We start from the raw sequence: 288358 nt of genomic DNA, 5'->3' as shown, positions 1-288358 counted from the left end.
GACATTTCCTGCTTGTTATCAAACTATTTTATAACTGTAACAAGAGGCAATTCAATCATAACTTAATTTTAAAACAGCAAAACATCAAAACATCATCAATTTGTGGCTCTTTTTAGATTCTCAGAAGCTGTAGAAATTAAAAATGTAAAACAGGAAGTACGTTGAGAGCATTGTTTTTGTTTACATCCCTCAAAATGATCTATAAAGCTAAAATGTGATTAAATATGGAGAAAAAAGTGACAACACCTTTAAACATCCATGATAAGTTGACCTCATTATATATAGGAGGTCAACTTAACGTGTGAATGAATGTGAGGAGAATATGAAAATTCTATATTTAGTTTTAATGAAAATATTCATGTCAAATTGATGTCATATTCACTGGGTTCTATGTAAAGTTAGAACTCGAATCAGCGACATTTTTGCTTTGAGGTGACAGTGCTAACCACTGAGCCACCGTGTCACCCCTATTCACTTATTTTTATTTTTCAGTAGTTGTTGAACTATGATTAATAAATGCTATTAATATATGTTTTTTTCATTCTTGGTTCATGCTAGTAAATACATTAACTGATGAAGCCTTGTTGTGAATGATTGGAATTTTAGTAAACTATGCTTGTTTTGTTCCTTTAATCTTTATTCAATCTTTTACTTATATAATACAATGTTATGTACAGTATAGTAGGCATCCTTCACATGTCTGCATACAAATAGTAATACTTTTTTTAGATTTCAGTCTAAATGAAGGGAGAATCATTTCTTCACACTTAATTTCTTAACTTTTTTAATGAGGATTTTTTACACAACATTGAGAATTCACTGCACTGAAAAAAATGATGTCAGCAAAATTGTAGCAAACAATCTATTTATGTTGAATTTTAACAAACAAATTAAATTTAGTAATGTTTAACTTTGTTTAAATTCAGCCCAAATAAATTTGTTTACAATCACGTATCTTAATTTTTTTTGTAAATCCAAGAAATCATATTTGAATCATTTTTTTTCAGTGTGTTACAACACAATATTTGTACTCTTCACAGCATCTCAAGTGTGTGCATGTCTGTGTGTGTTTGTGCGTGCCTGTGTCCTTGAATATGTGGTTTAGGGGTTTATAGGAACACAACTGTGTGTTATGACATGAGTATTACAGTGTAAACTGTACTGCCTAGTTTGTGACTGCCTTTGACCTTGTGTGACTTCTTGAAGGTTGTTAGAGGTATGGAAAATGCAAAAAAACATAAAGGAAATCAACTTCCATGTTGCTTCGGTTTCTCCCACAGCAAAGACATATGCGCATGTGAATTGAATAAACTAAATTGGCCATAGTGAATGTGTGTGAATGAGTGTGTATGGATGTTTCCCATTGCTGGGTTGCAGCTGGAAGGGCATCCGCTGCGTAAAACATGTGCTGGATAAATTGGAGGTTCATTCAGCTGTTGGGACCCCAGATTAATAAAGGGATTAAGCCAAAGGTAAATTGAATGAATCAACTTCCATGCTGTCGTTGTTGCTGATAGGTGTTGTCAGTAAGATTCCACTATTCCAATTCCCATAAGAAAATGCAATTATTTATAATCAAAGAGCGATTTTCTTAAAATAGCAAAAGTTAAAAAGAAATTCTTATCCCAACCACTAACTACAAAATAAATGAATAATGACAGAAAATCTTCAGCACTTAACCAAAGCCTACGTACACTACTCCAGCTAATTAAACAAAAACATCCAAAAAATAGCATCTGCTCCTTGCTTAGAATGCAAACAAGTTTACTAGATGAATGTATGGGAGTCACATGAAAAACTTCCATACTAATGATGATAAGACTGATAAAAACATGTTACTAATTAGCCTAAAAACATATTACTAAATGATCATGATTCATCAAATAAAAAAGTACTAGTTGTTTTCTACGACAGTTGTGTTTAGGGTTAAGGGATTTTAAAAGGGTTTTTAAAAGCACCGATAGACCTAAACCCAACTGAGCAATACAAAAAAAGAAAAGCCCTCACCTGATTTTTACCACGTTTTCAGATTTTACCACTATCTCACCCTGTTATTTACTTGTTTATTTTATTTTGTTTTATTTTTGGGGCTTCTGTTTTGGTCTTATCTGCTTTCTGGAACCGTTCTTTACCGGACTCGAACTTTGTTGTCGCAGTCAATTTTGCTCTGCATCTCAAGTTCATTGATGAACATGTCGAGCTACTGGACAAACTGGTAACAGCAGGAAAGCCCCCCCATAAGGAGGTAAGCATTCGTTTTAATGATGAAATGTATATAGGGCTATAATTTCAGAATGAGCCTGTTTTTTGTTTTTTTGTTGTTGGTTTGCCTATACATTTGAGGGACAAAAATTCTTGCTATTAAAGTAAAAAACAGTAATATTCAACTTGTGAGAAAATATGAGTCCTCTATGTAAGGCTATCACTGGGGTTTTCCAAAGGGTCCATATTAATACCTTAAAAGTACATTTTAGTATCTAGACATTTCAAAAGGTGTACTATTTTACTGTTAGATGCTTATTTGTGTTTCTAATGTATCAATGTGGACCATTTAGGTACAACTGAAACGGTTACCAGTGTTCTGTTGATTTGTCCTATCTTGTCAGATTAATCAACCTTCTATTCAAAATGTAGGTAGGACATTTTGATGACGCAATATGCTACCCATCAGATTTTGCTCTCTGTGTAAATGTTAATGTGGATTAGTGCGATATGAAGCTGTAATATTGCCCTAGCCTACTTAATCCCTCACCCCAACCTCAAAACCATTCAAATACAGTGTTGGTAGCATAATCTGATGGGTAGGATAAAATGTCAGGACACCGGCTTGTGTAGCTCCTTTCTGAGAACACGATAGACATGTCAATATAGAACAAACTTGTAAGTGTGTGTGTGTGTGTGTGTATTATTAACATACACAAGGAAGGCTGAGGTAAGTGATGTGTGTGTCTTCTGATTAAACATTTGTTTCATCATGTGTTTGTGTAGACCTGCCCATTTGTTTTAGAACTGAATGGTTAAAATCTATGCAGTTCAACAATATGTGTGATGTTGTGTGTGTTGTTCTTGTACATATTCTATTGCAGAGGCTTCATGGAATTATTTACTTAGACAAATTCACTGCCTCTGGTCTTATATCTATTTTGCAAGAAGGGAGATGTGTATGTGTGTGTGTGTGTGGTACAGTGTGTGAGTATGAATGCATGAGCACATGTATTGATCTCTCTGCATCTTTGAGCCTGCGTGAGCAGGTGAGTGTACAAATTTGGAGATGTGACCTCTGTGTGACGTGTGTGTTTGTTTGTGTGTGTGTGTGTGTGTGAAGGGGCGGGGCACGTGATGTTTACCAGACAGATGTCTGTGATGAATTGATAATGGTGAACAGCGTTGTGGCTTTGAATGCTAAACCTCCAGTCTGCAGTAGAGGGAGGGACCTGCCCTCTCCACTGCAGTGTGCGTGTGTGTATCTGTGTGTGTGCGTGTGTGTGTGCAGCCAGTTAGCGGCTCGGACAGCAAGCCTCTGTCAGAAGCAGCCTCGGCTCATAACAGGATTTTACACTCGTTTATTATCCTCCGCTATTTATTACTCAGTTCCAATCTCCTCCTTTTCAGGAAAAAGTGGGCTGACAGTCATCTGTCCTTGGGAAGCTTCCTTCCTTTACTGATCAGCACGCAGACGGCAACAAACGCACTCTAGCTGCCATGTCTGCGCTTGTGTGTTTATATTTGGTGGTGATCTATCACTGCCATAGCCTTACAGCACCTTTCTCAGCAGGAGTCTCTCTTTCTATCTGCTGTTCTCACCTTCTAGTGTGTGTTTTTACTTACCATCTCTCTCTCTCTCTTTCTCTCCTCCTCTCAGTATTCCTCTCCTGCTCTCTGCCTCTTGTGATTCTCATCTCTCCCTCTCTATTCCCTCACTCTCTCCCTGTTTGCCGCATCTTTGGTCCTCCTCTCTATCATTTCCATCCTCATCTCTCTCCTTCTCACTCTATTCCATTGGCATGACTGTAGAACAGGGATGTGAAAAGCAATGACCATTGAAAACAAATGCCATGAACTCGCAAACAATATCTGGCAAATTGATGGAAGGTTAAATTCAGAGTGAAATGGAAATTCACTGGCGATGTTGTGGCGCAGTGGGTAGCACGTTTGCCTCACAGCAAGAAGGTTGCTGGTTTGAGTCTCAGCTGGGTCAGTTGGCATTTCTGTGTAGAGTTTGCATGTTCTCCCCGTGTTGGTGTGGGTTTCTTCTGGGTGCTGTGGTACAGGGGAATTGGGTAAGCTAAATTGGCTGTAGTGTATGTGTGTGATTAAGGGTGTATGGGTGTTTCCCATCGATGTGTTGCAGCTGGAACGGCATCTATTGTGTAAAACACATGCTGGATAAGTTGGTGGTTCATTCAATAAAGGGACTAAGCCGAAAAGAAAATGAATGAATGGATGGAAATTCCCCAAAGTGATGTATTTTCTAAATGCTTGTTATAGATTCACATTTTGTGAATGATTCATTAATGCGTTTTTGATAACCCATTTCAGACTAAAATAAAACAAACTATACACAATATGGAACTAAATATATGTTGCTGGTTTACTTCAATTGCATTCCAACTTTAACTGTTAAAAGTCTCCTTTAGCCCCTCCTCTTTTAAAAAGGCGGATGGTTTTTCACCACTTTTGCCAGTGAGAGTGGATGAGCTTAAGCGCATCAAACAATGGATATTTACATTAGATGTTGCTACGCTATTGTTGTATATTGGAAGGAATGCCTCAATAGAGCTGTCATTTTGTCGGTGCAGTAGCCTAGTGGTTTGAGCGCTGACATGTGGTAGGGTAGCATGTCAGGGTGTCCCGAGTTTGAAGTCTGGCTCGAGGCATTTCCCTACCCTCTCTGAATCTTTAAAAAATAGAGCTTCCATTTTAGTACAGGGTATCACTCCTTAGAAATGATTGTGAGACCATGAAGGTGCAGTGAAGGACTGGCCATCCGGAGCCATAGATATATACACATATATACATATATCAATGATCTAGAGTGTTCCCAGTGGTCAGTAGGCAAATATTTCTTTTAATTACAAAAATTATAATTTTACATCACTTTTTCACATTGATGGATAAGTGACCGCACGGGCAATGTTGGCATTTCTGTGTGTTTGCATGTTCTCCCTGTGATCATGTGAGTTTCCTCTGGGTGCTCCGGTTTCCCCCACAGTCCAAACAGATGCGCTATAGATGAATTGTGTAGGCTAAATTGTCCATAGTGTATGTGTGTGTAGGAGTGTGTATAGATGTTTCCCAGTGATAGGTTGCAGCTGGAAGGGCATCTGCTGTGTAAAACATATGCTGGATAAGTTGGCGGTTCATTCCTCTGTGGCGACCCCAGATTAATAAAGGGACTAAGCTAAAAAAAAGTGAAAGAAACACATATTGTTGCGTCTCTGAACACTTTCGAAGCTATATTATGCATATTAATAAAGTTGCATCTTATTCACAATAGAGCGCGCTGATTGGTTCGAACCAATTATTTTTCATGATATATGCTGAAAAGTCAATGATGTCACTTTGTACCAGCCGGTAGAGACAGCCAATTTCCACACTGGAACTTACACAATGATCTCATTGCGTGACGTAGCTTCAAAATTTCTTTTCAAACTGGAAGAATGAATTTGCTCAAAACAATGCAAAAACAACCAATTTTCATATGTTGGCTGAAAATATGTGTCCTAATAGTGTTTTTAGCTGTGTGGGACCTATACAGTTGAAGTCAGAATTATTAGCCCCCCTTAATAATTAGCCCCTCTGTTTATTATTTTTCCCAATTTCTGTTTCTAAACATTATAGTTTTAATAACTCATTTCTAATAACTGATTTATTTTATCTTTGCCATGATGACAGCATAAGGTGATGCAGTGGCGCAGAAGGTAGTGCTGTCGGCTCACAGTAAGAAGGTTGCTGGTTTGAGCCTCGGCTGGGTCAGTTGGCGTTTCTGTGTGGAGTTTGCATGTTCTCCCTGTGTTCGCGTGGGTTTCCTCCGGGTGCTCTGATTTCCACCACAGTCCAATGACATGTGGTACAGGTGAATTGGGTAGGCTAAATTGTCTGTAGTGTATGAGTGTGTGTGGATGTTTCCCAGAGATGGATTGTGGCTGGAAGGGCATCCGCTGTGTGAAAACATGCTTGATAAGTTGGTGGTTCATTCCGCTGTGGTGACCCTGGATTAATATAGTGACTGAGCCAAAAAGAAAATGAACGAATGAATGATGACAGTAAATAATATTTTACTATATATTTTCAAGACACTTCTATACAGCCCAAAGTGACATTTAAATGCGTTACTAGGTTAATTAGGTAAACTAGGCAGGTTAGAGTAATTAGGCAAGTTATTGTTTAATGATGGTTTGTTCTGTAGACTATCTGAAAAAAATATAGCTTAAAGGCACTAATAATTTTGTCCATAAAATGTTTATTAAAAAATTTAAAACTGCTTTTATTTTAGCCGAAATAAAACAAATAAGACTTTCTCCAGAAGACAAAATATTATCAGACATACTGTGAAAATTCCCTTGCTCTGTTAAACATCAATTGGGAAATTTTTAAAAAAGAAAAAAAAATATTCAAAGGAGGGCTAATAATTCTGACTTTAAATGTTCATGACTGTCTACATCTTAAAAATGTGTTTTGGTGTTTTGTGACCCTTTAAATGAGCATGCACAAGTCTGTTTACTAAGCATAAACAGTTTAAGAGAGTAAAGACAGTTGGCACCTTTTCCATGCTGTATTACAGACAAAAAAAAAATTAATATTTTCCTGTATATGTTCTATACAGTAGACAGTCATTATGTTTTTAAGTGGTAGCAGCATTTTCATTCTTGAGTGAATTGCCCTCTTTTTCACATTACAGTGCTCAGTATAAATGAGTACACGCCATTTTGAAAATGAAATTTTTTCTCCATTTCTCAGTGTATAGGCAATCTATTTTGGTGCATTTAAACAAAACAGATTCATTAAACAGATATATTTATTAAACTAATATTTTAGTCACCAAACATGTTTAGAAATTAAAAGATAATACAATTAAATATTGCAAAATAATTTACAACCTACAAAATTTCAACAAAAAAAATTCTATAGTTTTGCTTCTCTTGATTTTTCCTCTTTTCTAAATTTGTATTTAATATTTTTCTATGACAAATACATTTGGCTGTTCTAGTTTTTGAACAGTTATTTTGTTAGATAAGCTCCAGATTTGGCTTCAGTACTGACTAATCTAATGTATATGCACAAATATAATATTGTAGCTTCCTATTAAAAATATGAATTTGTGAGGGGTGTACTTATATATGCCGAGCACTGTATGAACTCAGTTTTGGTTCTATTAAAAAGCATGGTAAAATATCTGGTATTTTTTCGAACGTGGAACATACAATAGCCAGATTGCAGCATGTAAAAATGTTCTTCATGCACACAGGGTCTCTCCTCTGTCGCCCCTCTCTCTCATTTCCCCCCTCCAACCGCAGCAGCTCCACCTCTCCTCAGAACCACTCAGCGGTGATAAAGCATCCACCTCCCTCCTCCATCTCCAGCCCCCCTCTCTCTCTCCCTCTCCTCATTCCAGCATTCCCAACATCCATACATTCATCCATTCTTGGCTCTCAATGAAATGAACACAGACCGACTCTGACTGGCTGGAATCAAAGCGGATTGGGCGCATGCTCTCGCTCTCTTTCTCTCTCACACACACTCACTCACTCACACACGTTCACACAAACAAACAGACTCAGTCTCGCCGACTGCTCCGTGTCAGGCGGGCACACACACTCACACACACATGCTCATAGACGCACCAACACACTCTCAGTCATTGTCAATCTGAGTGGCTTCAACCTTGGGATGAGGTGATGTTTTGGGACAGGAAACACGGAGCTATGGGCAATTCCCAACGCCGGGCTAAAGGGAGGCATAAAACCAAGGGGGCAACAGGTAAAAGCGCGCTCATATGTACCTGTGTCACTACTACTGTAGACGTGTGCATGGATTTGTTTGCATACCATATTTTACATTGTGTGTGTGTGTGTGCATGCACGTGTGAGAAGATATCAATGTCAGTGACTGGATTCAAGTGGCGAATCAGCACTGCTGCTTTTTGACATTGGGTTCAAATCACTGTTCACACTCTCGTTATCGCTCTTTGAAACCTCTTGCGCCTTCTTCTCCTTTACCCCAAAAAAGAAAGTGACAAGCCTTTAGAGCTGTGTTCCCACACAGGCGCAGGGCACAGCCGGAGTCAGAGGATCAGAGAGAATGAGGAACAAAATAAAAGATGAGAGAGGAAAAGGGTGTCAGGGAATGGATTGGGAGGAAAGAGGTTTAAGACAGACGTGGAGTGATGGCAGCTGGAGGAGACGATCAGGATGGAGAGAGGGAGGAGTGTGTGGAGCTGTCACTCTGTCTCTTATCAGCGAATTAGAAAGGACACATGCATGCACACTGAATGGATACAAGCAAACATACGTCTTCTTTAACACTATCAGAATGCTGATGCTTTTCAGTGCTTTGCAGACACAAAAAGCATATACTTATAGTCTTTAAAAAATGAACAAACACCAGCTGAGCTTAGAAAGGTGGCTTTTGGTTTTTATGGAGCACAATCAAGCTTGCATTTGTTTGTCTTTTAATGTTGATTGTCTGGTTTGTCAGTCACTGGATGCATTCAAGTCTGCTGCCTAATTCTATAGATGTATACCCTCATTGACGGTTCCCTGCATTAGTGCACACTAATTTAATCCACTTGAGTGAATCAAAACGAGTGAGTGCATTCAGACAGCGCTGGAAGGGCTGTGGCTTTTGCATAGTCTGATCTTGCTGTTTATTAATCGTCTTTGGAATCGTAAATTTTGGAAATGAATGAGATTTTAGGCTGTGTCTAGTGAGTTAGCACCTATAAACTTAATCACAAGATTTAATTTGGGCTGCACAGGGGCAACATGGTGGCTTAGTGGTTAGCACTGTCGTCTCACAGCAAAAAATTCGCTGGTTCGAGTGCCATCTGGCATTTCTGTATGGAATTTTTTGGAACTATTTGCATGGGTTTCCTCTGGGTGCTCCGGTTTCCCATACAATCCAAAGGCATGTGCTATAGCTGAATTGAATAAACGAAATTGTCCGTAGTGTATAAGTGTGAATGAGTGTGTATGGATGTTTCCCAGTCATGGGTTGCAGCTAGAAGGGCATCCACTGTGTAAAACATATGCTCAATAAGTTGGCGGTTCATTCCACTGTGGTGACCATGGATGAATAAAGTGACCAAGCCGAAGGAAAATTGATGAGTGAATTCAGCCCGCACAATATCAAACTGAAATGATCATTATTGCGATAGAGTATGCAATATCCATATCCCAGAGAGGTGTGATAAATGAAATGTATTGGTAACACTTTGGGTCACAACTCACTGCATTAATAAACCATTAAATAACACTACTGGCTTAATAAACTACTAATTAGCTGTTTATTAATAGTTTGTAAGGTAGAAGTTGGGTTTAGGCTTTGGGAATAAGTATGAATAAGATCCTACTTCATAACTACTAATAAATAGTTAATATCTTAGTATTAAGCTGGTAATAAACCAGTGGTTAATAGCATGAATTGTGACTATAACTTAAGTGTTACCAATGTATTTTATGTGGAAAGCATATGTGTGTTTTATGGATAGGTTGTTTATCCAAATTGGACCGATCAGATTACTAGCAATCTGGTCAATCAGGTCTTACTATTTGTATATCTTCCTTCCCATTTGGTGCTGTTTTATATCATTAAAAAATATAAAAAATAATACGAATCAGAATATCAGCCAAGGTTTTCAGTCATTCATAATGTTTTGAAGTCCAAATGTTTGCACCTTGACATGATTAAATCAGAAAAATTTACATTTTCTGTTTATTTTAGCATGATAAGTACATTATATTATATATATATATATATATATATATATATATATATATATATATATATATATATATATATATATATATATATATATATATATATATATTTAAATATATATATATATATATATATATATATATATATATATATATATATATATATATATATATATATATATATTTAAATATATATATATATATATATATATATATATATATATATATATATATATATATTTAAATATATATATATATATATATATATATATATATATATATTTAAATATATATATATATATATATATATATATATATATATAATACAAATATATATATATATATATATATATATATATATATATATAATACAAATATATATATATATATATATATATATATATATATATAATACAAATATATATATATATATATATATATATATATATATATATATATATATATATATATATAATACAAATATGATTTTTCTATGGAAATGTCATATCACAAGAAATATTGTTATCGCAGTGGGATTACAGAACACCAATATCACATTTTGTATATTTTTCTGGCATCATGCAGCATTAAATTTCATTCATTCATTTAGTTTCTTTCGGCTTAGTCCCTTTATTTATCAGGGGTCGCCACAGTGGAATGAACCGCCAACTTATCCAGCTTATGTTTTACACAGCAGATGCCCTTCCAGCTGCAACCCAGTACTGGGAAACATCCATACACACTCATTTACTACAGCCAATTTAGTTTATTCAATTCATCTATTCCACCTGTCTTTGGATTGTGGGGGAAACTAGAGCACCCGGAGGAAACCCACGCCAACACGGGGAGAACATGCAAACTCCACACAGAAATGCTAACTGACCCAGTCGGGACTCGAACCAGTGACTGTGAGGTGACAGTGCTAACCACTGAGGAACTGTAGCCCTAGCTTTAAATTTGTTTAAGGAATGTATATCTGTATGATTTTACTCTGTATCCACACTGGACCATCAGTTGGGGAAATGCATGGATGGGTGATTCAGCTATAGTGCACCACAAGGCATTATGGGTAATCTATTGCGGTAAATTGTTCACGGGTTCTGTGCTTGTTATTGTAATGCATTACGAGATTGAATGTCATTTGAAAGTAATTTAACTCTGGTTTAGTTACAAATTGCTGGCCCCTTAAATAGTGTTCAATGGGGCGATTGCAAACAAAGGCTTGGTCTTGATCTCATTTTTGACTCTGAAATCCTACTTTGATGGGTTTCGTAATGGGATTGATGATGATTTGTTTTGATTCAGCAATTCATAATAAAAAAAAAATCATTTTGTGTATGCACAGTGCTCAGCATAGTACACGCCATTTTGAAAATTAATATTTTATCTATTTCTCAGTGACTAGGCAATGTATTTTGGTGCATTTAAGCAAAATTGATTTATTAAACAGATACAGTATATTTATTAAAAAGATATTTTAGTCACTAAACAAATTGTAACCTGGTAGTGATGCTGACAGGGATTTGGATCCAAATCCAGGTGACAGAGATAGTCACGCTAGCAATGATCATCACAGGAGCAAGCAGATGTATAAGGGCAATCCAGAGTCGTAATCAAAATAACAGGTATGCAGCATACAACGTAAACAAACAAAACAGGGCAAAGATCAAAACACAGAAAAGCAAGACAAAGGAAACGAGTCATAATGTCCCTTAACAGATATCAAGAGTGAGCACATGTGAGTCTTTGAGAGGTGTACATAGTCTGTGTAATTAGTCCTGAACAGTTTCAGCTGTGTCTCTCTTTGCATATATGGGGATCTAGGCCAGCTGTGTGACTGGAGCATGACTGAATATGTATTTTTTTTTGCTGGCAGATTTGTAGTTCTCCAGTGATCTGCATAGGCTGGATCACATTTTTCTTGCTACTCTTGATTTTACCTCATTTTTTAAATTTGTATTTAATATTTTTCTAGAACATATAAATTTGGCTGTACTAGTTTTTGGACTGTTATCATAAATTATTTTGTTAGATAAGCTCCAGTTTTGGCTTCAGTACTGACTAATCTATTGTATATGCACAAATATAATATTGTATAGCTTCCTATTAAAAATCAGAATTTTAAAAATTAATTTTGTGAGGAGTTTACCTATATATGTTGAGCACTGAAAGCTCCAGAAGTCAATGTTGGCATGTTTATTTAAGATGGGAACTGCTTTTTACTGAATGCCGTTTAAAATGAAATGCCATGAGAATATGTTGGTTTGGCAGTGAACTTTAGAATGGATGTTTTCACACCAACTACTGTGATATTCAAATTTTTAACTTAAGAGTACTGTAAGATTATAAATCAGTGAGTCAAATAAAACAGTTTTAATTTAGACTCTGATTACTGACATGACTTCTCCAATGTCTACTAAGCCAGTGCTCATTTTTTCCCTTGCATTACCTATATTTTGATCCTTTTTTAATTCCTAAGTATATTTCTGAGTCTGAATTGCTACAAAGCATATTGTTTAGCGTACCAGAGAATTCTAACTACACTCTTAGAAATAAGGTGCAAAATCACATATTAAATGTTAAAGATATTAAAAATTACACTTTTGTACCATAGAGGTGCATATTAGTGCCTTTAAGTTTCACTTTTGTACCATACAGGTGAATATTAATACTTTTAGGGTACACTTTGTACCATATAAGTGGATATTAGTACCTTTGGGGTACACTTTTGTACCATACAGGTGGGTATTGTTACCTTTAGGGTACACTTTTGTACCATATAGGTGGATATTACTACCTTTAGGTTACTCTTTTGTACCACACAGGTGGATATTAGTACCTTTAGGGTACACTTTTGTACCATACTGGGGGACATTAGTACATTTAGGTTACACTTTTGTAATTTTAAGATTCAGTTGTGTACCTTTAAGGAACTCTGAGATACACATTTGTACTTTTTAGATATTAATATTTACATGTTAAGGATCTTTTAAGAACAAAAATGTACATTTTGAAAAGGTACCACCCCAATGAAAGATACTGCCCCAATTACTTCTGAGAGTGCACAATTAGTACAGTTCAGAATCCGTACAATAAAGCTATCCTCATTTTCTGTTATAATTCTGTTTATTTTCCCAATACTGGGATGGAGATGGAAGGGCATCCGCGTGTAAAACATATGCTGAATAAGTTGACGGTTCATTCTGCTGTGGCAACTCCTGATGAAGGGACTAAGCTGAAGGAAAATAAACGAATGAATTCTGGTTTCTTTTTCTAACACATAGCCACAAGCTCTGAATTCACAGTCATCTATATTAGATGGTGTTTTCGATGGCAGAATTAGCTCTCAAAAATTTCAACGCAAACAATAGCTGATGTATGTGTTGGTTTGTGTAATGCATGAAGTGCACAGTGCTGTGTACACACATTGCTTTCTATACACACATTGTTTTCATTCATACTTTTCTCAGCCACTCTGACGTCATGCTCTTAGCGAAGGGCCGTACCCTGACTGAACACAGAGAAAGAGAGAGAAAGAGAGAGAGAGAGAGAGATGTGTGTGCTGTGTGAAACTGGGCAGTTGTTGTCATGGCAACGGACAGGTGGTATTGCCAGTCAATTGAGAGCCTGTTCGATGCCGCTTGTAATTGCGTGTGTTCTCACTCTGCGTCAGTGTCCCTGTGTCAACCTCAGAACGTCTGAGTTCACTATACCCTATTGAATTGCATATCAAATGATCTTCTACTTGTGTGTGAAAAAAAATACCACTCACATGAGCTGACGATCAGAACAACACGCCTGGCGTTCTTCACAGAAGTGTGTGAAAATGCTTGTCAGTTTTGTACTTCCACAAGCTTTAGTTTGTCTCTGGTTTATCGGTTGTGAAGGTTTTGCATGGAAACAGAGATAAATCTGCTGTGAAAATGTGTGTTTTTGGTTTTGTGTGAGATCCAGTGTGACCTTGCATGCCACGAGCAGCTTGGACACATAAACACAGCTGTTGGCCAAACAGCAGACATACTGTATAAAGGATCTTTCAGTGTTTAGTGTGTAGTTTCTTATGTGCACTTGTGTTGTTTATGCAGTTGTGTTCATGTGATGACTGGAACTAGGTGCAACATATATCACCCTCTAATTCACTTTATCATATTAAATATTATTCCTTTACTGTCGTTACTTTCACTTTGATAATTTTAAAGGCGCAGTATGTAATTTTAACACCCAGTGGTTAAACTAGATATTACATTCCTGGATCACAAGCGCAGGTTGCCAAATTGAAGACCACCAGGAGCGAGCCTGACTATCGAGACTAAAGGCTGATGAAAACAATGTCTAAATTAAAGGCACGGCACCCGATAGAGTGAATATTTTCCAAATTGAAAGGTGTTTTTGTACTAAGCAACACCTGAAGTTTATTTTAGAAATGGTTTCTATTTCTTGCTGAACAGCAGAAAAAAATGTTCACCTCAGGTACACCTCATGTGCTTTATTCAGTGTTAAATGCTAATAATGTGAGTTTAATTGCCATTTCAGATGACATTTATTGCCACAGTACTGAAAGCAGCAGCAGATAGTTCACCTCAGATCTTAAAAATAAAATAAACTGCTTGAAATGAAACTTTAGAGCTGTGACTCAGTGCAGGCCAACACATATCAGTGATTCAGCAATTACATTTAATAACGTTAAAGAGGTTTAATATGTATTAACTAGATTATAAACCTTTCCATTTTGCTGGAGTGCAGTAAATGCACTATTCTGTGCTTCTGAATGATTAATGATTAAATTTCTGTCATATTTTGTCTGATGCAAACAGGCAAATTTCTTATGACTGCAAACCTCATCATGTAGCATGTTGTTAGTACATGGGGTTACAATGCAGCCTGCTCACCTAATGTTTACATTCGTAATATTTATATTATTTGCTAATTAATAACCAACTTGGTGAGGCAGTGGCGCAGTAGGTAATGCTGTCGCCTCACAGCAAGAAGGTCGCTGGGTCGCTGGTTTGAACCTCGGCTCAGTTGGTGTTTCTGTGTGTATTTTGCATGTTCTCCCTGCCTTCGCGTGGGTTTCCTCCAGGTGCTCCGGTTTCCCCCACAGTCCAAAGACATGCTGTACAGGTGAATTGGGTAGGCTAAATTGTCCATAGAGTATGAGTGTATGTGTGTGTGGATGTTTCCCAGAGATGGGTTGCAGCTGGAAGGTCATCCACTGTGTAAAAACTTGCTGGATAAGTTGGCGCTTCATTCCGCTGTGGCGACCCCGGAACCCCTTAATAAAGGGACTAAGCCGACAAGAAAATTAATGAATGAATAAAAACCAACTCATGGGGAACTCTGAATCTGTGTCTCATTTCAGAGTCTGTTGTCCACCGGAGGTTGCATTTTGCCTTTAGATTCATGCTTTCAGCGCCTTTCTGAATGAATGTATGAAATACGTGGTTTTCCACCAAGGCAGCCCAGGGTGCTGAAATATTGGTTAAAATGGCATTGGGCTGGTTAAAAGACCAAAACAAAGACAGATTTTCTGGCACGTAAGGTGATATTCTTAATAGCAGAATATTTGACTTCATTATTGTTTTTCAGATAAACAAGGATGTTCACTTGGCATGTTTCTTAAATATCTGCAAACATATTATGGTATTTTTATGCTTTAGAAGAAGAAACTCACATACAGCACCTTTAATACATAATAAATTGTCAAGTCACTTTAATGGAAATGCAGCTATAGAGGCAGTTCTGATTCTCTATAGTCATTATTTAACTCAAATAGAAATTCATTGTGGGATCATTTCAATTTAATAACAGTGGTTTCTGACATTGCATGAATGTTAAGTTCATACTAACCAGCCCTCCTTATTATTTTCATTCTTTAAAAATGTACAAGGCTTTATAGTCTGTTTGAGCAGTCACTCCATTTACTAATAGATTATTTGGTTGCATGTTAATGTAGAAAATGGGAAGTCTGTTTGAAATTGCAACTCAGCTATAGGCAGCTCTACAAAAGGCTACAGTTGTCAACATTTGAAGTGGATCAAACTCGTTAATCAGTATTGTCCTTAATGTGTATTGAATGTTCTTATCTTAGGACAACTTTGAAGAACTTGCCATTCAGCTTAGTTCATCCTACAGCTTACTTCAGTTTAAATTCTCATCTAATGGTGACAATGTGGTCAACAATAGGGGTTTTTGATAGTTAAGACCCAAGCATAATGGGCAGCAATGACAAGGCATGCTCATTAAAGTTAAAATCTCATTTAGAATCATGATATGTAACATAGGCTCATTCTGAAAATGTAGCCCTATATATAATTCTTGAGATCGCGAAATATGTCGCCTGAAGTATGAGTGGGTGCATTATGTCTTTGAAACGAACGCTATGGGGGGGCAGTATGATGCCGTTCCTTTTCTCGCTTACCAGCTGACTGCAAAAAAACTAAAACTGCTAATAACATAGCTCCTGGGATGTATTTTGTTCTCTCCAGAAATATATATATATATATATATATATATATATATATATATATATATATATATATATATATATATATATATATATATATATATATATATATATATATAAATATATATATATAAACAGTAGGAGTACGCAATCAGAATGAGTCTGGGTTGATGATATGACACATTATTGTTATAAATGAAATTTCATGCGTGCTCATGACAAATGTTGTTAAGTGTCATTCACTCAGGTTGCTCTTTTTAAATGGCAATGTCCGAGATGTCTTTGTCTTGGCTTTATCAAGATATACCAACATAACTTGTCATAAACATGATTGTCTTGAGGCCATTATTATTGTTTCATGAAGAGTTTTTCTGATCATGTGGACCAAAATGAATTTGTCATTAATATTTTCCAGTAAAACTATAATACTCTGATTTTTAACAGCAATAATAATATTTCAAGAGTTCACACTTAGCTGATGATTTACAAAGCTTATTTGGCATGCTGTCCCGGGAGAGAGCCCCGAGCTCAAGGGCTCCTCGAGCCCGGGGCTTCCTCCCGTTGGCAGAGCAAGAAGGGAGCCTGAGCTCGGTGGATCTCAGAACTCCCCTGCCGCTGTAGCTAAGGGAACGTAAGGAATTAGACCAGCTTGATTGTTAAGTATGTTGAATGTCTTTGGATGGTGGGAGGAAACCGGAGAGCCCGGGGAAAACCCACGCGGACACGGGAAGGACATACAAACTCCCCACAGAAACACTCACCGGTCCTATCGAACTAGGACCGGCAGTATTCTTGCTGTGTGGTTCACAGTGCTAACCACTGGACCGCCGTGCCGCCCAATTACAGGTAAAGGAGGAGAATAGGGGAGGAGGGGGGTTTCTTCCAAACGAAGATAAAGTGAACTGGAAACTTAGACTATTTATGGTGCCTTAGGGCTCATATGATTGGAAGATTAGTGATTAGCAAATGCGAGACTGGACGTGATAAATCATAAGCACGTGATCCTCTCGAAATTAGTTTATGAATAAACTTCACTTCAAGAGTTCACACTTAGCTGATGATTTACAAAGCTTATTTGGCATGCTGTCCCGGGAGAGAGCCCCGAGCTCAAGGGCTCCTCGAGCCCGGGGCTTCCTCCCGTTGGCAGAGCAAGAAGGGAGCCTGAGCTCGGTGGATCTCAGAACTCCCCAAAATGCAGAATTAATCGCTCGGGACAGCAGCCGCGTATTCGAAGAAAAAACCCCCCAAAAGGCAGGAAATTTAGAGCTATATCCGGCTGCTGGATATAATAGAAGAAAAGAGGTTAAATGCATGGGCATTAATTAGATAGGATTAATAAGGGTGAAAAGAGGATTCTAATAACTCTTGCTGGAGTTAGAGTTTGAAGGAACCCCTGCGGGGGTCATGGTTTTCGGGGTTAAGAAGGGGAGAATAGGTGGTTTGAAGCAGTGAAAGAGAACTTTGAGTGAATCTTGTGGGAGTTGGAGCTCTAAGTGACCCCTGCGGGGGCCAGAGTAGAGTGAAGGTATGGAGCAGAGAGTGGAGGAGAGTAGCTCTTACGAAAGATGGAGCTTTGTGAGAGTTTGAGTTTAGAGCAGCCTCTGCGGAGGTTAGAGCTTGAGGGTAGGGTGTAGATAGGAGTGACCTCTGCGGAGGTTAGAGCTTGAGGGTAGGGAGTAGATAGGAGCGACCTCTGCGGAGGTTTGAGCTTGAAGGTAGGGTGTAGATAGGAGCGACCTCTGCGGAGGTTTGAGCTTGAAGGTAGGGTGTAGATAGGAGCGACCTCTGCGGAGGTTTGAGCTTGAAGGTAGGGTGTAGATAGGAGTGACCTCTGCGGAGGTTTGAGCTTGAGGATAGGGTGTAGATAGGAGTGACCTCTGCGGAGGTTAGAGCTTGAGGGTAGGGAGTAGATAGGAGCGACCTCTGCGGAGGTTTGAGCTTGAAAGTAGGGTGTAGATAGGAGTGACCTCTGCGGAGGTTTGAGCTTGAGGATAGGGTGTAGATAGGAGTGACCTCTGCGGAGGTTAGAGCTTGAGGGTAGAGAGTAGATAGGAGCGACCTCTGCGGAGGTTTGAGCTTGAAGGTAGGGTGTAGATAGGAGTGACCTCTGCGGAGGTTTGAGCTTGAGGGTAGGGTGTAGATAGGAGCGACCTCTGCGGAGGTTTGAGCTTGAAGGTAGGGTGTAGATAGGAGTGACCTCTGCGGAGGTTTGAGCTTGAGGGTAGGGTGTAGATAGGAGTGACCTCTGCGGAGGTTTGAGCTTGAGGGTAGAGTGTAGATAGGAGTGACCTCTGCGGAGGTTTGAGCTTGAGGGTAGAGTGTAGCTAGGAGCGACCTCTGCGGAGGTTTGAGCTTGAAGGTAGGGTGTAGATAGGAGTGACCTCTGCGGAGGTTTGAGCTTGAGGGTAGGGTGTAGATAGGAGTGACCTCTGCGGAGGTTTGAGCTTGAGGGTAGAGTGTAGCTGGGAGGAGCAATGAGTGGAAGAGAGTAACTCTTGTGAGAGTTGGAGCTTGAAGCGACCTCTGTGGAGGTCAGAGCTTGGGGGTAGAGTGTAGATAGGGGGAGATAGGTAGCAGTGAGTGGAAGAGAGTAACTCTTGTGAGAGTTGGAGCTCTGAGCGACCTTTGTGGAGGTCAGAGCTTGAGGGTAGATTGCGGATAGGAGGAGATAGATATCAGTGAGTGGGAAAGAGGATTTGGATAACTCTTGCGAGAGATTGGGGCTCGGAGCGACCCCTGTGGGGGTCAGAGCTAGAGGGTGAGTCATAAGGAGAAGAGAGGTAGTTGAAGTAGAGTGAAGAAGTTTTAGCTTGAGCGGACCCCTGCGGGGTTTGGAGCTTGGAGAAAGAGTCTAGGCGGAAAAAGAATAGGTAACATCGTGAAGAAGAAAGGACTGTGGCCGCTATGGCCGAATCCTGCGAGAGTTGGAGCTCAAGGGGGCCCCTTCGGGTGTCTGAAGAGTCTAGACAGTAGAAACAAGATCATTAGAGGTAGAGTGTAAAATAGATTAGTTGGGAGTGGAGTGTAGAGAAGAAAGGAACGAGAGGCTGAAAAGTAGGGTTATAAGGATAAAAGATTTGGAAAAGTTGGAAGAAGGGAACAAGCACAAATATAATACATATGTACAAACGCAGTAAATGCGCAAAGAACATGTGGATACAAACGTCTGCATCTGTAAATAGCTATTGGTGATTGCAGAAGATGCTAACTGCAATGGCCCTTGAGGGAGTCCTTGGCAAACATGTAAGGGTGCCATGGGTGGACAATTGGGCTTCTGCGGGGTTTGGTTTGGATGACTCTTGCGAGAGTCGAGGCTCTGTTAGACGCCTTTTTGAGTTGGAGCCGTGTGAGGAGGTGCTTGGGGGTTGGTTAAAGCCTGTTGGGCTTTCTTGAGGTGGTATTTACTGAGACGTATATAAGATTTGAAAACTTCAGAAGACCAGCGACCAAGGGTCTGGATCTGATGGTGTGAGAGCCCGTTGTAGTGGCTGCGCCAATTCTGAATGAGTGGCTGGAAAAGGGCTCTGGGAAAAAACCTGATAGGCGAAAGATTTCTTTAAGGTGTTTTTGAAACCAGAATCGAGATACTGGACGGTTAGCGTCATCAGTAAAAAGCGGGGCCAGTGGGTTAGCCTCTTGAGATTTTCTAGGCTAAGAGGGTTTGGAATGGGCGTGTAGGTGAAGGAATATTGAAAATGAGGATAGAGTGTCCTCTCTGGAATTAATCTGTTTTGCTTTGTTTGATAAGGAAAGAGATAGTTTCCCTGTCTTGCAAAGCTAGATCTGAGATGGTGGGGTGGAGTAGAGGGTTAAATTTGGATGTAACTGTTAATTCAGAACATTTAAGAAACCCCCCAAAAATGCTAGATTGAACATAGCATCTAAGGTGCGGGCTGTATGGGAGGAAATGTAACCTTTACAGAGGGTGTAGATGCATGAGGTAAGGATTTTGAGTGTAATGGGTTGTCTAGCATGGTATGGAATTGTTTGAACGAATTCCATGCTGTGAGGTAGGCATTGAGGGTTCTGGGAGCTATTGCTTGTAGGATAAGAGATAGAGAAGTTTGATGAAGATTATGAAGTGGGTGGTTTATGGAAATATCGTTACTGAATAAGGAGGGACCGGCGTTGGGTGAGGGTCTGCTTCCGGGGCTAGTTGCCAGAATATCTGCAAAGAGAAATGAGAGAGAGAGAGAGTCAGCGATTTGGTTTTTGCAACCAGGTACATGTTCAGCAATCATGATAAATTGTTTTTTAGCAGATATCCAGATAAGGTGTCTTAAAAATGGCATAAGCGATTGGGAGTGGGAGCGTCCTTTGTTAATGCAATGCACTGTAGCTTCGTTATCGCAGTGAAAGAGAATGCTAGATGTAGACCATTCGTCCCCCCACAGGATGGCTGCTGCGATGATAGGTAGAATTTGAAGAGGGCTGAAAAACATTGGTCTTTGGAATGGAATTACAATTGGGTTGGCCATGTTGAGACAAACCAGTGTCCTTTATATTAGCCACTGTAACCTATTGGAGGGGCAGCGTCTGTGTATGTGTTGATGTCAATAGGGGATGCAATCAAGTCGCTGTAGAAAAAGGAACAGCCGTTCCATTGCTTAAGGAAAGAGATCCATAAGCAAAGTTCATCGCGACTGGGTTTGGAGAGAAAAATTGTTTCTTCTAAACCATGAACTGTGGTGGATAATTGATGGAGGTGGGAAATGAAAGGAATAATGCGCATAGCGAAATTTAGATGGCCGAGAATTGGTAGGAGTTCTCGTTGTGTGCACATCTGTTTTTCAAGGAAAATTTGGGATAGAGAAATTATTCGATTGATTTTCTCTTTAGGAAGGGATGCTTGGAATTTATGCGAGTCTAGATTAATACCCAGAAATTCGATTGAAGTACTGGGTCCTTCCGAGATCAGCGAAAACCTGCTGGGTGATCGCTAGGTGTTTGGCTGGAGGAGATGACGGGGGGGAAATAAGAAAATCGTCTAGAAGGTGAATGAGGTATGGTATTTCGTAAATATTAGACAGAATCCAGCATAAAGCTTCTGACATTATGTCAAATATTTTTTGGGCTGCTTTTGCATCCGAAAAATAGAATTGATTTCGCCAATAAATGCCAAAAGGTGCCAGAAGTCTGGGTGGATTGGCATGATTTTAAAGGTAGGGGAAATGTCTTCTTTGGCTAGCCAGGTGTTACGACTGGCTATCTTTATGAGAGAGATCTCTTGATCAATGTCGTAGTAGTTAAGTAAATATTCGTCCAATGGAATAGTGCTGTTAATGCTAGGAAAGGAGCAATTGTGTTGGGACGAAAGGTCGACTACAAGGCGTTTTTGCCAGAACATTTTTGAGTAGCGACACCAATGGGGCTAATGCGCGAGATATTAAAAGGAGGAGCCTTGGAGTTCCAATCATGAAGTTGTTGTCGATTTCTTTTTAATAAGATAATCGACGGTTTCAGGTTCGGAGGTTGCAGACTGCAGGTTAGGACAGATTGGATAAAGTGAAAAATGGAATGTATCCTTTGTGAAGAGGATGTGGAGTGTAATAGGTTGGATGAGGGTCAGCTTCTGGAGCCAGCAGTCATGATCTCTAAAATAGAAAAAACAAAGAGAATCAGAAATTAAATCTTTGCAAAATAATACAAGTATGGCAGACATGAAAATTGTTTTAGTTTATATCCATGCGAGGCATCTTAATAAGGGCATGGGCGGCTGTAAATGGAAGCGCTTTTGATAATGCATGGTCCGATGACTTCATTGATACGATGTGCAAGGATGGTAGGGGTGGGTGTTCGTCTCCTAACGGGATGACAGATGAATGGAGAGCTGAGGACATGGGATATGGCTAGTCTGGTTGTCCTGGAAAACTGGTACCCCTTGAAGACTGAGCATGTGAAGTGATAGTGAAGTTTAAATTTGTATTTATAACAGTCAAGTGGGAAGTTTGTTTCTTTGCCGTTTTCACATCCGACTGACTTGCTATATAATCTTATATGACGCTTGTAAATCAACACATGAGTCGCTGGCGTATTACAATTGGACTTCTGTGCTTGATGGCATAATGTTTTTCAATAGCTTGTTAATATATTTACTGGTTGGGTAATAATCTTTTCAGAAGTTAAATGTCAAATGGAATATTTTTTTTTTTTTTTTTTTTTTTTTTTTTTTTTTTTTTTTTTTTTTTTTTTTTTTTTTTTTTTTTTTTTTTTTTTTTTTTTTTTTTTTTTTAACTAAATTTACAAGCGTGTCTGGCCTATTCATTCATAAGGTCTTTGCAACAGAGTCAAGAGAGAGGGCGGGACCATCTCCAGTCTTTTAGCTCATTGGATGGAGACGCTTATCTTTACAGCTATTGGCTTAAGGAGTTTCAGTCAGGCCATGCAAAAGGTGCAAAAAGCCTGGCGGCCATTTTGTTGATCAAATTCAACATTGTTTGTGGTTGGAGCTGCTGCTCTGCTGAACACATTCCAGCAAACAATCTGTTAAACGATGGATAGCATGTGTACTGCTAGGAGAAGGTGAGGGTTCCGTTTTATTGCAATAGCTTTGGAGTTTGGCTTATATCTTGCTGGGAAATAAGGTTGAAGACACAGCAGATGCGTTGTGGAGGCTCTTTGAAGTGGAAGGTTTTGGTGTTGTTGTTTAAGCTGTTGATGAAATTGTTGGAGTTGTAGTTGTTTGAAATGGTAGCAATAGTAGTTGTTGTTGTTGTTGCTGTAGCTTGTATATTGTAGCTTGTAGATTAAAGCTTTTAGATTGTATATTGTAGATTGTAGCTTGAAGCTTTTGTAGCTTGTAGCACTTGTAGCTTTTGTAGTTGATGAGCAGAGCAGAGCGTTCTTCCAAATGAAGATCCTGAAGATTGTAGCTTGTTGCTGCTTTAGTTGTCCATGCTGGTTTAGAGTTGGTTCTTCAACGGAGCTAGCTACGGTGAAGCTGCTTCTTCCAAACGAAGATAAAGTGAACTGGAAACTTAGACTATTTATGGTGCCTTAGGGCTCATATGATTGGAAGATTAGTGATTAGCAAATGCGAGACTGGACGTGATAAATCATAAGCACGTGATCCTCTCGAAATTAGTTTATGAATAAACTTCACTTAATGGCATTTAATGTAATTTCATTTAATGTAATGACAAATTCATAATTAGCAAATATAGAATTTGTACCACAAATGTTGAGGTCAGGAAACATATTTTTGATGCTGTTATAAAAGTCATAATATCCTAGTGGTTAAGTGTGCCGACACATAGCACCATGGTGCTCACAGCAACCCAAGTTTGATTCCCGGCTCGAGGTCCTTTGCTGACCCTTCCTCTGGTCCCAATACATTCATATCTGTAACCTCCACTGAGGAATAAAATTATGATTGAAATTCATAACCAGTTATAATGACCTCATGGCAATCATGTTTATGACAAGTTATGTTATCTTGATAATGTCAAGTTGTCAGGACAAATACAAAGACAGGTTATGATGTATAGAGTGGGTCATTTATATGGATGCACCTTAATAAAATGGGAATGGTTGATGATATTAACGTCCTGTTTGTGGCACATTAGTATTTGTGAGGGAGCTTGTAAATAACTGATGAAAGAATAAAGTTGTTTAAAACCAAGCACAACATTGTTTTTCTTGTGAAATTCCCAATAAGTTTATTAAGGTGTATCCATATAAATGGCCCACCCTGTGTTTGTTTTTGTTGAGCTGTCATCATAACAACATTGGCTGATTCTGAAAACGTAGCCCAATATACAGGTACATTTCTGGAGATTGCGATTTGTGTAGCCAGAGCTCCTTATGGCTGCATTTTGTCTTTAAAATGAACACTATGGGGCAGTATGACACCGTTTCTTTTTGTGCTTACCAACTGACTGCTTACCTCCTTATGGACGATTTTCCTGCTGTTACCAGTTTGCCCAGTAGCTTACCATTTACGTCAGCGGTCTTGAGAAACAGAGTGGAGTTGACCACAATGACAGGGTTCGAGTCTAGAGAAGAACAGTTCCAGAAAGTGGGTAAGACAAAAACAGAAGCCAAAAAATAAAATAAACAAGTAAATAACAAGGTGAGAATGTGGTAAAAATCTGAAAACGTGGTAAAAATCAGACAAGGGCTTTTCTTTTTCTGGATTGCTTTTTAAAACTGTCAGTTGGATTTAGGGAAGCGGGTGGGCGGGGTAATCATGCATTTGAAAACACTATTGGTTGGGTTTAGGGAAGGAGGCGGGTTTGACTGTTGATCGCTCAGTCAGTCAAGAGCAGCCTCTGGTGGATTTACGCGAGACGAGCAAGTAAGAACGGCACTCGTGAGACAGTTTTGAGATGTGAAAAGGCGTACACAGTGGCCTCTGGTGATTTTGTGAAAACAAAAACTACAAAAAAAAAACCCAAAACAAAAAAAACCTTGGGCCATATTTGGCGATTTCCTGAAATGTATATAGAGGTACGTTTTCAGAATGAGCCTTGGTTGCATAACAAAGACATCTCAAACAATGTCACCTTTGCATTCAAAATTAAATAATTGAGCGAATGACACTTAATGACCGTTGCCATAAGCATGGATAAAATCTCATATTCATATTCATGACATCATGTCAGGGTTATAAAGGTTTCAGTTTTAGTGAAGTGTAACTGACATCTTATTTAGGTCACACTTTATTTTGATGGTCCGTTTGTTGAATTTAAGTTACATGCCAACTAAATCTCATTAGATTATAAGTAGACTGTTAGGTTGGGGTTAGGGTTATAGGGTTAGTGTAAGTTGAGATGTACTTACAAAGTTTCCTATAGTCAGTTAAAATGTCTGTTTAAGGAGCAATATCAATAGATATTAAGCAGACAGTCTACTAATACTCAAATGGACCATCAAAATAAAGTGTTACCCATGAAAAAGTTGTTTGAAAAAGAAGCACTTTTTCAAGTGATTAAGATGTTGGTTACACTTAAGAAGATAGCCATGCCACAGCAGATGTACTATTTGTTATGTATATTATGAGACATGTTATATTTCTTTATTGAGTACAATCCATATGTAATGTTTACTCCTATCGCTTGCTGAGTGTTAATTTTGCACCCTGGTAGGTTTCGCTTGAATGCTTAGTTAATGTTCAGATCGCTTGTCTCCTGTTGGACTTGGGCTTTATGGCTGCTGTGAGTGCCAGCGAGTGTTTCCAGACATCTCATTGGCTATTTGGCTGTCACCTTCAGCCGGACAGGAAGGTACTTGTGGACATGGGAAGGAAAAAGCAGCACCGTGTTGACAATAGCCTGGGGAGGGGGACAACCTTAAAACACTGAGTGCTCATGTATCCTGCTTCTCTCTCTCTCTCTCTCTCTCTCTCTCTCTCTCTCTCTTTCTCTGTCTCTCTCTCTCTTTCTCTGTCTCTCTCTCTCTCTCCTTCCTTCGCTCTGTTGCACAGTTTCTCACTCCCACCTCACATTTTGGTAACTAGAGATCTGTGTGGTTTGAGACAATTCCTTCTCTAACTCTCCTTCCATCTATGGATGTTATTATGGAGAGGCTAGATGTTTTGAGAGGAAAAACAGGTAGGGGATACTATTTTTGTTCTGTGTGTTCTGCGTAGAGCAATGACTGACTGCTTAATAGGGTAATTTCTTAAATATTAAAAACTCAGAGACCCGCCGTGACTGCTGGAAGTATACAGACGCTGTGTAGAGCGACACTGAGGTCAGACAGTAATGCAGGAGGACGTCTGTCAGAGGCTTTCTTTGAGATGGGAGATCATCTTCTCTCCTGAAGCGGGATTTGTGAGCTTACGCTGTCAGCGCTTGTGTTGTAAAGGTTGTATTCTGTCATATTTAATAAGGAGATGTATGCTGTTAGTGTGCACTGCTGACGACTTCGCAATATGTTTTAGTTGAGTAAGTTAATGGTATATAATGTATTAAGTGCTGCAGGGCTTTGTGTGCTATTGTATGTGTGTGTGTGCAGCAAGCAGTGTGTGTTTAGCTTGGTCATGGAATCATAACACACCTCTGTGAAAGTGATCCTGGGTCACAGGAACTCATAACAGTCTCACACACACATAAAACATGCTGAAGCTCAAGACAAGCTGCCCATTTGCCGTTTTCACTCTCGCTTGGGTTCATATTTCAGCACTGAATTCCAGCTTAGTCCCACAAATATGGAATAACAATGACACATTTATTGTAATTTACACACGCACACACACATTTTTGTGGTTTATGAGGACTTTTTGTTGGCAAAATATACATATTATACGGTTAAAAACATGCATCAAATCACTTCACCCTACCCCTTCCCCTAAACCCATCTCTCACAGGAAACCTGTGGCAAGTCTTGAATGTCAAAAGACTCTATGAAGTATTTCTTAAACAGTTTGAATTAAGATTACACATGACATGTCCTCATAAACCACTTTCTTTGCCCACTGCAGGTTATACCAATGTCATTATACTGATTTGTGTTCTCGTAAACAACCAAAACCAGTACACATGTGCATAAACACGCACACACACACACACACACACACACATTAAACCTCACAGACTGTTCCAGTTTGAATGCAAACCTTCTGAACACATATGTATTTTTTGACCAGCTCACACATAACACACACACACACTCATACGGTAGGCTTCCAGAGCTCACTGGCTTATTATGCATGTAAAATAAATGGGAGAGAAAATTAAGCCTCATAGAATTTTTATGCAAACGAGTTTCTAAATGAAGCCTTTGAGTCCAGGCGGCCTCACAGCCTGGCTGACGGTCTTAATGCCTGAGACTGCAGCGAGGGTTGAACCACTATCTCTCTCTATATGTGTGTGTGTGTGTATGTGTGTGTTCACACATGGGTTTTTGAGACTTCTGCCAAACCTCTGTCTTTATCAGTCATCTATTGATTCTGCCACTGACAGATAAGTTACAGCAAAAGCCAGCTGCCCACAAGCACAAACTCTCTCTCTCTACATACTTACTTTTCACACAAACACAATCTTCTTTTTTATTTGTGACTTTTCACACTGCTTCTTTGCACATACCCTGTCTTACACTTCTGTGCAGACAACACATCTGTGTCTCATTGCACCTTCTCTCTATCTTTAACCTATATGTTGTGCTAGAAGCCAAAGGAGATGAAGGACGTCAGAGTGATCCCGTTTAGAAATAATACCTGCATATCCAAAATAATAGTGTGATTTAAAGGTTCAAGACAACCTTTTTGAGATTTTAACAGATTTGTGAGTGTTGAGCATCAATTAAGACAGCGTTAGTACCTGTCACCTTTAAGTGTGGAGAAAACTGGATAATTTTGAGCGGCTATTTTCATGTTCCAGGTTTTGAATAATTTTTGGGGCTGGATCAAAATCAGTGATGTAGCACGAATCTGGTTTCTCATTATTATTCATAGCTGAGTTTTTTTTTATCCTATGAGAAGAGCCTGTTTCGTAATCATTCATGCTTTTTTTATCATACAGCACATGCTTTTCGAAGACAGACCTGCCAAGCTGTGAGACCGCATCCGTGCACGGCATGCATTATTTAGCTGTTTATGAAGGGCAATTTTTGTTGCGAGAGCTGTACAAGATTTGGAGAATGGCAGACTTTGTATTTTATCAGTTGAGTTCGTTACCATTCAGACACATCGCCTACTGTATATCCGTGCTGCTGTGTTCGCCTTTGTTTACAATCTCCAGATTACTGGCAGGGCTAAAGGTTGAAATAGATAGAGAAATAATAGGAAACCTTTGGCACATTTTGAATGTCAAAATAAATGTGAAGTATTTCTTAAACATTTTGAATTATGATTACACATGACATGTCTTCATAAACCACTTTCTTTAGCCACAGTAGGTTATACCAATGTCATTATACTAATTTGTTTCCTTGTAAACAACCAAAACCAGTACACATGTACATACACTCTCACTCACACACACACACACACACACACACACACACACACACACACACACACACACACACACACACACACACACACACACACACACACACACACACACACACACACACACTCATTAAACCTCACAGACTGTTCCAGTTCGAATGCAAACCTGCTGAACATATATGTATTCATTCAATGTGTGAGCTGAATGTCATCTTTGTCCAAACTGTGTCTTTATCATTAACCTTTATTATTTATTTATTTATTAATAACCAAACTGTAGGCTTGAAGCTTATACTGCGATTCTGAACCAAAAATCGAAAACAGAACACAATTGAAGGATGGCATGTTTAAATGAATTATTTATCTGAATCATTGTAATTAATCTGACTCCATTAAAGTTGCCATCATCATTGATAAAAGAAAGAATCTCAACGCCTTAAGGCAGGCAAAGTTATTTTGTTAAGTTAGTTTATTATGTTACATGTTTAAATATACAGACAGTAGAATGAAACAAACTAACATAGAGAAACATAACTGAAACATATGCACTGCTGAGCAACAAAGACAGTATAACTACATTTGTTAGCATATGAGGCTACGCACAGGAAGATGCAAAGTAAGAGCTATTCTTATTTATGAATTAATTATTCATCAGTGTGAGTTAAAACAAACAGCAATGTATAATGATAAAATGTTATGAATAATCTGCATGGCGCATTATTATCATAGAAAACCCCTAGTACAACCACAACATTTAACAAACAGCACAAGCTTTCTCCACATCTGAGTATCTCCAAAGCAGGTCAGATCCACATAATCCACCCGTACGTGTTCCTTCCTGAGCAGGAAGGAGTCCCTGCTTTCTTTGCCCTTTAGTGAGAGTTCATTCATTTACTCCACAGTAGTTTAGTGTAAGGCCAGAACTTGCCCGCTTTGTGTCAGATAAACTTTAGATGCAGAAGTCCTGAAGTCAGCGCATTAGAGCCGCGTCCTCCAGACTCTGTCCCGCTTTGACCTCTGTGTTTTGCCCATGCGAGTCTGTCTTCCCTTGAGGAACGAGCCGACAGCTCATTCCCTCCACTTCTCCCGTTACTCCATTCATCAACACCTTCAAAGATCTCTTTTCATCACAGAGTCTGTGTGTGCTGAGACAGGAAGTGGATGAAGTGCGGCTTCCTGTCAGGACTGTTGCTGGGACAATAGAGCCTGGAAGTTATTTAAAGGTCATTAGTCACTGTGCTTCTTTATTGCGTGTGTGCATAAACTGTGTGTCTAAGCATTTGCAGGGATTATTATGCAGCTCGCTGGAATGCTTTACTTTAATTGGTCAGTTGTGGCATTCTGAGGTTGAAGACTTCTGTATAATAACTGATAAACTGACCGTTAATTAACTGTTGTCCCAGGCAACCGGTTTCCTACACAGCGGTGCTAGTTTCACATCTCTCCTGTAACTCTGGGGGCTCTTTTTGTTTTTGCATAATTCAATTATTTTAAATACAAAGTAATATTTCGTTCCATTTATTCATTTGTTTGTTTAGTAAGGAGCTGCTGTGTAATAAGTGGGGAGGGTGTATGGTCAGATAATTTTTATTAGCTCTTGTTTATTTCATTTCTGTCTTGATGTGGACTACACTGTAATTTTATTAACATGTTTGCACCAGTGAAATAGGGTAAAATAGAGTGGACCTTAGTGCACCGAAAAAGTGAAACTACTTTCTTTCATTTAAAGTAGATTTTTATATTGGGTAAAGTGAAATATTGTGGTTTCTGATTATAATTCATATTATTCAATTTGCCATAATGCAAAAAAAGCAAGCCCCCTAGATAAACTTCTGAAAATGTAGCCCTATATACATTTCAGGAGATCACAAATTATGTAGCCAGAAGTACATATGGCTGCATTTTGTCTTTAAAATGAACGCTTCAGTGCAGTATGACACAATTCCTTTTAGCGCTTACCAGCTTACAGCTTACTTCTGTATGGACGGTTTTCCCGCAGTTTGTCCAGTTAGCTCACCATGTACGTCAGCAGACTTGAGATGCAGAGCAGAGTTGAAAATAATAATGGGTTCGAGACTGGCATAGATTGGTTCCAGAAAGTGGGAAAGACAAAAACAGAAGCCAAAAAATAAAAATTAACAAGTAAATAGCAGGGTGACAATGTGGTAAAATCTGAAAAAAATCAGACGAGGGCTTTTCTTTTTCTGGATTGCTTTTAAAAACTGTCGCTTGGTTTAGGGAAGTGGCTGGGCGGGTCGGTGCATTTAAAAACACTATTGGTTAGGTTTGTGGTAGGAGGAGGGTGGGAAGATCGGTCAATTGGTCAGTCAGTCAGTTGAAAGCGACCTCTGGTTGATTTACGCGAGAACAGCAGGCGCGAGTGGCAGAGTAAGTTGAGTTCTCAAAAAGTGTACAGAGCGGATTCTGGTGAATTCGCGAAAACAAAAACTGCAAAAAACGTAGCTTCTGGGACATATTTGTTGCTCTCCAGAAATATGTATAAGGGTACATTTTCAGAATATGTTGAATATTTTTTTACCTTACACCAGCAGTTTTCATGTAGTTTACTGAAAATAAAATAACTTGCAATATCATTAACATTATATTCATTTTTATAGATGATAAATACAGTTTAACGTTTAAACTAAAAAACAACTTTACTTGGATTTTTATTTTAGGCCAAACCAAAGTAATATTTTTAAATTAATTCATAGTCTATTTTTCCTTGTGCAGAATAAATATTTTTATTAATATTAAAATACATTTTTTTATTTTTAAACCAAGTTAAAACTGTAATTTGAGGACCGTTTATAAATTTAGCTGTAAAAATTACAGTGATTTTTGGGTTGGTCCAAAGCAAGATCATATTTTGATCTAAGGTTAAAAAATAAGCACTAAAGTTAGAAAATATGTTTAGTGTGTCTTTATTTAACAGTATTGTTACTTTGTGTGAATGTATATTTTCTTCTTGACCACAACAAATATTTCTGATTTAGATTTAATTGAATTTTACAGTTTGAACCAAAGTTAAATTGTTCTTTGAGAAAAACAAAAACAAAATTAGCTGTACGTGATCAATCAGTACACAAGATAATTAATGGCAAAGCAGCTAAAATGTCATTATTGTTTTTGACAAAAAGAGAAAACGGTAAAAAATATGAGCCAAAATATATGCAAAATTGTGATTTGTGATTTCAAAAGCAGCTAATTTTCATTATCTCTACTAAGCGGATAAATAAATATTGCTGAACTAATTGGCAGAAGTTTAGCATATCTCATCCACTAAAATTAAGCTTATGTATATTTTATGCAGGTGCCACGGTGACTCAGTGGTTAGCATTGTTTTTTCACAGCAAGAGGGTCATTGGTTCGAGTCCCTGCTGGATCAGTAGGCATTTCTGTGTGGAGTTTGCATGTTCGATTTCCCCCACAGTCAAAAGACATCCGCTATAGATGAATTGAATAAGCAAAATTGGGCATAGTGTATGAGTGTGTGTATGAGTGTGTGTGTGCTTGTGTGTGTGTGTGTGTGTGTGTGTGTGTGTGTGTGTGTGTGTGCGTGCGTGTGTGTGTGCGTCTGTGTGTGCGTTCGTGTGTGAATGAGTTTGTATATGTGCTTTCCGGTAGTCTGGAAAGGTTTCCACTGCATTAAACATATGCTGGAATAGTTGGCGGTTCATTCCGCTGTGGCGACCTCTGAAATAGAGACTAAGCCAAAGGAAAATGAATGAATGAATGAATATTTTATACACATGCCAATAAAATCTGGTTGAAATGATCACTTAAGAGTTGCCATGGCTGAAAAATAGGAACAAATAGATTGAAGTGGTTTACCTCATCTGATCGAAACATTTAATGTGCTACAAAACCATTCCAATAGAAGATATGCCAGACAGATGTGTTTAGTCTTGATCTTGATATGTAGAAAGCTTTTACTGTTAAAATGGAGCTGCACAATCTGTTTCTGTTTTTTATTTTGCGTCTTGGGCTTGTTGGTCCCTGCAGATATCACGTTTAGAAAACCATTTACAAAAGTCTGTAGTTTGCCTGCAGGTACAGGACGTCAACATGACGTCATATTGAGGTTGTATCCCAACGTCGTGGGGACATTTGATTTTGTTTGGAAATGAAAATCGGGTTGACATCATAACCCAACGTCAGGCAAACGTCAATGTCCAATTTTTAACCTAAAATCAACCAACTATCAATGTCTAATCATGTTACACCAAGACATTCTGTGGACGTTACCACTATGACATCTATCAGACGTTGGATTTTGGTCACTTTTCAACACAACCTAAAATCAACCAAGTATCAACGTCATTTGACGTCGTTATTAGACATCAAAATAGCGTTGTCCTTAGATGCTAGACACTAGCAATGGCTAGACAATGAATTTTGATCACCTGATGACATGACCTAAATCTAATCAGTTATTAATGTCTTATGATGTTGTGTGCCTGCTGGGTTTAACCATACACCAGCTTTTCACTGAGGCAGAAGCCTCAACGAGATGTCTGTGGACCTTATCTACACCTTAAAGGTGCATAATGGTATAATACTTTGGGTTACTTTCAAGGTAAATGGGGTAAATAAGGCTGCTAATTATGTGAGAAGCTGTTGTATCCCTGCAGCTACAGATTTGTACATATTCTGTGAGAGTGTACACACACACACACACACACACACACACACACACACACACACACACACACACACACACACACACACACACACACACACACACACACACACACACACACAAGCATATATACTGATTGCTCTAAATAATTTTTTAAACAGGTATATAGCACATGGTTTTTGAACAATTGTGGTCTGCCAGATCCCACTGTAATTGAGAATATGCTTAAATGTGGTGCCTGTGAAAACTCAAAGAAGCCTGGGATCCATTGCCCAGTTTGAAGTCACGTTGAATGGATAAATCAGGACACGGAGCCAAAATAAACCAAGTCAACCAATGACATCATAATAATGTTTTCCTGTGGGATTGTTCTAGATTTTTTCAACACAGCAAGCGACAGAAAATAGAGCTCACTCCAGCCAATCAAAACAATTAAAACGTCGATTAGACTTCTAGTCTACGTCTACCTCTCTAATAGAGCCGGCATGAACTTAAACATCATGCAATGTAAACTATTTGCTTTTTAAAAAACACTTAAGCACATTGCTCACGGGTTGCTCTAGAGTGATTTCTGGTTATCTTCTCTGTAGTGTTTTTCCCATCAGGTCTGCTGGTAGCCAGTGTGATTCATTCCCTCTTTGAACATCATTTAAAGCTCTACCAAATGAGAGTTATATTGGTTTTAATTGCTATAAGCAGCATATTAAGTGTTGGCTCTGACTCGAGAGTATGACTGTACAGCATTAATCCTCATCAGCCACCACCAAAGACGTAGAAAATTGGACAGAAGTTCACTATACTTGAAGCACGAGCTCAGTGTGTTTTCGAGGAAAAAAATATCTCTTACCCTTTCTTTAGATTGAGTCATTTTTAGCCCACTCACGCTTGGACACTGACTCTCTGCCTGGATGGTGGATTTTCTGTGAAGACTTTAAGGCATTGTGTCAGCTTGCATGTGTATATATGCTTCATCCTGCTATCTGCTTTCTTAGAGGATTTCCCATTTCTGTAACAGAGCCTGTCAGAGCTTGTACTGTTCGTTCTTTTTACTAGTGACACAGGTTTTTTGCCTTAAAGTGAATTTGTCATCTCCGTTTAGCATGTGTTTCCCCTGAGAAGAGGACCTGTGAGAGACACATTATCCCACTTTCGGTGAATGTGTGATCTGCGGTGTCATTAGACTATTTACAAGGTAAAGACATTTAGCACCAAGCGCTGCATTTAAATCATATGGGACAGCTGATGTACCTGTCATACTTTTGGTATCTACTGAAGCACTGTCAGTTGTATTTGATTTATATTAAATGTAAGGCGGCAGTTTCAGAGAGTTGAACAGTTGCTAAAGCTAAAGATCCTGCCCGGCTTGGATTATCACTGTCCACTGCACATATCCACTCAAGTTTTTTATCCTCACAGATTTTTCTGTTGTTTTCATGAGAGTGACATTTTAGAATGTAAGGCATCCTTTTGTAATATTTAGAATTTTTTGGTTCTACACCTTTCACAGATGACAAATGCATATAAATACTACAGGTGGGCATAGATTATTTTTTAAATCTAGGTTAATCTTGGATTTAATCTAGATTAAAATGGCTCAGTTAAATTCGCCGAAGTCATACAGAATATGTGTGCTACCCAAATAATAAGACTCTAGAACGGGTTTCTCAAGCCAGGTGGCGCATTAGACCAGGGGCTTATCTCCCATTTCTCAAACTGCTTGAGAAACTGTTCTACTATAATAATTGGTGATGAAAATAAATGATGTTCAATAAGATGTACTTGTGTTTACTAACTGTTTATTCATGAACTGTAGGGCTACATAAACTCCAAACAGCCATTTTTGATTACCTTAATCCGACTAAAGTCATGACTGAAATAAAAAGAAATGGAATTAAGACATGGAGTATGCATATATTAGTGGTAAACACAGTGGCGTAGCGCAAAATGCGGAGGCCCCCCTGCAGGGATCGCTGACGGGGCCCCCTGATGAAGGGGGGGGGGATACGTCATACGTCAATTTGCATATCACTGACGTCATAACGTTCTACCGTTTCTGTTTAACAGCCTATGGTTAATAAAGGGGTATTTATAATTGCACTACACTTTATATAAGCATGTTTATTTAACTACATTTATTGCTGTTTGAATACAGTATATCATTATAGATGTGTAACGTTAGTGAATGTGCAGTAATCTCTCATATGAAATAAACTCAGACAAGTTCAGAAACTGTCACTAAAATATCTGTGATTTTATACAAAAAAAGAATAAACGGTCCAAATAAATTGTTAAAATAAAGGAGAAGTAGATCCGTTTGACTGTACAAGGGAAATACCTTCACACTGCCTGTGCTAAATCATTTGTCGTCGGTACGCAGAGGGGTGATCTGCTCTCGGGCTGCAGGTGGGAGAGGCTGCTGTTGAGGACTGACTGGGCCGCCTGTCAGTGCTGTGAGGCGGGGGAGGGGTCGGCAGCATCACACGCAGCACGTTGAGAAGAGTAGGGACGGTACAGTATGGAAAAATGACAGTCTAAAAAAATCTCCAATAACACATAAAAAAGTCGCGGGGGGGGTCTGAAAAGTCGCTAAATCTAGTGACAAAGTCGCTAAGTTGGCAACATTGGCGGCAAGCAATCAGAATGAAGTAGTCCACCGCTTGAGAGGTGTTCAGAGAACACAGACGTGTGAACTTTGGTTCCGACCACAGTTGTTCCCAACAGTTTATTGAAAATCGCGACGACGCGGGGCCCCCTAATCACGCGGGGCCCCCCCGCGGTGCGTGCCCTGCGGGCCCGTCCGCTACGCCACTGGGTAAACACCGCAGTTAAACTATTACCGTCATGTAGGACTTTTCTCCAGATTTTCCGACAAGATCCACACAAACCACCGTACGAACACACACACAATGCGAAATGCTGAAGTTTTTTTCTTTCCTTTTGCAGTGCGTTATTAAATTCCATAACACTCTCACCAGTCCTTACTCCTTATTTGTGTCTATTACCCTATTAGTGAAACTGCCGAACTGCAGTTAAAGTTAGGCATCCTGCTGATTTGATTCAGAAGGGCACTTTTCTGTCAGACGGCTCACCGGTCAGGTATACATCCGCGCGAAAATATCAGGGTGAAAGTCATCATAGTTTGCGTAGAAAAGACCCGGTGATATTTTTTAATCATGCGATTAATCAGCACATTAACGCCGATAATAGCCCACCACTAATAAATACATTCAGACCAATTAACTTAATGGGCTCTATTTCAACGATCAAGGCGCAAAGTCTAAAGCGCAGGGCGCAAAAGCAATAAAAGCGTGTCTGAATCCACTTTTGCTGAATGGAAAATAAGGTTTGTGTCATGGTGCATAGTCTAACAGGATTGTGCTTATTCTCTTAATGAGTTATGGGTGTGTTTTGAGCATAACGCGCATTAAACAAATCAGAGACTCATCTCCCATTCTCTTTAAAAGTCAGTAAGTTCAATTTTCTAAACAATGCGTACAAATAACAAAATATCATGGATTACCTGCAAAAGCCAGTTGCTCTTGTTAACCTTAACCCTTGCTCAAAATACTTCAAAATAGTTCATCTCTCAAAATTTAAATCTGTGTCAATAGGTGTCAGAAGTCATTGTGTACTCTGGAGAGCTGTTCTGATGTAAACCTATGGCTACAGGTTTGATGACAACTACATTATCATGTTTGGTTATACTTTAGTGTATTTGGATGTTTGATTTCAAAAGACTGGACAATACTCACATTTATGCTTTTTGTTGACATACCATGTAATTGTGTTACAGAAAGCACAAGATAGCACTGCATAGCACAAAGAAAAAAAGAATAGATTTAGAAAAAAATCTAATTGAAATGTGTAGAAATATGCAGAATGACAATTTATTAAGACTAACTTGTTTAATTAGTTTGCATGTAAAGAATTATGCCATAAACCAAATATTGTGGGGGGTGAGACTGCATTATGATCAACATGACATAAGTAGTAGATAATGTAGGAAACATCAGAGAATTGGGCATAATCATTTGCCTGGATGTACCAAACATTTGCAACTTGTTCAAAGAAATGAGAAACTGTTGAGAAACTTTTTTTTTTTTTTTTTGATGTGCACAAGTAACACCATGATCTGAAGATCATGAACAGGAAGTTTTAAGAATTTCAAATCTGATCTGAGAAATAGACCAAAGTGACAAGTGACTGAGTAAAACTGTAAACCTGATAACTTGTAACGGAGTCTCACTATATGGTAATTGTAATTTTACCCTACATTTCAGTTCTTTTTACACTTCTGCATGGTGGCTCGTATCCAAGCTGAGCAATCTAAATGAAAAATAATGCGATAAGTAAAAAAATGTATGTTCCCTTTTTCTAGTACAGAAAGGACAGTTTAAAGTGTCAGTTTGAATCGTAGACTGTAAAAGATATGGACATAGTATCCGTGTATGACGTCATCCATATGTTTCTGAAAAGCGCAAATGAAGCTACAAGTGGGCGTGGCCAATCATCGCCATTTTATTCGTGCATCCAAAAAAGGGCAAAGAGGTGAAGCGTGAACAGAGCTACAGACGCCTGATATCATTTTGCTTAGACAGGCTTTTCTTTAGGAGAAACGCTTAATACTTCATTCCCTGTGACTCGTTTGTGTTCTGACCACATGTGCTTGGTTGTATACTATATCAATAAAGTGTTTACACTTTTAAAAACACTGCTGTAACACGTTGAGCCACTAAACATTGTTCTCATGACATGTTTCTACTGGATGAAAATGCGAATTACTTCCAAATACTTCAAATATAGTCTGTGTTAGTAAATGCAAGGCTATAACTGTATGACAATGTTTCAGATAACTACAGCTAATCAGTCTGTCAGATTCTGGAGTGCTTTACAGGTCTAAAGAAAATTATGAATGATAAATGATCTTAAATAAAACAGATGTATTTATAAGTGTATAATTTCTCTCACCTGGGAAATGGAGGCCACTTGAATGGTTTGTGAGCACAATTAAGGGCACACAGCATGCCATATCATCTGATAATTGTAGGAAATAATTCCAAAAAGCAATTGACTGTGTAAAGCCACATAAAACAAGACATTATGATTATGCCGAGTTCAGTGGCTAATCAGCAGGTGTCAGCTGAGGTGAAGTGACGGCGATCAGCAAGACCTAGCTGTCACTCAAGTGGCCACGCCCTTAATTATGTAGACTTGATATAACTGAATATAATTGAAATGGATGAGTTGTAAATAAATTCACCCCACTCACAGTTGTCACGAAGGGTAATATTAGCTATATACACCAAAATCATTCTTTGTACCAGGCTATAAACATGTTTTTTCTGCTGTAAGGTTGGCCATTATAACAATGGGCTCAATAAAAATGTGCTCTATTATGGAGCCAGGCCTAGTGGAATTTCAATAACTTGCAGTTTCAGTTACTTCCATATTAGCTTCAGGAGGGAGAGTGTGATGTTGCCACTTGGTGTGAATAAAGGCCAGACCTGCTAAAAAAGAATCACTGCAAATTATTTAGTCAAAAAACGTATCCAGTTAAAAATTGTGCATCCTTTTGTCAAAGTGTTTTGAAATGCCGTCTAATCTACACTCTTATTAATAATGTAACCACACTTGGGACTCATCTGTGAGGTAGTTTTTACTTAGCGTTCGCTAAAATCCTTGTGAGGAACAGGATGAGTTTATGGATAAGGCTGTAGGGGATGTGAAAGCAAGAGTAGTGTAGAGAACGAGAGGAGGATCAGGGGAAGGCCAGCGGTCACATTTCCTATCCTCCACACACTTCCTCTTTGGAAAGTGTGCGCAGTTGAGCGTGTTTGTTTCTCAGACACACTGACACATAGACACACTTTCGCTAATAGTCCGTCTTTCAGCACTTGTCGTTCACACATGCTTACTGGCACCAGAGGAAACAGACGGGGAGGGTGAAGCAGTGCAGAGCGGCCCGTGAGGAAGCGTCAGTCAGTCACTACAGTCAGCACTGCTGGGACCAACACTGCAGCATATGCAAACACATTACAGCCTCTCCAACACTCTCTGCCATGTTTCAGGCATTGAGGAGGTGTCATGGAATCTGTGCGAGCTAAACTCTTGTGGTTCATTCTCCACTGAGAAAGGGGAGACTGTGGTTAGGAGAGAAATGATGCCTGTGTTGCATCCATAGAAGTTGTAAATGTTGTACAGATCTGCAGTCATCTGAAGATAATGGGAGCTGGATATTTACATGTAGTAAGTAGCAAGGGAATGGTGAGAGGCTATTTCTCAATTCCAAGAGTGCAGAGAATGGACTTGCGTTCTCGTGGAGAGCGGTCTTGCCAGGTTACCTCGGAAGAACGAACTCAGGAGACCGCAAGAACAGAGAACACGTCCTGTGAGAAATAAGATGCTGCATTTTTCCTGATGGTCACGTGACCTTCACGCATTTTTAATGGAAAATGATTTAAACATTACAGCATTCATACAACGATTTATTGTTTTTCCCCTTTTCAACATATTGTACACTTACAGGGCACTTTATTAGGTACACCTGTCCCTTTGCTTGTTAATGCAAATTTCTAATCAGCCAATCACATGGCAGCAACTCAGCATTTAGGCATGTAGACATGGTCAAGACGATCTGCTGCACTTCAAACCGAGCATTAAAAGGGGAAGAAATGAGAATTAAGGGACTTTGAACATGGCATGGTTGTTGGTGCAGTATCGGCTGGTCTGACTATTTCAGAAACTGCTGATCTACTGGCATTTTCATGCACAGCCATCTCTAGGGTTTACAGAGAAAGGTCCAAAAAAGAGAAAATATCCAGTGAGCGACAGTTCTGTAGGCGCAAATGCCTTGTTGATGCCAGAGGTCAAATGAGAATGGCCAGACTAGTTCAAGCTGATAGTAAGGCAACAGTAACTCAAATTCACATCATGAATGTGCAGCCAACAAATCTGCAGCAACTGCGTGATGCTATCATGTCAATATGGACCAAAATCTCTGAGGAATATATCGAGTATCTTGTTAAATTTATGCCATGAAGGATTAAGGCAGCTCTGAAGGCAAAGGCAGGTCCAACCCAGTACTTGTAAAGTGTACCTAATGAAATGACCAGTCAGTGTATATAATATGCACAAAAAACGTAAAAATATACGTTTCGCATTACAAAACATATTTTAATATAAATTTCAGCAAATAACCCTTAATGTGTTTATGGCTTTATTGAGATTTCCAAGTTCACTTTCACCGTCTCATTTAGAGAAACTCCTGAGATAAATAAGTTATATGTATGAACTTTAATAAAAAACAGGTATAGAATGCTGCGCCTACCACCTCCCTTATTCAGCCGCACTGACTTCTGGGACTTTTTGAGCGAGTTTTGCGCTCAAGTCTGCATCCAATCATCCTGAATATCAACATCCGAGAACTTTCACGTGTCTTCCCTTTTTGTGGTCTTTTTGCAACTGAACTTTGATGGTTGATGTTTGTTACACGAGAACGCTGAAGAACACATGTTGAGAAATTTCCTAAATGTTGACAGAATGTCCTTTAAAGGGATAGTTTTTTTTCAATTTACTCACCCTTATGTAGTTTCAAACAAAGTTTCTAAAGAAGATACTTTAAAGACTGTTACAAACCACTAACCACTTCTAAGTGGATTAAACCTAAAACAATTAAGTTGTTCCAAAAAGCTTTTAAGAACTGTGTTGTTTCAGCTTAATTTAAATAAGTAGTTTAAACAAGTGTTAAAGTCATTTTTGAGCATTCTTCAAAATATCTTCTTTACCGTTTAACAGAGGGTGGTTTGGAGCAAGTAAAAGGCAAATAAATGGCGACGGAATTTTCATTTTTGGGTGAACTTTCCCTTTAAATAACAGTTGACAAAAATATATAAGCCATCTTTAGCTCATCCACTCTATTGCTATGGCTTTAATGTTGTTTTTTTCCAATTGGTTTGTTGGTCTGTGAATGTTTTCACATACTGTGAAAGCTGTATGGGAAACATAAATGTGAGTAAAATGTGTTGTTGTGTCTTGATTACTTGATTACTAGATAACATGGAATGTTATCAGAACCTTCCATATATTTGCATGAAAGCTGTTCAAATTGTAGTACATAACGTTATTAAAATAATGGTTCAGTAGCAGTTTTGTAATTTTTGATATTAGAACATTAATACAATGTGGATAGAATGTTCTAATAACATAAGTAACATTTAATACAACATGAAACGTTATGACACTGAAACGACACTGAAACATTATGAAAACATTTTGAATAACCTTATTATAATCAAAAGATGACATTATTGCAGTACATTGTCTATTCTATAACATTAAAATATTAACATTAAGTAACTTAATAGCCATGTTAAGGATACTTTTTTAAAACCTAAATATTTAGATGGGATAACATTGTATTTGATGCAAAACTAAATAAATCCAATGAAAATATTTCCCCTTCTCTCTCTCATATGGATAGCACACATTTATTTGTACTGTATACTATATTGATGATCTTGATATCAACATTAGAGTTTTGTGGTTTTTAGTTTGTAGGTTTTCCGTCATTTACAAGTGTAAAGAAAAATTGACAATGTTCATTTCACAGTTAAATCAGCAGATATGAACATTTCAAATATACAATATAGCCTTTGGGGCTGTACAAACACAATGCATTTTTGCACTTCATAGTTTTTTATACACTATAGAGTAACATATTAGACCAGGGGTGTCTAAACTCAGTCCTGAAGGGCCGGTTTCCTGCACAGTTTAGCTCCAACTTGCTTTAACTCACCTGCCAGGAAGTTCCAAGTATACCTAGAAAGAGCTTGATTAGCAGGTTCAGGGGTGTTTGATTTGGGTTGGAGCTAAATCCTCCATGACTCCAGCCCTCCAGGGCCCAGTTTGGACACCCCTGTATTCAACTTTTTTATTGCATTTTTGCATCATCTAATGCATGAAGTGGTCTATAATCCTGGCAATAATGTTAAAAGACATTACACAGTCAGACGCTGACCAGTGGCAAGAATGACCAGATTATAGTATGTCTCTCATGTTTAATTGCTGAAATCAAGCACCAACAGTTGCCACAAAATACCAACAGGGGTAACATAACATGACCTGATGATGTCCTTAGTTTAAAAAACCAAACAGCACTGTATGTCTTGAGCTGATTCTTTGGTTCATAAGCTTAAATCAGATCATGACCAGCTAAGAACTACTTTAAATAAGCTCAAACCAGCAGCCATGCTTCACAACATCTAACCAGCATTTTTTTCCAGCAGGGTTGGTGTTGACTGATGTCTGCTGGTGCAGTAAAAAAAACTCTCAAGTCGCAAGACCTTGTTTTTTTTCCCCTATACCACTGGCCTGCATCTCATGTTCTGTGTAAATAGCCCCTTATTCCTCTGGGAACATGCACAGAAAAAGTGATGACTTGTACATTTCTGTCATCAATAAATCACTCTTTAGTATGAGAATGTTTCTCCGATTGGAGTGCCCAAATACCACTCACCTATTTCTAGCAATAACAAGTAGGAAATCAAGTAATATGATTTGTTTGGGGGTGTCACGCTGTGAATACTTATGAAGATATGATTTTTCAGGCTGGGTCAGTTGGCATTTCTCTGTAGAGCTTGCATGTTCTCTCCATGTTCACGTGGGGTTCCTCTGGGTGCTCCGGTTTCTCCCACAGTTCAAAGAACTGAATAAGCTGAATTGGCCATATCTGTGTGAAAGAGTGTGTTCCCAGTGTTGGGTTGCGTCTGGATGGGCATCTGCTGCGTAAAACATATGCTGGATAAGTTGGCTGTTTATTCTGTTGTGGTGACCCCAGGTTAACAAAGGAGCTGAAAATGAATGAATAAATGAATGATTTGTTTGTGTTTCTTGAAGGGTTAGTTCACTCAAAATTGAAAATTCAGTAATTCATTTTGCATCCTAATGTTGTTCTATTCTCCTGAAATCTTTGGTCCACATAGGTAATAGTTTTATTAAATCCAAGAGCTCTCTTATCTGCACTCCTACAGTGCATCCGGAAAGTCGTCATAGCGCTTCACTTTTTAAACATTTTGTTATGTTACAGCCTTATTCCAAAATGGTTTAAATTAATTTATTTCCTCAACATTCTACACACAATATCCCATAATGACAATATGAAAATAGAGTTTTTGAAATTATTGCAAATTTGTAAAAATAAAAAAAGTAATAAAATCACATGTACATAAGTATTTACAGCCTTTGCTCAATACTTTGTTGATGAAACTTTGGCAGCAATTACAGCCTCAAGCCTTCCTAAATATGATGCCACAAGCTTGGCACACCTGCCTTTGCCCATTCCTCTTTGCAGTACCTCTCAAGCTCTATCAGGTTGGATGGGAAGCGACGGTGTACATCAATTTTCAGATCTCTTCAGAGATGTTCAATAGGATTTAGGTCTGGGCTCTGGCTTGGCCAATCATGGACATTCACAGAGTTGTTGTAAAGCCACTCCATTGATATTTTGGCTGTGTGCGTTGGGTCATTGTCCTGCTGGAAGATGAACTGTCGCCCCAGTCTGAGGTCAAGATTACTCTGAAGCAGGTTTTTATTCAGGATGTCTCTGTACATTGCTGCATTCCTCTTTCCGTCTATCCTGACTGGTCTTCCAGTTCCTGCTGCTGAAACACATCCCCACAACATGATGCTGTCACCACCATGCTTCACTGTAGGGATTTTCATGCTTCACTGCCTGATTTTTTCCAAACATAACGCCTGACAATTACTCCAAAGAGTTCAATTTTAGTCTCATCAGACAAGAGAATTTTGTTTCTTATGGTCTAAGAGTCTTTAAGATGCCTTTTGGCAAATTCCAGGTGAGGATTGGCTTTCATCTGGCCACTCTACCATACAGGCCTGATTGGTGGATTGCTGCAAAGATGGTTGTCCTTCTATAAGGTTCTCCTCTCTCCACAGAAGAACGCTGGAGCTCAGAGTGACCATGGGGTTATTGATCACCTCCCTGACTAAGACCCTTCTCCCCCAATCATTCAGCTTAGATGGCCGGCCAGCTCTAGAAGTGTCCTGGTGGTTTCAAACATCTTCTACTTATGGTAAATGAAGGCCACTGTTTTCACTGAAAATTTCAGAGCAGCAGAATTTTTTCTGAAACCTTCTCCAGCCTTGTGTCTCGAGACAATCCTGTCTCGGAGGTCTACAACAATTCCTTTGTCTTTATGCTTGGTTTGTGCTTTGACATGCACTGTCAACCCTGGGACCTTATATAGCCAGGTGTATGCCTTTTCAAATCATGTCCAATCAATTGAATATACCACAGGTGAACTCCAATGAAGCTGCTGAAATATCTCAAGAATGATCAGTGGAAACAGAATGTACCTGAGCTCAATTTAGAAGTTCACTGCAAAGGCTGGGAATACTTATGTACATGTGATTTTTTTAGCTTTTTTATTTTTAATAAATTTGTAACAATTTCAATTTTTCACATTGTCATTATGGGCTGTTGTGTGTAGAATGTTGAGGAAATAAATAAATGTAAAAAATTTTTGGAATAAGGCTGTAACATAATTTCAGGTATTTGGATTCTATTTTAAATAAAAAAAAACTTGTTGTGTTTTTATCACCCCAATATGACAGTGGACACACTATACCTACACACAGTTCTGTCCAAACAGCTTACAAAAGTTGATTTTAAAAGGTTGATAGGTGCCCTTTAACATTATTTTCAAAGATGAACAAATGTCTTAGGGGATTAGATTGACATGAGGGTCAGTAATTAATAACAGAACCTTAACAGAAGTCTTTTAAGCTGTGTAAAATCTGATATATAAATTATTTTATTTGGCTGAAATTCATATTAAAATATCCATTGCTTTTATCCCTGGTGGTACCAAATGCCAAATGTAGTTTTCCTTGACTGCAATGAAAATGGAATCATGACAGACCCTTTAACATGTCCTGCCCCATTTCTTATTTGAGCAAAGGAGACAAAGAACAACAAGACATTCTTCAACTCTAATAAAAGCACTTAGACTCTAATATAGGAATTTTTCACCCTCTCTGTGTTCACAGCTTCATCATCACACTGTACATACAGTTACCATGGAGAAAAAAACAACAGGGAAACACAATCTTTCCATAAATATGAGCTGCGTCCATGTAGGGTGCAAGTCTGGCTTAGACATTATGTGTTGATTTCACACTTGGATCATAGTTTCCAACCCTTAGCTGAATGTTTCTGTGTAGATGTGACAGCTGAGAGCGGATGTGAGTGTTTTCATCATTAGCCGATCGATTTAATTAATTGTGCGGCTGTTTTATATGATCACTGTGAGGACTGAGATGGGTACACACCATCTGCCGGAGTAAATCGCAATCATTCACTGCAGTGTTTCACAGCTCTCTATTGGTGCTCATCCAGGTATGGTGGTGATGTTGTCATGAACCTTCCCTTAACTCCGTCGGACATCTTTGAGGAAGTGATCACTATCACCTCACGTTCGGAGCTGCTGTGTACGGTCTCTGTGTGCACTCAGTAAAAAAGTCATCAAGGTCTTGAGTCTTGCTTGACGGTGTGGAAAGGCTTCAATCTCACACATCGGTGAAAGGAAAGAGGGAAAGATTGGGCGAAGGGCAGAAAGAGAGTTCAGATTGGGATTCATGCCACCACAATTATCCTGTGAGAGTAATTGCTTTTGGCAGCACTCGCTGTACGATCACAGAACAAAAACACAATTTGATTCCTGCGTGTATGTGAGCCGATACGAGTTGGTGAGGGACACCGACACCATTTCATGAGTGTATCCTTTACTCTTGCTGAATCTGTGCGAGCTTCTGTCATTGTGTTTCTAAACACGGCACTTACATTTTAATTCTCGCGTGTGAAGCAAGAGCTCAGTCGACTGTGGATAAAAATATGACGATATCTGAACAAAAAGGGAATCACTCATCAAAGCTTTTAGCGTTGGCTAAGTAGAGAATATTTAATGGAAGTCGATTTTATGCACTATTTATTAGTTCATGTCCATACAGCCAAGGGGTGTTTGAGGATGAAGGCAGTAGCTCCTTGAGATGAAGAAATAATTGGCAATCAAAAATAAAACAAATAGTGTGTGAAAGTAGCTCCGTCCTGCAGTATTGTAAAGTTTCACTATCTTCTCATCAAGCTCCTAGTGTGCTGTAAATGGAAGAGACGAAAGATATCCTGCCAGGCAATTTTGTGTTTAATAGTCAACCACTAGAGGTCTAAACATAGACGGCATGGCTAAAACAAGGCTAAATGTGAGCTGTCAGTTAATATCGAATAGATGTCTAAGAATAGACAGACTTCTTCACATGTGTAGTCATTCATTTCTATCGACTTACTAGATGACTAGTCTGCTTTATTCATTTGTTTTTAAAATAGTTTTGTTGCTGTTTGAAGGTCTCTTCACATCCTGATGAAGCAATAATTAAATTATGTGGTCCAAATGTATTTATATATATTTAAAGAGCCCCTATTATGCATTATAAAAGGTTATATTTTGGTTTTGGGGGTCTCCAACAACAGGCTGATATGCATGCAAGGGTAAAAAACACTTTCATGAGACTTCCGGTATGCAGCTAGGAGAGTGAGACGTGTACGGGTGCCGTTCTGTAAATTCGATCTAATTCAGACAGTAAAAGGGACATTCTGGGCTTTTAAAGACTCAAAGTGACGTCCACAATGGTAAAGATCCTTTCAAATCTAGCTAGAACCTATTTTTATCATCAATATGCCTAAAAAACACTTTCATTGTCTTATAATATGCATTGATTTTTACCTAATTATCCCAAAAACTCCCAAATGACTCATTCAGCAATTAATTTGTTCCCAAACCCCTTCTTTGCATGATGCTAATCTGCGCTGATTGGCCCGATTACCCAGTCTGTTGAGAGTGGTTGACTGCATTCAGCACGAAACAGAGAAAAAACACTCAGCATGGCTATGATGTATTCAGATTGAAGTGTATATGAGTGTATATACAGTAAGTGTATATGAGCCCAATGCAGGAATGCATTAAAGCAATGCAGTTAAACACGAGCATTTACTCTACTCTTAAACCTAACCCCAAGTAATAACAATGACACACATTCAATATTAATTCACACAGTGGAAATAGTTGAACTGTTTTGAAAATTGACTGCATGTGTGTAGGAACAGCTGATTGTGGCCATAGCAAAAATAAATAGCAGGAGATCGCAAGCTCAGAAACGCATTCAAATCAGTAAAAGAAGAAGCATGCGTCACCTTTTTAGCATGTTTTTGGATGCAATATGTGAATAGCCCCATACAGATTTAACCTGAGAACAAGCACGTATCTGTAATAGATACGGGATTACAAACCGTGTGAAGTGATTACAAGTTACAACACACAATTAAACACATAATTTGCAAACTACAGAAAACGAGGCAACAGTATTAATGACACTTGCATGTTGTGTAAGAAGGAGAAACACTTACAGGATCTGGAGAAAGAAGACTGGGTCTATCTCTCAGGGATAATAATCTTACTGTTATGATTAATCTCATAATACCTTGCACTCCACTAGTGTCTGAAGGAAAAGGCTGTCCTTATGTCTTCATTAATTTAGTGCTACAGCTTAGCACTTGAGATTTGATACCTGAAAGTTTCATAAGTTTAGATGATATTACAAATTCAGAAAAATATATTTTACAATTAATTAAAACTAATAAAAAGCAGAGACTGCGCTGAAGGAAAGAGAAAGGGAAAGTGATAAACTCTTTTTAGCAATGTATGATATATTTTCAGGGTGGAATGTTAAAGTAGATTAGGCTGCTCAATTCAACTGGACTTAATATTGTTAAAGAGTCGACTAAATTACAGGAAAAGTTATATTCTGTGGACACAAGAGCATGAGCACTAAACCGAGTTAGCGGCGCCATCTAACGGCAATGTGTGTATCTGTCCCAACATTGAAGTACAAAGTAGGCCTATTACTTGGGATTCTTTTAAACTGCTAAACATTTAAACTGATAAAAGAAACATAATTGTGTGGCCAATGATGTCACACGTCTGCCAGATCCGCAAGAGACACAGAGAACGCTCTCCGACAAATCGTGCAGTTGGCTTGATAACAATTTATAACACTCTGCAGCCAGGTATTTGTTTCCTCCCACTCTTTGCGGTAATTTTGCAGTCGCTTGCGTTAAGGAGGGTTACCTGGAGAAGCATCTTCTATTACTCTCTTTCAAGACTTGACAGATCGCCCACTTCAAGAAAAGACCGCCCACTTCACTGGACACAGACCAATCAAACTAACAATGACATTAGGTATTACCCAATCAAAAGTAGGAAATGAGGCATCTTAATAAAATGTGAGTGGGATGATTTGCATGAAAGGCTATTTAAAAAAAAAAAGATAAATAAGGCACAAAACACGTCCTGTATTGATTCAAAACGGGACAAGCAATTTCCTTCGTAAATACTGGACGATTCCGTATTCTAAGGAACGGTTGGCAACCCTATTTACATTTAATCCTTATACAGTTGACCATGAATTATATCAGGAATTTTAATAGCCGTTTAAAAACTGAGGGTCAGCCATGTCAATAGTAAATTGATCACCGACGGATTTTAGGGGGGGTTTAAGTCAACACAGTAATCCGATACCGGTCATGCCCAAAGTGAATGTAAACAAATAAATGGATATGGTCAAACAATCAAACCTGTGCATTAAGACTTAGTGTAAACAGAGCCTGAGGGTTTTCCCCCGTTTCGCTTGTCTTCTTTTAACTGGATTTTCCTCTTAGAACACCAAACAAATATAAAAAAATATATGAATTATTCAGAGCTTCTGAAGGCAGGCCTTTTTAGTTTGACCAAAAAACACATCAGAATATGCTTTTAATCAGCACAGCGTGATTGTTATGTGAATAAGGAAAAGCCAAGTAGTGTCTCAGATGGCCTCTGTCATTAGAGCCATCATGTAAGGGTCTCGCTGCAGAGACGTCATGCCATGTTAAATGTCCTGTAGTTCACAGATTCAACTCATGCAAGTTTATCAGCCACTAATGAAGGTGAGAGCATTGGGCTAATTAAGCGTAGCATGTATGTGACTGAGTTCAGGGGTGTATGGTTGGCACGACAAGAAATGGAAACATGGAAAGACTAGATGTTACATTAGACAGACGACGATTCAAGTAGTCTTACTCTAATTAGGAGGGAGATTACTTTTTGTGTAGATATTCTGTATTTTAATCAAACATGGTGGCAATGTTTAGGTTTATTGAGCCTAGATTTGTATCTTACTACAGTGATTCTTAACCATGTTCCTAGAGGACCAACAGCACTTTACGTTTTAGATGTCTCCTTTGTTTGTCACACACATTACAGGTCTTTCAGTCTCTGCAATAGGGCTGATGATCTTAATCAGGTCTTTAGTGAAGGAGACATGGTAATGTGCAGTGCTGGTGGTCCTCCAGGAATGTGGTTGAGAAACAGTGTCCTGAAGCACTGTGTCTGTGACAGAAAATCTATCAGGACCCAAAACTAACTACTTATTTACTAGTATTTACTTAAGTGGATTTTATATTGTTATTTATTATTAAGAGAAGTTTGATTTATATAGCACATTTCACACACACTGGTCATTCAAATTGCTTTATATAAACAAGAATAAAAGATAAAATAACATGAACAGTATACAAGTATAAGAAATAAAAACAACAAAGAATAAAAATTATTAAAAACAAATTGTGCAAAATGTGTTAAAAGGGTTTAAAGGAATGAAAACGAATAGAAAGACACAATAGTGCGATCTGTCAGACCTATGACAGTGCTCATACACTAAGTGATGTTTTATAAACAAATTTCAGGAGAGGCATGATCAATTTTGATGAAGCTAATTTATTATTCATAATCATTCTATTTTCTAATCAGCTTAGGACCAAACCCCTATAAATAGTTAAAGATGTAATACCTCTGTTTTCTCTCGAATTCAGCATCCCTCCACCACCCCAACTCCACATTATTAAACCTAATACCTACATAAGTCTGAGGGAGGAGTGTTCTGGAGCCGGGCTAGACACTGTGCGTGGACCCCTATCTCTCTTTTTATTCTGATAAGGGGAATAACATGAGTTAGGGTATCTTTGCCAAATATGCATTTTCTTGTCACGTTCGCTTGTGATCTATGTCTGGAAAGATTGCTGGTGAACTACAAATTAGTGACGAACTAAAAATCCCTACATGTCGCTATGCACACACCTGTGTCCACTTTCCACTAAAACCCACACTCAGCTGAAACCTGTGATCAAGGATTGTTTGGAATATGTATATATACACACACCCTGCACACATTAGTTTGGGACTGAGTCTTTAATTTGTGTCATGTGTGTGTACCATAGTCTTGTCTTAGTTTCTTGTTTTATTTCTGTTTGTTAATTTGATTCGTTGTACGATTATGATTTTGGATGTTACTTTATTTACCACCTGTTTATCTGCACAACAATTCAACCATTGAATGCACTTGGATCTGATCCTTTTGTCTTCACATTTGTAATTTCTCTCAAGCATACACTGGCATTGGTTTCCGTAATACTGGTTTATTTGATGGCCTTTCCCCCAAAATCCACAGTGAAAACCAAACAATAAATACAAAACCTTAGAAACTTCAAACACAAAATACAAATATAAAGTTAAATACCTCGTTGGCTGCATGCTATATGTCTATAGTCTTGAATACTCCTTAAATCTCTTGTTCAAGTCCTTTGAAGTTAAAACATTCACTGGCGTGCACATGCAAACAGTTTGTGTTTGCCGCTTGCTTGCTTACCGGGAATGTGAACCTTACAGGTAGTCAACCGTTACATACAACCGAAGAGATTTCAAAATAAAAGTCCCGAACCAAATAACAAAAATAAATTCACAAATAATAAATGTAACTTATTTCCTTAACAACCAAAATAATCTTAGAAAACATAACTTATATACAGTTGAAGCCAGGATTAATAGCCCCCCTGAATTATTACCCCCCCCCCTGTTTATTTTTTCTCCAATTTCTGTTTAACGGAGATATTATTTTTTTATTTCTAAACATAATAGTTTTAATAACTCATTTCTAATAACTGATTTATTTTATTTTTGCCATGATGACAGTAAATAATATTTGACTATATATTTTTCAAGACACTTCTAGACAGCTTAAAGTGACATTTAAAGGCTTGATTATGTTAACTAGGCAGGTTAGGGTAATAAGGCAAGTTATTGTATAATGATGGTTTGTTCTGAAGACAGTTGAAAAAAAATTAGCTTAAAGAAGCTTATAATTTTGACCTTAAAATGGTTTAAAAAATTCAAAAAAGCTCTTATTCTAGCCGAAATAAAACAAATAAGACTTTTTCCAGAAGAAAAAAAATTATCAGACATACTGTTAAAATATCCTTGTTCTGGTAATCATAATTTGGGAAATATTTAAAAAAAGAAAATCAAAGGGAGGGCTAATAATTCTGACTTCAACTGTAAACAATGTACAACATAACAGTGAACAGTTACACTCCCCACCAAATTGCACGATGTGAGATTTTTCAAACTGCAATATAGTCTATGATTTACACATTTTACTTCAAAATGGAAACATTCTGTTAACCACTTCATCTTTATAACTCTTAATCTGCTTCAAGCTGAACAACAACTTTGTGCATAGGTCTTTCAAGAAACACAGTTTTAGTTATGGGTTTAAGTTTTTTTAAGCAGTTCTACGTGACAGAAATACTAATGCTTGCAGCAGGGTGTATATATAGTCCAAAGAATCCTTGATGACAGGTTTCAGCTATGTGTGTGTGAGAAATTAAAACCTGACACAGGTGTGTGTATAGCGACATGTAGGGATTTGTAGTTCGTCACATGCTGGCAAATGTGACAATTTTATTTAGTCAAATATCTCTGAGTGGGAACTCTTGAAAGAATTGTAAAAACATGCTTACTACATTTTTGTAAAACTCCAAAAATATACTTGTGCCCTGACAAAGGCAGCTCTCTGCCATAACACATTGTTTTTTAAGAATTAGCCATGTGAATGAAGGCTTTTTGATATTTTTTACACATATTTTTAAGTGCCTTGGACTGATTTTTACTGTTTGTTCTGGTGGGTCCCTTGCCCAAAGAGCACTGATGCATTATTTGAGCTGCCTCTGAGCACTTTTTTATAGTTAAACATTTTTAAACAGTTTTTATAGTTAAACATGTTTTGACTGCAGTTTGCATTTTACAGTAAATGATCATTATGGGTCAGATCTTTATGATGCCATCAACTTTTGACACTAATTATATCTGCAGGGACATATTGTTGACAAATACAGGACTATTTTTGCGCAGTAAAAATAAATAAAATAAAATTTTTAAAATTAAATAAATAGTAGTAGAGTACCAATTAAATACTACAAAATAACTTATATTATCAAATATGTTTCCTTCAGCTATCTATCTCCATATGAATAACTTTTTGCCATGGTCATGGAGATGAGTCTAGGTCAGTGGTTCACTTGGTGATCTGACAAACTCCGCTTTCTAGTGGATGTGTACAAAACAGACGTTTATCTGAAATGTACAACATAATGCTCTATAAGTAAGGTATTTCAGATTCACAAACAAGTAAAAAGTGCCCTCTAGTGGATTTGTCATCTGAAATGTGCAATTGAGCATACCAGAAGCAATGTATTTTACTCACATAAATGTATTCTGTTGTTTTGTTATTTTTTACTGTGCATGAAATTAAATGATGCTGCTAAGAAACACTAGCCCCACTTTGAAAAGTGAAAAGACCTTAGTGCTGTGCATCAGATTACATAATCCAGTCTTATAATTGCACTAAAACATCATACCACATTCTAAGACACTGTTGGAACTAATAGAACGGTTATGGTCCAGTATATAGTTTCATATATTCAGCAATGCTTTTTAAAATGTAGTTCCATTTAGGCCCTTCTTAAACCTTGTCTTATTTCCTGTTGTCATTCCCAAACAGTCCTCATGAAAAAGGCCCTTCTGTTTGTCCTGATGCTCAACATGTTGACTTTGCTTTGAATTCCATCAATCTTTTTGCTTTGAAAATCAGTTACATAAGAGGTAGAAATAGCATATTAATTTCCTCATGGAGAGCTGGAGCTGAAGTTGTAATTAAGTGTGCTCAGTTAACCTCTTGGGAGATAAATGAGCGTCCTTTTTCATCAGTGTCTTTTTCTGTCTCTCTGCTCTTTGGCAGGGAGCTTTAAATAAAGAGGTGTTGTTGGCTTGCAGAATTTTAAAGGTATAAAATTGTATGCATAAATTTGCCAATGCCTTTGCATTGAGACCTAACTGGACCATATGGGAACCCACTTTATAATAAGTCTGTTTATTGAATTACAATAAATGGCTTATGAATTAAGTTAAGTATTTGCCCTTCAATACTTTAAAAAGAAAACAGACAGTGAACAATTGAGTTTAATAAACACTAAAATATATACACAAATAAAAATATTTTACATTTAACATTTAATAAGCTTTTAAATAACTGTTTCTTTTTCAACAAAGTAGAATATAACATTTTATGTCAATGTCAAAAAAAACGCTTTTAAATCATCACATTTACACACATCTATATAGTTTAAGGTTACTTCTCAGTTTTATGTTGTGCGAAATTATTTAGTCGGCTTTCAAAATGCTGATTGGCACACAGAAAGAACCTTATAGAGCCAAGCTAGGGTTCGTATTTAATTTAAAGTCTTAAAATGTAAACAACTTATAAAAAAACATCAAATAATGTAAATAAGTTGCCAGTTACATTACTATCATAGATGTAAGTACACTGTTATAAAAATGTTATTACAGAGTTATAAAAATGTTATTACAATGCTATACTAATGTTATTAATATGTTTTAACTATGCTATTACATAGCAATTACACCCAAAATAAAAGTTTGTAATTACAAAAGTATTGTGTATATTTATGTATAAACACAAATACCATACATGAAATAAACGAAAAAACATTTGTTTATAAATATTATCTTGGATGTAATTTAAAAGCAATAGTAATGTAATTGCAATGCCATGATATAGTATTTAAGTGTGTAACTACATGTGTACTGTGTATATTTACGCTTATTGCAGTTACATTGTTGAAGCATTGTAATTGCATCTGAAATGTCATTACATCCAAAAAAAAAGTTTATTACATGTAATGAACAGTGTAACAACATAGTAATTACAACCTGAGTAAAAGTTTGTAATTACATATATATTGTGCATATTTACATATACATACAAATTATTTATTTGTATAAATACAAATACATTACATGAAATATACAAAAACATGTTTATAATTATTACATTGGAGGTAATTACAATGTAATAGCAACATAATTACAATGTAACACACAGTAACTGCACACAAGATTAACGTTTATAATAACATGTGTACTGTGTACATTTATGTATACAACTATAAGTAACCAAGTACTGTACATGCAATAAACAAATAAATATTTCAATTTGTAAATATTATCTGTGATGTAACTACAATGTAATGACATAGTAAATACATCCAAGATAAAAGTTTATAATTACATTATTATAGTGTTTTAACAATGCAATTACGATGTTACAACAATGTAGTATTTACAATGTTGTTACATTGTTGTAACAATGTAGTTACAATATTAATACATAGCAACTACATCCAAAATAAGTTTTTAATTACATTATTACAATATTTTAACAATGTACTTACGATAATCTAACAATATAGTAATTACAATGTTATTACATTGTTATAACATTGTAATTGTGATGTTATTACATACTAATTAAATGTTTGTAACTGCACTGAAATGCTTCAACAATGAAATTACAATGTTTTAACAATGTTAGTACAATGCTATAACAATGTAGTAATTTTAATGTTGATACGTTGAAATGCTATTACAATGTTATAGCATAGTAAACACGACCAAGAAAAAAGTAATTAGTTACATTACAATGTAATTACAATGTTGTAACAATGTAGTAATTGCAATATTATAACATTGTTATAACAATATAGTTATGCTGTTGTTACATAGTAATTACATCCAAGAGCAATGTTTGTAATTGAATTAGCTAATATTGTAATCTCTACATTTTATTATATTGTAATTTCATTGTAACACAATTACAAGCGTTTATCTTGGTTGCAATTACTATGTAATATATACAATGTAATGTTACAACAATTCAACAACTACGTTGTTATATTATTGTAATTACACATTAAAACATTGTAATTTAATTGTTAAAGCATTGTAATGTAATTACAAACATTTATCTTTGTTGTAATCAGTATGTAATAACAATATAACTATGATGTTGTTACATAATAATTACATCCAAGAGAAATGTTTGTAATTGAATGAACTAATATTGTAATCACTACATTGTTATAACATTGTAATTTCATTGTAACGTAGTTACAAACTTTTTATCTTGGTTGTAATTACTATGTAATAATATTGTAATAGCATTGTAATTACATTGTTATAACAATGTAAAAACATTTCAATTACTACATTATAACATTGCAATTTCAATGTAATTACAAACTTATCTTGGTTGTAACTACAATATAAAAAACATTGTAATAATATTGTAAAAACATTGTTATAACCATGTAATAACATTACAATTACTACTTTATAATATTATACTTACATTGTTATAACTATGTAACAACATTGTAATTAATACATTGTTATAACATCGTAATTACATTGTTAAAACATTGTAATAATGTAATTACAATGCTACATTGTTATAACACTGTAATTTCATTGTTAAAGCATTGCAATAATACAATTACAAACCTTTATCATGGATAAAACTACAATGTAATTACAATGCAATGACATAGTAATTGCAATGTAATGACCCAGTAATTGCACACGACAAGTTTTTAATTACACATTACATCTCAAAAATTCCAATGTTTGAACAATGAAATTACTATGTCACTGCATCCAAAATAAGTTTGTAATAACATAGGTACTGTGTATATTTATGTTTAAATTCACAAATACTCTACATGAAATATACAAAGAAACGTTCATAAATATATTGGGTGTAATTACAATGTAGTTACAATGTAGTTACAATGTAAAGAATAGTAATTACAATGTAATGACACATTAACTGCACACAAGCTTAACGTTTATAATAAAGTGTACTGTGTATATTTACGGATGCAACTATAATTAACCAAGTACTGTACATGCAATATACAAATAAATATTTACATTTATAAATTATCTGGGATGTAACTACAATGCAATGACATAGTAATTACATCCTATATAAACGTTTGTAATTACATTATTACAATTTTTTAAAAATGTAATTACGATATTACAACAATGTAGTATTTATAAAGTTGTTACATTGTTTTAACAATGTAATTACAATATTAATACATAGCAATTACATCCAAAATACAAGTTTTTACTTACATTATTGCAATACCTTAACAATGAAATTACAATGTTATAACAATATAGTAATTACAATGTTTTTACATTGTTAAAATATTGTATTTATGATGTTATTACATACTAATTACCAGGGCTTGACATTAACTTTTCTGATCACCAGCCACTGTGGCAAGTAGATTTCCAACATTACTAGCCATTCGCCATTTTCACTAGCCACAATTTTGTTGTTTGGAAAGCATATTTTATAAGCATGAATTTGACTTTGACATGCTAAAATAACTTGATTTAGACGTTGCGTTGTCCACATGCCTACTCATTCATTTCACTTTTTGTGTGTGTTGTGCATGAGCTTGCTCACTGTGCATGAGCAAATAGGTTGTGTCGTAATGCAAGTAGTTTTATTTCACATGCCTTTTTTAGGGCTCAAAATTAAAAATGACTACATCAAAAGAAAAAATAATGATTTTTTTGCCACAAATTTTAAATGTGTCAAAACAAGCAAAATATAGCTAGACATGTCCTTTTTATTCAACAAAACTTTTTTTAATTGACGTTTAAAAAGATATTTTGTCATGTATCTAAAATATGCAAAGTAATCTATTCTTGCTAAAGGTCCCAGATCAGCAGTTACTACACATAAATGGGGAGTTAATCTCCTATTAAAGCAATGTTTTTGTAAAGCATGATAATTTAACTATATTAACAAAAATAACTGTAAGCAAAAGAAAGCAGGTAAAAACATTGTGTGTGATAATTAAAGGATGATCACATGCACACAGTTAACGTTAGGCCTTTTAATTTGTTCTAAGAATTATTAAAATGTAAACAGTTACTGCTGCTGCTTACAAAAGAATGTATGTCTATTTTTTTCAATATTGAGCTCTTAAAAAACAGCAGGACTGTGGGTGCACAAGTATTTTTGTCTATTCTATTACAAAGAGAACCGATCGCACTAATTGCACTTCCTCTACACACAGTTGTTTCATGCAAGTAAACTGGAGCGCACGCGCTTTTTACCAGTCGCCAGCATCACATCACCAGTGCGTATGAGTAATCATCCTCTCATAAGGTATTCACCTGCTTTTATTCGCGCAAGCACAGTTATTTTTGTCAGTCGTGCTGCTTGTCAATTCTACGATTACATTTTGGGCCATCCTTATTGTCGAACCCTGCTTTAAGAAAACTACAATGTAAAAATTATTTCCAACCAGACAAAGTGGCTAGTGGGAGCGGCTGTCTTACCAGCCAGAGTGGAAATTTACCCGCATTTGGCGGGTTGGTGAGTGTTATTGCAAAGCCCTGCTAATTACAGTAATTACATCCAAGATAAACGTTTGTAATTACATTACAATGCTTTAACAATAAAATTACAATGTTTTAACAATGTAAGTACTATGCTATAACAATGTAGCAATTGCAATGTTGATACATTGTTAAACCAATGTAATTACAATGTTGTTACAATGTTTTCACAATGTCAATACATAGTAATTACAACCAAGAGAAAAGTTTGTTATTAGATTACAATGAAATTAATTTTTTAACAATGTAGTAATTGCAATATTACTACATTGTTGAAACAATATAATTATGATGTTGTTACATAGTAATTACATTCAAGGAAATGTTTGTAATTACTAATAATAATTGTAACTAATATTGTAATCACTACATTGTTATAATATTGTAATTTCATTGTAACGTCATTACAAACTTTTATCTTGGTTGTAACTACTATTTAAATACTATGTAACAACATCGTAACAGCGTTGTAAGTACATTTTAATAGCATTGTAGTTACATTGTTATAGAAATGTAATTACATTGCAATAACAATGTAACAACGTTGCAATAACAGTGTAATAACATTGTAATAACAGTGTAATAACATTTTAATTACTCAATTTTTATAGCTTTGTAATAACATGTTAATCCATAGTAATTTAATAGTTAAAGCATTGAAATTGTAATTGTAATTACAAAACGTTTATCTTGGATGTACTTAGTATGTAAAAACCCCATAATTACAATATTACAACAATGCAATAACATTGTAATTACTACATTCTTATAACATTGTAATTTAATTGTGAAAGCATTGTGGTAATGTAATTACAAACTTTTATTTTGGATAAAATACTGTATAACAAAATATGATATAACTTTATGACAATGTAGCAACATTGTAAATACTACATTGTTATAACATCATAATTACATTGTTAAAACATTGTAATAATGTAATAACAATACTACATTGTTATAACATTGTAATTTTATTGCTAAAGCATTGTAATAATATAATAAAAAAAAATTTGATCTTAGATGTAATTACTATTTAATGACATTGTTAGCATAATTACAATGCTTTCACAATGAAATTACAATATTTTAATACAAGTACAATGCTTTAACAATGTAGTAATTGCAATGTTGATGCATTGTTTTAACAATGCAATTGCAATGCTTTTACAATGTTATTACATAGTAATTACAACCAAGAGAAAAGATTGTAATTACAATAAAATTACAATGTTAAAACAATGTAGTACTTGCAATATTATTACATTGCTATAAAAATATAATTATGATGTTGTCAGAAATGTTTGTAATTGCATTAACTACTATTGTAATCACTACATTTTAACAGCATTGTAATTACATTGTTATAACACTGTAATAATGTTGCAATTACTATATTGTTATAGCATTGTAATTACATTGTAATTTAATTGTTAAAGCATTGTAATGTAATTATAAACGTTTATCTCGGATGTAATTACTATGCAATCAGTATGTAATAGCATTGGAATTTTCAATGTTACAACAATGCAATAACATTGTAATTTTATTGTAAAAGCATTGTAATAATGTTATTACAAACTTTTATTTTGGATGAAATTACTATTAATAACATAATAACATTATTAGCCTAATTACATTGCTTTCACAATAAAATAACAATGTTAAATGTAATTACAATGCTATAATATTGTAGTAATTACAATGTTATTACATTGTTGTAACATTGTAGTTATGATGTTGTTACATACTAGTTACATAGTAGTTACATCCAAGACAAACGTTTGTAATTACATTACAATGCTTTAACAATGAAATTACAATGTTTAAACAATGTATTATTGTTATTACATTATTACAACCTTTAACAATGTAATTGCAATGTTATTACATAGTAACTATAGCCAAGATAAAAGTTTGTACTACATCATTACAATGTTTTAACAATGTAATTACAATGTTTATAAATAGTAATTATGCATAAAACAATATTTGCATAATAGTTATCTTTCATACATTAACATGACAGAGACATTAAAAGGAGATGAGCGGCAAATCCAGATTTAACAATTTCCAGATAAGAAAAGCTCTCTGGTAAACAATGTTCTTTAGACACGTATTTCTGCCGCACGTTGCGTGCACTGAGTCCAGCAGCGCTCTCATAGAGAGAAAATGAAAACAAAACCTTCATTGTAGCAAATTATGAAAGCAACACTGACGATCCGTATCTCCAAACAATTCTTATTCTTTTCCCACTTCTTTTGGCAACACAACATGGCGTCTCTCTGCCGTCTGAACACTGTTTCAGGTACAGTCTTCTAAGCTAGCATGCATATTAATGAAGTCGCAGCGTATACATAATAAAGTGCACTAATTGGTTTGAACCAGGTCTTATTCATGAATGAATGCAACACACTCTGAGACGTAATACGGTACTCCCAGATACAGAAGTTCAGTCTACATGCTGGAATACATGCTAAGATCTCATAACCATTACGCAGCTTCAAAAATTCGTTTCAAACCGGAAGTACGAATTTGCTCGAAATAACGCAAAAACAACCAATTTTCACTTGTTAGTAAAATATATGTGTCCTAATAGTTTTTTTTAGCAGTGTGGGACACATATACGACTTTCAACAGCTCAAAAAAAATGTGTTTTGATGTTTTGTGACCCTTTAAATGTACTCTAAATTTAAATTATTAAAATTTTCTTAATATGAAAATTAGGGTAAAAACAAAAAAAGGGCACATGCAGACAGAACCTTCTAATTCTAAAAAAGTCATTTTCCGCTTGGAATTATAAGGTTCTGTCTGGCAGATTAATAATTGAAGCATTACTTTTCAAGAAATACAATCACTCTGCTTTTTAATTTACTTTTAAAAAATGTGTTTTGTTGATGTTTGAGAAAGTTATTATTTTGTTTTCTATAACATTTAATTAATGTTTCAGTATTAATATATTTTTTTCTTGTTCAAATTAAGCATACAATGCTGTGCTATTTTTTTTTTTTTTGTCCAGCGCAGCTATTAATTCTATGTAATTAATATGAATTATATATTTCATATGGAATAATTGAATTATATTTATTGAATTATAAGCCTGATGAATTAGTATTTGCCCTTTAAGGATTAATAGAATATATAGAACAGGAAGAAAATAATTTACAGCTTATTGTTTATGTTATTAATTGTTTTGGTTATAATTACTGCCTACAGATAAAGATAAAAAGTATTTTATAAACTGTCTAGATGCTAAAATACTTCCGTAGAGCAGGAGAGAGCACCTCCTTTGTCCAGTAAAGGCATGCAGAAACATCTTTCTGTTTTGGTACCTGGCTCGATTTGCCAGACAGTAAAGCATATTTGTGTGGTAATGAATTAATTGCTGTGATTACGAGTTTGCAGCCCTTTGATTGTGAGTGTACCGTTGCTCCATCTCTGCTGATGCTGATACCTATATGCAAATGTTTAAAAAAAGATATGCAAATCTTTCAGTTTTTATTTATGTATGTTTTCCTGTCTCCTCCCTCCTTTCTGCATCTCTCCCTCTCTCTCTCACTTCCTCCTTGTATCTGCATCTCTGGTTCTTCTCCCCTCCCTTTCTCTCTCTCTCTCTCTCTCTCTCTCTCTCTCTCTCTCTCTCTGCCAGCCGCCACCAACTTGGACTCGGAGAGCAAACGAACGGCCCACTTCCAATCGTCATGGCAACAGCATGTGAATGTGTTCGGCTCGTGGAGTAGGCCGGAGTGTGTGCAGGAGCTGCACCAGGAGGCTCAGCTCAACCTACAGAGTCTGCTGCAAGGTAGGAGAGTCAAGCTGCTGCACTTCAGCTCTGTGCTTCTCTGACCGTCTGCCTGCCCGCTTCTGCCCATCATGTGTTTTCCTTCTGTTTTCTGTGTGTGTGTGTGTTTTTTGCATCGCCTTGCATGCGTGCCGTCTGCGAATACCCTCCACTTCCATTCCCGTCTTGTGTTTCCCAGAGCGTGGAAGAGAGGCAGTGTTTGTTTTTCTGCTCCTCTGAGCATCCCTGCGCCCGTCTCCCATCGTTCCCTCTGTATTTCTGACTCATACTTTGGGATCCATTAGATTAATTTCCATTTGTTGAGAATACACACAGTCTCCCTTTCTCTTTTGCTTTTTTCCGCCTATGCGCTAAATGAATATGTCAGCATCGCTCGTGACTCCTGTGCCAGTGAGCGCATGCGACTGTACGTGGTTGAATTTCCCTCTTTTATCTCTTTCTTGTTTGATGTCAGCTATTAATACGTATCTGAGATGCTATTCTGGTTTAAGCTCAGCATCAGATCGACTGGGCAGCTGTTGCTTAAACAACAGTGAGTGGGTGGTCAGTGTTTACGAATCTGTGGCACTGTGCTATGTGCATAAATAGCAATTTGCCATGGCATATGCCTGTCTGCCATCCAGGGATGCAGCCAAATAAAAAGACTTGGTGGGAGTGAGGAAAGTTTAAGAATCTGTTATTTCAAAACTTGATACTGAGTGAGACAGAATATTATTTGCCATAAATATACTTGCTCTTTGTAACTTTAAGAAGACTGAAATATGGACAAAGAGCAACATTTGTGTAAAAGATATTTATAGTATTACAGAGATGTAAGGCCCTCGTATCAAGAAGTGTTTCATCAATGGGATCAGACAAGACAGGCTCGTTGAAAACCACAAAATGTACTTAAGTGCTTGACATACTTAAAGAGCCCGTATTATGCATTACAAACACCATATTTTGGTTTTGTCTTATAATATGCATCAATTTTTACCTAATTATCTTAACAACTTATATGATTAATTATGACATATGATTAGTTCAGTGATTCATTTGTTCCTAAACCCCTTTTTAGCATGAAGCTATTTTGCGCTGATTGGTCCGATGACCCAATCTGTTGTGTTTGTTGAGAGAAACGCCCACCATTGTTATGAAGTAGCACAGAGTATGTGAGAGCCCAATGCAGGAATGCATTAAAGCAATGCAGTCAAACACCAGCATATTACTCTACTCTTAACACTAACCCCAAGTAATAACAATGACACACAATAGCCATGTTTCCACTATCGCGCCTAAAGCGAGCGAGCCAGGAAGAGCCAGGCCGAGCCAAGGCCTGTCGCGTTTCCACTGTCACTTTCGGGTCCTGATCGGACCAAAGCGGTGCTTTCTCGAGGCCAGCAGGCCCGCTGAATACCTTGGGCCAAAGAGAGCCAGCTGGGGCTTCGAGGCGGAGTGAAAGAAGAGGCAGACTTTGCCCGAGTCTGTTAAAATTGGCATGCAGTTATTACACTAGTTTTCTGATCGCACACGAGTATATGAGGCAAACAAATAAATAAATGGGGAAAAGAAAACATACTGTTCAGTTTAAGATAGGCTATTGCACAAAACACCTTACAGTCTAGGGGTCTTTTTGCTTATGATCGCCCTTATGTTTCCCTTTTAAGTGTAAGGCTGTTGCATAAAAAGTTTTAATTTATAGCCATAGTGACTGTTCTTTGCTGCGTTCTCCTGATGTTTCAGTAATGCATAAATATCTTTAAACCATATTAAAGGCACAGCAACCAGTAAAGGTTATCAAGAGTTTTTGTCAAGTTTAAAATGTGTGTTTGTGCGTGATACGTGTATGTGTGTGAGAAACCTGGGGAAAAATTGCTCTCTTGACTGCTCTGTTAATGCTGCGAGCAGCTTTTTTCTTTGTTGTTTATTTTGGAGATAATACCCAATATGAATACAACAGAGATACTTAAAACTTTACAAATTACGTGTCTACTTTTGTAGGCTTAAAACAATAGTGTCATATCTCGATAAAATAGCCTGAGCTATATTGACATAATTTAAAGAATTACAAATATTGTATTTGTTTTCAACGGATATATGAAAAACACATTAAATAAATAAACCAATATAAAACAAACAAAAGCTAACTATAACAATTTAGGTATATAGGCTACAATACATAAATCAAACCGTTTTAAAGCCATATTAAACTTTCATTTTACAAAGGTCTAAAAAAAGATTTTAGATATTTTCTAAAATCAATAAACACCGGAGGAGGTTTAAAATATTATTTATAAAGTATTTTGATACGATGATATTAATCAAATCATTCAAACAACTCATTTCTGGTGAGTGAAAGCGGAAACTTTTCTGTCATGCAGTCCAGCACCGTTTTAGAAATGCATCTGGGAAAACTGCAAACACAAAATGTGTTCTGTGTCCTCAAACAAGTGTTTATGTTTTATATAACATGGTAAAATTAAAATGAATAAATAAATGTAGAGCTTTATTAGTGGATAGCTGCTGAGCGCAAAGAAATATAGGCTATATTTTATTACTTGCTCTTATGAGCAAGTATTTCATACATTTCATATCAAGGTATTACCAGAGAATTTCTGTGGTTCTATATTTTGGATGGGTGCGCTCACTGCGCTGGGTCCCTCTGTTAGTGGTGAGACCACTCGATGCACGATGCCAGCAGTGGGTCGGCGAGTAAATTAATATAATAAATGAAATCACACAGTCCTGTGTGTATAGACATATATTGTAACACCGTAAAGTAACGAGTCATTTGTTGTCTTCATTTTAATGGCTTCGTGATGATGTGATGGTGTGTTTTATCTGCCTGATTCACACTGAACTGGTCGGGTTGTGTGACGTTTAATTCGGGGGACGTTCTGGGGCCATGGATTGCGTGATGCACTGTGAGCTACTAGCCTCACAGTGGAAATGCGACATGATTTCGGCCTCATTGCTCAACCTTCCGGGCGATTAGCCTGGCTTGATAAAAACCATGGCCCGACAGTGGAAATGCGGCTATTCCGTATTAATTCACACAGTGGAAATAGTTGAACTATTTTGAAAAATGACTGCACCGTTGTCACACCCTCAGCTTGTTCCTGGTCCTCCAATCACTGCTCCCCATCACCATCCACCATTCAACCCACCTGTAAACAATCACCCACTTACTGATAACCCACACATACACCTGCAATCACTACACACTATATATACCCAACTCCTTCATTCACTCACCGGCTGGAATCAACGTTGGATGGTACACTTCATCAGCTCTCCCTCTTCCTCTCATATTCTTTCATGGATTTCCCTCTTCGCCTCTGGATCCAAACACAACTGCTAAAGAGAGGTGACCAAGCTTAAATGTAGTTTGACTGAAGATTTGATACTTGCCATATGAACTGTGAGTGAGATCGCTCTCCCTCTGCTCCACCACCTACCTGCTTCATCTCTCTGCATCTGTTGCATTGCACTAATAAATGCCCTTAAAGATATAACTATCCTTGCGTGACCGTGACAACCACACGTGTGAGGACCTGCTGATGGTGGCCATAGCAATGACAAAAAGGCAGAGGATCGTGAGTTCACGTGGAGCACACGTCACGTTTTTAACGTGGTTTAAGACGCAATATGTGATTAGCCCCATGCATATTTAACCTGGGAGATACAGTACAAGCACTGATCTATAATACATACGTAATTTACAAGCCACGCTGAACGATTACAAGTTACAACACACAATTAAACACATATTTTGCAAACTACAAAAACGAGGCAATAATTTCAATGACACTTACATGTTATGATTTAGAGGAAGAAGAAACGTGTTCATATGAACTGAAACCGTTGCTGACAAAGTCCCTGTCAAAGTTTGACAAAGTTCCATACATAATAGTCTCTGCTGCTCCTTCCTTTAATAGGAAACAGCCAGCAAATCCTGTGTTGCAGCGTAGATTATTGTATCAATCATCAGAAAAATGACAGGAACAAACACAGCATTAGGTTGGCTATAGTGTGGTGTTTTTGTGAAAATAAACTTTAACCATTTATTCCCCACAGCCGAATCTCTATCTGTCATCTTCATGTCATGACCAGTCTTGTGATCCTCTACACTCCGCTAGTGTCTAAATGGAAAGCCTTCACGTTTTACCAGAACCACTTTATATTTGGTGATGTACCGCATTGGCGTGGATTTCTCAAAAAATCTGAACCATTACGATTCATTTATTAGACTATTAGATTATTTCTTTAAAGAAACACGATACTCTTTCAGATTTAAACCTAAAAATTTACTAGAGTAAGAGTAAAAAAGTATTGACACTTAAATAGTTACTAGTTACTTTTCATTATATAGATATATATATGCAAGCAAGAAGGTCGCTGGGTCGCTGGTTTGAACCTGATTCGAACCTCTGCTCAGATGGAGTTTCTGTGAGGAGTTTGCATGTTCTCCCTGCGTTCGCGTGGGTTTCCTCTGGGTGCTCCGGTTTCCCCCACAGTCCAAAGACATGCGGTACAGGTGAATTGGGTAGGCTAAATTGTCCATAGTGTATGAGTGTGTTTGTGGATGTTTCCCAGAGATGGGTTGCGGCTGGAAGGACATCCGCTGCATAAAAACGTGCTGGATAAGTTGGCGGTTCTTTCCGCTGTGGCGACCCCGGATTAATAAAGGGACTAAGCCCTCAAGAAAATGAAATAAATTATATATATATATATATATACATCAAAATAATTTGCCATCTCGTGAATTTTTTTCTTTTTCAAATATTTACCAAATGATGTTTACCAGAGCAAGACATTTTTCACAGTATTTCCTATAATTTTTCTTCTTCGGGTGAAAGTCTTACTTGTTTTTTATCGACTTAAATAAAAGCAGTTTTAAAATGTTTAAACCATTTTAAGGTGCCTAATTACCCTAACTTGATGAATTAACCTAGTTAAGCCTTTTAATGTCACTTTAAGCTGCATACTAGTATCTTGAAAATATCTAGTCAAATATTATGTGCTGTCATCACGGAAAAGATAAAAGAAATCAGTTATTAAATATCACGGGTTACCTATTCTGATAAGCTCACTAGACAGACATTGCGTGACACATACACGTGGTATAGGTTAATTGGGTAGGCTAAATTGTCCAGAGTGTATGTGTGTGAATGAGTGTATGGATGTTCCCCAGTGAGTGGAAGGGTGTAAAAAATATGCTGGATAAATTGGTGGTTCATTTTGCTGTGGCGACCCCAGATTAATAAAGGCACTAAGCCGAAAAGTAAATGAATGAATGAATTTACATATGAACATGAAAAGATACAACGAAAAATGGCAAGGCAGCAGCAGCTTTTATTTCTGCTCTGATAGCTGCAAAGCTACTTCAAACCTATAATCCTGTTTGGCTTTACCAACACTGTACTGTAATGTTATGATCAGGTGGAGAGTAGGTGGGCTTTAGTGGCTGTTTGTAAAGAAGCATTTCAACTATGAAAGCTATCAAATGCATTTTAAACTGGCCCTGGAAGTGGTTGAAAGTAGTCAAATGCTTCAGAACTCCTTTACATTTGAATTCCATCCATATGTTATCACATAAAAAGGCAACTTTATAGCTGGTGTAAACAGAATCAAAATTCTATGCTTTCACGTGAAATCATGGATTCTTATTGAAATCATTTTGCTGACATTATCTTAGCTAAAAATCTAGTAAACAGAGGACATGAGGTCAGGTTTAATGAACAAAGCCAATTAACTTGAGACTACAATCTCATAAAAGTGGCAACCGGAGTAGAAAGTTCCGCAGGTTACCTGCTGGCAATGCAAATTAAAGATCACGCAGCCAGATACGTGATAAATGATCATTTTTGTAATGAGCAAGCAGAGCCATTTATAATCAGGTGTGTGGTTATATAGAAAAAGCACTGGTGCAAGATTTAAATGCAACACTATTTCCCACTCTCACTTCATGTTTCAGTTGAAATTACATCAAACATCAAATAAAAGTGCGCGTTTCAAAGCACTTACAGAACCTTTAAATGCAAGTGCCGTCGGGAGCAGCAGGATAGCGCCTAAACTAAAAATTACGTGAAATAGTGTAATTTAATTCATTGTTTTTTGCCTGTTCTAATACCCACTTTATAATAGATTTCAAATTTTAAAGAAATCAGATCTTAAATGTGACAATTTTGCAATAACTTTCACTGGAAGTGCTTGAGCTGGCTGACTGAAATCAAAATACCATGTACCCATTAATGCAGTTTGTTGTAATCAATTTGTTACACTTTGATCCTTTTTAAATTTCTAAAATTACATAATATATGTTGCAGTAGAGTGGGCGACACGGTGGCACAGGTAGTGCTGTCGCCTCACAGCAAGAAGGTCGCTGGTTCGAGCCTCGGCTGGGTCAGTTGCCGTTTTTGTGTGGAGTTTGCATGTTTTCCCCATGTTGGCATGGATTTCCTCAGGGTGCTCTGGTTTCCCCTACAGTCCAAAGACATGCGGTACAGGTGAATTGGGTGCTAAATTATCCGAAGTGTATGTGTGTGAATGAGTGTGTATAGATGTTTCCCCGAGATGGGTTGCAGCTGGAAGGGCATCCGCTGCATAAAACATATGCTGGATAAGTTAGCGGTTCATTCCACTTTGGCGGCCCCGGATTAATAAAGGGTCAAAGCTGAAAAGAAAATGAATGAATGTTGCAGTAGATTAATTTTATGGTTAAAACAATATTTGACAGGAACACACTGTGAGCAAAGATCTTATCTATTGCTTTTATATGTATATGTTAGCAAACTTAAAGGCCAATCAACGCAGAAGAGATCAGGCATCTACAGCACTAAGCTAATCAGTGACATTGTACTAATACTCCCTCATACTTAAACCCGATTTGTTTTCTGTTATGAATGAGAAACAAAGAGCAAACTGAAAATAGACCAGACAAAAAGTAGCCAAATTGACAAGAAAAGAAGCATTGTTGCTCTTGACCTCTTCCATTCCTCTACTGCATACAAAAGACGAGGAGTGACCCATATTTAATAAATGGGTGGTTTTCAGTGAGCATCTTGTTAGGCGATGCTTTGAGGTCATTCATGATCACTCATACGTGCTTGAGTGGTTGGCATCTTGTCTAGGCGAGCCATTTGATTGGCTAATAAGAATGGAGTTTTTTGAGTCCCATTAGTTTTACTGACTGGCTCAGGTCAGGGGGAAGTGGAGGAGGAGGGGGAGGGGGAGGGGGGCTATACCTTGTGTTTGAAAATACCTCCACACACATATACACACTCATTCAGTCTCACTGCTGCAACTGCTACCCTCTGCCATATATCATTTTTGAAGTTTTGATTTTGGGTGAAGACTCTTCTTCCACGGGATGGTGAGTTCTGGCACTCTGTTGTTACTTTATTTTCTGTTGGGTGGAATGTAGATGCATTTATCTTACAATTTAGAATTGCAATCATTTTCAAATGTTTGGGGACAGAAAGATTTCTTTCAATAATTTTGAAAACATTTTAATTTAAATGTTTTATATTTTAATACACGTGAATCCTGACCCTGCATATGTTTTAATGGAAATCACGTGTCAGGTCATGCTGTTGTTTTTAGTATTTTTATTTTTTTGCTTTTGAAGCAAAGAATATTGAATATAGAATAAACAATGCTAAAGAACATTTCATTCACGAAAGCCTTAAGAACAGGGAAAATGTATTTCTAGGTTATTCTGAAACTTTGAACATCCGGTCTGAATTTTTTTAATTACTATATTATAATTTTATTATATAATAATACATATTTTTTATTATATATTTAATCTATTAGTTCCTGATATTTTTGTTGGTGATATTTCAGCAATCACAGCACCGGATTTCAGTGTCAACTACTTAAATTTAATTACTGTAATATATTTTTGCTTGATAAAATTATTCCTTCTTCGTATTACCTCTTATTAACCCCAAATAGTAGTGTACAGTAGGAAGTTGTGTTTGGAAAAGTGGGGATAGTTGTGTACATTTACAAGGAATCTGCTGTGTGGTTTGTGTGTAGAATGCATTGCATGTTGGCCAATTACAGCTGTGAAAAAACATTAAAAAAGGCCTCAACACCAAAGCTCCAAAAATGCCAATTTATTAAATTAAAAGGCTGATACAAGGCGTGTAATGTCTTCAGGCAGTGTTCATCACAGTATGTTGCTCTTTTTCATACACTTCCAGATCACATGATCTCATTCATTATCCTATAACAAAAAATAGAAAAACACATTTGTAAATTATACTTACATATTCAAAACGAAAAAAAAAAAAACAGAAACAGATCCCAATAATACATCATGAAAAAAGGCAAAACATAACAAAAGAAATACAACAAATTATAGGCAAAAAAACCTTTACTCAAACAACTAGTTAAACATTAAAGAAAAGGAGGAATATCTAACTCCTTGTTTAAAACTTTTGGAGTCAACGTATCTAGAGTGAAAATCTAAAAGGCATCACGTTGTAACAGCAATTTATTAAGATTAATTAAGATCTCCCCTCTGACATGGACACTTAACAACTTCAATCCCTATATATTGTAGAGTGGAGACAGAATGTCTCATAACTAAAAATGCTGTGCAACCAGACTTCTAGGATCATGATGTCGAATAGTGTATCAATGTTCAGAATTAGAAATGCAGATTTTTAAAGGCCTACTCGTCTTACTGACATAACATAAAGCACACTTGCATAGCAACATATTTGCAAGAAATAGTGCCTCAAATTTAAAACATTTTTGCTGTATGGGGATGTGTGAAAGTTGATATTATGTATGTGAAATTGCTTTGTTGACAGTTTCCACATTTAGAATTACCAAGTGGTATATTATTTTAAAAATACAGAGTGGGTTTTAGATCAGCTTTTAGATGTGCATTTTTTTCAGTTACAGCTGTTGGAAAATAGTCAGTGCATCTTTTCATATTTCAGTAGGATTTTACATATCAGATGACGTCCATCAGTCTTCACAATACATTCAGCACAAGTGTTTAACTTAAGGTCTGAGGCTGGAGGATTGTCTTTCTATGTATCTCATTAGTGTGTCGATTTAAAAGCCATCTGGTCAAGCATCATTCCTCAAATAGAACAGCATAACAGGCAAATGCTAGTGCAGATTCAGAAGCTGTGCATGTCTTGCTGCTGTCTCACTCATTCTAGTAGAGGTTTAAGATTTCAGCTTGTGCTGGGCTCTGCTCTGTCCCAGCATGTGAAGAGGACTCAACGAGGCTAAACTTGGGGCTCGAGGCTATTGTTGACTCCGGAGGTATGCCATTGTCTTAGACAGCCCACCATTGCTAGGCAACCCCAAGTCTAAGAGTGCGGCATCCCGGCTCAGAAAAAGAGGGAGCATGTTTTTGTATGTGTGTTTTTGAGTATGTAGAGGAGGGGTTAAAGAGAATGTTTTGGGGGATTAAGATGGCTACAAGAATGGGGTGGGGTCTTGTGAGGGGAGTCCTGGGAATGAATGTAATGGTAATCATTTTGTTTACAAGAGCCACAGGGAACATTTCTGATGAAGAGCGAGGGAGATTTCATCCATTGATTTCAGTGTCTTGCTAACTCTAAACCAGCACATTGTGTCTATGTCTGTTCAGATTTCGAGGAGCAGTTGTATGATAACAGAGTGACAGGACAGACATTCAAACATCCTTCCTCTCAGAGCTCGGAGGACACGTCAACAACTCTCAGCCGGTCGCCTTCCTCACTCAACAACAAGAAGACGGAATTCGTCTTTGTGGTAACTACTTGTATGCTGCATTATTACACTTTATAAACGTACAAGATAACACTTTAGAATAATCATCCATTAGTTAATTTTAATGTATTTACGAGCATTAACTAAATATAAATAAACTTTATCAATCATGGTTTAATATTTAACACTATTAAAATCCAAAGATGTGCTTGTTAACATTAGTTAACACGCCATGAGTTAACATGAACTAAGATGAATGTATGTTATTTAACTTAAATAACATTAACTAGTGTTAACAAAATAAATACCTGAATAAATACCTTAATAAATGTACAACTAATTGTTTTTTTGTGTTAGGGCTGGGCGATTTGGCGCATAATTAAAATCTCGATTAATTGGACATTGTAATTTGTACAAAATTACAAACACAATTGTCAATTGTGTTTGCCTTCACAGTTCACTGACAGGTTTTGTCCAGTAAATGTGCTCACATATTACAAGTGAGATATTTTTGAATGCAGAGTGCATTACTTGATTTTAAAATAACCGAAGGAAACACACACTATCTACTATATATGATTATTTATTGAACATCAATGTTGAACATCTGAAATTATAACACACAATGTCTTAAACAAACCTCTTTCTTATTAAACTTTTTCTTATTAAAAAGTGAAAACAACTAACTTCAGCGTCTGCATCAGCCACAGCGAGGGCTATAGGACTGCAAGACGGCGGTGCTTGACCGTAGGCCCTATCATACACAGCGCAATAAGGCGCAAGATGTGTTAGGTGTGATTTGTTGCCCTTTTTAGATCAGCACAACCCAAATTCACCCCCGTTTTGCACCACATGGTTTAAATAGCAAATCCATTTGCCGCTTTGTGGACTCATGGGTGTTCTATAAATTAAGGCCCTTTCTGGCGTGTTGCTATTTTAAGTAATTGAAATAGACTGCACAATTGACCAGCTGAAAGCAGGTCTAAAGTCCAGCGCTGAGCGCATTAGTTGTGCACCTTAAACGCCTACACATTGCTTGATACAAAGAGAATGCACAGCAATACACAAATATCTTTACAAATAATAAAAAAAAGTATTAAAATATTATATATATTTTCCACATAAATATAAAAACACTGCCTGGCCTTCTTCATGTGAGGGGGTATTTTTCAGGTTATTGATGACAATTTGCTTTTGTATAATGTTATTATTATTAGCAGTATTATTTAATATATATATGTTCATGTTTGTTTTAATAAAAACAAGCTTAGATTTGTCCACCTGTCGGGTTTTTTTTGGTCTGCATCACCACATGGGGCATAAGAACAAGACGTGTGTTTGGATATGACTGTTATATTAGAACTAAATTTAGAAATAGTTTTTAAACAAATCTTTTAGCTTAAAAAACAACATTAAATATGTAGGCTAATGGAAGTCTTCAGTCATGTGCATATAACACCTTTTCCTTATCCACGGAGGTAAAGGAGAAAAAGTAAAAATGAAGAGAAAGAGAAAGTAAAGAGACCGAATGGAGGAGGCTTATTCTTTATCCTCGCGCTGCAGATGGTCTGTTTAACTTTTCTCGCTAGTGAAGCGTTCAGTTTTTTCCCTTTCAAAGTCCGCCATGTAAATAGTAAATGCACCATGGCACTGCACAATTGACTCTTACAGGGAATGTGAGATGAGACACTGATTGGTTTAATGCACTTTATGCTTAAAACACACCCATAACTCATTAAGAGAAAAAGCTCTACCCTGTTAGATCATGTGCCATGGCGCAGAGGGTATTTTCCATCCTTACAAAAGTGAAAGTAGATTATTAAAATAGAGCCCCATATGTGCGCTTGACGCAGATTGCTGATTTTTATTACTTTTTGATTAGTCGCCCAGCACTCGTTCATGTTAGTAATTACATTAACTAGCAATGGACCATTTTTTAAGGTGTTACCATTTACAAAATTAGTAACTAGTCAGTAAGAAGTAGATACTGGAATCTGACTTCTGGTCCACAAACAAATTAATTAGCTTCATGCAAAGCATTTATGTTGTGTAAAGAATGGAAATCTAATTAAATGTGGCTTGTCCCCTGAGTGAAAACAGCTACAGGCTTCTCTGAGTTGGTGGTTTTAAGTACGTAAACAAACAGCAACTCAACAATCTTTTTTAATTCAGCTACTAAGTCAATGACTATTGAGCAAAATTAAAGGGATACTTCACCCAAAACTTAAAAGCCAGGCACTATTTAGGGTGAGCCTTTACTGCTTTCAAACCTTTATGAGTTCCTTTCTTCAGCTGAACACAAAAGATGATATTTTGAAGAAAGCTGGAAACCTGTAACCATTGACTTTCATAGTATTTTGTATTCCTACTACAGTAAGTCAATGGTTACAGGTCTTCAGTTTTTTTTTTTTTTTTTAATCAAAATATCTTCTTTTGTGTTCAAGGTTTGGAACCACTCGAGAGTGCAGTATATAATGAGTAAATTATCCCTTTAATTATTATTGTAAATTAAATAATCATTGACATTTACCAGTGCCTCTAAACATGCAAATTCATGCTTCAGAATTAACCTTAGTATTAAAACACATTTTGGGTTCTATTACAAGGCATCACAACTACAAAATTAGTAATTAATCATAATCAAATAATTATTATATGCATACTATCATTTTCTCTTTCTTTTACCTGTAGCCTGCAAATAAGCAGGTGTGTGAGGATGAGACCACAACTTTAGGGGTCCGGGCGCAGGACCCGAGCCCTTGCGCTTCAGAGAAGACTCTTTTAGGCTGGAATGCTGCACTGAGTCCACCTGTTGCAGAGAAACCTCGCTGGTACCTTGGCCGACAAACTCCAGCTCAGCTTGTACCCATTGAGATCACAGGTAAGGTTGACTTAGCATATTACTGAGTATTCATCTATCTTAGAATTTAACAAATCTGGACTGTTTGGAGATTTATTTTATGTTGATGAGTACTTTGGTGCTAAATGATTGACAACGTTTTAACAGTTATTAGTGGTACTGATGATTTCTATGAATGATATTATTAGATGAACATTTTTATTATGTACCACTGGTGTTCTGTTAAATTTGGGAAAGAAATTCAGGCATGACATACTGTAACAGTAGTGTTTCACCAACAGGAAATGTCATTAAAATGGTTCTAGTTCATTTGAAATAGTGCTGGATGTTTTTGATCTTGCAAATCATACTTATCATCAGCATCATCACATACAACCCCATATCTATTCTATACTTGTTCTCACCCAAGAGCTAGCATAACTTAAAAGATTGCTTGCATTCATATTTTATGCATTTACTTAAAGGGATAATAGGAAAATAGAAAAGTTGCTGTTGATTTACTTACCCTCAGGTCATCCAAGATGTAGAAGACGTTGAGTTGGGACTGTGGTTTTTGGTTATTCATAAAATGTCAATGGCTACCAGCACCCAAAAAAATTAAATACTAATACAGATAAATAAAGTTAATAGTCATGGCTCATGATAATACATTAAGGTTTTATTAAGCAAAATGAATTAGTCTGTGCAAGAAGCTGATGTTCATTACTTAGAACTTAGAAAGGGACGGGACACAGGTCGCTGGTTGGCCATTGGGTTCTATTGGTCGGGCTAGTTGGTTTGGTTTGTTCCAAACATTGCCTCTCATTGGGTTAATGTTGGAGCTTGTTGGCTTGATTTAGGATGTTGTATCGGTGTTGGTTATTGTCTGGAGACAGCGCTCTAATTGGTTTTTCGGCAACGAATCAGAACATGTAATAAAGTAATAAAGTAGCAAGTAAACAATTCAAGCTAAGAAAGGTAACAACCAGGTTGCATTTAATTTCTCTACATGTCTGAAATATGTGCAAACAATATGGATAAATTTGCACGAGGAAATCACTTAATGGACGGCATGGTGGCTTAAGCCTGATTTATACTTCTGCGTCAAACACCGGCGTATGCTACGGCGCTGACGCATAGCCCTTCGCCGTGGCCATCGCCGTCACTGACGTGCACCCCTCAAAAAATGTAACTACACGTCGCAACGACGCGTAGCGTAAGCTCTGTGATTGGTCGGCTTGGTAGCGCTGACGAGTCTGGGTGGGACCGAGAGGTGCGCGAATGGCGCGACGCCGCGCGAGTGATTGTTTACAAGTGTGGAGTCCCGTGAAGGAGCTCCGGATGGAAAGTTTTGTTTTGTGTTTACCTCATAGTTAAAGTTGTTGCACGTCCGCCGGTTCCTGCCTCAAAATGAGCGAGTTTGAGCCACTTGTACACCCCGGAAGTGTTCAGGAAATGCAAAAAAAGTAGCGAAGAAACTTGACACAGAGGAACATTTACACCTCACTGCCAACTAGCGTTTCGGAAGTGTTAATGCAGACCGGCAGAGACAGCGCGCAGAAGTATAAATGCACAGCCACGCGCGTTGCCTGCGCCGTGGGTTACGCCGGTCACCTGACGCAGAAGTATAAATCAGGCTTTAGAGCTTTGCACTGTCGACTCACAGCAGGAAGGTTGCTGGTTTGAGTTCCGGCTGGGTCTATTGACATTTCTGTAATAAGCATGTTCTCCCCGTTGGTTTCCTCCAGGTGCTTAGGTTTCCCTCCATTAATTGAATAAACTGAATTGTCCGTAGTGTATGCGTGTGATTGTGAGAGTGTATAAGTGTTTCCCAGTACTGGGTTGCGGCTGGAAGGGTGTAACATATACTGGATAATTTGGAGGTTCATTCCGCCGTGGCAGCCCCAATTTAATAAAGGGACTAAGCTGAAGTAAAATGAATGAATGAATAAATGAACGAATTAAGTTATTGTTCCTTATACCAATATACTGTACCAACCTGTGTGATGACAGTTCAGACCAATGTGCTTCAGATGATGTCTGAGTGATACAATTTGAGAAAAAATTATTGAATTGCTCATTAGTTTTTCCAACAATGCATTGTGCTATTGTAGTTAACTACAGTACTGTCCATGCAAACTCTGGTCCGGTTCACTTCTGGTGTGAATGCAATTGTACCAAATAGCGGAATGAATCACCAACAGTACAACAAAGCAGCGATTTCATAACGTTCAGTTATGTATGTGTGTGTGTGTGTGTGTGTGTATCACGTACTGTACCTTGGTGACAAGCAGGACTGTGCCAGGGCAAACACAGTGATGATGTCTGCTGGTCTCAAAAACAGCTTCTGCATACATCGTGTGATGTTCTGAATGTTTATAATATTTTTGCGTCAGATAGGCGCTAGTCGCTTTCTGTATGTCCAAAACCAAAAGATTCTGTAAAAGAAGAATGACCGCAATGTGCGAACGTCTTTCCATTTTGGCACTTTGTTTTCGTGTCCGTCACCTAGCAACAGCCGTGCACAAAACCTTTATTAAACCTTTATTAAACCTCAAGTCATTGACTTTTTTCATGAAACACTAAGGAAGGACCACAGTTTCAGCTATTAGTCTTTAATGCGGTGCTAAAAAGGCATCATGGATATAGATTAATAGCAAGTTTTATTTTGGGATGAACCCCTTATTTTATCTCTCAAACTGTCATTAAAAATACATCAGCTCTCTTGATGTAGCGGTGCTCTTGCTCTCTTACCTTCTCTGTGTGTCTCACAGCTGTCCCACACCCATCTCTTTAAATATCTCTCTTGACTACCTTGCTGTTCCCCTCTCTGGCCTAGACATAGTAGAGAAGTGGTAGGATCTGTAAACACAGATAATTCTGTGCTTGGCCAGCCTCGAGTCTGATTCCCAAAGTAGTGCTGCTCTTCACTCGCTAAAGATAATGAACAGGTAGCTGTTGCCATGGCAACATGCAGCTCTCCCTCCTTCGCTTTGCTAGGAGGTGCAGAAAAAGCTGCATAGAGTGAGAGACAGACAGAGAATGTGAGTGAGTGAGATAGAGAGAGAACTGTAGCGGTTGGGTGGGAGTAACAGGGATGGATGAAGATTTTTTCACCACCTTTTTTTTTTTTCATGAATGAAACCTGTCACATGTTGGGAGGTAATGAGGTTTCATTGGGTGTTTTCGCAGAGCTGTTTTCTGAGAAACAAAAAGGGTATGCATGTAAAGAACATAGTGAGAACTGGGCTTAATTAGCACATTATGTTCAGTTCCTTTCATCATTGTGGAACGGTGGACCATTTATCACAGCACTCCCTCCTGCACTGAGTGTTTAAAAAATTTAAACAACTAATTCAGTGCAGTTGTTGAAAACACATCAGCATTGTATTGTCCCATACAAATCAAAGAATGCTACATAGATCTGCCATTGAATAATGCTTTGCTTAGTCAATATCCAGCTCTTATTTTGATGTATTATCCAGTGTCCATTGTCTGATTTCATTTCTTCAGATCAATCAGGCACCATGATTCAATCTCCAGCTAACCATCTATCTCATGTTGGCTACTGCTTTTTCCATAATGTACTTTTTCATAGATTTAGCAAATTGCTTGTCATTGCCTTTACTTAAGTCTGATTAGGAAGTCATGGCTTATGCTTTTCAGTCAATCATAACATGCAAAGAATAACATAACTTCTATAATAACCATTAATTAAGCATAATTTATTTATCTGAAGACTGTCAGTTAGCCTGACAGTTGGTATCTCATATCTCGCCTCAGGCCAGAGCTTTGATAAGCACGCCGCACGGCACAGCGAACTGCGGGCCACCATTAGAACTGATTCAGCGGTCAACCCAAAAACCATTCGCCGCCCGAGGAGTGTGGTTGCAGGCCCTGATGTCACGCTGCACTGCCAAGGTGACTAAAAGGAAGTTAGAATGTAAATAGCAAATAAATGGGAAAAGGACAATGGGCACTGACCAATCAATTCTACCAGGAATAATTTGTAAATCCAAAGTCTAATGTTTGACTTGCCACACAGAAGATTTTCAGTTTTTTTGTCAGCATTTATTTTCACACAGATTGCAGTTTTAGATTTGAATGTTCTGAATTTAGAGTCTTTACAAATTCATCTGAGTAATGCAACTTCTTTTTTGAAACATTTCTTTTCACTTTGTCTTTAGGCGACAGCAAAATTCTTGCTGTTGATTTGATACAAGGTGCCTGTTCCCCTGGATCATCTCAACCTAGATCTTTGGAGCCTACCACAGAGAATACAGGTCAACAGCATATTCCTCTTCGAAAGACTCAGAGTGACCTGGAGTACAGCATACCCCCATCCCCAAAGACCCCATCAGGCATGATGGATCATGCCACTCTAATGTGCCCAAGCCCTTCCTGGAATGGCCCAAAAGGTTCCACTTTCTCTCCCTCCTGGAATGACTCCTACAACTATGCCTTGGTTACCAGCCCTGCTTCCAAGCAGCCAGTGACTAAAACTGGAATGTTAACACCTGGAGGTGATAGGGGTGGTCTAATTTGTCCATCTCAGACTAGTTCAGGCCTCTCCATGAGTTCAGGGTCACACTCCAGTTCTTTCACCTCCATCTCTGAACCATGTGGGCACAGAGTATACACAGTGTCCACACAGGGGAGTGGAGTTGTAACAGGGAAACGGAATGAGACTGAGGTGACAGCTTCTACTGCAGTCACAAGAAATAGCAAAAGTGAGCAGGAAAAGAGATCAGCCCGATCCAATGTCTTCAGGTTCCGTGAGCGCTCACTTTCAACACCAACAGACTCTGGATCATTTTGCTCAGCAGATAATATATGTTCTCCAGGCGAGGCTGTCTCTGGGGTTCCAGAGGGTGAAAGTTATGCCTTGCTTTATCCGAGTAACAGCTCGGAGGATAGCACGAGCACTGATAATGTTTCTGTGACCACAGGTTCAGACTTTCTTCCTGATGGTCGACTAAGGTCACGGTCACGCAGTATCTCACTAAAGAAATCTAAAAAAAAGCCACCACCTCCTGTGCGTAGTGTATCTCTGATGAAAAACCTATCAGAAATCAGAGGAATGGGCTCCTACCAAAACGAAGGGCACTTCAGGGACGGCAGACCTAAGAGTCTTTTTATTCCTCGAGATATTCAAGATTCATTCCAGCCTGAGTTCCTAATTGCCAAGCCTGATGATGACACAGATCAGGCTCATAGCAGCTTAGAGACATCTTCTGATATTTCTCAGCCTGCTGACAGAGAAACAGAGCTCGGGTTTCCTCCTCACTGGCAGCTCAATGAGTGGAAGTCCAACAATGATCCTTACCGCTCATTGTCAGGTTCAAGCACAGCCACAGGTACCACAGTCATTGAGTGCATGAAGGTGCGAGGAAGTTCAGAATCTCTGAATTCACCCTCAACATCAAGAGCCACATCCCCATCTCAGATGTCAATTGAGGCTGAGACCAAGGTATCCCCTTTTAAACCACCATGCCTCTTGTCACCATCCAGTGGCTACTCAAGCCAGTCTGAAACTCCAACCCCAACTATATCAAACACCCTTCTCACTGGACCTTCTCCAGTTGGCTGCAAGATGCGGCCAAAGATTCCAGAGCGTAAATCTTCCTTACCAGCCTCTGCAAAGGACAAATCACGCTCACGTCTTTCATTTGAACTACCTGCAAATGCTCAATTGGATCTGTCCTTTGTCAAACCCAAGCCTAAAGCCAGTAGACGTCACTCTGACACATCTACAGCCAACAAACCAGGTAAACTGAGCCCCAGTCAGTCTTCACTGCCTATGGTAACCACAACAGATTTGCGAAACATCCGCCTTCGTTCAGTAAGCCGCTCAGAACTTGAGGACAGTCCTGACGGCTCCTCTGACATTATAGAAGAAGAACAAAGTCGAGATCTCAGCCCTCCTATCACACCCTCTAATACAAAACAGCCAAAGCCACCAGTAGCAATGAAGCCACCTCTCCCAAAGCGACCCGTAAACTTAACACTTAAATCTCCCTCATCCTCCCCATTGACACCTGAATCTCCTCCATCCTCCCCTGTGGACCGACCTATGCCTGTTGGTAATATTTATATGGTTGTAAGGAAACCCAAACCTAAAAGACCAGCTCAGGCATCACTCAGCACATCTGCAATAGCCACACAAGAGCCCATCCGCAGCCATGTATCTACTTTTCCAGAGTTTGACCTAGAGCATGGGATTCCCATCGAAGAAGATCTTCCATCCCCAAGTAGCCCAGAAAGGGAGGATAAATGTAAAACTCTTCCAAGTAGAATGACAATATCTTGTTTGGCAGAATTAGACAAAAGGAAGCCCAAGGTACCACCACCAGTACCAAAAAAACCCAGTGTCCTTCTACTTCCCTCTCCAAGCATCCAGACCAATGGTGGGGCAGAGAGGCAAACTCTACTTTCAGAAAGCATCTCTCAGTCACCTACCGGTACATCAGCATCTGAGATTGAGGGAGATTTGCTTAAAGATGAAGAGGAAGACTATTCTGCCAAGCAAATTTCACATGAAAACCACCAAATTCCTGAACTTTATGAGACCTTTGGGAACGAGGAGAATGATGTAGTAGTTGAAGAATACAGTTCAGAAGACAGAGGTTCTCATCATTTTATGGAAAGGGAGACACCTCCAGCAGAGATAGTAAAAGGTTAAACATTTGCTTATATTTCCATTTATGCTTGAAATAAATGAAATGCAATCTATGTTTGTTAGTTTAAAACTAAAGCCATTTTTTTTGCTCCACAGAAATTTACACAGAAACAGAAATATTGGAAGAGAACATCTCTGCAGTTGACAAAACTGAACTACACATTACAGAGGAAACAGAGGATGAAGTATTTGTCAACACACCCACAACTCACACCACTGAAGATCTCTTCACCATAATACACAGGTATATAATTTGCAGTTAACTTTCATTGAGTTATTCCTATACTTGATGTCAGGGGCCATGTCTTCTAATGCAGAGGTCACCAAGTAGGTACTTGATTATTTTGTAAACAAATAATAACTGTCAAAAGTGTTTGAGTGCGAAATTGAGTACTCAGTTTTGTATTTCTTTAGCTGATTTGGACATTAGATTTAAGATTTTAGAAAGGGATAGCTATAAGTAAAGGGATGCCCTTGCTGAATAGGTGTGTCACAAAGAAGTCAGCACAATAATTTACCATAGTGATTAAGTGTCCCCAGTCCTGTTCCTGGAGAGCTACTGTTCTGCAAATTTTATCTCCAATCAAACACACCTAAACCAACCTATCAATGTGTTCAGAAATACTTCTTCACACCTGAAGTCAGGTGTGTTTTAACAGAGTACGAAGTAAAGTTTGCAAGATGGTACAGTAGCTGAGGAGTAAAGATGGTCACGGTTGCTGTTATTCTAACATTTCTATTGTTCTGCCTTTCCTAGGTCAAAGAGAAAAGTTCTTGGTCGAAAGGAACCATCAGATTCTTTTGGAAGAAGTCAGTGTCTGGTCTCGCCTGTGAAAAGCAGTAGTACAGACTTCAGAACTCTGGGCCTTGGGACTACACCTCGGTCAAGCTCACGAAATGAAAACTTTATGGCTCTCCTCCAAAAGAGGAGCAGCAAAGCTAGCAGTGGGACCAGAGTTTCTGCCATGGAGTTGCTGAAGAGCACAAACCCTTTGGCACGACGAGTCACGGAATTCTCTCAGTCACAACCAGATGGGAGCGCAATGAACACACCAAAACCATCTTCGCAGGACCAGTGATTCTACTTGTACGGAACCACATGCTGGAAATCAATATGGCTGGATTTCCGTTATGCTCCACTGTCCATCTAAATGGTTTCATTATCAAAGACCTTATGCTGAAGGACTTTAAGTGGTTTTGTGTTGTTGCGTTCAGGCAAGGGGATCACATTTGATGGTTTAAAATTGTAGAGGAGTATAGACGGTAGTAAAGGAATCTGAGCCCGCCACTGCTGAAAAAAATTCTGGTGTAAAAATCTGCAATTCTGGGAATATGAAAGTGAAACAACGTATTTTCAGACTTTTTAGGACCCAGCCTATATTTGTGGCCAAAGCATGCTCTGTCCATTTCAGTGGTGGACCATGAAGTGTCTTAGTAGGATAATTGTGTATTAAAAGACTGCACAAACTCGCACAGACAGAGGAGTGTAAACATTCCACAGAGGTTGTAAGCAAGGTCTGGTACCCCTTAAATTGAAGCACTTTCACCAGTACAGGAAGTAGTTTACAAGACAAAAAGCTATATTTGTTATTTTCTTTGTTTTTTGTTTTTTTTTGCTTTTTAAAAGATATGAAAGGCCATATAAATGTATTATTGAGTTTATTTAATCTGTACAAATATATGTATACTATATATATATATATATATAAATATACACACAAAAATGTAACTGCTTGATCAAAAATGCAAAGAAAACACAGCTTTTCCTTACTGTGACTATTCTTGGGAAACTGCCTATTATTTTATAAGCTCACAGCACACAACGGATTGAAGTGGTCATATTGAGCCATCATCATGCAATATACCCGAACCCACGTCTAAAGATCTTCCCGCACTGCCAGAAGTGTAAACAGACAGCATATAGCTATGCTTATGCACAGCACAAATCCACAACAAATCAACATTCACAGAGAAAAATTAATCTTTTAAAAGGGTAATTGTGGACGGTACAAAAATTGAGGGAACAGCACAGAAAGGGGGCTACAGAAGAAGGACAAGTAATTGTTACCATATGCTTATTGGTTTTGTTCTGGCAGTCATTCATGTCAAATCTCTCAGGGGTTTCTTTGCAACTCAGGAAACCCATCATGGCTACTGATTCAATTGTATTATCTCATAAAGTAGGGCTGTTTAACTCTGTTCCTGGAGATTTACCCTTCCTGCAAAGTTCAGCTCCAACCCTCATCAAACACACTTGAACTAATTAACTAGGACCTGAACCAGGGATGCACTGATCCCAATACTTGGATGCTATATTCTGTTTAATTCATAAGCCAACAAAAGCCATGACGGTAGCCTATTAAAAGGCACTAGAAAGTTGTCATGTAGGCCTACTATATCCCAAACGTTTATAAAGAAAAACTGGCCTCAGATGGTTTAGTTTAGTCTGCTTCAAATCTGCAAGAAAACAACATTACAAAGTGTGAAACACTTTTACGAAGCTTAAGACAAATTTACATTTTGGAACACATTTTTACCTATCATAAGACACAATTACAAACGAAAAAGCGATTTTATCAGTCCCGAAAGAAATTCACAGTGACAGACTCTTTACGGAAAGAACACATGAGCAACTTAACGTTGTTTGGAGTTCCTAAAGGATGCGGATGGAACCAGGCGGAAACACCAGACATACTGCATCAATGTGTTCAATATTTTAACAAGGTCCACTCATACGCTGTTATCGTGGGCATAAGGTCAAGATTGCGAGCGAAGTGAATGGGGGGGGGGAGGGGGGGGGGGTGTTTGCACGCTAAGTAAAGAGCTTTGGGGATGGTTGCGTGTTGGTTTAGGGGGTTAACTGAGTAACTAAACTCAACCCTAACTGGTGACCGTGTTAACTGGTGTCCCTTTCCAGATGTAAACTATTCACACTTGCAGATTGGCAGATTAGTCACTTTTTCACAGCAACAAAACATGCCCATACCAAATAAATATTCTCATTACTTGGTGTCAGTTTCATTGTGAACATTATTGATTTTAATATTTGTGTGGCAGAACAGTATATAACCAAAATTAACGTAAAGATATAATTATCATTTACATGTCATCATTGGGATTTGAATCCAAGTCAAAAAGTTCAGCACGACTATTAATCAACCTATCTAACCAAGCTATTTAGGACTACATTTGAAAGTCGGTTTTGTTATCTTTATCAGTCAACATATGTTGTGCTTTGGTTGTGCACTCGTTTAAACTTGTTTCCTTGTACTTGCGTTTACATGTTCCTACACACTCTCACGCTGATATTTTCTCAGAATAGCTCTAAATGACAAAACAATGTTTGATTGCAGTTGGTCAAACCATGATTTTTGTAGTTGCAGACTCATGTTTACATGTGCTATTGGACTCGTGTTAACCTTTGTCTACAAAGTCACACACAAGCTGATATTTTCAGGTGTGTGGTACATTACTTTTCCGTAAAGAACCTGTCATTGTAAATTTGTTTCGGGACTGGTAAAAGTGTTTTGCGTCTTTTTTTTTTTTTAAATGTAAATTTGTTTCGTCCTTGGTAAAATTGTTTTTCCTATGTAATTGTGTCTTATGAAAGGTAAAAATATTCTTCAAAATGTAAATTTGTCTTGAGCTTCGTAAAAGTGTTTCACACTTTGTAATGTTGTTTTGTACTTCCAGGCCACCCTAAATATTGGTAGCATATTACAGATTTCAAAGAAAAATCTTAATATTAAAAAAGGTAACATAAGCTGGACCACAACAGATCAATTTCATAATGAATGCTCAAATACTGTAGCCTAGTTTACGGCAAGCGTCATGTTTTAGTTAGATTGTCTGTCATATACAGCAGGTCAAAATGTGTGTTATTTTTATTAAAGAAGAAATATATTTTACTGAGTTTATCACTAAAACTAAACTGCATTATGTTTAAAAAATAGCACCCATCGTCGGGATCGGATCTGTTTCAGTCGATACTCAGAATTTTGGTATCGGGAACGGTTCCAAAAAATGATGTCAGTGCATCCCTAGCATGAACAGCACTTGACAATTACAGGCAGGTGTGTTTGATAAGGGTTGCAACTAAAATCGGCAGGAAGGGAGATCGCTGGGAACAGGGTTGAGCAGCCCTCTCATAAAGAGATTTGACTCAACAACACACAGTATAGATAGAGATTTGCTGAGGCCTATTTAAAGTAAAGCAGAGCTGATTCAAACAGTATATACCTTAGTCTTGCCTCAACATGAGGCAATACAAAGTCCAGATCACCTCCATCCAATCCAAGTGCAAAGCTTCTCACTTAATGTCCATTTCAAACTATGCATCAGAGATAAATCAGACCTGTCTTTCTGCCAACACTGGCAGTCAATGCCTGTGAATGTTAGGAAAGGGTGAGGCAGAGCTCAACAGTGTTATGTTTAGATTCACCTTCTGACCAAAAAGGAACATAATAGAAAATACTTTTTTAAAATGGTTGCCCTCCATATAAGACTGGATTGTAGATCGACATCTGAATGCACAAAGACTTGCAGATTTTTATCAAATGTGGTCATTTCCTCGAGGACTCGGGTAGGTCACCTGTCGTAAACTGACAGCCATCCTACATTAAGGGAATTTACGGAGACTACTGCAGACATCTACAACAAGCAACTGCAAAGACTGATACTGCTTCTTCTTACCATTCCTTATGAATCTCCCCTTCCCCATGTGACTGTTCTTCTGAATCCCATTGAGACAATGGACAGAAACCTGGTGCTATTGAGCCGAAGCGCCCTCAGCAGTCCAGGAGAGGAAGTGCTTGGCAAAAAAAAAAACTAACTCTGCAACGAGATCGACATGGAGTCTTGACATTCATCCTCTCAGACTAGTCGTTCAGGTATTCCGACAATATGAAAAGCATAACATGAAAAAAGAGACAGAATACCACAGCAGTAAAATAGTGTGTGACACTTGTTTTAAATATTTAGTGAATGAAAAAAAGTCTGACAACCAGTGTTTATTTGCCTTGTACTCTGGCGTGAAGCCTTTGTGTTTTTAAATGCCTTGGTATTGCACTTCCGTAGAAGTATGCAGAGTTTCTTTTACTCTTTTTAGGATTTACTACTATAATATTTATCACTACTCTTGTGTACTCTGTGGTTAACCCTATCAATGTCAACAGTACTCTCACAGGTACAAGAAGAACAGAGCGGGAGAGAGACAGTGGAAGGAGATGCGTATTAAGTAGGCAAAACAAAGTAAAGAACTCAATGAAATGTACCTTGGTGGACTGTTAGCCCTGTGAATCAATAATGTAAATCCCAGAGAGGGACGACGAGCATCTATTGGAGGCATACTTTATTATAATAACATTAGTAGCATTTGACAAAAGGACCTGAAAACGTGACACCTTCCTCTCTAGGCGTTTTGCAAGCCATTTTGTGCTAATCTCTTCTTTCCACCCATAACTGATAGGGATTCATTAGGAATCTCAGTTCAGTATACAGAGGAGAGTAAATGTGCCAGCTAAGGAGGAATAAAAGAGAGTCTTGTACAACTTTGTTAACTACCATCAAGGTAAACCAACCACTCTGAAACAGTCCTTGACATCACAAGTTGAAAACTCCTTACGAATGCATGCAAAGCTTTAGTTTTTACATGCAAGAAAAGACTGAGTTTAGTAGTCCAGCACAAAAGCCCTTGGACTGATCGCTAGAATGGGAAAAGCTTTAAATAAACAGATTGCTCTCGTTTATTGGGACTAGAGAAAAGACAGGGAAGGCAAGATATTATTGAGAATTATATTTTTGTTATTTTTTCCTTGGAAAGACATATTTTAAAATGTGCATATTACAGACCTCACCCTCCAGCAGAAATGAAGGTCGCTGTGAGATCTCTAATCAGCTGCAATATGTCTTGCCTCTGTGGTAAAAGGTATATCATTAAAATAAATTATTTTTCTTGCATAACAGTGCTTTGCAGTCATTGTGTTTTTATGAATACACACATTCCTGATTTTATATTAATCAAAATGCAAATATGATTTCTGGTTTATAAGGATTTTTGTTTTGCCTTCTCCAGAGGGTTGAGCTTTTAGATCAGATCCCCCCTCCAAACTGAGCCACTGAAAACATTCATTACCATCTATTAGTATCTCCACAACAAACTTACGTAATAAGTCCTTACGTTATGAAAAACTTGTGCAATATTGCCCCCTTGTGGGTTTATATTTACATTTCATTTCTGCTGTTCATCAAAGTTATGCAGAGCTCAGCTCAGCGGCAACCACAACCACCTCAGCACTTTCATAATAAACACTTGTTTTGCTTTCCACTGGAAAATTACAAAAGGTCACAGGTAATTTGACCTAACATATTTTGAAATAATAAAAACATTTAAATGTTTTGGGGGCGGCTAGATTTTTGAGTAACACTTTACAACAAGGTTGTATTAGTTAATGTTAGTTAATGCATTTACTTACATGAACAGTGAACAATACATTTGTTACAATGTTTGTTCATGTTATTTAAAGAAAATACATTTGTTTATTTTTTTAATTCATGTTAACAGTGCATTAACTAATTTTACCAAGCATTCATTCATTCATTCATTTTCTTTTCAGCTTAGTCCCTTTATTAATCTGAGGTCGCCACAGTGGAAAAACCACCATTACCAAGCATGAATTTGGATTTTAATAATGCATCAGTAAATGTTGAACTGATGAATAAATGCTGTGCAAGTACTGTTCATAATTAGTTCATGTTAGTAAATACATCAACTAATATAAAACCTTATTTTAAGCTTAAGTATGGTAGATTTTTAAACTCAAGTTAAACTTATCTTTATTTCAACAGAGTTTTTTACAATGTAGATTGTGTCAAAGCAGCTTCACAAAGAAGTTCTAGCAAACGGAAACTGTGCCAGTCTAGTTTTCAGATTTGAAGTTCAGTTTACTTCAGTTCAGTGTGGTTTAATTTTCACTTCTGAGAGTTCAAACGCTGAAGAGCAAATCCATCAATGTGCAGCTCCACAAGTCTAAAACCAAGCAAGACAGTGGCAACAGGGGTGAGAAACAAACTTTACTAATTGACGAAAGTGAAGGAAAACAAACTTGAGAGAAACCAGACTCAATGAAGGGTTTACATATATTTGAATAAAAATGCAGTACATACAAAATAACTGTGATATTATCAAATATTTATATAAAACATTTTATATAATTTTGTAAGTTGTACTTAATTTTAAAATAATGGCTGTTGTTGAATCTTCAGCATCACTTGTGCAGTCATCTTCACACTGTCACTGTCAATAATTATACTAATGTTTCACTTATGTTAAAACTCTCCTGCTGGATCTAGACTAATCACCCTTGCTAGCTCTTGACAATAATAACACATCCGTTTGTAATATTTTATTACTTGAATTGTAACATTGATTTAATAAAATGTAGACATCTGCCCCTAATTTAGTGATGTAATTGGGTTTTATTAATTTTTTTTGTTTTTTTTTTATGTTTTTTTATTAGATTTTATTAAATTTTTAAAGAGTTTTTCACCATGTTTGTAAAATGTAAAAATGTTAAATCAATCATAAATAAAGTTTTTTTTAAAAATGAAGGTTTAACCTCTTCCCAACAGGAAGTACATAATGTACTGAGCAGTACTAATATACTGCTTTGGCACTCAAAATAGTTATTATTTCTGCAAAAAAGTTGGGCTCTTAACGGAATAGTTCACTAAAAAATAAAAATTCTGCCATCATTTACAGACCCTTCACTTGTTCAAAACCTTTCTAAGTTTCTTTCTTCTGTTAAAAACTTAAAGAAAGTATTTTGGAAAAAATGTTGGAAACCGGGTCCCTTCAAATATCATTCTTCAAAATGTCTTCTTTTGTGTTCAACAAGAGAAAGGTGAGTATAAGAGTATAAGGTTCTATCTGACAATTTTGTCAAAATTGAGACATATTTTTATTAATCGACATCTTATTTACATTATGGGATGTCTTTTTTTAATAAGTTGTTTACATTTTTAGACTTTTTACTTAAAGATCAAATGTTACACACATACTGTTTGCTATGGATTGCAAAAACTTTGTAGCTCAACATCTCAAAATCATTCAGAACGCAGAGAGAACCTTATAATTTCAAGGTGACGCTTGTTGAGTTAAAACCACATGAGAATAAATGAGGTAATTTTGGGTGGACTACCCTATTTATTTCAGGATTATTAGAATGTTCAGAAAAGGAGGAAACGTGTAATAATTAATGTTACTTTTTGTCCATTTACTGCATTACTGCTGAATAAAAGTATTCATTTCTTTTAAATTTGTGCTGATACTAATATACTGAACTGCTAACCAGAACAAAATGGAGACCGGGTGTAAAAGCTTCTAAGTGCTATCTAAAATGTTTTTCTAAAATGATAATTTTTACAGCCTCCTGTGTGTACTTCAGTAATTCAATTGACGGAGATGAATTGGTTCTTTTTTATTGCATTTAAAGTGAAATAACTGAACATAAACACAAGAGCCTGAGAAAAAGATTATATCTGAACTCTTCAAACATATTTCGAGGGGAAAAAAACATTTGCATTCATTCATTCAATCATTTTCCTTCATCTTAGATTCTTATTCACGGATCACCACTTTGGTATGAACCACCAACTATTCCAGCATATGTTTTACACAGCGGATGCCCTTCTAGCTGCAACCCAGTACTGGGAAGCGCCATACACTCTTACATTCACACAAACACTCATACACTATGACCAATTTAGCTTATTTAATTCACCTACATTGTGTTTGGACATGTGGGTGGAAACCGGGGCACCCGGAGGAAACCAACGCCAACACGGGGAGAACATAACTCCACACAGAAATACCAACTGACCCAGCCAGGATAAAACCAGCTACATTCTTGCTGTGAGGCAGCAGTATCTAGATGCAGCCTTGATGTTGCAAGCTGAGATTACATATCTCAGAGATGCAATGTCAGACACAAGCGGAAATGCTTGTAGTTTCTGTTAACCCGACTCTACACCATAACTTTTCAATCCAGATGGATGGGGCAACCATTACTGCATCCAATATGGTGAAAAGCCTTAGAGTAACGATTGATGACCAACTAAACTTCTCTGACCACATTTCTAGAACTGCTCGATCATGCAGATTCGCACTCTATAACATCAGAAAGATCTGACCCTTCTTATCTGAACATGCAGCTCAACTCCTTGTTCAAGCTCTTGTTCTCTCCAAACTGGATTACTGTAACTCTCTACTAGCTGGGCTTCCAGCTAACTCTATCAAGCCTCTTCAGCTGCTCCAGAACGCAGCAGCACGAGTGGTCTTCAATGAGCCTAAAAGAGCACATGTCACTCCGCTGCTCATCTGTTTGCACTGGCTGCCAGTTGCTGCTCGCATCAAATTCAAAGCTCTGATGTTTGCCTACAAAGCGACTTCTGGCTTTGCTCCTTCTTATCTGCTCTCACTGCTGCAGATCTATGTGCCCTCCAGAAACTTGCGTTCTTTGAATGAACATTGCCTCGTGGTTCCATCCCAAAGAGGGAAGAAATCACTTTCGCGAACGCTCACGTTCAATCTGCCCAGTTGGTGGAATGAACTTCCTAACTGCATCAGAACGGCAGAGTCACTCTCTGTTTTCAAGATACGACTAAAAACTCAACTATTTAGTCTCCACTTCACTTCCTAATATGCAATTGCCTCTCGGGATATACCACTAACTGTACTAAAAAAAAATTATAATAAATAAATAAATGAATACTAAATTACAAAAAAAAAAAAGACTAATACTTTCCTTCTTAAACTTTACAGACCTGAAACTTGCCTATAGCACATATTCATTGTTGCTCTTATAGTTGTGTAAATTGCTTCCTTGTCCTCATTTGTAAGTCGCTTTGGATAAAAGCGTTAAATGTAAATGTAAATCTAAAAAGAGTACTGAAAAATATACTTAATTAAAAGTACCACTACTTGCCTAAAAAGGTATTGCAAGTAGAGTAAAACTATCTGTTGTAAATATTACTCAAAGTATGAGTAAAAAGTATACCTTTCAAAATTATTCAAGAGTAGTGAGTAGTGAGCATTAGGTTGTGGAAAGCTGATGCAGTTACATGTAATTTGTGAATGTGTGTAAACGTAACATTCTGTAGTGCATTCAGTTATTGCCCAACAGACACACAACATCAAAAGACGTCAATATTATGTCCAATTTCAATGTCTAGCCAGCGTCTAAGGGCAACGTTATTTTGATGTTCAATAATGACGTCAAATGACGTTGATATTTGCTTGATTTTAGGTTGTTAGTAATTTTAGTAGTAAGTGACCAAAGAGCCAACATCTTTTATCAACATCATATTGACATCAAAAACTGACATTTATTTCTGAGGTATAGCAACCAAAATACGTGTTAAGATTTTGGACATCTTTTAAAGCTTCCAAACAGTTTGCTGCAATTATAAATCGCCCATGTTTTGAGGTAGTTCGTTATGATGTGATTTTCCTTCTGTGTGTGATTTGATTGGACAGGAATCACAGAACTGATTGTTCTAATCCCCATTGACAAGAAAAAAATAAAGTAGTGACTGCAGGGTGAAGGAAAGTAGTGGAGTAAAAGTACCGATACAGCACTAAAAATGTTCTCAAGGGAAAGTAAAAGTACACATACAAGTACTATTCAGTAAATTACACTTCCTGAGAAAAACTACTATTTGTAAATTGTTACTTTACACCACTGGATACAATGCAGTCAATTGAGCTAGTGACGTCACTGTGAGGGGTAGGGTAAGAGTGGGGTTAGGTGAGTGTATTAAAAAGCATTGCATGCAGCTCAGATTGCAACTGCACCAGGTCTGCCCCCCCCCCCCTTTTGCATTCAAGTTGATTAAACAATGCTGTTTCAGCAACAGATTAATTTGAAAAGGTGGTGTTTGGAATCAAATAGAAGGCTAATTGAAAGCGTCTAATTAAAATATGTCATTCAGAATCTTCTTTTTCCAACATTGTGATTGCAGCATTTTTAGGCAAGCATTAGATGCAGAGTATTTTGAGCATGTTTAGACCTTATTCTAAAAAAAATAAATTATTCTAAAAGTAACAATGGTACATTTTTTTATCGAAAGTAAATATTCTAACACTTTTGGATCAACACAATGGATTGAAAATTAAACAATCAAGATGTGCTTAAACTGCAGACTGACTGTCAGCTTTAAGCTGCGGTCACGCTGGGCTTTTTCTTCTATAGACTTCTATTCATACGCACGCAAATGCGTCAGACCGGAAACGCAGGGTGCTGCGGTGCAAAGTTCAAGCTTGGTGAACTCTGACCTGCGAAATCGCATCACTAGACTGCGTGAGACCAATCGAGGATCAAAACATGACCTCTCTGGACAGAAATTTTAAATATGGAGCAAATCGCTCACTTTTTATATATCTAATCATCTTGTTTAATCCCGTCCCTTTTTTGCAGAGCCGCACGACAGAATTTAGCAAACTCAAACTCTGGTGTGACCGCAGCTTTAATTTGAGGGTATTTACATCCAAATCAGGTGAATGCTGTAGGAATTACAACAGTTTGCATTTGTGCCTCCCACTTGTTAAGGGACCAAAAGAAATTGGACAATTGGCTTCTAAGCTGTTCCATGGCCCGGTGTGTGTTATTCCCTCATTGTCCCAATTACAATGAGCAAATAAAAGGTCCAGAGTTAATTTCAAGTGTGCTATTTGTATTTGTAATCTGTTGCTGTCAACTCTTTTCTTTTAAAACAAAAACTTTTAAAGTAAAATATAGTTTTAAATCTTATTTAATGTATTAATTATTGTCATTAATGTCTTTTTGTTCTTTTTACCCTTTTAATTATAGATTATAAAAAGTTTGCTAATAATATCTGTTTTGCTATGAAATGGCCAGAGAAGGCTTTAAACTCTCTCTTTCCCATTCTAGTTTTTCAGTCAGATCAAAGACATCACAGAGCAAAGTTCAGTTATCATCCTGCAATTACCACTAAGATAAAAGACTCATACTTGAACCGACTTGAACCTTGGATTATGGCTTGCGCAGCTAAAGGAGGAGGGAAAGGGAGGATAAGTGAGACTTGACTACTGTACACCAATGCATTCCCAGTGCTTCCTGGTGCTCGGTCAGAGAAAGCTGCAGGCTTGTCAAAGTCTGAGCTGGCTGTGGCACATTTCCTGTTGTTGACAGTCGAGGAGCACAGCGCTGAGCTGCGTGTAAGGACTCGCATTTTATCAGCCGGGGAGCACACAGTCAGACACTCTCAGAGAGCACCCTTTCACAGGAAGAGCTGCTATCACTTCTCAGATACACACAGACGCAGGGGAAACACTGAAGCTCTTGCAAACAGGACCTGCTACAAACTGATGGACTGACTTCCTTCATCAACAGTCTGACTGATGAAAACAAGCAGGATCTCTCCTTTTCAATCTGATCTGAGGTCTGTTCAGAAAGTGGTATGGTTTTGTTCTACATGGGATCGGATAAAACCTCATCTGTAGTCATGCAGCCTGAGGACCCTGTTCGCCAGGACATGCAATTCTACTATGTGGTGAGTATAGGGGAATTACCTACAGTTGTATCATATGCAAATGAGTTTAACAGACTGTGTAAATACATGATTGTTTACATGCCCTGCTTTACGTGTAGTAAAGTTGTCACTTTATTTTTGATGGTCCCCTTTGGACATCCTGTTTGATGTAAGTAACTTTGAAATCACATGTCAGCTAGCAGTCAGTGTTAGTAGACGTTTAATAAGCTACTTTTTTTAAATCAATGCATGTCAACTTATTCAACCATAACCCTGTAACCCCTCACAAGTTACTTTTGTTCACAGTACTTATTTAAAATGAGTTGAAACAACACAAATCTTAGGTTTTCTGGATAACAACTTAATGATTTCATGTTCAATCCATTTAAATTTGTACAAACAATTAAGTTGATTTCATTGATTTGATTTGGGATGACAGGAATTGTGTGGAAACCAGCATTTTTACAGTGTAATCTCTACCACTTATGAGAGTCAGATGACTTGTGGGTACTGTATAAGGTTATGTATTCAGCAGAATGTCTGAAAGGGACCATCAAAATAAACTGGGGCTTTAAAATGTGTCAAGTTATTTTTATGCCCTTTTCCTTGTTATTTATTTAGTAGCACATGCCGCAACCATGTGTGATGTTGTAAGCAGCCTACATAAATGTTGTTGCTCTAAAACCTTCATTTTTTTCTGAAGCCAGCATGAATTATTAAAAGCATAACCAGTATTAGTGTCACTCTTTTTGGGGTCAGCAGACTTGTATTAAGATCCGATTGTCTTTATAGCTCTCTGATGCATGGGTTGATATCTAGGAACCATTTAAAAACTTGAATCTATTACATGCAGCTTCTTGTACATAAATTTAACATTTAAATAACTAGGCTAATTAGGGTAACCACGCAGGTTAGGGTAATTAGGCAAGTTATTGTATAATGATAGTTTGTTCCGTAAACTATTGAAAAAATTTGCTTAAAGGGGCTAATAATATTGCCCTTAAAATTTTGTTTAAAAAAAAACTAAAAATTCTAAATTGTTCTAGTGGAAATAAAACAAATACGACTTTCTCCAGAAGAAAAAATATTATCAGACACTGTGAAAATTTCCTTGCCATGTTAAACATAATTTGGGAAATATTTTAAAAAGAAAAGAAAATCAAAGGGGGGATAATAATTCTAACTTCAACTGTAAAAACAGTCCAAAACCAAACTAGTGGTAAAATAGACAGATTAGAAAGACTTCACATGTTTAGTGATTCATTTCTGTTTATTTTATGATTATTATGACTGATTATTAGACGTCTATTAGATTTTACTGACAGCCCAAATTTAGCCTGGTTTTAGTCAAGACGACTATAGTTAGATGTCTATTAGACATCTTTTAAAAACATAAAATGCTTGCTGGGATGTTTTTTGAGGCATGTGCCTGTGTAATGATTTTTAAAACATTAAGGCATAAGAAATTGTACCGTTTGTAATGTTTTATAAATTTTTATAATTCATGTGAGTTTATTATTTTTATTATTCAATTACTGCTCCTGAACACTGTTACACGGCAAATGGCAAAATACTTTTTCCTTATTGTATTTATAGAGTGTTTATTAGATTAAATGCAGATGCACTGACCTACAGAATTATCCCAATCAATATAAAATGATTAATTCTTTCCAAATAAAGGCATTCAAGTCATCTGGTGAAATTCTATTCATTTCACAATATATACGTACAGTTAGGCCCATAAATATTTGGACATCGACACAATTCTAACATTCTTAGGTCTGTACACCAACACAATTGATCAGTGGATAAAGCTTAAGACTGTCAGCTTTAGTTTGAGGGTATTCACATCCAAATCAGATGAGCGCTGTAGAAATTACAGCAGTTTGCATATGTGCGTCCCACTTGTTAAAGAGATCAAACGTAATTGTAATAAAGAATAATAATCATAAATCAAAATTTCACTTTTTAACACTTGGTTGCAAATTCTTTGCAATCAGTTACAGCCTGAAGTCTGGAACGCATAGACTCACTGAGCTCACTGGTGTGCTCCTTCTTTTTTTAAGAATGTTTCACACAGTTGTTTTGGCCAACATCTAATGTTTTTGCTATCTCTCTGATGGGTTTGTTTTGTTTTTTTCAGCCTAATGACAGCTGACAGTCTGCATTTAAAGCACATCTTGTTCATTTCATTTCAAATCTATTGCGTCGGTGTATAGAGCCAAAAATGGTAGATTTGTGCCAATGTCAAAATATTTATGAATACTGAATATCAAAGAATAACAAAATATATTAAAAAATGTTAGATTTTTCCAAAATCGTGCAGCCCAAAGCGTATTTTACAGTACATTAAAACATGTTTATATTTTCCAAAACCACCTACTACAGACTTAAAGGATCAGCAAATGTGTTTATATTTTAAATGAAGGAAATAGGCTTGCCTTATGGATGTGTCCATAAAAGCATGTAAGTTTAAAATATACAGTTAACATACTTTATAGAAATTTTGTAAATTAAACTGCATAACTCAAATAAAATGATCAAAAGGATAAAAATTGCTCTCTATAAAACAAAGAATATTACACATTTCTTAATGTAATTTATTTTGTTTTATGCATTTATAAGGAAAAAGCTTTGTAGAAATGGTTTACTATTTTGGTTGCATCCCATCATATTTTAAAAATTGCATAAATTAGCTCAGATTACAGTTTCAGCTTAGGATGTGGATGCTTTACCAACACTTAACTCCAAATTGTGTCACAGGATTTGTCTTTTGAAAAACAATCTATGCTAAATGACCTGTAATGAAGTTTAAAGGGTGTGATCCATTCAGAATGAAGGCTTTGTTTCTAATAGTTGATTTAATAGGTTCTTTACCTATTTATGGAGTCAAGTCAATCCAAAGAGTGCAAATTTAATTAAAGTGATTGGACATCATGAGCTAATGAGCTGATGTTGACTACTCACGCAGTTGATCTGATCATTTAGCTGGTCTTGAAAGTTGCTTCAAAACAGTGCAGCGTGGAAAAGTACAACGATGTGATGGATTGGCCAACTTCTTGGACAGTGTGCAGTATAATGAAGAGCATATGCTGTGAGTGTGGGGGAAAGGTTCCCCCTTTTTTCAGCCTGCTGTCAGCTGTCTGTTGATAGCCATCAGCGTTCGTTAGTACAAAATACAACAGGTGCAAAAGCAGCATTAGTGCAGACATCTGCGCTCATTTGTACTCTGCGTCCCAGAGCATTTCTCATGACGTACTTTAGTTGTTCTATCAAAACAGTCACATTATGGCGTTGCATCTGAAAAAGCAAAACATGCAAGGGTCTGTCGTCACTGGAGACAAAACAGGGTCACCAGCTTTCATGTACTAAAGCGCTCCTGGATAATGATTAGAGTCATTCTCTGGCTCTGCGCATTCCTTCTGTGTTAGTCAAGATAAACAGATCTATGTCTAATGTCAGTGCCTGATCAATGAGGGGCTTCTTAATGCTTTATAGATGTGTCAAGCGTAATTAATGCGTGTGGCCAAACACTCTTAAAACCAAGCTATGGTAATGCTGGAAAACTCTTATTGCCAACAGACTATGTGGGGAAAACAAAATTGTAAAATATTTGCTGGAACATTGGAAAACTCTGCATCGGGGTGTTGGAAGAACTGGAGACAGGCAGAAGAGGATTAGATTGTCTCTGTGTGTTCTGATTTACAGTTTGAACCAATAAAAGTAGCACGGAAACAAAACACCACACAAACTTGCATTGAACAGTTGAAGTCTACCTGGGTTAGATTAGGATGTTTAGTTTTACAAGATACAAGAGAGGTTTATTATTCAAAGATGATGTGTAAGCACTTGCTGTCTTATGCAAGAGTGCCTCGCATGTTTTCATAGAGCTGTCATTTATTTCAAATCTGAATTCCACATGCTTACACTTTAGAATGCTGGTGACTGTGGGTAACTTTGCAACTACATATCAACTAGCTCTCATTAGGGCATTTGAAAAGTAGATAAGAAGACTGTTTATAGAAAAAGCTGATGAACTTAGATCAGCATAGTTGCTTAGAGTTTCTGTTGAAGTACTAAACAAAGCAGATATTATGCAAACAGCACAACTGCTTGCCATTAATGTACTGCACAATCAATAACAATCATCAAAATGTCTAAAAGGGACCACTGAAACCTTTTTAATGAAACATGTGAAACTAATCTATTTCTTGTATTAATGATTTCCTGGTCATCTTATTTGATCGGCCATACATTATTATCAACTTTATTTCATTAATCTATGAATTTTGGTGAATTTCCAGCTGCCATTATTATTTTTACTGCTTTATGAGCTCCACACATTGCACTATAAAAAATGCAGGGTTCCACACAATTCATTCATATTGTCTCAACACAAGTTAACACTTTTAAAATATTTATGTGGATTGAACATAAAAAAATCAAGTTGTCCCAATGAAATCTCAAGAAATGTGTTGTCATCCATTCATTCTCTTTTCAGTCCCTTTATTTATCTGTGATCGCCACAGCGGAATGAACCGCTAACTTATCCAGAATATGTTTTACACAGCGGATGCCCTTCCAGCCACAACCCATTACTAGGAAACATTCATACACACTCATTCACACTCATACAATACGGACAATTTAGATTACCCAATTCACCAGTACCTCATGTCTTTGGACTTGTGGGGGGAAGCTGGAGCACCTAGAGGAAACCTAAGCCAACATGAGGAGAACATCCAAACTCCACACAGAAACGCCAACTGACCCAGCAGAGGCTCAAACTAGCGACCTTCTTGCTGTGAGTCGAACGTGCTACCTACTGCGCCACCATGCAGCTGAATTGTGTTGTTTCAGCTCATTTTAAATAAGAAGTTTAAACAAGCAAAAAACTATTTTTTTAAGGGTTTGTTATCTAGAAAAACATCCAAATTTTGAAGTAATACTAGGCTATTTTCTATCCTGAATTGAAAATTGAATTGAATAATGAATATCCTTTCATTGGATGACTTACTTTAAGCATGGTGACATTGCTGTTGGATCTAATACTGTCATCTGCCTTTTAATCTTCCAGAAAATCCAGCATTGAATTGTTCATTGTTTTTTAAAGCTATTCACTGTAAATTGAAGAAAACAAAGTACTTAAAATAAAGTTCACCCCCTCTTTTCTTCATTGGGATCAGAAAGAAGGCAATGTAAAAACATTGTGTTTTTCCACAACTTGGGATTGCACAGTATCATGCTGTCTTTAGAGTAATTTTTTATTATTATGTCTTTGTATATCTGCATTTTCCTTGCTTGTGATGTACCTTTTACAGTGTGAACTGTTGGGCGGAGCTAAACAGGCATTGATCTTCTTGAGGCGGGGTTTTGACTCTATTATATCATAAAGTGTTATATTGAAGCCAGTTAGCTCAAACTGTAATTCTGGCCATTTGCTTTAATAAAATCTGATTTTTTTATTTTTTATTTTTTTTGAATTCTGAACATAAAGTAAACATAAAGTTTTTATAGAACTGTAATGTCAGAAGATCATTTAGAGAGTTTTGATTTCTTGGTTCATGACCCTTTAAAATAGAGAGTATAAATATTATGAAAGACATGATTGTGTGTAACAAACATAAATTGGACTGTTTTTTCTTTCTTGGTGGTACAGTAACAGCACATTAATGAATCTAAAATTGTTTCTCCAAGATAAACCTTCTATTATTATTTTACAAAAAAAACTTTACTGCAACAGTTTTAAACAATAGTAAACATTATAGGCAGTTTTGGGGGTAATGCATTACACATAACCTGTGTTATGCAATAATATTTCTTTTCTAAGTATAAGTAATGCATTACTTTTTTAAACTAAATAATAATATTTGAGTTTTTTGTAACGCAAGTTGTTTAGTTTAATTAATGAGTTTTTAAAAAACAAATAGCTAAATTAAAATTAAAGTAGTCACGATGAATCACACAATCAATGGGAGAATGTGTTCAATATGTTGAACACATCAAAGAAAAGGAAAAGGGGATTATCGTCTTAATGGACAGTGATTTTACTTAAGACAAATAGTGCACAAGTGGCCAACACATTGCTTTAAACTTTCAATAATTGTATATACGACATGTCGAGATCTGGGGTCAGGAAGTTCTCAGATAACATTATCCTTAATATATTTTTATTAGTTTTTTTTTAAGGTAAATGTAGGTGTATGTTTTACAGTGTGCTGTTATTACACAAAGAAATCAAGCCGCAGCCAGGTCAGAAAAACACAAAAGTAACTCAAAAGTAATGTAATGCATTACTTACCACAAGAAGTAACCAACTACCAGTTGTAGTAATGCAACTACCATAGTTACTTTTTTGGGGAGTAAATTAATATTATTGCTTATTACTTTCAAAAGTAACTTTCCATACACTGATTATAGGTATAGTTATTCTTTTTATTAAGGACATAATGTGTCAAAATATTAACTTAAAGACTTACAGTATGCTTATTTTTGACTGTCTTTGCCTCTTTAATAATATATTCAGCTTCAATTATCATTTATTTTTTTGTAAAATAAATAGATTTTTTTTTGTATTGTTTGTCATTTCAATTGTGTCTGTCACTATGATCTGGTCAACTCTGTTGTATTGGTTATAAAAAGGCATAACGGTATTTAAAGCACTTAAAAATAGCTTGTGATTGTTGCTTCAAGGAATTAATTTTATTCTTTATAATCCAAAATGGCAAATCCAAATTATTTCTTTTACTGTTAGAATATGGGACAGTGTGAGACACATATACACTACCTGACAAAGGTCTTGTCTCCTATACAAGTTTCAGGAACAACAAATAATAACTTGACTTCTAGCTGATCATTTGGTATACAAAGTGGCTTTTATAAAAGGCAAAGGCCTCCACATTACACATATATGACCATAAATGAAATAAGATAATGCCTTGATTTTTAATGATTTAATTAGGACAGTAAGGTTTGACTTTACTTAGACAAAAGTCTTGCCACTTAACAGAAATAATGTACAGTATAGAATATAAAGCTGGATTCATTTTCAGTGCCTCCTCCTTCCTCTTACCCCAGACATGCTCAATAATGTTCATGTCTGGTGACTGGGCTGGCCAGTCATGGAGCACCTTGACCTTCTTTGCTTTAAGGAAATTTGATGTGGAGGCTGAAGTATGAGAAGGAGCGCTATCCTGCTGAAAAGTTTACTTTCCTAACAGTTATGCTATTAGACAACAAATGCTTCTTCTTCAAAAAAAAAAAAAAAAGTATAGTAAATCAATTTAAATATGCATATTTTTTATTAATTGTTTATAAATCTAAGACCTTATGAGGTCCATATGTTTAATCAAACTACACAGCCCATACTACTGCAGCTTGTGTTATTGGTAAAGTCATTTAGAACTAAAATATTTCAACTCATCTTGACCTCTCTCTGGTGACATATGCTGGATTTCCACTCAACATGTATGTGTGGAATGAAGTCCTTGCCCTATATTGTTTTCATTGTTTTCTCAGATGTATGTCACACAGCAGAAGAAAAGGTCTGTCACTATTTCCGTCACATCGTATCTTCAGTTTCAACTTTCAGTTTTTATGCGCCACTTCAAAGCCTGTCACCAACTTCCTCTGTGAGTGATCACATGACTTTAAACACTTCCAGTTGAAAGGTTTTTATCATATGATGGATGAACATGGAAGAACAAAGGAGGTTTGGCCTTCTGAGAACTTCCCTTTCCTTCCTTCCTCATGGTACAATTAATGGTGAAAAAAGTTGCCCATTAAGTAACGTAACGTTTATTGAAGGACAACAAAGGCCTTAACTATGATTTTAATTAGAATTAATGCTACTGTATTATTAGGGGATTTTCTGTAAAGGCCACCTTGTGGAATGTGAGTATTCAGAAGTCTTGCCCAGCTTAAATCTTCTTTGTGGTTTGAAAAAATATGGTCTTAAGACCTTTAAGCTCCATCACACATAAAGTCATAAAATGCAAGAGAAAGTTACATTTTTATGTCATTGAGAGTTTACAGTCATTTTAACTATGTAAAAACATATGCAATCTTATTTGCAAAAGGAATGTCATTCACATGTGTCTGCTATTAAACTTTTGCCAAAAATCCTTCAAATCTGCGTTTGGTCCGGAGAGATCATTGATGTTTAGTTGTGAAAGTACGAACTTTGATCTTTTCTACTAAACATTATTGTTTTATCTATATTATAACAGATTATATATATCACATAAGTAGTGGGATAACATATCAGATATGTCTTTGGTAGTGATCAAAATAGCCTTTGATAAATCACTTTGAAAGTAACTTACTGCTTCAAAGCAAGGTTGCATCAATAGAAAGGCCTGAATTAATAATTCACCATGAGTTCCCCAAATCTATGAGAAAATGGAGTCTGTGGTGAACATAAGATGACAGTACTTTAATGTTTTGGTTTGCAATATTAATTTAACACGCCCATATCAAAATATTTCTGTAGATTTAAGATGGGTAATGCAGTTTTTCTGCATAAATTCTGCTATTAACCAAGCCATCACTCTGAATCAGGTAATTATTATACGCACTTTAAACGCAGCAAGTAATATGTGAATGTTATGTTTATGTTTTTTAGTTACACTGTTTATATTTCTGCCGTGCCATTGAGCACCATCTGAATAGTCTGATTTTGAATAACATGGGAATGTGCACGTCTGGCGAATGTTACTTCCAACATATGCACGCTTCAGCGTGGCGCTGAGTGGCATATCCGGTGTGCAACCAGTTTCAGAAGACTGGAACCTCCGCTTTAATGCGGCACTCATGTCTCTTCACAAAGTCATATAATGACCCATTTCCACTGACTGGTACGTTATGGGATGGTATGGGTCTCCTTTATCAGGCTTGCGTTTCCACTGCCAAGAGTAACCTTTTGCTAGGCGTGGTGTATGACAAGAGAGTTTCACATAATATTTGCTCAAATAAATGTCTGCAGTAAAGCCCTACAGGTCGTTCACAAATCATATGAGAAGCCCTCTCACAAAACAGATGCTTTATACACATAAATACTTGTATAAATGTTTATTACTAACTTTTCTATGAACATAATTTGATTGCAACTGCAAATTAATGACAGTGCGAAATAGCCTAATGTCTATAACTACTGTAACAATTATATAAAATAAATAAATGCAACATATATGAACAAATACAGACCCTTACAGTCTCCGATATGTTACCAATTACAGAAACTACACACAGCATACATTGTCCTTTATTTGGGTTCAAAAACAACACACAACATACAGCCAAGTCAGTGCAAACCTCTGATCTGTGTATTTATTCTTCACCAGCACATGTGACCTCTGTTAGAAAGTAATTCTGTCATTTGGAGTTCATAATAGTCCAAAAGGCGATGATAAACATTTCAGTTTGCTCCTGTGTTTTGTTGGGCTTCTCTATTGTTTTTTCGCGCTTCACTCTCGCGTTTGTCCTTTTCTTTTCTGAAAGGATTAGATGCGAAGATACTTCAATATTCACACACACATTATTATCATCAGCTCAAGAAGGTCGGTATATCAGATACAGACGCGATCACAAGCTCCTTGGAGGAAGCTAAAACCGCTCGCACTTTTAGAAGGCCTCGTAAAACAACAACAGGACATGGCCGATTTTGTTCTTTTTGGCTTTGTGGCTGTACTTAAAGAAAATTACAAGGTTTGTTTGAGCTCGGGTCATCCATGGCTCATTATTATATGCATAGAGTATTACGATGCAATGTCTCGGCTGGGTATTTAAAACATGGCGGTTCCTTTGTTTTCATTCTGGCTAGCTCTACACAAGCTCGTGATGTATCCCTGTAACCTTCTCTTGTTTGGTAGCCTTTAGAATGGGTGCCGAAAAAGTGGTCTGGTGTGGTTTGGTTTACCGTAACCGTACCATACCATACCACTCAGTGGAAATGGGCCATGATCCTTGCACAACCTCAGTTTTATCTGTTATCTTTCTCTTTTGGTAGTACCCAATTTAAACATGAGATTATGGAAACCAGATCTAAATTTAGTGGGAACGGTCGGGTAGAAAATTATTGTAAGTGGGTGATCAAAGGCTGATCAGGTGCGGAATAAAACCTGGCAGAAGCAAGTGGGAGCGGGACTAAAAAATCATTCCCGCGCAGACCTCAAAAATCAGTCCCGCGCAGACCTCTACTGCATGTTAGTAAATTTGTAAGCCATCAAAGTTAAACGAGATCACTGAAACAATTGCTGATGAGAGATGAGCGTAAGGCAGCATTTATTTATTATGCCACTGGCAACTACTTGTTTCATCAATCATATGTTTATAAGAATTTCAGCAAAAAAAATTTAAATTAATACATGGCCAGTAACTTCAATAAACTTGTTTAGTTTAGTTGGCCACTCAAAATAGTGGTAGTATCGTGATCTCTATTTTTCACTTCATCCAAAATCTAGCTGGTCTATTTGAATCTTTAAAAGTGTCTGAAGACAAAGAGGTTTTTCTTTTTCTAAGTGTTTTTTTAGAACGGTTTGTGCTCATAACTGCAAATTAAATCAAAAGTTCAGAAACAGCATCTAATGTCACAAGCTTCTGCCTGCTTTTATGTGTTTTATTAAAAAAACTCCATGAGAGTAAATTGGATAGCTAGGATTGAATTTACTTGTCCAGCAGGGTTAAGGAATAATGAAAGTCAAATGAAACCAGAACATGTGGGACCAGAAGTCAAAAGGTGAATTCATGTATAAGCGAAGGGCTTCAACCATCGAAAAAAAAAAAAAAAAAAAACATCAGTGAAAGCTGTCAGACAACACTATGCCTTTTTAATTGCCATAGCTGATCGACTGATGGATCAATAACAAGCAGAGAATGCCATTCCGGATAATCTAGTGATTTCAGCCTTCAGCAACATTGTTATGATGTCTGTCATGAATGTGACCCAAATGTGATTCCTGGGTGGCCATATTGATCCCTGATGCTATTTATTTCTGTTGGGAGGGGCTGCTCAATTCATCCACATGATTTAAATAAATCTGCTAAACATTGAACGGATATATTTAGTTCCAGTGGCTTGTTGTTTTGTAGATGCTTTCTATATAAGCTAAAATTAGGCTAAATGTTAGATCAAATTACCTCAAATTTAATTTTTGTTGTTGCATGTGATGACCTCGAGTTAAATTCTCCATTCCATAGAGGCAAACAGGTGCTTAGAAAAGAAGCTCCGCTGGTTTTGTTATGTACTGTAGTGTTTGGGGTCAAAACACCAGCGCCGTCAAACTCAGGGGAACTATTTATTGTGGATGTCAGTGAGTGGTTGTTGATGATGGTGATATTTTTTTTTCAGTATAATGGAGCAGAACAGTGCCGATGGGTGGAGAATGTCCTGTTTAGAGAAGCATGGCATCTTTGCTGAATGTTTTTGTAACTGGCATTTCCTCTGCATGACCTCTAGGGATATTTTGAAGAACAGATTGATGTTATAATAAAGCAGAGAAAAGATGAAGCAGATTGAGAGGATAAAAGGAAAAGGAAATAAGACAAGTTATGAGTCATGTTACGCAATCTGTCCTCCTCAAAGGCGAAATGAGAGCAGGCTGGCCCACACACACACCTTGAATTTCTCATTTACTGATGAAGCAGTTGGTAGAAGCCAAGTCAGTGTTTTCTTTTAAAACTGTACATTACTGCTCTATTCAAATTTGGTATGCATGACTTTGGGATACAAAGTACTAATCAAAGCTGTCTAAAGATAGACACAATTTAAATTCGGCTTGAAATGGAAGTTAAGAATGTCCTTTGTTCTGTTATCGTGATTACGATCGAAAACAATTTCTAAAATTAGATAAAAGTGGTGCCTGATTTTGTTCTTTGGGAAACAATTGGATTATTCATTCATTCATTCATTTCATCCGCTTTGTCAAGGGGGCAGCAGTTCTAGGAGAGAACCCCAAACTTCCCTCTCTCCAGACACTTCCAATTGGATCGTTTGCTAACAAAATGAAGTAAGATTTAAATGCCAGTTTTTTTTTTTTCGTGTGGTTAATTTTACTGTCTACTGATAAGGAGAAGGCAAAGCTATAAATTTTACAGATGGAAACATATTTTAGTTATTTATACCACTAATATTTCCCACGAAAGAAAGACAGAAATGAGAATCGCACTGATAGGTCTGCCTAAAATAATAATAATAATAATAATAATAATTCCTTACATTTATATAGCACTTTTCTGAACACTCAAAGTGCTTTACACATTTTAGGGGATCCACGACCAGTTTGCAGCATTCACCTGGATGACACGACAGCAGCTAAATTGCTCCAGGCCGCACACCACACACCAGCTGATTGGTGGAGAGGAGACAGAATGATGAAGCCAATTATGATATGGGTATGGTTTGGAGGCCATGATGGACAGAGGCCAGTGGGCAAGTTTGGTTCGAAGAACATCCTGGGATTTTTAACAACCACAAAGGGTCAGAACATCGGTTTAACATATCACCCTAAAAATGGCGCTCACTGGGCAGTAAAGTACATTTTAAATTTATTTTATGGAAGATACAATTTATTTGATTATTAATTTATTTATTTCAGTAAAATGATACAGTAAAGGCTAATATTGTGAAATTTTAGTCTCCAGAACCAGTTTTATGTGTTCATTTATTACTCCATAAATCATTCAGTGTTCAAAGTAAAAAGTTCCAGTAGCCAGAGGAAGATTAATGACAACAACACACACATGTATGTTCACTCACCCAAAACAGGACCCTTGTGGGTGAAAAGTTTGTTGTAACGCAAGCGTTACTGAACATGTACCAAGTAAAATATTAGTGAAAATGTATTAGTAATGCCTCACAATACTGCGTTAATTTTGTAACGCTTTACTCCCAAGACTGAACTTAACACACCTCTTTTCCTGACCTGCACACCCATGAGTCCACAAAGCGGCACAAATGGATTTTCTATTTAAGCAGTGTGGCACAAAATGTGAAAGTTAGGGCTGCGCTGGTCTGAAAATAGCAACAAATCGTGCCAAACACGTCTTGCACCTTATTGCGCCGGGTGTATGATAGGGCCCACAGCATGATGTGAGCTGAACACAAATATAATAATGCTTAATTTGCCAAAAAAACTATTTTAAAAATGAAGTAGATGCCTAGTTAAATCTTTTTAACCTAATGGATGGAGGTTTGTTTTACCTACATGAGAGTGAGCTATCTAACTTAAACCCTATCTAAAGTAAGTAATCAAAGTAATGTTAACCTATCGTGCTCATGAGATCTGTTGTAGATAAAAAATAAATCAAAATTAAACTTGACAAAAGAGGCCGATGAAGATGTATTGTGTTATATTTTAGGCTATAATGTCAATGAAAACACAGCCAGGAATTAATATAAACCTCTCCATAAACAGATGACAGTAGAGCTGATTGATTTAACATGATTTAGCTGTCTAAACATGTGTTTGTTGAAACATTGCATCACATTTTACATTAAACATGATAAATGAACAAAACATACCTTATGGCCCTTTAGAGTGGAGCTGAATAGATGAAAAGGAGCTGTCTAATCTGTAATTCCTGCATTTTGCATCCTAGCAAGAGTTTGAAAATTAATCGTTGCTCAGTAACGCATAGTAAACAATCTGAGTCTACAATTTTCAAAATAAAAGTCTCACATGCATATTAAGTTAAATAGAAACTTAAAAATAACTAAGGGAGAAAAAATATCATTGTTGTATTACTAGGAAATGTTGTAGCTTATCAAACGCTTGCATATTAATGATCTCAGAGCTACATATGAGTCTGTGTTCTCCTTAAGATGCAGCTGCTCATCATGTCCAGATGAACAACCTAAAGTACATGCAAATGATGAGGGCAAGGCCTGTGAGTCACGCAGCAGTCTGCTTTGTGTTCTGATAGGCTTGTTGTCCACCGGGTTTTACACTCATGGAATATAGGGGAAACAATGGTGTCTGAGACACAGGGTATGGCTTTCCATATTGACCTTATTCTAAAATGCGGAAGTGCGCCTGTTTTCGCAATTGTCTTAGAACTTCCGATTCAGTCGCCTATGGGAGAAATGACTAGAAATAATAAACGGCAGAAAATGGTCAAACTACTTGCTCTACAAACAAATGTTTGCATGACTATACAGACCAAGTAGAATAATATAATAAGAAAATATCCCATTGCAACATCAAGCAGCGTAACGAGCAGTTTTTGACGTCAAAAAATAAATGGAAGTGAATGAGACCGGAAGTCTCAAGCCAAAAAGATTCAAATGGCAGCGCCCACTCATCGCCGGAGTATAAGGTGAATACTAATCTCTTATTCTTCCACTATGTCTAGGTATACCCAGTTTTTTTTATAGAATGCTTTTAATGCCTACCGTTAATGGGAAAAAATCATCAGAGGATCAAGTATGTCAAATTTTCACATACACTTCAGATATTCACTGTTATTTCTATTAGCTCTTTTTGTGTCTCTGCTGATATACAGATTTTTGTTGCAAGAGAAAACGAGCACAGTACCAGCAGCAAAACAAGGATAGTTTAGCCTGTCCATGACTTTACTGCAAAGTGAGCACTACTTGTTACCTTTTCCCCTCAACATGTAGATACAGAGCATGAGGACATGATCCGTAGGCCTGCTGAGAAAAGTATAAGGGTAACAGGTGAATGCCATTAATCATAATAAATGACTCAGGGAGAAAAAAGATACTGTGGCAATGTTGAACAGCAGGTATTTTGATTTTATTACTGTACTTACTCTTATTCTGAGTATGTCTAATTTAGTAAACATGTGCTTTCACTTCATTTCACTTTTTTCCACTATGTTTCATAAATGTCGTAGAATAGAAAGTTATTTTGAACTGGAGAAATCATTACACTCAGAGACGAAATACAGTTGATGACATCAGTGTCTGACTTGTGAACAAGCTGAATCTTGCTAGTTAAAATGTTAACCTTTTGAACAAATAAATCAATGTAACAGATCCATTTGTGTCTGTTCTCAAATCGGTGCCTGTATGTGAAATCACCCCTTATACCCTTTTTCACTATTTCCCTACATATACGACTGATTTAGTCCAATTAAAGGACTGAATAATAACGAGTGATAAATTTGACCACATTTTGTTTTTGTTTTGCTGGTTGATATTCACATTAATATGTATGTTTTTCATCTTCTTAGTCAGACCCTGAGATTATTTATCTTTTAGTAGAATGAAACTAAGTATTTTGTTTTCTGTCATGCATACATAAGTTAATTTACCAGTTAAATAATAATTATGTCAAAATTTACACTGACAGGATTCTATTGTGGATGCCATCTTGTGGTTGACATGGAAATTCTTTCTGATGTTAACTATAGTAGATTCTGGCTAAAATATGAGTAGGGTTTGACTGCAGGCTGCAATACAGGGGCCTAACATGTAGGGGGTGTAACTTGTAATTGAAGGGTAACTTGAAGTTATTGAGACCCACGTGTCAAAACTATGTTGACCTTTACACTATACACCTTCCCTGAACCTAAACCCTACCATTACAGTTATTAATGTCTACACCTTCCTCAACCCTCAAAGTTATTAACGTCTACACCTTCCTCAACCCTAAACCCAACCAATATAATTATTAACGTCTACACCTACGCGAACCCTGAACCCAACTATTACAGTTATTAATGTCTACACCTACTCCACATCTAAACCCAACCATCACAGTTATTAACGTCTATACCTATTCCACACCTAAAACCAACAATCACAGTTATTAACGTTTACACCTTCCTCAATCCTAAACGCAACCATCACAGTTATTAACATCTAGACCCACCCCACCCCAACCCTAAACCCAACCATTACAGTTAATAACGTACACACCTACCCCAATCCTAAACGCAACCATCACAGTTATTAACATCTAGACCCACCCCACCCCAACCCTAAACCCAACCAATATAATTATTAACGTCTACACCTACGCGAACCCTGAACCCAACTATTACAGTTATTAATGTCTACACCTACTCCACATCTAAACCCAACCATCACAGTTATTAACGTCTATACCTATTCCACACCTAAAACCAACAATCACAGTTATTAACGTTTACACCTTCCTCAATCCTAAACGCAACCATCACAGTTATTAACATCTAGACCCACCCCACCCCAACCCTAAACCCAACCATTACAGTTATTAACGTACACACCTACCCCAATCCTAAACCCAACCATCCCAGTTATTAACGTCTATACCTTCCCTAAACCTAAACCCAACCATCACAGTTATTAACGTCTATACCTTCCCTAAACCTAAACCCAACCATTACAGTTATTAACATCTATACCCACCCCAACCCTAAACCCAACCATCACAGTTATTAACGTCCACACCTACCCTAATCCTAAACCCAACCATCACAGTTATTAACGTCTATACCTTCTCTAAACCTAAACCCAACCATCACAGTTATTAACATCTATACCTTCCTCGACTCTAAACGTAAACATCACAGTTATTAATGTCTACACCTACTCCACATCTAAACCCAACTATCAGAGTTATTAACGTCTACACCCCACCCCAACCCTAAACCCAACCAATATAATTATTAACGTCTACACCTACGCGAACCCTGAACCCAACTATTACAGTTATTAATGTCTACACCTACTCCACATCTAAACCCAACCATCACAGTTATTAACATCTACACCTACTCTCATGTGCACGCACAGCTGTAAAATGTGGAGGCTTTCATACTTGACGTGCTCGCCATTGTACTGTTAATTGAAACTAGGGGGAAACCCCAAGTAGGCTATCTACTCTATATACTAACAGACAAAAAGTGGAGCCAACAAGTGGAGTTCTGCAAGATTGCAACGTAACATGAAATGGGCATAATTTGTAGCAGAGGCGCAACTTGCAATTATTGAGAACCATGTGAGATGTCACAACGAGATGTTGTGGGTAAGCTTACAGAAATAATTTACAGAGAACATTTTCTCCAAATGTTTTTCATACATTTTCCACAAACGATTCATTTGAGATATCATTATATTCATTCATGCAATCCACTCGCTGACTTCTTCATCCGTTTTGTAGTCCTGTGATTTCAAAACAGTACAATGGCGAGCACATCAAGTATGAAAGCCTCCGTAACTCACGGCTATACGTGCACAGTGGAGTAGATGTTGATAACTGTGATGGTTGGGATAGTTGTAGACGTTAATAACTGTGGTAGTTGGGTTTAGGGTTGAGGAAGGTGTAGATACTAATAACTATAATGGTTAGGTTAAGGATTGGAGTAGGTGTAGACATTAATAACTGTGGTTGGGTTTAGGTTTAGGGTAGGTACAGATGTTAATAACTCTGATGGTTGGGTTAAGGGTTGAGGAAGGTGTAGACATTAATAACTGTGATGGTTGGGGAAGGTGTAGACATTATTGACTATAATGGTTGGGTTTAGTATTTGGGAAGGTGTAGACACTGATAACTGTGATGGTTGGGTTTAGGGTTGGGCAAAGTGTAGATATTAATAACAATAAGGGTTAGGTTTAGGATTGGGGAAGGTGTACATGTTAATAACTGTGATGGTTCGGTTTGGGGTAGGTATAGACATTAATAAGTCTGATGGTTGGGTTTAGGGTTGTGTAGATGTAGATATTATTAACTATAATGTTAGGGTTTAGGATTGGGTTAGGTGTAGACATTAATAACTGTAATGGTTGGGTTAAGGGTTGAGGAAGGTGTAGACATTAATAACTGTGATGGTTGGGGAAGGTGTAGACATTATTGACTAATGGTTGGGTTTAGTATTTGGGAAGGTGTAGACATTGATAACTGTGATGGTTGGGTTTAGGGTTGGGCAAGGTGTAGATATTAATAACAATAATGGTTAGGTTTAGGATTGGGGAAGGTGTACATGTTAATAACTGTGATGGTTGGGTTTGGGGTAGGGATAGACATTAATAAGTCTGATGGTTGGGTTTGGGGTTGTGTAGATGTAGATTTTATTAACTATAATGTTAGGGTTTAGGATTGGGGTAGGTGTAGACGTTAATAACTGTGATGGTTGAGTTTGGTGTTGGGGAAGGTGTAGACGTTAACATTAATGGTTGGGTTTTCAGATTGGTTTAGGTGTAGTAGTTTAACTGTGATGGGTAGAGTGCCATTTTGCCGACAACATAGTTTTGACATGTGGCTTCAATTAATTAATTAATTAATTAATTTCGCCTCTAATACAAGTTACTTGCTCTTCATGCTACGGTCCTGTCTTGCAGTTTGCAGACAGACCCTACCCCTGTTCTTGGTGTAGCTGTGCATCTGTCTACCTTCAGCCTAATGGTGTACTCACACTATGTACAGTTGCCTTGAACTGGGCCAAAGCATGCTTGTCCCCCCTCCTGTCTCTACCAACGGCCCACACTCACTTTACATTTGGGCCTGGGCATGCTTACGTCAATGATATGCTGTTCAGTAAGCGCTTTCGCTCAGCACAGTGGAGATTCCTTTAGTAATATCATTTTAGTGTTTTGGGATGCAGTGACACGCAGTCGAATATTTTGCCGAACAGGTCAGCCACTTTTGACACTCATAAACAACCATAAACAACCAAGTCCTCGTGCTGCAGGAATTAGGAGGTTTGCGAAAGGTGCAGCTGTCGTGCAATGAGGGGTATGCGTCATTAATAATCTACAACAGTTTGCATTCACTGCATGCCTGAGCCCGGTTCCAAGCACTCACTCTTCTCAAATGATCTGGGAAACGGGCCTGGGCATGGTTCGGATAGCATAGTGTGAGTATGCTCTCTTAAAGATAAAGTCCTGACAACATAAAAAAACGATGGTTTGGCAATTGAATTGTGATCGGCATCAAGTGTTTGATTATAACCACACTAGCTCTCTCCCCCAACTACAAAGGAGAACTCACTCCTTGAAAAGCTAGGTTAAAGTTTTAAATTGTTTGATGAAGTTGCAGTTTGCAGGGTTAAGCAGGCATGAAGGCACTGAAATGTATGAAATAGTGTACACATCTGATAATCTTACACCTATTCATATGCCTGTTATGATGAGTGGTATTACGTGTAGGTCTAGGTGTTCTTATGGCAGAACTTCACAGCTAGTAATATCATGGCTAGTATAAACAGCTTAGATTTATATTGGATAATATGTATTTTTTGTCAATAAATATTTATGTTATATTATTATTAGAATCTGTACTATTTGGACATTTAATTGCATAATGTGATACATTGATTGTTTAAAATGAATTCCAGTCGTACCTGTATGTTGTCAACATGATGAAGACAAGGCAGATAGACAGATCTGTGTAATAGTGCCTGCTCCAGGTCTGGCCTGAGGACCAAACCGGACTATCAGTCAGATCTGTCAGATTGTGCCTGCGCAAGACTCCTTTCAGCTTGAGTGCCTAATTAACTAATGACAAATCACTTATTGTAAATTAAAATAATATATACTGTAGGTCATAACTGTCAGTTGTTGGTGAATTAAAATCTGTAAAAAGTACAAATAAATAAATAAAAAGTCCAGTCTATGAAATCAAATGGGTCTGTGAGTATTACCACCTGAACAGGGTACATTTTAAAGACTTAAGTACATTAAAATTCTCTTGTGAAATTGGAAAGTTAGACTTTATATATTTACCAGAGTAACATGATTCATTAAAATATCAGTACTTTTCACACAAATTGTTGATTTGTGTCCCTCCATCACTGACTGTGAATGAGATTTAGTATTGATGCTTTAGGCCTGTAGTGGGCAGTGTAGCCTTTAGCTTTACGTCAAAGTTGGCTTCCTCTAATGCAAATACACAGACATGATAACTAATTAGGCTGGACTAGCTAATAAATGGTGAATTATGTTTGTCATAAACATTTCATAGACAAGTATAAATTTAGTACATGTATGTGTCACCCTTTCCACATCATCAGAGCATCCGTACTAAACCTGCAAACGTTGGGTTTTTCCTCAGGACAGCTCTGATCCTGTTCCTGTCCATCCTGTATCAGAGTCATGTGATCCTGTTATATTAACCTAACAGTTGTTGGCAAAACAGGAAGTGAGCATCCTTGATGTGAAGGTCAGAGGTTGAATACATGAAACTAAAGGGCACTTCTCTTTTAATGGCCGGATATCGACAATCCCATGTGTATGGAAAACCACTGGGACAGTCATCACTTTTTTTTTTCATTGGAGAATGAGTCCAAAGCTTTTTACACTATACTTCTACCAATGATTTATTGGATCTCATACATAAACACAAATCAAAATGAAAGGTTGCACGTCACTGAATGAATCGTATGTAGTCCTTCCTAAAAATCAGCCAAAAAAGGGTTTTTGTTCAGCAACCTTGCTAAGTGATGGAGGCTCTTTTGGCAGTCCTGGTGTTATGAAAACAGTATGACTGCGGATGGATGGTAAAAGTGGTGAAGACATCTGGACCGTATTTTCATCCTTGTCAGAGATGGAAGAATCCCCTGAGAGCTCGAGCACATCCAAATCCTGCAGATGGTAAATTAATGGCAAATCCAAGACATACTGCTCACAGCTTCACACCACATTCCAAACGCATTATTCAGAGCCACACATTTATCAGCCTGAAATAAAAAATATGTCTACAATCAGTGACACTGTAGTTATTTTACGTCAGAGAGGGCCTGGAGAAAAGCTAGCTGTTAGCATGGCACCTGCTCAGCTGGCAGAAGAGGATGACAGGGACAAATATCATCCAAATATCTCTCTACATCTACTAATGAACTAACTGTGATTGATATGTTGGTAATAAAAACGTTATTCCACCTGAATAAACAGTCACTTTTGAGGGAACATCAATCTGGGGAGGTGTACTACGACATCTACCAGCAGAGGCTAACAGCTTCATGCTAACCAGTCAAATCACTGTCTTGTCTATAATACAGATTTTACTTTATGCTTATCCATGTGTCTAGTACATCCTGAAGGTGTGTGTGTGTTTTGTTGTGTGTCAAGGCTTGAATGAACACTAGTCTGTATGCCACTAGCTGTGCAGATACCCAGGAGCTCTTCGCTAATGTTCTCAATCTGTCAGTCTGTCGACTAGCCACACAGAACTACACTAATAGGATCATTTGCTGAGCTGTCAGGAACTGACCAAACAAACATCACATGCTCACTCACGCACAACAAAGGCGCTGCTATTGGAAACACATACTAATTTTGTACAAACAATGATGCGTTTGACCATTTCTTAGCAATTAGCATCCATTTCATGTGTTTTATTTTAAGGAATTGTTTATTAGTTTGGGTCGGGATTGATCCCAAGTCCCAATTACACTACTACACTAACTGTTCCCACACCCATGTGCTAGTAAGCTTTGACATAGTGCTTGGGTTAAGTCATCCCACGCCTAGAGCTCTAATGAATTAGGAATGCCACTGGTGCCCCTTCAAAGCCAAATAGTGCATGGCGTCCTAACACTTGAGCTGACATGATCATCACAAGTTTGTACAAAACCTGATCATCATGTTATCCAGCATGATTTAACAATCATTGTATGCTTCAGTGAGAGCAAATACTTTCACAATGATGTTTCATTTGTTGATATTTTACTGATCTGTGTTAGGTAATGCAAACCATATTAACATAAGACCTTGTTGAAAAGGGTTTTCCACTTAAAAAAAAAGGTTCTTTATAAGTTCGTTATAAGTGTGTTTATAATGTTATAAAAATATCTGTTGCAAATAATTCATGTTTCATAAATACTCCATTGATCAAAAAATCCTAAAGAATCTTTAGTTTTTGACTACAATATCAAGCAGACCTGCATAGGAAAATTTCATAATCAGGTTTTGCTCGACCCACATGCTGCAGTGAACTACGGTACATGGACCAAGACTGGCTTCCAGACAAGGGCCAACAAGTTAATAACTGATAATAGAACTGGGCCAGATATGTTGGTGTGTCATGACTGCAATGAAATTGATAAACCCATGAAGCATTACGCTATATGCACTTGTGGAAATATAAATTTACATATCATTTCAAATGAACAATAATCTACATACGATGGAAAAGTTATTTTCTTTGTTGATTTTAATTATATCATTTCATTACAATCTGTAACAGCCCAGCCATGAGCGACATTAAACCTTTGTCTCTCTGACTACTGGCTGAGCCAAAGTGATGCAAATGCTATGGGCAGGCTTTTAATGACTTTGCCTTTGTCTTCGGGTAATACTTTCACCCCTTTGTTGATAAACTTGCGTGGTCAGTGACTTGGCTAGTTTATCCACCTACCTACCTACTTCATTTGCATGCTTTGTTTAGCCATCTCCCCTCCTCCTAAGAACACATTGTAGACAGGACATCTTTGTCTCAAATCAGTCTTGTGATAAAACTCACAGACTGCAGACCTGTAAGAGGCTCTTGCAGACACATGGACTTCTTGAAGACACTGTTTGACTGCAGATTAACCAACACATCTCAGTAAAGGAATTCTGCTTGTTTCAAGTCTCCTGGGGTTCTTCTCTCATTCATCATTTTTTACAACACACGCCATGGGTGTGCTTTTTCTTGAAGAGACCTGATTGATAGAATTTTATTTCTTTATCCGAAAATAATTTAAATGTAATTTAAATGTGGGTTAAGATAGGCCAAACATATATGACCCACATATCAATATTTAACATCTGGGCCAAATACAAATTTTTACATATGGTCCAAGTATTTTGTGCTGCCTTAACAGTGCCACCTCCACCAAACCCAGGCCATGCTTGGCCCACTTGCTGTATGACAGTGCCAATTGAATGAAATCTGGGCCAGAATTCTTTGCTACCTGAGAAACAATGGTTTTGGTTTTCAACACTGATAATTCTATAAAAATCATCATAACACTGTAGTTTAAGTACCTATTCCCACTTTTAACTATTGGTTTATTACCGGCCCATTATTAAGTTATTGGATGTTTAATAGTACTTATAAAGTATGATTTTGTTCTACATCCCTGATCCTACACAATACCTAAACCCAACTACTACTTTACTATCTATTAATAAGCAGCAAATTAGTGTTATTGAGCTACAAGTCTTAGTGTTTCGTTAATAGCAAGAATTGTATGTTAAAAAAAAAAGTGTGACCAAAATTCTTTTGAGAATTCTCTGTTGTAAAAAATATATATTTCAATTGCAAATAAATTTCCTCCAGGGTGCTCCAGTTTACCCCACAGTCCAAATACATGCAGTATAGGTGAATTGAATAAGCTAAATTGGCCGTTGTGTATGTGTGTCGGGTTGCAGCTGTAAGGGCAGCTAACCTACGCTAGACCCTGATTAAGAAAGGGACTAAGCCAAAAAGAAAATGAATGAAAGTATTGCAAATAAATGCTGTTCTTTGAAATTTCATTCATGGTATAACAGTATTGACATCAAAAAGCAGTATAATCATTTTGATCTCACTGATAATTGTTAGAAAAAATGGTTCTTGAGCATGAAATCAACATGTTAGAATGATTGTAAAGACTAGTAATGATCATGAAAATTCCATTTTAAAGCATCACAGAAATAAATGATAATTTAAAATATACTAAAAAAGAAAACATTAATTTTTATTTGAAATAAAATTACATAATATAACTATTGATGGCACAACTACTTTTTTTTAAAGCAAATGTCTTTGGTAAGCTTTAGAGACTACTTTCAAAAACATAAATCAAACCAACCTCAACATTTCAAACAGCAGTGTACATTATATCCAGATTATAATGTGGTGCGGTGGACTTTTCCCACACTTTTCTCAGTTTAGACACACTGAGCACAAAGACTCATATGGTATCATGCCTTCAGCTGTAAGGTTATCGTGCAAAAGTGGAATGTGTGTAAAAGACACAAATTTAGATCTGTGAGGTCAGCACACAGTTGAATGGCCAATCTGTATCTGAATATGCTCTTCATGAGATTGTAAATATCTTTTGCTTTTTATTCCTCCACCATGTGCCTGAAAATCTCACCTCTTTCATTGTTCTTCTTATTCAAGCCATTTTTTTATTTCTGTAGTGCTTTTTTACAAATAGGGACAAAGCAGTTTTACAAAGAAAACAGGCAATAATTGAAAATGAGGTATGAATTCCTTCAGTGTAATATAAGTTCACTTTATAAAGTGCTGGTTTTGATCTAGTTAATAATGATTGAGTTCAGTTCAATGTAAATGTCATTGTAGCATTATGTAATTGACTGTAGTAGGGCTGGACAATTTATCGTTTTGGCATCGATATTGAAATGTGGGTGTCCGTAATACCTCACAAGTTATGCAATGTTAAGCTGGGATAATAGTCAATCAGCAATCAGAGTCAATGTAGTGTACAACCATAACAGAGTGAAACTTTATCATTTGCATGTGTTTTAAAGTTTTTTTTTTATTTTTTTTTTTAAGAAAGTGTAAAGCATTCAGGCACAATAACATAAAACATTTGTTTCATGAAACTTTATGAAAAACTATATATAATTTACCGATTTGTTAATACAATAAAGACTGTACTGTGTTATTTTTACATATAAATTTCTATATTTGAATACTGTTTGACTCTCTGGAAAACCATAAAGAACTGTTAATTTACTTTTTTCTTTGGTCTAACGTAATTCTTGCAATTTTATTTTTATATGCGATTTACAAATCTAAAATTAATCTATTTCACAAATAGAGCTATTCAAGTCATCTGATGAAATTGTTTTCATATCGCAATATATATCACAGCAAAACAAAGTATCGCAATGTCATATTTTTCCAATAATGTACAGCTCTAGAGTGTAGTGCAGCTACAGTATACCAACCCAACTACGATCAAGCCAAAGGTGGCAGTAGGTGTGTTTCCATCACCCTTCAAATTGCACAAACTGAAAATGTGAAGTGGAAATACACTTGATCAAAATATGTTATGCTTGCATCAGATGATTTTTTAGCTATGTGGAACATCATAGATTTAAAGCAGGGGTTCCCAAACTCTTATAAAGGGTCATAGGAAACCAAAAACTAAAGTTGAGTTAGGCTAGTGGGCCGAAGGCTAATATAAGGGGGGTAATTTACCAAGAGTAATTTCCTAATTTATTTAATAATGTTTATAATGAACTTATTGCAGTAAAAACAAAACAACCTCATTAATAACAGATTTGCACTAGTTTTTGCCTTGATTTGCTTGTAGATGTCTTCTTTATAGTCATCTATCTGTCGAGTGACAGTGTTTACATTTTTTTTAAGTTTGATTCATTTACAACAGTTAATTGAAACAGCTTAGCAATAAAACAAACAAAAAAGGTTACATCAAATTAGAAATAATGACCTTGGTGTTAAAATCATTCGCCCCAAACCTCTCCATCATACTTACTCTCATCTCAAATGGGATGGTGGGCCAAATCAAAGGTTATAATGAGCAAACTTGGCTCGCAGGCCCTATGGCATCTCTGATGTATAGAAACACACAAGATTTATAGCAAATATCTTCACAAGGTCCAATGATGGGATGCTTACTCTTTCTTTTCTTTTCTTCTTTCTTTCTTTCTTTCTTTCTTTCTTTCTTTCTTTCTTTCTTTCTTTCTTTCTTTCTTTCTTTCTTTCTTTCTTTCTTTCTTTCTTTCTTTCTTTCTTTATTGGTGGACATGTTTCAGTCTGAATTTAATTAATTTATTTACTTTTTGCAGGGCAGTATTTTTAGTTTGGCTAAAACAAAACACAAAATGTTTTTATTTTAGCATGAGACAGTTTTTCAGATAATTCACAAAAGTCAAAAGTCAAGTCATCTTTTTTTTCTATAGCACTTTTACATAATTTTTCATTTTTACATTACATTTTTAATTGCTTGTGTGTTTGCAAATGGACAAACTCTGACTGAGGAAAGAGCTGTCCAGTGTGTTATTTGTCTATAGGCTACAGTTAAAAAAAAAAAAAAAAAAAAAAGTTTTAACATATTTTTTTTAAATGATGGATAATAGTAAAATTTGTATTTTAAAAATATTTAATATTTCTTTATTTAAAATGTTTACCTTGAAATTCTAATCCCATAACAATTTTTGATAAAACTGTAGTGACTTACACTTTAAATGCACATTTTTAAATCAACACTTCGTAGTGTATTGTAAACACTTTGTAGGAAATTTTTTTGTTGCATTAAAAAGTGTGGTTGTAATCTGACAAGATTAGTACTTAAAATGTCACTAAAATGCAGTATTTGAATCTCATAATTTAATAGAAAATGAAGTGAATAACTGTAAAAAGGTCCACCTTTTGAGAAAAATAACCCTTTCAATAGGTCGGTTAAGGGCCTGAAAATGTTGTGTCAAAGCAGCTTTACATACAGAAGATCATGAAAAAATTAGAAATAAAAATAGAATAAAATTATTTATTTATTCAGATTATCTATGTAATAGATTTTAGCATATCAGGCAGGAAACAGAGTGATGCTAGAATGCTGGTGTAGTTGAAAAACTGATTCAGTTCACTTTAATACAAATTACTGCAATGAAAACAACTTAGGTGTCACCATGATTTTTCCTTTTTGACGTATTATGAGAGAAGTTTAATTCACACATTTGTTTAATAGTATGACAATCTTTTCTCAACAGTTTTGATCAAAATTGAGAAATTATTAAAAACGTTTTGCAGAAATTAGTAATTAGATTTGATGGAAACTCTCTTAGGGGTAAGGACCCAGAAAGCATTTTATTTTTTTATAAGATGCCTAATAGATGTCTAATAGACGTCTGAACATCGTTTGGCTAAAACAAGGTAAAATTTGTGCAAAATCTAATAGACTACTAAGAAGAGACCAAAACATCAAACAAACAGAAATGAATGACATGTAAAGTCTTATCTGTCTATTTGACTACTAGTCTAGTTTTGGGCTATTCTTTAACGTAGATTTTCACTGACAGCCCAAGTTTAGCCTTGTGTTAGTCAAGCTGTCTACGTTTAGATGTCTAGTGTATTAAGCATCTATAAAACACTAAATTGTTTACTGGGGAATGAAAACTCCGCTAGTTGACGAAATGATATGCAGAACTTTGGAGACCCAAGCTTCTTCAGTACCACACATTCAGTTTTGCTAGTGCGTTAATGTTTTGATTTCTGTGTTGGGATTTCGACAGGAATGCACTCGTGAGCACACACAGTAACCCCCTCTTGCCAGCGGGAGGACGGAGCTGCTGATGAATCATAGTCAGTTTCAGACAGGGAAACTCACTCAAAGCCCTGATGCTCGTGCTATCAGTCTCAGGCTCCTCCCTTTCTGCTGCGCGTCACTGTCGTGTGAGGGTTTACTTGAACTGAAGTTTGCTCTTGGCAGCCCCGGGGCTGATTTACATGCGTGCATGGCAGATGGAGAGGATAGACAGACCTGCCTCTCGCTCTTTATCCTGCCCTCCCTCTGTCTGCCCGTCTCATGCTCTACCTGTCTGAAGAGTCTGCGCGCATTTCCACAGTCTGCTCCTGTCTGCCGGTCTGCAGGTTCAGTCCAGCGTGTCTGTGAGTCAATTTACATCTTTAATGAGGAATGATGTCTGACTGCGTCTGTAGTATTTTACTCACATTTTAGACTTTTTTTTCGTTGTGTAAATGTTATTCAGTGAGTGTGTAAATACAATGATCAACAGCACTGTGCTAAGGAAATAGCGTTACTAATAGTGTTTACAGACGTGTGTGATACCACAAGTGTTTGTTTGAGACAGGACACAGTGTGTTTTGTTTGTTAATGTGGTTAAATCTGGATTTCACATGCTTAACTGCCAGCTACTGCTTACTGTTTTGGGTAAAGATGAGCAGTCTGTGTATGTTTACTTACGTAGAACAATTCTGTCTACATAAGGGTCAATGACAGGATGTTTACTCTTTCTTTGTCTATGTTATTGTTTTCATTCATTTACTGAGTGGTGGACATGTTTTCAGCTTTTGAATTCTATCTATTTAATTACTTTTTGGGGATATATTAAGCTGGGCTTGAAAAAAAAGTTTGGTAACATTTAAGAATGGAAATTATGGGAAATAATTACTGAATCATTTATTAATCTCAGTAAACATCAATACACATAATGCACTGCTGTGTGTTTATTAACCAATGCCAACAAAGATTAATTATAACTGCTTAAAAATATCTAATGTTACCTATTGGATCTTACTTTAAAGATTGACAACAAGTCTTGGTGTTGTAATGTCTCTTGTAATTTTGAAAAGTAGTGAAATATCAAAATATTAATATCTGAAAGTATTTTTTGGTGAATACAAATTTGATTTAAGATCAGAGTTCTTTATTTTTTCTCTTTTTATTAAAACAGCTTAACATTTTACTAATTACATCACATTTGTTAAAGAAAATATCATAATTGTTTTTTTTAATATTTGAACATTACTAATACAAATAATTATTTAATAGAACTCATAATTGAAATATTTTTTTTTCATTTTAGTCTTATTAAAAGAGATTATGTATATATTTATTTAACACAATTATGACTCCTTTTATGATACAGATAGGAGCCTCCACAACTGACATTGCGTGCTGCCATAAGAGCATTACATTTGTTTTTGAGACTTTACTGCCTGTGAAGTGGAGTTTAACATTTTTTTAATGTGAGATTCAACAGACTTGAAACAAAAAACAGACCTCATATTCATTTGGATTCAGTTGTTGACTTTATCCCATCAGGTACATGAATTTAACCACTGATTAGACCACCAGACAGTGCCACATGCATAATGATGACTTTGGTTTCTTTCTCTCAGAAAAATATCTTTTAGAGAATAATGCCTATTAATAAGTGCAATTGAGGGATACTGCCAGGCTAAATCAGTCTGTGCAATAAAAAGAGCCCTTGTTAGAAATCTTTTCATGCAAATGTTATCTAATTGTTTTAAAGCTGTGCGAAAGCGATGCTCAGTTTAAAGGTAGATATTTCATTGGCTTTTTATTTGTTGTTGGACACAGTATAGCTCTAATGGATTACTCAGTAGGGCAAACTGTTGCTGTTTTATTTTCTCACTTTTCTTTCAGTTCTCTAAATGCTCAAAGAGATCAGATGGGCTTTGGTGTGTTGCTCAAGAACAGAGAAGTTCTGTGTAACTTTCCTCTGTATGAGCCACTCAAATAATGCTAGAGCTGTTTATTTTCACACACAATAATACACACTTGCATTATGAGCATTCATTTGCATTGAGGCACAGCAAAACAAGCCATTAATTCAAATGTTCCCCAGATGTACATAGTACGTCATAGAACAATAGAATTTTATCCCAGATATGTGTGTGTATATGCATATGATCTGATTGTGTTCCTTTGATACAGTAAGAACACCAGGAACGTTACTGGAACGGTTATACAAACACTTTGAAATTATTTAAAATGGGGCATCTGGAAACCATCAGCATGTTTCTAAATACGAGTATTTATATTGAGGTTCTCATGAGGGACCATGAGCCAGGTTTTAAGGATCAGGAGACAAATATGGTCAGGGCTCAAGAAGTATATGAAGTGGAAATCGGACAGGAATTCTGAAAGGAAATAAGAGCATGGACTGAGAAAGACTTTTTAAGTAATCGACTATTGTTTCCTCTGGATGGATGTCTAAGAAAATCTCAAAATGAAGTGAAGCAATTTCGCAAAACTGTTTACTTTATTGTTCTAGTACTCAAGAACAGTCTTGCAACAATATTTATGGACCCCTGATGTTTTTGTCTGGGTCTTGTCTTGCACTCAGGTATGTCTGCGCTTAGATTACTTCTCTCAGATGAGAATGCATGAATCTGATTTGCACATGGACATGTTATTGAGCTATTTTCAAGTCCACTGTATTGTTCAAGTCCCATTTAGTTTATATATATGTTCTTGATTTTTCCATTGCTTGCTATGGTACAACATCTGTCAAAATCACATTCTTGATAATAAAAAATAATCTATGGATCCATGAATAACTTTTAGCAGCTAAAGAACATTTCAGATAAAAGAATATATGAAAACATTTTAATAATCTTAAGAACCTCTTTTCTCTGTAAACAATTTTATTTGCAGAAAGTCAGGTCTTTATGGATGTAAATAGTTCTTTTTGAAAACACTGGCATTAAAAGGTCCTTTACACTCTAATAAAATACTGGGTTGTTTTAACCCAACGCTGGGTCTAATATGGATAAACCCAATCATTCGGTTAAAAAGGTAATTTATTTAACAGAAAAAGTTAACCCAAAGTTGGGTTTGTCCATATAAAAAAATCGGGTTACAACGAGTTATTTTTAAGACTGTAGGTTCATAACCATGTAAAAAAGATAAGTATATTATTAAAATGCTCTTAACCCTAAGGCAAAAAATGTTATTTTATGAACTGTAAAGGGTCTCAGGGGAGACACAAATAAGAACCTTTATTTTAGCATACTGTATGTGACATAAGAGCAGAGCAGATTTATTGCTATTATTGTTTTGTTAACACCATCTATTTCATTGTCTGAAATGTTGGTCTTGTGTAAAGATTATTGTGTATATTCATATGAATCATATTTTTATTTTTCATAAAACACTGCATGCAGTCTCATTCTCTCTGAGGTCTCAGTATGTGCATGAGTTAAACTGTCAAACTCAGTAGAACTCTTTTGAAGCTATAAATTTGTTTTTATTGTGCTCTCACTGTTCTCAGAAATTAGTCATTCTGTCTTGTTTTTGTTTAAATTTTTGTATGAATATAAGGTATTGTGTTAGTCCAAATGAATCAGTGTGCAGATACTTTCTTTAAAGTTGATATGCACTAAATAAAAATGGACTTGTAATAATATTAATGACCATGAACTTTAAAAAGCATGCTAGATCGACTTAGATGAACCTTGTGTTATTGTCTTATAGCATTCAAGAAGTGCGGCAATCAGTTCAAAGAAGCCCTACTAAAAAGAATAAATAAACAATAGATCTGCATAGATCTACTTTTATTTGTCAATTGTCTTAATGTTGATATTGTTAAATACACCCTATTTGGGATAATTTGGCCCCCTCAACTTATTTTAAGTTGTACAAAACAACTTGTTATAGTGTATACTGCAAACATGGATTTCATATCATGGTAGTTTTGTAAAAAACCCTTTATTTTATTATATATATATATCCAGGATGTTCCTTATTATTTATTTAATTCACCTTATTCTAACATTTAACAACTCTGTTAAGAAACAGAGCACTTTTGTGAGGTAGCTTGAACAAAAAAGTCATAAATAATAAAACGTCTTCACCTCTTGCAATCCTTTAATCCTTTACTTGCAAAGTTCACATATCTCACAGTTTGCTACGGCAATGTTGTCGTCGTCAACTTTATAATACCTCCAGACGGCAGACAAAGTCAGGTTGTTACTAGATTAGATACAGTTGTGGCCGGAAGTTAACAAGAATTATTTATTTTATTTTTCCTACTAATTGTATTGTATATTGTATTGTATTGTATTAATATTATTATTGTATTGGATCTGGAGATCTATTATATATATACACATACACATGATACACATACACACACAATGTTTTTTTGTCAATTTATATGCCGAATATGCCAGATGTCTTGAGTTTTAAACCCACTAAAATGTGTACTGTGCGATTGAACTCTAATAGTATTTGCTTCCCTCATTTGGGACACTAACCCAAGATTCCTCAAACATAATATAATGTTTTGTGTTTTGTACGGCTATTTTTCTTTTGTGTCCAGTAAATGTGCACAATACCTCTGATGAACGATGGTTTAGGTTTCAGTGTGCTTTGAAGAACGGTTTAATGCTCCATGTGTTTGTGTTTTGCTCTTCCCTTCATCCTGACTTTCACTGTTTTGTTTTAAGAAGGGGCAGTGTATGTGGGAAAGATATTCTTATGAAACATTGTCTCTTAAATTGCTCTAAAGCGTCTCTCATCTTCCAACCCTCAAATTGTATTATATGAGTGTATTTTCCCATTGTTTTATAAATGCCACAATTTAATTTATAACTTATTCCAAAAAGGTTTAGTTATCAAGTTTTTTTAATTTATGTTTTTGAAAAGGTTACTTACTGTATGCTCACCAAAGCTATACTAGACTCAAAATAAAAAGCAGTATTTATTTGTAATACATAAAAAAGTTAACAAATATAAAAGTTCTAAATATAAATATACGCAAAGTTTATTTATAAACAAATTCAAGAGGATCACGTGCTTATGATTGTTCACAGCTGTTCCAACTTTAGCTCATGACTAATTATCCTATTAGACGATCCTTAACTCACTATAAATAACCAGACTTTTCTCATCGAAATATCTTCGTCTCGAAGAAACCCCCCCACCCAACCCTACTTTCCCTCTTTTCAAACCGGCGACACGGTGGCCGGTGATTAGCGCTGTTGCCTCACAGCAAGAATGCCCCTGGTTTAATTCCCTTCCAAACCAGGCGACATTTCTGTGCGGAGTTTTGCTCGTTCTTCCCGTGATCGCATGGGTTTTCCCCAGGTCCTCCGGTTTCCTGCCACAGTTCAAAAACAAGCACCCTAAACAGTTAATACAAAATATTTTAGCCAAACTCTGAGTACACCTTCTCAGCATCTATATCCGACACTTAGCTACAATAAGCAGGAGGGGGAGTCATCAAGATCTACCTGAGCTCAAACTCCCCTCTCGCCTTGCAACGGGAGGGAGCCCAGGGCTCGAGGCTCTTATATGCTCTCCCGGGCTCTCTCCCGGAACAGCACGCTAAACAAGCTTTATTATCATTAGCTAAGTGTGAACTCTTAAAAGGTTCTTTAAGGTTCTTTAATGTTTAGCTCACTTTGTAATGCATTTTTTGTAATTACCTGAGAACCATTTATTAATCAAATTAGATCAAGAGAGTGTTATAGAGAAACAAAGACTGTTAAGTTGCATTTAAGATGTTTAAGTTCCCTTGATTTGCAAGATTCCGCTGCTGTGAAAGACAGTTGCAAAAAAAGTGAAAATTGCAGGCATCAGTAAACTATTATAAACCATTTAAAAACAAACTTCTCTGATTCTAAGGACATTTAAAGGTTCAGGTATCAGCTTGATATTTGATGAATGTGATTCTGCTTACACTTATCTCTACTATAATCAAAACAAACATGACCTTTGACCTGTGACCTTTTCTCGACACCAGTTGGCATGCTTCATGACCACAGCAGGAGTGGAAAGTGACCTCACACATGGACATAAGGAAATGGCTTCTGCTTTCAGTTAAACTCTAGTGAGCAGACATCTCACACATGTATTTACTGGTGTAAATGATGGGGGTTTTATATATGAAGAGTTTAGATGTAAAAACCTCTAAATGCCATCTGAATTTTTCTTTTAAAATAAACATTGTTCTCAGGCTGCTGTCTATATGTTCAGTAATTTCATATTTATGGCAAAGAATACTTTTTTTCATTACCTTTTAAAGTGAAATAACTGAACATAAACATTGGAGCCTGAGGAAAAATGCTATTTTTAGATCAAAATTTCAAACTGCTCTTAGAGGTTTTTGCATCTGAACTCTTCATATGGACATTCAGTCATGTTACAATTGTTTTTTAATGGCATAATTTCTAACAACTCGAGCATATGCAACATTTATGTTTTAAAGTTAAAACAGGCAGAAAAATAATGATAGTGTCATGTTGCTTGTTTCTGAATGAAGGTATGACCACTTTACCAATTAGAATACAGAATCATTGAAATTCAGTTTCTGGAAATTTAGGCTGTTACAAGAACCAATCAATCAGCTCATTAGTCACACTTTGTATGGATTATACACATTTTATTACTATAGATAAAACAACTTGTCACCTTACAATTACAAGGTTCTATCTGACATTTTTTGTCAAAATTGAGTTATTGACATATTCCTATTAAATGACAACCTATTTACATTATGGGATGTTTTTTATAAGTTGTTTACATTTTAAGACTTTTTATTTAAAAATAACTAATGTTACACACATACTGTTTGCTATATGGAATGCAAAAACTTTAAAACTCAATATCTCAAAATTATTTAGAATGCAGATAGAACCTTAAAATTCCAAGGTGAAGAAATGCAGAACACCTAAACATCTGTGCTTCTTTTTCATTGTTTCCATGAACAAAACTTTTATCAGAGCTGCAGCAAGGGTTTGTCAGTGATCGTTTCTCAGAGAATGTGGCTGATGGATGCTGTTTCTCATTTTCTCCATAAACAAAACTTGTATCAGAGCTAAAGCAAAGGCTTGTCAGTGGTGGTCTCTCAGGGAATGTGGCTGATGGTTGCTTAGCAAAGACCGACACTATGAGACTGCAAGCTCAAATACACATTAAAATTGGTGAAGAAAATGGTGCTACGCACGTTTTCTATGACATTTGATCACAATATGTGCACATACGTTATGTAATAATATTAATTTTTTTAAGTAATGTGTAATATAACGCATTACTTTCAAAAATAAGTAATATTATTTGGGTGACGCGGTGGCGCAGTAGGTAGTGTTGTCGCCTCACAGCAAGAAGGTCCCTGGTTCGAGTCTCGGCTGTGTCAGTTGGCATTTCTGTGTGGAGTTTGCATGTTTATTTATGTGGGTTTCCTCTGGGTGCTCCGGTTTCCCTCACAAGTCCAAAGACATGCGGAACAGGCGAATTGGGCAAGCTAAAATTGTCTGTAGTGTATGATTGTGAATGACAGTGTATGGATGTTTCTCAGGGATGAGTTGCAGCTGGAAGGACATTTGCTGCGGAAAACATATCCTGGATAAGTTGGCGGTTCATTCCGCTGTGGCAGCCCCTAATTAATAAAGGGACTAAGCCGAAAAGAAAATGAATAACTGAATGAATAATACTATTTGAATTACTTTTAAGAAATGCAACACAAGTTACTTTTTATCTTGCTTAATTACCTTTTTAAAAAAGAAATTGCAGAATAAAAATGACTTTAGTCAGGTTGAATCACACACTCAACGAGAGAGCATGCTGCGAGGGAACAGACAGCCGGCTCTCACTCATCATCATCAGGTCTCTTTTTTCACAGCAGATGAGTCAGTGCACTGTTCTAGTAACTAAATAACTCAGGATATTGGTTTATTTAAAGTCAGAGGACGTATCCGGCATGTTAAAAAGTAAGTAATACAGTAGGCTACTTAGCCTACTGAACACGCAATCCGACTCAGTTCAATTTGGTGAACTGGTTCCACTGGTTCACTTACAAGATTTTGTTAAAAACAAACGATTCATTCACAAATCGCTCGTCATCGCTACAGACACACAGAAACAATGGCAGGCCGGAGACTTTCATTTTTGCAATGGATTCTTGTTATTTTGAACTCATCGAATAAAAGAAGTAGATTGTTGTTAACTGTTGATGATGTGTGAGTAAAACTCTTGACAACTGCAAGAAACATGACATCAAAAAACAAAACCGCATGTGAAGCACTACACCCGCACTTTACGTCCACCTACACAACAAACGATTAACATTAGTTCACATTCTTCAGGTAAAAGAATTAATTTGACTAAACTAAAAAAAAAAAGGTTATTGCTATTGTAGAAGCGACTACGCTTTGTACGATTTTTTTCTCTTTTGGGAAACAATCTACGTTTGTTAAGGCCATATGAGGCAATTTATTCAATATATAAAGCTCAAAGACTTATTTTGATTTGGGGATGTTTTTATCATCTGTTAATTTTGTTATTAAACTTAAAGGTTTAAAATCAGTTTTCGCCTTAATATAAAGGATTTCATGTTAGTACTCTTAGGCTTTATTGCAGTATTTATCCCAATGGACAGAAAATTTATTTAACTGATAACACAAAACGTACAAAAGTAGCAGACACATTATTTTACATGCTTTCATTTATGGGTTCATGGGTTCAGAAAGTTTTCAAAATATAATTTTATCCTACAATTCTTTAAAAAAAAATGTATGAAGAGCTTCTCTATAAAAAAAAAAAAAGTGAAAAAAAAAACCCTGCAAGTGCTGAAAGGGATCAAACCTCAGCCAGGTAAGGAAAAGTAACGCAAAAGTAACTCAAAAGTGATATAATGCTTTCCATGTAAAGTAACTAAGTAACGCAATTAGTTACTTTTTTGGGGGAGTAACTCAATATTGTAATGCATTACTTTCAAAAGTAACTTTCCCCAAGACTGGTAGAGGCACTATTTTAGTAAATGCTAATAACAATAAAAATGTAACGGCTTATATTTCATGAAAGTGACAAACAACCTATACAGTCATCATCGTTGGAGGGTCGATTTCTTAATTTTGATAGTTCCCATTCTGTTGACTATATAAGTAACAGTTGACTTTATAAGTTGACTGCGTTGTCAACTAGTCGCACATAGCATGACCTTCAGACTGACAGCAGAAGGTCTGGACTCTGTCAGTTTTTACTGCCCAAGGTTTGCCCAGGAGACCATCTGACTGGCATGTTCAGCAACCACTATAGTTTTGAAGTCCTTACAATAACAGACTGGCATGCCACCAATAAATCGTTCATTGAAGAAGGTTGCAATGAACTTCACATATATTAAAAAGCTCAGCATCAAGTGGGTCCTGGTAAACAGTGATTGTCACAGTTGCAAACATGATGACTATCATTTTCCATGAAAGGGATTGACATCATGACAGAATTATTTCCAGGTGAACTGTTAAAGAACACAACAACGCGCGGCTCTTCTGGAAATCCCGTAGAACTCATCCAATGAGTTGATGACTATGAACCTACCTAAGGGTTTCCCACTTCATGCGCCTTATATGCCAGCCAACCGGAGTCTGAGCCTGAGAGACTTACATGTCAATTTACTCTCATTAACGTATTAGTAGAGTATAAGTAGACTGTTAGGTAAGGGTTTGGGTTAGTAGAATTAGTTGACATACTTTTAAAGTTACTTGTTGTCAGCAGAATGTCTTCAATCAAATGAAATAAGTCTACTAAAAGTATAGGTTGACATGTAGTCCCAGAGTTACTCATAGTCAAAAAAGAGACCCTACAATTACACTTTTTTATGTTGGTGTCACTGAGTGAAATAGGACATGATCATGTTAACCATCTAGTTAGCCTAGCTCTATTCAAATAAGCATTGAGGCTGATCTACAGCAAATTTCCTTTCAGTAATGGTTTTGGCTTTCAGTTTAACTTGTTGTCCTCATCAGATGTGCCAACATGAATGACTACACACACACATACACATACACAGGATGTATGCTGTCAAAGGAATTACATAAGGTCAAAAAAATGACTACTAGCTATTGTATGTTTACCCAATGCAGAGCTGCTGCCAAGTCTAAAAGTAGCTGTCCTCGAATCTAAATTAAACAGAGAAGCCCAAATAGTGCTTTTTCCCAAATAGCATGTTTTAAGCACTTAGACCTTTACATGTAGGTCTTTTTGTGTTTTCAGTAACCCAGACAGAACCTTTTAGGGCTTGTTTATCTAGACGGGTTCCAGTTAGGGGTGAAATATCTAAAACTGTGATTGTCTAAATAGGTCTTTTAAAGACCGTTGGGAGTGATTGGACACCCTTTAACCTCAGCTTTTGTTATACAATATTTGATGGTTGGTTTGTAGGAGGTGTGCAAGGCATTTTAACTGCAGTATATCACTTTCAGAAGGGTAAATCCTGCTGTTGGAGAAAGGCCCCGCTGCTGAATTCCAGATCTGATCAAACCCACATGAATCAGCTTCCCTTTAAAATCACAACCAGGTGTGCTGGAGCTCAGCCTGCAAGAAGACTAACCGAGACAGAGAGTAATTCAATTGCGGTTTCACTTATGCTGTCTTATTCTGTCTGTCTCTTCTTTAGGGTGACCATACGTGGGCCACCATGTTGGGTCAGAGCGTGAGGCTGCAGCCGGTCGCTATACAAAGCCTCTCTGAGCTGGAAAGAGCGCGTCTCCAGGAAGTGGCCCTTTACCACTTGGAAAGAAGAGACTTGGACTTCAAGATCAGCATCCCTAGAGGTAGAGTTCCCCTAAAATGACTTGATGATTTCTAATCATGCATGAGAGTAGTGCACTCATTGTATAATAAATAAATAATCAATAATTAAATTGTTCCCAGAGTGAACCTTTATTTCAAAATGACATCAAATTGGCATCAAAAACATGTAAAAAAAATGCAAATAAATTTACTGTATGTCAAAACATTGACATCGATTTGACATCCACCACACATCAATGCCCTTTTGACCACCAAAATAACGACACACAAAGTATTATAATATAAGAAAAGTTTTATTCATAGGAAAACTTCAATTCCAAATTACAACTTTACACTGCATTTTGTACCCCTACAATGCATGTAAACCTTGATTACCTTGATGTCAAAACAACATCAAGTTGACGTCTAACTTTGTTGCCGTCAAAAAACATGTCATAAAATCAATTGCAGGACAGTCCTTGCTTATGTTAAAAACTTAACTGTGCAGTTTAACAAAGTGATCTTTTGTTGATTCTTTTTACTATTTAGAAATGACTTGTACCATGGTTTATATGTCCAATCTAATCAATAAATCATTTACTACTAAAAATGTATATTTGGTTAAAACAGTTGATAGAGCAGAGATCAAGGATAGATAACCAGAATCACAAGTTACTGTTACTGACTGCTAATAACTTACAGATTTTCGCAAAAGAGTGGAGGAACTATGATGTCACTTTGTAGGCTTATCGGCTTCTAGCATAAAACTGGTTCCCTCGATAAAATCCCTATAGGATTTTGCCATAGGCTTTTCGAAGATTGCAAATAATAAGCTCTGTGTTCAAAAACTGTTCATTACACTTACACGTTTTGTCCAGCCGGATAATCCCCACATAAAAATACAACTCAGAGCACTTTTTGGATCTTAAATGCAAACACAAGAACTAAAAAAGCTAACATTAGGCTATAAATAGACTACAGCGCCTTTAGGACGTCAGCACCACCCTGGTATAGACAACTTTTCAAGCTTATTATTACAAATAATGTCCATGACAAAGAGTTAATCTTGATTTAATATATTATAATCCAAGTTATATATTATAACAAATAAATACGCAAAAACACATAGACCTACGCACTTTTTTCATCGTTTCTACGTGGGAGATACATTTTGTTTTGCTTTACGATTGTCGTAAAAGTTTTAAACTATATGTATAAATGTGCCTACATAGTACTATCAGAAATGAGGCGTGAGGGACAAGTCTATATGCCTGCATATTCCATGATGGATTGAGAACAGCATTCAATATTCTTTTTATGTCACGAAGTACAGCGGAGAGCAGCCCATACAGTCACATATGCTATACATTTTAAGGAGCGTAAATATTGCAGTCATGACAGAGTTAAATGTGTTCAGAGGAAGAAAAAAAAACAACGAAAAATCACTTGATCACGTTAAAATGATTATTTTTACACATTTATTCAGACATTTGCATTACTAAGAGCAGGAAGAAACAGACTGGACTGATAAGCAGTATCTTCATAATATCGTTTAATTAAAATAAATGTTTTAAAATTCAATCTTTCTCGACAGCCTTCACAAGTGAAGGAATTATCTACGCACAATTTGAATTCCCAATTAGAAAAATACTACAAACTATAAAATACTATTCATGAAAATACTTAAAAAACAGACAAATCCAAATGCCTAACGCAAGCAGATCAGTTCAGCTTGATGACGCATAATGTCTCCGACACCGCCTGTAGTCCCATTTAGCAACTTGTCCCAATCCAACTTTTGATTTAGCAACCTGATAGCAATGTTCTTTTAAAGAAGTGTAACTTATTTTAAAAATCAAGAGTGTGATATAACTGATGTGTTTTATGTCATAGAAAAAAAATTAAAATTAGCTTAAGTTTGTGTGAGCCACAAACCTTATTTAAGTGATTTTACTGAAATCCCATTGAAAACCCATTGACTTTGGGACGAGGGAACCGGAACTGCTAAAATGGGAACTCGCTTTCGGGTTTTTGCATACAAATTGACGTCATAGTTCCTCCGCTCTTTAAACTGTATAACCTGTAAACGCATGATGACATCCTGTGATGCATTACTAATGCTCATTCTAATAACAGAAAAAAACAAGTATCTATTAACCTCAAATTCTAATAACTTCCCAGTTGATGTTAAAGGTGGAGTAGGTGATTGTCTTCAGGAACATTTAAGTTGTGTGGTGAGGAGTGGTGAGTGGGGGCATCTCTGGGAAATCTCTGGGGGCCCCAAAACTGTGTGGGCGCCTGCACATAATTCTGTTTAGTAGCCCAAAACTTTTAAAATTTCTGAATGAATATTGGATTTACTTTTGCATGCTGGAGGAAGGATGACAACATGACTGAAGTATCATTTAAGTATTTTAGTCATACAAAGCTGATGTAGAGTGTGTTGCTTTACGAATGGGTTATATGCACAGAAGTGTTGTTCAGCCACTGAAATCTTCCGGCGAAAAGGTTAGGGCCAACCACTAAGCATACTGTAGACGCTTTAGGACAAAGAGAATGAGAGAGACCAGCGATCCTTGTGTGCATGAAATATTGCACAGTATTACGAGTTTTGCTGCTACACAACTGAAAACGTGCTAGATATAATACAGTTTTAGGTTGAGAATTGTAGTATTATAAAGTACTATAAAGTTTTCTAACTGGTGAATGACATAATCTATTGGGTTGTCTACTGTCACCTTTAAGGTGCGCATTGGTGATTTCAGGCGGTCTGGCTTTGGATGGCAGGGGGACTGTGTTTCAAAGGCATTATGCTTATGGATAGCATTTAGAGAGATCACCCACTGGACCTTTAAAGGTTTTTAAATTGATGAAATAAATTGCCATTCTACCAAATAGTTCTTGTCATGAGTAAAATCACATCCACCATCAGGAAGCAACATCATTGTCTCTGTTAAGATCATTTTGCTTGCACAATACAAGCAAAAAGTAATGCAACTTTTGATTGATTCTCCCCTTTTGCTACAAATGAGTAAAGCTGCATATGCTAAGTGCATGGAGTCTTCAACATTCCACACTTCTTTTTATTATATGAATACCTTCTGTAGATCTTCTATATATTTAAAGTGTACTTCAAAAGTGTACTTTTTTAATTTCTGTTTGAAAGCACTCTAAAAATGGCATAAAATAGTGCACAAGTGTGTGATTTGGGACACACCTTAACAACTGAACACTGTAGCTATTTTAAAAATGCAGATTTCCTTACTTCCTGAAATGTGTTTTTGTTGACATGCAAAGTTTCCACCTGACAGTGATGGTCTGATATATATTTTTTGAGTCACAGACTAGATATGATTGTTTTAAGGAGATGCTTATCAAATGTCAGAGAAATCTGTGCAAGCATTTTAGGGGGATTTCTGGTGGTGAACTTACCAGATAAGACTGCTGTAAGCATTTGTGAGATGAAGTGTAAGAGAAGACCATTTATTGGACAACACTGTTCAGTCACGGCCGAAATTTGGCTCATTCATTCATTCATTCATTCATTCATTCATTCATTCATTCATTCATTCATTCATTTTCCTTCGACTTAGTCAACTTAATCATAAGGGGTCGCTACAGTGGAACTCTCACATTCACGCACACACTCATACACTACAACCTAGTTTATTGAATTCACCTCTAGCGCATGTCTTTGGACTGTGGGGGAAACCGGAGCACCCGGAGGAAACCTACGCAAACACGGGGAGATTATGCAAACTCCACACAACAATGGCAACTGACCCAACTGAAACTCAAACCAGCAACCTTCTTGTTGCAATGTGACAGTGCTAACCCAAGAGCCACCGTGTCGCCCATGGACAGCAAATGTAATCAACCATATTATTGTGCAGAGTTATAAACAGACTTATCTTTCTCTATTGTAAACATATGTTTTATTGTTGACACCAAAGGTCTTGTCTTCACTTATTCAAAACATATTCAGCTCTAACTAGGAAGAAGCAAATTAAGCAAATGCCAACATGATAATCTTTATTTAACCAGGTAAGTGGGCGACGCAGTGGCGCTGTAAGTAGTGCTTTCGCCTCACAGCAAGAAGGTCGCTGTTCGAGGCTCGGCTGGGTCAGTTGGTGTTTCTGTGTGGTGTTTGCATGTTCTCCCTGCATGCGAATTGGTTTGTTCCGGGTGGTCCGGTTTCCCCCACAGTCCAAAGACATGTGGTATAGGTGAATTGGGCTAATTTGTTCATAGTGTATGAGTGTAAATGAGTGTGTGGATATTTCCCAGGGATGGGTTGCAGCTGGAAGGGCATCCACTGCATAAAAAGCATGTGCTGGATAAGTTGGCGGATCATTCCCCAGTGGTGACCCCAAATTAATAAAGGGACTAAGCCGAAAAGAAAATGAATGAAAGAATGAATAACCTGGTAAGTCAATTGAGAACCAGTTCTCATTTACAATGACAACCTGGTCAAGAGGCAACATAAAAAGTAGAAACGAAGCAGCAGGGACAAAATACCATTACAATTTCACAAATGCAGATAACACCATATAAAAGCAAGGAAAAACTAAAAACAACAGTGATCTTATACTATTGACTGGATTGAATTTTTAAAGTATGATAGTGGTTGATCGTGTTGAGCTTTAAGGCTATACAAAGGTTAATAAAACTGCTAGAGCGCAGATTTGGACATGTTTTCTGAATGTTAAGAAGTGACTATAAATATTAAGGGTGTCACGATCCTCCAAATCCTCGATTCGATTACATTTTCGATTCTAAAGGCACGATTCGATTCGATTTTCGATAATGAATAATTAATTAATTAATGACCAATTAATTATTTGTAGCCTACCGTTTAAACTACCTGACCTGCATGGTCTTTGTTTAACCGATAAACAAATCATACAGTAAATGAATAAAGGCAAGATACACACATAATTACCACCTGTCAATCACTTTTTTCTGCGGGACTCGTGAATAGGCAGTGATTTGTGTCGTTATAATGGCATCGGTAAAAAAGACGCACAACCAACAGGAACCAGCCAACAGTATCTGAGGTGTGCGCTAAAATGACTAAGTACAAGTGAGTGAAAGATTGAAGCAGTCCTCTGACTGCCTGGACCTGCTGTCTCGAGCGCATGGCTGTGTGTGCGTCTGTGTCTTTGTGGTCACGTGATGTGCATTTTCAGAGGTAGAGAGGAAGGAGGGCTGCTCAGAAATGCTACACGCCACTGTGGATGTCAAATTGTTGTCGTTCTAAAATGCCATTTAAAAACAAAGACAGTGTAAACAGGGCCTGAGTGTGTACTTTTCACGAGCGGATTTGCAACGGGGGCGGGCGGAGGATCGCGATGCCGGTGTTGTCTATCGGACGAACCGTACGTAATACGTACATAGCAGAGCTTGCAAAACTGTGTTTTTTTTGGTCGACAACACGAACGTTGTCAACATAACTCACTGGAAATCCAAAATGCTTACACACCGACGACTTCACTGAAAGAGGAGAGGGTTTAAGTTCTGTCGACGGGTCTCCTGCTTCTGCAGTTTAACAAGCACTTTAACAAGCCTGTTTTTTTTTCCCGCTTGGCAAGCCAAGCTGACGTGACATGGGGGCGTGGCAGCATCGACGATTCTATTTTTTGATTCAATAATCGAAATTGAGCATAAATTTCGATAATCGAAATCGTGACACCCCTAATAAATATAGTGGAGTTTTCCCAATAAGAGTTTTGTAAATGAACAGAAACCATTGAGGTGACATGATTGAAGAGAAGGCCAATACCATGAGGAGTACAGCTTTCAGTGATGAATATTAAATGGCGCACCAGTAACAGAACCAATTGCTGCATGGTAAATAACATTCAGTCCATGAAGGAGATTTTTTGAAGCTGATCTGTAAATGAAATCCCCATAATCCAAAATTGGTAATACTGATAATTTGACCAAATGCTGCTTTGAAGAGTGCGTAAAGGAAGATTTGTTTCTGTAAAGAAAATCAATTTTCAACCGACCTTTTTGAGCAATTAATTTATGTGAGATTCAAGTGACAGTTTACCATCCATCCAGATTCCAAGATTTTTGTAGCAGTCAACATAATCAATCTCAGTACCGTCCAATGAGGCATAGACAGCATGCAAGAGGTGTCACTGCGAGATTTACTGTACGATAATAACAGTTAGCACAGGATTATTATTGTTTTAACTTGTTTGCCTTCTGCTGTTATTCAATCAAAAACATGCAGTTGTAATCATTGTAAAGTAGTGCTATGGAAAAATTATTAAGAAACTATGTCAAAGTTATCATTGGTTCTCTGGATTTACAGTTAAAGATTAAATTATTCACCCAAATTATTTTTCAAATACCCCACTCTAAGAATGTATTGACCTCGACAGTTTTTACATTTCTGTTTTAATACATCCAAACTAATAGTTACTAAGAGAAATTTCTTCACAAGAAAAATATTTTAGGAAATTTTGTGAACATTTTCTTGCTCTGTTAAATATATATGAAAAATCGAAATTTCACAGGATGCCTTTATATGTATCAACTTTATATGTTTTGAGTTAAATGTTCATTATGTACAGTGTGTATATATATATATACTATATATATATATATATTTATATATAAGGGGCGAGGCAGTGGCGCAGTAGGTAGTGCTGTCGCCTCACAGCAAGAAGTTCGCTGGGACGCTGGTTTGAACCTCGGCTCAGTTAGCGTTTGTGTGTGGAATTTGCATGTTCTCCCTGCCTTCGTGTGGGTTTCCTCCGGGTGCTCCGGTTTCCCCCACAGTCCAAAGACATGCGGTACAGGTGAATTGGGTTGGCTAAATTGTCCGTAGTGTATGAGTGTGTTTGTGGATGTTTCCCAGAGATGGGTAGCGGCTAGAAGGGCTGCGTAAAAACTTGCTGGATAAGGAGTTAGTCTAAACACAGAACATTTTATATTGAACTACACTACCTGACAAAAGTCTTGTCGTCAACCCCATTTGTAAGAGCAACAAATAATAACTTGACTTCTAGTTGATCATTTGGAAAAGTGTCAGAGGGTAGATTTGTCCAATAAATCATCTGTTGAACTGAATCCCAATCATCACAAATACTGCAGAAGATCTACTGGATCCCACATGGACTCAAGATTCTCCCAGAAATCAGTCAGGTTTGGTGAAGGAAAAATCATGGTTTGGGGTTACATTACATTCATTTATTCTCCACAGGAGAGGGAAAATTCTTCAGCAGTATAGCGCTCCTAATACTTCAGCCTCCACATAAAAGTTCCTGAAAGATAAGTAGATCAAGGTGCTCCAGGGTTGGCCAGCCCAGTCACCAGACATGAATATTATTGAGCATGTCTGGGGTAAGATGAAGGAGGAGGCATTGAAGATGAATCCAAAGAGTCTTGATTTACTGCAAGAACGCTTACTTTGCCATTCCAGATGACTTTATTAATAAGGGATTTAATTCATTGCAGAGATGTAATGATGCAGACCTCCAAGCTCATGGGAGTCATACACAATATTAGCAATGTCAGACCTATAATTAAAAATCAAGGCATGATCATATTTTATTTAGTAAATAAGTGTAATCTAGAGTCTTTGGCTTTCCTATAAGCCACTTCTGATACCAATTGATCAACCAGAAGCCAAGTTATAATTTGTTGATCCTAAAACTTGGATTGGCGACAAGACGTTTGTCAGGTAGTGTATAATCATGTTCTGCAAATATATGTTCTAAACAATTATAGATTTTTTTATTATGATTTCTCTTCTAAAACTAGAACATTGGCTTTGCTTTGTCTAAAAACTAATAATGTTTTCAGTTCTATTTTGGGACCTTTTTGTTCTATTATGCAAAAGATTTATTTTAAATGTGGAGGAGATGTAATGAGTAGTTTACAGAATAAAACAAATATTATGTTTTACTCATACGCATAACCCATACTGCAAATCCAGAGACACTAAGAATTTTCAAGGGGTCTCTCAATTTTTTTTCCATAGCTGTATGTCCTTTGCGGTCCTGTGTGTTTGTGCTTGAGGTATCATGTGAGAGTCTCCTCTTATATCCAAGCATGGAAAACCACATTGTTTTGTGGGAAGTGGTATTCCCAGCACGTATACAAGAAACTCCACACGGTCAGATCAGGGAAGGTCATCCTCTGTTCTCTTTAGTGCAGTTTTCAACTGGTCATCTGTGAGAAGACCTCAGCCGGCACTCCATCTGACCCATGGGGAAGCAGCCACCACAATTTATGGGAATATTTACGGAACATTTTCCTCCCAAAGGAGAAATCTGTCAGATTCAGCCTGGTGGTTTACTCAGCCGCTCCTCTTGGAATTGTCATCAACGTGTTTGCCAGCTATTTTTGCGGAAGATGAATGTCCTTTGGAGAGTTAAATTAAACTTTGTGAAATTTAGAAAGGATGTCATGAGTGATTGACCTCTCTCGTTGGCAGTTTGATATTCTAGTTAGTATGCTCTTCGGAAATCACTGTCCCAATTCTAAAAAGTTGGGACAGTTTGTAAAATGCAATGAAGTCAAATATACACTACTGGTTAAAAAGTTTGGGGTCAGTTTTTTTATCATTTATTTTTTTTAAGAAAATTATTTCGTTCATCAAGGCAGCATTTATTACATGTAATTTTTAAAAATATATATTTATTAAAATTTTAAGTAACTGCTTTTTTATTGTATGTAGTTTCAAATAAAATGATTACTCCAGTCATTTTTGCTTTTATTACTATTACCATTAATAATAATAATAATGAATATTAGAGTGATTTCCAAAAAATCATGTGACTCTGAAGACTGGAGTAAATCACTGGAATAAATTATTAAAGTAAATGATAATCTTCTTTTAATGAGTTATTTTTTTAATGCAATAACATTACACAATTTTACAATGTGTACTGTACCTTTGATGAAATAAATGCAGTCTCGGTGAGGAGGAGAAGCTTATTTTAAAACATTTAAAAATCCTACTGACCCCACACTTTTGACTGATAGTGTATGAGATGTTTCTAGTGCTGCATTTGATGGCTGTAACACACTCCACAAAGTTGTGACAAAGGCAAACATAAAACTGTAAAAAGTTATATCATAAAAGTCCACATTTAAGAAAATGATTTGATTTATGGCCCATAATTTGTGAAAAAAATAAAATAAGGCTGCACGGTGGTGCAGTTGATAGCATGATCACCTTACAGCAAGAAGGTTGCTGGTTCGAACCTCAGCTGGGTCAGTTGCCGATTCGTGAGTTTGCATTTTCTCCCTGTGTTCGTGTGGGTTTCCTCTGGGTGCTCCGGTTTCCCCCAGAAGTTCAAAAACATGTTGTATAGGGAAATGCGTGTGTATGGATGTTTCCCAGTGATGGGTTGCAGCTGGAAGGGCATTCGCTGTGTAAAACATATGCTGGATAATTTGGTGGTTCATTCCGCTGTGGCAACCCCAGATTAATAAAGGAACTAAGCCAAAAGAAAATGAATGAATAAAATGAAACAAAATAAAACCATTCTCAATGCAAAATTACACATACTTTTGGATTTTCACCAACTACTTTTGCTAATACAACAACTATAGTAATATGCAAGTTTTCTACAACTAAGGGGTGTATTTGTTGGCTATATTTGTTTACCCTTTGCCATTAGATGAGGTGTGAGAAATTTAGTTATTAACAGTGTTGGTTGTAACATATTTAAACACATTAAGTAGCACAAATTAGTTAGTATGATTAATCAGATTACTTTTTAAAAGTTACTAATAAAGTAATGTATTTCCAAGAATATATTAACTAAAAAAAAAAAAAAGTCCAAAAAGGGTAATTTTCCATCCAGCTTTCATCTGCCTGAGGTTTACCCCCTTCACATTTTACTTTTTGGTAAAAAAGGGCTGTGCATTTTTTTCATCAGTTGATATTATTATTATTATTATTATTATTATTATTATTATAAATGTATTCATGTATTAATTTATTTACTAGTTTATTTATTGATTTATTAATTTATTATGATTATTACTATTATTATTCTTGTTATTATTATTAGTAAAAGTAGTTTTAGTAGTAAGGCAAGGCAAGTTTATTTATATAACACATTTCATAAACAATGGTAATTTAAAATACTTTACATAAACAGGAATAAAAGAGACAGGAAAATAATTTTTTTTAAAAAAATTAAAACCGATAAAAACAGATTAAAATGTGTTAAAATGTTTTTGTCATGATCCCCAGCAATCTAAAAACCATGGATCGCTGGAAAATAAGCACTATAAATAACAGACTACAAGTCCTCCATTTCATGGACTAAAACTCCATACATGCACTCTGCTCACACACACGTTCCTGATCCTGACTTATTGCATCCATACCACCGGAGGATTGTCAAGGACTGATGTGCTGTAGAACGGAGTGATGGTAATGTCAGGATCAGGAACGTGTGTGTGAGCGGAGTGCATGTATAGTCCATGAAATGTCAGATTTGTAGTCTATTAGCGATAGTGCATGTTTTCCAGTGATCTATGGTGTTTAGATTGCTGGGGATTGTGACAGTTTTAAAGGAATGAAAAAGAAAAGAAGAACATAATATTTCGATTTGTGAGATGTAGCACAGCAGTGCTTATTTAGTTAAGGCACAGCTAACAGATGTGTTTTCAGTCTTGATGTGAGTGTGCCTAATGTTGGAGCACATCTGATCATTTTTGGAAGCTGATTTTAGCAGTGGGGTGCGTAGTAGCTGAAGGCCGATTCACCCTGTTTTGACTGATCTCTAATTTAGTTGTAACAAGCAAGCCTAGCCCAAATGAAAAATGTAATGCAAAAATGGTAAGATATTACTTTCCTTTTTAGTCTGTATATTACTTTTAAAAGTAACATTCTTCAACACCAGTCTCAATCTGCATGTGCTACTGCAGGATGGTTTCATAGGTACAGAGTGAATGTGCTTGACTGGTCTGCCTGCAGTCTCAAATGGAATATTTCTGGCCCATCATGAAGATCAGACATTGACAGCCACCGACCGTTGAGCGGCCCACTGGGCAAACGTTAACAGTTAATAAACTCAATTCCCAAACATTCCCAAAACTTGAAATAAAAGGAAAGTTGATATAACACCATGTTAAATATCCCTCTGTCCCAATATTTTTGGAGTGTGTTTGAAATTAAATTTGTAGATATACAATTCATTTGGTCAGTAAAAATGAAAATATTTTCTTTGTACAGTTGTCAAAAGCACATGTTGACTTTACAACACTTTATAAAGTGTCCAGCTTTTTTGGAATTTGTGTCATTTTGTTGCCAGAAGTTGTTTTTTTGGTGTAAATAGTTTTATTTTGGGGTTTTATTTCAGTCTCTTGTTTACGTCTGCTTTAGCCTGAAGAGATTATTTATCCTGAATGGGGCTAATATCTCAGTTCATTCCCTTAATCACTGTCTCTCGGATGGGGGCTTTAGCCCAAGAAATCTTGGCGTGTGGGGAGGGTTGAGGACAGTTGCAATAGAAATAAACTCTCATTTCCTGCAGTCATGGGAATATGACCCCACCTTAAGCCCCTCTGCATGTGCTACAAATCCTTCTGGTCTTCTGTGTCTCTCTGGACATCTCAACAGCATTTTTAATTGGAACTTTGTTAGGAAATGGGAATTGGTTATTTTTTTTTTTTTCTGTCAATTTTTCCCCCAGTTTTTTTAATGTTATATTTATTGTATTTTTGTTTGTTTTAAAGCACAAAGAAAACACATAAGCGACAAGTAACAAAACAAACACAAAGAAAATAAATAAGAAAAGTTTTTTTAATTCACCTATAGATCATTTTAATGTGGTGATGCTATTGGCCCGTGAACATTTCCTGCTTGTTATCAAACTATTTTAATAATTAAAAATAATTAAAATAAAAGGTGAGAGATGTAGTTATTTTACTTCTCTAAAGTTAAAGAAATCAACAATAAGGAAATAAGTAGACCATTTTAGTTATGATAAAACAAAGTTGAAGCAACATCACAAAATATGAAAAATGAGCAATAATTCTGAGTGATGATTGGCCGCTGGAGAGTATGCAGTGACATCATCAGATTTTGAGCATTTCTCCACATTTATTTACAAGAAGGAATTGGTTCAATCGAGTCGCCACACACTATTATGAATGAGATTTCATTTTATCTCCTTCATAATATAATAATTTCATTATTATGCATGAAATTGATAAGATGAATCTAGATTTGATTCTTCTGTCTTCCCTCATTGTAAACATTCAGAGACACGATTCAGACCAGACTATTATGTCTGTCATTTGGAGGCACAACAAAAAGCCACACATTTACCAACACACACACATGCACACACACACACACACACACACACACACACACACACACACACACACACACACACACACACACACACACACACACACACACACACACACACACACCTGGAGGGGGTTTTATGCCCAACTAGGTTATTGGTTTGAGTTTTAAACCAGTAAGCTGAACCAAAACCTCAAGTTTACGAAAACACCCAGACAAATGTGTTTTAGTTCAGCCATGTTTTCAGTTCAAAATTCAGAAAGATTACTCTTTCTCTGGCACATTTAATGATGTAGTTGAGACTGTTTAACTGACCAGGAAGTGCGTTTGATTCCAATTTTGTCTTACCACCTTCACGAAGGTTGTGCTAAATAAATGTGTTTTAAGTTTGGAAACAAAAGACTTGTTACATGTTTCTGTTTTAGCGTTTTTTTGTTTGTGTGCAACTCATTTTTGTATGTGTAGAAATGTGTGATAAACCTTGTATTCTATAAGCATTGGAATTTTATACATTACCATTTTTATCTTTGGGCTCATTAAGTTTATGTGTAATTTACTTATATATTCATTTATTTTTAGAGAGAGAGAGAGAGAGTTCCATTTAACAAGATAGAAAGCTAATTCAAGAAGAGCTGAATAAATTGATTGACATTTTGTAAACACAATGGATTATATTATTCATTTCTTTCTTGTCGGCTTACTCCCTTTATTATGCCGGGGTCGCCACAGCGGAATGAACCGCCAACTTATCCAGCAAGTTTTTACGCAGCGGATGGTCTTCCAGCCGCAACCTATCTCTGGAAAAGGATTTTATTATATTATATTCTATTATATTCTATTCTATTCTATTATATTATATTATATTATATTATATTATATTATATTATATTCTATTATATTATATTATATTATATTATATTATATTATATTGTTATATTATATTGTTATATTATATTATATTATATTATATTGTTATATTATATTATATTATATTAAATTATATTATATTATATTATATTATATTATATTATATTATATTATATTATATTATATTATATTATATTATATCATTCAATTTCTTTTTGACTTAGTCCCTTTAATAATCTGGGGTCGCCACAGCTGAATGAATCGCCAACTTATTCAGCATGTTTTTACACAGCGGATGCCCTTCCAGCCGCAACCCATCTCTGGGAAACATCCATACACACTCATTCACACACATACACTAAGGAAAATTTAGCCTACCTAATTCACCTGTATTGCATGTCTTTGGACTGTGGGGAAAACCGGAGCACCCGGAGGAAACGACCCCAGATTAATAAAGGAAAATGAGATGAATAATATTTGACACTTTTATTTTACTTTGTTTTCAATCAAACTAATGCAGCCTTGCTGATTATAGACTGAATCTTGTCATTTGTTCCTCAAACTACATTTTGTGTTTTTTTTATTTGTGCAATGTAAAAATGACTTTTTTTCTATGGGTCTTATTTATAACAGAAACCCTGTTCTTTTCTTCTACAGAGATTCGTAAGAGGAGGAAATCACTACGGAGAAAATTTGACTCCTTCTCCAAAGAAAAGAAAGATCGAGGTAAGGGCATTATTTTTTTTTCAAATTTCACATAATAGATAATAACGAAGAAAGAAAAAAAAAAGTTTTGTCTTTGTGATCTGTTATATCGAGTTCAGACTGCATGATTTTAGCCCAGATTTTGACTCAACGACAAGTTTTGTGAAATTGCTGACAAAGGCCTAAAATCACAGGCAAATCACTGCTCGTTCACGTGAGTAACAATTACACAGTGTGAACTATTATAACGCGATCTGAGAAAATTGCCAATGAGTCGCTGACACCCATGGCACAACTAGCATGCTATATTTCTGGAGCTGTCTGTGATTCAAACTCATGCCGTGTGAAATGTAATCTGATTGAAAATAACATCGGCGAGTATCTACAGCCAATAAGAGAGAAGCATCCATTAGTATGGGTATCTGAAGGCCAGCGGGAGGATGAGGGAGAAGTTAAAAGTTCTTCTTTTCAGTCTGTAAATTTGGCAGGAGCACCTGTGTCTGTTTGACGTGTCAGCTGAGCAATATCACAACCAGGTCCAAAACGAAAAAAGTTTAACAGAAATTGCTAATTCCTTTTAAAACAATAAGAGCAAAATAAGTAAATTTTGTACCCAATTAAAGTCTTCTTTCTCATTATAAAGTTAATAACACACGATGTACTACATGATCTCATATTGTTTCCATGTCACTTCTCCCATGTGTTTGGTTTGTGAGATGTAGTTCGCAGACTGAGACAAAGTCTCAGCAATTTTTCCTATTGTAAAGTCATGCAGTTTGAAACCTCCTGTCACCAATCCATCTTGCAGTGTAAACACAACAGTGACAGAACGCTTGCCCAGATAGTCATGCAGTGTGAGAACATCTGTGACAGGACTACTTAAAAAATCGTTCAGTCTGAACTATTAAATAATAATTAAATAATAAAGTGTCTTTGCATCTACCAACAGCCACATACTGTAGTTATTTAACTGCATGATTAGCAAACTAGTCTGGCTCCATTCTGTTATATAATGGTCACTTTTCGTGAGAGATAAAATCTGTCCCACCCTCCATTTTTCTTGTTGAATATCTAACTTTTAAATGTCACATTAGAGCAGTACCATGGGCTGAGAATGGCGATTTTTACTGTCTTTAAGTGTCCTGTGTTTGTCAGGCAGCATTCCTGAACCCTTTGGTCTTCTCGTCTTCTTTTCACAAACAACCACCAGCACATACAATGCACTCAGTCAGAGAGTTTCTCAAAAGCATCATGAGGTTAATAAGATCTGAGATTCACTGCCGCCAATGCTCTGTACAATCATCTTCGATTACAATGCTTTTTGAAAAACACAGCACAGGTCTGTTTTTTAGATTAATTTAAACCACAAACTAATGACAGTGGAACTGCATTTCACATTTCATCCAGATGTCAGCTTACGTAACTCTATCTGTCTTTCTGATGTCCTCGTTAAACCATTACTACTGCACTACTAAACATCTTTCTTTGGTGAACCCTGATGGTAGAATAGAGACTTATAAAAGGCTTTTCCTTCTCTGAATCCTTTGACTCTGATTGCCAAGACACAGTTCTTGCAAATCTCTTATAGTCCTTTAAGACACACAGCTTTAAGACTTTAAGACGCAGGACTCTTCACATCTAATGTAGCTTTACTCCCAACAATCTGTGCATTCCTTCCAATCTTAGCTTTCTGTTTATTCAACATTGATTTTTAAAGGCTAGAATCCTGGATTTTGACTCACAGTTGGGGGCAAAACTATTAGCCCTCCTGTACAATATTTATTCTTTTACAAATATCAAGAATCAAAGGATATTTAATCGAGCAAATTTTCACAGTATTTTTTACAATATTTTTTCTTCTGAAGAAAGTCTTATTTGCTTTATTTAGGCTAGAATAAAAACTATTTTCTTTTTTTAAGAACAATTTTAAGGTCAAAATTATTAGCCCCCTTAAGCAATATTTGTTTTTATTGGCTACAGAGCAAACCATTTTTATACAATGACTTGCCTACCCTGTATTGCCTAGTTAACCTAAATAACCTATTTAAGCCTTTAAATGTCACTTTAAGCTGAATACAAGAATCTTGAAAAATATATCGTCAAATATTATATGCTGTCATCGTGGCAAATATAGAAGAAATCAGTTAGAAGTTAGTTTTTACAACTATTATGCTTGGAAATGTGTTGCAAAAATCTGCTGATTCAGTGAAAAAAAGAAAACCCATATTCAAATGTTTTAATGCAAATTAAATTTTAGATGTGCTGACCTTTTAATGGGGTGGTCCACTACGATATCATATTTTAAACTTTAGTTGATGTGTAATGTAGCTGTGTTAACATAAACAACATCATTGAATGTAAGACGCTCAACGTTTAAAGCAAATGGAGACATTGGATTTTACAGAGTTAGCTCAGCAAAACCTACAGGGAACGAAGTTAGGGGACTACAAAAAAAGTACATCCAGGCTAGTGTAGTGAGATCACAAACGCTTCAGGTTACATGCATTCACCATGCGCAAATACCCAGCGCCCAAACGCTGCTATTTCCACAGAGCTTCTTCTGTGTCTGTATTTGGGCTTCCAAAGGACACGACACAAAGAGAGAAGTGTTTAAAGTTTAATGTAATTACGTTCCAGAGAATTATATTAAATATACAGCTCTAGCATTTGACAAAGGACTGCTTTTAGAATCTCTCCCAGTTCAGTGGGAGAGCTAAAAAACGGCTAAAAAACTCCGTAAAGAAGAGGCAGCTCCAACCATAATTGTAGAAGCTGTGGATTGTGAGCCACAACCTGTGTTTTTATTTGTTAAAATTGATCTATTACATACTTCGTTTCTAACATTAATGGCATGTTGTAGCGAGGACATAAACAAGGATGTAAACAATGGGAAATGCTGTTTGGCGCTGTAAACAATTTAGCTACAAATTCATATTTATCAGTCTAACTGCTGTAAACAGCCACAATCTTCAGCAGCGCTGCAGTGTCTCTCTATGTGGCCACTTTTCCTGCGTTCTACATCTCAAATAACTCGTAAAACAAATGTGAACATTTCATAATACTTACACTGCTTATAACCCAAATATATATGAAAGACCCTTGTCAGATTTTTAGTTTAGAGAACAGACTTGAGGTTTAGCTGTGTGCTCTTCTTTTCTGTCTGATTCAGGTTCAAACTGATATGGCTAACAGCTAAACTGACTGACAGTGTTTACACAGTGCAAAAGGATATTATGTTAACTGACCAATCAGAGCCTCCTGAGGGCAGGCTTTTCAGAGAAACTAGGAAATATGACATTGGTTTTCATGTTAGCAGAGTGGCTGTATATAATCAAAGTAAAATATTTGAAAAAGAACAGGATTTTTTAAAGTGAAGCATGGGCACACATTGCTTTGCATCTTATAAACAAAACCAAGTCTTAAAAATGCACTCTGGACCACCCCTTTAAAAAGTTTGAGGAAGCTAAGATTTAGGTTTATGGTATAGTATTGCGTGAATATAATGGTTCCGGAAAAATCTATGTAAAATATTTTATATTCCTGTGAAGACAAAGCTTTCATCATCATTACTCCAGCCTTGAGTTCAGACTGCAGGAATTACCATATAAGGATTTGTTGCTTAATAAACATTTCTTGTTACATCAGTACAGTTTTCATATTTTCAACAGTTTTTACTTGTTTTCATCCACCTTTTTTATACAAAGAAAAAACTTTTCTTTGGACAGAAAAAACTCATTATTTGCTTATGAGTATGAGTTATGCATAGAGTTATTATTATTATTATTATTATTATTATTATTATTATTATTATTATTATTATTATTATTATTATTATTATTATTATTGCCATAATAACATATGTGCATAAACAACAATGGAAATACATTAAACAATTCATATCTTATATTTAATAAAATTTAAATAATCTTTCTGAAGCGATTTTACATTGTAGATTGTGTCAAAGCAGCTTAACATAGAAGATGATAAACTGAAACTCTGTCAGTTCAGTTTTCAGAGTTGAGGCTCAGTTTAGTTTAGTTCAGTGTGGTTTAATTTTCACTGCTGAAAGTCCAAACACTGAAAAGCAAATCCCAAGTCCCAAATCAAGCAAACCAGTGGCAAGGAACAAACTTCACCAATTGATGAAAATGAATCAAGAAAGGGATTTTATCTCAGGACATTTGGTCTCACATAACTGGATTAACCAACACAGGGAACACAGAGCGTTAGTGTGGGTTTTCTCCGTGTGCTCCGGCTTCCCCTACATTCCAAAGAAATGTGCTATAAGTCAAATGAGAGTGAGTGGGTATTTGAGTAATTGGTGGTTCATTCCGCTGTGGTGACCCCTGATAAACCAGATACTATGCTAAAGGATAGTGAATGAGTTCTCTTTCAAAACTGTCTCACACATCTGCAGCTTGAGGTGCAGCTCACTTTATTATGGGGGACAAGAGCCTGGTAATTTATTGGAAAAACATTCCAACATTCATTTTCTTTTTGGCTTAGTCCCTTTATTAATCTGGGGTGGCCACAGTGGAATGAACCACCAACTTATCTAGTATATGTTTTATGCAGCAGATGCCCTTTTAGCTGCAACCCATCACTGAGAAACACCCATACACTCTCATTCACACACATACACTACGGCCAATTTAGCTCACCCAATTCACCCATACCGCATGTCTTTGGACTGTGAGCCAACATGGGGAGAACATGCAAACTCCACACAGAAATGCCAACTTTTCCAGCCAGGACTAGAACCAGCAACCTTCCTGCTGTAAGGCGACAGCGCTACCCACTGCCATTTATTTTCTTGAGTTAATAGGATGCTTTAAAGCTTTATTTGTAAAAAAAAAAAAAAAAAAAAAAAAATATATATATATATATATATATATATATATATATATATATATATATATATATATATATATATATATATATATATATATATATATATATATATATATATATAGGTTATAAACACATACAGTTGAAGTCAGAATTATTAGCCCCCCTTTGATTTTTTCTTTTCTTTTTTAAATATTTCCCAAATGATGTTTAATAGAGCAAGGAAATTTTCACAGTATGCCAGATAATAATTTTTCCTCTGGAGAACGTCTTATTTGTTTCATTAAGGCTAGAATAAAAACAGTTATAATTTTTTTAAAACACTATTTTAAAGTCAAAATTATTAGCCCTTTTAAGCAAAAACTTTTTTCGATAGTCTACACAGAACTTACCATCATTATACAAGAACTTGCCTAATTACCCTAACCTGCCTATTTAACCTAATTTTGTTTACTGTCATCATAGCAAAGATAAAATAAATCAGTTATAAGAAATGACTTATTAATCTATTATGTTTAGAAATGTGTTGAAATGCGTCGTTCTCTTATATATTTTTTATGAAAAATTATTTAGATTTGTTTATGACTATAACCAGAATTTAATCTGAATCTAAATGTCACTTTTGACAGTTTTGACACTATTTAATGGAATCTTGCTAAATTATCAATTATAAAAAAAATAAATAATAAAAAGACTCCCCCTTCTAGAGGTAATGTACATCTTTGCAATTGTTTTTACACCAAGTTTTAGGCAGTGTTTTCCATGATCTTGGATCAATGGTCAATGGTGATCTTGGTGATCTTACCACAGTTGAAAGGTCAACTTTTTCTATCTGGTATTCACATAATTTTCAAATGTGTCTCTTGTGAGATATTTGAGACATTTAAATGCATCATCTGTGTTCAGATGAACAAACCCAATTTACAGGACTTATGAGCATGTGTACAATAAGTATATTGTCAGCAGCTAAGAATTGTATCATGATTTATGTATTTTCTTTAATTTTTTGTGATTATGAACACCTTATTTCTATCCCAAAATTAATAAATGTTCATTCAGTACGCAGTGAACAGTTTTTTTGTGCACAACACAGGCTCAGTGGAAATATGTGCTACCATTTTAACACATATTTGACTGCAATTTCTAGATTAAAACGAAAGCTATGATGCTGTGTGACACAAACAACTCTTTTTTCCTTTTCACACTAATGATACTTAGAGGCACATTATTGAAAAATAAAGGATTTTTTTGTGCAGCTCTTTGCACAACACCAAATAAATACCACAAATCTACCTAGGGATTCTATGATGTTTACTACTTTGTTAACAAATATTGCTTTCCATGTGTTTGGCGTGGTCAGAAGTTCACATTGTACAATGTTTTACAATGCAGAGCTATTCCACAAAGTAGATGAAAGCAATGTAAAATCAAGGGAAAACTATGTGTTCACACTTTTCTATCAGATTTGCTTTTGAAAATACTACACTTCCTGACAAAAGTCTTGTCGTAGATCCCAGTTGTAAGAGCAACAAATAATAACTTGACTTCTAGTTGAGTAAAGGGGCAAATGCTAGATTTTCCCATTGAATCGTCTGTTGAAATGCATCCCAGTCATCACAAATACTGCAGAAGACCTACTGGAACCCACATAGGCCCAAGATTCTCACATATATCAGTCAAGTTTGGTGAAGGAGAAATCCTGATTCGTAGTTACAGTCAGTATGGGGGTGTGTGAGAGATCTGCAGAGTGAATGTCAACATCAACAGCTTGAGGTGTCAAGACATTTGTGCTGTCCATAACATTACAAACCACAGGAGAGGGCAAATTCTTCAGCAGGATAGCGCTCCTTCTCAAACTTCAGCCTCCACATCAAAGTTCCTGAAAGCTCCAGGATTGGTCAGCACAGTCGCCAGACTTGAACATTATTGAGCATGTCTGAGGTAAGATGAAGGAGGAGGCACTGAAGATGAATTCAAAGAGTCTTGATGAACTCTGGGAGTCCTGCAAGAACGCTTTCTTTGCCATTCCAGATGACTTTATTAATAAGTTATTTGAGTCATTGCAGAGATGTACAGATGCAGTCCTCCAAGCTCATAGGAGTCATACACAATATTCATTCTTTTTCCACTGCACCATGACTTTATATTCTATACTGGACATTATTTCTGTTTAGTGACGAGACTTTTATCCAAGCCAAGTCAGACCTTTAATTAAAAATCAAGGCACGATCATATTTTATTTTGGTAAAATAAGCTGATACCAGAAGCTCTGATACCAAAAGATCAACTAGAAGTCAAGTTAATATTTGTTGTTCCTAAAACTTGCATAGGCAACAAGACTTCTGACAAAAATGTAGGCTGAAGCATGTATTTCCAATTGGCCTGAGCTGTTTGTGGCATGTCAACACACTCAACCACATGAGCGTCTGTTCTTCAACAGCATTCTGACCAATTGAGTTGTCAACTACCTTAAAAGTGGGCAAACAAATCCTTTAAAACACTATCTTGTGAGCTAGTGTTGATTAACGAATCTGTATTTAATGTAGTTCAAACTGATCTCAGAGCAGCCTGATTCCCGAGTCAGTTGGATTTGTTTCTCCATGTTCTTGACGTTCTGCCAAACTCCTGCCACCTGTAGCCGCAGTCTGCTTCTTGATTTCCAGCACGTGCGTCAGCTCCAGGTTAATTCTGTGGGACAGGACGGCTGAATGAAGCACTAGAGGCGTGGATGTTTATAGGCAAGAGGGAGGAATATATTTAGAGACCACTCAATCCCCATATCCATCCAGCTTATCAGAGGACCAGACTAACCCGACCCTCCAGCAGACCTTTAAGCCTCGAGGCAGGGATAGGAGAAAAGGGATTGAGAAGGGGGAGGGAAGACGGGAGTGTTTTGCTTTTGTGTTACTTAGCCAGTCAAAACAGATCAGTCGTAACCTCAGCGCAGAGCGTTAAAGATGCTATTTTAAAGTGTGTGCTTTACTTATGCATCACGTCTTCATACCTCCCCATCTATATAAATGAGTGGGATGGGTGAAGTTCAATTACAGTTAAGCTGCTTTAGTAGAATATGTTAAATAAAGCTTTCTGTGAGGCGACACATGTGAGATCCAGCAGATCTTTTTAAGGTGCTAATACGTCTGTGTTTTAATTAGTTCAGAAAATGTTGACCGTCTAAGAGGCTTAACAACAGATGCACAAAAGGGACGATCTTGTTGTAAAGTTCAGTAGTTTTGTGGTTCGGTTCATTTATTGAAAGGAAATGTAATATTTCTGTTATACTGTAGGTATATAGATTATAGTAGGTATATACTGTAGTAGTTATATACCTACATTTTTAACACTGGAACTACCAGATTTTTGTAACTACTAGAATGGCCATAGCGGTCATTCTGACAGTTTATATAAGACTGTACCGAATTAAGTCATATTAAAGTTAAGCTTTGAATGTCTGCCATCATTTTTTAATTTAATTTTTTCTGCCATCTTTTTTTTAATTTAACATACCTTTTTTTTAAATAAAGTTAGTTATTCCATATACAAGGGTGCTATACAGTTGAAGTCAGAATTATCAGCCGTCCTGTTTATTTTGCCACAATTTCTGTTTAACAGAATTGTTTTCAACACATTTCTACACATATTACTTTTAATAACTCATTTCTAATAACTGATTTATTTAATCTTTGCCATGATGGCAGTTAATAATATTTGGCTAGATATTTTTCTAGAGACTGGTATTCAGTTTAAAGTGACATTTAAAGGCTTAACTAGGTTAATTAGGTGAGCTAGGGTAATTAGACAAATCATTGTATAACAATAAATTATTCTGTAGACTATCAAAAATAATTGAAATATATTTTTTAAAATTATAAAAAATTGCTTTTATTCTCGCCAAAATAAAACAAATAGGACTTTCTCCAGAGAACAAAATATCATTGGAAATACTGTAAAAAATTCCTTGCTCTGACAACATAATTTGGGCAATATTTTAAAAAGAAGGAGCAAAAATCAGATGATTAATAATTCCGACTTCAATCGTATATGAATAATAAAAATGAATGTTCAAGAAAAGCAAAAATCTTACTTGATTATTTTGTATTTTATTTTTAACCCTATACAATGGGTGAAACTAGTGTTGTACACATCACCATTTGTCTTAGAAAACATATTTCTAAAAGTGCTGTTGACTTGACTTTTTCACCAGATGTGGATAACAACTGAAGAAATCCATATATGCAAAGAAAACAAATCTAATTAGTTCACAAATGAAGTCATGTGCTATAAAAATGAAATGATGCAAGGAAAAAGTATTGAACACATGAAGAAAGGGAAGTGTAGAAAGGCAGTGAAAGCCCACACAGCAGCTGAAATCTCTCAGTAGCTATTTAGTAACCCTCTACCCTTCATCAGTGTAAATTAATTGTCACAATCAACTGTCACAATCACCAGTGATCTAAACACCATAGATCGCTGAAAACATTCACACAAACTACAAATCTGCCGGTTAATGGACTAAAGATCCCAGTCATGCAACACACACACTCACCTGCTCCAAGTCACCATTGATTAGACACTCACAAAGACTGTTTAGACCAGGGGTGTCCAAACTTGGTCCTGGAGGGCCAGTGTCCGGGAAAGTTTAGCTCCAACCCTAATTTAGCTCCAACCCTAATCAAACACACCTGAACCTGCTAATCAAGCTCTTACTAGATATACTAAAAACTTCCTGGCAGGTGTGTTAAAGCAGGTTGGAACTAAGAAGGACACCGGCCCTCCAGAAACGGGTGTTGACACCCCTAGTTTAGACTGTTGGTCACTAATAAGAAGATGACAAATGTTTACAGTATGTTGACCGAAATGGCCTTAAACACCCAGCAGACACAAGACGTCAACATGACATCAGATTGACGTTGTACCCTAACGTCATGTGGACATTGCATTTTGTTTGGAAATGAAAATCAGGTTGGCTTTAGAATTTCACCTGACATCAAAACCTGAATCTAACCTAATATGAACATCTTAAAACGTGTGCCTGCTGGGCAATTATTCGATGCACTACAGAAAGTTACGTTTACACACACATGCACAAAACAAATCTTTCTACAGCTTGTAACTCACTACTCACTCTTAAGTTCTCTAGAACGGGCTACTTTTTACTCATACTTTGAGTAATATTTACAACAGATACTTTTACTCTACTTGCACTACATTTCTAGGCAAGTAATGGTACTTTAGATTTTTTCAGTACTCTTTCCAACACTGCAAATAACTCATTTTTATTTAATTTTTTTATTTATTTATTTATTTTATGTTTGTATTGTTTGGGTTTTTACCAAAATCTGTGTCATTCCATATCAACAGCTCCTTTAGAAATATTATTTCTAGAAAAAAAAACATGAAATGTTCAATACTTATTTAGACCAATTCTTCCAAATGCTTATTCTTTGATTTCACTTAAAAATGCTGAAGCCTCAAGGCAAAAAAATAATAATAATAATTAAAAATATATACAGATATACAGTGTCATTTTAAGTACTAAACCAATTAACTAACTTTTCTCAGTGAAATTTGATTGACAAATGTTTAAATATGTTAACGTGTATAATCAAATTAAACATAACAGGCTGGAAAAAGTAAGAGATTTCCAAAACAGAAATCTGCTACATAAAGCCACATACAGATTTATTTCAACAGTAATAAAAAATAAGTTAAAATAAACTTAAAAAATAAGTTTTGTTGTCAGTTCTGGTGTCTGGTGTCAGTTCTACTGAACTTAATATTTCTGGAATGGTGCAGGATGAGGGACAAATAAATGCATAAGAAAACAGGCTTGTTTAGGCAGCCTTGTCAGTAGTCTGTCACTCATGAAATACAAGAGATATATTCTTTGTCAGGTCTTCAAGTTCTCTTTGAGATTATTTCAAACCACAAACCACAAAGTTGTAAATTTCTTCCAGATGTCAACTTACATAACTGTATCTTTGTGACGTCCTTGTTAAACCATCACTACTGAATGTCTTCCTTTGGGGAAGAGCGATAGTAAAATGGAAACTTATGAAAAGATTTTCCTTTGAGAGCTTGTGACTTTGTTTGCCAAAACAGTTGGGTGTGTTGCAGTTCCTGTAAACCCCTCATAGGCCTTTAAAGATTCGACAGAGATCATCTTCAAAAAATTAATAACAATAAAACCAGAATGTTTGCTCTAAGTGCCACTGAGGGGGGATTTCTGGCTCAGTGCTGGAGAAAACAATACCAATTTAAAAAAAAAATGTTCAACAGATACTGACATTGGTCAGTTGCATACAGCACGAGACAGTTCTAGCTAGTTTTTGTGCATTAAATTAATTTTACTGAACAAGGACTGGATCTATTTATCATTCGAGTTGAGATAAATTAAAAAAAAATCAATTTAAAGTCCAATGTTTTTGTGCCGGTGTTTGAGCTTACCAGCTGCTCTACTGACATCTTTTGTACATGTCAAGTTCAGAACGCTTGATTTTAGCCTTAATTTTGACTCACCAACAGTCTTTGAGAAATTGCCTGAACAACTGTCACAGGCAAATCAGTGCATGTTTGCATGAGTAACAATTACACAGTATGAACTATCAAACACGCGTTCTGAGAGAATCGCTGATGAGTCAAAATCATGTCGTGTGAAATTCTGATTCTGATTGAAAATAACATCAGCGATTGCCTACAGCCAAAAGGAGAGCAGCATCCACTAGTGTGGTAGACCTTGCGTTGTTGCCATGTCACTTCTTGCATGTGTTTGGTTGTGAGATGTAGTTTGTGGACCAAGACAAAGTTGTGTGATTCTTCCTATTGTCAAGTCATGCAGTGTGAAATCCCTGTCACCAATCCATTCTACAGTGTAAACACAGTAGTAATGGATCGCTACCACTGATAGACATGCAGTGTGAGAACATCTGTGATGCAACTACTTTGAAAGATATGCAGTCTGAACTCAGCATTAGGTGCAGGTGTAATTTTTTTAGATTATATTTAGCTTTGTAAAATTATCTTATGCTGTGTTCACACCAGATGCGAAAAGCGCAGATAAATCATGATATTCGCACGTAAACAGCCGCGTCAACATTTAAGTTTACTCGCTTCATTCGTGCGTCAAACCTGCTTCATTTGCGCGTCAAATACTCTTCATTTGCACGTCAAATTCACTTCAGAATAGATGCGGATTCGTGTGATGGGCAGGGCTTCTGTCTGTCTTGTGACTATAGCTTTGTTGCTAAATGGCTAACATGGATTTTATTTTGAAAATAACAGTGTTTATGTTCTTTATAAAGGCTGAAAAACAGCGTTGATACGTTAAGGGCTGTGTCTGAGTACACTAGATCCTTTCAGAGGTGCATCCAGCTCTGTGAGCTCATAAACTTCTCTAGTATCTTAACCTGGATGATGGAGGCTTGAAAGGTGCTTCTGACTGAGTCAAGCCCAGTGTGATGAACTGTTGTCAGTGTCGGCTGGAGGATTTCCCCAGAGACACCAACAACAGGTGCTACGTCACAATCATGCCCCCACAAGAGTAAGCTCCTGATTGGTTAATGTGGCGCGAATGTCGGATTAAGTTCAGATTTTTTAACTCGAGCGATTCGCTTTAAGTAGGATCAAAAGATGTGCAACTCATTGACTCCATGTAATGAATTAAAAATTGGAATCTGCCTTTTTCATGTTCCTTCTGATGTGCTGATATCTAAAAAAATAATCTAATATTGGCTGATATGTATCGGCAGCTGAAATATTGGTGTATCCAAAAAAAGAAGTTTGCCTTTAAGAAGATTTGTATTAATCTTGAAATTCACAGGCACAAAATAAGTTGTGTAAAATGTGTAATAAATTGATTTCCCAGAGATGGGTATGCTGGAAGGGCATCTGCTGTGTAAAAACGTGCTGGATAAGTTGGTGGTTCATTCCAATGTGGGGACTCTGGATTTACTGACTAAGCCAAGAAAATGAATGAATGTGTAATAAATTGAACACTTAAATGCTTATTATTTTCCTTTGTGATCTTCTATATATATCTTATAAAATGTAGTTATTTTCTTAAAGTCTAAAAACTGAAGCAAAATAACCCAGAATTGCAAAGCAGTAACTAAATGACAATGCTTTTCCTGCACTCTCTTGAATTAAATTAAAGTATATTGCAACACATACAAGATAAAAGAAATTGCAACATATTTCCTATTGGGAAATGGCTAAATGTGCCTTCTCTTTTAATAAAAACGACTTACAATGTAAGCAGGTGCAAAACTAATGTTGTAGAAGCTCAATAAAGTGTGCTTAAGTGACACCACAGACTCTGAAGATGAAAATAGCCTGCTTGTGGGCTGATGATGAGTTTGAGGTTATTGTAATGACACTTTGCAGAGTCATTGTTCACCAAAACACAACAGAGTTTGACACGTTTACCATCCACTCCCTTCCTGAACTGTAGTAGCTGCATCGCTTCAAAACGTTTGACATCTTAATTTGGTTAATACATGTGTTAATGGATCTAGAAATAAATAAATACATAAATACACTTCATTTTGATGGTCCGTTTGTTGAATTTAAGTTCAGTAACACTGCATCTACATGCCAACTAATTCTCACTAGATTATAAGTAGACTGTTAGGTTGAGGTTAGTGTAAGTTGACATGCTCTTGCAAGGTTTCTTATAGTCAGTTAAATGTCTGTTGAAGGAGCATATCAACAGATATTAAGCAAACAGTCTACTAATACTCAAATAGACCATCAAAATAAAGTGTAGCCAAAATAAACTAGTAAACTGGATAGTTCATGAAAATAATCTAAATGTCAAAATATGTATTGATATAAATGATCTGTAGTCCAACTGTTAAGTCCCTCTATTTATATTCTTCCACAGAGTCTGCACCCAAAGCATTCAGCATCCCTCTCTCCCAGGTAATCGCAAATGATCTGGCATACAAGCAGCGGCAGGATGCCCTGAAAGAGAGCCGACGGGACTGTCTGGACCTGGAGGCCAGTGTTCTTCACTTCCGGGCAGAGAAATGGCAGCAGAATGGAAATCGTCCGCTGGGGAAAACAGTATTATCACCTGGTGCTGCTTCATCACCGGTGCTGGAGCTCCACAGCAAACCTCCTTCATCTGCGTTCATGGACAACACCTCACGCACACACCGACGGGTGAGGCAAACAGTGTTATTTGTAAAGTGGACATATTATAAAAAATAAAACTTTGTCTGTTTAATTGGATCCTAAAAACATGTTTTTTTCCCAATTTCTGTTTAACAGAATTAATTAGGTAAACTAGGCAGGTTAGGGTAATTAGGCAAGTTATTGTATAACGATGGTTTGTTTTGTAGATTATCGAGAAAAAAAATATAGCTTGAAGGGGCTAATATTTTGTCCCTAAAATGGTGTTTAGAAAATTTAAAACTGCTTTTATTTTAGCCGAAATAAAACAAATAAGACTTTTTCCAGAAGAAAAAATATTATCAGACATACTGTGAAAATGTCCTTGCTCCATTAAACATTATTTGGGAAATATTTAAAAAAAGAAGAAAAAAAATCAAAGGGGGCTAATAATTCTGACTTCATCTGTATATATAATAACTATAAATAATATACCCTGTAAAAAATATCTGTTAATTAATAGTTTCCATATTTTGTGTTTTCTGCTACTTTACAGTTGTAAATTGCATTATAGGATGTTGATGTCTGCTCTGTCTAATTTTTATTGTTATAGTTTAACAAAGCAACTTCTATCAATATTTTAGTAGTCTAAAATAATATAACGTAAAATAAATCATTTATAGAGAAATAGGTTTTGAACATAATGGATAAATATGTTTTTTGTAGCGTAATATAAAACACCTACCCAGACAATAGCAACTGAGCACCCGGAGGAAACCCATGCCAACATGGTGAGAACATGCAAACTCCACACAGAAATGCCAACTGGCCCAGCCGGGGCTTGAACCAGCGACCTTCTTGCTGTGAGGCGATCGTGTTACCCACTATGCCATCTAGACGCCCCCCAGACAATATATCATTTTCCAACTTTTCAAGATTAAAAGTTGTTGGAAGAAAGATTCCCAGAATGCGATTCAAAAGCCTAAATAAACGGGGGGAAATAATAAATTAAAAAATGAATTACAGAATACAGAAAACTGCAAATTTTTGTATATTTTTACAGTGTATATGTAATATAATACTGGTCTTTATAACGCTCTGGATTTCTTGAAAACAATCAGGGGTGGTCTCCATCGCAATCAAACTCCATGCATAAATGGGTCTGTTATTTTAAGATATAACGATGGAAATCACGACACAAAATTATAACTGTCATGAATGTCATAGTTCACAGACAACCACAGATCTCCACTCAGATAGATGGATGGATGGATGGATGGATGGATGGATGGATGGAAGGATGGATGGATGGATGAATGGATGGATGGATTGATAGTGTTGAGGTCTTTTCTTTCTTCAAAGACAAGCCAAGTCTGATGGTTTTGATTCCAGTTCTTTATTGTCAAGAACAAAGGAGATTATTCAGGAGACCCCTAGCAGCATCTCTGCCTAAAAAATCTGCCTCTCTGATGCCCCAGCCTGCTTATATCCTCTTTTGCAGCTGTTTTTCTTTTTCATTGGTTCATATTTGTCACACAGGATCAGAGATTGTTTCAACCCCCAAAATGGAACCTTCTACAATTTATGTCTTGTCCATACATATTGGACTGTTTCAATAGGTGTTTCCCCTTTTTTCATGCATTCCTTGTGACATCTTTGTTGTTTATTCAAGCCATCTCCTCTCTCTAACTCTACATAACTCCTTGGTTATTTTAATGGTTTATAATGGTATATTCTAATGGCATACAAAAAGTTTATACACATACAGTTTGGTTAAATAGGTTAACTTCATATTTGAAGAGTAAAAAATCCACTTCAATAGATAGATAATATTCTGTTCATTTATCTTTAAAATAAAACACATCATAGGATAGCTAATAAATCATTAGCAATAAGCATTATGGCCATTCAAAGAGTGCTTAAAGCTTTGAAAAAAGGAAAGTCAGGATACCAAGGTTACACAGGTTTGTTTCAGTAAAGTTATTCCATTACAAAATTATACAATGATCAAAATGACTACCTTGTTAATCTGCATGTTTACAATCACAAGTCAGTACCAACACTTTGTGCTTTACTTCACATCCAGAACAAGTATGTCACTTCAAATATCCAAATGTTCTTTCTAAATGTTCTTGTTGACAAGATGTGCTAATGTGGCTTAAGTGACCATTATCTCTAATGTAGACCAAGTGTCTGTACTTTGCACCTCGCTTAAACTAATCTAAGATGATTTAGCCAATATATCTTTTAATCTGGATAACTGATCTCTGGTTAATTTGGTTTTTCAGTTAAGTTTGTGAATCACATTACCATATATGGATAAATGAACTGATCTGAGATCACTCCGTGAACTTGTGATTGTTGTATAGGACAGCTCTATCATCCTCGCTATCATGATCAGGAATGCTGCAAGACTGGCTGACAGCAAGACAACAGCGGCCTCTAATTAGTATTCAGTTATCAGCCATGTGAGCAAACGACAACACTTGTAGTAAATGAAATAGTTTGTTAAATATTTCGCAAGAACTTTCCAAATTTGTACTACTTGTACAAGCTTCACACTTTCATGTGTCTAGAGTACATTTTTAGCCATTTATTTAGTTTTACTCTTAGTGACCATATTTAAGTTTCTTGATGTCATTGTGTAAGCCATAACTGGCTATTTAAACTGTTTTTAAAAAGAATAAAATGCTATTTGAAAAGCAACTATATCTCTTGCAATGCATCAAATTACCCACTTACCAGCTGTAAATGCTGCATGTGCATGACTCCTGTAAATTCTATATTATATCATATATATGTATTTAAAAGGTCCATATTGATCATTTAGTAGTATATACACTCACCGGTCACTTTATTAGGTACACCTGTCCAACTGCTTGTTAATGGAAATTTCTAATCAGCCAAGCACATGGCGGCAACTCACTGAATTTAGGCATGTAGACATGGTCAAGGCGATCTGCTGCAGTTCAAAGCGAGCATTAGAATGAGGAAGAAAGGGGATTTAAGTGACCTTGAACGCGGCATGGTTGTTGGTAGTATTTCAAATACTAAAAAAAGAGAAAATATCCAGTGAGCGGCAGTTCTGTGGGCGGAAATGCCTTGTTGATGCCAGAGGTCAGAGGAGAATGGCTAGACTGGTTCCAGCTGATAGAAAGGCAACAGTAACTCTAATAACCACTCGATAACCGAGGTCTGCAGATAAGTATCCAACATTGAGGCGGATGGACATGACAATGAGTTCAAATGGCCTCCACAATCACCAGAACTCAATCCAATAGAGCAGCTTTGGGATGTGGTGGAACAAGAGATTCACATCATGGATGTGCAGCTGACAAATCTGCAGCAACTGCATGACGCTATCATGTTAATATGGAGCAAAATCTCTGAGGAATATTTCCAGTACCTTGTTAAATCTATGCCATGAAGGATTAAGGCAGTTCTGAAGGCATAAGTGGGTCCAACCCAGTACTAGTAAGGTGTACCTAATAAAGTGGCTGGTGAGTGTATTAGTGCTTAAGTGAAGTTTATTCATAAACTAATTTCGAGAGGATCACGTGCTTATGATTTATCAAGGCTGGTCCCATATTTGCTTATCACTGTCTTCCAATCATATGAGTCCTAATCTACTAAATAGCCACAGTTTTTAGTTCATTTCATCTCCCAGTGGTTAGCACTGTGAGCCCCACAGCAAGAACACTGCCGGCCCTGGTCCCATAGGGCTGGTGGGTGTTTCTGTGAGGAGTTTGTTTGTTCTCCCCGTGTCCGCGTGGGTTTTTCCCGGGTTCTCCGGTTTCCTCCCACCATCCAAAGACATTCAACATACATAACAATCAAGCTTTGTCTAACCCCTTTTGTTCCCTTAGCTATCGCAGCCGGGGAGGTTCTGAGATCCACCGAGCTCAGGCTCCCCTCTCGCTCTGCCAACGGGAGAAAGCCCCGGGCTCGAGGATCCCTTGAGCTCGGGGCTCTCTCTCCCGGGACAGCATGCCAAACAAGCTTTTATAAATCATCAGCTAAGTGTGAACTCTTGAAAATGTACATTTTACAAAACTCTTCTCTTTGGATGCCTTGAAAAGATACTATGCCATGACATTTTTTGCACCTTATATTTCAGAGTGTAGATTATATAACAGTTTTAAATTACTTAAAAACTGTTTAAAAATTCTGATTAAAAAAGTTTACAATATTGTTATTTTACCAAATTTAATACAGCAAAAAATGTCAGCAGTACTTTAAGTAAAACGTTTTGCCTGTAATGGCAACCTAATCCTGTTTGTATGAAATGAGCCTGATCTCTAGCAGATTTGAGCTTACAGACCTGCTGCTATGACAACAACTGCTGGATGAGTTTTGAAGAATAAAACTATCCTGGATTGTGTCAAACCATCAATAATAAAATCCAGCTAACTGACTAATCCACGATGGACGAACATGTTATCCACTATTAATCTTTTCTGACATTCTGGCTGTGCAGGATTTGATTGTTTTATTGTTTCTGTCAGAATGTTGTGTAAAGGCTCCAGCTCTGCCCTGTTCCGGAAAGCAGCAGCTTATTTGCATTTAAAGCAACACACACATTTTTTTTTATCCTCAAATAAGGGCAAATTTGACAAGCTATAATAAATGATCTGTGGAGTTTTTGATCTGAGACATCACAGAAAGATTCTGGGGAAACCAAAAATTCATTCTACATCTTATGAAAAGGGGCATAAAGAGTCATCTTTAAATGATACCAACAACTGAATCAAAACCATACATATAGCTAAATACGATCTATAAATACGATTTGGGTAGTTTCTGTCGTTGAAATTTCTATCATCAGTTACTCATCCTTTACTTTTTCAAACCTGTTTGAGTTTCTTTCAGTTTTTGACACAGAAGAAAATATTTTGAAGAACGCTGAGACACTGACTTCCATAGTGTTTGCTCTTTTACTATGAAAGGCAATCGTTGCAGGTTTTCAGCTTTCTTCAAAATATCTTCTTTTGTGTTTAAAAGAAGAAAACTCATTCCAAAAACCACTTGAGGGTGAGTAAATAAATTAAATTTGCGTGAACTATCACTTTATTGTGATTGTGATTATTTAATTAAGAGTACAGAGATCATGTTGAACTTCTAACCCTAAAAACATCTGCAACTCCTTACACATAACATCAATGAAGGCTCATCTCTAGAGCTGACAGCTATACATGATAACGCAGTTATATCTGCTGTTACCTTAAGATATTATTGCTGACGTCTCATACATGGGCAATATGATGAGAGGACACTATCTTTTAGCACACATAATTCAGAGCCAGTAAAAACTGTTTGCTATCACTAACCTGCCATCGTTTCATTCAAATTCCCCATGGGCAAGTGCTGATATGGTACATCTCACAGATAAAATCCTGGCAGAGGCTTCTCAGCTAATGTGAGCATCTCATAAAAAAATGCAAAAAATAGATTTTCTCATCTGTACTGTCAAGAAAACACACATGCACACAGACACAGACTTGTTCCTATGTCATGCAGCGGACTCTTATAAACGTAATGATGTTTCTACACAAACCAGAAATTGTTCCCGTTTACCCATAAACCCAACACTTATAGGAAACAATCAGTATTTTAACCTTTTCTAAATACTTCATTCAGTGTGATTTATATGTAACCTCAATTTTGATTCCCACGGTGACACAAGTCCCAAGGTTTAAGTCCATGCTGGGATATAAAAACACATTTCACACACACATGCATACATAACACATAAATCATGAGTCACTTGTTTCTTGGTATTTTAGGATATTTTAAAATATACTGATGTTTTTCAAAATGTTTGTTGTTAAAATGGTATCTTATAATAATTTTTAAAGAGTTGTCATTAAATCAAAAAATACATTTGATTTAAATACAATTGTAATACAATAAATAATCAATTAATTTATATTTTATGCATCCTGATTATTTGAAGCTTGGCAAATTTTTAGCTAAAACATCAACAAACCTGCTGTGTTCATTAAAAATTATGTCTAAGTTGGCAAACAAATAAATACACACCAAAAATAATAGATAAATGAAAAACAGAACTCCCACACATTGAACTGAACCAGGATGAAAACGTATTTGCCTACATTGTAAGAAAAAAAAAAAACACAAAAAAAAAATCAAATTCTGAAAAAGTTCAACCACATTATTCGTATAGTTTTTAATACTGCCTACACGCGTACATGTTCAAGTTTACATGGTAACAAGTCAGGTTTGAGGAGTAAATGAAATGAAGCTGGACCAGATTTTTTTTTGCTAGTGTACATAGTAATTCAAATATTTCAAATACTTGGGGCTATCAGTATATCTGTAAGGTCATTTTAAGTTAACCCAATGTTTACTACTTTAAATAGTATTGAAATAATACAATTACAACTATAATACAAGCACACTGGTTTTAGCATAAACTTTACTTAAGGGCACTTTTGATGAAAATCATCTTTTGTAAGCTGTTTGGACAGAACTGTATGAAGGTATAGTGTGTCCACAGTCATATTGGGGTGATATAAACACAACAAGTCTCTTTTTTAAAAATTTCCTGACATTAAAATAGGACCCAAATCCCAGTGATTTTGAGGCCCACTGCAATGTTACATAGGAGTGCGAATTTCCCCACTCACCAAATTGATTGACAGGCACCATGTTTCTATAATAACATGTACACACATGACCACTTAACATTTTTTGCAAATAAACTGGATTTAAAATATTTGTTCTAACTCTCTGTGGTTTTTTTTATAAGTTTTATAAGTTTAAAACAGAGCATGTTTGTAATTAAGACAGTAAAATTGATATGTATTCTCAACCGCTACAATGACCACAGCCGCATGGTGTCAGTAAACGCTAATATGCCTATGTGTGTGTGTACTGCAAACGGCATTTGTGTGAGACTCATCATTTCAAAAAGGCTTGAACAAACTCCACTGCAAATACATCAAATAAACTTGCTTAGTATTTTTGACTAATGAGCTGTATTTCAGCCTCATCCGTGTCGGTCTCTGTCACTGACTGCTGTTTATCTAACGTAATGCATGATGAGATGCAGCTCATTTTCATTTAAAGCCACAGGCTACAAAAACAGCTACAGTATACTCAGCTAAATGGGCAAATTCTGGAAGCTATAATAAATAGTCTGATGGTATTTTGCGCTGTCTGGAGACAGCAAAGGCTTATCTTACATCTCGTAAAAAAGTAAAAATAGGTGCCCTTTAAGTATACAATGAACTTATGTTTTATAAAGATGTTCGCTCAACTGGCTCAGTTGGCAGTGGCATCAGTCAGCATGGCTCAGGTTGTTGTTTTGATGGCGTGCGGGTGCTTTCCATTCCTCTCTCAGCATGACTGAGACATCATCTCTCTATGGGTGGCTCCATATCAGCAGGAGGGAGTGCGATTTTTAGTCCGTGCCTCTGCCAAATCAAACTCTCCATTCTGTCCGCCCAAACATGGAGAGAGAAAGGAAAAAGAACAGATAACAGGGATATTCACTCATCTCTGTGATGACTTTCGAAAAAACTTTTATGAAAATCTGCTTACATTTCTTCTTGATTTACTGATTTTTCTTCACACACCAGTGTGACAGACTTACATAATTATTTGTAAATGGAAGAGGCTTTTACTCAAATCTATGTTGACCTTTCATTTTGACCATTATAAATGTTTTATTTCTCTCTCTTTCTCAGGGAGGGATGTCGGTGGACTCCATCTCTGATATGGTGGAGAGTCAGTCCAGATTACTAGAAGCTCTGCAGCTCTCTCACCCCAATGAGCTGGAGATGAAGAAGGCGGCGGGTCGCACACAGGCCAAACTCAGTCTCAACCCAATCTACAGGCAGGTTCCCCGCGTGGTGGAGCGTTGCTGTAACCACATACAGACCTACGGTGAGCAGCAAACAGCATTACAGTACAACACACCACTGGATTTGATTTGGCACAGGAAGCTTAATTCATAGCTTACATTATTCAGTTAGTTATGTCTATTCTTACACACTGTATGTCAAGTTTTACAAACACATTTTGAGATGAGTATGTGAAATGATTGAGCACGGCTGGCCTCTCATCCGTAATCAGCAATGATCTAATCAGATTGATTCAAGCTTACATTATAGAGACCAAGACTGTGTCCGAAACGGCATACTTCCATACTATATAGTATGCTAAAATCAGTATGCGAGCCGGAAGACTTACTACTTCCGGCGAGATTCTGGAGTGCGCATCCCATGCACGCTGCGCTATCCCATGATGCCCCCCGAGCGAATTTATGAATGGGACTAAAGCGACGCAATTTATGCAGGTAGGTCACGTGACCATGACAAAATGGCAGATGTAGTACGTCTGAATTCCATTCATACTTTTCACGTTCATACTGTATAGAACAAACTTTTCTAACGGCCGAGTAGTAGGTTTAAATTCAAATGCAGTACCTACTGAGAAGTAGGTGGTTTCGGACACAGCCCAATTTCACCCTACTACCTGCTCTTCGTTTTGGAAGAATCCCCCCTTCCACCCCATCTTCTCTTTTTCCTCGCTTTACCAGGGGGAGCTCTCAAGACCTACCTGATCTCGGACACCCTTACATGCTTATTGACCAGACGGGAGCCCTGGGCTCAAATATCTCCAAGCTCAGGGTTTTCTCCCGTAACAGCATACCAAACTTGCTCATAGCTTCAAGCAATGTCTAAGTGTGAACTCTTGAAATTTAATATTGTACATTTTTACCTTTTTAAGAACACAAACATCATACAATTATTTTTCCCCTTAGATCACTATGGAATAATCAAAGTTTCAATCAGTAAACATTTAATAATAATTTCACAACCCTCTCTCACGTGCTGTGCATGCTATTTCAAACCAAATATTTAGAGTAGCATGTTAAACAACATAGGGAGCGCCTCACGGGCTGTCATTGTTCAAAAATGACCCAATGTGAATATAAAACCAACTTCACCTCAGTAAAGCAGGCTAGGTGGAAAAGCGTTGTTTACTGATGTTCTGTTGTTGAACTAAATAAAACTCTACATTATTGATGCTGTAAAAGGACCTTATGAAACTGAAAATAGTCACATCAGTCTTTTGCTAAGAGATTTCAGTGGCTGAACAACACTTACAAGTTAACCCATTCCTAACAACAACACAATCTACATCAGCTTTGTGTGAAGCTAAATAACTTTTAAAACAGAACATTACCTGTCTAAAAGAAATACTTCAGCCATGGTGTCATCCTTTGGCCAGCGTGCAAAACTAACTTCATTATTGATTCAGGATTTTAAAAAGTTTTAATTAAGCATTTGTTTTGCTCTCTCTGTCTCTCAATAATGTCCAGCTGCAGGTGAGGTAAACGTGCGTGCCTGCAAATTGGTGGATCTGTATGAATGGCTGCAGATGTTCAAACTTACATTTGTTGACAGACAGTGTGTGTGTGTGTGTGTGTGTGTGTGTGTGTGTGTGTGTGTGTGTGTGTGTGTGTGTGTGTGTGTGCAGTCCTTTACTGACAGCTGTGTGTGTGGATCTTGTCGGAAAATATGGCAAAAAAAGTTATACATGACGCTGTTTACTGATCGCAGTGACTTCAATAGTGCCACTAATATCTGCATACTCCACATTTCTTAATTCCATTTCTGTTTATTTCAGTTATGACTTTAGTCGGATCAAGGTGACCAAAAATCGCTTTTTCAAGCCTATTTAGGCCTACAGTTCAAAATTCATGTTTAACTGAATAAACAGTTAGTAAACACAAGTACATTTTACTGAACTTTATTTATTTTCATCACTAATTATCAAAATAGAACAGTTTCTCATGCAGTTTGTGATGCATTTTGGAAACAGGAGATGAGCCCCTGCTTAATGCACCACCTGGCTTGAGAAACCCATTCTCAAAGACGTATTATTTGGGTAGCAGTAACACAAATTCTGAATGCCTTTGGCAGCATTCATATGAGCCATTTTAATCTAGATTAAATTCAAGATTAATCTAGATAAAAAAAAAAAAAATTATTCTATGCCCACCTATAATATAAACACATTTAGATCATTTACTTTAATCATTACTATTGAAATGTGAAGAGACGTTCAACCAGCACAACAAAAAATGTTTCTGAAGACAATCACCTACTGCACCTTTAATGGTCATCAGCACCTTAAATGATGAAAGTTTTTAATATTTTGATAAAACAAAAATATGAACATTTATATGTATTTATATATGTATTCAATTATCTTTGCATCAATTTACAAAAAAAAAACTCACTCTGCGAGGTGTTTCTAATGCAGCTTTTAGAGACTGGACAGAAAAATTGACATGATTTTCTCCTCTGGCTGCTGTCATCAGTCTCACACAAATTTTTTTTCCTTTTTTCTGGCAGCCTTAATAACACCATTGTAGAGTTTTTCTTTCATTATTTCAGCAAATTGGATTGTAAAAAAAATATTTGTTGTACTCTCCCATTCACTGCGCTCTAAGTTTACATAACTATCACAATTCCTGCTACTGAAAAACACGGAAATGTGAAAAGGGTCCTCCTAGTAATATTAAAGTAAACAATTAATCAAAGTTAATCCACTGAAAAAAAACAGTTTTCATAATCTCGAATCAAATTTTACGTCAGTAAATCTTATGTCAGTCAGATGACTTGGGTGGAATATGCTTAGCCAGGCCCTTTTAAATGTTAGTTTGCAGCGAGTAAAAGATGAGAGGTGGAGCTCAAAAATAAAACCCTGCATCCTACTCAATATTTCTTTTCGGTTGGAAATATGTCAATGTACATCACACAAATAAAAGTCTTTAACAATGTTCCGTTTATGCAGTCTTTCACAGGCATAGAGAACACCTGGTTTATATTTGGTGTTTATGTTATCATTAAAACAAAACAAACAAACAAAAAAACACCTAAATGTCCATAATTGTGCCAGGAATATATTTTTAACCAAGAAATTGCTTAAAACTTTTGCTAGTGTTCAGATTTAGGGGTAAATGACACTTTTAACCAACATGAGCTCATTCTGAAAATGTAGCCCTTTATACATTTCTAGAGATTGAGAATTATGAAGCCAGAGGAACGTTTTGCTGCATTTCATCATACCGCTCTGTGGCGGTATGACACCATTTCCTTTTTTAGCTTACCAGCTGACCGATTACCTCCGTATGGATGGCTTCCTCGCTGTTACCAGTTCGTCCAGTAGCTCGACATATACGATGGCAGCCGTGCAAATGGCACACGCAAGAGAAATTTGAGATCTGAAAAAGCATACACATCTGCCTCTGGTGGATTCACGAACACAAAAACTGAAAAAAACTTAGCTCCTGGGGCAAGTTTAGTGATCTGCAGAAATGTATACTGGTCTACGTAATCAGAATGAGCTTGGGTTGCTTTTAACAACATTTAATCCTAATAAAGTGTCTACTTAAATGTTAATTCCGTGAAGTAACGGAGTAAGTTGCTCTATTCTGCTCTATTCAGAAGTTGCTCTATTCAGCCATTGCGCATATGAGATACTTTTAAGTAAAAGGAAAAACATTAATGTACTTAAAGGGACGGTTTACCTAAAAACTTAAATTTGCTGTTAACTTAGCCACCCTCAGGCCATCCAAGATTTAGGTGACTTCTTTCTTTTTCAAAACATTAAAGAAGAATTTTAAATGAATCTGTCTGGGTTAACCATCATGTTAATCTGACCTCTTTAAGGTATATAAAAACGAATAAGTGATCATACTAAGTGTTATTATATATACGACTTCTTGCTGACAAAAGAGATGGGGAAAAAAAGATTTAAAATAATAATTAAGTTTCGCCAAAGTCCCTTTAAGGCAAGTCATTTCACTCAGGGGCCATCTTCGAAACACCTCTCGGGCAGTATGCTCAGGCATTCTGTCTGAATGGGAAAACATCAAATTCTCCGAAACTACTTGCCAAGATTACGATTACAATTCATATTATGAATAACCAATAAAAATAAACAACAACTGTTTCTTTAGTTTTATTTCTAAATGTTCGTATCACACAAAATCTGCAGAAACTCACGTCTGGTCCGAGCCCCTGCCCTGGAGAATTGTCTTCTATAGCAATCGCTGATTGGCTCCTGTACTAGAAAGCGGGTTTTATTGACCATAAATCGATTGCTGATTGGCTCCTGTACTAGAAGACGGTCTTCATTTGCCATATTGACAGTTACACTTTTTCCTATTCAAAAGTATACGAATGACTTGTCTTGTGTATTCTATGGTGTTTAGTTTCGCTATACGCGATCAAATGATTTGTGTAATATAACATTCAGAAATAACATTAAGACCATCTCGTAGCTTTAGACCACAAAACAGCAGCCACAAAGTGAAGTATTTTTTTTCTGAAGTGGAGGTAGGTCTTCTGTGATTTCTGGATATAAGATTTTGACATTGTCAGGATATATACAGTATGATGTCAGCATCAGGATATGATTTCGACAGAATATTCTCAGGGTTGTTCGTTTAATTTATGGCACAAAACTAGCTATTGGGCTGATACAACTTTATTCTTTGTTATTGTACCGATTTATTTCTATGCGTATTATTTATTATATACATATATTGTTTTGAACTAGCAAAAATTGTAATAAAAGTCACTTTTTTATATCTAGAGTTCATCAAAAAGATGTCATATCCGAACTAGTAGAGATCATTTATTCATTTTCCTTCGACTGAGTCCCTTTATTCATCCGGGGTTGCCACCGCAGAATGAACCACTAACTTATCCTGCATATGTTTTACACAGCGGATGCTTTTTAGATGACCAACCTATACAATATATTGTTTTAAATTAAATTAGTGAATATCAGTGAAGTCAATAGTTGTCATTAAGCAGTATCTATGTTTGTACTGTCCTTTAAATTAATAGACTTTAATAAAATAAAAAAAACGATCATTTGAAAACTTCAGGTGATAAAAATATTGCTTTGATAAATATCTCGAACTAAGCATAGCATGTTAGAGCTACTGGATGTGAAATAAATCAACCTTTTATCCCCCCTCCCAGAAATTTAGATGAACTTATCTGAACACATCTTCTGCCTCATACTATTACACACCCTGCTTGGGTTACGAACAGAAGGTCAGTCAGATGAGATGACACCCAAAAAAAACACTAAAATAGATATAAAATCAGCACAGTGAAATATGATCCCAACACTTGTTTACTATCTCTCTCTCTCTCTCTTTGTCTCTCTCTAGGATTACAAACTTTGGGGATTTTCCGTGTCGGCAGCTCCAAGAAAAGAGTCCGTCAAGTAAGTTTGTCAGTTCCAGCTGCTCTCTAGAGTCAGTTTACAGCCACTGCATTATAAACAACATTTGTCTCTCTCACATGTGACATGCGCCCCCTGTCTTTCAAACTAAAACTGCAAAAATATGGCATTGCAGAGCAAAAACCTAGGAATACACTATACACCAATAAATACACCATGTTTACCAGACCTATGTTTCCTGGTAGTTACATTACATTATTAAAATGTAAGAATTTGCATACTCCTACATGTCCCTTTTTTAGATATAAGTTTCACATATATCTGACATATGAGCTTTTTTAAGCAAAGAAAATAAGGAAGTATCATTTTATCACTGTTATCGCACTAGGAAATAGGGCTGCACGATATTGAAAAAATCTTATATTGCGATATTTAATTCTTTTTGTGATAAAATATTGTGATTTGAATACAGTTTCACAAGATGGTGTGGATAGATCTATTTGATGGTTTTCTGGGGAGCCTAACAGTATTCAGGTACAGAATTTGAATAATTAAAAAATGCTTCTTACTTTGTCTCATTTCTAGTCCAAATATCTAAAAATTCTTAGATCATGTAAAAATATTGTTTTGTTTTCAACTGCAGAAGAAATAAGTGAATATTAAGAGTTTTTGCTTAAAACAAGTAAAATGATCTGCCAGTGTGATTACAAAATAATCTTGTTTTTGCTTTGAAATGTAGATATTTGGACTAGAAACAAGACAAAATTTTTAAGTAAGAAAAGAATTATTAGCCCCCTTTGAATTTTATTTTATTTTTTTTTATATTTCCCGAATGATGTTTAACAGAGCAAGGGCATTTACTGTGATTTACATTTATCACAGTATGTCTGATAATATTTTTTCTTCTGGAGAAAGTCTTATTTGTTTTATTTCATCCAGAATAAAAGCAGTTTCTAATTTTTTTAGACCATTTTAAGGTCAAAATTATTAGCCCCTTTAAGCTATATTTTTTGATAGTCTACAGGACAGACCATTGTTATACAACAACTTGCCTAATTACCCTAACCTGCTGAGTTGACCTAATTAACCTAGTTAAGCCTTTAAATGTCACTTTAAGCTGTATAGAAATGTCTTGAAAAATATCTAGTAAAATATTTTTTTTACTTTCACCATGGCAAAGATAAAATAAATCAGTTATTAGAAAAGAGTTATTAAAATTATTATGTTTAGAATTGTGTAGAAAAAACCTTCTCTCCGTTAAACATAAAATGGGGGGGGGGGGGGATAAACAACAGGGCTAATAATTCAGGGGGGCTAATAATTCAGATTTTATCTGTGATAAAAATTCAGATTTTAACCATATAAATGCAGTAATTAAATACAATTCTGTGGCTCCTGGTCAACTATAATTTAGACTCAACTTACATGTATTGAGATGTGACTATTGCGGATGCACGCATTGCTATATTGACATTGTTGCCAATCAAAATCATACATATGCCATACATAATAATGATCCTGAGTGTTGTAGATAACAGTCGCTGGTATGCTCTGATTCACATAATTTTTTGGAGTTCTGTTTAAACAAGATTTATACTAGAGGAAATAATGGTGTTTGAGACTTATTGTATGTAATATGCATGTACTGAACACTTATTATTAAACTAAGCCTAAGTATGGGGCTGCATAATTAATCAAAAAGAGATTATGATCTTCATTCGACCCCTCACATGATCTTAATTCTGCTTTTCTGCGATTCAGACGAATATATTTTCAAAGTCAAGAGAGAAGTGTAAAGGCGGTTGCACAAGTCTTCACATTGTTTTACATAAGATGCTCAGCAACATGGACACCTTCAAATTGCATTGAAAGTGTCTCATATACTGTATTTATAAGGTATAATTCACTCAAAAATGTAATTTCTGTCTTCATGTAATGATGTATTCACGGCTGTGAAGTCACGCATGAGCTGACGCACTGTTTGTTTACTACCGTGAGGATGCACATGTGCCCGCCAGGTCAACTTTAGTGAACAGAATCTGCATAGGCTGTGAATAACAGGTAATAAAGTAGCAAATAACGTTCAGTTTGTTACAAACTGAACTCAAAGTGACGGCAGCCATGACATGAGCGCACTCAGCTGTGAAAGTGATACCGAATTTGATCCGAATTTGAGACCGTTTTTTCTTTCATAGCAAAGAGTGTTGTGCATGAGAATAAATGTTACTGGGTCAGTATAACTACTCTAGCCTATATAATGTTGAATATAATGCAAGAGGGAATCTAATAATGACAAATGTCTCATTTTACCAGTGAATTTTTTTTTTTTAAATGTTCAATGACAGATTGCAAGCATATGTCTCAAACATAATAATTCATTTTTAGAATTATGAGTAATTATATTCTGATGACATCACTGTGAAATAACAATGTGACTATAAAAAATTTAGCATTTTAACCAACAGTAGAGCTACATAGGTCTATTATTATTATTGATGTTTTACCATAATGTGTTTGAGAATTAACAATAATAATAGCCTTCTCATATCATCTTTATTTTACATCTACAGAATCATGAGAAAATCGTGATCTTGATTTTAGGCAAACAAAAAAAATTGTGATTCTCATTTTAGCCAGAATCGTGCAGCCCTACCTAGGTATAATGCATTTTTTATTCAATGGCAACTTTAAAGTGACTTTTAACTAATTTTGAGAAAGCTCTAGCACCCATTTTTCTTGTGCATACCTGATGCAGTGTATCTGTTTTTATTTGATAAGTACTTTTTTCACTTCTCTGGTTCATGCTAGCATCGCTTGCAATAGGTTTCCTTCTCCCTTTCTGAAAATGTTTGATGTGCACTTCAGTAAACCCACAGAAAGCAGGTTAATGTGCTGGACAAACTCACATGCAGGGCAGAAATCTAGCTGTAATAATCAGTTTATGCTTTTCATTTTTTTACCTTCCAATAAAGGAAAACAAGTTAGCTTGTTCACCATATGACAATATTCATTGTCATCTTCATTCAATCATTAATTTTTTCCAGCTTAGTCCCTTTATTAATCAGGGGTTGCCACAGCGGAATGAACCGCCAACAATTCCGGCATATGTTTTACATGCCAACCCACACCAACACGGGGAGAACATGCAAACTCCACACAGAAATATCAATTGGTCCAGCTGGGACTCAAACCAGCAACCTTCTTGCTGTGAGGCGACAGTGTTAACCTCTAAGCCACCTTGCTGCCTTCATTGCCATCCTAATAAGTATAATCAGAGTATAAATGTGCATGTAAACTCAATCAGACTCTAACCTGTACAGCGAATGTCTCAGATACTCTTCATAGCATGTGCAGCGTCTTGCTTTAATAGCTGACCTCAAACTGCCTGTGATTTGTGTGTGTTTATTGTACTGTGTTTAGACAGGAACAGGAAACCTGGGGTACTTGAGTCTCGTGTGTGGTGGCAGTATGTTTGATTGTGTTTCATCCCCCCGTGTCCGTGTGTGTTTTCAGCTGCGCGAGGACTTCGACAATGGGATAGACGTGGTGTTAGACGAGGAGCACAGTGTTCATGACGTGGCTGCATTACTGAAGGAGTTCCTGCGGGACATGCCGGACCCCCTCCTGCCACGAGAACTGTACCGGGCCTTCCTGCACGCTAACCGTACGAGCATATGATCATAAAGAAAAGCTCAATAAGTTCGAAGAGATCATAAACTGATTTTTGTTTTATGCTCTGAGGTCCACATTTAATAAGATTTGTACATAATAAACATTATAATTTAGAAATAAGGCTTTATTCTATAGAAGACTTGGAAATACACTCACTGGCCATTTTTTTAGGTACAACTGTCCAACTGCTCGTTAACACAAATTTTAATCAGCCAATCACATGGCAGCAAACTGAGCATCAGAATGGGAAAAAAGGTGATTTAAGTGAACATGGCATGGTTGTTGGTTGAAGACGGGCTGGTCTGAGTATTTCAGAAACTGAGACTACAATTCACACTGGCTCACCAAAACTGGACAAAAGAAGATTGGAAAATTGTTGCCTGGTCTGATGAGTCTCGATTTCTGCTGCAACATTTTTATGGTACGGTCAAAATTTGCCGTCAGCAAGATGAAAGCATGGATTCAGTGTTGTTGCTGATCATGTACATCCCTTTATGACCACAGTGTGTCATCTTCTGATGGCTACTCGCTTGTAACGCGCCATGTCATAAAGCACAAATCATCTTAGACTGGTTTCTTGAACATGACAATGCGTTTACTGTACTCAAATGGCCTCCAGAGTCAGCACAACCCAATCCAATAGACCTGCTTTGGGATGTTGTGGAACAAGAGATTCACATCATGGATGTGCAGCCGACAAATCTGCAGCAACTTCGTGATGCTATCCTGTAAATATGGACCAAAATCTCTGAGTAATTTTTCCAGTACCTTGTTGAATCTATGCCATGAAGAATTAAGGCAAAAGAGGTAAAAACTGGCACTAGTAAGGTGTACCTAATAAAGTGGCCGGTAAGTGTACATGCTCATCCTTTAAGAATGGATAACATAAAAAAATTGCTCATACAAACTAACAGCAATTGTTAAAAGTGGTTAAAAAACATGACAAAATTGCTGTCAGGCTTTTTCTATATTCTACATAGCATCATTTAATGTGTTTTGCAAGTTTCTGCACAAATTTGACTCTTTGTTTGTAAATTCTGCTCACCCATGTTTTATATTCTTACAGTAGACTTTCTATTACAATTAAATGATACTAAAGCTAAACAAGAGATAGTGGGGTGCTTACTCAAACACAGAGACCTCTTATGTCATACTGATATAAAATCCGAAATGAGTCATTTTGGCAGCTTGGTTTCAAAAAGATGACTTTAAACGTACAAGAAAGTTCAGAGCGCTGTAACTTAGAGGATGTTTTTTTTATACAACATGACCTCTTATATCACAAAAAGATCAAGGGAAATGTGATTTCTCAGTTCATGACCCCTTTAAAGGATTAGTTCACCCAAAATTATTCAGTAATCATTACTTACCATCATGTCTTTCCAATCCCCTGAGACCTTCGTTCTTCTTTGGAACACAAATGAAGATATTTTAGATTAAATTCAAGGGCTTCCTTTTCCTCCATAGACAGCAACAGTGCAGAGATGTCCAGAAAAGGACTTTGTCGAAAGATTACATGTGATTTCAGTGGTTCAACTGTATTCATTCATTCATTCATTTTCTTTTCGGCCTAGTCCCATTATTCATCAGGGGTCACCACAGTGGAATGAACCGCCCACTTATCCAGCATATGTTTTTACATAGCAGATGCCCTTCCAGCTGCAACCCAGTACTGAGAAACACCCTCTCACATACACGCATACACTCTGGCCAATTTAGTTTATTCAATTCACCTATAGCACATGTGTTTGTACTGTGAGGGAAACATGAGCACCCGGAGGAAACCCACGTCAACACCAGGAGAACATGCAAACTCCACACAGAAATGCCAACTGACCCAGCTGGGACTCGAACCAGCAACCCTCTTGCTGTGAGGTGACAATGATAAACACTGAGCCACCGTGTTTTGTGTGGCAAAACAAATCTGTAAATACAACAAAGTATACAATTAAGTGTATGTTTACTACAGGCAGTACAATGTCTTGCTATTCCAGTCAGCAGTGCAACACGCAACCAACACCCTAATCTGACTTTGAAGACATTTTGGTGAACAAATTGTATTTACAGCTTCAATTTGGCACACAAAATTGTTCTTAGAGCATCGTATGATTACAGTTGAACATCTGAAATGACGCGGAATATTTTGATTTTTGGGTCCTTTTCAATTATTTAGCTCTCAAAAATTCATCTAAAATATCACATGTTGTGTTCTGACAATAAACGAATGTCTTAGTGGATTGAAATTGCATGACGGAGAGTAATTAATAACATGCTTTTAATTTTTGAGTGAACTAACTCATAAACATTGCTATCATACAGGAATCTGGATACCCAGTTTAATTAGATAATTTCAGTAATATCCATCATTATTGAGCTCGGCTGTTATAAAATATGCTCATCTTCTAAGCTGTGTTGTGTTTGTGTTACAGTGCTGAGAGGGGCCGATCAGTTGTCATACCTGCAGCAGTTGTTGTACCTGTTGCCGCCCTGTAATTGTGACACTCTGCTGAGGCTTTTGACGCTTCTGCATACAGTACAGGAGAATGCAAACAGCTCCACTGGACCCAACAAGCAGGAGGTATGATCTGGGTTGTTGTCACAGTTTTAATTCAAAGTGCTTATGTTTTGATCCGGCCAAGTAGAAGAGCCTTTGAATTGATGGATGGGTGGATGGGTGGATGGGTGGATGGATGGATGGATGGATGGATGGATGGATGGATGGATGGATGGATGGATGGATGAATGGACGGATAGATTAATGGTTGGGTTGGTGAGTAGGTGGGAGGGTGGTTGGATGGATAAATGGATGGATAAATGGATGGTTGGTTGGTTGGTTGGTTGGTTGGTTGGTTGGTTGGTTGGTTGGTTGGTTGGTTGGTTGGTTGGTTGGTTGGTTGGTTGGTTGGTTGGTTGGTTGGTTGGTTGGTTGGTTGGTTACTTGGATGGTTGGATGGTCAGTAAGTTGGTTGAATAGATGGTTGTTTGGTTGCTTGGTCAGATGGATGGATGGATGATTGGTTGGTTTAATGGATGAATGGATGGATGGATGGATGGATGGATGGATGGATGGATGGATGGTTGGTTGGTTGGATGGTTGGTTGGTTAGAATTATATTACTCCAGCTGATAGGTGTGGGCCAGTAGGGGTCTTCTGCGCCTACTAGTAGAACCATTGGCCCATATCTATCAGCTGATAATGCCCATTCAATCAAGTGATAACTTTTGAAGTGGGTGCAGATTACTTTTGGATTACTTTTAGATTACTATTAACCCAACTTGTTTTTAACCATTAACATCAGAGATCTGTAAACATTAAAATGATTTTGTTTTGTCATATGAACTTAAAATCTCAAGAGGACAACACTACAGATTTCATTTAAAAAATATTTAATGTTTTAAATATTTTTTACATATCTCATGTAGTCACATTATACATTATACAGTGTTTTGTCCCCAAATTAAGACTCACGAATCACAATAATTAGTATTTCATTTGCATGACCTATTTGAACATTCAAATTCTAAATAATAAATTTTAAATAATTTACAGTTTTTTTGACTAATTTACAATCGTCTAATCCCCAAAATTTTACAGAATCTCATGCAATTATCACTATTTTAAAATGTATTATAATTCAAGTACAAATATTCCCTTTTTAGAACCTGTTTACATAACCCAGATTAAATGTAATGAGTATCAGTACTATCTTTATTTACTTTCTTCGTCAATTGTGACGAGCATTGCTCAAATCCTCAAGGCAGGATTGAAAACAATACGTTCCAGTCAGCCAACAAGCCATTGTCCTGTATCTGACAGTGACAGATTCAATAACAACAGTACCGAAGGAAACATGTCAACCCCTCACCACAAATGACTCTCATAAATGGCTGAATCAATTTTATTCTATCAAAACAAAATTCTGACCTGATTTTTGAATTGGGTTTGTTATTAGATTTCTGGTAATAAGATGACAGCAGCGAACCTGGCGGTGATCTTTGGGCCCAATCTCCTGCAGAAAGAGAGAGGATCAGAGAGAGAGCTCAGCCCTCAGGCTCTGGGTATAGAGGACAGCACCGCCGTCATCTCCGTCACCCTGATGCTCATACAAAACCACCAACATCTCTTTATGGTAAGACACCGGCATGAGCCCAGCTGAGCAATGATAGAGAGCAGAGAATGAATGCTATTAAAATATTGGGTCACTTTGACATTTTCTTTTAAGGGTGTTTTACCCTAATAGTAAGTTATATTAATTGTCATTCATGGACTATAAATTTAAAATGTGTGATTAATTTGATGTGAGAAAACATTACATTAATGTATGCACCAGACAGAAAGCATGGTGTGTTAAATCTCTATAACCTAATGGATGAACATTTAGCTGAGAAAAAAATGTAAATGCTTACTATGCACTTTGACCTCTGACTAACAAGCTATGAGTGTCCAGCAGTTGAAGCCACAAACCAAACTAGTGCAGCACTGATGGAATAGATACAATGTGAGCATGTATTTAAAAACGTAACATTCTGTAGTGCATTTAGTTGTTGTTTAAGGCCATTTGCTGATTTCAGCCATCATGTAGTGAATCTCATCAGTGATCTGCATCTAAACAGTCTCTCTGTCATTGCATGTAATGATTTTGTGTCTTTTTGGACACCTTTAATGCTTTTAAATTGTACATGTTGCTAAATTTATAAAGCACCCATGTCTTGAGATTGGTCTGTCTGATGAGATTTTTCAATGAACAGTTTGACTGAACGAGAATCATGAGATTGATTATTTCTATTCAGCTAATTTTCCATAGACGAAAAAAAATATAAACAAATACAATAGTGATTGCATGCTGAATTGAGTAGTAAAAGTACAGATACAACACTAAAATGTGCTCAAGTAAAACTAATAGTATACGCTTTTTTTTAACAGCTTAGTAAAGAACAATTCTTGAGAAAAAAATACTGAATCTTTGAGTTACAAATACTTCAATACAATTGACTTGTTTTTCTCAAGAATTGTTCTTTACTAAGCTGTTAAAAAAGCGTCTACTTTTAGTTTTACTTAAGTACATTTTTAGTGCTGTATCTGTACTTTTACTACTCATTTCAACATGCAATCACTATTGCAATATGTTTATATTCAATACTTCAATATAATTTAGTAGTTTTGTATTTGTAATTCATTAATTTACACCACTGCATGTAAGCAATTAAATAGTTTATTTAGACCAAAGTAAATAGTAGTGAGAATGTCAGAGTTGTTTTCAATACATTTCTGACACCTTTGTAGGATTGTTCGATTATTTAAGTGGTTATAGCTGTAATAGTGCGTGTTGTTCTATGATGTGCAGGTGTCTGCAGAGCTGCAGCAGGAGGTGCTCATGAGCCTCATTCAGACGGATCCTGATGTCATTGACTATCTGCTGCGCAGGAAACTCAGGTCAGCGTCCTGATTCATAGTCATCTAAGACAAGATTCACATGCAGTATGTGACCAGTCTTATGTTGAAAGAGTATATTTTTGGTAATAGCTTAAAAAAAATTATTTTATAGGGCAAAATTATTTTCCCAATAATGGGTTGTTGCTGGAAGGGCAACTGCTGCATAAAAAATATGCTGGATAAGTTGTCGGTTCATTCCGCTGTGGTGACCACAGATTAAAAAAGGGACTGAGCCGAAAAACAGTGAATGAACAAATGACTAGGTCCATAATTGATTTTTATTTAATGCCTTAATCATTAGGATATTAAGGTGATCGTGTTCCATAAATATATTTAGTAAATTTCCTACCGTAAACATATCAAAACAATTTTGATTAGTAATGTACATTAGTTAGGATACTTTAAAGGCAATTTTTGCAGTATTTTGAACCTTCGGATTCCAGATTTTCACATAATTGTAGCATGGCTAAATATTGTTCTATAACTGTAAAACAGAAATGTTTCTATTAATATCTATACAATTTTAAATCAGAGGTTACACCAGACTGTAAAAAAAACTAATCAGTAAGTCATGCCAATATGTTTTTTACATTACTCTAACTCAGGGGTCAAAAATCTTGTTCCATGAGGTCTGGTGTCCCTGCAGGGTTTGGTCCAACTTGCCTCAACACACCTGCTTGGGTGTTTCAATAGGCTTGTTTGAGGTGCGCCTCGCCTTGGCTGCATTGTAAACGAGAGCAGGCGTGCGCAATAAGAGGAGGGCTCAAAAATTACATCAGAAGTCGAACACCTGCTAAATCTCGCTGTTTAGCCACCTGGAAACGTCACCAGTGGCGGAGATCTCGTTCGCGTTTTTTATCGCAGACGAATGACCTCATGAAAAAATACTATGGTGATTTATAATAAATATTATTGCATTTTGAACATGTTTTTTCAGTATTGGGTTGTGTTTATAGTTGTTGTGATACCAGAGAAACTATAAAATTTAAATAGGCTATTTTATAACATGGTTCAAAAGCACTACAGTATACTGTACATTACTATAGTATTTTTAATATGGGAGTGGATGCAATAGAAATATCACAGTTTTTACAAAAAAAAATGGTTCAGAATTACAGAAGATGAACAGCTCATTAAGTAAAAGGGTGTATTTAAAATGTAATTCTGTATATTCAACAAACGTTAAAAGAATAACAAAATAAACAGCTTATACAGCAAGAAAACTTTCAAGAAACCTAATTTGGCTACATTATAATAGAAGTAGCCATAGCAAGATGCTTTTGAGTGACGGGTCATGACAAATGTTTGTTTGACAAATAAATTCTTAGGGGGTTAATTATATTGACAAGCTTATTAGGTCTATATAAACTGATATTATTCCAGCCAGACTAAAATAAACAGCCCAAGACTTTCTCCAGAATAAAAACTATTAGACTGCAGGAAAAACTGTGAAAATATTCTTGGTCTATTAAACATTACTTTTGACTTCACATACATACATACATACATACATATATATATATATATATATATATATATATATATATATATATATATATATATATATATATATATATATATATATATATATATATATATATATATATATATATATATATATATATATACACATATGTGTGTGTGTGTGTGTGTCTTGTTTAGTACACCCTTTTCACTTCTCATATGAAACCACACAAAGATGAGGCATAATGACAAAACAGTCTGATTACCTTTGTATGTCTGAATACTGTATATGTATATATTGGATTGACTTTCATTGAATAACGCTGCATAAAAATTACAATACAAAATTCACACAAACATACAAAAAGTGAAAATGACAACAAACAGGACTTAAAACTGAGAGAGAAATAAAATACAGCACACACACATCCTAATGATTTATTAGTAACATTTAGTTATATTGGATAGGTCACGTTATGTTTTACAAAGACGTGTTTTGTTTTTGTTTGCTTGTAAATCTAAATAAATAACCATATGTAATGCTCTTTATGACTTTTTTTAATTATCAACGAAAATACAAAAATAAGGTATTCAACAAATCCAGGTATAAACCTTAGTAAAACAAGATAATAAAGTGTAATGTGTCAGTCTCATCCAATCAGCATTAAGCTGTGTCGTCAGCCAGTCGTTTCCCATCATGCTTTTGGTAACGCAGTCTTTTGAGAGCAACTGCGGCCGACTGCTCTATCCAAGGTACCCGCCTCGCGATCGCGAGAGTTTTTTGGCGCACGTCAGCGTGACATCAGAGCGAGGCGAAGGCAAGGCGGACACATTTCTAACCGGCATGCATCTTGCGGTGATCACCGGTGATCGATTCTGCGCAGATTTTGGCCAAGTCAAACGAGCCTAATTATACCTAGCAAGACCTTGATTAGCTTGTTCAGGTGTGTTTGATTAGGGTTGGAGCTAAAATTTGCAGGACACCGGCCCTCCAGCAACAGGTTTGGTGATCTCTGCTCTAACTCATCAAAAGAGTTAAAGCAAGATAACTTAAGTTTTGAAGTTATACAAGATTTAATGATTCTTAAGTAAAATCAGTGTATTGTAAGTTAAAATTACTTGTAAAGTTTATTTAATTTAACTTCAATTTCAGGTAGAAACTCACTCAAGTCCACTGTGTTAAATGTGATTTTGTGTGTGATTTACAATGCTTTATGGGATTGTCATTCTTTGCCACATTACAACAGTTAACTTCATATTCTTCTGGTGCGTTCACATGCCATGTCTTACTACAGTAATATTGAGATGTCAACTCATGATGTTTTGCTTGGAGCCATTAAGGTCCTCTTACTTTTTCTGTTGTAATACTTTAAGTTTTAGAGTTTACAAGTTTAGAAAAGGGGGGCCATCATGGTGGCGCAGTGGGTAGCATGATCGCCTCATAAAAAGACAGTTGCTGGTTCAAGCCCCAGCTGGGTATTTCTGTGTGGAGTTTGCATGTTCTCCCCATGTTGGCGTGGGTTTCCTCCGGGTGCTCCAGTTTTCCCCCACAGTCCACAAGACATGGGGTACAGGTGAATTGGGTAAGCTAAATTGTCTGTAGTGTATGTGTGGGATTGAGTTTGTATGGATGTTTCCCGGTGTTGGGTTGCGACTGGAAGGGCATCTGCTGCGAAAAAAATATGCTGGATAAGTTGGCGGTTCATTCCACTGTGGCCAACCCTGATTAATAAAGGGACTATAAGCCAAAAAGAAAATGAATGAATAATTGAAGTTTAGAAGAATAGAAAAGGAGATTTGGGGTCAGTTTTTTAGACAATGACACTGGATCATGTCCACATGGATGGAATATTGTTGTGGTATCTCAGTGTTTAACTATTGTTGTTCTATTGTTGCCTTGATGACTTGATTGAAAGTCATTTAAATGTAATAGTACTTAAATATACAGGCACATTCAAATGCAAACATTAGGTGAAGTTTCACAAACTAATTTTGAGAGGAGCACGTGATATGGTTGACTGCAGCTGGCCACTCATCTACACGCATTGGCTAGCCAATCAGATTGATCCAAACTCACTATAAGTAGCCTAGTTAGAACTACTCCCTTATCTTCATTTTTTTCGAAGAAACCACCCATCCTCCTTTCCTTCTCCTCCTTTCCTCTTTTACCAGGGGGAGCTCTCAAGAACCACTTGATCTCGTACTCCCCTCACATGCTCTATGGACCAGGCGGGAGCCCTGGGCTCAACTATCTCTGAGCTCAGGGTTCTCTGCATGCCAAACCTGCTAACTTGCTAATAGTTGTCAAACAATATCTAAGTGTGAACTCTTGAAATTAAATTTGATTCTATAGAAATTGGTACCTAAACACAATCAAACTGCTTGCTGACAATCAAATTCAAGATTCTTGGGTGTGTGTGTGTGTGTGTGTGTCCCACAGCATTTTATATTACACAGACAAGAATGCTTTTTACTAGTTAGAATGGTGTAATTATGATAATTATGCCATGAACACACCTTTGACTTTCAAATTTCAAATAGTCTTTTTTATTTAAATAAAATGGATGCCCTTCCAGCTGCAACCCAACACTGGGAAACAGATTCATGCGTGCACTCATAGACTAAGGCCGATTTTGTTTACCTAATATCACCTATAGCACCTATTGAACTGTGAAGGAAACCAGAGCACCTGTAGGAAACCCACACAAACACGGGGAGAACATGCAAACTCCACACAGAAATGCCAACTGACCCAGCAGGGACTCGAACCAGCGACCTTCTTGCTGTGAGACAACAGTGCTAACCACTGAGCCACTTTAAACCACTGTGCCGCTTTAAATATAATTCTCCTTATTATATAATAATTATCATTTCCCAATTCAAAGGACAGAACCCTGTAACCCAAACATTTGTTTACATTGTTAATCGGCTAAATACTCTAAATTAAAGGCTGTCATGATTAATGTGCCTGATTACAGAGGCAAAGCGACAATAATTGCCACTTGTCCAAACACTGAAGTGCATTATTGTGTGTATGACTCTAATGTCTCTCCATTGTGACAGCAGCAGTAGCAGCCTAACAGTGGAACCGGACTCTGGTGGACGGAGGGATACTCAGTCGTCTCTGGACTCCATGGGTCAGTCCAGTGATGACCTTTCATCCCGGGAGCCACTGTGTCCTCTGTACCCAGAGCATTCTGCAATAGGAAGTCTGAGCAGCGAGGTCCTGCTCAATGTACTTCATCTAAACACTAACAGGAAACGTGAGTATAGTGCAGACTTCTTCAAACGAGGCTGTGGACTTCTAATCTGCTTCCTCTTTTTGTGTGCGTGTGTGTCATTATATGCACTACCATTCAAAAGTTTAGTCTTTAACATTTCTTGCTTACTGCATCTATTTAATAAATAAATTGTGGAAAATGCATCAAGATAATACCTTCTTTTCAAGAGCCTATGATAAAATGTAAGGTTTAAAATAACAGAATTTAGTTTAAACTTGATCTTTTATTAATTAATGAATACATTAAACAACAAACAGGGTTTTTTAAGGATCAAAAGAATAAAAGGTGTAAGACAGCTTGAATTGTTTTTATAAATGTAACATTATTACACATTACACATAATAATTGTGTGTGCAATATGTATATTTATTATGTATGTATAAATACACACATGCATCCAAAGAGCAAAAACGAATAAAGGCTTGTTTTTTATATTCTGAAACCAGATAGGCCGACTCATTCACGGTGACGCAATGCTGCCACACACAGGCTAGCCTATTTTTTTCACTTAATAATGTTATAAAAGGTAATTTCTTGTAACAACAGGATTTAGTTAAGACATATTTTCCTCAATAAAGCCGGTTATATATATATATATATATATATATATATATATATATATATATAATATTGTACATATAATAATAATAATAAATATATAAATATTTATTTATATATACAATTTTTTTTGATAGTCTACAGAACAAACCATCATTATACAATAACTTGCCTAATTACCCTAACCTGCTGAGTTGACCTAATTAACCTAGTTAAGCCTTTAAATGTCACTTTAAGCTGTATTGAAGTGTCTTGACAAATATCTTGTCAAATATTATTTACTGTCATCATGGCAAAAATAAAATAAATCAGTTATTAGAAAATAGTTCTTCAAACTATTATGATTAGAAATGTGTTGAAAAAATCTGCTCTCCGTTAAACTGAAATTGTGGAAAAAATAAACAGGTGGTCTTTACTGTATCTGTATAGATAAATATAAATTTGCATTAACTATCCCATTGATATGTTTCTTGGTAAGCTGTATAAAAATATGTTTGTAAATTAAATTAGCATTTTTTAATATAGAGCATTTTTGTTTAGAAATTTTAATGCATCCTTGCAAAATACTGAATAAAAATGTCTTTAAAACATAATGGGCCCTATTATACACCTGGCGCAATGTGGCGCAAGGCGTGGCGCAAATGTTATTTGCTAGTTTCAGCTTGACGCAAGTGTCGTTTTGCTGTTTTGCACCACGTTGTTTAAATAGCAAATGCATTAGCACTCATATGTGCACCCATAGGCGTTCTGGTCTAAAAAGGAAGGCGTTCTGAGGCGGACTGCTGGCGCGTTGCTATTTTGAGAAACTATAATAGATTTTTCATTAGACCAAAACAAACCTGGTCTAAACTCCAGCGCAGAGTTGCGCCTCGCTTACACACTGCTTAATAGCCTACACACGAGATGTAGAGCAATACGCAAATATCTTTACATATGAAAACATTTAAATATTAATGATATATATATAGGATATAATAAGAATAGATATAGGATATAAAAATAAAAGATTAAAATATTACAGAACATATTATTTTCTAGCCTACATAAATATGAAAAATCACTGCTTTTATGCCTTCTTCATCTCCGGAGCTTTTTCAGTTCATTCATAACAATTTGCTTTTGTATAATGTTATTATTATTAGCAGTATTATTTATTATATCCATATTTATATTTGCTTTATTAAAAACAAGCTTAGATTTGCCCACCTGCAGGTTTTAGACCATATTGGGCACAGCATGTGTTTTAGGATATAACTCAGGTTTTTGAGCACACTTCGTTATTATTGTTCATTTATTCGTTTGCTGGAAATTAGAACTGAATTTAGAAATAGTTTTGAAACAAATATTTGCACTTAACAAACAAAATTATTTATAGGCTAATTTATGTCTGTGCATAAAGGTTTCCCTATCCAAGAGCGAAAGTAGATTGATTATCTCTCATTCTCACGCCGTAGATGCTCTGTTTAACTGTTTTCTGTTTAAAAAAAACTGTCAACTGTTAACTGTTTGCTTGTGAAATGCTCAGTTTTTCCACTTACTTTGCGTCATGTAAGTAGCAAATGCCCTTATGGCGCGACGCAGCTGGCTCTTAAAGGGGATGGGAGATGAGACTCTGATTGGTTTATTCTCAAAACACACCTATAACTCATTAAGAAAATAAACTCAACCCTTTTAGACCATGCGCCACGGCGCAAAGCAGATTTTCCCGTCCTTAAATTAGCAAATATGGATTCTGACACGCCTTGAAAGCGTTTGCGCCCTGCGCTTTTCGTTTTGCACATGGACTGTCAAAATAGAGCCCATATTCTGATACCAACCTATAGACCAATAATAAAAATATAGTATTGTTCCTTTTCTATTCTTCTATACAACAGGATCCTCCGAGGTCCCACCCAAGTCCATTGTAAAAATGAGGCAGTTTCATTCCCACCACAACCTGCTGAGTCTGACCCAGTCCTCCTCCAATGCCCCGAGTGATGAGCGAGAGCTTCAGGAGCAGCGGCAGGCCAGCTCCAGGCACACCTGTCCAGAGGAGCGTCTTCATTTCACCCTGAGCCGGAAGGACAGCGGCTCTCAGCCACAGAGTCCTCGAGAGAAGGGCATCTGGGTACGACAGAACTCCAACGCCTCCTCCACCACCTCAGACGACAGCAAGACGCCAAGCAACTTCTGGGACTTTTTCACTGGCAAGGTGTCCGGCTCAGAGACTATAGTATGACCCCTACATGTAGTGTTGGGGATATGTGTGTGTGTGTGCGTGTGAATGAATGTACTGTACACATAACAGTGAGAACTGCCAGTAAATACACACACAGAGAAGTAACAAACGATATAATGTTTATATGAACAATCTTAAATCACCAAGCTCATCTAGAACAAGAAGACCTTTTTTTAAAAGTGAGATTATCATTATAAACTTGCCAGAACTATGTATTTTATCAAGCTACAGACATGTGACTATAGAATGTAAATATATAGGCTGTTATACAACTTATATAAATAGAAAGCAGCTTTTTATATACACAAATTATTTACATGTAGGTCCTGAACATTTCAGCAAAAACAGACATCTCTTATTATATTATTTGTTTACAATAATACTCAAGTTTTTTGAAGCATGCTAGTTGTATTTGTTTTCTGATGTATTTGGCAGCTAACTGAGGCTTAGAAGCATTTACATATATGTTAACACATTTCTTTTGTTAAATAAAGCGCATATAGTAGGCTATGTTTGGTAGTTTTGAGTTGTTTTTATTTGGACAAAATGGATTCTGTACCCTTAAATGCTGTACATGTTGCTTTTCAGATACCTGTTGTCAGAAGAAGTCCTTCCCTGCAAAATTTCTTCAATGACCACTCGCAGTCTGAGAAACGTTAGGTGGTATGGAAGACTCTTTTCCTCTTTTCTTTTTGAAGAACGGGGTATTTTTGATAACTTGACTCTCTTTGGAGAACGCTCTCTGAACTCATGGCATCATTGAACCACCAGGGGGGGATATTCACTGACGTCAACATTTTATTGGCGTTAAAGATTCATATAACTAGATCCTAGACAAATATTGACTGTATTAAATATCTGAACTCTGTTTAGTTAAAAGAAAAAGCTGTCTTTCTTTCATAAGAGCAATGTTTTTCAGAGTGAACACTGGCAATTCTTTAGTGGGCAGTACCATGAACACCTATCACCAAATGCCAAATGAACTTACTACCCATGCACTTCTGATTAAGAAACACTTCGTTCATTCAGACTAATATTGGACTTTTAAGCTGGAGCCAAACCTTCTTTGCACACAAGCTGAAGATCAAGGCAGTTTTTCATCAGTTCTTATTTGCTATTAAATCATTTTCTATTCGATTTCAATCATTTTGTACAGATTTTTAAAGGTGCATTCTGTAGCTTTAGCTTTAGCATGGCTGTTCATTGTGTACTGATGACGCAATGCTCTGAGAAATTGACATTAACCTGCTAATTATACTTGTAAGGCTATAAATTAATAAATTATCTTCCAAGTAAACCAAATTATGCATCTTTTTATGGGCATTACTGTGATTTTATCCATTACAAATCTTTCCACCTGTTTACATATTATACTAATGTCCCCCCCTCTCCCCCACTCCTGACTCATAACCATTTTTGCTATTTTAGGCATTTAAGTAGTTTTTCCTTTTCTTTTTTTTTCTTTCTTTTTTTTTTTTGTTTAAACATGGCATGTATGTTTTACATTTGTAAATATAATTGACATCAACCTGAATGCACCTTTGTAGGGATAGCTACTTTTTTCCAAAACTGTTTAAAAGAGATTTAAAATTAGAATGAAAAATTCTCCAAGTTTTACAAACTGGTTTGAGTTCTTTCTGTTGAACACAAAAGAAGACATATTGAAGAATTCGGGAGGAGAAAAAAAGAAAACAGCCATTGACATTCGTAATATTTCTTTCTAGATGACCGGTTTTAAGGTTTACCACTGTTTGGAAAAAAAATAAGGTTTTAAAACCATCAAAATTTTCTGTTTTACCTTTCCTATGGTATTTGTAATTTTTTATGTGTTTCATTTATTTGTTTTCTTTTTGGCTTTGTCCCTTTACTATGGACCACCATGAATGAACCACCAACTTATCCAGCATATTTTTTATGCAGCAGATGCCCATCCAGCTACAATCCATCACTGGGAAACATCCATACACACTTATACACTATGGGCAATTTAGCCTACCTAATTCCTCTATAGCGCATGTCTTTGAACTTGTGGGGGAAACCGGAGCACCTGGAGGAAACCCGTGCGAACACGGAGAGAACATGCAAACTCCTCACAAAAATGGCAGTTGACCCAGCCGAGGCTCGAACCAGTGACCTTCTTGCTGTGAGGTGATCATGCTACCCACTGCACTACCATGTCACCTTTTATGTGTTTTTTTCTGACTATTTTATTGAGGGTTTTTTAGGGCAACAGTATCACTGTTTTTTCAACTTTTTTTCTGAGGAAACTTAGATTATTTCAGGTTTGTACCTCTATAATGACTGTTTTATAAACAATTTATTGAATCCTTTTATTTTTCTGCATTGTAGCTTGGCATGGTAATCTGACTGTGTCAAATAAGAACAGGTTGAGTAGTCTTGTGAAGGTGGAAGGCAAGATCATCAGTTTTAACCAAACTGGTCCAATGATAATTTACCATAATTCTGTTTTAAAGAGAGCTCAGGGTATGCACCCTGGATCACCCATTGTACTCTGTGTATCAGCTGTTGCCATCAGGACGGTGTTTTTAGAGTTTCTATTTGCAGGACAAATAGAGTTATAAATTATTTTATAATGGTGGCCATTAGATCATTAAATGAGTTCAGAGGGGAGGGAGATGCACCAAAAAAAATGATGAATTGCATGTTGTGTTGTAATATCTTGTTAATGTGTACATGGAACTTTGCCTGTGTTACAGCACCTTACTGCAATTTTAGTTTCCCTAAACGAAATAATAAAGTCTGAGTCTCTAGCTAAAGAACCCTCCGCATCAGAAGCTACTGGTCAGTCTATAAGTCAGGAAACATTTGAGAGAGAAAAATGGCTTAAAACCAATATACAAGCATGTTATACCCGAACAGTGCAGTGGCTTTACTTAATACTCAAAGAAAAGAAAGATATTCAAAGATGCCTTTTCAAGTTGTACAGAAATCTGTGTTTTTGAAACTAATGCAGACAGCAGAAGTCAATGACTTATTAATTATTTAGCCTGACATACTGTTTCAGAATATTTTAAATGTTAAAATAAAATATACCATGTTCAAAGAGGAAAAGGGTTGCTTTTTTACCCAGAGATTTAATCACAATACCATGAAACCATGATATTTTTATCCAAGGTTATTATACGTCACAATCTTATACAAGCCCATGCCTAGTTCCTACTATGGATGTCAATGACTACTTTTTTTAACATTATTTCAGAATATCTTGTTTTGTGTTCAACAGAAGAAAAAAGTTCCAAAAGTTTAAAACCAGTTAAGTGTGAGTAAATGTTCCACGGTGATTAAACCATAAGTTTTTTTTTTTTAGTTTAACACAGAAGAAGATCGTTTTGAAGAACGTTAGTTACCAATTGATGGTAGCCAGACTTCCATGATATCTTTCTTTTGTGTTAAAAGGAATCGTTCACCCAAAAATTAATATTCTTTCATTATTTACTCAACCTTCACTTGTCATAAACCTGTTTGAGATTGTATTTTCTATTGAACACAAGAGCATCGCATTTCTGAACGGTCTTTGATTATTTTGTGCCATGTTATAGGTCAGTCATGGATTATAAAAACTTGTAGCTACAAACATAAATCGTATGAACAATCACTATTCAGGTCACTTCACTATTAGGTGTCGAGTGAAAAAAATAATTATGACTCACTTAGTCTAGTCTTCAAGAAGAGCCCCCAGTTACCTCTTCTGTCATGTATTCTGGCTTTGCTTCTGCCTCCTGCTATCCTGATCCAGAGACAGTTTCATCTTCTTCAGATCTTTTTTGATCAGGCTCATTATCAGATTTACTTGTGGTTTTAAAATATGCTTAACTCACTCTTTGCCACTTTGAAAATACAGATATTATTTTGGTAGGCCACTATGCCATTACTTACTTTCACTGCTCACTGCGCATGAAACAATCACCAAGCATTCATTCACATTCTCTCCTGCTTAAATTAAGCTCTGAAAGTGTGTGTATGCTCCAGTTTGTTCTAAAAGCATGCGAACGCTTAAATTCACAGCAATGTTCCTATTTATAAAGTCTTTAACATTGAGAAGTACTTACTACTTACCACCACATCAAGGTCTGCGAAGATGTCCCAGATAGCATACATATGTGGGCTACTTTAGGCAGCTATGCGGCACTGGTGGTATTCCTTCAGCCCAGACAAAACGAAAGTGGAAGTGGCCCACCTGTACAATGGCCAAGTGGGGGCAAAGATTCAGTTTCATATATGGGCCATCTAAGGCAAAGATTTGGCACTTATTGCAAAATGTAATCTGAATGTAAGCTTAATGTGGCCCATATAGAAAATGATCAATTTGGCCCAAATGATGGAGGGAAAATGTGGGCCACAGTTGGCAAAAATGTGGCATTGTCATTTAAAGGTAATCTGGGTCTAAACCTAAAGTGGCTCACACGTGTAAGTGCAAATGTGGCTCAGTTATCCTAATAACATGACATATGTCTGCCACGTTTGGCAAATATTGGGCACAGTAAGATTTGGCTATTGCGGCTGTGAGCCTAATGTGGCCCAGATCTGACAAACAAGAGCGGACCACCCTAGAGCCATCTTTCATTCAGTATGTGGTCCAGATGTAAGTGTCTGGTGTGGGCCGGATCTGGGCCAGAATAAAAGCAAACTGTGGCCCAGAATAGGTTCAGTTCTGGTTCATTTAGTTAAATTCTGGCTGATATGTGATATTGCTACGGCTTAATTGTGGCCCAGATCTGGCAAACAGGAGGGGACCGCCCAAGTGCCATCATTCCATGTGGTATGTGGGCCGGATGTAAGTGTCTGGTGTGGGCCGGATTCGAGCCACATGAATTTTGCTAGCTGGGGTAGGCACTTTTTCTTGAGGCAAAGTCCTGCAGCTATCTGAGAATCTAATAAAAGTGGTGATCATGAACCGAAATCATCATACACAAGATGTGTTTTGAGAGAATAACTTTAGTCTTACGCAGATTGACCTGACCGTTTAATGTTGAGAGTACTACTACAGCATTTATTCCATGTTGTTGTTTTTTACTAGACAATTGGCAACACTTTGATTTATTAATGCGTAAAATCCCACAATAAATGATTTAAAATGAAGGCAAACTGACACTTTTCTGTCATTGGACTAATTTCAAACTCCTTTGCGAGTCCACCACCTCGTTCAGAGCCTTTGCCACAAATTATGTTTTGTGTGGAAAAAAAAAGTGTACGTGTGCAAGTTTCTACCTTCGCCACAAGATCTTAATTACAGACTCTGATTATTTTTTCAGTGTGCTTGTTATTCTGAATACACACTAATATCTGTATTTTTTTTGCTTTACAATTTACAAGGCAGTGCTCTGACCGCAGTCAGCTGTGTACAATTTCAAAATCGTTTGCCATTTATATAAATGTCCCGTTTGGAAGAGAGGTGTGCACATAATCGTTTTCTCTGAGTCGCACTTACGCACTTTTGCGAAATGATCTTTTCAACAAATTTACGGGTTCTGCGCAATTCTGCCACCAACCAGTAGCATGTAAAAATGCTAGAATATCAATGGCTTTAAAATAACATTTGGTTACCAAAAATCTTCAAAACATCTTTCGTGTCCAGCAGAAAAAATATAGTTTGAAAAATTTGAGTGAGAAAATAAGGGCTGGGACAATAAATGATATAATATATCGAATCGCAATAAAACTTAGGTCAATAACAGTAATAAGCTCTGGACTTTTTATACTGATCTAAGAGCCAATCACAGCAGAAATGAGCAACAATGGGAATCTAAAAGTGTGTTGATATTGCTCTGAGGACAGTCTGGAAGGGGCTTTTTTAACCTTTTTTCCCCCATTGTACCTTATTTCCTATGCTACATCTCAACTGACCTGTCGAAATAAGTGATGTTTGTGTATGGTCTAAGGGGTCCTATTTCGCTGAATGTATCAATTAGAGCTGGCATTTAGCCTAAAATTAAAATCTCGATAAAATGGCCATTTTACTTGATTACGATTAATGAAGGTTTATTTAATTTATTTATTGTTTGGCTTCTGTTTTTGTCTTACCTGCTTTCTGGAACCGTTCTTCGCCAGATTCAAACCCTGTTGTCGTGGTCAACTTCTCTCTGCGTCTCAAGTCCGCTGACGTAAATGTCGAGCTACTGGACAAACTGTTAACACTGGGTATATACAGGACCCTGTGACTATATAGATCTAAGCTTTTTACTCAACATAGCACACGTGCTACTGATGATGTGACAATAAAACGGATTTGATTTGGAATCAGAGAGTAAAATTCAATACCTTTTAAGACATTTTTAAGTCTCTTTCCATACATTTTAAGACCTCATCGCCACTTTAGGTCTGAACCGGTAACATTGGCAACATTTTAAATATATTCACTAAATACTGATTGTAAGGAACTAATCCTAAAGGAAAACATTATTCATTTACTTTATAAAAAATAAATGTTAATCCAGAAGGCGTCTACTATAGAACAGAAATAATGGTGCTGCCTTGGTTACTGCAGTAAACAAAGCAGTGTGACATCAAATATAGCAGGATTTTATGGATTTCATAAACTACACAACATCCTAAAATTTCAAACTTTAGCATACAACTATAATTATACAACTGTGTTATCAATAATGATGAAAATGTATTACCTTGTTGCAGCATTTAAGACTTCCTAAAGGACTTAAATTTCTCTAAATTGATTTAATCAACTTTTAATACTTTTTAAGACCCCGCAGACACCTTGTAACGGCAGAAAAATTGTCCACACGGTGGTAAGCACTCAGCTGGTAAGCAGGTAAAGGAACGGCATCATACTGCCCAATAGCGTTCATTTTAAAGAGTAAATGCAGCCATGCATACTTCTGACTACATAATTCGCAATCTCCAAAAAACTATATACATGTACGTTTTCAAAATGAGCCTATGTTGCTTTTTTTAAAATAAAGTAAAAATAAAAGAAATAAATTTAGCGTCGGCATCAGCCACAGCGAGAAGTATGTGACTGCACGAAGGCCGTCCCGGACCCAGCCTGATCTCACGAGAAAAACGTAAGTATTTTACATTTTGTCAGTTTAGTGGTTAATTCGAATTAGTACGAGTTCAGTCATATGAAATTTACGATTTTAAAAAGGAGGCGTGGCACCCAACCCCACCCCAAACCCCAAACGTCATTGGGTGATGAGCAAATCGTACTAAAATGTACGAATTAGATAGAACGAATTAGCCACTAAATCAAAAAGTTACGAATTGCCGTGAGATTACGTTGGACCATATGTGTGAGCTCAACGCAAAAGTATAAACAGAGCAGGGTCAAATGACTCCACACACTGCAGAAAATTAATTGAAAAAAAAATCTACCTGGAAAAATGTGATTGATTATGGGTTCTAAATGCTGATTTCGATAACTTTTCGCTTAATCGCCCAGTCCTAGTAACAGTGTCAAGACAAATAAAAACTCTTTTTCAAATTTATTGGCCGAAAATGTCATCCCATTTAATGGACCCTCTAACATTTGTGGCATCAGTCATTGTTGGGGTACTCCTTTAAATCTGGAAGCATGAACAACTTATTTCGAAATGTATATCATTATCGTTTAATATGGGAAATAATTATCGAGTTGCATTTTTGCCTTATCGCCCAGCACAAGTTTCTGTGCAATTCTGCTACCAACCTATAGCATGTAAAAATGCTAGAATATAAATCGCTATTATCAACTAATTGGTTGCCAACAATCTTCAAAATTTCTTTCATGTCCAGCAGAAAAAAATGTTTAAAAAATATGAGGTGAGTAAATTAGGGCCGATAAATGGCATTATATCGAATCGGGCTAAAATTTAGGTCAATGACAATGACAAGCTCTGGACTTTTTATAATGATCTAAGAGCCAATCACACAGCAGAAATGTGCAACAATGGGAATCGAAAAGTGTGTTGATATTGCCCTACTTTAAGGCTTTTTTTAATCTCCATTTGTCCCCCAATGTATCTTATTTCCTATTTTTCTCTGTTATGTCTCGACAGACCTGTCCTCCCCTAAAATGTGTGATGTCTGTGTATGGGGAAATACTTTTTTTGGAGTGTCTATTTAGACTACATGCAAATTACACACCTCGTTGGAATAAGCTAATTAAGTGATTCCCGCCCATCACCATTTGATAGACAGAGACAACATAACTAAAAAGCGCTACACACAGCAGCATGAGTGGCGTAGCTTAAAAGTGCATTGCAAATTGTTTTACATGATCATGAACTCAGTTCAAATAGCATCTGATGAACTCCTTTCTGATGATTTTCATTTTTTAAAAGTGTGCTTTAAATGCTTTAAAAATTTGTTAAATCTCTGTAGACTAGAAATATATGTACTGTATATCATCTGCTTTAAAAAGGTGGGCAATACATTATAGATTAATTTTATTTTTAAAATAATGTTATTCTTATTTTTTTTATTTAACAATAGGGGTGTGACCAGGTAGGGGACCGACAAGACATTGTGCCCAGGAGCCTCTGAATTCTTAATCCGGGCCTGGTCGGAGGGGTCTAATTTCGCTGCATGTAACAGTGCTGTGACAACTCTACATCATATTAGAGATGTACCGAATTTTCAGCCACCAAAAATATGTAACACCGTTTAATGGACCCTCAAAGTTTAGTGGCTTCAGTCATTGTTGGGGTACTCTTTTAAATCTGAAAGCATTAACAACTTATATTGAAACATAGATCACTATCGTTCAATAAATAATCATCGAGATTGCAGTTTTGCCATATCACCCATCCTAGAGTAAATAACCAAGCAGTAATTTATTGGTTGAACTATCTCTTTCAGATCTCTTACCACTACCTGAACAAAACCGTGAAGATTTTGTGAATCAGGAAAAAAAAGTGAACACATGACATGATAAAAAAAAAAACAGAGATCACTATATGAACCCCCTTGAGGTGGTTGATGCGTTTTGTTTGCTTTTATTTGGGACAGGATGACCCAGTCCCATCTTTCATCCACGCTGTCCACTCCACTCCACAAACCAGATCATTCACCTGGTTTACAATTTGTACATTGCTTTATCGAAAGTGCACTTTTTTTTCAAACCCAGTATGGAATAAACATCATTACAATGTTATAGGAAGGGGCGGGATGAAACAACGTTAGCATGACATGGCATTAGATCCAGTACACGTCCGTCTGCTAATGCCACAGCTAGCTAACACTCAGATCAGTGCATTAACTGTTTCTTTGACTAGTAACTGAGCTTCTTGCAGCATTAATCTGGTAAGTCATTTCAACGTTCACCCTTACATTTCTGCTTCATCACATACAACAGACCTGGTGTCCAAATAAGGGACTAATTAGCAAAATGTATAAAAAGAGAGAGAATGTCAAAGAAAAGTTAATAGAACATTTATAATTACACATAAATAAAATCATCAAAATAAAGGAACAATCCTTCTCCCGTAACTATACTAGATCACAAACCAAAGAAATAAAATATCCAGTTAACTCCGCTTGGAGAAGCCTTCAAAGGATAGTTCACACAAAAAGGAAAATTCTGCAATCATATACTCAACCTTGACTTGTTCCAAACACAAAAGAAGACATTTTGAAGAATGTTGGAAACCATTTACTTCAATTGTATTTGTTTTCCTACCATGGAAGTCAATGGTTCCAGGTTTGCAACATTATTCAAAATATAATCTCTAATCTGGTTTTAAATAAGTCAATGGTGACTAAATGATGACAGAATTCAGATTTTTGGGTGACCTATCCCTTTAATTCAAAAGTGATGATGACACATCTACAAACACTGTAGTATGTGTAAATGTGGAATTTACATGACATGGCACCATATGTCAGTTTATTTCTACATACAGTTGAGTCTACTTGGGACACGCAATGCCAGTGAGTTCAACTGACCAGTGAGAAGCGTAAACCTCTTAACAGACGTTGTGATGTCTTGTTTATAAGACCTTTATGCATGCTTTATAACAATGTCAAGAGTTGTTATACCACACATGCATCGATACCAAGTAGACTTCAGGATGAGTGGAATAATAATCAGCAGCACTGTCAGTTATGACCTCTCACAGATTAAAGCGTGTTTCCGTCAAACCAACTATCAAATAAAACCAGTGTCATTTACACAGGAAACCTGAAATTATCAAATAAAATGACCACTTTTTCGTTTTTATACCATCGTTTATCATCCTTTTTAGTCTTTATTTAACAGGGATAAAGTTAGATAAGAAAAACAGACTAATTCAGTGTTTCTCAACCACGTTCCTGGAGGACCACCAGCACTGCATGTTCTAGATGTCTTTGTCAAACCCATTACAGGTCTTTCAGTCTCTGCTAATGAGCTGATGATCTGAATCAGGTGTGTTTGGTTAAGGAGACATGGAAAAATGTGCAGAGCTGGTGGTCCTCCAGGTATGTGGTTGAGAGGCAATGGACAAAGCTATTTTGCTCAAAACTGGACTCTTTTACTGCTGTATCTCGCTGGCATGTACTAGCAAAACTTTTTTAAAGGAACACTCATTTGACAACTTCTCTCGAGTTAAACAGTTGAGTTTGACCATTTTTGAATCCTTTCAGTCTGGCAGGGGAGCACTATTAGCTTAGCTTAGCATAGCATAAATCATTGAATCGAATTAGACCATTAGCATTAGGCTCTCAAAAAAAAGTTATGATAATTTTCTTATTCTTGACTCTTCTGTAGTTTAAACATGTACTAGGACAAACTGAAAATTGGCTCTTTTCTAGGCCAATATGGTTGGAAACTTGGCGTAATAATCAAGTACTATGCCTGCAGCAGGTGCAATATTATACTAATCTTTTACTTCGTTAGCTAGCTGGGGACTATTTTCAGGTGCTGCATAATATTAGCTGTCTCATTTCACAGGCTGCATCCACCCAAGGATACATTTAAAAGGGGCTGCTTGATGAAGGTGGTCTCATTTAAAAAAAAATTTTGAAGGCTCCTTCAAATGCAGCCTCAAAATGTGTCCTTTGCTTCCCAAGTAATGAAGGACACAACCGGTGGATACTTAGCAGCCTTGAACATCCCAAAATTGATTACGTGCGGATAACGGCAGGACGTTTTAAAAAGCCAACTCCAGATTAAATGAATGAATGAAGTTTTATTTTACTTGGGTATAAACACATTAAAAAACAAAAAGAGTATGACATGTCTTACTAAAAATGATTTTGTAGACAGTTTTCATCATTATGCTTTTATAAACACTTCAGTTCGCTTAAAATGTTTTAAAATCGCTCTAAATAAAAATTATTTTATTACGAATTTTATTACTGCTTATTAATGGCAGCTGTTATGGTTGCTAGGTGATGAGAAATGTCCCTTTGTAGGCTGGATCATCTCATTTCAAAATGCTCGGTGTGGCTTGTGTGGACTTTGAATGACTCACCCTTGAAGTCTGCATCCTTTGGAGGATGCAACCTCTGAAATAAGACAACTATTGTAGCAATTTTTGAGTTAGATGCTAATGGTCTAATCCGATTTAATGATCTATGCTAAGCTAAGCTAAAAGTGCTCCTGCAAGACCTGCTGACTTGGTCAAAAATGGTAAAACTCAACTGTTTAACTTTTGGAGACTTGTAAAATGAGCTTATTTAAAAACACACACACAAAAAAAACTTTAAGTTCCTTGAATACCTAAACTTGCTTATGTTTATTTGTGCCTGTAAATCTCGATAGTTTGCAGGATGGTCTAGGTAGTAAGATTCACTAACATCAAGCCAACCTAGGAAAAAAAAGTGGTTTAACCTCCAGGCTGGGCTACAAATTAGAAGCAACCCTTTATCCGAGTCACCAACCTACTTCTGAGCCAAGCAGGTTTGAGCAGACATTCACAGAAAGACTGCCCTTCACCACTGGCTGTGCTTCGCTTCCCATCCAGGCCAATATTGAGTTCAAATGTTATTAATGAAGAGGCCGGAAAAGACTACGCAGATCCAGAGAGGAGTTAAAGAGGACGATATAATGGAGTGCAGAGCCGTACTATACTCAATCCTCCAACATTCCTACTGTTTAATGAGTCCACATTCATTTCAGACAATCTCACAGTGTTAATGAAACACGACTGGAAATGTGCGCAGCTTTTGGTTTCACTATGAGCTTCAGTTTATATTGGGAATATTAAAAAGCCCTGATTTCTCTCCTCCATGTGTGTTACACTAGTGTGCACTAGATGACACAATCAATCTGTACACTCGCTCACAGTCCACACGAACTGACAGAATGTTTTACATTCACAGAATACTGAAAAAGCATCCTTAAGCCAAGCTACATCCTTTATCCACACACTACTCTGCTATCCACAATCCTTAGCAGAGCGCTCGTCAACCCATTCCAATAAGCCCTACATGAGATCACTTGTGAAGTTCCTGACACCAAAACGCTCATCCTTTTCATATTCGTCCAAACCCCTTCAAATTTACCCATTCAGGTCGAGCAGCTCTACTACAATGACAACATGAGTTACTGCTTCTGCGTACAGCACATTGAGAACTAGCAGACGTAGCATGGTCCTTGACATTGCAAGAACCATTGTGTGCCTTTCTGGACTGACCATGACATTGCGCCAAACATAGATCATCACACGATGAATGCAGAGAAGCGAACCAGACTATTAAAATAAACCTTATTACTGTGTGTGATGGGGAAAGAAAAAAAAAAAGTTTGTACAGTGTCCGTTCTCAGGCCACCAAGACGTATGTGTAGCTCATTTCACATGTGTTTATGTGCGTTTTGTGTGTGCCGAGCAACACAAAGCAGGCTAGTGAGACGACGGCGAACCAGACGGCGATTACGTCTGCCTGGCGATTGCTGTGCTGTGTCCAGGTCGCTCTGGCATCAACTGCTCCAGTCTGGGGCCTGACGCTCCAGTGCAAAGCTCGACTGATAAGCCTGGATGAAAAGGGACTTGACTGAGAGGGGATGAAGCAGGAGACAGAGCTCTGTCAACACAGCCCAAGCCCCCCCCATTCTGCCCGATCCGGTCTCTCACAAATCACACCCTCTCATTCCTCTAATCTCTCCTGCTGGCTCAGTCTCTAGACTGGTAGAAGAGTATATACCCTGACTCTGAGTTTTTGGAGATGTCCGACGTCAGACCGTAGAATTCCTCAATTGCTTGGGCATCTATTTTCTGTGGGAACAAAGAAAGAAGAGGGTGAATGATGGGATTTAAAGGAAACCCCATTTAATCTGGGGAGCCAGTTGCTTGCTTCCCACTGCTGCACCTGTCAATCATTCTCCATTCATTCACAATTCAAAATGTCACGTTCATGACAACTCATAAAACTATTTCCAAGACTATTTGTTCCTGTTAATATAAGTAATCGGTGGAGAAATGCATTTCGTTTTGCATTAAATGGGTTCATTTTAACCTGCAGCATGGAGATCATTGCTGTTTTTAAATCATGTTGCGCTGTACACTGGAGTAGAAAGGGGTTATTACCTGCTCTTCACACACAAAGTAGGCCTACCTGAAACTTTAGATGAGAAAAGGCTCAATAATACATTGGACAGATCTTCAACTCACTGATTTCTCTTCTTTGTGCTGCTGTTTTGGCAGTGTCCGTAGACTGGAGGGCTGCACGCTGTGTCAGCGATGCAAGCGCTTCATTCAGGCACCGGCTGCGCAGACGTGACATGCGCCACTCTGTAAGATTATTCTTACAATAACTTTCTGTTCTCTCATCCTTTAGACTAAGTTTATTCTTCCGAGGGGAATACTTGGCTCTACAAAGCTTGGCTCATTATGGTCAAAGTAGTTGACTAAATGAATAGGCTAAAAGTGAAACTGACGACCAGGCACATATGGATTTTTATTAACAGACAATTATTTACAGTAATATAGGCTACTGTGAAACTGTGAATATTTCACTGTCATTTTATTTTTATTATTATTTTATTTAACAGACCAGTTTGTCAGTTTGTGCACTGAAGCATAGGCCTATAGGTGGACCTTGTTTTGAACTTCACCTCACATATTTTTGTTTATTTTGTCGATAACTGACCAACAAAAATACATTAAAATAACCAACAAATTATATCAAACAAATTTTGTTTCAAAAAGATACTCTTTCAGACATGCTGAAGACAACTGAAAAGTTTCTCCATCTCACTTGTGGCGAGTTTTGGCAAGGGAATGTTTATCAAGTAAAACTGGCCTCAGACGGTTCAGGAGGCTTTCACACCTACACCTTTGTTTCGGAACCGGTCTCATTTGCCCATTTAGTCCGGTTCGTTTGGCATATGTGAAACCAGCAATGGTGCTAGGATCCGTGCCAAATCAATCGCTCCGAGATCGCTTGAATGAAGTGGTCTCGGCTCGATTGAAACAAACTCTGGAGCGGATCAATTGCAGTGAGAAAGCGATATGATCCGAGCACAGTTATATCACAGTGTTTTATGGATATGTAATAGGCATACGGCTATATGAAGAGAGAATTATGAGTAGGGCGGGAAGTTTCGGGAGTCTCCCGGATGCCCGCAAACGAGTGATAATCTCCTGGTAATCTCGCGTCTCCCTCCCGGTCCTCAAATACGTCGCCCATCCTTCTCACCCCTCCCCATCGCATCTCTCCTCGCTCTTCAGATACATCGCGCGCACCTTGTCAAACACCTCCAAACCACCACCTCCCCAGACAGCTGAGCAGGGCTCTGCAAAATAAACCCTGACACTCTGACCAAAGTGAGGAGAGTTCACTCACACGTGACTTGTTTTAACTCTTTTGGTCCATTTAGAAACTGCAGTGTGAAAGCGAACCGCACCAAGAGCAAAGAGCAACAATGTAACAATTTTAATCCCTGTTTCAGAACAACTGAATCGATTCACAGGTGTGAAAGCACCCTTAGTTTAGTCTGCTTCAAACCCGCAGGAAAATATCAGACTTTGCTAAAATGCTCGTTATTTTACAACTGATTAGGGTCAATGTAGTGATAACCTAATACAGATTTCAAAGAAAAATCTTAACATTAACAAGGAAACCCAAGCTGGACCACAACAGATGAGATCAATGTCATATTAAATGCCCAAATAATAGCAGCCCATAGTTTTTAGCAAGCATCATGTTTAGTTAGATTGTGCCGTCTGTCATATACAGTAGACCTATAGGTCTGTTATTTTTACTAAAAAGGATATATTATTTTAGTTTATCACCAAAACTATAGAAACTGTATTATGTCAATAAAAAATAAAATTAAATAAAAAAAATGGCATAATATCGGGATCGTACCTGTATCAGTCGATACTCAGGATTTTGGTATTGAGATCGGATCGGTTCCAAAAAAAACGGTATCGCTGCATCCTCATTCATGATAAGGTTTCCCACTGTCAGAAGTACCAAAAAACTAGTACAATACCACCTCTTTGGGTAAATTGTTAGGGTATCTAGCACAACAAAACAGTACCAATAAGGTGGTGCTAGACTCGCTGCTGAATGTTATTGGTTTACAGAGAATCATCACTTGCACCGACAACAAGCAAAGTGAACAAACAACCCAGGAAGCACCATGCATGTCTTTGTTTTATGGTTTCCTTTTTTGGCTATGTAAGTCTACTATAATTCAATGTCTCATAGTCGACTGGCACTCAAACAAAGCTATTTATCCTTTTTGTGACAAACAGCTACATGTCTTTACCTGTGGCCTTGATACTTGTTTACAGGCCCATTCAGGCCACGTCTTAACACGTGGAAAGAACTCCTTCCTCTATTTGCACGTGTTTGCCGCATGCCTACATTAGAAATACTGAGCTTGAGCATGCACCGGATGTGATATGTGAAAGGCTGAATCTGCTTTCTTTTTTGAACAAGAATGACACTGAACCCATTTTTCTGGCATACACCACACCGACTAGGAAGAGTAATGCAAGGGAAATGCAGGCCTGATTAGGATGATACATGTACCAAAATACTCAAGAAAATGAGGCAAATGTCCCACTATGTGCTGGGCTAAATACACTCATTTGTGTGTATATGTAATAGTTAATCAGTTGATATCTTCTAGAGAGAAGTTAAATGGTGGAGTCGAAAGCAAGTCAGGAACTGCGCATAAATGAAAAACCGCTGCAAAGAGAAAGCCTTCATGATTCATGTTCTAAAAAGTAATGGGCAAAGTAGCTCTTTAGAGACAAAAAAAACAGGTATGTTTGAGCATTATGTACATTTATAACCGCATCCCACAAATTGTCCATGATCATAGTGGTGTTCAAACAGATCCAGATTTTATTTCAGACATATTCTCAGTGGTTTATTTGTTTGGTGCGCAGCAAGAGGATTCAGAGGGCAGCATTCACTCTTGGATTTACACTTTTAAAGCTTGAACTTTTTTAGAAATAAACTTTCAATGAACAAACAGAAACGTTTCAGACTTCAATAAAGTGAACCTTTCTCTCGCAGCTCCCCTAGTTGTTGATAAGTAGGGATTGGTATTTTACCGGTATTGGTAATAAATTATAAAAGAAGTATCGATAAGCTCTGACATTAACGGTTCTGTTATCAGTACTGGATAATTACTGCTTGATAAACATTACATACAGTTGCATAATTTAACCGACTAAATTTTTTCTAATTTGCGATATTTGATATTTGTCTGCACAGTTGGCAATCTCACATGAGAAATGCTCATGTTTCCGGCGAGCGCGCCAAGCATAAAAGCCGTCACAGTTCTCGGCTGTTCACGGGCACTCAACGGAGGCTCATGCTAAGAGCAAACACAAAGCTCGCAACAAAGACTCGCATGCACACACAGCTCGTTGGCTTGCAGAGTGGTGGAGAGAACCAAACGGGTTGCATTTCCCGAGTGGAGACCGACGATGCCCGTTGCAACAAATGCAACAAGTTTGGCTAAGCATCTTTCAAAAGAGCATTAACTGCAGAAAAAAACTTGTAGTTTTCGACTGCCTACCTAAAGGTACATCATCAACATCGTTATGCTAGTAGTCAATCACATAAGGTCTCTCTAAATTAGTATATTAGTTTAATAAACACACATATTAAGTTACACATTCACTTAAACATTCAAAATGCTTTTATATAACTGTATTTACAAATACAGCCTATGAATAGCCTAATAATAAATTATGCTTATAAAGAAATGATAAAAAACTGCTTATTTTTACATTGTTAACTCCCAAAACACCGTTAACTCATTTAAGTGAAGGCTTTAATGAAATATTATAAACAATCTCATTTAACTGCATTTTGCAACTCAAGGAGGGAATTTTATACTGCAGGGAGCACAATAAAAACCAAGAAAGATCCCGACTTCTGCCAAAAAAGACAAACATGTTGATTTTTTTCTCCAGAAGAATGGTAAAAAACTGAGGCATTTTCCAAACCATTGTAGATTATTTTGCGAGAAATTTTTTTTTTAAATGTTTTACAATTATTATGTTTTTTTTTCATAAAAAATATAATAAAATAAACTGTTGTTTTTATAAAAACTACAAAAACTACTGATAAGAGAACCATTAAAGTACCAAACCGATAAGTGGCATCGATAAAAGTAGTAATACCGTTAAAACCTTAACGATACCCATTCCTATTGATGAGCATAATTGTCTGTTAACAGCAAAGCTGATTACACTATTTTGGTCATGGGCTGCATTCCAGTCCACTTTTAAACACACTCTGAACTTCCCTTTCCTTGTTTCCTCGGGGGAATCTTGAAGCTATTTTGAAGTGCATTCCACTTCAAGTGAATGAGGGAAGCTTGCATGGACATATCCATGATCCCTCGATTTTGACAGTGAGAATAAGCCGGCTTCATGTGTCCACTGAACCAACATGTCCTAGAATGCAATGTGATTGTGATAAACGTGTGTAGATCCCAAGTGCTCAATACCATGGTTCCAATGGCAAGGATAGGCAGGGCTGTGTGTACAGTCCCTCACCCAAAGAAGCCAGCATGATTTCAGGCAGGGCTAGGCGAAAAATCTATTTTATCAAATAACTCCAGTGTGAAGTTCAAATCGATTTGTTTGAATGAGAATCGTTTTTCACCCTAACACTGGGCTCCAGTAGTTCCCTCTACATTTGCTATAGAAACACACAAACAACATGCAGTAAACAGAGGAGAACTCAGAGAAATGCTACACTCTTACAAAAACATGGACGCACAAACACACCCGACAAAAAAAAACAGCATAATTCAGGGCTCTCAGTCACGCATTCACCACGAGACATGCATTTGTACGTATTTTTTCACAGTAAGAGGTTGCATCATATTTTTAAACGTTTTTAGCAGTGGACCATTAAGAGAATGATCATGTTGTCTTGGTTTATTTTATCCCCTGGCTGACCTAAAAAATAGAAAATAAATTTGTAATTCAACCTCCACAAAAACGACAGCATCTCACTGATTTGCCTTCAGCAGCTAATACTAATGACCCAAGCACTGGACCCAGGTGAGTAAGCTCCAAATATTTCAGGTCACAGTGCTAGCAATACTAGAAATACTAGAAACATGAAATGCAGGAAATACCAAGATACTTAACTAAACTAAAGTTTTATTCCATTTTCTCATAGCAAAAAGTTCCTGACCCAGCCATGGTGCATTATCTGTGGCAAAGTTCTTGCTAACGAATGCATAAGGCTGTCCAAATTAATAAGAAATTTACAGATGACTCATGCCCAATACAGCTACAAGCCCAGAACATTGTTGAGCGCAAGGCAAAAGAGTTGACACACCCAAAATGAGATGAGGGACATCACAGCTACTGACAAAAACTGACAAAAACTTTTACAAGATTGTCAACTATATAATTGACAACTGATATATTAGGGCCAATTTAAAGGTCAAAGGCTTTCGTTTTTCAGTTGCAAATAGCCTACTGATGTTTTGCTTTTACATTTTACATTAGGCTATTTGTGCATAATCGTATCTAGATATAGTAAAAATAAATAAATAAATTAAAAATTACCATTTGTTTGAAAACAACATTTTTTGTCATCCTTACTGCAAACATATGAGCGATAATATTATTAAATGTTGAGGGGGGCCTTTCAATATTTTCTGGCGGAAAAGGGGGTCTCAGGCAAAAAAAGGTTGGAAACCACTGATTTATATGAACTGATATAACACAAAATCAAATTGAATAAACAAATGAATGCATGTTCATTGAAAAAATAAAAAGTTAAAATAAATCATCTTTAAAAAGGTCCCTTTTTAACAATTACTATAAGTTTACTTTTACTGTAATTGTAAAAATGGTTTTATTATTTAAAAAAAAAGTTTTGTATGCAATTAGGACGGTGGCGCAGTGGATAGCACGATAGAATCACAGCAAGGTCGTTGGTTCAAGCCCCGGCTGAGCCAGCTGGCATTTCTGTGTGGAGTTACTCCAGGTGCTCCGGTTTTCCCCACAGTCCAAAGACATGCGGTACAGATGAATTGAAAAAGCTAAATTGGTCGTAGTGTATGAGTGTGAATGCGAGAGTGTATGGATGTTTCCCAGTGTTGGGTTGCGGCTGGAAGGGCATCCACTGTGTAAAACATATACTAGATAAGTTTGCGGTTCATTCCGCTGTGGCGGTCCCAGATTAATAAAGGGACTTGGTTAAAAAAAATGAATGAATAAATGCAATTATAAATAGAGCTTGTTATATTTGATTTCTAAACCAGAACTTTTTTATCTTTAACATTTTTTATTATATAATTAATTAACTTTTAACTCAAAGCTTTTTTTGTTGGGGGAAAATTTATTTAAATCGTAAATTGATTTTTTTGTGGAAAAAAAGGCTATATCGCCCAGTCCAAATTTCAGGTAAGAGGAGGCCAATCTTGTAGCCACAGCAGCGGAATTCCTCTAGTTTAAATATATTCTACTACTGACAGAGTAGACTACTGAATTTTAGAGATATTTTTAAGGTCAAAAAACTTGGTATTGCTTTAAAACACTTTAATCTTGAAAAATGTATGTGTTTTCAGGCCATACAGTGAAAGTCCATACAGCTTTAGTAAAACATCAATTTATATGTGGAAGCATATGATATCTGTGCAGTTAGTAACACTGAATCTGTTTAAGATTCACAGCTAGGCCAAACAATATAACGCTGACTTAAGCGATAAACTGAGAAAATCTGTTTACCAGTGGTGCAGAAATTACACTGCCCGTGACTTCTGAAGCATCTGCATCAGGTTGAACTGTGGAAATGTTTCAATGCTTTCATGTCTTGCTTTCCAGATGTGCAATTGGGGCGACACCATAGCATCAAAACAGCAGCTCACTTTAGCATATAACACAGCTAAGCACTGCTCATCCAGAGATGCACATCCCAACTGTGCTTGATATTTATAAGACTGCTGCTTTTCGTGTTTACGCTACAAGAGCCACTTCATGTGCCGAGAAGCACCTAAAAGTTTGTGTTCCCAACATGCCTGTAAATATTTGTTCAGATTAGCATGTAGTTAAGCTGATATGACATTTGTGTGTCAAAACTGAAAGGATTTATACTATACATGCCCATTCTGTTGACGGAAAATCTGTCTAAATGTCAGTTCAAAGTACACTCTTAAACCAGATCTCTAGAACACATTAAAACAATCAACATCATGAAGACGTAATGGAAACATGGTGTTGGGTTACAATATGTAAATTGCTCTTTTTCATACCAAGAATACAAAACTTCTATTTCATTTACCAAACCAATGACAAGAGTCTTAAGTCTCATTAGTGCATTTCTATTCTCATCCTTAAGAGAACGCACAAGTATTTGGGTCAATCTGAGGACAACTCCAGGCAAGCACTTGCTGAGGCATAAACAGCAGCTGCTAATCACCTGACAAGGAGGGTTAACAGAGGTGCTACTGTGCAGAGCAAGACATCCAGACACCTTCAGATCAACTCATGCATTCAGCGCTAATCACCAGCAACTCAATGTGAAAATAAACATATTACAATAACAGCTGGAGGAAGAATGAACAGAGTTTGCTGAACTGAAACTGTGTGCATTTTTAGATACTTCTACTTTCTGTTATCTTCTTAGAACATAAAACTAAATGGCTATTCTAGGTTAAAAACAAATAAAGCTTTTCAGAAGCATTTCTTCACACTTTTATTTTACTTCTCTGAAAACAAAGAATACGTACATGCTTGTGTATTTGGAAGTCTACACTACCTGACAAAAGTCTTGTCACCTATCCAAGTTAGGAACAACAAATAATAACTTGATTTCTAGTTGACCATTTGGTATCAGAAGTGGCTTATATGAAAGGCAAAGGCCTCTAGATTAGACTTATTTTACCAAAGACTTTGCTTAGACAAACGTCTTGTCTCTTAACAGAAATAATGTCCAGTAGAGAATATAAAGTCATGGTGCAGTGGAAAAATAATGAATATTGAGTATGACTCCCATGAACTTGGAGGACTGCATCCATACATCTCTGCAATGACTCAAATCACTTTTTAATAAAGTCATCTAAAATAGCAACTCCCAGAGTTCATCAATATTCTTTGGATTCATCTTCAATACCTCCTCTATCTTACCCCAGACTTGCTCAATAACGTTCATGTCTGGTGACTTGGCTGGCCAAGCCTTTACCTTCTTTGCTTTCAGGAGCTTTGATGTGGGGTCTGAAGTATGAGGAGCGCTATCCTGCTGTAGAATTTGCCCTCTCCTGTGGTTTGTAATGTAATGGGCAGCACAAATGTCTTGATACCTCAGGCTGTTGATGTTGCCATCCACTCTGCAGATCTCTTGCATGCCCCCATACTGAATGTAACCCCAAACCATGATTTTTTTCTTCACCAAACTTGACTGATTTCTGTAAAAATCTTGGGTCCATGTGGGTTCCAGTAGGTCTTCTGCTGTATTTGTGATGATTGGGATTCAGTTCAACAGATGATTCATTAGAAAAATCCACCTTCTGCCACTTTTCCAAATGATCAACTAGAAGTCAAGTTATTATTTGTTGCTCATACAACTGGAATCGATGACAAGACTTTTATCAGGTAGTGTATCTATGGCGAAATGTGTACAGCTGGGAAAATAAGTAATGAATACATCATGTTTTTTTTTTCCTGGGAATAATATTTCTAAAGGAGCTGTTGACATGGAATTGAAGCAGAATTGAATAACAAAAATTTGGAAAACTTGGTTATGTGTAGTAACATTGAAATGGTACAAAGAAAAAGTACCAAACTACTGAAATGTATTTAATACTTTAAATAAAAGGCTGTGTTAAAGCTTTAAGATGCCTCTCATATAGAAAATTAAGTCACATGCATTGTCAGGAGTTTTTCCAAAGACTTCAGAGTGTCAAAATCTTATGTTCCTGTGGGTTTGTCGATCAATTCAGAGCTCTAATTGATATTTTATATTGGATTCGGTTCAGGTGATTGGCTGGGCCATTCCACAGCTTTATTTTCTTTCTCTGAAAGCATTTGAGAGTCTTCTTGGCTGTGTTTTGCATCATTGTCTTTCTGAAATGTCCACTCTGGATTCATCTTTATCATCCTGCTAATGTAGATAGTGGACTAAAGCAGCTAATATTCATTTACAATGAGAAAGGGCAGAGCGTTGCTGAGAAAGAACTGAGAGATTTCAGCTGCTATCTGGGCTTCCACTGCCTTTCTACATGTCCCGTTCTTTGTGTGTTCAATACTTTTTCCCTGTGTCATTTCAGTTTGTTATGCATAACTTGCATAAATAAAAAATAAAAAAATTGTAAATAAGTTAGATTTGTTTTCTTTGCATATAAGGATTTCTTTGGTTGTTATCAACATCCGGGAAACATTTCAAGTCAACGACACCTTTAGAAACATGTTTTCTAAGAAAAATGCTGACGTGTTCATCACTTAATCTCCCCACTGTATTTAAAGGAAAACATTTTTTGTATTTTGAGGTAACTGAAAAACAAGGAAATTGACTTTCTCTGGATAATGGGAGCATGAAAACTGCAATGTTGCATTTGGAAAACATCATTGATTATGTAGAACGAACATCATACATTACCTCTACAATGTCATCGTCAAACAAAAGCCAGAAGCCGTGACTCTTCACTATAGTGATATAATGACCTCGATTTGGACCACTACAAAAAAACAAACAAAATCACATTTAGTAAAAATGATATGGTTAAAAATTTCTAGAATAAAAAAGGAAACTTGCATTAATACGTGGGTCACAGATTAAGAAAATTTGATTTCATCGCCTGTTTAAAATCCGCATGAACCGGAATTTGTTTTGACTTATTTCAGTATGATGATCAGTGCTTTCCACAGGTTTGAAATATACTGGCCGGATTAAAAAGCACCTTTAACCCACAGCACATAAATAGTTACCCATATGCGACAAAACATAATAAGACTTTTAACACTGTTTTTATTATTATCTATTTTAACGTTTTTCTTTTCAATACGTTAAAAAAAGTAAAAAAAGAAATAAATAAATGTAAAACAAAAATCCACTATTTCTCTTTTATGCTATTCAGGTGCCTATGCACCCACTGACAAGTAAAATCGGCTTCACTCTCTCATTCAACTTCAGGTTGCTTTATTGGCATAATATTTTTGACAGTATTGGCAAATCATTTTAGGTGTATAAAATATGAAATTAAGTGACGCGGTGGCGCAGTAGGTAGTGCTATTGCTTCACAGCAAGAAGGTCGTTGGTTCGAGCCTACGCTGGATCAGTTGCCATTTCTGTGTGGAGTTTAAAAGGAATAAAAAAGGAATAAAAATAGACTATCTCTAAAAATGTAAATATTTATAAGAATAAAATTTGTAGATCATTTAAATAAGACAAATTAGTTAATTACACATTTCTAATGGTGTACAAATACTACGCAGCCAATTTAGATGTCATTTCGTTCTCTCCGAGTATTTAGTATTTCATGAAGTATATTTAGTATTTCATTTCATGAAGTTTTCATGAGTCGTTTAGATTAAAGAATCTATTATTTAATGTCTATCTCGCTCAGCTGCTGTGCGTATAAAATTAAAGACAGCTTAGAAAACGAAAGCAAAACTAAATCCTGAACATTTTAGTAGATTTAGAAACCCCGGCCGGACGCAAAAAGGTGCGAGTCTCTGTGGGTCTGTAGAGCATGTGAGTGTTGACAGTTCTCGCACACAAAGAATGAGCAGTATAAAACGGGTGAACAACAGAAGATTTTCCACAACTTAATCACTTGCAGATGTTTGTTTATATTGGGCAGACACAAAAAAAAAAGTGTAAAAGGAGGATAATAACAGTAAAAAAAAATATTTAATAATATATTTGGGCAGCCATTAATATGTGTGGGAAGCACTGATGATGTACTTACAACTGAAACAAAATATTGAATGTGGGAAAGGGCTTCCCTCATTCCTTCATAGCAAACTAATGGTAAGAGAAATTAAGAATATTGTGGTTGAAGCCATCAAACTGACACCAAACAGGAAAGCAAAAGGTCAGATGTTAATTGAAGATTGCTGAAACAAACATTTTTTTTTCATGGATTAATTTTTCACCAAAATATAGTTTGCTTCATATAATGTTTATTTTGCTAGCGCTCATTGCAAACTTAAATTTCACATGGACTTCAAACATCAGCACCTGAAAATAATAAACACTGAAGCCTACCTCCCACAGTGCACCACTACAGCCACCAAATCGTACAATCGGTCAGGATTTGTAGCATCCCCAGAGGTGTTAAACAGCCTTAGCTCCAGAGGGAAGACTACACGATAAGATAGCTTGGTGTAGCGATGAAGCTGGTCCATATACTTAAAGCGCTTTAGGTGCAGGGCAAGGATCATGGGCAATTTCTTTACCCGCATCCTGTAAGGAAAAAGAAATAGGAGATCAATTTGAACTCAAAATTCCATTTCCATTCCCAGACAGCACTTCACATGCCAACAGAGATGCATTCATGAGGAAAAAATAAATAGGTGTATATATAAGGTATGCTGAGCCATTAGTTCCAGGAATGCCAAGGCATCAATGTGAATATATTAGAAATACACTTTAGGGACAAGACAGATTTCAGCCATACTGCATACCTTTTCTGAGCCTCTTGTTTACTTCTGCATTGCTCACAGTAGTACTTGTATTCACTACATAAGGTCTCCGTGTTGCTGAAACCTCTGTCAATGCAGAGACAACATGTTATTATTCCAAATTATTAAACATTTTAAAGAACAGTGTGGGATTTGAGGCATTACCTTAGACAGTGTGTGATGGAGGTATTCTGCTCCACATCCACTGAGAGGTCTAGGAAGTCTTCGTCTTTACTACTCACCTATGGCATAAATGGACAGGGTTACTTATAATGCAATTTAAGTTCACTTATTATAATATAAAGGTTTAGTCCAACAAAAAAAAAATGACATTTCTATTATTATTTACTTGGTAGGGATGCAACGATTAACCGGTTTCACTATTAGCCACGCTATAATTTGTCACAGTTAACTAATCGTGAAGGCTTCTCAACACCATGTTTCTGCAGGGAACAAAACTTCTGCAACTAAACAAAGTTATGCCAAATGTGCAGTAGTTTAAAGTTACATCTAGGCTAATATGCAAACACCCGATTAACTATGGCTGAGTGGCTGAGGCTATTAACAAAGGGTAGTTCACATGTCATGTCTTTTGTGTAGCAAGTTTGTTATTTCTTTTCTTGCAAGCATATTGGGAGCGATGTGCACATGGCACAATGTGGTCACGCTTTTCAGATGCTCACTGCGAGTCACGTGACAAAAACTGACCGACTAGCTTCCTACCTTGTATAAAATATACACATTTCTACTCCAAAGAGAAATAAAAACTTCAAAACTAAGAATGCTGAAAAAGTTTATTATAAAGTCTGATCTGTGCATTTCAGAGGTTTGGCAGCCTTTAACTTCATTTGATCTCCCAAAAGTCCAGAGAGAGAAATGGACTATTGCTTGTTTTTATTATTATATTGTGCTGAGCAGCAATAAATAACACTTTAATATAAGTTTTCATGTCATTTTCTAAACTAGTAGTGTTTTGAAACTAATGAATGCATAATAATCATGATAAACGTGATTACTCTTCAGACTATAATTGTACAAGCAAAATATAATCGTTGCATCCCTATTACTCATCCTCATATTAAAGCTCCAAAGAACACTTTGTGTGACAAAACCTATAAAACATGACTTTGTTTGTTTGTGTCGCATATTAGCTTCAGGTTCAACAGAACAACACACAAGCATAGCATCACTGCTCATAGTAAATGTGCACCCTGACCTGATAAGGAAGTCTATTAAAAACAAATTTGTTTTCAGAATTATTTTGGCACACAAAAGTGTTTAGAGATGTTTATGATTACAGTTATACCACTGAGTTCACATGGAATGTTTTGACAGTGTTTTTGGTTCCTACCGAGTTATACTTTATTGAACTTTTCAGGAAATTTGCTTTGGACTCAAGCAGCACATTTGTGCAACAACTTCGAAATTTAAAAATATCATGAAGTTAGACAGTCATTTAAAATGTTAATGGATCATTGCTGGTATATTCTGGACTTTAAATGTCTAAGGATTATTGCTGTGATGGAGGATAAGAGACAGCTCTTGGATTTCATACAAAAAAAATCTTAAATGTGTGTTTTGAAGATGATCTCAGATCTCAGGGGACTGGAAATACTCACATGAGGCTGAGTAATAAATAACAGAATTTTCATTGTTGGGTAAATTAACCTTTAAGGTTTGTATGAACTAGATTGTCAAATGTCAGCTCTAAAAAGGGATGTGCAGGTTCAAAATTAGTTAGTGGCTTGTTTGAATGTTGGTTTTAAAGAATAATTAGGCTTATGCATGCATTTCCAAAGGGCTTTTACGTGGTTAAAGTAAACAGTCAAGCTCTGTCTCAAATGCCATCATAACTTCGAAACTTTAATGATGCAATAGCACAAAGAATGCTGAGCATTGCATTGTGTACACAAAGTAATGGCATTAAAGAGGGTACAGATGAAAAACTTGACATGTTATAAGTCCACTTGACCTTAAGTTAAAACTGCACAATAAATCAGAATAAAAATTGTTATTGTCTGGAAATAAGGCTTTCATTTAATAAATTCATTAAATATGTGCCTGCACATTTCAGAGTGAAGTGTAGCACTGTTTCCAGATATGGAGCTAAAAAAAAACTCTGAATGTGCTCTTAATTGTGGGATGTTTACGTAGCAGTGGTAATCAGCATCCCAAAATTCTAAAGTGATTTTAATCACTTATAAACAGTATGTTGCCAAAAACATTTATTTTACCCTGAAAAAAGCCTGAGGATTTTACAGTTATAATTTATATATAAATCATATGTTACAGTTATGTACAGTTATATATATATAATTTTTTTTTTTTTTTTTTTATTGAGACATCTATAAATTATTTTGGAATAATTCAATAGATTAAATGTTATATATATATTAAATAAATGTACTTATACAGCTGTACTATGACAAGAAAAAAGTTAGCTTTCTTTCTTCAACACTATTAAAGGTCATATACAGCTCCATTGTGCATGTGTAACTTTAACTCTGGTTTGAATGAACAAATTGTAAGACTCAAGTCTGATGCCTACTCTCTTCTGATTTGTCCAATTAATGGAATGGAATCTCTAAAAACACTTGTAAGAGTGGCCATTATCACATCTAAATTTCAGCCACAGAGGGTTCCTCGAAACTTGTAAAGAAACAGTAATAAAGATGGCAGTTTTACTAAAGCAATGAGAGCCCAAATCCTCATGTTTTGAAATTAAATGCAAAGTGGACTTTTTTCATAAGGGATGTCTACACAACCCAAACACTTTTAGGCCACAAGTACAGTTTTTGTGACGCAAGCTGGTCAAAGCTGACATTTTCAGGAGCAGCCACTGAAGACCTTAAGCTTGCATTATGGCATAATCACAATTATTGTGGTCATAATTGTAACCATGATTATTTTAAATGATTATCAGTGGGCCATATGACCAAAAGGATATAGAGATATATTTCATAATACGAAAGTAGAATGGGACGAAGTAAAAAAAATTAACAAAGATTTCTCATAATAGTGAAAAGAAAAAATATATATATTTACATACGTATCTTTTTAAAAATGTCTAAATGAATTTGCTTTTTTGTAAGAATCAATTTAGCAGACTGTTGCGGTAATGAGATTTTTTATTACTTGTTTTGGAAATTATGCTCAAAAAGGTACTAAATGATGTGTATATATTTTTAAATTAATGTTGACAAATGCTCCAGACTTTGTTTCAATTATCTGCAAAACCAAAATTTAATTTAAAATTTTTTTAAAAATTCATGTTTGAAAATTTTTTAACTACGTTTTCGTGAGAATCACCCATTGTATCTAGCATGGATCGAACCGGTGATTCTTTGCATGGGAGTGAGTTGCTCTAACAAGAAGACTAAAGATCATGGCCTCTAGCATCTGACACTAGAGCACCTTCTAAGGTCAGAAGAGTGAGGTGTACCTGCATAGCACTTTGCTAGCTGGCCTTCAGCTGGCCTTCGCATTCAGACACATTTTTACTCGCCGACAGGTTTTGAGAAATCGCCGCCGAATGCCTGAAATCACAGGCAAATCGGTGCTCTTGCACGTGAGTGATAATCACATAGTATGAACTATCACAGACGAAACTGAGAGAATCGCTGATGAGTCAACGATGCCTGTGAGATTTTTGGCATGCTAAATATCTGGAGCTGTCGGAGATGAGTTTTGACTGCAAAATGACATCAGCAATCGCCTACAGCCAATGAGAAAGCAGCTCACTTGTGTATGTACCTGCAGGCCAGCGGAGGTTGGGGGAGAAGTTAAAAGCGCTCATTATCGGTTTATTTGGATTCAAGAAATGGAGGAAATACTAGTGGAGGTTTGATAGGAGCACATGTGTCTGTTTGACGTTTCATACAGAAAGTTAAAAAAGAAAGTTGAGGAGAAATAGCTAATTCCCTTCAAACCAGGGTGAGCAAATATGTACATTTTTTACCCCATTAAAGGCTTCTTTCTCATTATGTAGTTAATAACAAATGATATACTACGTCTTTTTGGCTGTGAGACGTAGTTTGGAAGAAGTTGTCTGTGAAAGCCCCTGTTGCCGATCCATCTTGCAGCGTAAACAAAGCAGCAACAAAACGCTAGGCCAGAGAGTCATGCAGTGTGAAAACATCTGTGACACGACTTCTTTAAAAATTATGTAGTCTGAACACGGCATAAACCTCACTTCCAGCCCAATGTATAACCGACCAGTCCTACTGCACCCAACCCAGTCTGTGCTAGGCTCAAACCGGCATTTCTTTGGATGGAAATCGGTTGCTCCAACAAGGAGACTAAAGACCATGGCCTCTAGTGTCTGTTGCTATAGCACCTTTAGAGATCAGAGGAGCGAGGTTTACCTGAATGGTACTTCGCTAGCTGGTCTAGTTTACACTCACTAAGGGTGTCATGATCCTCCAAATCCTCGATTCGATTACATTTTCGATTCTAAAGTCACGATTCGATTTGATTTTCGATTATGAATAATTAATTAATTAATGACCAATTAATTATTTGTAGCCTACTGTTTAAACTACCTGACCTGCATGGTCTTTGTTTAACCCATAAACAAATCATACAGTAAATGAATAAAGGCAAGATACACATAATTACCACCTGTCAATCACTTTTTTCTGCGGGACTCGTGAATAGGCAGTGATCTGTGTCGTTATAATGGCGTCGGTAAAAAAGACGCACAACCAACAGGAACCAGCCAACAGTATCTGAGGTGTTCGCTAAAATGACTAAGTACAAGTGAGTGAAAGATTGAAGCAATCCTCTGACTGCCTGGACCTGCTGTCTCGAGCGCATGGCTATGTGTGCGTCTGTGTCTTTGTGGTCACGTGATGTGCATTTTCAGAGGTAGAGAGGAAGGAGGGCTGCTCAGAAATGCTACACGCCACTGTGGATATCAAATCGTTGTCGTTCTAAAATGCCATTTAAAAACAAAGACAGTGTAAACAGGGCCTGAGTGTGTACTTTTCGCGAGCGGATTTGCAACGGGGGCGGGCGGAGGATCGCGATGCCGGTGTTGTCTATCGGACGAACCGTACGTAATACGTACATAGCAGAGCTTGCAAAACTGTGTTTTTTTTGGTCGACAACACGAACGTTGTCAACATAACTCACTGAAAATCCAAAATGCTTACACAGCGGCGACTTCATTGAAAGAGGAGAGGGTTTAAGTTCTGTCGACGGGTCTCCTGCTTCTGCAGTTTAACAAGCGCTGCAACAAGCCTGTTTTTTTCCGGCTTGGCAAGCCAGGCTGACATGACATGGGGGCTTGGCAGCATCGACGATTCTATCTTTTGATTCGATAATCGAAATTGAGCATAAATTTCGATCGATTTCGATTAAAAATCAAAATCGTGACACCCCTAACACTCACCGCTCTAAACCTCACTCCCATCCCGGACGAGCCCCCACATATAACCCCCCGGTCCTACAGCATCCAACATGATTTGAGCTGGGATGAAAACGGGGATTCTTTACATGGGAGTTGAGGTCAGAAGAGTGAGGTTTACCTGCATAGCACTTCGCTAGCAGGCCTCTGATATGCTCACCACCCTAAACCTCACTCCCATCCCAGACAGGCCCCCACGTATAACCGACCAGTCCTACTGCACCCAACCCAGTCTGAGTTAGGATCAAATCGGCATCTCTTTGCATGGGAATCTGTTGCTCCAAGAAAGAAGACTAAAGACCATGGCCTCTAGCGTCTGTCACTAGAGCACATTTAGAGGTCAGAGGAGTGAGGTTTACCTGCATTGTGCTTCGCTTGCTGACCTCTGTTACACTCACCACTCCAAACCTCACTCCCGCTTCAGAAACATTGCTCGCTGCAAAAATTGGGACTTGCTCAACTTTTCAAGCGCCAACGGAAGTGTCAGCCAATCAGATCGCTGTATGCAAATACACCAGCTCAGACTGTAGCCAATTGCTGACTAATTTCATTGGCTGACGCTGCTATGACAATCACGTCAGCCCCAAACTTCAGACACGTCCTTTGTAAAGCGATGCTGAAGCCCTGTGTGAATGGGGCGTTAGAGGTCAGGGGAGTGAGGTTAACCTGCATGGCACTTCGCTTTGGAATAGAATAAATCAAAGAATAAGGAAGCGTTGATAACATTAGAGAGCTGAAAATCTAATATAAAACAGTGTAAGGTGAACTTGGTCAGAGGAGTGAGGTTTACCTGCATAGCACTTTGCTTAGGGGCCTCTGTTACAAACACAATTTGTTATTAAAGCTACATTTAGTCAAAAGCAGCGAGCGATCTTCTCTTTTGTTGTTTGATTAAAAATGAAAAACAAAGTTTGCAACAGAAAGTCAAAAGCCACATTACATACTTTCATTAATTTCCATGTGAAACTGAGCTTTGCAAAGGAACGAATGTGGACTGCTGTAAAGGTGGCAGGATGACACATAATTACCATTTTATCTCGATTAATGCTTTTTCACAATCATTAAAGGCAAAAATAAATATAATTTCAATTAATTGCACAGTCCTAGATTGCATTATGCGAATCTGGTAAAGATAAATCAATAAAACTACATGTGTTTGTGCTGTAAGAATAGGCAAGCCTTTTACATTCATAAAGAGCTACATGACACTACATGAATGGCTAAATCATCCATCATCACAACACACCCCCAAGTCTCAATTCAAACCCTGCAAACTTGTTGAAAACTGTCCTCATGTCACATCTATACAGCCTCACAGATGGTGATGTGTCAAAGTTGAATTAGTAATGGCCTAGGCGCAAAAATATACTCATTCCCAATATCTTATTCAGAGTGCTCATGATTCACTCCACTTCCTCTGACTCACCGCTTCACAGTTCAGGCACCGTGTTTCATTGGTCAGCGTGCCTTGGAAGATCTCGTGCACCCAGGTCTGCTGGGTCTTTTCCTCTGTTTCACCTTCTCCTGTGCTGCTGCCGCTTCCACCTCCTCCGCTTCCACTCCCACCATTCTGTACTACCTTTCCATTCTGCTGTCTCTCCTGGCTCTTCTCCTCCTGCAGCAGGTCTGCAATGGTGTTGAGCAAGTAGTTGAGGAATTCGTGTGCATCTTGCTGCATGTAGTTGTCAAACAGCTCTGGAATAGGATAAATCAAAGTATAAGGAAGTGTTGATAACATTAGGAAGCTGCAAGTCTAATATAAAAACAGTGTAAGGTGAACATGAACAGGAGAAAAATTGATATAAAACCATTGCATATTAATCCAATATATACAGTGTTTCCAGCATAGCTACTCAGTTTAGCTGAATCTACAGCAGCAAAAGTAATGAGATTTTATCAGAGCTCTGAATTTGCAGTCAAAGCAAAATAATACAAGCAAAAATAAATTATGTTGTCTCTGCTGGCTGCAAGACTACTGTAGTGTGGCAAATGGTAAATTAATTTTATGAGTAAGGAATAATATTGTGTTTAGCTATAAAAAAAATAAAGTTATAAATAATCAAATAAATGGTCACTTTATTTCAAAGTATCGCTGTTAATAAACCATTAACTATTATATTTGCCTTAATAAGGTAGTAGTTAGGTTGTGTAGTAGTTAAGATAGTTTTTAATGCTAACACAAGGAAAAAAAACAATTCATACTACCAAAACATATAAAATATTTATAAAATATATTTAAATTATATATCGTCATTTAAAATCTATAATAAACATTGCATTTCTATTAGGCTATATAGGCTATATATTAATCGTCACATCATAACTAGTTTTATTTAAAAATATAAAAATATTAAAAATATCTAGCTTTATTTTAGCACAAAGTCAGGATAAGTATGGTTCAGATGCGTTTTAACTATAAGCATTTCTTTAAGTTGGATTTTTTCAAAAAATGATTTTGTGAAATTAATCTTTGACATGGCCTAATTCAGTCAGTATATTAAAGATATCAAACAAGGTTTTTACATTTTTAAGGAATATTCTTTATATTGCGTAGAATGATTTCGTCAAAAACAGAAATATTACAACAACAAAAAATAATAGCTGGATTTTTACAGAGAGGGACTCGATAGGTGGATGGATAGAAGGATGGATGGGAGTAATGATAGATGGACAGATGGACAGAGAGACAGACAAGACAGATAGATAAATGGACAGATAGACAGATAGGAAGATAGATGGATAAATAGATGGATAGTTGGATGTGTGGGAAAATGGACAGACAGACAGACAGACAGACAGACAGACAGACAGACAGACAGACAGACAGACAGACAGACAGACAGACAGACAGACAGACAGACAGATAGATAGATAGATAGATAGATAGATAGATAGATAGATAGATAGATAGATAGATAGATAGATAGATAGATAGATTTTTCATTTATTTGTTTTGGCTGGAATAAACAGTTTAACTGTATATACACTACATTTCGTTTACTGTATATATAATCTGAATGTCTACATTAAAAATGTTTACAAACACACCTGGCTGAAAATATTATCTGTTAAACAACATCTTTAAATATCCCCACGCAGATTCCTGTCTACCTCTAGCCAACCTGATTAACCCACATCAACAACACGTCTCATCAGACAGTCAGTCAGTCAGTCAGACTCTTCACTGTAGGGCCAGTTCTCACCATTTTCCTTCCTCAGTCTGGAGATGAATTTCTTCGGTGGAATGACTCCCACTTTCTTCTTCTGAGTGGCGATGCTGTTGAACAGGTCAGCCAGGCAGGTAAGCAGACTCTCTTTCCGCCGCGGCTGGATCTTATAAGCCAACACTTTCTCTCTGAAGGGCCGGCAGAAGTACAGTGCCTGGAGCACCGAGTTACAGTAGCAGGTGTTGCCAAACTGAGGGACCAGGTTGTGATTGGAAAAAAAGAACAAAACAAAACAGAATGATGAAGACGTAACATGATGTACCTATAAATGTTTCAAATCAGAAATCATGGCACCAAGAATGTAAACCTTTGGTTTACTTTGGTTGCACGATATTGAACAGAAAAAATGGATTTTGAACACTTCAAATATATTTATATATTTTTTGGAGATATACACTACCGATCAAAAGTTTGGGGTCAGTAGGATCTTTAAATGTATTAAAATAAGCTATCTTGCTCACCAAGGTTGCATTTCTTTGCTCAAAAATACAGAACAAATTATAAAATTGTGAAATCTTATTGCACTATGAATAATATGAACAATTAAAGATGAATTATCAGCTTCATTACCCCAGTCTTTAGAGTGACGTGAACTTTCAGAAATCAATCTAATATTAATTAATATTATAATTATAATTATTGTTATTATTATTATTATTAAGCAATAATGACTGGATTAATCATTTCATTTGAAACTACATACAATAAGTAATAAATAAATATTTAATAAATAAGTATTTAACTTTTTTTACATTTATAAAATTCTGCCTTGATGAATAATTTTATTTAAATTATTAAATAAAAATTATAATAAAAAAACTGACCCCAAACTTTTGACCAGTAGTTTACATCAGTATAAAAACATATTTTCACCAGATGACTTGATTAGCTATATAGGAAAGAATTATTCATTTTAGAGATAGCAAGATGACTTTTGTCTTAAAATAAATTTTAGTAACACCTTTTCAACAATAAAAATAAAAACAACATTATTGAAATATTGTTTTACAAAAATAGACCATCTCAGTCTTTCTATTTCACATATTTCTTGTAAATTAAATTTGTTACTTGGAGTTAAATTTGTAATTAAAAACCTGTAAAATTCATCAACAAACTCAAAGTGAACATTGTTTCAATGTAATTTCAAAGCTATTTCTGACCAATTGAATATGAAAGACTAAACACTGTGATTTTATTGTGATGATTAGTACAATTACACAAAACAAGAAACATTGATATAACACACTAGGTATGTGAAATTAAAAACACTAATAATAATTACATGCTAACTTTTAAAAAAATCTATCGAACATTTATTTTGAAAAAAAAAATAATTAATACTGTTGTCATTAAATCGCTGCAATAAGAATCATCATAATGTCATTTTTATTTCAGGAAATCATGCAGTCCTAGAAAACTATTTGAACTGAACTAACTTTGCAACAATGTCACTGTTATTAAATTGACCTATAAACCTTAAACAAAAAACACACACACAATTGCCTTCTATTCCTTACAACTCAATTAAACTGATTTCTACGACCTTTGCGACACTGAAGTTAATTGAAGCAATCCTAAATTAAACTGAGCCCAATAATGTAACTATTATCTTCTCTAGAGCGACTGAACAGCTTAAATTAAATTAGTTTCTTAATTGCATCAGTTTCATAACATAAGCACTGTTATTTTTCAGGTTTTATTTTGGCAAAACTGATTTATTGTAAAATGTACTTTACATAATTACATGAAGCTTGTATCATATTATTTTGCTGTTTTTTATACATGCTTGCCAACTCTGCCATTAAGAGATGGCACTAGCGCATTAGATTAAGTTGCTTTAAAATGTAAAAGCAAAAATGGCAAGGTCATCTACTATATATAGAACATTTGCAGACAATTATGTGAACTTACATTGACCAGCCCAAAGTAGTGTTCATTAACAGGGAATTGTTCCGGTCCAATCTCCTTTTCCAAAGCAGAGGCATTGGCGCCCTTGAGAGAGAGAAAGAAAAAAAAGCCACAATGGTTATCATTGCTCATGGGGTCTCAATAACACAAGGTACCAGGAACACCCTGCACCTATTTGAGAGTAACAGGAACATCCTGTTTGTGGAGCGTGATGCCAGGCTTGGCTGTACAGGATGCAGTTGCTGGGCAAGCGCAGCCACTCTGTTTTACCAGGGGAAAACATCAAGCTGTAAGTGCTCTTAGTATCTGAGGTATAATGTATGATGTTTTCTCATAAGGTAAAATGCACAAGTCAGTTGTTCTTAACAATTGTCATTCAATTACTTATTTTACTTGTTTTCCCGTTCAGGCTAACACAGTGTGTCACTGCGACATGCCATAAAAGGTATCTTTTCCATGTTAAAATGAGCTTTTGTCCTAACCATCCACAACACAACTGGGTTCATTGCAGGGCCGTGTGATTAATCTTTGTGACATTTCAAAACAATGCCATAGCTAATGCACATCATAATCAAAGCTACTATGATCCTCCAGAGGGTCACTACAAGGTTCTCACATTAGTTAAAGGTTGCATGAAATTACTATTATTTTATTTTTATTTTATTTTATTTTTTTACATCACCTCATACTACGGTTTTTCGTCAAATCATAGCCAATGAATCATTCTCCAGTATCTGACATGCCCCAACCTCTTTAAGACCTTCTCAATTGATGTGCTTGAGCTTAACCAACTCTCACTGGCAGAGCGATAAAAGTGATAAGAGTGATAAAACAAAACTGGCTGTTTTTTTAAAGGGGAGGGGCTATACTATACCCCACCCACTCTTTGTATTTCAGTTGAGATTACTTTAAACATTCCATATTTCGAAAAAACTTCATGGGACCTTTAAGGCCTCGGTATACTTCAAAGAAAACCAAAAAATGAACTCAAATTATGTCAGTTTAGGAAAAAATTGTCCAAAAGGAAGGTTAATTTTAGTTCATATTAGCATTTCGAAAGCTTAGCATTAATTTGACTCTTAAACACCTTTGAGCTACCATTGGTCTGTGCCGATTATGCAATTTGTTTGTGTGTTCTGCAGGGCGGTGAGTGTAGTGTCGCGGATGCCGCCCTTTTTATTCTGCCACCCTAGACGCGGATATAACAGACGGTGCAGGTGGTGAGGGTAGTGTAGTGGATGCCGCCCTCTCTATTCTGCCGCCCTTGACGCGGATATAACCGAGGGCGCAGGTGGTGAGGGTAGTGTCGGGGACGCCGCCCTCTCTATTCTGCCGCCCTAGGTCGCCTCTATGGACGCGCCGGCCCTGGTGATCTGGAACTCCACCTTATTTGGCATGCGACTAATTCCCATCTCATATCCAAAGGGCTCAGACAGGAGAACAACATATAACACGACAACAACATCAATTTACCAACATAAAAACACTGAAAGGAAGGTCATGTCGAGAGAGAGATTTTAAAGTCTTATGGCAGACGCCACGTCTTATAAATTGCAAAACAATGTTCCATTCAGTGTCTCTCCACTGCAAACAGAAAACAATGTGGAGATGTGGCATGCCGCGGTGGCTGGTGTGCAACAGGCTGGAGAAGGCTGTTTGCCAGATGTCTATGAAATTGTTCTTCCCTCACAGAAGATCTCGTTGTTGTGTTTAGGGCAGTGGTTGCCCAAAATGTGAAAATCGGGGGGCCCGAGGGCCAGAATTGAGAACCACTGGTTTAGGGGTACACACAGCAAGACACATTTACAGCTCTGCCTACTGCAGCATAGAGGTGTTAAAGTGTTTGAAAACAAATTCTACCTATACTCTAAAAAAATCCACCTGTACCTATACTCTTTTCTTTGTTACATTCAAAACTGTCACTAAGAACTGTGAAGTGATGAAAGTCAGCCAACAGTGATAAAGCACTGTTTGTGTTTCCAGATAAAGGAGATTGAAGGTAGGTGTAAAAGTTATGCAGTTGAAAAAAAAAAAAAGAGCAATAAATCACCGTAGACAACTTGTAGTGCATGAATGCCATTAAGAAAAGAACACAGTGCTGCAGACAAATGCAATGGATACATGCCACTAACATTCTCCTAAAACATTCTCCTATAACATTATAACACTATAAGATTATTTGTAATATCATATGCCTAGTCAGCATATGATCACTGGTAGTGTCATACTGGAACAGAGTTTGGGCACACTTTGCTATCCGAACCGTGCCCAGGCCCTTTTCCAGGATCGTTTGAGAAGTATGAGTGCTCTGGATTGGGCTCAGACGCAGTTCAGTTGGCCAACCCTGGCCCGGTTGGAAGAGGTGTGCCAGAGTGCGGTTTACTTGGGCTTTGACGCGGTATGCTTGTGTGTGAGTGCAAAGCACACCAGTGAGCCCAAAATTGAAGACGAGACGTGACTTTAAGGGACTGTTTCATATGGATTTATTAAAGACGCAAACCCCTCACTGCAAGATAGCTGCACCTTTAGCAAACCTCATAATTCTTGCAGCACGAGGACTTTATGATTGTTTATGAGCGTCAAAAGTGGCCGATCTGTTTGGCGAAATATTTGACTGTGTGTCACTGCATATCAAACCACTAAAACGATATAACTAAAGAAATCTCCACTGTGCTGAGCGAAACCACTTACTGAACAGAGCATCATCGATGACGTAAGCGTGCTCAGGCACGAGTGTAATGAGAGTGCAGGCCATCGGGGAAGACGGAAGGGGGGACAAGCGTGCTTCGGCCTGGTTCAAGGCAACTGTACATAGTGTGAGTATGCCCTTAGATCCAACTGTGAAGCAGGAGTTAAATTCCCCAAAACAGTGTTCCCAGAAATCATTGCCAATTACTGTGGTGCAAATAGTAGATGTACTTTTATCAATGGTGGAAAAAAATTGACTGAAAAAGTTTATCTAGTGTGAAAGCCCCTTATCTGACCCTGAGGAGAACCATTCAGTAAAGCATACTCCTGCACATCAATAGGACATTTAGAGAGATTAAGGTGTGAAAAGTAGAATACATATACAGGGCTCAACAATAAGGACTGCCCGATGGCCCGGGGCCAGTGTGAGAGATGCTCGGGACAGTAGACAGAATTGTTACTGGCCCGATCGGGGCAGTGCTGCCTTGTCACTAAATTTTAATAGATGGCAACATGACCGCGACATTAAATTATGAGGCTAAAGGAAATGTCTGTTTCTAACTTTGTGGAAACATTTAAATAGGTACAGCATGACGAAAAAAATGAAGGTAATGTTTTTCTTAGTTTGCCGTCACTTTTAAGTCAGCCACCTTTTGTTTTGCAATAAAATACGTGCACGTTTTCCATACTGCTACATTTTACTGCTAAATATTTTTTTAAATATTTCAATTCTACAACTACTGACATTATTTTCATTCATTCATTTTCTTTTCGGTTTTGTCCCTTTATTAATCTGTGGTCGCCACAGTGGAATGAACCGCCTGACATTATTTCGTGAAACATTATTTAATATATGTGGCTAACTTTTTTATTTCTTTTATGGGGCCAGTGAAAATTTGGGCAAGTAAAAATCTGAACCACTGGTCCATTCAGGCCAGTAGAAAAAATCCTTAGCGTTGAACCCTAATATATAAAAAGTATGTTTACATATTCATTTGATCAGTTAGCCTAAACCAAAAAAAATTTAACTCCAGCCAAAATCTCATTCTTTTTTTTTTTTTTTCGTTTTTTTTTTTTTTTTGTGAGCAAAATAAAAAAAAGAAAAAAATGGCTGTTTTCTTAGTTTTCCTATTCTTTCTTGAAAACGGATATGGAATGGACAGAAGATACCCTGATTGTCTGGGACATGTATAGGGCAGTATGTGTATGGATGAAAGACCTATTTAGATTATTGTGTACTTTGTTATACTTTGTGTTTAATTAGGAAAAATCCAATAATGTTCAAAAAAGAAATGTAAAACTTTATTCATAATTTGAATCTTTGCATTTCCATCCAAAAATATGGTCACTATCATTGAATACAGCATCCAACACTGTTGTTTTAAAATAACAAAGGCAGGATGTATATAAATCACATTCACTGCAATAGAGACCCAGTCATAAAGTTATAAGTAATTCTTAGATACAAGGAGCAACATTTTTGGCCATAATGATAATAGATTGAATCAACTGAAAATGCTGTTCCTGGAAGGATCTGATTCATCATGACTGTGCGAAAAGTCAACTATATGTATGTACAGCTTTTTGTATCATCATCTCAACGCAAGATTTGACCACTTTGATTCCAAGCAACAGCAAAAAAAACTTTCATATAATACACACACAGTAATAAACACACAATAATACAGTTTTAACATAACTCAAGCCGAATCAATAGGGTGTAAATCCATGCTTCTTATCTCCAACTCATTATCAGTAACTGCTAGTAAATAGGGAAGTTGCCACATAAATATCTGCTATTTAAAGCATTTATTGACTGATATGATCTCAAATTGTTTTCTAAAATACGACGACTAACACATTGCCCAGATGAAGGACATTTTAATTCATAAAACCTTGTGTACACACAGCATACGTTTGTGTACTCAGTGTTCTCAATCTACGGTACTCACTTTCTAATGTATCCGTTTACGTGATCATTCCAGCACTACAAAAACACTGAGTTCATTGAAACTGTTTTCAGTTGTATCCTTCACACATACACACACACAATCGTAAAACCGCAACAATAACAACAACAACAACAGCAGCAGCAGCAGAAGAAGCAGGAACTGTAACGTTAGTCTCATGCATGACCTCGCCTGTTACCTCTGACCACCCATTTCCTTTACAAAACACTAGTTAACATATAGAAAATCGTCCTAATGACTAACAATATGGTAAATTAACTTAAATAAAGCTGAGCCGCCCGGCTAATCAAACATTGATATTATGTGTATCGCTCGCTAATACGCTAGCCTATACATTTGACCCTTGAACGCAATATCAAATTATCTCGCAAAACTCTTAAAAGTACATTTAACCCCATCGCCAAACTTCTATTGCGCCTTTAAACGCATAAAGGGAGCTGTGCAAACTTTTTGTGGCTGTGTTGCCATGTCATGACACGGTTGTTTATCTGTTAGCTGTTGAGCTAGTCCTGTTAGCAAGCTAATCCAAACACAGGTTAGACGCAGTGGACGGGACAACACTCACTTATACGAGGGAAAACTCACCATCGTACAAATCGAGGCGATCTTTCGGACTGTCATCAGTATTTCCATCCGTCTGCCGCCATATTGGACCGAACCCCTATTTAAAAGTGTGACAGCCGCACGGGCTGGAGTTCCGGTGAATCCTTCAGTCGGTCCAGCAGCAGCTCGTAGCGGAATGAGGGAGTGTCGCCCCGCTCTCTAGCAGCTGCGCAGTACGCGATGTTACTAATCCTACTATGACCAAAACACCCATACTCTCTTTAAATTTATATATATATATATATATATATATATATATATATATATATATATATATATATATATATATATATATATATATATATATATATATATATATTTTAAAAAGAGTTAAAGGTATATTTCACTAATACTGGCAAATTTGACATAATAAAAAAAAGAGTTGTTTTAGTTAAAATGTTCAAATGTTTCGAGAGGGTCTCTAAATGTATTATTCGTCTTCCTAAAAATTTAAACACATATTTTTGCTTTTGTGTATATAGCCTACTGTATAAGCAAAAAATTTGACAAATCATGATTGTTTATTTATGCAACTGATTTTTGATAGTAATTTATGATGCTTAAAAATAATTGAGTTTTTTTGAATGAAAATATAATTGTCATAATATTTAACAAAATGTGTCTTTCATCTTAGATAAGCATCCAAACAGAATAGAAATGCTCGCACATAGGCAGTGGATTATGTACGTCACTAGTAAAAAAGCGCGTAGTCCCTTATGAAACAACCCTTCATAACATTATTTTTATTTTTATAGTAAGACTTGAGGTATGAATATTAATTAGATAATGCTGACGTTGCTTGGTAACCTTCCTGTTACGTCGCCTAATTAATATTCATAATCCGAGTCTCATTCGTATGTATCCGCCCTTGTTTGGTTTTCCGACTGAAGAAACTAGTTTCATACCATTCCAGACGCAGTGTGTTACTTCTGACCTAATCCATGTATTTTATAGATGACCATAGAGCAGGGGTTCCAAAACTTTTTAGCTTGCGACCCCCAAAATAACAATGCTAGTGACTCGCGACCCCCAATATCCTCTGAGGTAGTTATATATACAGAAACCTTGCATGCAATAACGCACACACACCAATAGACCCAAGTTTATTCTTAGTTTATTTTTTTTATGTATATCAGAGCTGTAAATGTGCCAGAAAGTTTAACCTGATGTTATAAAATCAATCTGCTGCATCTGACGCCATTGGCATTAAAAAAACGACTAAAGAAAAGAGACGAGCAGGGGTCAAACTTGTGCTTTGCTATTCCCCTGCTGTCTTTACACGGAACAACCGAATGAGCAACAGCGAGCAGCTGAAGGCTAATAATGATCAGTGTCAAATAAATAATCTCAGAACTATAAAGTAATTAATTACAAAATATGGCATAGTCAATACATTAATTGTTCTGTCAGTGTTTAAATAAATAGGCTAAATTAAAATAATAGCCTAAAAGGCTATAATAATATTTTTAATGTTGGGGAGTTTTCATGCACTCTGGGGTGATTTTGTGTCTTAATTTGGCCATAACTCTTTCTGTGTTTCAGCTAGTGGGATGATTTTGGTGACAAATCTTATTTGACATATTTTGAGAAAATGCTTAGATTATTAAACCAAAAAAGAACAAATAACAAAACAATACACTCTGGGCAAATGTACTACCCTTTGTTACGTTTGTTACGTACAGGTTTTTAACTCTTTAATCTGCCAAGTTCATAAATGATGTCACCAATGTGGTGAAAAAAACCCACAAAATGACGTATTTTCAATATAATAAGTAGTCATTGGCTGGATTTTTTTAAAAATCTTTTATCCAAGTCTTGGACATGAGAAACAACACTGCCATTGATTAATTTTCATACTGTTGGTGGCTGTTTTTGCCCCATTGATTTCCATTATAACCACTGTTTTATCGCAAAAGCATTACACCATATAATCACGCATTTTTGATTGTTGCTGGGTTTTTTTGGGAAGAGATCAAATTTGTCATTTTTACTGTTGATCATCAGTCGGCACCATTACCCTTTAGATAGACCTGAGCAAAAAAAAAAAAAAAAAGCTCAGTTTCTGGATTTTATATGGAGTATAACAGAAAATTAAAAGTGTGTGTACATGTATCTTTGAGTGTGTGAGAGTGACCTTTGCGCACTTAATCTTGATGCATCTGAGAAAATCAAAATATGCTTTTCAGCTCTCAGAACTACATGGAGTAAACAAAAACAAAGACTGTGTATTTATGCACCATCAAATGTGCTTATAATGGAAGACAATGTTGCAAAACAGCCACCAGCAGTAAATTAGGGAGGAAAAACGAAAATTTAACAAAAGCCAATTGTTACTAATCATTCACATGTCCAAGACTGTGATAAAAAATCCAGTCCACAATTACTTTTTATATTGAAAATATGTCAATTTGGATGTTTTTTCCACAAAATAGTGGCATCATTTATGAATTTGACAATTAAAGAGTTAAAATCTTGTAATTTACTAAGCATTTTTTTTTATCAGGACTGAGGTTGATTAACAGATTTATGCAAAAAATAAAAATACACAATAGAGTATATACATCTGATAGCAATTTTACAGCAGCTTAATTCAGTGGATGTTTTTATCCCGCACATAATGAAAGGCTATCTGAACAGTGCAAAAGGGTTAAATAGTTAACGTATAGCTACTTTTTCACAATATAGGCTACACTTAAGTTGTATTTTAGGTTGGGGGTCCCTCACACTTTGATAAATGTTTAGGAGTCTGTGAAATCTAAGATATCATTCCATTATCAATATTATATATGGCAAACCGTGTCGCAGATAGAGTATAAAGTAAGTCTATAATAGACTAGTAAAATATAACTTTAATAATTATTACATATATAAAAAAAGCACCCTAATTGCAGTTGCATAATATAAAATTGCACAGGCTGTGTGTGCCTCTTATTAAAGGAATAGTTAGACTACTCATCAGACCCGCAGGAGGGGTTCAGGTGGTTTGAAAGACCCACCCCTCACTGTCAAAGGTCCAGAATTTGTTTCATACATGAGCTTACTTGTCCTACACTGTAAAAAAAAAAATGCAGGGTTCCACACAATTCATGCATGTTGCCCCAACACAAATCAATTAAGCTAACTTAACACTTTTAACACATTTGTGGATTGAATTAAAAAAAATTAATCTGTCACAATGAAATATCATGAATTGTGTTGTTTCAGCTCATTTTAAATAAGTAGTTTAAACAAGCAAAAAATATGTATATATTTTTTTATTGCATTTTGACTGCTATGCCATTATAAATTGTGAAAACAACCCATCAAAGAAGACTTGTACACAAAGGAAAAGTTTGCTATTTAAATGAATGATATTTAAATGACAATAGGCTACAGTGTTTATTTAAAACTTTAACAGATTCCTATTTTTTATCAAATTATATTTGATGTAATTGATGTATGTATATGATGTAAATGTTAATTGATGTAGCCTAAATCTTTAGGAAATGTTTTGGTTCATCAAAAAAGTGGTTATGATGACCATCCGACAAGCTAATCCATCAAAAAATAGTGCTTAAAATGACATTAAATGCAACCGATTTAAACCTCATAATTAAATAGAAAATGGGGCAAATACCTGCAAAAGGTCCTCCTATTTTTAATATAAAAGAACCACCCCTTTCACCAGGCTGGCTATACAGGCCTGATATCCTTCAATTTTTCAAATTAATCCATAAAATTATTTTCCCTGCAACTACTTATCCTATGCTTTCATTATGAGGGGGACTATCCCTTTAATTATGGCTCTCGTAATATTAGCACATTTCAAATCAAATCATTAAATGTATTCACATAGTAAATTTAGGTCTGCTTGAGTGACGCCCCTCCGTTTTCTTTTTTCTTTTTTTTTCTATTTTGGCTGAAGGCGCAGTTGTGGAAAGTGGTCCGGGCGAACATGAACTGCGGGTTGTGAACTGTTCAGATGTAGCCTACTTCATTAAACTTTACTAGTTCATTAGAGGGCCGTTATGCAGAATTAACCTTCATGTGGTGCAAAAGTGGAGCCAGCGTTTGGGGTGCACACACTGGATATTCGCATCTGTTTGAAAGAATCTCTCCAGACCTCTCTCAGTCTGCCGAGCGGAGATAACGCAAGACTTCTGGCGCTATGAGGAAGACACATAACGCGTGGAGCGGACTCCTATTGCGCGAATAAGCGGAGGAAAAGAGATGCATTTTCAGCACGCCGAACAACAGTGACAGCTTTCTAAATGCGTCTTCTTATCGAGCAGCCAAGAACAATGAGCAGTGGCTCTAGCAACTTTCTGCTAGTTCCTATACCGGAGTATCCTGTATTAGACTGTGTGCCAAACAAAAACGTCAAGATAGTTGTTCTGGGAGCAAGCAATGTCGGAAAAACAGGTAAGAAAATAAACTATAGCCTATATTGAATATAATGTATGTTTTAATATTGTAGGCTGTGCCATAATGCATATTTTTTTCCTTAGTAATTCGTTTTATTATGACTTTACTATTCAATATTTTATATTTAAACGTACTTTTTGCATTTGAATGTTTATGCATTAAAGGAACAGTGCACCAAAAGTGTAAATTCTGTCATTTAACCTGCTCACCCTTCACTTGTTCTAACCTGTTTGACTTTCTTTCTTTAGCTGAACACAAACGAAGAATTTGTGAAGAAACCTGGAAACCAGTAACTGTTGACGTACACTGTGTTTGTTTTTCTTACCAGTCAATGGTTACCGGCTTCTAACATTCTTCAAAGTATCTTCTTTTGTGTTCATCAGAATAACGAAACTCATAAAGGTTTGGAACCACTTGAGGGCAAGTAAATGTGACAAAAAAAAGAGTGATTTATCCTTTCAATTCTCTTAAAGTCATTAATAAAGAGTTAATATGCGTGTTTTTTAATCCTAAAACATCATGATGTCTGGGATATGTTTTAACGCCAGGGTGCGACATACACTGAGGCTCTGCCTTCTTGTGCACAGTATGTGCCTGCTGTGCTGAAACAAAATCTCCATTTGATTTTCATTTTCAGCTCTGATTGTAAGATTTCTTACTAAGAGATTCATAGGAGACTATGAAGCCAACACAGGTAAACATAATTAAATAATCCTTCTCTTCATGATCCTATACTAACCTATAAAATGGCTTTCATATTTGTTTACTCATCATCACATCTATTTCTGTCATTTGTACTCGACTGAATGAGTTTTAGGCATTCTTTTGGCATGATTTTCTTCATCTGTAATAAACTGTAAGTGTGGAGTCTTTTATTCTGTCTTGTTTAACATTCCTAGGGGCCTTATATTCAAGGAAGATTAATTTGGACGGGGAGCAAGTTTCTTTGCAAGTACAGGACACTCCGTGTGTCTCCCTGCAGGTACTTCAAATCACACTACCAAACGCTTCCTTCCGTCTTTCGTCTAAACCTCCATCAAACATTGTGTGCCCGTGGTGTATTATCACAGTCGTTGAGATCAGTCAGCCTCTTCGCCTGTGGGATTCCTGCATGCTTCAGATGAACTGTGGGGAATATTAGTTCAAACATTTGGCCTGTAAACAAAGTATGCAGCGCAGGGGAGATAAAGAGGGTGTGCTCAGCCATAAGCTCATTAGACTGACTCATGTGTACTGAAGGGCTCTCTTCAACTCAATGAATCTGAGCCTGGCTCAAGCGCAGTGTATATATAGGTGTTACGATGATTGAGAAGTAGCTTACCAGTTAGATTAGAAACAATTTATTGGTAGTCAGTCCTACAGAGTGCACTAGTGTCCGCCCATTTTTCAGCACGTTTCCCCTTTCCATAAGTCTTATATTGTAGACTTGAATTTAACAATCAGATATGTCAAACATTTTGATGTCAGGCATTTGAAAAAGACAAATGCTGCATACTTCCTTACTGATGTAGGCGAAAATAATATTTAATAAAAGAAATATGTCTGAATTCATAGTTTTTATGAAAGAGTTGGTAACAATGACCTACTACATCTGGCGAGAATGATGAAAATTGCACGTGTGTAGATGTATTGGAGGGCATACAGAAACTGACTAGGCTACATCATTTGCCGTGCTTCATGGGAGTGAAGGTGAAACAAAATAATTAAAAAAAATTTGCCCCCTCTTGCTGCAAGTTTTTCATTCTGTGGTGCTATTTTCTGCACCGTCAGTTAATTTCCCTCATTATAATGTTATTATATAAACACAGTATCTTTATTTTAAATAAAGACCTATGAAGACTGCTTTTATTCAATAAAGAATCGAATCAACTGTAATATTGTGAAATATTATTACAGTATAAAAATGGTTTCATTTTAAAATTGTTAAAGGGGTGGTCCAAAGTGTAATTTTTGAGGCTTGCTTGTGTTTATAAGATGCAAAGCAATGTGTGTTCATGCTTATTTTTTCATATATCTTACTTCGATTATAAACAGCTACTCTGCTAACATGAAAACGACTGCCATATTTCCTAATCCCTCTAAAAGCCTGCCATCAAGAGGCTCTGATTGCTCGGCTAACATTATGTGCTGTGATTCGTGGATCAGCTTCACATCACTAGAAAAGGTGTCACGTCCCTACAAGCATGCGCTTTTGCCCTATGTAAATACTGTACATGCGGTGTGTCCCAAATCGCATACTTATGCACTATTCTACGCCAATTTGTAGTATAAACAGTGTAAGTAGTGCATTTACACTAAAAACTCTTGCATTTATACTGAAAAAATAATAAGTGCACTTTAATTACCCGGATGATGTACTTATTCAACCGGTAAAATGAAGTGTGTAATGATGGACACTTCACGCACTCAACGACTGCAGGTTTGCTCATGTAGCAGAAGGGGCAGAGCTATCGGGCGCACATGTTGGATTACTATATTTATTTTGGATTGTGAAAGCAGTATTCTACTACGAGAGTGATCATAGCACCTCACGATGGTGAATGCGGTTATATTCCTGGCAGGTATTATTTGGTACTTGGTCATTTACTAATTAGACAAACATCATCAGGGAAACGGTTTGAATATTTGCTTAGTAAAAAACATTAGTGTTCCATTTGGGATGACACTACATACATATATTCTGCTGTTGAGTGTTTAAGTGCATAAGTACATAGTGCATAGTGTGCCATTTGGGACGCAGCTTGTCAGTCAGTTTAGCTGTTAGTCGTATCAGTTTGAGCCTGAATTAGAGAGAAAATGGCACAGAGGACATATCTGAACCTTAAGCCTGCTTTCTAAAATAAAGTATTTCCCATATATTCAGGTTATAAGCATGTGTAAGTAATATCAAACTTTTACATATCTTTTGTGAGTTATTTGAGATGTAGAACGCAGGAAAATCGGCTGCATAGAGAGATGCTGCAGCGCTGCTGAAGACTGTGAGTGTTTACAGCGGTTTGACTGATAAATATGAATTTGTAGCTAAATTGTTAACGGTGCCAGACAGCATTTTCTGTTGTTTACATCTTTGTTTACGCCCTCGCTATAACCTGTGGTTAGTGCTAGGAACAGCTTGTAACAGATGCATTTTAACAAATAAAAACAATTACAGGTTGTGGCTCACAATCCACAGCTTCTGCTATTGTTCTGCAGATGGTCTGTTTAAGGGCAGCACGGTGGCGCAGTGGGTAGCACAATAGCCTCACAGCAAGAAGGTCGCTGGTTCAGTTGGCGTTTCTGTGTGGAGTTTGCATGTTCTCCCCGTGTTTGCTCTGGGTGCTCCGGTTTGCCCCACAAGTCCAAAGACATGTGGTACAGGTGAAATTGTTTATAGAATATGTGTGTGGATGTTTCCCAGTGATGGGTTGCAGCTGGAAGGGCATCCTGCTGTGTAAAACATGTGCTGGATAAGTTGGCGGTTCGATCTGCTGTGGCAACCTCTGATTAATAAAGAGACTGAGCTGAAAAGAAAGCAATGAATGAATGGTTGGTTTAACTCATTCAGCGTTGAAGCGTTCAGTTTTTCTACTTACAAAGTCCGCCATTTAAATAGCAAATGCGCCATGGTGTGACACAACTAACTTTTAAAAGGAATGGGAGATGAGACTCTGATTGGTTTAATGCACATTATGCTCAAAACACACCCATAACTTATTAAGAGAATAAGCACAACCCTGTTAGACCATTTGCCTTGGCACAGAGTGGAGTTTTCTATCTTTAAAATAGCAAAAGTAGATTCAGACACATCCTTAATGCTTTTTGCGCCATGTGCTCTAGACTTTGTGCCTAGACCATTAAAATAGAGCCCGCAGAGAGGAATTGACCACGATGACAGGGTTTGAGTCCGGCAAAAGGACAAAAACAGAAGCCGAAAAATAACATAAACAAGTAAATAACAGGGTGAGAATGTGAATTTGTTGGTTTTAGGGAAGTGGGTGAGCGGGTCAATCTGTACTTTTGAAAAAAATATCAGTTGGGTTTAAGGAAGAAGGAGGATGTGTCAGTCAGTCAGTTGACAGCGACCTCTGGTGGATTTACAGCAGGCTTGAATGGAACTCGTGAGAGAAACTTGAGATCTGAAAAAGCATACAGTACACAGCGGCCTCTGGTGAAACTGCAAAAAAAAACAAAAAAAAAAAACATAACTTTAGAAATGTATATAGAGGTATGTTTTTTTTTAGAATGAGCCTGGGTTGTGATTTTTAGACCTTAAAACTTCTCGGTATGCTGCTTCATGTTGCAAACAGATATTGTCTTATTATAGTTGTCTTCTTTTTATGTGTAGTCATGAACACACTTGTTTGTAGATCAGTTAGTTCGATCGTTTTCTGATGTATATTATCCCTAGTCATTTCTCCAATAGGCAACAGAATCAGAAGTACTAAAATAATCGCCAAAACTTCGAATAAGGTCAATATAAGATAAGTCGGACAGTGGACATACTGTAACAGCAGATTTCTCATTCCAGGATGATGCAGACGGCCTTTACTGTCAAGAGCAGATCAACCGTTCCATTTACTGGGCGGACGGTTATGTGCTCGTCTTCTCCATCACTGACCTCAACAGCTACCGCACCATCCAGCCTCTCTACCAACATGTGCGCCGAATCCACCCCAGCGGTAACATCCCTGTCATCATCGTGGGAAACAAGAGCGACCTTCTGCGAGCCCGACAGGTCTCAGATCCCGAAGGGAAGGCGCTGGCGGATGAATTGGGAGGGCTATACTTTGAGGCTTCGGCCAGGGAGAACCACGAGAGCGTCCAGGCAGCTTTTCTGCACTTATGTCAGGAGGTGAGCCGAGCGCTGGGAGGAGGAAACGGGGAAAAGAGAAAAGGTGGACTACACCTTGCCAGGCCAAAGAGCCCAAACATGCAGGAGTTGAAGAGAAGATTCCGGCAAGTGCTGTCATCCAAGGTCAAGTCGGCTACGGCGCTATGAGGATTTGATGAATGTGAGGATTGGGAAAGTGTTAAAGTGTTGCAGAAGTGATTGTGAAACACAAGGCAAAACAATGAGCTGTTTTAGCAAGCACTCATAGACGACAAGAGGTGAGATCACTGCTCTCTGGATGAACTCCTGGCACTAAACTTTAATGTTTTTAATGGTTTCAAGGCCATCAAGTCTGTTTTTGTTGGTTTGTTTTAGATGCTGTCAAGCAACGGTTTCCAGGATTATGATGAACTCTCAAATTCGATTTCTTAGTAATGACTTTCTTATAAATTAGTATTACACATGAATCAGCTTTATCTCTTGAAATGGGGAGCAAATATTAACAGATTCTTTTTGACCGATGAGGCCATTTGTTATATAGAAAGTATCAAAACGTTAAGACGACTGTAATATTCTCATTTGATTGGGGGCAGATTTATAAAATCCTGTTTTAGGGTAATATATCCCATGTTTTCCTGACAGCGAGATGCATAATCCAGCCATGTGTTTTTATAATCATGGGAGAAAGAGGTTGTTTACTAGCATTTCCCATGACCTTTGACCTGCTTAAATTGTGTCAAGGATTTGAGGGTACTGGAGGTTCATATAGGGTTTCCTAAGCTTGTTTCTTCCAGATGTCCCATTCGCCCACTCAAATAGACTCATGTTTATCTTGCTGCGCCGATGAAGTAGCGTTCCTCTGAAGTAGGTCTGGAGATTCCTAGACTGAACTAGTAGCCGTGCACCCGCTGAGTCGCCGACCTCTAACCTTTCACCTTTGATAAATCAGTTTCTTTCATTCAGCCAATGGCTTAAAACAGATTAAGACCAAGACAAGCCTTCTGTTCTCTCATAATGTGAGTGTCCATTTCCTTACACTTTAACACAGTAAAAGCCTGGTAAAACATACTGTGGTGTGGTGATTTAATTTCTTGCTCAACAAAACTTTGCTATCTCTTTCTTCCTCCTTAACTGTATTTACCAAAACATTAATTTAATGATAAATAATAAATTATTTATCATTAAATAATAAATTAATAAATATTAATTTATTCAGTTTTCTTAGGCTACCCTCTTTATTTATCGGGGGTCACCACAGTGGAATTAACTGCCACCTTATCCAGTATATGTTTTACAAAGCAGATGCCCTTCCAGCTGAAACCCAGTACTGGGAGACACTTATATATTCACACACATACACTACGACCAATTTAGCTTATTCAATTCACCTATAGCGCATGACTTTGGACAGTGTGGGAAACCGGAGCACCCGGAGAAATCCCACACCAACACGGGGAGAACACGCAAACTCCACAGAAAAGCTAACTGGCCCAGCCGGGACACGAACCGGCAACCTTCTTGTTGTGAGGCGACAAAAAACATTCATTTCATTACAAATTCAACTAAAACGTTTTTTTGTATCATGAAATTGTTACAAATCTTGGCACTTGTTGGTGAATCACCAGTGTTAGAAGTTCTGTAAACCACTAGCGGATTTCGAAGCTGTTGGTAAGCATTAACTTATTTGACTGCCTTTTTTCTAATAAATGTGCAAATAGAAGTCAGCTGTGTGTATCTCTAAGGACTTAATGTAATCTGTTGTGGTTTCAGAAGTATTTCAGGTCATGGAAGGTTTTAAATTTGCTCTTAGAAAGTGTTATGCTGCATCCCATTTAGCATACTTATACTACACCCTAAAAGTATGTGCTTTTTTGTGAAGGTATATAAGGAAGAGTATATACTTTTGAGTGTGTGACAGAAGAGTATGCAAGCTTTAGGACATATTACTTTCTCGTCAACAGATATGTTGCTTAGTTATCAGCCCTGTCAATCATCCACATTTCTGTCATATTTAATTACTTTGCTGCAGCAGAAGCAGGTAATCTCCCATTCGGGAGTCTGTCATGCAGAGAAATCTCCTTAGGTCTTTGGATAGTTATTCATTCAGATGTTAATGTCCAAACACGTCTTTATACAAGTATTGTTGTTGCAGATGAAATACTGTATAACACAGAAAATGTGATTTAAATATTTTCCAGTTGGCTAGATATTAATTAACAGTAAATCAAACATCTTTACTGAAGCCTCTCTACGCGCGTTCGCCATGTTTGTAGTTGTAAGAGCCAGTTTAATAGTTATGTAAGTGATAACTAAAGATATAATTCCTGCAAAATTTGCTTTATATTCATGTATGGCAAAATCATACCTGATGCTTTATTATGTATAATTTGTGTAATGTTTCTTTAATGCTCGCATTTTTTTCTAGCAAGAATTTTCAGTGAAGTGTTAACGCAGGTATGGGAGAAACTGTTTTCTTACCGTCTGCTGTCAGTTAAAGGAAACCTTTCTTTGTGTGTCTAAACACTGCAGGAGACACACTTAAAGGGTAAATAAGGATGCAGAATGTAAGAACCATTTCGATTTTTGTACTTTCCTTTTAATAAACGCATATTTGTTTATGGATTTGTCTGACCTTGTAACAAGTAAAACTTATTGTTCCTGCGAAGCAAAGAAAGACATAGTTTGCAGCTATATTAGTTTATTTACACTTTTCACTTGCGTTTGTAGTTCTTATCGAATTCACGTGCAACGCGCAATGTACTGTTTCCAATATCAGCGGTTAGAGTATGGACGCTTCTGCTCTTTTTTTTAATTTTTACCAGAAATAGTAAACCATCCTGGGGTGCGTTTCCCAAAAGCATCGTTAGCCAACTAAGGTCACAAGTTCCATCGTTACAAACATAGTTTGTTGATTTGCCGTTTCTTAAATCCGTCGCTCCAACGAACATTCGCAAACTGCGTTGCAAACTTGATTGCTCGCAACTACACCTGTGGAGCTGTAGTTAGAAACATAGTTCCTGGCTGTGTTCTATTCCCACTTATCCCCCCTATGCCCTTTTCATTTAGAACATTATAACATTCAAAGTTGGAATTATTTAAAATAAAAAAGCATTAAGGTCATCTCTCTTAGGTGTAATTTGCTTTCAAACAATTTTTACAGTTCAGTTTTAGCGATCTTCATGTTTGCAGTTGTGTTCCCTTCACAGTGCACTTTGAAAACATTGATGTCATTTTAAACAAAGCCTCATGGCGAAAGCTATAGGCAACCTATTATTTAAAAGAGAAGTTTATGTTAAGTCTCCAAAGCTTGTGAAAACAAAAAGCATACGTTAACTCTTTTAATTTACAGTGGGTTATTTATTAAGTATCTGTACTGTCGATGACATGGGCCTGCTGGTTGGAACTTTCTGCAGTGATTTACTTGTGTCAAATTGTAAATGTAGACTTTCAATAAATAAATAAATAAATAAAAAATATCCTACTTAATAATGATTATGAAAATAATAATAATTAGCATCATCATCATCATTAATATTATTATTAAAGTATGATTTTTTCATTTCTAATAAATAATAAATATTATATTTTATTTTATGATAAATAGCCTCATTATTTATTTGTTTGTTTATTTATTTATTTGATTTATATGATATGTTTTAGAATAGAATATGTTCAACTTCTCAATATTATCAGTAAAGCAAACACAGGCCCTATTAGTGGCATTTACATATATTTCAGTTAATATGGAAAGTGAGTGCATGTTTTTACCAAATCTAGTATTGGATTTTATTTTTAATGCGTGTGTTTGTAAAACGGTATAATTTGCACTAAGAAATTATGGGTTTTTCTCTAAAGAAGCAGTTACTCCACCCCGTTTAGAGCATCATCATGGGCATTTTATGTTAAAACTAATGTGGTTCAAGCAATGGATCTTCGACAGAGAAACTACGGGTTTTGGGAAACACTAGTCACTACATGGTTCTTTTCCCAAATGATGCATCGTACAATGATAGTTTAGCCTCGAGAGAGATACGTCGTTGTTTGGGAAACACACCCCTGGACCCTTTGGCATGCTTTTTTCAACATATACGATTTTGGACATACTTATTTTGTTTTTAAATAATGTTTAGGACGGATACGATGCAAATTGGGATGCATCATTAGTTTTACAAGTGTACTAAAAATGTCCTCTTGAACATTTCATTAGAACTGTTTTATTAAATATGTCTTTCAGTGAGCTTGCACAAATATAACCAATGTTCATTATTCACATCTATAGGGTTTTATTCTTTTAATTCTCCCATTCATATATTGACATTAAGTTAAAAAAAGGAAAAAAAAATCTTTGGGAAAAAAAATTAGGTAGGGTGGAGGATTCCCTTAAAGGGGACCTACATTATGCTCATTTTTACAAGATGTAAAATAAGTATCTGATGTCCCAAGGGCATAGGTCTCAAACTCAATAACTGGAGGGCCACAGTTTTGCTCCAATCCTAATCAAACACAGCTGATCCAAACAACCGAGTGTTCAGAAGAGTCTTGAACACCTTGATTTTTTGGATCAGCTGTGTTTGATTAGGACTGGAGCAAAACTGTGCAGAGCTGCGGCCCCCCCAGGAATTGACTTTGAGACCTATGCCCAAGAGTGTGTATGTGAAGTTTGAGCTCAAAATACCACACAATTTATGTTTTATAACTTTTTTAAATTGCCCTTTTTAAGCTTTAATCCTAATTGTCTATTTGGGTGACTGTCACTTTAAATTCAAATGAGATGGTGCTCCTTTGAAAAGAGCGCGAAGCTACGAATGCCTATGTGCCAGCATAGTGGCAGATTAAAAAACAAGACTAACATCCTATGCTAATGAGAAAGATCATCACTAATGGGCGGAGCCTTCCCCCTCTGATATCAAATACAAAGGGAGAATGTCAATCAAAGTGTTTCTGCAGACTGTTATTATGAAGAGTGATTTAAAAACATAAAATAAAATAATTGTTACAATTAGAAGCTGGTTAAATTCACAGAATGTTTCCACACATCTGTGTTAAAACTCCTTATAAAAGTGATTTTTTCATAATATGTCCCCTTCAAAAGTCCCTCTATCAGTGTCATACTGCTGTTCACACTTTTCAGAGAAGTGGATGCAATGAATTTTTCCATATACCTGCATTTGCATTATAGTAAATATAATATAATATATTATAATAAATAAGTATACTTTTAGTGAGCACCGTCCTATGGAGGAGACATTAAATCACTGGCCGTTGTCTATCATGGCCATCATAATCCAGCCTGATCTCACAAGGAAACGTATTTTGTCAGTTTAGTGGCGAGTTAAGTCATATGAAAATGTCTAACTTTAAAAAGGAGGCATGGCACCCAACATCACCCCTAAACCTAACTACTATTAGGATATGAGCAATTCATACTAAATTGTACAAATGAGATGCATGAATTTGATGAATAAGATGAATTTATTCAAATTAGTCAAACGTTACAAATTGCTGTAAGATTGTGTTGGAAAATCATCATTAATGGTTGGGGCTTTCCCCCTCTGATGATATGTACAATGGGAGAATATCAATCAAAGTGTTTTTTCAGACGGTTTTCATGAAGTGTGATTGTAAAAATTTTTTTTTTGATCATTAGAGGGTATATTCACACACTGTTGAACAACATAAGGAGTGTTTAAACCCCTTATAAAAGTGATTTTTGCATAATAGCTTTAAGCTTTTTTGAGAATGAAGTAAATTGAGAATGTAAACTGACATTGTCCTTAGAGCTTTGGAACTCCTCTTTTTTTTTGGAAATGTATCTTTTTTGTAAAGGCCAGGTCCAAATTGGTACCTTAAATATACATTTTAGCACAGAAAAAGTACAAAAGTTTACCATTTCTGTTTTTTTTTTTTTTTTTTTTTGTTTTTTTTGTTACTATCATGATAATTTTACTACCATTTCCTTATACACTCACCGGCCACTCTATTAGGTACACCTTACTTGTAGCGGGTTGGACCCCTTTTTGCCTTCAGAACTGCCTTAATCCTTCATGGCTTAGATTCAACAAGGTACTGCAAATATTCCACAGAGATTTTGCTCCATATTGACGTGATAGCATAACGAAGTTGCTGGAGATTTGTCAGCTGCACATCCATGATGCAAATCACCCGTTCCACATCCCAAAGGTGCTCTATTGGATTGAGATCTGTGACTGTGGAGGCCATTTGAGAACAGTGAACTCATTGTCATGTTTAAGAAACCAGTCTGAGATGATTTGTGCTTAATGACATGGCGCACTATACTGCTGGAAGTAGCCAACAGAAGATGGGTACACTGTGGTCATAAAGGGAAGGACATGGTCAGCAACAATACTCAGGTAGGCTGTGGTGTTGACACGATGCTCAATTGGTACTAATGGGCCCAAAGTGTGCCAAGAACCTATCCCCCACAGTATTACACCACCAGTCTGAATTGTTGATTCAAGGCAGGATGGATCCATCCTTTCATGTTGTTTACGCCAAATTCTGAACCTACCAACCAAATGTCACAACAGAAATCAGGACTCATTAGACCAGGCAACGTTTTTTGAGTTTTCTATTGTCAAATTTTGGTGAGCCTGTGTTTTCTGTTCCTGCAAATGATTAGAAGTTTGCATTACAAGTAGGACAGGTGTACCTAATAAAGTGGCCGTCGAGGGTTAGGTACTAATGCGGACTCTATAGTTATGCAGCCTACTGCCCCAGTGAAAACTTTTGTACGTTAATTTCTGAGAGTGTATGGTTAGGGATAAGCTCAATGCTGCAAGCAGTTACATTCTAACATTACATTTATTAATGTTTGTTAGTGTAAAGTTTTCGTCAGACATCAGTTAATCAGAAGTTTTACATCCAATCCTTTACAAACAACATCTCTCGTGCTGCTTCACACACTCTGCTCTATGTGTGTTTATGTGTTTTCAAGGAGCTTTCAAAGCTAGCTTGCTATTGCTAGCCTCTCCAAAATTGCCTACAATTATGAAAAATCTGAGGGATGTGTTGCTAGATTGTCGACCACAAGCCTGCATCAGTGGCGTCTGTCCTCTAGTTTGAATAAGACAGATTAAATAAACCATCTCTCAGACGTTACAATTATAAATGGCTTCCTGTTTGCCTCAAAGAACTGAGAAAGCCAAGAGGACTTATGTTATCCTCTGACTCATGAGGACTTGGTGTTTGTCCTAATTATGGCTCATTTGGGAAAGCTGGCCAAGGAAGTTTGAATTCTCAGCAGAGTGTTATTAGAGGAGAAACAGCTGTGACGTGAAATGGTAAGAGACTTTTTTTTTCTCTCCATCTGAGCTCATTATGTTATCACAGCCACAGGAAGCATGACCAAGACAATTCCCAAAGGAGGAGCGGGAGTCGATAGAGGGAAAAACACAGAACGAGAAAGGAGGATCAGGCAGCGAGGCAGGAAGTTAAAGGGAGAGAAAGAGATTAATGCTGAAAAGTAACAGAAGGAAGAAGAGAGGACAGATGTTTTACAGTAAAGAGCTGGGAGGCCTTAAAGAGGACACAGTCTTCCATCTCATCCTCTAAAGTGATAAATGTCAGTGTGAATTGAGACCTGCTATAGTTCATGTCAGCTCACAAATTCTGACTGCAGTGAAAACAGATCAGCTCCCATTTAATACTGCAGTATGAATATAGTAATGCACATTCACACACATTTGTTCTCATAAGTGTTGGAATGAAGACAGCTGGAGTTATGATTTATGATCTGTGTGCATCTGCAGCTGACGAACCACCCTAAGACATTTACCCTAATGTCATCGCCATGAAATTATTAGTTTCAGTCTGACGTTTTTGTTAAAATCACAGAGTTGTTCATATTCTTACTTCGTGATAACTTATTTACATTATGCAGTGTCTCTTATGTTAATTTACTGTTAAAGAACAAAAAGGTTCTTTCTACAACTCATGTTTAGTTTTATACAGTTCTTTATGTGAGCCAATAAGAACACAAGATGAACAATCAGACACCAATCATCAAATCAGAGGCCAAGAAGAGTGATAATAAAGAGATCAATCGAGCAAAACTGAAAATTATGACATTGTTTGCTTACCTTTCACTTGTCACAAACCTGTTTGAGTGTGTGTTTTATTTTGAAAAATTTTGGAAACTATACAACTCGATAACTATTGACTTCCATAGTAGAAAAAACAAATCCAAGTCAATGGTTACATTGGTCATTTTTCAAAATGACTTATTTTGTGTTCACCCTGGGAATAAAAGAAACTCATAAAGGTTTGGAATGACTTGAGGGAGAATAAATAATAAGTGAATGTTCATTTTGGGCTGTCTCTATGGAGATAATCTAAACTCAAATATGGTGCTAAACAGTACCAAATTAGAGCTTATCAGCTTGCCTTGTAATAATAGCAAGACCCTTTGGGTGGTAAATAGAACATTTTCATAATTAGATCCATGAAGTACCATTCTTAAAAAGTGCAACATAAGACCTCAAAACTATTTTTAGAAAATTTCATAAATTTATGTATCAGTATTAGAGTATACTAAATTCTCTAGAAATTGCTGTATTGAAGCTAATTCTGCCTGAACCATTAATTCATTCATTTTCCTTCTTTTTAGTGCCTTATTTATCAGAGGTTGCCACAGTGGAATGAACCACCAACTATTCCAGCATATGTTTTATGCAGCAGATGGCCTTCCAGCCACAACCTAGTACCAGGAAACACCCATACACACTCAATCACCCACACACTATGGCCAATTTAGTTATTCACTTCATCTATAGTGCATGTGTTTGGATTGTGGGGGGAAAACGGAGCACCTACACCAACATGGGGAGAACATGCAAACTCCACACAGAAAGAACAATTGGTCCAGCCTAGACTTGAACCAGCAACCTTCTAGCTATGAGACGACTGTGCTAACTACTGAGCCACTGTGCTACCCCTGCCTGAGCCAAAGGAATATTAAACTAAACACTGTAAGAAATGCTGGGTTCCACATAATTCCTTCATGTTGTCCCAACACAAATCGATTATATTAACATAATCTTTTTTTTAAATTTACATGGATTGAACATAAAAATATTAGGTTGTGTCAAAAAACCTTAAGAATTGTGTTGATTTAACTTATTTTAAATCATCATAGGCTCATTCTAAAAAACGTAGCGCTATATATTTCTGGAGATCGCAAATTATGTAGCCAGAAGTACGTATGGCTGCAGTTTGTCTATAAAATGAACGCTACGGGGCGGTATGATACCGTTCCTTTTTTTGCTTACCAGCTGACCGCTTACCTCCATATGGATGGCTTTCCTGCTGTTACCAGTTTGTCCTGTTATAGCTCGCCATGTACATCGGTGGACTTGAGACACAGAGAGAAGTTGACAACAATGATGAGGTTTGAGTCTGGTTAAGAAAGGTTCTAGAAAGCAGGTAAGACAAACAAAATCTAAAAAATTAAATAAACAAGTAAATAACAGTGTGAGAATGTGGTATAATCTGAAAACATGGTAAAAATCAGGCGAGGGGTTTTCTTTTTTCTGGATTGCTTTTGAAAACACTGTTGGTTAGGTTTAGGGAAGGTGCGGGAGGGTCAATCTGTGCTTTTTAAAACACTGTTGGTTGGGTTTAGGAAAGGGGGTGGGCGCTGGTCAATCGGTGCTTTTAAAATCACTATTGGCTGAGTTTAGGGAAGGAGGAGGGTGGGTCAGTCGATCGGTCAGTCAGCCAGTCATTCCCTCAGACAAACAGTCAGTCAACAGCAGCCTCTGGTGGATTTATTTAGGATTATTTGAGAAATTTGAGATCTAAAACAGCAAACAAAGTGGGATTCATGAAAACAAAAACTGCAAGCTCCTGGGATGTATTTGACGGTCTCCAGAAATGTATGTAAAGGTACATTTTCAGAATGAGCCTGGGTTGTTTTAAATAACTAGTTTGAACAAGCAGAAAAAGTTCCTGCAATAATTTATTTTTATCAGAGCAATCTCACGGCAATTCGTAACTTTTTGATTTAGTGGCTAATTCGTATGAATTCGTACGATCTACTTCATACAACTAAATACGATTTGCTCATCACCCAATGATGGTTGGGGTTAGGGGTGGGGTTAGGTGCCACGCCTCCTTTTTAAAATCTTACATTTTCGTATAACTGAACTCGTACAAATTGGTATGAATAAGCCACTAAACTGATAAAACGTAAAATACTTACGTTTCCTTCAGAGATCAGGCTAATTTATACCCACTATATTTTCACCTAAATTTACCTATGTACTGGACAAAATATTTACATTTGAATGCCTTAAAAATAGCCTTATATTTATTTATCAGAAAATTTTTCACTGTTAAAAAGTTAATTCTCCCAATATAATTGTTTCCATATTTTACACTTAAAGCCTGGCTTTCTTAATATCTCTTTGAGATAAACTATCTTACAGTGATAGTTCAGTAAAAATCTATTTGACCTTCACAAATAGAAGCATTCCCATCCTAATAAAGATTGACGTTGTAAGAGAAAGTAAAGCGGAGGATGCACCTGGTCATTAAAAATGCCTTGATATTCCTGTATATACCATCATCTGACATAATGGCCCCTATGAGATATAGCTGTCCATACATTTAAAGATCACCCACCTTGTTTAACAGCTGACTACAGAGAAGGTGTTCTGTGGCTTTATTCAGACGCAAACCATCTGGATCTAGTAGACAACTCTGTGTTTTTTCTTTCCCTCAAGAATCCAGATTTTGTTTATATGAAATATTTACGGGTTTTGCTTCACTGCATGTTGGATTTAAATAATAGCAGACTTTGAATATCAGCCCAGCATTTGGTAAAAAGTAACACTGGGTTTGTAGAAACATAGACAGAGAGGTGCTGAATTAGTTTTGTGATTTTGGTCTGCAGTTATTTGTGATGCAGCATAATGCTCATTCATCCCAGTACGTCTAAATTAAATCTTGTAAACCTTCAAGTCTTTTTGATCTTACACAACACCTTTTAGGTCAAAAACTGCCTTTGGTTACCACAATATAAGAGTGTGTGTATATAAGTGATCTTATACCTTGGCATCTGGCCTCAATATGTTTTATGAGTTGGAACTGTACGCATTTTGTCAGTAAAATATCCCTCAATCTTCCTTCACTGACTTCTTGTATTTTTATAGTTAGTTACTTGCAGCACACTTGGTAGCAAGTTACTCTAAAAATGGATTACAGTACAGTTAAGGTGATTATACACTAGTCAACTTTGTTGCAATGTTGTATGGCAATTCTTGCTATTAACAGGTAACCAGATGAGACACAGGGCAACTCTTAAGGGCAACAAAAAATTATCTTTACAGTATATTTTCAGCAGCTTGCTCCAAGCCCTTATCGTAAGGTTTAACATTTTTGAACAGCTCTAAATGTGCATGTCTATTTTGCATAGCAGAAGCAAAGCATAATTAGAGAAAAAAATGAAAAAGTTGGGGCAGTATGGAAAACGCAAAAAAAAAAAAATAAATAAAATAAAATAAAAAAGTAATAATTTCCAAATTTACTTTAACTTATTTTAATTATAAGAAAAATTAAATAAAATAATTATTAATTATTTTAAGGCAGACAATATGAACAAAAACATTTCATGTTTTGTCTGGTCAACTTCATTTCATTTGTAGATATACATCCTATCCTGTCATTCAGACCTGCAACACATTTTAAATAAAGTTGGCACAGGAGCAGTTTAGTAATTGGTGAGTAATCAGGTAAATTGGCTAAATAATGATTTGAAACAGGTGATTGCAACAGGTGATTTTAATTATGATTTGGTACAAAAGCAGCATTCAAGAAAGGATAGGAGCAAAGATAGGCCGAGGATCGCAAGTTTAACAATAAATACGTGTGGTAATTATTGAAATGTTTATAAAGAATGTTCCTCAAAGAAAGATAGGAAGACATTTGGATATTTCACCTTCAACAGAACATTATTGAAAGATTATCCGATCCCTCAGGCAATACTGCATCAAAAATCCTCATTTATCTATAAGTGATATCACCAGATGGGCTCAGGACTATTTTGGCAAACCTTTGTCAAGTACCACAATACATAGTTACATCCACAAATGGCAGTTAAAACTGTACAGTGACAAAAGGAAGCCCTATGTTAACAGTGTCCAGAAGCTCTGTTGACTTCTCTGAGCTTGGCATCTTGGATGGTGGTCAGATAAATCAGTATTTCAGTTTTTTTATTTATTTATTTTTTTGGAGAAATGGATGCTGTGTGCTCACAATCAAACAAGAAAATGATCATCCAGACTGTTACTAGCAACAAGTCAGGGTCTGTCAGGGTATTGGGTTATGTCAGTGCCCTAACTTGCACTTCTGTGATGGCACCATTAAAATGTGCAGCAGGTGATCTGCCAAAATGCTAACAGGTTAGCATTATATCTTGGAAATACAACCCCTCCCCTACCTTCCAAAGCCAAGCCTCCTGAAACACAAACCTTAAAGATGACAGCAGACGACCCACTCGATCATGTCATTCGCCAGTTAGAAAACTTTACAGTACTTTATAAAACTGCAATTTTGAATGAAAAACTTTATTATATCTTGTACGTTTTCAGTTGTGTAGCAGCAAAACCTGTCATAATGGTCTCACTCTCTCAATGCGCTTCGTCCTAAAGTGACTATATGCTTAGTGGTTGGCCGGCGGCCTGCAGGACGTACACTTTATACTAAGCCATACTTGCATACTGTTTCAGATCGAATATTCAGAGTAGCATGGTAAACAATAAAGGGAGTGTGTCACAGGTTGTCATTGTACAAAAATGAACCAATGTAAATATATAACAAACTTCAGGTCAGTAAAGCAGGATAATAAAAATCTACATTATCGATGCTGTAAAAGGTCCCTTATGAAACTGAAAATAGTCACATCAATCTATTGCCGGGAGATTTCAGTGGCTAAACAACACTTCTATAATCCATTCGTAAAACAACACAATCTACGTCAGCTTTGCGTGACTAAAATAGTTTTAAAACATAACATTACCTGTCTAACAGAAATACTTCAGCCATGGTGTCGTCCTTCCTACAGCGTGCAAAACAATCTCCAAAATTGATTTAGGATCTTAACAAGTTTTGATTCAGCATTTGACTTTACCGATGTGATTGTCTCATCTGCACATGAATTTGTGGCATGCATGCATGTGTGTATGAACAAATGGCTGATCCGCATGAACAAATATGCGCCGTAATACAAATCTACATTTCTTGACAGACAGTTTGGGTTACTTATCAAAATTAGGGGAATTATCGGCCCGAAAATATGTAATTGGATAAACATTTTTTTAGTTTTATGCCTTACCCATAATACAAAAATAAATATAAAGACATTAAGATCATTTATGGTAATCATTACTATTGGAATGTGAAGAGACTTTCAACCAGCAAAACAAAAAGTGTTTCTGAAGACAATCACCTACTGCACCTTTAATGCTGAAAGATAAGATACATAGAGATTTGGAGCACAATATGCTGCCTTCTTTTCCTTGGACACTCATGTACATGTCAACAAAACAATGCAAAACCACATTCTGCACACATTACAAAGTGCTGACTGTGGTGGAAGATGATACAGGTACTTGACTGGCCTGTCTGCAGTACAGACCTGTCTCCAGTAGAGAATGTGTGGCACATTTTGAAGCGCAAAATGCAACAACACAGGCCCTGCAATGTTGCCCGCCTTGAGACTTGTTTGCAGGAAGAATGGGATATAATTACATCTGAAACACTTTATTAAGCTTGGTGTCCTTAGTGCCTGAATGTCTTTTAACTTTTGTGAAAAGGAATGGCAACATCACAAAGCGGTAAATGCTTTACTGTTACTTTTTTTAAATTTTGTTGCAAGAACAAAAAAAATTGGAATACGTGTTTATTGAATAAATGAATAAATAACTATCTTGAGGAACACATTTAAATAATGTTTATTGTATTGTCTGTAATGAAATATAAGTTAAAATAAATTTAGAAATCACTTCTTTCTTTTTTTTTATTAGAGTGTTCCATACTGTCCCAACTTTTTATAGTTTGGGGTAATAGAATAAACACACAAGGAAGCGCTAAACAAACACTTTAAAAAACTGTAAAGTCTTTTTTTCTTCTTTTGTTGAACATAAAAAGATAATGTTTTGAAGAAAGTTGGAAACCTGTAACCATCAACTTTCATAGTATTCATTTTTCCTGCTATGAAAGTCATTGGTAAGTTTTCATCTTTTCAAAATATCGTCTTTTGTGTTCAACTGAAGAAAAAAATAGCGATTACATTTTAATTTTGGGGTGAAGCTTCCTTTTAAGTTGCATATAACCCTGTTTTTGGAGCAACCACAATTTTGTAAGAATTTTTTCGTTAGGTCCAATCCAGTCACGTGATTCGCTGCTGGAACTCTGATCAGAGAAATATTGCAGATGACCGATCTAAGGGATACAGATATAGTTTTGTTGCCTATTCTCAATAAAAAATAGAACTAGAAAGAAAATGTCAATCAACATTACTGGGTATCACTGGTCTAAAACTTCCCCATTGTTTCACTACTTTAACTGTAATTCATTTTACAGCACAACATTTTACTGTATTTTTTGCATTTGGTAATTTTACGCATTTCTGGGCAAGTCTATGTTATTAGAAATGCCAATTTTTTTTTTTTTTGCTTTTTTTTTTTTTTTTTGCTTTGTAGACTTTTTGACATGTTCTTTAATAAAATCTCACCTAGCCTTTACAGACACTTTTGTAATTATGATGTAGTTTTACAGATGTGTTTCCCCAGTTGTCCAACCCCTGCATGTGCAACCACTCATAAACAGGCGCAAATATACACAAATACATTTTTATACACTTATTCATCAATTTTTATATGCAAATATATCATATAAATGTGTTTATGAACATTTAAACGAACACACACATGCATAAGAAACAGAACTGCATGACCAGTCAGTGTTTTAGAGTGGTTACTACAACACAAAAGATTCATAATCAGTCAACTCCATCTGTTTTTCTTCTAAACTATATGTGGCACTGAAGTATTGCATAAGCCTCATCATAGCCTACTTTAGAATCTAAGTCTGAGATGATTTAGAACGTTTCCACTCCTTTTAATCTCTGGTAAAAATAGTTATTATTACTTTTATTTGCTATTCCGGAAGACATTTAGATCTATAAATAGTCCAAATCAAAATAACTTGAGATTTTGAGTAGCCTATGTGGATCTAAATGCCACGGTTACATGCCTGCAACTTCTCGAGTCTGTCACCAGAGGTCCTACTTTTCACAATATAGTTATTAATAGTAATCACTACAGTATTTCCTTGTCATCTTTGAGTTTATGAGTACGTTGTTTATTACTTTGAATTATTCAAAATTCAAGTGCATATTCTGTGCTTTTTATCCCTTTTCTATGAGTCTCGATCAAAAAATTTACCATTTTGTGTTTGCTCTCTGCAAGTAAACACTGCGCATGGATACTCATCTGCCTGAATGACTGATGGCGGAGGGTCTGCATGGTATGAGGGAATGTTGTGAGGCACAAGATCTGCCACAGGACTCTTTCCATTTTCCACAGCGCATTACCTTTGACGTGTGAGTTTTATATTTGCTTCTTCCCCCACTGAAAAGTCCTCTACACGACCGCAGAGACGCCAGGTCAAGCCTTGAGGAGAGAATTATGAGCTTCATAACTAATCTTCCACGAGTTTAGACCGTCAAAACATAGCATGGAGAAATGGCATATGGAAAGTTTTTTTCCCAGACAAAGCCTTACTTAAAACATTCTGATTGGTCCAGGGTTTAATTTTGGTCACTGCATAAGAAAGCAATTATCTGGAAAGAGAAAGTATTTGTTTAGGATTGCAAAGAGGATGGGAGTGGAGGGGACAGATAGAGCAGATAATGAAAGTCACTTTTGATACATAAAAAAAACTGATAAAAAGAAATGTTTAAAAAGATTACAGAAACTACAGCACTGGCTAATCTTACAGACGTTTAGGCTTCAATAATATCCTCAGGCAGAAATAACTGGGAGCTGTTAGGGAACAAACTTATAGTATTGTACTGCCCCCTCGATTTCGTTCTGGTACTGCATTTTTTTGTCTTAATCGTTTTTATATATATATATATATATATATATATATATATATATATATATATATATATATATATATATATATATATATATATATATATATATATATATAAATGATCATAATAGAATGACATTATTAAAAACACGGATTGCACAGATATATTTGTGGGAATAGCCAAAATATACAAACAAAAAACATTGTATGAGTCAAAATGATTGGTTTTGTTTTATGCCAAAAATAATTTAAATATATAGTAAAGATCACGTTCCATGAAGAAATAAATTGCTGGAAAAATAATTTGGACCACTTTAAAGACAACTTACCTTCTATATTTTCATTTTGTATTATTTTTTAACCTTCAGATTCCAGATATTATATTTATATAATTATTATTTTGGCCAAATAGCATCTTGTCCTAACAATCTTTACATTAATAGAAAAAATATTTTTCAGATTATGTTTAAATATTACTTTACAAAAACTGACTGCTATGACTGCTTTAGTGGTCCAGGGTGATATTTTACAATGCATTGCACTCTCTAAATGGTGGTGGCACGGTGGCCCAATGGTAAACACTGTTGCCTACAGCAAGAAGGTCACTGATTCGAATCCCGGCTGGGTCCGTTGGTGTTTCTGAGTTTGCATGTTCTCCCCGTGTTGGCATGGGTTTCCTCTGGGTGCTCCGGTTTCCCCCACAGTCCAAACACATGCACTATAGGTGAATTGAATAAGCCAAATTGGCCGTAGTGTATGTGTGTGAATGCAAGAGGGTATGGGTGTTTCACACTATTGGGTTGCAGCTGGAAGGGCATCTGCTGCGTAAAACATATGCTGGAAAAGTTGGCGGTTCATTCCGCTGTGGCAACCCCAGATTAATAAAGGGACTAAACCGAAAAGAAAAGAATTGAATGAATTAAGTATGCTGATGATTTAACAATTGCAGCTGATGATTTAACAATTCTTCGGAGACACAAGACATTTGCTAGTAAAACTAAACATCATGAACTCTCCTTTATTCTTTGTGCTCTAAAATTGTTGTATAGATAACTTTAATTTGATGTTTTTTAATTATTGGTTTTACTTTGTTTGTTTATCATGTGATATAATAGTATTTTTATTAGTCAAATAATGATTTAAGTGTGTGTTGACGTATTTCAGGAAATTGTGCTGCAATAACATGGTCACGGAATCTGGGCATGCAGAAATCCGCTGATTTTTAGCCCATCATTGTGTCTATTTATGTGCTTGTGTAAATGTGTGTACATGTATATTTATTCAGTGTTTAAACTAATTTCAGTCATATTATTGACTAACATGAAAATGTTCATTTACAGTTTGTGAAGTAATCTTTCACTAGATATATTATATGAGACACTTTGTATTATATGAGAGATATATGAGATTATTTTTTACAAAATTCTTAGGGAAAATACACTGTAAAACCCAAAAAGTTAAGGTAACTCAAACCATTTGAGGAAACCGATGGCATCAAAGCATTTAAGTTCATTTTACTATTCCTATTGAGTACTGTGAACTTAATTTATTTGAGTAAAGAAAGCAATTTGAGCACAGTAAAACTCAATAAATGAAGAGAACTCAAACCAGGTGAGTACTGTACAACCCAATAAGTTAAGGTAACTCATATCGTTTGAGGAAACCTATTGCTACAAACTATTTGAGTTAAAAAAAACGAATCCTAATGAGTACTGTGAACTTAATCCATTTAAGTTAAAATAATGAGGTATTTTAATTAACTTCATCGCTCTTTTCAAATGAGTAGAATTTACATTTGGTAAACTTTGAGTTAATTACACACATTTCATATGATAATGTTGACTGTTGGGTTAAAATATATTTGGAGATACTGTCTGGCCCTATAAACCACTAGTTAATAGTGAGAATTGTTGCTTAAACTGAAGCATTACCTAATATAATACCTATATTATATTAATAATAATATGTATAAGCCAAAATTACAAGCAACTGGTATATTTGGGACAGCTCATTACTACGTGTAGCTCTGTAATGTCTATCTCACAGGATGGAAATTGGATTGATATAATCTTCAGATGATTGACTGAGGTCAGCAGTGACATGGTGCACTGAAGAGAAGATTATGACTGTGTCTCTGTTCAGAATAGGCTGCAAGATTGTGCTTACTGATCATATTTGGCTTTAATTATTTATTTATTTTTCACAAGGCACAAAGCTATCGTGTTTCCATGGAGAAGACCTGCACAGATGAAGACAACAAGTTATGGAAATTAGCAGTCAGACTTTTCTTTGCCATTTAGTGTCGGTAAGTCAAACCCGCCAGTAAGCTAATTAGTTAAGTAATTAATATCACTGTATTGGTATGCTAGACTGCACTTTCAAACACACTCAGCAATAATTTATGAACACAATGAGCAACTTGCCCTTCATTTGTTCCAAAACGGTTTGCCTTTGTTTTTGTTTTTTGTTTTTGTTTTTTTTTTTATTGTTGAAAACACAAGAAGATATTTTGAAGACAGCTTGGAAGCATGTAATCATTGACTTCAATAGTATTTTTATTTTTACAATGGAAGTCAATAGTGTCTGGTTTGGAACCCCTTTGAGGTTGAGTAAATAGTGAGTAAATTATCATTTTTGGCTGAACTAACCCATTAACTAACTTTATGGTGTACCTCACTTTTTACTATTAAATCAATACATGCCTGCTCATTTATTTTTTTTCTGTCTGTAATGGTCACAGTAAACTCAAGCAGCACCACAGCAGACCTGCTGATGAACACAAGTTCCACGTATTTCACATTGATTATGAGACCAAACACGTTAAAGGACATTCATTAGGCTGATTATTGTTTTGCAAAACAGTGTTTTTGAGTTAATGTGTTAAAATTTTGCTAATGCTGAAATGACCAATTTAAGAATTATACTAAGGATTTCAGCAATCCTCTCACTCACAACCCCTCATTATTAATAGCCAGCTCAAATGTATAGATTCAATTCTATACATTTTATTTTTTTGTTTAATTAAGTATTTTTGCTATTCTTGAAGGGGTTTACCCCATTTCACACTAAACATCAAGGTGACACTTACAATATGGTTAGAGTTATACATTTTATTTACAATAACTATAACAATTACAATAACTATTATTTAACTAACAATAACTAACTGTGTGTGTGTGTGTGTGTGTGTGTGTGTGTGTGTATGTATACAGTTGAAGTAAGAATTACTCGCCCCCCTGTTTATTTTTTCTGCAATTTCTGTTTAACGGACAGAAGATGTTTTTAGCACATTTCTAAACATAATAATAATACTAACTCATGACCTTAAAAGGGTTTTTAAAAAATTAAAAACTGCTTTTATTCTAGCTGAAATTAAACAGATAAGACTTTCTCCAGAAGACAAAATATTATCAGACATACTTTGAAAATGTACTTGCTCTGTTAAACAAATTTGTTAAATATAAAAAAAAGAAAAAAAAATCAAAGGGTGGCTAATAGTTCTGACTTCATATGCCTTTGAAAAACATGTGTGTGTGTGTGTGTGTGGCAAAGATGATAGCAGTTTTTTTACAGTTTTATTCATCTCTGTTAAAAGAGCTATATTTGTCCCTTAACCACAAAACCATCCATAAGAGTCAATTTTTTAATAAAATTGAGATTTATACACGTTCAAAAAGCTGAATAATTAAGATTTCCATTTTGGAGCATTATGAAGAGATTTTCTACAGATTTATCAGTGCTATCTGAGAATGAAGTGAAAGAGTCCTCTGGTATTTATGTTTTTAAAAAGTGTGTAAAGATTTACCTGTTTAAATTTGCATATGAATATAGCAGGTGATTTAGGACTGAAGGATACTGGAAAAATTTGACATTTCAATATTTTCTTTTTCTGTGATATACAGTTGAAGTCAGAATTATCAGAATTATTTCTGCTAGAATAAAAGCAGTTTTTATTAAAAAAAATAATTTTAAGGTCAATGTTATTAGCCACTTTAAGTTATATATTTTAACATAAGCTATATTCTAAAAATGTCACTTTAAGCTGTTTGGAAGTGTTTTGAAAAAATATCTAGTCAAATAATATCTACTTTCATCATGGCAAAGATAAAATAAATCATTTATTAGAAAAATGTTATTAAAATTATTATGTTTGGAAATGTGTTGAACAAAATCTTTTCTCCGTTTCACAGAAATTGGGGAAAAACATCAACAGGGGGGCTAATAATTCTGACTTCAACTGTATATTGCGATATGAAAATCATTTCACAATATTACACTGTTTGGAAAGATTTTACATTGATTGAGATGTTTTTAGGGGAATGCATCTGCATAATGTACAAAATTACAACAATCGAACAAAGATAAAACTTGAAATAAACTATATAAAACATGAAATAAACAGGATAAAACATGAAATAAACAAGTGCTTCCTGGTTTCGAACTGTTTTGCGTTACAGAAATTCAGAAACCTAATGTAAAATAACTACTAATGTAAAAATAATACAATTACAAAAGACCAAACCATTCACATTTACAAAATCCTATTCATAAGTTCAAAACACAGTTTGTAAATACACAATTACAATTAATTTGGCAATTTTTAGGGGATTTTTACTAAAATTGTGAATTCACAAACTGTGTGTTGTATTTTGTGTTTAGAATTTTAAAATTGGATTTTGTAAATGTGAATTGTGCATGTATGAATTTTGTTTTGTAAATTATTATTTTTGAGACTGATCAGCCTCCATAAATAACACAGTTTATAATTCAATAACTTTAATAACTTCATAATTTTTTTGTTTCCAATTTTTTTTTTATTAACTTGAAATCGCTTGAGATCCTACAATGTGACTATTGCAGAATTACACATCGATGCTGAAATGACATATTATAATGTGAAGTGTTTGTATTTCTTGTATCTATTTATGTATATTGTGTCTGTTTATGTATGTATGCATGCATGTACAGTATGCATAGTATGTGTACTGTACATATATATCTATAAGTGTGTGATGTGTATATGTATGTATTTATCTGCTCATATTTGTTGTCTATTTTTGTTCTTAGTATTTTCTTATACTTGTTTTGGGTTTATTGTGCTTTATGCATTTGCTTATATATCTGTTTCTATATATTTGAGTAACCAACATCGATGTGTGTGTTTTTAATATTTGCTTATGCCTGATAAGCACTTTGAGTTTTATTTTATGCCAAAAAAGTGCTATACAAATAAAACTGTATAGCACTTTTAAATCAAATTATTAATAATATCTATTTATTTATGTTTACCTTTTTTAGTTTGCTGACAGACTGATTGGCATTAAGGGCATCTCTAATGTGACAGCGAAAGAGAACCAGCGTGTGCCAACCCACTAGCCCAGTGAATAACCCATCACCTTGCAATGCCACATCCATCCAATGCCTTTCACAGCTTCCTTCCAGCACGGGGCACCAGCGGACTCCGATCCCCCAGTCAAATGCCCCATTTCTCTAGTGACCCAAAACATATCTATTTATGTCTCCTGTGGTCAACCATAATTCTTTGCCTCCTTCCTGCCACCAATGCTGCCACCATCAAGGTTGGCGTGGTGGGGCCATGGTCATGTGACCCCATCTTTACTAAAGCCCAGCCTGGCGTGGCTGCACGTTTGGCAGTGGCACACATAAACAAGGACCCCTACCTTTCACAGGGCATCACCTTTGATTATATCATCCTGGACGAGGACTGTGAAACATCCAAGTCTTTTGCCCGGTTTCTGGGTTATTACACACGGGCGTCTGGGTTTATTGGTCCGGTGAACCCAGGCTACTGTGAAGCTGCTTCTCTGTTAGGGAAGAGTTGGAATAAGGCAGTGTTTTCCTGGTCTTGTATTGAACATGAGCTGGATGATGTCCGTAGTCATCCTACATTTGCCCGCACCATGCCCGTCCCGTCCCTTGTGCTGTTGAGCTTCATGCGGCACTTTCGCTGGGCACACGTGGGCATCATTTCATCATCTGAGGATGTCTGGGTGGAGGCAGCTATAAAGCTGGCTAATGCCCTGCGGAGTCATGGATTGCCTGTTGGGATTGTGACGTCGGCTCGCAATGACCACACCAGTGTTCGTCAGACCCTGGCCAAAGTCAGGAAAGTAGCAGATCTCCGATGTGAGTTTACATTTACATCGACACATTTGGCAGATGCTTTTATCGACTTTTTATCGAAGTAAACAAAGCCATAAAGATCAAGCATCATTCACTGAGTTCTGAAAATTATTATTTATTTTTGCTTATCATATTTGAGTTTCTCAGTAATTGTTTTAGATTTTCATTTACTGTGAATGTTTTATTTTATTTCAGTCAACGAACATGTTTTTTTTGACCAAGAGGTTTAGTTTTTGTCTAACAAAATATATTTTCTCCTGGGCTTTTATCAACAATTATGTACAAATGAGAACAATAGAAGTAAACAAAGCTATAAGGATCAACAATATTTAAAGGGATGGTCCACTACGATGTGATATTTTAAACTTTAGTTGACGTGTAATGTAGCTGTGTAAACATAAACAACATCTCTGGATGTAAGGCGCTCAACGTTCAATCCAAACGGAGACATTGGCTTTTACAGAGTTAGCTTAGCAAAGCCTACAGCGAACAAAGTTTGGGGACTGCAAAAAAATACATCTGGGTTAAAGAGATCACAAACGTTTCAGGTTATGTGCTTACACCACACACACACACCCTGCACATTAAAGGGGCGTGGCCAGAGGTGCTGTAATGTAGCAGAGAAAGCTAAAATGGCATCCAAAAGCTGCTATTTTCCCATTTTCTTCTGTCTGTATTTGGGCTTCCAAAGGACACAACATAAAGAGAGCATTGCTTACAGTTTAATTTAATTATGTTGTAGAGAATTATAATAAATATACAGCGCTAGCATTTGACAAAGGACAGCTGCTAGATTCTCTCTTAGTTCAGTGCTGGATTCGGCTAAAAACTACTCAAAGAAGGAGCAGCTCAACCCTAATAAACATATAATAAACACACAACCTGTTTTTTATTTGTTAAAATTGATCTATTACAGTACATGCATAGTTTCTAACATTAACGGTATGTTGTGGCAAGGATGTAAACAATGGGAAATGCTGTTTGGCACCGCTAACAATGTAGCTACAAATTTATATTTATCAGTCAAACTGCTGTAAACAGCCACAGTTCTTCAGAAGCGCTGCAGTGTGTCTCTATGCAGATGCTTTCCTTGCATTCTACATCTCAAATAACCAACTCACAAAAGATATGTGAATGTTTTACACATTGCTTTACATCTTATAAACACAACCAAGCCTTAAAATACACTCTGGACCACCCCTTTAACTATTTGGTATAATGTGGTTTGGAATAAATCATTTGTACATTTTAAGTCATTTAAAGATGATTGATATATCAATATTCAGTAAAATAATCTAATTTTTTTTCTACCTTAACAAATGAAAACATTTGCTATTCTGACCATTTGTCATTTTCTAAAGAAATGACAGTAATTTTAGTTGAAATTTAGAAGAAATATTTTTAGACTTTAATAGAATGAAACCAATATTAACATTTACTAAAACTTGATAAATTTCTATATATATACAATTTAAGTTAGAATTATTAAACCCCTTGAATTATTAACCCCCGTTTGTTTTTTTCCCCAATTTCTTTTTAACTAAGAGAAGATTTTTTTCAGCACATTTCTAAACATAATATTTTTAATAACTCATCTCTAATAACTGATTTATTTTATCTTTGCCATAATGACAGTAAATAATATTTGACTAGATTTATTTCAAGACACTTCTATACAGCTTAAAGTGACATTTGCAGGCTTAACAATGTTAGGTTAGAGTAATTAGGCAAGTTTTTGAATAACAATTTTTGTTCTGTAGACTATCGAAAAAAATATAGCCTAGAGGGGATAATAATTTTGACCTTAAAAAGGTGTTAAAACTATTAAAATCTGCTTTTATTCTATAGCCGAAATAAAGCAAATCGACTTTTTCCAGAAGAAAAAAATTATTATCAGACAGACATTCCTTGCTCTGTTTTTATATATATATATATATATATATATATATATATATATATATATATATATATATATATATATATATATATATATATATATATATATATTATAGGATATTTAGACAAAATGTGTACATGTGTATAATGTGTATTTTTCTGTAACAAGATAGAATAAAAAAACAATAGAAAGTGTCAAAAGGCCAATTCATTTATTTATTTATTTTTTTTTTTATTTTCTTGAGAAGAATAATGCATTAAGAAAAAGAAGTAAAAAAAAGTAAATAAACAAATGTAAAGTTGATGAGCTGAAAAGTTGTAAAGATGATGTGATTTAGTGATAATTTATCTCTACATTTATTGTTTTCAACATTTTACTTGTACGCTATTCTAAAACTTACAATGCCAAATTTCTTTTATCCTAGTAATTTAAGAGTTTTGCTGCTTATATAAACTACCTATTTAAAATGAGCTGAAACAACACATTTCTTGAGATTTTATTGGGACAACTTAATTGTGTTCAATGCATTTACTACAGTGCATGTATACTTTCTCAGCATCACACTCAAGCATTTAAAAGTCTGAACTGTCCTTTCCTCTTCTCAATGCTTTGTTTGCAGTGGTCATCTTGGTCATGCACTCTGTGTTAATTGGTGGAAGAACCCAGAAGCTGCTGCTGGAAACGGCACATGACATGCGGATGACAGACGGCTCGTTGGTGTTTATGTCCTACGATACTCTCTTTTACAGTCTGCCCTACCATCACGTTACTCAACCAGCCCTGCGCTATAACAGCAAGCTGCTACGTGCCTATGATGCTGTGCTCACGATCACTATTGAGTCTCCAAAGGAACAGTCTTTTTATCAAGCTTTTGAAAAGGCACAGGAGGATGGAGAGTTACCCAAACACCTCAAACCACAGCAGGTACAAAGACTGTTTACATATGGCGTTACTTTTTTTGTACTAAGTTAATGGCTAATATCACCATCATGCATGTTCTGGTTTTGGAGAGTTATGCTTCTGGGTAAGTTTATTATAGTTTTAAAATGAATTTTAAAAGCAATAAACAGCAACACGGTGGCTCAGTGGTTAGCACTGTTGCCTCACAGCAAGAAGGTTGCTGGTTCAAGCCCGGCTGGGTCAGTTGGCATTTCTGTGTGCAGTTTGCATGTTCTCCCTGTGTTTGCGTGGGTTTCCTCCAGGTGCTCCGGTTTCCCCCACAGTCCAAAGAGATGCGCTATAGGTAAATTTAGTGAGCTAAATTGGCCGAAGTGTATATGTGTAAATGAGTGTGTATGGGTGTTTCCCCATAATGGGTTGCATCTGGAAGGGCATCCGCTGTGTACAACATATTGAATTATAAGGTTCTATCTGACATTTTTGTCAAAATTAAGTTACTGACATATTCTTATTAAATGACAACTTATTTACTGGTACAATATGGGATGTTTTTATAAGTTGTTTACATTTTAAGACTTTTTATTTAAAAAAAAAACGTATGTTACATACATTCTGTTTGCTATGGAATGCAAAAACTTTGAAGTTCAATATCTCAAAGTCATTCTGAACGCAAATAGAACCTTATAATTCCAAGGTGACGATACGATATGACAGGTCATTCTGCTGTGGCAACATCTGATTAATAAAGAGACAAAGCTGAAGGAGAATGAATGATTGAATGAATGAATGAATGAATGAATGAATGAATGAATGAATGAATGAATGAATTCAAACCAAATGACAAGCAGATGAGATTGGTGCATTGAAAAAATGATTTATTGGGTTTACAAAACATTTTGTAAGGTAAGTGGGTGCAAACAATTTATATGAGCTGAACTTAAACAAAGAAATTTGATTCAGTAATGTTTAACTTAATTTGTTCATTTAAATTCAGCCCATAAAAACCGTTAATTCAACAAACCATTTTTTCAGTGTGCTCATAAAATAAACTTTTTGATATCTAAACCTTAGCATTAAAAAAAATCTAAAACTAGAACTCAAGACATGGTGAGGTTGAGATTCACATGAGATTCACTCATGGGCATTTAGGGCCTACTCGCACTATGCCATCCGTACCGTGCCCAGGCCCGTTTCCCGGATCGTTTGAGAAGTGTGAGTGCGCTGAATTAGGCTGCACGGTTCACTTGGCCGGCCCTGGCCCGGTTGGAAGAGGTGTGCCTGAGCGCGGTTCACTTGGGCTTTGGCGCGGTACGCTTGTGTGTAAGTGCAAAACGCGCCAAAGACCGAAACTGAAAGCGAGACGTGACTTTTAAGAGACTGCTTCATATGGATTTATTAATCATTCTTACTGTTCAATGAATGCAAACTGCCGTCGTTTATTAAAGACGCAAACTCCTCACTGCACGACAGCTGCGCGGCTTCAGCAGACCTCCTCATTCCTGCAGCACGAGAGCTTTATGATTGTTTATGAGCGCCAAAAATGGCGGATCTGTACGCTGAAATATCTGACTGCGTGTCCCCGCATCCCTAAGGACTGTTTGGCGAAATATTTGACGGCATATCAAACGACTGAAACGATATAACTAGAGAAATCTCCACTATGCTGCTGAGTGAGAGAGTGCTTCTCACTGAACAGCGCAGCAGCGATGACGTAAGCGTGCCGAAGCCCGTTTGTGTTGTGAGCGCGGGCCGTCGGGGGAGACGGGAGGGGGGACAAGCGTGCTTTGGCCCGGTTCGAGGCAACTGTACTTAGTGTGAGTACGGCCTTACTCAAAGAAAAACTATAGGTTATTCTTTTCAACACATTATAATGTGCCAAATCAGGGGTCAGAGTGGATGGACTTTCTATAGTCTTCCAGTAGAGTCTTGTTTCAGAATAACAAGAAGCATGTCAATCATTTTAGTTTATTATCCTGGTACTTAAAACCGGAAGCACATAATTTAAGGGTGATTGGAATTGGTTTGAAATGATTGAGGAAATTAATGTTATTACTTTTTGCCAGAAGGCCTTAATCATCTCACATTCTCAGATACACACTCAAAAATTTGCTGTTTGTTGAAACTATTATTTAAAATGAGCTGAATGAAACCATTCCAGAGTTTTTTGGGAAAATTTAATTGTTTTATGTTCAATCCACGTAAATTTGTTTAAGCTAATCGACTATATTTTGATGATCCAGGCGCAAAGTCCAAAGCGCAGGGCGCAAAAGCATTAAGGGCGTGTCAGAATCCACTTTTGCTTTTTTAAGGGGCGGAAAAATCCGCTATTTTTAAAGAGAAAACACACCTATAACTCATTTCTCTTAATAAGTTATAGGTGTGTTTTAAGAATAAACCAATCAGAGTCTCATCTCCCATTCCCTTTAAGAGTCAGTTATGTCGCACCATGGCGCATTTGCTATTTACATTGCGGAATTTTTTAAGTGGAAAAACTGAATGTTTCACTAGCAAGAAAATAGCTAAACAGAGCATCTACAGCATGAGAATGAGAGATAAGCCTCCTCATTCTTTACTTTCACTTTCACTCTCGTGGACAGGTAAATGTGTTGTAGCTACGTACAGACATTAGCATATACATAATTAATTTTGTTTATGAATCGCAAATATTTGTTTCAAAGCTATTTCTAAATTCAGTTCTAATTTCCAACAAACTAATAATTGAACAATAATAACAAACTGAGTTTTATCCTAATACACATGCTATGCCCCATATGGTCTAAAACCTGACAGGTGGGCAAACCTAAGCTTGTTTTCAACAAAACAAATATAAATATTCAATTTAATTCCCAATAATAAATAATAAAGCAAATAATAATAACATTATACAAAAGCAAATTTGCATGAATAAACTGAAAAAGCCCCCCGAGATGAAGAAGGCATTAAAGCGGAGGTTTTATATTTATGTAGGCTAGAAAATAATAATTTTTGTAATATTTTAGTCCTTTAATTCTTTTTCATATGTATGGATATTTGCGGATTGCTGTACACCGTGTATATTAAGCAATGTTTAAGCGAGGCGCACAACAAACGCGCTCTGCGCTGGACTTTAGACCTCCTCTAAGCTGGTCTATTGAACAATGTATTTTAGCTCCTCAAAATAGCAACGTGCCAACAATGCGCCTCAACATGCCTCATTTTTTAGACTAGAATGCCATTGGGCGCACATATGAGTGCAAATTTGCTATTTAAACACCGTGGTGAAAAACGTCAAAACAACTCTTGCGGCGAGCTGAAACTAGCAAATAACAATTGCGTTGTGCCGCATTGTGCCGGGTGTATGATAGGGCCCAATAAGTTAAATGAATTTCTTTATGTTGTCCCATCACAAATCGATTGTGTGGAGCTCAGCCTTTTTTTTATTACAGTGCAGCAAAATAAACATTTTCTTTTTTACCGTTTTTAAAACATATATATGAGATGTTTGGGTTAAACATATTTAATATTTCAGGTGTAACATAAGTATGCATTACCCAGTTGTAATAGATCAGTTTAAATCAAGGGTTGGGGCTTTTACAGTTAAAGTCAGAATTATTAGCCCCCCTTTGAATGTATTTTTTCTTTTTAAATATTTACCAAATTATGTTTGACAGAGCAAGGAAATTTTTACAGTATTCCTAATAATATTTTATCTTCTGGAGAAAGTCTTAATTGCTTATTTTGACTAGAATAAAAGCAGTTTTTAATTTTTTTAAGCCATTTTAAGGTCAAAATTATTAGCCCCTTTAAGCTATATTTTTTTTCGATAGTCTACAGAACAAACCATCATTATAAAATAACTCACCTAGTTACCCTAACCTGCCTATTTAACCTTATTAACCTAGTTTTAAAGTTTGGGTTTGGGGGGCTAATAATTCTGACGTCAACTATATGTCTGGCTTCATTCTAAATAAGTGATGTTGCATTGCAAAACAGCACTCCAATAATTTTTTATAGATTCTGGCGAAATACTGGGTTATTTTAACACAATTTGGGAAAATTTGGAAGTTTTTGGGTAAAATGTAACCCAAACATATTTATCAGGGGTCGCCACAGCGGAATGAACCACCAACTTATCTAGCATATATTTTACGCAGCGGATGTCCCTTCACCTGCAACCCAGAACTGGGAAACACCCATACACTCTCGCATTCACACACAATTAGCTTATTACTATTAGCCCATTAAGTTTATTCAGTTCACCTAAAGAGCATGTCTTTGGACTGTGGGGGAAGTCTAAGCAGCTGAAGAAGATGCAAACTCCACACAGAAACATCAACTGACCCAGCCGGGGCTTCAACCAGCGACCTTCCTGCTGTGAGGCAACAGTGCTAACCACTGAGCCACTGTGTCTCCCCTTGGTCCAATTAGTTTAATTAAAAAAAAAAGCCCAGCAGTTGGTAGTCTGTAATACACCCAGAATTGGGTTGAAATAATCCAGCACTGAGTCAGTGAGATGTTTGTTCATAGCCATTCACATATTTACTATAAAATAATGAAATATGACTTGTCATTAGATAAGATCCTTTTAAAACAGCTTTTCTAATTCAGCTTGTGGAAGTCTAGATAGGGGTAAGTTATTTTTAAAAATGATCAATGAATAACCATGATGCGGGAACACCTAACCCCGATTGAAGCCTAAACCTGAAATAATGAGTAAACATGTTCCTCAAATCTGATTGTACGATTTAAATGTTGTTCCAGGATCAACAAAGATGTTGTTTTAGGAACGTTTTGAATTTGGTATAATCAAGTTCTTCAACCATGCCATCCTACAGGTGTCCCCATTATTTGGCACCATCTACTCGTCGATCGTGTTTATGGCTCATGCTGTGCAAAGTGTCAGGGCTGCCGGTCAGTGGATGTCCGGTGGTAACATCGCCCAGAATGCCCGAAACCTGTTATTCAAAGGAGGGTCTAGCCTACAAGCAAACTCTTCTGACTTTGGGATGTTGGATTATGTGATTCTGGACACAGATGGCTTTTCTTGGGAGTTGCAGCCTACATACCGTATAGAGATGCAGACAGATATGGTGAGGTTTCTGGGTCGGCATATTCATTTCCCCTACGCAGGACCACCCAGAACTGATTCCAGCTGCTGGTTTACACACGGGATCATCTGCCGTGGAGGTGAGTGTTTGTATTTGTGTGTGTACTTAATACTATGGTTTTGGCTCACATTCACATTGACTCAACTATCACCATCTTTGTTACAGGCGTGAATCTTTTCCACATGATTTCAATGTTCCTGCTCGGGTTTCTGTTCATCTTTTTGTCGATTGGCTGTTCGTACTGCATCAGGTATTTGTTAGTTAATTATAATAAATGTATGTTGTTTAGAGTGTGTTTGTGAGTGTGAATTTGTAAAGTTTTGTTTTGATATATATTTGCACAGGCGTAAAATTAATAAGATTCGACTGGTACGAGGTCCGAACAAGATTTTACTGACGTTAAATGACGTAACGTTCATCAACCCATCGCTGAGTAATAAGGTCAGTAACAATAACATCTAAACAAGCAAGCAGATGTTCAAGTACTCTAATAACTCACACTTTTATCTGCAATACAGAAGCTGAGCGTGGATGACAGCAAGGCCAGTGACACCAGAATGAGCATTTCAGAGCGAAGCCTCGTTTCTCCAATGTCCAGTCAGTCGCCAGCCACCTACGAAAATTCTAATGTTGCCATTTATGAGGTAAAGGAAGATCTTAAATATTTGTTGACTTTCAGATGTTTATCTTGTTCGATCTTGTTCTTGTGGCCTTGCATTTTCTAACTATATTTCTGACCGTGGAGACTTTAACCCTTTGTAATACCTCTTTGCATCCTTCTCCTAATTCATGTTGTCGAAATATCCTAGTTTTTAGATCATTATGAACAGGGCCGGAGTGGGACTCATTTTCAGCCCTGGAGTTTCAAGCCAGACCGGCCCACCTCAGTTAACGACTGATTCCAATTCAGTTACTAATGGCACTATCACGTCTTTTTCAAGAAAACTGCTGCTTTAGAAATTCAAATGTTCAACAGCCCTAACAGTATTTTATGTCTTAACAATAAAATCGAAAAAAAAAGATTCTTCATGGGAGATTCGATCACAGGTCTGCGACATTGAAGTATAACGTGCTTACCACTGGACCACATTGGCACTATTTCAGTGAGAGTAAAAAATAACTAATGACTTGCGACCCTGATGGCTCAATCTTTTTCTCCTATTTTTAGATTTCTGATCAAGTTATGTCAGATTTATTAATATAGTGAATCATTTGATTTTCATTGAGCAGGTGTATTATTCATTTTGTTCGAATTCTTATATTCACTAAGGTGCTGCTGTTTGGGGTCGATAGTTACATTACATCATCATCATTAACGTTAGTTAACCTGCAGGCTGCATTTTTCTCACGGGGCTGCGAGAAAATAAATAAAAAGAGCGGCACTGCGGCAAAATAATGATTAAAAAGAGTAAAGCTATGGTCAAATAAATAAATAGAAGAAAAAAGTGTGACTGCTGAGAGTGCAAGCAGCTAGGGACACCGGCCCTCGCGGCCAAAAAACAGACCGGCCCACCGGGAATTCTCCCGGTCCTCCCAATTAGCCAATCCGGGCCTGATTATGAAGTTATTTTGAGGTTCTCATGTTTAGCATTAAGTGACTAAAGGTTTTGAAATCCACACAAAAGAGAGGGTGCCCAAACTTTTGCATTGCCTGTTTTTCAGTTTTAATTGAATTTCACACATCTCAATACTGCCACACTACAGATATCTGTCTGAAAAACAAGCTTTCACTAAAAACAGAATTTCACTGTGAGCTTCTCTTAGGAAAAAAGAGCACATAACCATGCAGCCACAGAGCCAAATCTTTGCTTAAAACTGTATATATACCGTAAATGTGCTGCTATATTTATACTGTTTCTGATTTTGCAGGGTGATTGGGCATGGATGAAGCGACTTCCCTATGGAACCTTCCGGAGCATCACTCCTAATACCAGTGATGTATTTGAACTGGTTAGTTTTGTCACCGATATTACATAGTAGAGGTAGTGGTCATTTTTGCTCTTTGTGTTCGTCAAATCCTCACACAGTTATTTGCTTTGAATGCTCTAGATGAAGGATTTGAGGCACGAGAACATTAACCCATTCCTCGGCTTCTTCCACGACTGCGGGGTCTTTGCCATTGTGACAGAGTTCTGTTCACGGGGCAGTTTGGAGGATCTGTTGGTCAACGATGACGTCAAACTGGACTGGATGTTCAAGTCCTCTCTCATTCTGGACCTCATCAAGGTGCTCTTATACTGGGAATGTCATTGGTTGCATTTAAAGTAAACCAAGTGCATTTTAATAATGCCTTATAACCACATATGACCAAATTTACACAGCAAAGGTGGCACAGAAGTGCTTCTGAAGTGCCATTTAGATGTCTTTACACTCTGATTAATAGTGAATTTATTGATGGATTATTTAGAGCACTTTTGAATACATTTACACAGTAGTTACAACTGGCTACTGTTAATGCTTTATGGCAGGGGTCTTAAACTGCCGGCTCACAGGCCATTTGCGGCCCCCGAAATGACGAGATTTGGCCACCCAAAACATATTTTTCAATCTCTGTCATTGTTGTGCAGTCGCATATACACTTGTGGTTTTGACCCTCACCTACTGGAGATTTAAAGTACTGTACTATATGTTAGGGTTACTTTCAGTTTCTCTACAGGCTTTAGCATGTGGTCAAGAGCAATGCAGATGAAGATTATTTCTGGGGCTGATTTAAACATTGAAATATATGTCCGTACGTGCTCTATTTTTACTAAAGCTCTATTTTTGAAAATATTCAAGGGTCATTTGATTATAATTAGTTTTATACCACCTGTGTTGTGTTGTACATGCTGGTAGTGTAAATGTGATAATTTTGCTGATATTTTGAAATTCTGGCTGAATTGAACATGTTAAAGTAAAAGTCAATATAATAATATAGTAATATAGTAATTATTAGTTCTTAACATTTTAACATTTCTAATAATTGATTTATTTTATCTTTGCCATGATGACAGTAAATAATATTTGACTAGATATTTTTCAAGACACTTCTCTACAGCTTAAAGTGACATTTAAAGACTTAACTAGGTTAATTAGGGTAACTAGTCAGGTTAGGGTAATTAGGCAAGTTATTGTATAATGATGGTTTATACAGACAGTAGGGAAATAAATAGTTTAAGGGGCTAATAATTTTGACTTTAAAATGATTCATAAAAATTAAAAAACTGCTTTTATTCTTGCCGAAAAAAACAAATTAGACTTTCTCCAGAAGAAAAAATATTATCAGACATACTGTAAAAATTTCCTTGCTCTGTTAAACATCATTTGGAAAACATTTAAAAAAGAAAAAAAATTCAAAGGGGGGCTTATAATTTTGACTTCAACTGTAGATGAGCAATTATATGCAAATGTCAACCTTGCCATGAAAAAAATCTAGTTTTTCCTCATAAATGAAAAAATATTAAATAAAATAAAGTCAATTATTTTGTTCTGTAGAGAGGCATCTTTTATCCTTTTGATTAGCATTATTTATTTTGGGTTGTGCAGTTTAATTCACAGAATTTCTACAAAGTATGTTGTCTACTGACTTTTTTTTATCACATCCATAACGCATGTTTCTTTTCCTCATTTAAAGAACAAAACATGTTACCAGGTTAATATTTTTCTGCTCCCATAACACTGTGGTCAGTTGTTCTTGAAAATATAAACAGATGTCTCAGTGTAATGTTAACATCTGCTTTCTAAGTGCATTTATGTTTCGAGTTTTTACTGCAAATGTCACATCCATAACGCTGAAATGGCTCCTATAAAGGCAATAAAGTCACTAAAGTTACCCAAGCTGTTAAACCTTTGGTTAAGCAACATTTGATTGGGACAGAATAATAATAATTATTATTATTCCTATTATTAAATTGCAGTATTTTTATAGAACTTTAAACTACCCCTTCAATATGTACAATAAGAAACAAAAAGAAGGAGCTTTGGCTGCATATACTCTGGGGAAGAATGTCTGAGTGTATCAATTATATTAGTTTTTTTTCACTTTTTTGCTGTGCTTGAATGCTGAAGCAGCCCTTCTATGAATTGTCTGTCACTGATATGGTCCTCCGCCAATTTGAGTTTGAGACCCCTGCTTTACGGCATTTATGCAGCATTGCATATTTACTAATTCGGGGCAAAGATAATCTCAATTAATCCCATCCAAAATAAATGTTTGTTTTAACATAAGATTTGTGTGTTTATTATATAGATTTATAATCTATATGTATTACACTCACATATTTAAAAGAATACATATAAAAACAATCTGTTTTGAAATTTACAGAGATACTATTAGGTGCAAACCAGAACCCCCTCCTCACCAGCGTCAGCAGCCAGCGGCATCCCTGCCCAGCACTAATATTGACATTTAAATTTAAGCAGGCACAAAGCAGCTTTGAGCGTGCCATGAAGTGCTTAGAATTGTACATTTGCATTCAGAGTTTGATGTAATCTCAACTGAACCACGATCAGAGAGTGGGATGTAGATTAGCTCCTCCCCTTTTTAAAAAGTAACCAATGGCGCCTTATACATCAAAGCTCTGCCAGTGAGAATAGTTGAGCTGAAGCACATCGAATTAAAAGCAAATGAGAAGTGTCTTGAAGGTGGTGGGGCATGTCAGATATAGAAAGCATTTGATTGGTTGAGATTTGATGAGAAACATCATTGATCTAAGTGACAATCTGCAAGTTTTGAATGTTTATATCAGGTTTAGATCTTCTAAACTGTTTTGGAGCACACTAGCTTATAGATATCCTTAAAACTAACAATACTGCTGCTAACATATATACAACTTTATTTTGATTTCATGGGACCTTTAACTTGACCTATGTGAAGAAACCTTTTTATTTAGTCACTGGAGTTTACATGCCTAATATAGATTAGTAATAATGTCACGTGTAAGCTTGTGTGTATTTATGATTGGCGCGCAGGGAATGAAATACCTTCACCACAGGAACGTCTGCCATGGCAGGCTGAAATCCAGGAACTGTGTGGTTGATGGGCGCTTTGTCCTCAAGATCACAGACTATGGCTACAACGAGGTGTTAGAATCTCAGAGATTTCCTTATATTGAACCACCAGCTGAAGGTACAGTTTATTTTTATTGTTTTATTTGCTTTAACACATTCGTTTAATTCGCAATGAAATATGAATGTATTTTAAACCCTGCAGACCTGCTGTGGACGGCCCCTGAGATACTGAGAGGGTCCTACCCAGGTCTGCATGGCACACATTCTGGCGATGTGTACAGCTTCTCAATCATCATGCAAGAAGTGGTCATGCGAGGGCCTCCGTTCTGCATGCTGGAGAATACTTTTGATGGTAAACTCATATACATATTCACTATTCATGGGTTTTAACACTTCTTCATAACACAAATATGATCCATTTTTTTACAAACACGCACACACACACAAACATTTATTTGTTTATGAAAGATTTATTTTTGTTAATTTGCTTTTATTATGATAGGACAGTATACTGACAAGAAGTGAAGTGGGAGAGAGAGTGGGGGATGGTATCGGAAAAGGTCCATGATCCGGGCCTCGTACATGCACCATAATAGATTTTATTACAAGCAGTCAAGACAACAGATATTTTATGTTGATTTAACTTATTTGAATAAGTTAATCAGGTTTCAGAGTTGAAGCTAATATTTTTTGTCATTTATATTGATGTATTTTGAGATGACGAGAAAAGTTCATTCAACGAAAACTAAAAAATTTAAGTCTGCAATATTTTTGTGTGTGTGTGTGTGTAGAATGTCCACAGCACAGTATGTAAAACATAAATTGTTTTAAAATACATTTTTTATGTAAAAAATAAAATAAAATTGTTGAGAAAACATTAAAAAACACGGCAACTGGATGCAGTAAGTACTTTGAGTTGTCTCAACAGCTGTTTTTTAGTTCTTCTCAGTAACAATATTTTGTTCAGCTAACATCATTTTGTTTATTCATACAATGTTGATTTTTGTATTTTACTGATAAAGATATTCTTGTCACATCAACTGAAGCAACAGTTACTGCTATTTTCTGTTTAGTAGATGATTTTTTCAAATTTGCAAAATAAGTAATTAGTACTAGTTAGCATATCATCTTGTTTTTAATCATTTTACTTAAAAATGACAAAGACAAACTTACTAAATTCATTTTTTTTTATTTGGCTTAGTACCTTTATTAATTAGGTGTCACCACAGCGGAATAGACCGCCAACTTATTCAGCATATGTTTTACACAGCGAATGCCTTTCCAGCTGCAACCCAGTACTGGGAAGCATTCATTCACACTCAGACATCTGTACCACAAGTCTTTGGACGGTGTGGGAAACCGGAGTACCCGAAGGAAATCCATGTGAACACAGGGATGCCAACTGACCCAGCCGGGTCTCGAACCATCAAAGTTCTTAATGTGAGGCGACTGTGCCACCAACAGCGCCTCTGTCACCCCTCTTTCAAGCAACTGATAAACAAGCTTAGTTTTCGATCGTCACGTCACACATGCGCAAATTATTTAAATATCAACATTCCTGTTCAACACAAAAATGTTTGTCCAGAAAACTCAGTTAAACATGTAGACATAACATTTTAGATAATATTGTTGACATAACATATATTTTTATGTAATCAATTCTTATTCACAATTCTTAGTATATATGACAGAAAAAGTACAGTGTGCTAAACAAATGGTGATTTAGTTTTTTCAGTGTACGTGAGCGCATTAAAAGCATTGGATGCAGCTCAGATTGCACTGCACCAGGTCACTATTCTGCTATTAGCACTGACCATTTGCTTAAATATTAAATCTACTGTATTTTTCATGCAAATTGTATCTAGAGAAAAACTGACATATAATAAATATGTAAAATGTCTTTACTTTAGAAATCATTTGACATTGTTTTTTATACCCTCCGTTATGAATAAGTTTAAAGGGATAGTTTACTAGTAACCCACTATTTACAGTATTTTTTAAATCTATTTTACACTATTTATTTTTATTAGTTTTTTCTTTATTCTGTTGAACACAAACGAAGAAAGCTAAAAACCTGTAACCACTGACAACCATGGTAGGAAAAACATATACCCTGCACTGCAGTCAAAGGTTACCGGTTTCCAGCTTTCTTTAGCATGTCTTCTTTTGTGTTCAACAGAAGAAAGAAACTCAAATAGTTTTGGAAGAAGTGAAGGGTGAGAAAATTTTCGGGTTATTCAAGTTTTGGGTGAACTATCTCTTTAATTGCATAAACCTGAGAGTAAAAGTACAGCTGCCAATTGAATAACTGCTTATTCTCATTAATTCTGACCAGTTTCTAGCAAAAATAACAATAACTAATAGTAATTATCATTTTTATTTGTATTACTTTCTCATGCAATCTGGTTGTGTGTAATGAATTCAAATTGATTCACAAGGATGAAACTTTGTACATTGTATAAAATGCTAGAAATAAAGGTCAGTTGACTTGCCAATACACTTATGGACACCAACTGTGCTTTCTGCATGGTCCTTTCCCAATACCACCCCATTAAACCATCAAACTTAGCTTTCTAATCTTTTCTATCACAATAAAGGGAAAAACTGTGACATAATGGTGACTTGACTTGATTTGATATTTTACTTTAGATTTCTCTGTACTTTCCCATTACTTGCTAGAATCCCACTTTGAATTCCACTGATCTATAGCTATACCATGGCTATATTTCTAGATTGTTGAAATGTGGACCCTTTTCACATTTTCAGGTTTCTCAGTGGTGGAAGTCATCGTAGTTGGGTAAACGTAGAGCACAGTGAATGGGAGAGTACAACAACTATTTTTTTATTATCCTATTTATTAAAATAATAAAAAAAAAAACTACACTATGTTGTTGTCAAGACTTTTAGAGAAAGGAAAAAAAATTGTGTGAGACTGATAACGGCAGCCAGAGAAGAGAATAAATTCAAATTTACCCTCAGTCAAATAGACGTTGCATTAGAAACACCACGCACAAGCTGAGAATCACAAAAACATCTAAATATTAAAAGCTTTCAAGGATTTAAGATTAAGATGACCGTTAAGCATGTCATAACAGTCTTGTGAAAAGGGTGCTTTCCTTACTTTTACGATGTTCTTGTATGTCTTGATTATATAGAAATTGTCCAGAAGGTCCGGAAGCCTCCACCAATGTGCCGCCCGATTGTATCTCCAGATCATGCTCCGATGGAGTGCATTCAGCTTATGAAGCAGTGCTGGAATGAACAACCGGAGAAAAGACCCACATTTGATGAAATCTTTGACCAGGTGAATATCAGCGAAGCTAAAGTATAATGTAATGTCCCATGATGCTATTCTTACAATGTTGTTCTTTTAAAAAAAAACTGTTTAATTTATGGAAGAAGTCAGACAGTTGTGCTTTGGGTTGACAACTGTTTTTATGTACATAATATTGCTACAAAAAGTATAGAAATATCTTGTATATTTTCTAATCTGATTTAAATATATATTTTACAGCCATGAATTTCATTAAATGAAATATTTGTAATATATTAATCTACTTTAAAAATCTGATTTTATCTTCCTCAAAATGTACATTTAAACAACAAAACAAATTTACTATATTACAGAAAGTCACATGGCCACTATCCACCATAAACAAGGCCAGTGCTCATTTAACATCAAGGTAATGTACAAGACTAAAATTGCAATAAATATTAACTCAAAACAATGAAATCTTAACACAAAACACCATAGTACACATAGTTGACAACAAAACTTAAAAAGATTATTGAGTTATTGGTAATAATGAGATGGTGTTTCTGTGTTTCTCTTTACATAAAATAGTAAAACCTCATTGTTCATAGCTTTTACTTCGCCAAAAAATAAAAATTATAAGTAAAATGACATATAATGCAAGACATTTTTTTACGATAACATTATTATTATTACAACAGCTTTTACATTACTTTAAAATTACAGTATCATTTCACAGAGTAGTTATTTCATCTTGTTTAAAAAAAGAGTTTACACCAGCAAGCAGAGGCCACAAATGCTGTAGCAAAATGCGTTGGTAAGCTGTTGGTATCACTTTAGAGATCAGTATGCATATGTGCTCAGCCTCTCTCTTATTCTCTCCACAGTTCAAGAACGTTAATAAAGGGAAAAAGACCAACATCATAGACTCCATGTTGCGAATGCTGGAGCAATATTCCTCCAACCTGGAGGAGCTGATCAGGGAAAGGACAGAGGAGCTGGAAATAGAGAAACAAAAGACAGAGAAACTCCTGACGCAAATGTTGCCCCCGTAAGCATCAGATACACAGACTTTACTTTCTTTAATGTGTAATGCTGCTTTTTAACCATGAAAAAAGTTCTACAAAGTACAAATGGAGTAATTCTCTGTAACAGTAAGCACTATATCTGAACTTCCTCATGTTTCATGATTGTAGTTCTGAGTATTCATCAGGTAATGTACACATGCATCAGTGAGTGTGTTCACAGGAATATTCTTAAGCTGATTATGCTTTATAAGCTGATATGTGTAATGTCATCACCAGATCAGGTATAGGCGCATGAATAAACTGCTGAGACGCAGGTAAAAGTGTTTACATAATAATAATAATAATAATAATAATAATAATAATAATAATAATACATTCTATCTATTTAAAGGCGTCTTTCTGGCTACTCAAGGACACCGTACAATAAACAAGAGCAATAAAACAACAAGAGAAATAATAAAAATATACACAGCAAAAGTGCAGATAAAATTAATTAAATTATTTAAGCCATCTTAAATAAGTGAGTTTTGAGTCTTGATTTGAATAGTGTGAGGGAGTCAATGTTTCTGATGGCAGGTGGTAGTGAGTTCCAAAGCCTCGGAGCAGAGCGACTAAATGCTCTGTTGCCCATAGACGATAGACGAGCAGAGGGAACAGACAAGTGGAAATGTGGATAACAGGCAGACAAAAATAGAGGGGCGAGACTGTGGATGGCTTTGAATGTTTACATTAAGATTTTAAAATCAATTCGAAAATGAACAGGTAACCAATGAATCTGCTGCAGGACAGGGGTAATGTGATAAGGAGGGGACATGCAGTTCAAAATTGGAGTATTTGTCAAAACACGACTAAATAAACTGTCAATGTGGTAAGCAATATTGTCTTGTTTTCCATATGAAATAAGACTATTTTGCTTATCCCCAAAGCAGATTATTTAGGTTGTTTTAAGGGAAAAACTCATTTAATTTAAACATTATTTCTGAAAACAAGTCAATATTTGAGATTGTTGGACTAGAAACAAGACAAAAGCATTTTTGTGAGTGATCACAGTTGTTTTTGTTGCCGTTAGCTCTTTGATGTCAGATCAGTGTGGCTTACCTGACACTTGGGACATATAGCAGGAAGTAGTAACAGAATGATGATTGATAACCACCAGATTGAATTAGTCGAAAGTTATGAGTACCTACACTCTTAGAAATAAAGGTACAGGAGCTGACACTGGGGCAGTAACTTTTCAAAAGATACATATTTGTACCCAAAGAGTCTACAGTGGTACCTTAAAAGTACATATTAGTGCATACATTTGACGTACCACTATGGACCCTTCAGGTACAAATATGTATCTTTTTAAAAGGTACTACCCCAGTTGCAGCTCCTGTACCCTTATTTCTGAGAGTGTAAATAGTATTATTGATAATAAATGCAATTTTATTGAAAATACTTAAAGACTGTGTAGGACAGGCCAACAAAGACGCTATTGTCTGCGGAAATTAGTGAAGTTTAATATTGATACGACTCTGATGGTTGCATTTTATAAGGCTTATGTAGAATTAATTTGAACCTAATTTGTTGATTTTCTTCTTTAAATGTAAAACAGAAGAATGCACTGTCCAGGTTTATAATACCTGCAGCAAAGTATTAGGGGTGAAAGTCGTGGGGTTATCCAATTTGTATGAAATTCATGTGTTAAAGAAAACTCATCAGATTACATCTGACATTTCCCATCCTCTTTTTGATTCATTTCAAAACCTTGCTTCAGGATCTCAGTATAGGGTGCCTTTGGCAAGGACCAACAGATTTAATTTTTTATTTGTTCCTTGTGCCATTGATTTGCTGAATTTTAATGGGAAGAGGTAGCTTCTGTTTTTAGTTCTATTAATGTTGTTTAATGTTTGTATTTATGTTGTAAATCTATTATGCTGGAGAACAAATTGCCCTAAAAGGGGACAGTAAAAATACAGTAAAAGTATATTACAGTGAATATAAATTATATATATATATATATATATATATATATATATATATATATATATATATATATATATATATATATATATATATATATATATATATATATATATTTATATACATACATACATACATACATACATACATACATACATACATACATACATACATACATGTTGAAGTCACAATTATTAGCCCCCCAATTATTTATTTTTTCCCCCAGTTTCTGTTTAATGGAGAGAGTTTTTTCAACACATTTCTAAACATTATAGTTTTAATAACTCATGTCTAATAACTGATTTATTTTATCTTTGCCATGTTGACAGTAAATAATGTTTGACTATAATTTTACAGGACACTACAGCTTAAAGTGACATTTAAAGGCTTAACTAGGTTAATTAGGACAACTAGGTTAGGGTAATTAGGCAAGCTGTTGTACAATGATGGTTTGTTCTGTAGAGTATCAACAAATATAGCTTAAAGGGGATTATAATTAGTCAAGTTATTGTATATTGATGGTTTGTTCTGTAGACAGTAAAAAAATTAAGAAGAATTAATAATTTTGATCTTAAAATGGTGTTTAAAAATGTAAAACTGCTTTTGTTCTAGCCGAAATAAAACAAATGAGACTTTCTCCAGAAGAAAAAATATTATCAGATTTCCTTGCTCTGTCAAACATCAATTCAACTTCAAACTGTACACATTGCATACTACAGAGTAAAAAAAGACAACATAGTATGACAAATTTATGTTATTATAAATAAGAAAACTGCATATATATTTAAAAGTGTGTTTTTTGTTTGTGTTATCTTATCTTCTGTAGGTCAGTGGCAGAGGCTCTGAAGCTTGGCACTACAGTTGAACCAGAACATTTTGAGAGTGTCAGCCTCTATTTCAGTGATATTGTTGGCTTCACCACTATCTCAGCCAATAGCGAGCCCATTGAGGTAGTTGACCTCCTCAATGACCTTTACACAACCTTTGATGCTGTAATTGGAAATCATGACGTCTACAAGGTAACACTGGGAAAATTGTTAGCACTTAATAGTTTTATTGTTAGCAGTCAATAATGCAAACATCCATCATGTCTTTTGAGCATTGTTAGGTCATTGTCATTACTCTCTGAGTAATTACATTTGAGTTGTTTAATTCCTAACTTGTGTTTAACACTTATCCACTGAGTTAAAAATAGTAAAATATATATATCCCAGTGCTCTATTTGCATGTATTTTTGCATTTTTAAATTGTAATTGTGTATTTTACATGGGGTTTATTAACATTTTGAAGGGCACTTCGGAGTGAAAATAATCATGACTGCCATATTGAAGTGTCATTCCAAAACAAAGTGCTTAAAATTGGCCACTTCGAAGGGCTCTTCGCAATTGGATTGGCTCTTTGGAAGGATTTCAAAGGATCAAACTGTGGTCACCTATTATCCTTTGCACATACAAGTTGACTGGTATTGGGTTGATTGGGATTGCATTCTATACAGAAGGTCTCAACCCTATGCACAATTCCCTTCAAAGCTATCCCTTGGGATGGCATGATATGAATACATCTCATTGGAATGCAGTGTGACTATAAAAAAGTTTAGTTTACTATTGGATGTCTGTTTGCATTGCTTGCAGGTGGAGACCATTGGTGATGCTTACATGGTGGCATCAGGTGTGCCCGTTCCCAATGGGAACCGACACGCAGCTGAGATTGCAAACATGGCCCTGGATATCCTGAGTGCTGTTGGGACCTTCAGGATGAGACATATGCCTGATGTCCCAGTCCGCATCCGAATAGGACTTCACACAGGTCAGACTGATCGGTGCTGTTTGGTTAAAGTTGATATTAAAAGCATGTAAATAGTATCTTTCATGTTTTGTATTTTGTATTTTAGGTCCTTGTGTGGCTGGTGTAGTAGGTTTGACCATGCCACGGTACTGTCTCTTTGGGGACACCGTCACCACTGCTTCCAGAATGGAGTCTACAGGACTGCGTAAGCATGAGACATTTGTGTTCACACTTGTCAGGTTTGATTGGTGTGAGTGAGCGAGCTTCTTATAACGGACTTTGGTGCCGTTTGGCTGCAATGTACATGTAACATGGACCAAAAACATCAATACATACAAAAAATGGGATGTGAAGTTTCAAGATGTGACCCTGAAAAGGACAGAAAGTTCAACCACTTTGACCTGTTGGCAATTGCAGCTGTCAAAAAATGGCTCTCCTGATGCTGTCTCGAGTCCTTTACACATTTTACTTAAAAGTAAAAAAAGTCCCTAAAAATTAAAAGTTTCTAACATGTGTAACCCACCAGTCCTACTGAACCCAACCCATAATGAGCTGGGATTAAACCGGCGATTCTTTGCACGGAAATTGGTTGCTCTAGCAAAGTCCTTTAGCACCTTTAGAGGTCAGAGGAGTGAGGTTTACCGCCATAGCACTTGGCTAGCTGGCCTCTGTTACACTCAACCCCCTAAACATCACTCCCATCCCGGACGAGCCCCCATGTGTATCCCAATGGTCCTACTGCACGCAACTCGTGCTGAGCTGGGATCAAACTGGCGATTCTTTGCATGGGAGTCGGTTGCTCTAACCAGGAGGCTAAAGACCATGGAATCTAGCGACTGTCAATAGAGCACTTTTAGAGATCAGAGGAGTGAAGTTTACCTGTGTAACACTTGGCTAGCTGGCTTCCATTACACATGCATACAAATGGATTTAGCCCAGAACATAGTGTTTTGAAAGTTCAATATGTTCTGTCCAAAAAAAAAAAGCTAAGCAACCAGATCTAAACACATTTATCATTACATATTATCATTTTTGGCGTGGACAAATACAACCAAGCCAAGCAAACTACGTGAATGCATCAAGCATAATTGTGATTGCAATAAACTGTTAACAACCCAAAGTCAGTTTGGCATAACGCTAGCTGAAAGATTTTGTAAGTGACTTTAATTATTGTATTACTATATTTTAATGTGTATTTACAAATTGAATTGAAAGTGATAAAACTAAATTATATTAGTAATTCAGTGAATGCCTTTCATTGTTTTATTTGCTTTGCTCGTAGTGATTTAAAAAAAGACAAATATGTGTGTGTGTTTGCAGCATACAGAATCCATGTCCATTCAAGTACTGTGAAGATCCTTATGGAGCTGAAATTGGGGTACAGAGTAGAGCTGAGAGCCAGAACAGAACTCAAGGTGAGCTCTGAGCTTTGCTGTTGAGAAAACCAAGGATACAGTACAACAATGTTAAAAATAATTAAACTGTCTGACTTCCTAATCCTTTCACAATATATTTTTGTAGTGCAACTTACAGAAGCCAAGAAATGTTAACAAATATATATATATATGTCTATAAATTTTTTATCTGAATCCAATAATTACTTCCTTCCCAGTACTGGGTTTACAGCTGGAAAAGCATCCGCTGTGTAAAACATATGCTGGATAAGTTGGTGGTTCGTTCCGCTATGGTGACCCCTGATGAATAAAGAGACTAAGCTGAAGAAAAATGAATGAATAAAATTAGTTCCCCCATCTCCACAAAAAAAAAAAAATTGTTTATAGTTAAAAAGTTCTATCTGATTTATTTTAATTATGAGTGCTCTCCAGAATTATTGAGCAGGTTATTTAAATGAAGCCACTCATAGGAAACAGCCTTTGTTTATTTGATTGTAACCAAGAATGTGCAGTTGAAAACAAATTGTTAGCCCTCCTGTGAAATTAATTCATTTTTTACATTTTTTCCAAAATATGTTTAACAAAGAGGAGTTTTTTTTCAACACATTTATAATAACTCATTTCTTTTTGACAGTATGTAATATCTTACCAGTATTTTTTTTTTTAAGTGTATATACATACATATATATAAATTAAATGGACAGCACCTGAGTTAAATGTATGAGTGTCCAAATCAAAGGGTCTGAATACGGAGGACCATGTGATATTTCAGTATTTCTTTTTTAATAAATCTGCAAAAATATCAACAATTCTGTGTTTTTCTGTCAACATGAGCTGCTGTGTGTGCATTCATTAGGAAAAAAATAACTTAAATGATTTCACCAAATGGCTGAAATATAACAAAGAGTGAAAAATGAAAGGGGGGCTGAATACTTTATGTACTTTAAGTATATACAATAATATTAAATCATAAAGTCTTTTATTTCAATAAGTGGATCTAGCTTCAACTGAATGAAATATTGAATAGGGGGCGGGGCTTTCTTTTTGTCAAGCATTACATTATGTATTACAATATAGCTATTCCTAATAATCATAGTCAGCTTTGCTGCTTAACTGGATTACATTATTTTCTTTATGTATTATATGAACAAGTTTGAGTTTATGAGGAAAATTACCCACAGTTTTACCATAGCACGCACATGCATGCTTGCTGTAGAACCACAATGGTCACCACTTCGGATGTAACGGTCAGCTGAATAGATGCACTGTGCTTCTCTACAGGGCAAGCGCATAGAAGAAACCTACTGGCTGACCGGGAGGGACGGCTTCACCAAACCGCTCCCCGTGCCCCCCGTGCTCAAGTCAGGGTAAGAGGAGGCCTTTCCCTGGCCTGTGTCCCGCAGTGTGTGTCTGTCTTCTTGTTTATCTTCTCCACTGTATTTTTCAGGCAAATGGCTCATGGCTTGCAGATGGAGGAGATAGCCGCATACAAGAAGCGGAAAGCAGAAGCACAGCTTGCAAAGAAGAAAAACTGAGGTAATGTTATGCATGGAGAATGTATAACATTACTCGATGTGGCACAGAGAGGTTGGGGGAGGACGGGGCATGAAGAGTCAGTGTGGGAAGCTGTTGCCAATTTTTCCTCATTTCGGTTGGGCTTCATTCTCCAACCATAAACGAGACTCAGTTCTTCTACTTTCAAGTAATGTTTCTCAAACGATACGACTGTGTCATCTTTTTGTTTGATAATTTCGATTGATTGTCAGCTTAGAAATTAGCACACCTTAAATCGAAATGAAATACATTGTGTGTGAATTGGTGATGTCTGGTAACTCTGTACCCCCTATCAGATATTCTTCACTGCAAAAAATGCTTTTCTTACTTAGATTTTTTTGTCTTGTTTCTAGCCCAAATATCTACAAATTCTTAAATCAAGAAGCATTTTCTAGACAAACAAAACATATTGTCTTGTTTTAAGAAATAATATGCCAAAATAAAGTGAGTTTTTCCTTAAATCAAGCAAAATAATCTGCCAATGGGGTGAGCAAAATAATTTTGTTTTTCGATTTCATTTTGGCATATTATTTCTTAAAACAAGACAATATGTTTTGCTTGTCTAGAAAATGCTTCTTGATTTAAGAACTTTTAGATATTTGGACTAGAAACAAGACAAAAAATCTAAGTAAGAAAAGCATTTTTTGCAGTGTTGGTCTTGAAGATTTGTGACTTGCCTAAGATAGTGGTTATAAAAGCTCTCTCCTTTCAGATTGGATGGCGCTCCTCAGATTTTCAAAATGGATCGTCGGCTATGTTCAGCATACTGTTATGTTTCTGCTTGTGTGTTCTGTCATGCTCTGGATGTCTTGTTTGTTCTCAGTGTTTTATGTTTCATGTCTTAACATAGGCCAAAACTTTATTTCTATATATTTAGAAGATTCAGTTTTTATGCTTTCATATGAGATATAATGTAAATGTCTTTTCTAAATTAACGAATCAATAAATAAATCAATAAATAATCAACCGATCGATCAGTCATGAACTTCAGATGTGAAATTAGTGTAACATTGTCATATTGTCCACATTTGTTTATAGTTTTGCATGAAAATATTCAAAAATTTATTAGCCCTCTTGTAACAAAAGTAGTTGTGTTTCATGTTTCCACATAGGTTGTGAATCTAATGTGATGTGTTAATGTCTTTACGTTTGTTTTTTTCAGTGTGATTAACATATAATGGTTAAATTAAAGTGATAGTTCACTCAAAAATGAAAATTCTGCTATCATTTATTCACCGTCTACTTGTTACAAACCAGTTTGAGTTTTTAGTTTGCGTTCAGTTTTAGTTTGTCATGTTAAAAACAAAAGAAGAAATTTTGAAGAATGTTGTACACCTGCAACCATCGACCTCTGTAGTAGGAAAAACAAAAAATATCTTAGAATATCTTAGAATATCTTCTTTTGAGTTGAACAGAACTAAAACGGGTGTCAATGGTGAGTAAATGATTGAGTAGTTTATTTTTGGGTGAACTATCCTTTCTAGTATGTATACTTAAACGTCCTCCTTTCTGTTTTTGTTTTTTCAACGTGATGTAATTTGATGTATTTGATCAACTAAGATGGTGTTTCCCTCTTTGTGTTTCTGTCTTACAGACTCGAATCAAAAGATTTTAAGGTGATGCTCAAGAAAGCAGTGAGGAAGATCTCAACTGTGCGTCAGGTGGCTCAGCTCACCCTGTCAGATGAGGGGAATGTCATGATCCACCATCACGACCTTTAATCTTTACCTTCCTGACGACACACCTGCATACTAAAGGAAACTGATTGTGGAGAAAGGGACAACTAACTAAACAAGCCTGTTTGGCTATTGGCTATTTTTACAACTCCTCTAGAGTTAAACAGTTGAGTTTTGCCATTTTTAATCCAGTAAGCCATTTTCCAGAGACTAGTTTTTTCAAAAAATTTCATCTGGATCAAATTGGTTCATATTTGGAAATCCCATGTTTTGCTATCCAGGATTAAATAATCTATCTTACTTTTTATTACAGTCTTTTAAAGGAACATAGGGTTAGAGCTGTAATCATGCCATAACATTTAAGCCCGACATGGCCCGAACCCATCAGAATTCATCTGGAGCTTGACAAGTATTTTGATGACAGATTTTTAAAAGCCCGAACCCATTTACAGCCTGACTCTATTCAAATGTTGTTGTTTTTTTGAGAATAAGTCATTTCAAGAATAAGTCAACGTAATTTATTCATAACAAACGTATATGCCACTTAGAAGTTAAAACAAAGGAATAAAATAAGTTCCCCTTCGGGGGGAACTCCAGCACTATAAGTGGATTTGATTGTTAAAATCCACGCATAGGGAGGTTCGGTTCAGAAGCTACTCGTCTGAAAGAGTATTGAACGGGCCAATTAAGAATGAATTGGCAGCGCAAGCCTGCGCAGGTGAGCGGCATAAGCAATCAACTGAGTATATAAGCTCACCTGGCGCCAGCAGACGCTATCCTTTTCGCTTCAGAGACTTTTCTGATCGAGGTTCATGAGGGTTCCTCCTGCTGTCTACAGCCACTTCGAGCGAACGAGTGTCTCCCGGTCCAGAGCGAGTCCACGCAGCGGCAGATGGTCGAGCTGGGTTTCTCCCTTGCCTGGCGTCCCTTTGGGTCCGGTCCTCCAGAGCGGTGCGTATTGTTGCAAAGCATCCTAAAAGAGCAACACAGTCGTGCAGCACGTCCTTTTCAGGACGGCGCTCCGACTGTGCGTTTCTGGTTGCGGGGGTTTCCTGGCTCCGGATGATGGGCACGATCACTGCATTACATGTTTGGGGGTCCAGCATGTTAATGTGGTGCTCGGGGGCGGTTCATGTCGTCACTACGATGCCATGACCGTCGCGCAGTTGAGATCGCGGCAAACTCTCGTGAGAGAGCGAGCCACCCCAGTCGCCTCCTGTTCTGCAGCGGGGGCTCGGGCAGATCTGAGGGTTCCAGCGAGAGATAATCCGCTGCCTAAGGACTCGCGGACCTCTCGCTCCTCCAAGCGCTCCATCCAAGCTTCGGGCGCTGGGAGTGATCCGTCTAATCATCTCTCATCCGTCTCTCACGCTCGCTGTCATCGGAGATCAGATGTCCTCCGCGGTATCGGAGGGTGGGCTTTCATTGTCCGACGATGATCCGGACCCGCTCGCCCCCTTCGGGCAGGTGAGCGCTGTCAAAACGGATACTGAAACGGACGTGTTAGCCGTGCTTTCCCGGGCTGCTTTGGCCGTGGGTTGGAGATGGTTTATCCCCCAGCTCCGCGGCCGGACCGACTAGAGGGGCGTTCCCTTCTTCCCGGCGACGCACAGTAGGCTCACGCGGTCTTAAAGAGCACCTTTTTTCTGCTCGTGCTGCGTGTCCCTCCA

The 288358-nt window shown here is 36.5% G+C and overlaps 5 protein-coding genes across 40 annotated transcripts in view; 4 read left to right on the top strand and 1 right to left on the bottom strand.

Annotated features, from left to right (window-relative positions):
• Positions 1 to 82507, top strand: part of nhsl2 (NHS-like 2) — a 155426-nt gene extending 72919 nt beyond the window's left edge. For 4 of the 13 annotated variants that reach the window (XM_009303449.5, XM_068222725.2, XM_073907327.1 and 1 more), the window contains exons 2-8: positions 61368 to 61520; positions 71122 to 71264; positions 73914 to 74103; positions 77845 to 77982; positions 78249 to 80738; positions 80837 to 80984; positions 81498 to 82507. In XM_009303449.5, the coding sequence (XP_009301724.1) occupies positions 61368 to 61520; positions 71122 to 71264; positions 73914 to 74103; positions 77845 to 77982; positions 78249 to 80738; positions 80837 to 80984; positions 81498 to 81819 (3584 nt within the window). In that variant the 3' untranslated portion in view covers positions 81820 to 82507. Of the gene's footprint in view, positions 1 to 7468; positions 7981 to 25842; positions 25953 to 57393; positions 57486 to 61367; positions 61521 to 68769; positions 68875 to 71121; positions 71265 to 73913; positions 74104 to 77844; positions 77983 to 78248; positions 80739 to 80836; positions 80985 to 81497 lie in introns of those variants that run through there. The other 9 variants (XM_009303450.5, XM_073907323.1, XM_073907326.1 and 6 more) reach the window with 7 other exon arrangements.
• A 10353-nt stretch (positions 82508 to 92860) lies between these two features.
• arhgap36 (Rho GTPase activating protein 36) lies at positions 92861 to 191957 on the top strand. 13 transcript variants are annotated; one of them, XM_073906693.1, is made up of 14 exons: positions 93306 to 93458; positions 126429 to 126515; positions 130885 to 130979; positions 131079 to 131235; positions 145014 to 145082; positions 158791 to 159071; positions 166730 to 166928; positions 172246 to 172301; positions 175773 to 175923; positions 178361 to 178509; positions 179884 to 180060; positions 181276 to 181364; positions 185895 to 186091; positions 188542 to 189395. In XM_073906693.1, exons 4-14 carry the CDS (start codon positions 131100 to 131102, stop codon positions 188883 to 188885), a joined length of 1848 nt encoding a protein of 615 aa, XP_073762794.1. In that variant the 5' UTR covers positions 93306 to 93458; positions 126429 to 126515; positions 130885 to 130979; positions 131079 to 131099; the 3' UTR covers positions 188886 to 189395. The 13 variants fall into 13 exon arrangements, with proteins under 13 accessions (NP_001338610.1, XP_009301716.1, XP_068078428.1 ...); XM_073906689.1 differs by lacking the exons at positions 93306 to 93458; positions 126429 to 126515 and adding exons at positions 113488 to 113825; positions 189474 to 191957 and having other exon boundaries at positions 188542 to 188858; XM_073906688.1 differs by lacking the exons at positions 93306 to 93458; positions 126429 to 126515 and adding exons at positions 120633 to 120801; positions 189474 to 191957 and having other exon boundaries at positions 188542 to 188858.
• A 5863-nt stretch (positions 191958 to 197820) lies between these two features.
• Positions 197821 to 229782, bottom strand: usp12b (ubiquitin specific peptidase 12b). 3 transcript variants are annotated; one of them, XR_012382681.1, is made up of 10 exons: positions 229666 to 229782; positions 224426 to 224506; positions 222491 to 222704; positions 220714 to 220982; positions 214046 to 214122; positions 213884 to 213967; positions 213465 to 213662; positions 211854 to 211932; positions 199316 to 202036; positions 197821 to 199168 (listed from the first exon to the last, which is right to left on the bottom strand). XR_012382681.1 is itself a non-coding variant. In XM_683267.11 (9 exons), the coding sequence occupies exons 1-9, from the start codon at positions 229711 to 229713 to the stop codon at positions 201935 to 201937; spliced, it is 1152 nt and encodes a 383-aa protein (XP_688359.3). In that variant the 5' UTR covers positions 229714 to 229782; the 3' UTR covers positions 197821 to 201934. The 3 variants fall into 3 exon arrangements, 1 of the variants encoding a protein (XP_688359.3); XR_012382680.1 differs by having other exon boundaries at positions 199328 to 202036; XM_683267.11 differs by having other exon boundaries at positions 197821 to 202036.
• A 3809-nt stretch (positions 229783 to 233591) lies between these two features.
• rasl11a (RAS-like, family 11, member A) lies at positions 233592 to 239965 on the top strand. 2 transcript variants are annotated; one of them, XR_012382423.1, is made up of 5 exons: positions 233592 to 234084; positions 234725 to 234781; positions 234987 to 235069; positions 238595 to 239175; positions 239273 to 239965. XR_012382423.1 is itself a non-coding variant. In NM_001017840.2 (4 exons), exons 1-4 carry the CDS (start codon positions 233934 to 233936, stop codon positions 239063 to 239065), a joined length of 762 nt encoding a protein of 253 aa, NP_001017840.2. The 2 variants fall into 2 exon arrangements, 1 of the variants encoding a protein (NP_001017840.2); NM_001017840.2 differs by lacking the exon at positions 239273 to 239965 and having other exon boundaries at positions 233934 to 234084; positions 238595 to 239065.
• Positions 239966 to 254158: 14193 nt separating this feature from the next.
• gc2 (guanylyl cyclase 2) lies at positions 254159 to 287249 on the top strand. 9 transcript variants are annotated; one of them, XM_073906087.1, is made up of 22 exons: positions 254169 to 254269; positions 254386 to 254519; positions 257224 to 257321; positions 260315 to 261163; positions 263677 to 263981; positions 268772 to 269123; positions 269210 to 269294; positions 269389 to 269485; positions 269563 to 269688; positions 270914 to 270994; positions 271094 to 271270; positions 273995 to 274151; positions 274236 to 274385; positions 277189 to 277337; positions 278174 to 278337; positions 281106 to 281298; positions 281911 to 282085; positions 282171 to 282269; positions 283385 to 283479; positions 284740 to 284825; positions 284906 to 284994; positions 286607 to 287249. In XM_073906087.1, exons 4-21 carry the CDS (start codon positions 260419 to 260421, stop codon positions 284991 to 284993), a joined length of 3324 nt encoding a protein of 1107 aa, XP_073762188.1. In that variant the 5' UTR covers positions 254169 to 254269; positions 254386 to 254519; positions 257224 to 257321; positions 260315 to 260418; the 3' UTR covers position 284994; positions 286607 to 287249. The 9 variants fall into 9 exon arrangements, 6 of the variants coding, with proteins under 6 accessions (XP_073762186.1, XP_073762188.1, XP_073762185.1 ...); XM_073906085.1 differs by lacking the exon at positions 284906 to 284994 and having other exon boundaries at positions 254159 to 254269; XM_073906084.1 differs by lacking the exon at positions 284906 to 284994 and having other exon boundaries at positions 254193 to 254519.
• Positions 287250 to 288358: the final 1109 nt, after the last annotated feature.

Source organism: Danio rerio, chromosome 7, assembly GCF_049306965.1.
Source record: "Danio rerio strain Tuebingen ecotype United States chromosome 7, GRCz12tu, whole genome shotgun sequence".
NCBI classification, from domain to species: domain Eukaryota; kingdom Metazoa; phylum Chordata; class Actinopteri; order Cypriniformes; family Danionidae; genus Danio; species Danio rerio.
Note: the sequence above shows the minus strand (reverse complement) of the source record. Positions and strands in the feature narration are given on the sequence as shown.

What these genes read in the sequence shown, in the direction of transcription:
- arhgap36 (XM_068222326.2), top strand. Translation starts at nt 93,218, where the DNA reads ATGGTTTTGTTCTACATGGGATCGGATAAAACCTCATCTGTAGTCATG. An exon ending in ACATGCAATTCTACTATGTG is followed by an intron (nt 93,311 to 131,078) that starts GTGAGTATAGGG and finishes TCTCTTCTTTAG; the next exon opens with GGTGACCATACGTGGGCCAC. An exon ending in CTGCTGCGCAGGAAACTCAG is followed by an intron (nt 181,365 to 185,891) that starts GTCAGCGTCCTG and finishes CCATTGTGACAG; the next exon opens with CAGCAGTAGCAGCCTAACAG.
- usp12b (XM_683267.11), bottom strand. Translation starts at nt 229,713, where the DNA reads ATGGAAATACTGATGACAGTCCGAAAGATCGCCTCGATTTGTACGATG. An exon ending in CAGACTGAGGAAGGAAAATG is followed by an intron (nt 220,983 to 222,490) that starts GTGAGAACTGGC and finishes ATCCTATTCCAG; the next exon opens with AGCTGTTTGACAACTACATG. An exon ending in GGTGCCTGAACTGTGAAGCG is followed by an intron (nt 214,123 to 220,713) that starts GTGAGTCAGAGG and finishes TTTATGCCATAG; the next exon opens with GTGAGTAGTAAAGACGAAGA.
- rasl11a (NM_001017840.2), top strand. Translation starts at nt 233,934, where the DNA reads ATGCGTCTTCTTATCGAGCAGCCAAGAACAATGAGCAGTGGCTCTAGC. An exon ending in AAGCAATGTCGGAAAAACAG is followed by an intron (nt 234,085 to 234,724) that starts GTAAGAAAATAA and finishes TTTCATTTTCAG; the next exon opens with CTCTGATTGTAAGATTTCTT. An exon ending in CTCCGTGTGTCTCCCTGCAG is followed by an intron (nt 235,070 to 238,594) that starts GTACTTCAAATC and finishes TTCTCATTCCAG; the next exon opens with GATGATGCAGACGGCCTTTA.
- gc2 (XM_073906085.1), top strand. Translation starts at nt 260,419, where the DNA reads ATGCCACATCCATCCAATGCCTTTCACAGCTTCCTTCCAGCACGGGGC. An exon ending in CTAATGTTGCCATTTATGAG is followed by an intron (nt 269,689 to 270,913) that starts GTAAAGGAAGAT and finishes CTGATTTTGCAG; the next exon opens with GGTGATTGGGCATGGATGAA. An exon ending in GAAATCATGACGTCTACAAG is followed by an intron (nt 281,299 to 281,910) that starts GTAACACTGGGA and finishes CATTGCTTGCAG; the next exon opens with GTGGAGACCATTGGTGATGC.